Source organism: Alosa sapidissima, chromosome 6, assembly GCF_018492685.1.
Source record: "Alosa sapidissima isolate fAloSap1 chromosome 6, fAloSap1.pri, whole genome shotgun sequence".
NCBI lineage: Eukaryota > Metazoa > Chordata > Actinopteri > Clupeiformes > Clupeidae > Alosa > Alosa sapidissima.
In genome coordinates this window covers 31,848,310-32,136,667 of record NC_055962.1, presented here as the reverse complement: position 1 = coordinate 32,136,667, position 288,358 = coordinate 31,848,310, and the positions used below count along the sequence as shown (strand labels likewise).

At 40.8% G+C, this 288,358-nt stretch overlaps 13 protein-coding genes and 3 long non-coding RNA genes across 45 annotated transcripts in view; 9 read left to right on the top strand and 7 right to left on the bottom strand.

The window, feature by feature from the left end:
• Positions 1-2,103, top strand: part of itsn2a (intersectin 2a) — a 42,393-nt gene extending 40,290 nt beyond the window's left edge. The window contains exons 32-33 of the mRNA XM_042094666.1: positions 360-533; positions 981-2,103. Of these exons, the coding sequence (XP_041950600.1) occupies positions 360-533; positions 981-1,144 (338 nt within the window). The 3' untranslated portion in view covers positions 1,145-2,103. The remainder of the gene's footprint in view (positions 1-359; positions 534-980) is intronic.
• Positions 2,104-4,204: 2,101 nt separating this feature from the next.
• fam228a (family with sequence similarity 228 member A) lies at positions 4,205-9,579 on the bottom strand. 10 transcript variants are annotated; one of them, XR_006032280.1, is made up of 11 exons: positions 9,515-9,578; positions 8,530-8,814; positions 8,154-8,251; positions 7,954-8,055; positions 6,897-7,043; positions 6,453-6,530; positions 5,915-6,112; positions 5,217-5,297; positions 4,941-5,028; positions 4,543-4,685; positions 4,205-4,317 (listed from the first exon to the last, which is right to left on the bottom strand). XR_006032280.1 is itself a non-coding variant. In XM_042094825.1 (11 exons), exons 3-11 carry the CDS (start codon positions 8,163-8,165, stop codon positions 4,239-4,241), a joined length of 933 nt encoding a protein of 310 aa, XP_041950759.1. In that variant the 5' UTR covers positions 8,166-8,251; positions 8,530-8,814; positions 9,515-9,579; the 3' UTR covers positions 4,205-4,238. The 10 variants fall into 10 exon arrangements, 8 of the variants coding, with proteins under 8 accessions (XP_041950759.1, XP_041950762.1, XP_041950757.1 ...); XR_006032279.1 differs by having other exon boundaries at positions 4,205-4,320; positions 9,515-9,577; XM_042094825.1 differs by having other exon boundaries at positions 4,543-4,690; positions 9,515-9,579.
• A 117-nt stretch (positions 9,580-9,696) lies between these two features.
• On the bottom strand, positions 9,697-23,180 carry gnpat2 (glyceronephosphate O-acyltransferase 2). Of its 2 annotated transcripts, XM_042094724.1 has the most exons (16): positions 22,779-23,103; positions 21,707-21,895; positions 21,346-21,522; positions 20,599-20,728; positions 19,484-19,611; positions 18,764-18,839; positions 18,276-18,427; positions 17,585-17,715; positions 16,894-17,117; positions 15,282-15,542; positions 13,705-13,784; positions 13,221-13,361; positions 12,818-12,917; positions 12,153-12,246; positions 11,961-12,022; positions 9,697-10,358 (listed from the first exon to the last, which is right to left on the bottom strand). In XM_042094724.1, the coding sequence occupies exons 1-16, from the start codon at positions 22,788-22,790 to the stop codon at positions 10,315-10,317; spliced, it is 2,001 nt and encodes a 666-aa protein (XP_041950658.1). In that variant the 5' UTR covers positions 22,791-23,103; the 3' UTR covers positions 9,697-10,314. The 2 variants fall into 2 exon arrangements, with proteins under 2 accessions (XP_041950658.1, XP_041950660.1); XM_042094726.1 differs by lacking the exons at positions 9,697-10,358; positions 11,961-12,022; positions 12,153-12,246 and having other exon boundaries at positions 12,815-12,940; positions 22,779-23,180.
• A 10,099-nt stretch (positions 23,181-33,279) lies between these two features.
• LOC121711337 (interferon-induced GTP-binding protein Mx1-like) lies at positions 33,280-34,338 on the top strand. Its single transcript, XM_042094851.1, has 3 exons — positions 33,280-33,338; positions 33,501-33,692; positions 33,830-34,338. The coding sequence occupies exons 1-3, from the start codon at positions 33,336-33,338 to the stop codon at positions 34,052-34,054; spliced, it is 420 nt and encodes a 139-aa protein (XP_041950785.1). The 5' UTR covers positions 33,280-33,335; the 3' UTR covers positions 34,055-34,338.
• A 14,006-nt stretch (positions 34,339-48,344) lies between these two features.
• LOC121711334 lies at positions 48,345-53,419 on the bottom strand. Its single transcript, XM_042094847.1, has 2 exons — positions 53,277-53,419; positions 48,345-49,697 (listed from the first exon to the last, which is right to left on the bottom strand). The coding sequence occupies exon 2, from the start codon at positions 49,614-49,616 to the stop codon at positions 49,014-49,016; it is 603 nt and encodes a 200-aa protein (XP_041950781.1). The 5' UTR covers positions 49,617-49,697; positions 53,277-53,419; the 3' UTR covers positions 48,345-49,013.
• An 86-nt stretch (positions 53,420-53,505) lies between these two features.
• LOC121711283 (interferon-induced GTP-binding protein Mx1-like) lies at positions 53,506-61,163 on the top strand. Of its 3 annotated transcripts, none has more exons than XM_042094733.1 (14): positions 53,506-53,603; positions 53,726-53,800; positions 53,886-54,088; positions 54,660-54,797; positions 55,168-55,322; positions 55,894-56,032; positions 56,180-56,378; positions 56,622-56,700; positions 57,330-57,452; positions 57,604-57,736; positions 58,299-58,457; positions 58,655-58,731; positions 58,867-59,070; positions 59,261-61,163. In XM_042094733.1, exons 2-14 carry the CDS (start codon positions 53,730-53,732, stop codon positions 59,423-59,425), a joined length of 1,845 nt encoding a protein of 614 aa, XP_041950667.1. In that variant the 5' UTR covers positions 53,506-53,603; positions 53,726-53,729; the 3' UTR covers positions 59,426-61,163. The 3 variants fall into 3 exon arrangements, with proteins under 3 accessions (XP_041950667.1, XP_041950665.1, XP_041950666.1); XM_042094731.1 differs by having other exon boundaries at positions 59,201-61,163; XM_042094732.1 differs by having other exon boundaries at positions 53,512-53,594; positions 59,201-61,163.
• Positions 61,164-67,217: 6,054 nt separating this feature from the next.
• LOC121711277 (interferon-induced GTP-binding protein Mx1-like) lies at positions 67,218-85,209 on the top strand. Of its 2 annotated transcripts, XR_006032277.1 has the most exons (14): positions 67,218-67,444; positions 72,233-72,429; positions 72,855-72,992; positions 73,680-73,834; positions 74,834-74,972; positions 75,067-75,265; positions 75,401-75,479; positions 75,757-75,879; positions 76,384-76,516; positions 77,459-77,617; positions 77,755-77,831; positions 77,985-78,248; positions 79,540-79,830; positions 85,053-85,209. XR_006032277.1 is itself a non-coding variant. In XM_042094720.1 (13 exons), the coding sequence occupies exons 1-13, from the start codon at positions 67,293-67,295 to the stop codon at positions 79,765-79,767; spliced, it is 2,043 nt and encodes a 680-aa protein (XP_041950654.1). In that variant the 5' UTR covers positions 67,218-67,292; the 3' UTR covers positions 79,768-80,147. The 2 variants fall into 2 exon arrangements, 1 of the variants encoding a protein (XP_041950654.1); XM_042094720.1 differs by lacking the exon at positions 85,053-85,209 and having other exon boundaries at positions 79,540-80,147.
• Positions 85,210-96,317: 11,108 nt separating this feature from the next.
• LOC121711274 (interferon-induced GTP-binding protein Mx1-like) lies at positions 96,318-119,130 on the top strand. Of its 6 annotated transcripts, none has more exons than XM_042094716.1 (15): positions 96,318-96,432; positions 107,621-107,723; positions 107,825-108,021; positions 111,167-111,304; positions 111,397-111,551; positions 112,293-112,431; positions 112,519-112,717; positions 113,020-113,098; positions 114,966-115,088; positions 115,246-115,288; positions 115,547-115,705; positions 116,084-116,160; positions 116,346-116,669; positions 118,135-118,218; positions 118,384-119,130. In XM_042094716.1, exons 2-15 carry the CDS (start codon positions 107,641-107,643, stop codon positions 118,606-118,608), a joined length of 2,025 nt encoding a protein of 674 aa, XP_041950650.1. In that variant the 5' UTR covers positions 96,318-96,432; positions 107,621-107,640; the 3' UTR covers positions 118,609-119,130. The 6 variants fall into 6 exon arrangements, with proteins under 6 accessions (XP_041950650.1, XP_041950647.1, XP_041950646.1 ...); XM_042094713.1 differs by having other exon boundaries at positions 115,246-115,378; positions 118,138-118,218; XM_042094712.1 differs by having other exon boundaries at positions 115,246-115,378.
• Positions 119,131-119,699: 569 nt separating this feature from the next.
• On the bottom strand, positions 119,700-127,351 carry LOC121711347. The gene is made up of 3 exons (XR_006032288.1): positions 127,281-127,351; positions 121,739-121,741; positions 119,700-119,722 (listed from the first exon to the last, which is right to left on the bottom strand). It is a non-coding gene; the product is annotated as an uncharacterized LOC121711347 (long non-coding RNA).
• On the top strand, positions 126,360-162,364 carry LOC121711271 (interferon-induced GTP-binding protein Mx1-like). Its single transcript, XM_042094695.1, has 19 exons — positions 126,360-126,685; positions 128,302-128,380; positions 130,359-130,447; positions 130,536-130,740; positions 140,226-140,455; positions 152,077-152,179; positions 152,281-152,477; positions 155,253-155,390; positions 155,483-155,637; positions 156,373-156,511; positions 156,599-156,797; positions 157,087-157,165; positions 159,025-159,147; positions 159,305-159,347; positions 159,595-159,753; positions 160,132-160,208; positions 160,396-160,704; positions 161,583-161,666; positions 161,832-162,364. The coding sequence occupies exons 5-19, from the start codon at positions 140,329-140,331 to the stop codon at positions 162,054-162,056; spliced, it is 2,157 nt and encodes a 718-aa protein (XP_041950629.1). The 5' UTR covers positions 126,360-126,685; positions 128,302-128,380; positions 130,359-130,447; positions 130,536-130,740; positions 140,226-140,328; the 3' UTR covers positions 162,057-162,364.
• Positions 162,365-163,140: 776 nt separating this feature from the next.
• On the bottom strand, positions 163,141-169,126 carry LOC121711345. Its single transcript, XR_006032286.1, has 3 exons — positions 169,056-169,126; positions 165,168-165,170; positions 163,141-163,170 (listed from the first exon to the last, which is right to left on the bottom strand). It is a non-coding gene; the product is annotated as an uncharacterized LOC121711345 (long non-coding RNA).
• Positions 169,127-169,711: 585 nt separating this feature from the next.
• On the top strand, positions 169,712-195,291 carry LOC121711268 (interferon-induced GTP-binding protein Mx1-like). 9 transcript variants are annotated; one of them, XM_042094688.1, is made up of 17 exons: positions 169,712-170,278; positions 170,367-170,571; positions 177,047-177,276; positions 185,070-185,172; positions 185,274-185,470; positions 188,208-188,366; positions 188,459-188,613; positions 189,349-189,487; positions 189,575-189,773; positions 190,063-190,141; positions 192,022-192,144; positions 192,302-192,344; positions 192,592-192,750; positions 193,130-193,206; positions 193,394-193,702; positions 194,537-194,620; positions 194,786-195,291. In XM_042094688.1, exons 3-17 carry the CDS (start codon positions 177,150-177,152, stop codon positions 195,008-195,010), a joined length of 2,178 nt encoding a protein of 725 aa, XP_041950622.1. In that variant the 5' UTR covers positions 169,712-170,278; positions 170,367-170,571; positions 177,047-177,149; the 3' UTR covers positions 195,011-195,291. The 9 variants fall into 9 exon arrangements, with proteins under 9 accessions (XP_041950622.1, XP_041950618.1, XP_041950621.1 ...); XM_042094684.1 differs by having other exon boundaries at positions 192,302-192,434; XM_042094687.1 differs by having other exon boundaries at positions 169,713-170,278; positions 188,229-188,366; positions 192,302-192,434.
• A 9,401-nt stretch (positions 195,292-204,692) lies between these two features.
• On the top strand, positions 204,693-221,133 carry LOC121711282 (interferon-induced GTP-binding protein Mx2-like). Its single transcript, XM_042094730.1, has 14 exons — positions 204,693-204,729; positions 210,086-210,176; positions 210,265-210,467; positions 211,377-211,514; positions 216,586-216,740; positions 216,959-217,097; positions 217,201-217,399; positions 217,822-217,900; positions 218,302-218,424; positions 219,092-219,224; positions 219,344-219,502; positions 219,687-219,763; positions 219,969-220,172; positions 220,853-221,133. Exons 2-14 carry the CDS (start codon positions 210,106-210,108, stop codon positions 221,075-221,077), a joined length of 1,905 nt encoding a protein of 634 aa, XP_041950664.1. The 5' UTR covers positions 204,693-204,729; positions 210,086-210,105; the 3' UTR covers positions 221,078-221,133.
• LOC121711281 (interferon-induced GTP-binding protein Mx2-like) lies at positions 210,206-235,035 on the top strand. 3 transcript variants are annotated; one of them, XM_042094728.1, is made up of 14 exons: positions 210,206-210,211; positions 227,375-227,497; positions 227,592-227,794; positions 228,067-228,204; positions 230,490-230,644; positions 231,596-231,734; positions 231,818-232,016; positions 232,273-232,351; positions 232,596-232,718; positions 232,991-233,179; positions 233,276-233,438; positions 233,552-233,628; positions 233,829-234,032; positions 234,583-235,035. In XM_042094728.1, the coding sequence occupies exons 2-14, from the start codon at positions 227,400-227,402 to the stop codon at positions 234,805-234,807; spliced, it is 1,992 nt and encodes a 663-aa protein (XP_041950662.1). In that variant the 5' UTR covers positions 210,206-210,211; positions 227,375-227,399; the 3' UTR covers positions 234,808-235,035. The 3 variants fall into 3 exon arrangements, with proteins under 3 accessions (XP_041950662.1, XP_041950661.1, XP_041950663.1); XM_042094727.1 differs by lacking the exon at positions 210,206-210,211 and adding an exon at positions 227,024-227,123; XM_042094729.1 differs by lacking the exon at positions 210,206-210,211 and adding an exon at positions 227,025-227,123 and having other exon boundaries at positions 232,991-233,123; positions 233,280-233,438.
• LOC121711341 lies at positions 224,245-227,702 on the bottom strand. The gene is made up of 2 exons (XR_006032281.1): positions 227,564-227,702; positions 224,245-224,729 (listed from the first exon to the last, which is right to left on the bottom strand). It is a non-coding gene; the product is annotated as an uncharacterized LOC121711341 (long non-coding RNA).
• Positions 235,036-235,102: 67 nt separating the features above from the next.
• lpin1b (lipin 1b) lies at positions 235,103-270,312 on the bottom strand. 2 transcript variants are annotated; one of them, XM_042094667.1, is made up of 20 exons: positions 269,975-270,312; positions 255,299-255,499; positions 254,320-254,415; positions 251,919-252,181; positions 248,258-248,362; positions 247,637-247,760; positions 246,184-246,607; positions 245,867-245,960; positions 245,606-245,790; positions 245,299-245,392; positions 244,613-244,682; positions 242,010-242,099; positions 241,725-241,792; positions 240,363-240,498; positions 239,764-239,912; positions 239,337-239,423; positions 238,666-238,818; positions 238,145-238,259; positions 237,718-237,821; positions 235,103-237,110 (listed from the first exon to the last, which is right to left on the bottom strand). In XM_042094667.1, exons 1-20 carry the CDS (start codon positions 270,068-270,070, stop codon positions 236,945-236,947), a joined length of 2,820 nt encoding a protein of 939 aa, XP_041950601.1. In that variant the 5' UTR covers positions 270,071-270,312; the 3' UTR covers positions 235,103-236,944. The 2 variants fall into 2 exon arrangements, with proteins under 2 accessions (XP_041950601.1, XP_041950602.1); XM_042094668.1 differs by lacking the exon at positions 269,975-270,312 and adding an exon at positions 260,846-261,337.
• Positions 270,313-288,358: the final 18,046 nt, after the last annotated feature.

Here is a 288,358-nt window from a genome sequence, read left to right as displayed (position 1 = left end):
CAAACACACACATGCACACACACACACACACTCCACCTGCCCAATCACTGGCCTGCTTAAGCCACACATACACACACACACACTCCACCTGCCCAATCACTGGCCCGCTGAAGCCAAACACACACACACACACACACTCCACCTGCCCAATAACTGGCCTGCTGAGGCTCGCTCTTCTCCTTAGGGATCCACTGTATATTCCAGATTCAAACACACACACACACATACGCTCACACACACACACACACACACAATACCAGATGCACATTGGTATTGCTTGTCATCCATGAACATCACAAAACCCTCCTTTCTTGTCTGTGTGTGTGTTTATGCGTGTGTGTGTGTGTGTGTGTGTGCAGGTAAGAGTAACCCCTACTGTGAGCTGACGATGGGGGCCCAGTGTTACACCTCCAAGTCCCTCAGTGACACGCTGAACCCCAAGTGGAACTTTAACTGCCAGTTCTTCATCAAGGACCTGTACCAGGACGTGCTCTGCATCACAGTCTTCGAGAGGGATCAGTTCTCCCCTGACGGTACGTTGGGCTGTGAATGTGAATTTTTACACATCCATACTTGGCTGTGGCCAGTGGTTAAAGTCGGATTTGGCAGGTGGGGGAACCCTAAAATCCAGTGTCGGTGCAACGGGGAAAAATGACTCACCGTTGGACAACATATTGAGTATCGTGTGTTAGACAAGAATTGCTAGCTTCTTCTCACCTCTGTACACGCGAAAAATTAACTCACTATTTATTTTACCAATATCATCGCGCTATATTGTTGGTATGAAAGAATATATTTATTATCAATTTATCTGAGGTGGCGGAACTGCGTTCCTTCCCGTTCTCCCCCACTTTGACCCCTGGCTGTGGCGATACAGCACAGTTCACACACGACAATACACACTGAGTTGTGAGCCCAGCCCACCCGCCCCATACACACAGCATATCCCGGTGTTCTGAGACAGATCTGTTTGTCACCAGATTTCCTCGGCCGCACCGAGGTTCCCGTGGCGACCATCAAGAAGGAGCAGGAGATTAAGGGCCCGGCCAACCGAAGGCTGCTACTGCACGAGGTGCCCACTGGCGAGGTCTGGGTCCGCCTTGACCTCCAGCTGTATGACCCCGGGACTACCACTCACAAGTGACGACGCTAATATTTCACACTGATCCCGGATCAGAATGGCATGCATTCGGACTAGCTTTTGAGTCTCTCCAGGTGGCTTCAGTGCAGCAAGGTTATATTGTCACAAAAAGAGCCATCGATGTTTGGAACGGGATATTGTTGTTTTATTTGTTTGCTATTCGTGGGGCCTCTCATAACTTATGAACCCACTCCTGCAAGGATGAAAGCCACTCCCACTAAAACAACCCCAACCAATCAGGACAGAAGGGCTTGGAGCTGGACGCCCAATCAGAGACTTTCTCGCCCAATCAGACAACTTGTGTTTTGTTCCTAGAGCCCTGCTGACTCAGGTCCTGCTGGCAGATGGAAATCTGCTCCTAATGTGCGACAGAATCTGTTCCCGAGTCAGCTGATTCTACTGATAGCATTCTTATCAGCTTTGACACTAACCTCCAGCGGTGCTAAAGAGGCCCAGCGGTGATGAAGTGCCTCACATTACCACAGCGGCTCTGCCAGCTTTGTTTTACTCCCACCAGGCCACTGTTGCTTTCAATTTCCTGTTTAGCTTTTATGTGCGCGTCGCCAGCTTAGTAAATTTCCTTGGGGAAGTTTTATGTGACTTGCCAAATGAAAATAAGAAGAAAATAGATGCAGGCTGTTTTAACATGGTTTAAGGGGCCAAATTATCCTAATTTGATAGGGCTTTTTAGAGCTAATGTGAATTTGCACAGAACAAAAATAACATTCTGTCAATACGCTTTTTTAGCATTGCTGGAGGACCTGAATCACAAAACTAGAATAACGAACAGATGTAGCTTCAACGTTTATCCAATGTGATGAAAATATATCTTTTCATTTTATTTGCATGTTTTAAATACATGAGGTTGCATCCATGCATTTTCCTGTAACTCACACTCACAGCCTCCAATAGGATGGATCACCTCGGCAACACAAGCTAAATAAATCCACCTTTCCAAAGTCTCTGACGTCTTTTGATATTTCCAGATGACATTTCTGGGCTTTGACATTTCAAGGTAATCTGGTGAAAGGTTAGATAGCTGTCAGCATCTGAAGTCCTTATCCTGCTTTACTCCAATGGAGGTGACCTGAAGTCATGCCAGTGATGCTGTCACAGTAACAATGTTGGATGAGGTGACCGTGTCAAGCATGTCAATCACATCTTTTAGGCTGGAGGATAAAAGCACACAACTGTAACAGGATGGTGTATAGAATGTAAATATTTATAGTACTTTATATTCGCCATCATTTTATATAAAAATGATGGCGAATATATTCTTTTTATTTCCCACTATTCCCATCTAATGGTTATGTGGAGCTATACATTATTTATTTTGGTTAATTAAAAGTCTCCCTCCATTGGTGTCTTAGGCTTTTATTCTGTCACATCTAGTTGTGAGAAAAAACAAAACAAAAAACACTTCCAAAACATAATCAAACAGCACTCAAAAGACAACAACTTCTTTGATGAGGGATTACAGTGTCTGAATGACATGTGATGTGTGTGTTTATATCTCACTGCTCATCTACTATTGAACTTGTCCCTCCCCTGTTCCCCCACTCAATAAGAACAACCTCAGGCACTCCAAAGACTCGGACACCCGGGCTACACCAGGGGGGTATTCCAAGTACGTGGTTTAGTGATAAACCAGGGCCCAGTTCCCCCAAAGCATCTTAAGCCTAAGAGCGTCGTAGTTCCTCTTACGAACGTCTTAAGAATTGCCGACTGTTTCCCGAAACCATCGTAGCTTAAGAGCGTAGATCTACGAGTGCTCCAGAGTTCTCGTTACCTAAGAGCATCTTAACAGTACTTCTCACTGAGGTTACCAACAGGACATAGAGGAATTACAACTTAGAATATATTATCCAACTTACGTTCCCATTTTTTATTGTGTTTACCTGATGAATCAGATTTTAGCATGCAAAATAGTATAGCCTACATTTAATGGTCATAATAATGTGATGAAAAGCAGACAAAAATGCAATCCAGTTATGAAACGAGACGTTGCCAGAATAGTTTGCCATTATCTTTGCTAAGTGAAGGCTATATTTTATTAGGCCTATGAGGTAAAAGCAGAGAAAGGAACATGTGGTTTAGTCTATACTGCATCAAAATCTAAGCCTACACATTTCCTCACTTTCTTATACTCGACTTCTTTCTTATCTTCAAACGTGTTCTTAAGTGACACCGCGAAAAATTATTGCATGGTGCAACAATCTAATCTTAAATAATTACAATTATTTATGTCTGTGTGTGGTATATAACCTAGCCTACTTGGGATGCTTACATGCAGATGTCAAAGTGTTTCTAATTTCGTATTGATGTGAATTAATGTGTAGATCCGAAGTTTAAATGGTAGGCCTATAGCTGTGACGTGCAGTTACCTGACATCACCATCAAATTAGAGAATATTTCAGAACTATTAACGTGGATAGCTCCCCGTAAGAGCATCTTAAGAGCAGTGCACGAGCGTTCACGCTACGAGCATGTTCGGGAAACAGTCGGAAAAACCAAACGAACGATCGTAGGATGAATCGTAGAAAACCCTCTTAAGAGCGTGTCTCCGTCATTATCGTGAAACTGGGCCCTGGGTAAATTAACTCAGAGTAAGTGGTAAACCTCCTACAACAAGAGCCCTATGGTATTGTTTTGTTAGGAGAATGAAGCCATACAGCTCTTCTATTAGGAGGTTTACCACTTACTCTGAGTTAACTAACCCAGGTTTGTCACTAAACCACGTACTTCGAATACCCCCAGGTCCGCAACTGAAGCACTTCATTCACGAAGCGTAAAAATAGTTTTGGAAAACTGGTCTATTTTTTTTTTTTTTCCAATGCACTCGTCTGGTGTAGCCAGTTTCATTGATTACAGTGGAAGCTAATTGTTGCAGCAGACACAACGCAAACGGAGCGCTTTAGTTATGTGACCGGTGTAGCCCCATGGGTTAAAGAGGATGCACTATGACATGCTCAGATGCGGCTCAGCATCCTGACTGCAGGAGGTGCAGTCATGTCGTCATGTGAACCTTACAACAGCACCAAGAAGTGAACGAATATGAGGTCATGCGTTCCAGAGGGCAGGTTTTTAATTGTGCTGGTCAGTGTCTTGTAGTGGACCAGCACTGTCGCTCGTAACATCTCGCGTCCTCTGAGGTGCGGTACAGGAGGTTCTTGCCCCTGCTGAGGGAACATGAGCACTGGTCAGGGAAATCTACACTTGACAATTCACATGTTGTCACACACATGATGACGTATATGAAAATTGCTGATTTTGGGCAAACCTGCACAATTGTTGTTGTTAATGACAACAACAGATTAGTTCATGCCAAACAGCAGATTGAACATGGCATTTTACTCTACAGTAGGTCAGTGACACGTGGAGGTCATTTCTGCACGATTCACCTGTTTGGCCTCCAGGGGGAGACGTCTCTCTCCGGTGGCATGCCCAGGGGCGGGGCCTGGAGCCTGGGGTCATGAGAGCGGCACCGCGGGCTAGGGTGGAGGCTCCGCCTCAGGATCTCCTCCACCTGCTTCCTTGTGTACACCTGGCCTGCCGAGGTAAAGATAAGCACAGGTGAGGGCTTTGATCCTGCTAAAGCAGTGTGTGTGTGTGTGTGTGTGTGTGTGTGTGTCTTTTTTGTGTGTGTGTGTGTGTTAATGTGTGTGTGTGAGTGTAAAGGTCAGCACAGGTGTGAGCTTTCATCTTGCTAAAGCAATATTTGAATGTGTGTCTGTGTGTGTGTGTGTGTGAAGAGTGTGCATGAGGAGTGTTCAGGAGGATGCCTGTCTCTGTAAGTAACCTGTTTGGCAGCGAAGGACCACCCTCTTTTCCTTAATCCTGTCTCGTGATTGTATGAACAGGGGGTCCTTCAAGGCTGGGGTTGTGACCTGGTGGAGTTAGGAAGTAGTAAAAAATGTAATATTTGTTTTTGTGGTAAGTTACCAAAATACAAGATATCTGATTTTTTTGGATTCATGCATCAGAGTGGTTAGGACAGTACAAAGGTTTGATGTTTTGCTCAGGAAATAGGTTGTCTAAGCTGAAATGGAAAAAGAACAGAAATAGATATTGTTACCTTGGAGGTGTAGGGATGGATGGTGTTTAACAGGAAGGGGTTGTACTCTTGGGGGTCGTAGGTGTCCAAGAACACATACCCCTGAGGGAAGACAGAGCAGCTCATCAGCTACGAATGACAGCTGCTGTTAAGTGAGTCAGTCTAACAGTGCCACCTAGTGGTGAACCGGAAAACAACTCATATCTCCACACAGTGCACAAGAGTGTTTTTGTTTTTAAACAATATAATAGCTAGTTATGCGTACACTCACTTGTCTTTTTGTCCCATAACATTTTTTTGCCACATTCAGTGAACATCTCCTCACTATCCGCTAGCTGCCCATCCCATTAGACAAAAGTGTATGCTAAGAAATTTAAATACAAACATAAACATAAACAAACCCGACGTCACAAGCAATTGTGACGCCTATTGTCATAGCAGTACTGGGGGGTATTCCAAGTACATGGTTTAGTGATAAACCTGGGTAAGTTAACTCAGTGTAAGTGGTAAACCTCCTACAACAACAGCCCTATGGCATTGTTTTGTAAGAGGAATGAAGCCATGCAGCTCTTCTATTAGGAGGTTTACCCCTTACTCTGAGATAACTTACCCAGGTTTGTCACTAAACCACGTATTTGGAATACGCCCCTGATCTATTGAGAACCAGGGATCGCGTTAATGCCCTCTGGCGTGTTCACTAGCGCGTTTAGTGGGCGCACCTTGGCGTTGCAGTGGTGGATGTAGTGCAGCAGCATGCTCCTCAGCCTCTGGGTCCCCTGGCCAGCTACCTGGGCCATGTGCTGCTCCACGCCACGCTGGATGGGGGTCCACACCTCCTCCGACCAGCACTTGTACAGCAACTCCCGCCGACACTGGTCCTGCGTCTGCTGACGACACAACATCTGCTCCACGTCCCGCTGAAACAACGGGAATGACCCCATTATAGTGACCAACACTCACTATCCCACTAGGGATATTCAACTCTACCTGGTCTGGACTTATGGGACTCGTCCTGCTATGGTGGGAATGCCTTGTGAGCATTGGTCTATAATACAACAATAATGGCAGTTTCTTGTTTCCAATTCCAATTGATATAACTAAAGTACTACCTGTATCTATTAATATGTTACTAACAGTGTTTCCACTGATATTGTCCAATTGTGTTAGATTATACAAGCATTGCATACCAACACATTCATGAAACAGTGTATATACTGTAACATGAGACAAATAAACATCGACTTTTTCTTTTGGCACCTTCACAAATGTGTTTTCTGTGTCCAGTAAGGGCTGGGCGATGGCCTTCAGATCCTGCTGCTCCGCCTCAAGCTGTTTCTGTTGGAGAATCACAAACATATCAGAATAAAATGAACTCATGAATAAACAAACTGCGGTACGGAACATGAACATGTACAGTACTATAGTCCAGTATTAGATCTGTGTGAACAATGTGTGTGATAGATGTTAATATTATTAATTGCTGCTGTAAAAGCATGATTTCCCTTTGGGGATCAATAAGGTAATCTGTCTGTCTGTCTGTCTGTCTGTCCGTCTGTCCAAGATCTGTCTGTGTCCTGCTATGATGGCTGTGAGATGATCAATATCAATATTTATCATGTGGATTGACCGCACGTGGTAGTGTGTGATCCTGTTAGATAGTTGAGTGTGTACGTGTCCTGCCATGTCTGTCTGCTGTGGTACCCTGAGTGAGTTGTAGGAGATCCAGGTGGTCTGGCCAGCCCAACAGCTCTTGTCTGTGGCTTTGTTCAGGGGCTTCCCTTTAAGGTACAGCACCGGTCTCCCATCTGATGCTGAGGGCAGAGGCTCCCTGTTGATACTCACTGGTGACTGAGGAGGCAGAAAAAACTTTCTATAACACAATGGCTGACCTATATTCCCAAGCCAGCAGACATCTAGTACACACCAGACTTACTGCTGGCCCCATAGACATATATTATGTCTATGGCTGGCCCTTAGTGTATTTTAGGAGACAACGACTATCAGCTCACCCAACATCCCAAGCTATTCCAGAATTAATCATTTCACTTTTCAATTATTCAAATGCAATATTATTCTTATGAAATATTAAATATTCTGAATTGAAGGAATTATGTTACCACTTAAACACGTAAGATAGTACAGTGACTGAACGGAGAGAAGGAGCTGTGTGATCTAATACCCCCCGCCCGATCGCCAGATCTTTCAGCACCCCACCCTGATACAACACTATACAGGGCCCCAGACAAAACCAAGGTAGCGATGCATGCAGGCTACAGGTGTCCGCTGCAAACGGATCCATCCTGGGTGGGGACCGTGCGAACATGCCCTTGGGCTCATGTGAGGACGCGGCCGCTGAATTATTACTGAGCACAGGCGCACTCACGCGGCTCCTCACATGGGCAAACGGAGTTGGGGTGGATACGGTGGTAGTGGGGGTGAGGGTGGGGTAATCGTCCCCACTTAAGAAATGAAAAACACATGCACACAGCAAACATGTAGGCTGCTGACAATGTGCACAAGGCTAACGCCCACTGGCGACGTCTGACGCGCGTCAACAGACGCCGACGTTTAGAATGTCAGTATTTTTTAATCTGAATACCCAGAAGCTCGCACGCAGAACGAAGTATTTTTAGGAGCAGCGCCCACCGGTAAAATAAGACCACACAGGCTTAATGTTGCTGCTTAGAATGTAAGCCTGTTAGTAGCCTAAACCTTTTTTCAAACATTCCAAAAAGTGCAGCAAAGTTGGAAGCCTTACCTTTGATCTGATGAGGCATGCAGGAGTAACTTTTTTGTGGACGGTGATGACACCCATGTTCTCTTTCAGTGGCATGGCTTCAGAAACGCACAGTAGATAGATCTTCAACAGTGCATATTGTTGTATTCCTGTTTGTACTGAAATGTTGTTTAAAGAAAACAATGAATGTAAAATCACTTGGTGGATTCTGTGATTCTGACCTGCAGTTTCATTCAGTTGGCGGATGATGAAACAAAAACCATTCCACGAACAGGTGTCGCGTTCCACTCAGCTAGGCTTTGTTGTAAGTGTCTCCAGGCTGGAAAATGAGTAGTATTGTGTTAGACAGGCTGTGAGACAGTTCGAGAAATCATTTTGAAGTTAACCATTTCGGATATGCCTTGGCCGCTGTTATACGCGTAGCAGAACATGAATGTTTGCAATTTGAAAACTAGTCTATTAGAGGGATGATAAACACAACTTTGACCAAATATATATAGTCCTAGGCCTGCTATATTTTCCAAGGGTTTAGGGCAGGCCAACTATATTTTTCTATTGAGCGTATGAGCGTCATAAATGTCTTATTGTCTCCCTCACCAGGGTGCCAAGTCTCCAACAGCGCTCCACTACGTGTAGGCTACAGGTGGCAAAGATCAGCTGGCATTTACCCGACTCTTTGCGGAGCTCGCCGATGCCCCGACTCTCTCTCTCTCTCCGATGTTGATCCACCTCGAACACTTCTCCTTGCGTGCCCTTGGTTGCTATAGTGATGTCACACGTGGACAAGTGGAATTTTAAGTGCATTCGTTGCTGGTTTATGGGCGTGTTGACCTCTCTTCAGTTTGTGTTTAGGTTGATCCCTTAACCACAAGCGTCATGTGGCTAAATAAAGAAATTGAATGGGGTTTGATTAGTTTCTGACATTATCATACGCAAAAAGATATTACCATGCAGTTTGTAAGAGATACATTTAGCCTAATATTAAAATGTAATTAGTCAGGCTATATTGCACAGTCCAATATTTTGAGCCTAGGCTACTCAAAATAGCACACATTTATCTTATTTCAATTTCCAAAGGCGTTTGGTAGATGTTGAAAAGGTCGCGTAGGCCCTAATATTAAAAAAGAAGGCTAGGCTACGCCAGGGGTTCCCAAACTTTTCCACGACAAGGCCCCCCAAATACCACTAGGTTCTGGCCAAGGGCCCCCTTTATGTGTTCCATCGACAATACTACGGCAAATGTAAAAATAATCCTACTAATGATTTATTAAGCAGATCGCGATGGAGCATACTGTAGTGTGTAAAAAATGCATTTGGGGCTTTCTGCTATATGAGAGCTATAACTCTATATTTTCCATGATAATAACTGGGAATAATAATGTTCAGATATGTGACAAATTATTATAATGGCATTGTATTTTTCAAATGTATTTACTTGTTGCTTTTATTTTTCCATCCAACTTGCTAAGGCCCCCCTGGCACCCCGGCCCCCACTTTGAAAACCACTGGGCTACGCTATCCAGAGCAAAAATCTAACCGGAAACTTATTTTGGGGGGAATGAAAAAAGAATATAGTCAAAACCTGCAACATAAACAGGTAGCTATCATCAGTTTCACCCTTGGTTCTTACTGGCACTTTCAGGTGGGAGACCCGAGGACTACGGGAGCGGCGTGATACATTTCAGATGCAGACATTCTGTATTCTGTAATTTGATCACATACACATTCAAACAGCTGGAATAATAATAGAACAACCACACAAAATAACATTAGTGCAAATACTTTATTGTTACACAATTTAAAGGCAGACACTATAATTCACAGTGTTTTAACTTCTTTTAGTTTTGTTGTTGTTTACAGAACATACTGATGAGGTCACTTAAGATTAGGCCACCTGGGAACGCCCCTTAAAATCACAACAGAGACTTTTATATAAAATTAAGTATTAATACTTGTATTAGGAGCTACATGTCAGTGCAGGTCTCATCTTCTAAGAAATAGGCTAGTGTTATGTAATGATTGGCAGTGGTTGAGGCTGAAGTCTTTCTGTGTTAGTCTTTGCAGAATATTAGAAAAGTCTGTATTACAAAGGATCAACTGACAATTAGAAAATAATGACATTACAGTTCTCTCTTTCACACACACACACTACCACCTTCACCTCTCTCTCTCTCTGTGAGTGTTTGAGTGTGTGTGAGCGTGTGTGTGTGTGCTATCTCCAGTTTAAAAGTTGTCAGACTGACATACTGTTTGGCAGACGGAGGCACAAAGTGGCCCAGCGCCGCTTATCAGACGGTGGAGGTAGTTTGTGATGGAGCCAGACCCTTGTTTGTTCATACTGGAAGTGCATACATGCGTCCAGGTACATGCACTTCCACTATCTCACAGTCTGGAGAAGGCTGCTGACTGGGCAGGTCTCCTCCCCGCTGTGGAGATAAGGCAACATATCACACAGTTAGACTATTCGACAGTTAGGCTATTACAACCATAGCAGGACAATTACCCAGGTCCTGCTCCAGCATACTGTAGGTCCTACACTCTTAAAACAAATGTTGTCCCTATCGTGTTGTTTGTGTGAATCGTGTTGTCCCTAATGTGTTATTTTCAACACACATTGTATAACAAATTAAAAAAAGAAACAACACAAATTGTGTCCCTATCTGGACACAGAGATGTGTTAAAAACAATGCAAGTTGTGTTGTTTTCAACACATTTGTTTTAGTACATATGTAGTGTATAAAGTGTATAGATAGATAGATAGATAGATAGATAGATAGATAGATAGATAGATAGATAGATACTTTATTGATCCCCAAGGGGAAATTCAGTGCAAGAATGGGTTGAGGTAATAGGGTTACAGCCATTCAGTATTGTAGCAGAAGCCATTGATCATGTGTGCTAATATAGCATGAAAACCAGTGTAGCAGTAAAACAGTAGTAAAAACATTAGGCTGTGGACAGTAGTAAGACAGTAGTAAAGCAGTAGTGGGCAGTCAGTACTCAAACATGGAGATGGTGGAGAGGTAGACAGACTAATCAGAGAAGTCTCTCTCTCCTCTTCCCTTTAAGTGAGGCATTGAACAGTTCAATGGCCCTGGGGACAAATGACTTCCTCAGCCTTTCAGTTGTGCATGGCAGTGAGCGAAGTCTCCAGCTGATCAAGCTCTTTTGCTTTTTAATAGTGCTGTAGAGTGGATGACATTCATTGTCCAAGATGTTGATCAGTTTGTTCAGGGTCCTTTTGTCAGATATTGAAGTGATGCACTCCAGTTCAGCTCCCACTACAGAGCCAACTTTCCTTACCAGCCTGTCAAGTCGCCCAGCATCCTTCTTCTTTGTGCTTCCTCCCCAGCATACCACTGCATAGAAGAGTTTATTGTCCGGGTGGAGACCCAAATACTTGTAGGTGCTTACCACCTCCACATTGACCCCATCAATGGAGACTGGTAGCAGAGCGGGCTTAGACATGTGGAAATCCACCACCATCTCCTTGGTCTTTGAAGTGTTGAGTTGAAGGTGATTGAGTTTGCACCATTACACAAAGTCCTCCACCAGGCTCCTGTACTCCTCCTCTTGCTCGTCCCTGATACACCCCACAATTGCAGTATAGAAAACTTCTGCATGTGGCATGACTCGGTGGTCATGGTTGAGGGTGGGATGGTCAACCAAATCCTGGGTCAGGTTGTGAGTTGCAGTAACAAAACATACAGTTTTCTCCCAAAAGACTGGAGGAAATGTATTCTGCATTATTACAATATCAATAGGTTATAACAGCACAGTAACTTGTAAACTGTAACATCAGTGTGAACGGTTCAGTTGTACACGATGGTAAAGATTAGAAAAGTGATACAGAAGTATGTTATTAAATACATTATACAATGCATTTACCAACACATTTATTACAATGCATTTGAATCATGATGGATTTGTCAGTCGCGCTGGCACACACACACACACACACTTATTACAATGCATATGATACAGGACAGCGAGATACGATGAAAGAATGGAAAATACAGGCCTCATACCCAAAATGTCTCCAATTCTCTGGATGTCAGCTTTGTTCACTATAAACTTACTCTGGTCACCTCTGAAACAGTAAGACAAGAACAGCATCTTAATATCACATCTCATCCCACTGTCGATGCACTGACTGGAGTACCTTACAGAACATCATAGTCATGATGGTATGAGAGAAGGAATGTAACGTTTTACATTACGTTTTCATTTTCGTTACAGCTTCCATCCTCAACAGTGTGTGGAGAACGTTCTTCTGTGTGTCAGATGACAGAGCCTCATAGGTGTGGAGTTCACCTGCGGGAGGAGATTTCATGCTACGTTTACAGGTGGCCGGCTATTTTCATAAACGAACATTTCACCCTCTCCGTTTTCAAAAATAACATTGTGCACACCTGTCAGTTTTCAGAAAAGTTTTCCTTTACACTAACCCAGGTATATGCCTTCAAGAGCATGCCAAACCTGTACGTTGCAGTGTAACGAGAAGCTCAAGCCCATGTTAGCCAATCAGAATCCCGAAAATAGCAACAACAGCAACAAATCACTTCCTCTTTCGAACTGGCTAAAAATATCCGCCTCATCACATAAATCTCCGTTTGTACCTGTTTAGATGCAAACGAACAAACAGAGTTTTCCCAAAAAAACGATCAGCCCGGAGTTTTTAAAAACTCTGTTTGCGGGGGGATAAAACCTTCGTCTGCATCTAAATGACAGGGTCAAACGCAGAAAAACATCACTGGTTGCATCGTTTTTGTTGTCGTCTAAACCACCTCAAAGTGTTGTGACATCACTAAGGATACCCCATGTTAATGTAACCAGCCTACTATGGCTGGCCAAACTACGAGCTTTTAAAGCCCAACAGTCTCACCTGCTAGGATGAGTTTCAGAAGGTAGGAGCGGAGCACCGGTATGTACTGCCTCTCGGTGAACACCTGACTGCCGTCCACAGTCAGATGCTGGAACACCACCTGTCCAGAGGGGTGCAGTCTCACTTAAACAGCATCCCAGATAGGTTAGATAGATAAGAACCACTGCTACAGAGTACCAGATGGTGACAAATAACAACCACTGTGTGGGCTGCAAAAATATACTTCATTTATCTCTAAAAAAAGCAACATTTCGATTACACAGGATCTTCATAAGGCCAACAAAGACAAATTTCCACTCCACCGGACAACAAAGATATCTGTTCAAATCTACTCTATTGTAAATTAGATTTGCTTAGTTATGGTCAGCTTTTCAGCTGCAGTTTGAGATGCACTGTCCGTTACCTGATAGGTTTGTATGAAGGGTTGGAGGATGGCTCTGAGGAAAGATGCTATTTCTTGCTCATCTTCTGTCACAGTTAGTTCTTGACCAGATATCTGTAATGCCCCACACCTCAACAATAGCGAACATCCCTCCTCAAAGTCCTAGAGCAGAGAGAATGGTTAGGATAATGGATGGATGAGCTTCTTAGATGTTTCTTGGTATTTTATGCCCCCAATGTTGTCTTCAAGGCAGCGCTGCCTGGAAGGCACTAGGGTTAGGCATGGGTTAAGGTTAGGATAAGGGTTGGGGTTAGGTTTAGGATTAGGTGCCTTTAAGTCAGCGGTGGCAGCACTGCCTGGAAGACGATGTTGGGGGCATAAAACACCATCGAGCTTCACAGATCAGAGCTATATTTGTCATATAACGGGATTGAAATATTGAGACTCTGGTTGGAGTGACCATCTCTGAAAATAAGAATGTAGTTAACCTGAAGCCATGGCTTACCTGTATAGCCATTCCAGGGACGAAAACAAACTCATTGGAAAAAAGCTCCTGCAGAAATTTGAACTGTGTGAAGACATCCTCTGTGAAGTAAGAAACACCAGCATATGCATCAGCTTTGGAGTATTTTGTTCAGTATTTCTGTCTGTTTATCTGTAAACAAATAAGGCTGGGCTGTTCAATGTAAAAAATACACAGTGAACGGCTCCATTTAGAGCATGTGATTCACTGCACTTAAATTTTACATCCCCCTCAGACCACAGAATAGCCAGGTATTATGCATACCTTCTACTTGCACCAAACAGGGTGAAGCTGCTTTCAGCTACCATGCAGTCCAGATATGGAACAAACTCCCTGATCACATTAAGACTTCTCCAACTATTGCCAGTTTTAAAACCCAACTGAAGACCACCCTCCCCCTATGGCTTTTTCCTGTTTTTAATTTATTACAGTGCATGAAAATGCACTGTACTGTTCTTCCTAGGCTTCTTCTTCTTCTTCTTCTTCTTCTAACGCAGTTAATGCAGCTTCAACCGTTTAACGTAGAAACTTCATTCAAACTATGTTACGTAGGTCTTACTTAGGACATCTGGGCTTTGTATTTTTCATCTTTGTAACTTTTATACTTTTTAAACTATTAATAAAAAACTATTCAAAATTTCCCCATAGACTTAACATTGGGCTGATGACATCACAATGGGCTAATTAACTTGATTTGCACCTGTATCAACTTCCAGCTGCTCAACTAAGCCCCATCAAAGAGCCAGTTAAACTGATTGATTGATTGATTAAACTATTAATTAAAAACTATTAGGCCTTTATGACATCACAGCAATTAGAATCTTGTGCCAGGTGGCCAGGCCACCTGCATCAACTGTCAGTTTCTCAGGCTTTAAGCATACAGTCTCCTTCTCTTAAGACTAGCCTACACATCCTGTTCAACTGTTTCAACTGTTCAATCATTCCAACTATTTTAAACCTCATCTACCTAGCAAATAATTTTACCATTTAAACTATCCACCTATATTAAACCTCATCTACCTAGCAAATAATTTAACCATTTAAACTATCCACCTATTTAACTGTTCAGTCATTCCAACTATATTAAACCTCATCTACCTCACAAATAATTTAACCATTTAAACTATCCACCTATTTAACTGTTCAGTCATTCCAACTATATTAAACCTCATCTACCTAGCAAATAATTTAACCATTTGAACTATCCACCTGTTTAACTGTAACCTCATCTACCTAGCAACCAATATAGTTTGTTTTTACTCTGATATTTTACATCATATTTTTTGCATTTTCATGCACTGTATTTCCTTCAGGAAATGCTTTTCTAGTTTGTATTGTTTTTTACTTATACTATTACTGTGATATGTTTTATACTTGTGATATGTTTCATACCTGTTTACTTTTATTTGAGGTAATGCCTTAGCTGTGTAAAGCACATTGTGTCTACCTGGAGTATGAAATGCGCTATATAAATTGCCTTGCCTTGTCTTGCCTGTGAGGTCATATCTCTCTGTAAAACTACTCTGCTATTTGTTTGCTTGTCTGTCGCTCGCACTCACCCTTTCTGCTGCTGGGAGCGGTTGGCATAGCAACGGCGACCAGCGCAGGCCGCACAAACACATGCAGCGCCTGGTTCCTGTAGGAGGCGCACATGAGCACAACGGCGGCACGCTTGAGCACGGCCTCCTCCGGAGAGACGGACGACACCGCCGCGCTGGACCCCTGCTCGTCCAGCAGGAACACTCGCCCCTCCTCACAGCGCACCAGCGACCCATGGAGGGACACGCTGGACAACATCACTTCCTCATCAGGGACCTGCGCTGAGAGGGGGAACAGAGAGAGAGAGGGAGAGAGAGAGAGAGAGAGAGAGAGAGTGGAAGAGAGAGAGAGAGAGAGAGAGAGAGAGAGAGAGAGAGAGAGAGAGTGGAAGAGGAGAGTAGAGGTTAAGAAGCTGGGGTAGCGTGCAGTAGCCGCTGTGCTCTTTAGCAAGACGCTTAGACCCAAGTTGCTCCGGGGACAATGTAATCCCTTGTAATATAGTTCACAAATGTAAATCACTTTAGACAAAAGTGTCTGCTAAATTTCATTTAATTTAAATTTAATGTAATGTAAACTAAAGAATAAAAGACATGTTTATGACTAATCAAAAAACAACAATAAAATCACAGTAACCTTCTCTACTCTCCCTTATTGCACAACACTTTCATTTCATGGCTAAATCTCTCTGGGAAAAGGAGCCGCTTAACAACGCTGCTTTCATTAAAGTTTCTTTTCTACAGGATCCAGAGACTTGCACCATCACATGTTCTCATGTGGTGGGATTACCTCCACTAACCCCTCCTCTCTTAGTCTCCTCTCTTAGTCTCCCACTTTCTCCCTTCCTCTCTTCCTCTCCACCCTTCTCTCCTCCCTCTCTCACCCCCCCCCCCTCCTTTGGGACTTTTCTCTCCCTCTCCTTTTCTTCCCCTCTCTCTCTCTCTCTCTCTCTCTCTCTCTTTTTTTCTCCCGCCCTCTCGCTCTTTCTCTCCCCTTCTCTCTGAAAAACTGTGTGACGACACCAGAAGTGAAGACTACACCATGGCAACACTGTATCAGAACAGAACCAAATGCCATGCACATGTTGCCTGGCTAACGCCAGACCTCATCACACTGAGATGGGGTCTGGGAACTACACATTCATTTTCTCGTATTTGAGACGTGGTTTTCGAATGCCCAGAGCCATTTATTGGGCGCTACGAATGTCTATCAAATGTGTCTGTATGTAGCTCATAACCGCTTCGGTGTGTCGTCATCGTCTTGCTGTCCCTATTCTGTGATTGGTTCCTTCGTTGAGGTGAAAACGAAGTCCATGGAATCCAGGCTGCCTAGCAGCGCGAATAAAATCGTGCGTGTAAGGCAGCATGGGGAAACCCCGGCTAATGCTCATGAAACATTTCACAATTTCACTGAGCCTGCCTGTGCAATAGCATAGTGCTCACTCTCAAGCTAATACCACAAATGCGGCTGTGATCTTAGTGCTGTGTGAAGTGTACATTAAGTTGTCATATTCTTTCTTTTGTTAACTTTGTCTATACAACACATAATTATGTGTCATAAACAAATGGAGAAGAAGCTCCTCGATACCTTCTAACACTTGATGTGATTTTATATTTACTTCTCTTCAGCTCTTACCAGGCCAGTCCAGAAGGGCCCCAAACTTCAGCGCGAGGCCCCGTAGCCAAGCGGTGCGCTGGGCGAGGCTGTCCAAGGCCAGTCCCCCGTAGTTCTGGAGCAGGACCAGGGCCATGAGGCTCCAGGGGCTGAGGACTACGCCTCTCTCCTGCAGACGCACCACTCCATGGGCCACCATGCTCACAAACGCTTGGGTCTCCTCGCTGGGCTTCTGGGGCAAGTCTCTGGATGAAGCACCGGTTACGAGAAAGGGGAAATGGGTTTTAGAGAGACAGACAAGGAGAAAAAGAACAAAGGACACACATTTTAACATTCTGTATAGTTCATTAGAGTTTCAGTTTTCAAATCAGGGTTTGTCCAAATCACTAGGGCTTTTAGAAAGTTAAATGAACTCTTCCTGCTACTGAAGGAAGGCCAGATTTGTCACTTTACAGTACCAAACTGTAATACCAGGCAAGCACACTTGTGTCTAAGTTCCAATGTCAGTTCATGTGAACCTAAATATGCACTACTGGAGTAAAGTAAATAAAAAATGATATAAAATAAACAAACAAATTGTGCTACTGAAAAATCTCTGTGTTGAGAAAAATCAAATAAAAACAATGGTGCTATGACATCATGTTGAGAGACTGCTGGGATTCTTTTCTTTAAACAGGTAAGAGAGTTTACGAGCAAGTGTAGCAGTTCACACCTGGGCACTAAGTTATACTGTGATCGGCTGATCCTCCCCTTGGAAAGCTCTCTCACAGAGAGGGGCTGGCCAAAACACAGGTGCATGGAGCCGTAATCATCCTCCAGAACTTTGCGAGCTTTTAGGAGACCCTGACCAAGACAAAACAGAGATTTACAGGACCGGAATTGCATTAGTTTAACCCAGTGTTTCTCAAACTTTTCTCAAAGTAAGGACCACATAACTAACCAATAAAAAAGAAACACACGGACCACCTAGCTTAAAAAAAAAAAAAAAAAAAAAAAAAAGATTAGACCTACTTCAACAGTATATTAGCCTACACAATAGGCCTACTCACTGAACCACCTTGCTTATTGTCTTTGCACTTTGGTTATTGTGTCAGTGGATTCATGATTTAAACTGGCAAACTGTTCGGATTAATATACAAGTTGGTTCAATATTGCAAACGACTCATCTATATTATATTTTACCATGTCTGCTCGCAAACACTGTTTTAACCCAATTCTGACTGACAGCGGTAATCTGATTGATGAATCAAATACTCCCCAACAATAATTAACGATTGAGTGAAGCATAAATGAAATGCATTTATTAAAGGCGGATGCCTTATCACAGAAGGCCACCAGGCTGTAAGGTTTGGAGCTGAAGGGCTGTAAGGTCCTATTAGGTGGTTTTAAGAATCCGAGCGTACCGTAGTGGACTCTTTTGGTTTGGGGACTCCCAGCAGCTCATGGGCCAGAAGAGACTCCTCAAGGACCCGATCATAACTGATGCTGATGGGGACCAGGCAGATGTCGTACACCTCGCCCTTAAAGAAGGGCTCCAGGACCATGTGCATCATGCCTGCACAGTGCAAACACACACACACACACACACATACATGTACACACACACACACACACATACATGTACACACACACATGTACACACACATACACACATGTACACACACACACACACACACACACACAGTTACCACCGTTCTCACTCCTGTCACTCCCTGTATGACCATGGATGGACTATGATTATCCTGACTATGATTATTAACATTTTAACTTGTGACATTTTAGATTTTAGACATATCATTACTATATGTACGAACATCCTTGCACTCCTGAAAAAACACAGCCCTGAGGTATTTGTCCTCATCATAAATCTATGATCCATACCGCGCCTCACCTAGCTTGGGATTCAGAGACTTCAGTGTCCGGCTGCGCAGTCCTTCCACGTAGAACTCCAGAGGGGCAGAGCCGGTCTGTCAAGAACACATTCAGGTTGTTTTAACTAGGCATATTCATTCCAGTCAGTACAAAATAATCATCATAAATTCCTGGCATATCTAATAAACAGCAAATCAATACAGAGGCGGAATTCTACCAATATGTGTTGGGGGGGGGGGGGGGGGGGTTTGGAACCAGTTTAACTCATATGGAGGAAGAGGATTATTACAGGCTTTGGGCAATAAGCCCTGGTGTGAAAGTACTTTATTGTTATTTATGATGTTAAGTCAGAGAGCAAACCTGAAGAAGCTGAAGGCAAAACTCAATGTTCGCTCCTAATAAACAATTCATGATATTAGACCAGTGTTCAATGATAATCTCTCTGTTTTTGAAGTCTGATATTCCTATGCATCACCAGCACCAGGGATCCGAAAAACGGCTAGTGCACATTTTGTCTTATTACTTCATAATCAACCTTAATTGGGCGATGACATAGATTGTCCAACAGACATACCCTAACAACAAGCCCTAATGTGAAAGTAATTTATTATCAACCTTAAATAGTTGATGATATACTGTAGACTGTCTAACACACATACCCTAACAACAAGCCCTAATGTGAAAGTAATTTATTATCGACCTTAAATGGGTTATGATATACACTGTCTAACATACATACCCTCACAATGGTCTTGACGTACTCGGACAGCACGGCCCAGTAGAGCTTATCTGACCCGATCGCCCGGCGGATAAAGAAGGCTCCGGAACGCCGTAGGATCTCCCCAATCAGCTTCATCCCCATGAGAGCTGGAGGCAATGAGAGAGAGGGAGATAGAGAGAGAGACGGACAATTGGACAGAGGCACAGAGAACAGTCAATTACAAAACATATACAACCAAATCAATGGGTTGGCGTGTAAAGGTTATATAAGCTAATATGACCTATAGAATAGAACACCTGTCAGTTGTTGATTTTTGTGTTTTATGTCTTATGTCTAAAGCACCGTTCAGATTGAAAGTGATTAACAACATGAGACCATGTACTGTTGATGTAGTTCAGCAATTACAGGTGATGAAATAATAAGTTGAGTGAATCGCCTTATATGTGAATGAGGCTTAGGTCCCTCTTGATGACAGTTAGGCTTATCTCTGCATACTGTAGACTCAATAGTGACTCAAGCCTGAGTCAGAGATAAGGTTCTCATTCTGTTTTTGTAACACCATCATGCTGAGACAGGCTATCTCAAGGGGCAGCCGTGGCCTACTGGTTAGCACTCTGGACTTGTAACCGGAGGGTTGCCGGTTCGAGCCCTGACCAGTGGGCCACGGCTGAAGTGCCCTTGAGCAAGGCACATAACCCCTCACTGCTCCCCGAGTGCCGCCGTTGATTGCGCCGGGATTAGTGTGTGCTTCACCTCACTGTGTGTTCACTATGTGCTGTGTGTGTTTCACTAATTCACAGATTGGGATAAATGCAGAGACCAAATTTCCCTCACGGGATCAAAAGAGTATACTTTACTTTATACTTATCTTACTTATACAACTGGGGAAGAAGAATTTGTGATACTTTCTTAACTATTCTGAATGTGTTCTATGATATATTGGAATGATATAAATGTATTTATAGAGTCAAAATTGGTTTGGATATTTTTTTGAGGTGAAGCCAATTTGGCTGTCAACAACTGTTTGATGTCAACAATTTGGCTGTAGTGGGTCAAAAATACTTATGCCCATATTAGGCTCAGATGTGCATGAGAACCTAAAGGATGACTTTTAATTTGCAATAGATACTTGCGAATTCCTGCAGCAATGACAGGGATGGAGAGGTCATAGGTGAACAGGACATAGGAGAGAACCAGGAAGTCCACGTAGCTCCTGTGATTGGGCATCAGGATAACTGGGTACTCCTGAATGGCCTGCTGAAGCTGATGGACGGCACAGTACAAACACATGATGCACATTGTATATATGTGTGTGTGTGTGTGTGTGTGTGTGTGTGTGTGTGTGTGTGTGTTTATGTGTGTGTAAAAGGAGGACACTGTTCCTCTCAGCACAGAGACTTTTCAATATGCTCAATTCCATGCTATAGGTTATATTTGCATTTTACCACATAGTTTTATTTAAAGCACCCTGGTATCAACAGGATGCAGATTATATCAGTAATATTGCTTATTAGTAAAGTCTTGATGTTTCAGCATTTTCTACTACTACAACCATCTTCTGGTTGGTTCTACAAGTTGAGCTACTGACACACATAGCAGGTTATTTTACACTGCTCATGATTGTAGCATAACCAGTGTCCACTGGCCCTATAATCGGTCAACCTCCATATAATTACAGCATAGTCCACTCGCTTTGTCTTAGGTCATCCTCCACACCCGAGACCTTCCACGCTCCCTTCCTACATCTCACCTTGGTCCAGAGGCTATGGGAGGTACTGGATCTCCTCCACCCAACAAAGCTGCTGAGAGGAGCCTCCGCTGTCCTCTTCCCGACCTCAGAACTACACAATGAAGGTAAGTGACTGAAGTGAAGCACTCACCTTGTTCAGACCCTCCTCGTTCACCAGGATCCTGCGGAAGACTCTCTTGAACACCTTGCTGAGGGTGTAGCCCAGCAGCCGGATGAAGCTGAGCTGCAAGTTGTGCGACATCTCCTCTAGTATCCCAGCAGCCTCTTCTCTGATGACATCCACGGGTTCCCCACTCTCTGTGGCGACCTACACACGACATGAGGTTACTTACGCGCAAACATGGTGGAATATGTACGTAGAAAAAGTGTAACGTGTTGTGTACAACACACACACACACAAACACAAACAAACTCATATACACAAACAAACATACACACACAAATTCACACTCTTTCTTACAACCCACTGCTTTCTCCCATTGGCGTCTCACCTCCTGTGTGACATAGCGTAGGTAGTGTGAGTCCAGCACTGCTTGGTGTAGAGCGCTAGCTGAGGTAGGTGGATGTCCTTTGTAGGGCTGGGGGGAAAATGTCCTTAGGGCATAGCTCAGGTCACTGTTCCTTCTCCGCTCCTCCAGAATGTCCGTAAACTCACCTGGCTCAGGTGTTTTTTCTGTACACTAAGGAAGTATCCATTATCATCAACAAGGGCCTAAACTTTCAACAAATCCACAAATGTTTTATTAAATCAACAAATAGTAGTTATTCATTCTGTGTATCATTGAAGGTAGAATTTGATATTGGAGGGATAATAAAAATTTGTCCATGTTTTTAAACACCGTCTTTTGCTTGCTCCTTAGTTACTACTTTGATCCCACAAATTAGCTTATTATTATGACATGGAGTTTATGATGGCAGTTAAGATAACCATGGTTTGATCAGTAGGCTAGCATAGCGGTCAGAAGAAGTCATATCATATTGCGTCCAAGCTTTCTTAAGGCTACGTAGCCTAGCTTAATAACCATGTCTTTAACTTTACCAAAGATCCTTTCATTCATCATGTCTCTGCCTTCACCATGTTGCAGAGAAGCGCCGAATACAGCAGACACAGTAGAAACGCATTTTTGAACGAGTGATGAATATCGTAGGCATATGACTTAATGCACTCATTACCGGTGATCCGTCCTTAAATGTAGGCTATAGCCTATCTAAATTAAACATATCTAACACCACATTTGCTTTATTGAATTCCGTTGTAGCCTACTGTATTAAACGCACAACACTAGGTCGGCTAGCACGACAGCCACTACACGACGACTCAGGGAAACTTTGTGGACGAACTTTATTGCCTGTCATGACATTCACTTGTCGGAGTGATCGAAGTGAAATTTAGCCTACGGACGTCACTTTAATTCAACGGCCTAACGTTATGTTGTTTCGTGTCCCTAAGCGCGAAGACAAGTTCATTGAGAAAAATGAAAGCTAAGATTTCTGCTGTGTCGGCGTTTAGGCAATAAACGCAATCGACATAGTAAAACATAAAGTAATAGAACTACACCATACCAGAGTCTCCATTGTAAAAGGACGATGCGGGACGACAACAGGTGCGTTTGTTGTTATTATTATTCAGAAGGGACTCGGCCAGCGAGATCCAGTCCTTCGTTCATGGAGCTACGACTGTAGGCTGCTTGCTTGTGCTGGACTTGCTGTTTGAAGCCAATGGGTAAACAGCCCGGTGGAAACTCCTCCTGGCACGGTCACGCTACAAGTGCCCCCCAAATAATCCATTTAAAAACGAAATGACCTTAAGTTACCCCATACATACTTTGTTGCCTCTGGAAGCAGCTGACGACTCGCACGATAGAAAGAAAACATTATAGGCTACTGCACCATATCAATGATGCCTAAAGTATTTTAAACGCGTTTTCTCACGCACACCGTGTAAAAACGTTGTGCATCCTTGTTTGATAGGCCCTAACACACTTAACCTTATGTCATAACCAAATGACAAATGCGTTTTGTGTCGTGTTACATGTCTATTGCTTTAGTCTACTTGCTCAGCTTAAAACCAAGAGTAGGCTAGCCTAGGCCTATTTTTTGTCCCATTATTTGAAAGCAGTGTAGGCCTATTAGGCTACAAATTACGTTGCAGGGATTAACTCAGCATAGACCATATTGCTGAGCAATAGCCTACTAATTATAGTGTTATTGTCCGTTGTTAAGACAGTATAATGTGGGCTTTCAAAACATTTATGCAGTTTACAGTAGGCCTGTTTGGTGGTGGTGAGCAACAACCTTGAAAAGGGTGCAAAGGTTGTGGTTGCTGATATCAGCTGGTTATCCCCAGATAGCAAAATCAGATTGGCAGAGGACCGCTGGTGGTATGACACTGAAAATGAGGACACTGTGCCCAAAGGTTACGACAAAGGTCCAAAAGTGAGGACACATGGCATCGGAGTAACAATTGAAAATAAACCATTGCTATAGAATGCATTATAACATAATGTATTATAGTAACATTTGTTGTTGTTGTTTTTTTTCACATTAGTCAGCTATTTCCAACATTCTCATACTTATTAACCGTGGTAAAGTTGGTTTTATATTGGACGTTGGATATTCGACATATTCGAAAAATCTATTTAGCACTGACTACGATGGTCGAGTTTGTGTCAAACCAACTTTAATGTGTTTAAACAAGGTCTGCCTATATTACACAAAGCTTCTTTTGTCCAAAAACCCATGTTTTGATTTTATGATTTTTTTTATGCTGATAAAATATTTCAATCTATTATGCGGCTTCACCTTTTGACTTACCCATACTAAAACACATCTCCTGAACTCGGCTTACTGCCCTTTCTAGGACACAAAGCTTCTTTTTCACTAAAACCTGCTCTTTGATTTTATACCATTTTTAATGTTAAATGTTTCAAATCTATTATGCGGCTTGCTTTTTTGACCTACCCATGTCAAAACACATCTGGTGAACTTGGATTACTGCTCTATATAGTACACAAATCTTATTTTTCCCCAAAACCCATTCTTTGATTTTATAAATATTTTTTAATGTAAAAAAATGCTTTAAATGCTTTAAATCTATAATGCGGTTTGACCTTTTGACCTACCCATGTCAAAACACATCTGTTGCACTCAGCTAACTGCCCTACATAGTACACAAAGCTTCTGTTTTTCAAAAACTCATTCTTTGATTTTATATTAATATTTTACTATTCAAAAATGCTATAAATCTATTATGCGACTTCCACTTTCGACCTACCCATGTTAAAACACATCTGTTACACTCAGCTAACTGCCCTTCATAGTACACAAAGCGTATTTTTTCCAAAAACTCCCTCTTTGATTTTATATAATTTTTTTACTATAAAAAATGTTATAAATTTTATATATATACATATACATCATTTATAAATACCCAAATACAAATATAAAAATGTGACATACAAATAAATAAACAAATTTATATAAATAAACGTGTCTTTGTAAATATATTTTCGAGATTTGAAAATAAATATGCTTGACTTTGTATGTGGAATCTGCATTTGTGAATCTCCTTTTTGCTTTTATGTCGATGACGCAATTTTGAGACATTCCTACTGCACACCAAGATCCACAAATAAATACCACTAGATTTGAATGCGAAGACACCCTCCACTGAACAACCAGCAGATGGCAGTGTTGTACAACATGTCTGTTATCAACTGATAGCAACTGAATCTTTCCGACGCTGTTGCAGAGTAGCAGAGAATGTCTTGGAATGTCTCAAAATTACGTCATCGACATAAAAGCAAAAAGGAGATTCACAAATGCAAATCCACATACAAAGTCAAGCATATTTATTTTCAAATCTTGAAAATATATTTACAAAGACACGTTTATTTATATAAATTTGTTTATTTATTTGTATGTCACATTTTTATATTTGTATTTTGTATTTGGATATTTATAAATGTATGTATTTGTATATATATCCTTTTATATATATTTAAATCATTTTGAGACAATCCTCACTCCATATCCAGATGACTTGACCAGTTCAAGGAAGGCCAAGGGATGTAGCACTGACCCGTCTGTCACTCTTATCAGCCGGAGCTATCTGGACATTCCCTGCCTACACACTGGTAATGGCCCTTGTCCTGCATGCTTCTGTAATGCCCAGGAATGATGCCCTGCAACCCTCCACACACCCACCACCAGCACTTCCTCTCCTCCCAAGCACTGTTAGTTCAAGTGATGTCTCAGAGACCGAGATGATTTCTGGTCTCAATATGGACTGGATTCTCAGCAGCATGTCGTGGAGAACAATCTGAAAGCTTTCCCTTCAGGTTGTCTTTGACAGCTCTAACCTTCTCGTTTTGCTACATTCCCTATTCACACAGCCATTTCATGTACATAATATGTTCATGGAAAACATAAGGAAATGTCTTAGTGACCCCAAACAAAGGTGAAATGTGGTCCGTCAGAGTGACTGAATCTTTATGTATCCATTTTATTTCTTAGGATAGACTGAAAATCTCTCTCCGTCCAGTAAGAAACTGGATTAGTATCACAGATTTGATTAAATTAAAAGAAATTGAGGAGGATAAAATTGTTCTACCTTCATCAGATGACCTAAGAATATGTTCTTTTGCCAAACCTGGTAGCAGTTTCAATTGGCCATTTTGTTCCATCAAGCGTGACTAGCTAATTTTCAGTATGTGCTATGCTGCAAACTGGCAGAGAACAAAGCTGATATCAGTATTGCATGTTTTTTATTGGAGCCACTGCGAGGAAATTCCCTCTTGCTGTAAACTTTAAACTTTGAAATCATTCGCTGAAAAAGGGGACAGGAAACAGATTCAAAGAAGCTGTTGAATCAATTCTGATATTAAAGCACAAAATATGATTTTTTTTTTGTAATTTGCTAATGCACAACCAATATTACCTGTATTAGCCTATAGTCCGGCAGCCATGGGGTCAGACCTGGTTTTGTTTGGGTTTTTTTTTGTTTTGTTTTGTTTTTTTGCAGAATCTTGTAGATCTCTAAGATTTGAGAGGGGGCCCAGTGATATCCCTTGGGCAATTTTGTATATTAACCCTTTCTTGGTCAATGTGCTGAAAATAAGGCAAGACTCAGATGAATAGTGTTAAAAAATTAACTAGCAGATATCACTATGAAACTTCCCCAATTGATTACTTACATTAATATGAAAATAAAATGTTACACGTTTTCTGTAATTTAATGTTTAAATATGAAAAAGACAAAATCATGAAAAAAAATATTGAGGTCAGTTACCCATATGCCTTGTCTATTGAGGTACAGTATGCTTAACCATAACTGTCAGCTTTGCACTATTGACATTCTAAAATGCACATTGTGCAAATAACTAAATGTGAACCGATCTGACAAAATGAGTCACAAGTCGCACATTCTAATTTTGAGATACAGGCCGATTACTACAAAAAACATTGAAAATATTGATTTTTCTTTTTCGATGTTATATGAAAGAGGCATTCAAAACTAATTTCATTAAGTTTCATAGTCAAGACAAGAATGTAAAGTTCCAAAAAGATGGCGGGAGACCATAATTCAAAATTCTGTATCTTGACAACAATTTAACAACAATAGAGATGAAAGTTCAGAGTTTTACTGAGTAAAGCAGTGATCTTGCAGGATAACATTCTGACTGAAGATAATAAAATATTAAAGATAATAAAAGATAAAAGATTTTTATAGTTGTTTCTTTTATCCATTCCATTATTACACACATCATGTTGTATCGGGTATCTAAATTGTCAATGTTTATTCTTTTCCCAGACCAATGCTTTGACAGCTATTGGCATCTCTACAGTTGACCCACTGCATTCAATTGTTGGCTTTGTAAGCCCTATATAAAGACGGACCAAAGGTAGACTCTTCCATGGCCCTGCCTGCCATAGCTGTGATTGGAGACCAGAGCTCAGGAAAGAGCTCCGTGTTGGAGGCGCTGTCTGGAGTAGCTCTCCCTATTGAGGCAGCGGTGAGAATATTTATTCATTTAGCAGGCGCTTTTATCATGAGTAACTTACTGTATACATTACAGTATACACTACACATCATCAGAAAGAAAATGTGCGCTCAACTGAGTAAATTATGCACTCATTTTTACTAAATTGTGGTCTCATTTTACTAGAGTGTGCGCACAATTTAGTATATTGTTCTCATTTTCCTATATAGTGCTGTGCTCTCATTTTACTAAATTGGTCTCATTTTATAGATTGTATGCTAAATTTAGTTAATTGTGTGCAGAATTGACTAAATCGTGCACACATTTACTAAATATTTTACAAAAATTAAAATGAGAGCACAAATTTGTCAAATGTGTGGTCAAAAATGAGTGCACTATATAAAACATGCCCCCGATTTAGTAAAATGAGCACACAATTTAGTAAATTGAGTGCACGTTTTCTGGATATACACCAAAGAAATATCTTGCAATGACCCCTCCAGGGTTCCATAATATCCCTATAGTAGCCAGAATAAAATGTAAACCTTGGCCTATAGGACACTTACTGGATCTGCTCATGCTATTTCAATTATTTGATCCAGCTTTACATCCCCAACAGCCCACCTTCTGATGAGCGTCTGTTGCGTCGACCAGCCATAAAAGTTAGGTCAAATTCAAGACGCTTTTCTTCAGTGGTTCCTCGTTGTTGGAATTTCCCATGTTTCCAATGCTCTCCGTTCCTGTGATATTTTTGGGTCTTTCAAGAGGGGTCTAAAAAATATCGGTTCTGCATACACTTAATTAATTAAGAGGTTCTTAAGAGAAATGGTTTGTATATTATGATATGTTTATTTTAATTAGGCTATTGATAACTGATATATACTGACGTTATTGTTTATTTTTGAATTTTTCTTAATGTAATCTTACTAAAATTTTAAAACGGTTCACTATTCATTTTTAACTATTGCATTGTTTTTTATTTGTTAGTCGCTTTGGAAAAAAAACATAAAACAAAACAAAACCATAACCATATATTATGACTGTGTTTTATAATATTATTCATAACTAAACTCAGCATCATGGCTGTTTCTCCTTCAGGTATCGTGACGGCGTTGCCCACTGGAACTGAAGCTGAGAAAGCTGAAGCCCGGAGAGAGATGGGGGGCCTCCATCGCCTACATGGACACAAAGATTGATTTTACTGACCCCTCTTTGGTGGAGAGATATGTTGTGGATGGTAAGATAAAACAGAGAGTTCATTTGGGATTCACGATGGGACACTGTCATGTTTTTAGAACCTTACAGGAAAGTATACTAAATGTAGTGTAGTTAATGATATTCAAAGCTATCTTTGTCCCAACTCCCAAGCCTCTCTGAAGTACAATATTCCATTGTACAGAAATGCATTTTGAAGACTATCTAACTTCCACTCCTTAAAGGAGAATTCCGGTGTGATATTGACCTAAAGTGTGTTGAAACATGAAACCGAGTGTGAACGTATGTCTCATAGCCCATCTCGGCTTGTCCCCTGCATCTTGAAATAATTCAGTGAAATGCATGGATTCCAGTTTCTTCCAGTAGCAGCAACTGGAATCCATGCATTTCCACGGAATTATTTTTGGAATCTGATCCCTTATCATACCTGTTCATTCTTACTCGTCGCTCGACTTATCGTGACTAAATTCAAGATGGCTGCAAACGCTAAACTTCGTGAAGATACTGTCTGTATAAATCGTCTTGTAAGTAAACTACCAGTGCTTTTTCAAAGTTCTCAATGTCTCGTTTTAAATGTCAGGGCCTTTGGAAGTCTACCAATGAAGTGTGGAGATACATTGAGCCTAGTAAATGGTGTAAAACAGTGATTTATTTGCATGGCTAGCCCGATGCTGAAGCACCACCATTGAAAAAGCTGTTGGTAGCATCGGCTAACTAGCGCCAGATTTTGGAGTGCAGGGGACAAGCCAAGATGGGCTATGAGACATACGTTCACACTCGGTATCATGTTTCAATACGCTTTAGGTCAATATCACACCGGAATTCTCCTTTAATCTTTTTCAAAGCCCAGGATGAGTTGGCAGGAGAGGGCGTTGGGATCAGCAGCTCTCTTATCCATCTGGAGATCATGTCTCCTGATGTGTGTGATCTCACTCTCATTGACTTGCTGGGGATCACCAGAGTTCCAGTGCCTGGACAACCAGACGACATCTCAGACCAGGTGATGAGGAATTTGGGAAATTTTAAATGTTGTTTAACAATGACAAGAGGCCATAGTGGCAGATAGAATCCGTGAGCAGTTTAAGATGGAGAAGCTGGTCTACACACAAGACAGCATCCTCAATGAGAGAATGGGTGTTGCTGAGGAGGACTATGGTGATTTGGACAGCAGGAATAACTACCCCAAGATACTTAAAGAGTATTACAAAGTAATCACACAAAGATTAACGTTTTGAAAATGTTAATCTTCTCTCTCTCTCTCTCTCTTTCTCTCTCCCTGTTTATTCGTTTTTTTGTGTTTGTTTGTTTCCTCGGGATTGATGTATTGTATTGTATCAGGATTTGGTTTAAAGCTGTGCTTTAAAATCTTTTTTAAAATTCTTTTTTTAAATTCTTTTTAATTCTCTCCTGTCAGATTGTGGTCCAGCGGCTGGCGGACCAGGTCCCCATGCTGATCCAACACTTCCTGCTGCAGGAGTCCAAGTGCATGCTCTGCCTCAAGGTGCAGGAACTCATGGAAGTGACCAACAACTGGACAATTATCTGAAGAAGAGCACAGAGACCAGTCGCCGCCGCAAGGAGCTGCAAAACCACCAGCATCGCCTCGCCACCGCTTGCCCCGAGTGCCGCTGTTGTAGCAGGCAGCTCACTGCGCCGGGATTAGTGTGTGCTTCACCTCACTGTGTGTGTACTGTGTGCTGAGTGTGTTTCACTAATTCACAGATTGGGATAAATGCAGAGACCAAATTTCCCCTTTACGGGATCAAAAGAGTATATATACTTACTGAGGGCATTTAGGCCCAGTTATTTACATTTCTGTGATACAATTTAGAATAACTTCATTGGTTTAGTTTCATGTGGCATGATTATATTATGAATGGCATCAGTCACAACAATTTGTAAACAGTTGCTGTTACTAAGAGAAATGGAGGAGGAATTCCAACAGAGGCACAGATCAGTGGCACGGGCAGGCGTAATCCTGTACGCACTGTGCGTACAATTTTTTCACGGCTTTATTTGTGAAATCATTCAATATTAGCTTACAACAATAATAAAAAAAACTTGTGTGACAACTAGCCTATATTTATTGACTCATGTGCAATCTGAATATTGGCATTATTCCGAATAAAATCGGAATATGATATGGTGTGCATGGAAACCATAGACTATAAAATATGAAAACGTAGCATTGTCATGACATGATAACGATTGACCTGTGGCGGTTTTCGGGCTTGGGATGGGTCAATTCTGGCGCTTAAAAACACAACGTTCCATTCATTCATACGATAATAGCCTAAATCATTCAGTAATTAAAAGAAAACAGCAGCAGCTTAATATTTTTCCGTTGTTTAACTGTAACGTTAAAAGACTTTGGCCTAGGCCTACTGTTGCATGATGTGATGCTGACACTGACAGCAGTGAGAGATTGTCCTCTACGGTCACGGTCTACACATGTTTAAAATGTTGAATTGTTTGCTTACCTCTGTAGGCTTATTTAAAAAAAAAAAAAAAAAACACTGTTTGGAACAGGGATTCGGTTTCAGATTCAGAGGTTCTCAACCTTTTTGGGGCTAAGGCACGTCATGACAAGTCGGGTTGGTGCGAGTGTTAAAAGTCCTTGACTGCGTAGGCCTATGCCTATCTAAAAGTTTGGAACAACCAAAACAGCAGTGCAATGTATTTAGAGTGTTATGAGCAAATCCTTATTAGGGCCCGCGCACCGAGAGGTGCGAAGCCCTATTGTTTTTGAAAGGATTATTGTTAGGGCCCGAGCACCGAAGGGCGCAAGGCCCTATTGTTTTTGTAAGGATTATTAGGGCCCGAGCACCGAAGGGCACAAGGCCCTATTGATTTTGTAAGGATTATTATTGGGGGCCAAGCAGCGAAGCTGCGAGGACCTCATTGTGTTTCTACGTATTCTTATTATTATTAATAGGGGTCCGAGCAGCGTAGCTGCAGGACCCCTATTGTTTCTGTACCGTTCATTTTTGGCCAAAATTCTGTAAAAGTCATACTGGAGCCTAAACTGTAACTCCAAAACTCTTGAAATTTTCAGGTATGGTTACCAGTACCCCCCTCTACCCAAAACCCAAAATTTGGGGTACTGCACCCAAAGGTGGCGCTATTGAAAAAAAAAAGTTAATTATGCTTATTTCTCCTTACCAGATTGACCTAGACTCAAAATTATTTCATAATATTAATCTCTAAACTCAGATGCATCTTTTTGGCCCTGGTCTTATGGTCTACAAATGTTTACTTTTGCCACAATTTCATGGAAAAGCCAAACATTATAAAAAGTTTCACACTCTTCAAAAATAATCAAATCTTCACCAAAATTATCATAGACAATATTTACACCAAGCCTCACAAAAGTTACTGCTCAGAATTTTGATATTTTGATCCATATCAGAGATATAGGCCAATTAAGTTAGACCACTTAGGCCTTTTTTCCTAGATCACCTATATTCCTATAAACCGTAAGTCCTAGAAACTTGACATTTTCAAGTATTGTTACCAGTACCCCCCACTACCCATAACCCAAAATTTGGGGTACTGCACCCAAAGGTGGCGCTCTTGTCAAAAACGCTTATTTCTCCTTACCAGATTGACCTAGACTCAAAATTCTTTCATCATATTAATCTCTACATTCAGATGCATCTTTTTCACCCTGGTCTTATGCTCTAAAAATGTTTACTTTTGCCACAATTTCAGAGAAAAGCCAAACATCATAAAAAGTTTCACAGGCTTCAAAAATTATCAAATCTTCACCAAAATTCTCACAGACAATGTTTAGACAAAGCCTCACAAAAGTTATCAAAATAATTTGGATACGTTGTTCCATTTCAGAGATATAGGCCAATAAAGTTCGACCACTCAGCCCATTTCTCCTACTGTATATCACCTATATTCCTATATGAGTATTTTTTTTTCTTGGATAACAACCATACAACCATCATTAAGTGGATACCATTAACAGTGCACATTTTCAGATCTGTACTCTTTTTTATAACACCCTTAATTCTATTGTCAAATGCATGCTAGGAATTTTCTTGATGTTGTGTGTTTGCCAACACACATTTTCCCCATGTGAATGTGACTACCCAATATATAGGATTGTCAGTGGCTCAGTGGGCTAATGCCTAATGCTGGTGTTTGTTAGGTTGAGAGTTTGAATCCTGGTAGAGCTTTAGGCTCAACCTCCATATGCTATTGGTTATTAAAGATTCAAACCATTGAACAGCACCTGAATGACATCAGGCAATCAACATACACAGTCATTAGTTGCCAAGAATCAGAATGCTGAGACACTGACATTTAGGGGAACTTCTTTGTTTACTATTTTTCCTTCATCATTAAGTCTATCATATTTATATTTTATCCATTAGTGTTCTTCTCTACAAATGTCTAATTGCCCCAGAATTTCAAACAGTTTTCAGGTGTACTCTTTTAGGAAAGCCCTTCATTTTATTGTCAAACGTATGCTTGGGAGTTTTTCTTGTGTGTTTGCCAACACACATTTTCACCATGTGAATGTGAGTGGCCAATATGTAGGACTGTCAGTGGCTCAGTGGGATAATGCCTTGTACTGCTGTTTCTTAGGTTGAGAGTTCGAATCCCTGCTGGTCATATAATATTCACATTGAACAGCACCTCAATAACATCAGGCAATCAACATTCACACTCATCAGTTTCCAAGAATCAGAATGGCACAACACTCAATGGCATAAAGGGGAACTTCTTTGTTTACTATTTTTCCTTCATCATTAAGTCTATCTTTTATATGTCATCCATTAGTGTTCTTCTTTACAAATGTCTAATTGCCCCAGAATTTCAAACAGTTTTCAGGTGTACTCTTTTAGGAGAGCAGTTCAGCGATGTCTCAAAAACCTGCTTCTCAAACTACCCTTTCCTCCAGTGTGTCACAATGGTAAATCTATTTCAATTACCTTTTCACATAGTTTTACTGTTATTGGTAAGACCTCAGTCAGTCATGAATTTATTATATTCCCTGCTTTTCCCTTCTGTTCAAAAACTGACAGTCCTGTCACACAAATGCCCTGATTTGCTTTTGTTTTGTGTGCACTCCCAGAACAAGATTGACAAAATTCAGTCGAGTCAGGAGGCCAAAATCAAGGAGCAGTTTAAGATGGAACAGCTGGTCTACACACAGGACACCATCTACTTCAAGACCCTGAAGAAGGAGGGAGATCCCTCTGTGGAGAACTGCACTGAATATGACAGCAGGAGCAAGTATCCTGAAATGCTTCAGGCGTACTACGAGGTGACGATTCAACCTTGCGTTTGAAAATAAAATGAATATTAAAGTTAAACTGAAGGGATAGCCTATCTGCTTCTGGAAACATCTGAAAAAGTCAGGCCAGCTCAGCTAACTCAGTTGCTTCTCTGTTTCTCTCTCAGATAGTGATTCAGCGCTTGGCGGACCAGATTCCCATGCCGATCCAGTTCTTCTTGTTGAAGGAGTCAGCTCGGGTGCTGTGCAGTGAGATGCTTGGCCTCATCGAGGGGGTGGACGTGGACAAGGCTCTGTGCGAGGGCTCGGACTGCAGCCGTCGCCGTAACAACCTGCAGGGCCGCATTGAGCGTCTCAGCCTGGCTCAGGAGAAACTCAGCCGTTTCCTCTAAATGCTAGATTGTTTGCAATTCAGACATGGATATGAACAACTACAGTAGCTTTTTTAATCAGGGATAGCATAACTACACACAATACAGCTTTTTTGTTATCTTTCTTATTTATTGGATTTTATCAAAAACACTAAACAGTTTTCACAGGTCACAAAATTTGTCCAAACTGGTAATGTAGTAGTTGTAGTTTATTTATGGACTGAAAAAACATTGTTCCAAATATATCTTAGTCTACATTAAAAACTGCAATTTACAAGCCTGGTCGGTTGGTTCTGTGCATATAAACAGGGACGTCACATCCTATCTAATCTAAGGGTAAATAAAGACAGAATACATTAAAACTAAAGCCACAAGGTGATTCTGTCACAGGTTTAGTATCTTGGTTACGCCACCTTAGAATTAACTTGACTTCCTTCATTAATTAGGTCACTCTTTGCTGTAATGAAGCACCCCCCTGCACCCACACCAACTCAGGGAATGATTTAGACAAAATACAAAATGCTGGTGGCGTCATCGGATCACTCAGTCTGTTTCTCTTCTTGAGATTCCAACAGACACCTATCCATAGGACTGTTGCTTTTCTTCACAGGCGATATATCCGCGTCCGCCAGCTCCTTAGTGATCCACCACCACACCATTAAAACACACACAAACACACCAGAGCCAAGGCAGGAATCGCCTCACACATGTATGCTTACATCGGCTTATAAAAGTGCCTCTCGCCTCTACAATTGTGATCCAATAACACAGTGTAATCAGTCATCAGTAAATAGGCTACAGCTGGTTTGTTTACATGTTGGTTCCACATAACATTACCACTCCCTTATGCACTATGCAGGTTTAGGTATTTTTGATGACTGTAGAGCTCCCTCTAGAATCACAATATATTTATATTTTACTGTGCTGTAAAAAGCAGACTTCTCATGACTTATCCCACCTGTACACAATGAAAATGCTTTTGTTGTGGAGGTGAAGGATTAACAAAAGGACGTTAGACATTCGGGTGTCCATTCTACTGGAACACTCTTTTTTTCCCATACTTAGTTGTATTTTGTAAGAGGGCATTAAGAGGCCGGTGTATCTTTGAGAATCCTCCGATGAACCGTCGGTAATACCCGACAAATCCTAGAAATCACACATCATGGACGGTTGATGGGATTTTCCAGTTTTGCACTGCAGATGTTTTTTTCCGGATCAGGCCGAACTCCTTCTGAATCCACCAGGTGTCCTAGGATCCTAGATGGCTAGATCCTAACCTGCTTTTGGCAGAGTGAACAGTTTTCAGGGTTTTTTTTGTCCAAAGGACCTCATTCTATGACATACCTCTTCTAGATGTTGTACATGGCTTTCAAAGCTGGGAAAAAATATAATCACATCATCAAAATAGATTAATACAGTATCTAAATAGATTAATACAGTATCTAAATAGATTAATACAGTATCTAAATAGATTAATACGTATCTAAATAGATTAATACAGTATCTAAATAGATTATAAATAGATTAATGCAGTATCTAAATAGATTAATGCAGTATCTAAATAGATTAATGCAGTATCTAAATAGATGAATGCAGTATCTAAATAGATTAATGCAGTATCTAAATAGATTAATGCAGTATCTAAATAGATTAATAGATTAATACAGTATCTAAATAGATTAATGCAGTATCTAAATAGATTAATGCAGTATCTAAATAGATTAATGCAGTATCTAAATAGATTAATGCAGTATCTAAATAGATTAATGCAGTATCTAAATAGATTAATGCAGTATCTAAATAGATTAATAGATTAATACAGTATCTAAATAGATTAATGCAGTATCTAAATAGATTAATGCAGTATCTAAATAGATTAATAGATTAATACAGTATCTAAATAGATTAATGCAGTATCTAAATAGATTAATGCAGTATCTAAATAGATTAATAGATTAATACAGTATCTAAATAGATTAATGCAGTATCTAAATAGATTAATGCAGTATCTAAATAGATTAATGCAGTATCTAAATAGATTAATAGATTAATACAGTATCTAAATAGATTAATGCAGTATCTAAATAGATTAATGCAGTATCTAAATAGATTAATGCAGTATCTAAATAGATTAATGCAGTATCTAAATAGATGAATGCAGTATCTAAATAGATGAATGCAGTATCTAAATAGATTAATGCAGTATCTAAATAGATTAATAGATTAATACAGTATCTAAATAGATTAATACAGTATCTAAATAGATTAATGCAGTATCTAAATAGATTAATAGATTAATACAGTATCTAAATAGATTAATGCAGTATCTAAATAGATTAATGCAGTATCTAAATAGATGAATGCAGTATCTAAATAGATTAATACAGTATCTAAATAGATTAATGCAGTATCTAAATAGATTAATGCAGTATCTAAATAGATGAATGCAGTATCTAAATAGATTAATACAGTATCTAAATAGATTAATGCAGTATCTAAATAGATGAATGCAGTATCTAAATAGATTAATGCAGTATCAAAATAGATTAATGCAGTATCTAAATAGATGAATACAGTATCTAAATAGATTAATGCAGTATCTAAATAGATTAATGCAGTATCTAAATAGATTAATGCAGTATCTAAATAGATTAATAGATTAATGCAGTATCTAAATAGATGAATGCAGTATCTAAATAGATTAATACAGTATCTAAATAGATTAATGCAGTATCAAAATAGATTAATGCAGTATCTAAATAGATTAATGCAGTATCAAAATAGATTAATGCAGTATCTAAATAGATTAATGCAGTATCAAAATAGATTAATGCAGTATCTAAATAGATGAATACAGTATCTAAATAGATGAATACAGTATCTAAATAGATTAATGCAGTATCTAAATAGATTAATGCAGTATCTAAATAGATTAATGCAGTATCTAAATAGATTAATAGATTAATGCAGTATCTAAATAGATTACAGTATCTAAATAGATTAATGCAGTATCTAAATAGATTAATACAGTATCTAAATAGATTAATGCAGTATCTAAATAGATTAATGCAGTATCTAAATAGATTAATACAGTATCTAAATAGATTAATACAGTATCTAAATAGATTAATGCAGTATCTAAATAGATTAATGCAGTATCTAAATAGATTAATGCAGTATCTAAATAGATTAATAGATTAATACAGTATCTAAATAGATTAATGCAGTATCTAAATAGATTAATACAGTATCTAAATAGATTAATGCAGTATCTAAATAGATTAATGCAGTATCTAAATAGATTAATACAGTATCTAAATAGATTAATGCAGTATCTAAATAGATTAATGCAGTATCTAAATAGATTAATACAGTATCTAAATAGATTAATGCAGTATCTAAATAGATTAATGCAGTATCTAAATAGATTAATACAGTATCTAAATAGATTAATGCAGTATCTAAATAGATTAATGCAGTATCTAAATAGATTAATGCAGTATCTAAATAGATTAATAGATTAATGCAGTATCTAAATAGATTAATGCAGTATCTAAATAGATTAATGCAGTATCTAAATAGATTAATGCAGTATCTAAATAGATTAATAGATTAATGCAGTATCTAAATAGATTAATGCAGTATCTAAATAGATTAATAGATTAATGCAGTATCTAAATAGATTAATATCTAAATTCAGGTCCCCCAAGCATTGCTACATCAGTCTTTGAAATGTTGTCCATTACGTAACCCAAAAGTCAATCTTTGGAATTCATACAGGCCCATGGGTGTGGCAAAGGCTGTTTACTGTTTATCCCTTTTTATCACCAACCTACATCTGCCAATATCCAAGTCCAATGTTGAGTGACATGTCTTTTCAGTTCTAGGAAGTGGGTACACATCTTTGTAGGTTACAGAGTTTAATTTCTGGTAGTCTACATAAAAAATGAAGACCACCCCCCTTCTTTTGGACCATGTCTTGGCCGGTCTGAAGTGTAATTTAACTATGACCTTACCATAAGTAAAGTTGATGAATTTATTCTGATCGTTTTTCAACTCAATTCTGATGTTCTCTATATGTGACTGGCTGACGGAATAATGTTGCTGACCTTTAATTTCTACTGTTCTGAGGAGAGGGGCAAAAGTGTCACCGACTCTATGGCTATGTCGGCTTTGTCATTCTACAAAGCAATAAGTGACCGTTCATTATTTATAAACGGGGTCACCGGAGGGATTTTGAGTGCTTCAATCAAAAGTTGCATGACCCTCCCCTGCCTGCAAGGAAATGTTCAACGACCCTCCAGCAGTCTTTTCAAAAAAGGCATGACCCTCCCCGGTCAATCGTCAATACCTTCCGCCCACGCTATAGAGCGCTATGAAATCACATCGACTTAAACAATCGTTCTAAACTCACCCTCTGCTTTCTGATCTTACACATCACACTTCACCAAGATGGTGGCCATTTCAGTAGATTTACTCACTAACATTGTTGTGTAAACACAATAAGCATGGAAACTAAATGCACACTTCCTGCAACTGCATTAGCCTACTTGAAATAATTTACTCCTCTAGTAAGTATTCACATGAAATAAAACAATAAAACATTGAGACCATTCAACAAAGCACACTGGGTAATAACAAATTCAACACATGAACTTGTTGCTATGGACTTGTCTCTAGGCTTCCTTCCTCTAGGCTTTGGCTTCCCAAAGCTGAACATTATCCAAAACTCAATTTCTCAGACGAGCGTCAATTTGGGAGCTTGCTACACTCCTTCCTTCTCAAATGACTTGAAAAGACCGTTTGCACAATTTCACAAATAATCACAGGGACCGAAAAATACCTAACATGCCAACTTTTTCCGGGTTTAGGCCTATATCATTTTAACTTTTCCCCGCTGTCTTGCCGTTTTAATATTTTCCCGTAGAATATCCCATATTACTGTAATACTCTCATAACATTAGTTCTGCATTCTGGCCTGTCTCTGTGTTGTCCTGTTGTTACCCCTTGCCCTTCCAGAGAAACAAATGTATTCAAATCATCGTTTTGCTTGCTTGAATGCGAACTCAGAGTGATGTTAACCTACAGTAGGCCTATTTAAGTTAACAACGTGGTTGTTGTGAGAGCACGATTCATTGGCGCTTGCAGTGTTCGGCCGTAGGCTATGTCTACGTGCGCACCTGCCAGGCTAAGAGCCAAAGAAATCCCCCTGTATATTCACTCCAAGTTGGCCTACCATAACTTAACCAACTCTAGCCTACACTGTAGACCATAAACTGGCTATTTATATGACCAATTTGTATTCTGTATTCTGCTTTATGAAGCAGAATTACGCACTGCTACTTGGAACGTAACACATTTTTGTTGGCAGGAGAGAGAATGACAGCGATTAACAAATTGCACTTGTTGCTGGTTACCAATAAATAGGGCCTACTATATATTTTTTTTGCAAACAACAAAAACAGAAAGGATGGAGACAGCAAAGCTAGAGATGGGCAGGAACAAGGTCAATTGGTAGAAATGCTTGTCAAAACGTTAGGAGCTGGATGTGTGGATGAATGAAGCACAAGTATGCTTTATAAGCATGCACACTGTTTAAAGTTAGGCTAGGCTACACCGTAAACTACAAGTAAACCAAAGTTAGCTTTTTTAGGGCTGGATAAAGTTGACCAAATGGATATAGGCTGTTAAGCGTGAATAAAGTAGGCTACTTTGTTGCTCCAACCCTTCCAACGTTAATGGGGACGGATGTTTTCCGTATTTTGTGTGAGAAATCTCCCTTATTTTCATTGTTCAATGTTGACAGAGCTATGGAACGAAAGAGAACGTTATATGGCGACAGAAATCAACAATCAAACAAGCCACTTTGATTTTTTGCTGTTTTCATTAATACAAAATATGGGTGACCCCCCCTCCTAGACAAAAAAAAATTAGGTGACCCTCCCCTCAACAAAGAATAAAAAGACATGACCCTCCCCTATTTTCCTCCGGTGACCTCGTTTATAAATAACGAACGGTCCCTAACGTTTTCCAGCCCTGGTGGTGGTCTGTAGAACTTTATCCACGTAAAACACTTTGTTGGCCCCCACTGCAGCTCTGGCTCGTAAAAAGTACCTTTGATCTCTTCACCGTCAAAATCCTGGATTGTATACACCGGAGGCTGGCGTTCGTGTCTCTCCTTGACAATAAATAGCTCGGAGGTGAACGTCTATTCGTAGCGTTTATCAAACACGCCACTTAATTTAGACAGACGCACTGTGTCACCTCGGAGGAATTTAAACTTTGTTTTTTTAGCAGTCCTCCTGCACGCCATACAGCGTTTGAAATACCTCGAGAGTGTTTTTAGGATTCACGTCAATGGGTCTCATACCTATACTGGAGTGAAAACTGTGATTATAGCTATGGATAAGGTCAGGTAGAACGTCGATGTAGGCGGGTGTTTTTCGCTGTGAAATATCGCCACATGCGACTTTTGAGAGTCAGGTTAAACCTTTTTTTGGAAATCCTTATTAAAAAACTCTTTGCCATTATCAGTTTGTAACTTAGCAGGTATCCCAGACTGCTGTAAAACATCATCAAAGGCGGCTGTCACTTCAGCCCCTGTTTTACTTTTTAAAGTGTGTACGTAGGCTCGTTTGGAAAACACGTCAATCACGGTCAGCATATAGCGCACACCGTCGTTTTCAGCTTTTAACATTTGCATATCGCAGAGATCTGCCTGGAACTGGTAAAGCGGTCGAGGTGCAAACACTCTGTTGCGCGGAAACTTGAGGCGCGCTGGTCTGTGTAATGTATTAGCATCTTGTTCAGCTAGCCAGCGGGCCACTGTTGGCAGGAGAGAGAATGACAGCGATTAACAAATTGCACTTGTTGCTGGTTACCAATAAATAGGGCCTACTATATATTTTTTTTGCAAACAACAAAAACAGAAAGGATGGAGACAGCAAAGCTAGAGATGGGCAGGAACAAGGTCAATTGGTAGAAATGCTTGTCAAAACGTTAGGAGCTGGATGTGTGGATGAATGAAGCACAAGTATGCTTTATAAGCATGCACACTGTTTAAAGTTAGGCTAGGCTACACCGTAAACTACAAGTAAACCAAAGTTAGCTTTTTTAGGGCTGGATAAAGTTGACCAAATGGATATAGGCTGTTAAGCGTGAATAAAGTAGGCTACTTTGTTGCTCCAACCCTTCCAACGTTAATGGGGACGGATGTTTTCCGTATTTTGTGTGAGAAATCTCCCTTATTTTCATTGTTCAATGTTGACAGAGCTATGGAACGAAAGAGAACGTTATATGGCGACAGAAATCAACAATCAAACAAGCCACTTTGATTTTTTGCTGTTTTCATTAATACAAAATATGGGTGACCCCCCCTCCTAGACAAAAAAAAATTAGGTGACCCTCCCCTCAACAAAGAATAAAAAGACATGACCCTCCCCTATTTTCCTCCGGTGACCTCGTTTATAAATAACGAACGGTCCCTAACGTTTTCCAGCCCTGGTGGTGGTCTGTAGAACTTTATCCACGTAAAACACTTTGTTGGCCCCCACTGCAGCTCTGGCTCGTAAAAAGTACCTTTGATCTCTTCACCGTCAAAATCCTGGATTGTATACACCGGAGGCTGGCGTTCGTGTCTCTCCTTGACAATAAATAGCTCGGAGGTGAACGTCTATTCGTAGCGTTTATCAAACACGCCACTTAATTTAGACAGACGCACTGTGTCACCTCGGAGGAATTTAAACTTTGTTTTTTTAGCAGTCCTCCTGCACGCCATACAGCGTTTGAAATACCTCGAGAGTGTTTTTAGGATTCACGTCAATGGGTCTCATACCTATACTGGAGTGAAAACTGTGATTATAGCTATGGATAAGGTCAGGTAGAACGTCGATGTAGGCGGGTGTTTTTCGCTGTGAAATATCGCCACATGCGACTTTTGAGAGTCAGGTTAAACCTTTTTTTGGAAATCCTTATTAAAAAACTCTTTGCCATTATCAGTTTGTAACTTAGCAGGTATCCCAGACTGCTGTAAAACATCATCAAAGGCGGCTGTCACTTCAGCCCCTGTTTTACTTTTTAAAGTGTGTACGTAGGCTCGTTTGGAAAACACGTCAATCACGGTCAGCATATAGCGCACACCGTCGTTTTCAGCTTTTAACATTTGCATATCGCAGAGATCTGCCTGGAACTGGTAAAGCCATAGACTGTATATATAGAACTGGACAGTGTGCCGTCTGTTAAGAGTGATGCGAGCGTTAGTCCAGAGCCCCCTGGTGGCTGGCTGCAGTACAATGTGTAACTCCGCCCATCCCCATGTATTTCAATGGCCAAGTAGCCAACTTTCCGTGTCACTTTTCTCATCTAAAACTATTTTTGTATCAACAACTTTTTATTCGAAAAAATAGTTTTCAAGATGCTTCAATACACACAATTTTTCTTTTCTCGCTGAAATTATTTTTTTTAATGTTATATTAACAAATCTAAAAGGGCGTGTTTACACCTATGATTGACAGCTGGCTGCAGACACTACCGCGTCATCGCTCACTTATTTTAACACCTGATTTCGACCCTATGATTTCGACACATAATCTAACCTAAATAAGTGTTGCTGTTATTATCATTAGGCTATATCTTATCACAGTCTGACTAAATACATATTGATAGTCATACATTGTGTAGTTGCTGGTAAGAGACATCGTTGTTAGTTGTGACAGATTCTTTGTGAAAAAAGATATGTTCTGTTCTTTCGTAGATGCTAAGTATATTAGCTCATAGCATGCTACATCATGCTAGCATTAGCCAGTTGATAGGTAAAGTAAAAGGGCTCTGCTATATTGATCCGAAGTGACGTTAGCCATAGTCACCATCATTTACAGTCCTACTTGTTTGAAATGGTTTAACGTAACCAGTGATTGCCGCCATCATCGTTGCAACTTCATTTGGATATACTTTGTCACTGGAGAAGGCGATGTAAAGTTTCATTAACGTTAACTCTTGCTTAGTTTTGCGAATGGCAAAAAACGCCACCTAGCCTGCTAGGTCGACAACCTCGGTATGCCCATTTATGAATCAGCCCGACATATAACGTTACTTGTGTTTTAGTGAACACATTATTGGACCATAGCTTAACGTGAGGAGGGATTCAAAGTTACAAATGGCCAATTTGCTTAGTATGCTCAGAACAGCGGTATCTGAAAATGCGTTAAGGTATCGTTGTTACCTGCGATTGCACTGCTGGAGAAGCATTTTGCATGAGAAATCCTCCCGTAGCATTTTGCGGGGTAAATCCTCCCGTAGACGTACATCATTTCAAAATAATACGTCTAAATTGAAAACTGTGACAACTCATTGATAGGCCCTCTCAATATGTCTGTAATCGTATGCCTCTACCACAGGCTTACTAGTCTTTCACCAGAGAGGGTGCTCCATTATAAATAAAAATGTAATACTGCAGCCTTCATGTCAGCTGTAAAAATATGAGAACATGGACCTACTACATCAGGACAGGATACTCTAAACATTTTACACATAATCAGGAAGCTACTTTGCTGTTCAGTGTGTGATTTAAATAAAGTGGTACTACGTTTAAAGAAACATTTTTATTCTTTGTTTCAAGTGCATAAGAAAATACCACATTATGATGGTTATGGTTACCCTTAACAAATACAAAACAATATAATACTTAAAACAGGGATCAATCAATAGCCTAATGAAATAAACAATGAGGGGGGAAAGCAATAATAAATAATAATGCCCATTCAATCAATAATATAATAACAATAACATGGTAAGACTACATTAAGGAGAATATCAATAATAAACAATGTCAAATTAATCAACAGCCTATAATGAAAATAAAACAGTACTACTGCATACAAACCATAATGTATAAGAAGTGCTTAAAAGACCAAAAACTATCACAAGAACAAAGAGCACTGGGCAACTCATTCCACCAACATGGTACCACTGAGGAAAAGAGTCTTGAATTTGACCTAGCGTTTAAGACTGGTCGACACAACAGTAGTTCATCAGAAGACCACAGTGGGCGGTTGGGGATGTATATCTTGATCATTGAATTAAAATAACAAGGAGCAGATCCAGTCAATGTCCTATAGGCCAAAGTGAGAGATTTAAATTTAATTCTGTCTACTGTAGGGAGCCAATGGAGAGTAACTAGGAGAGGAGTTACGATGTGTCCTCTTTGGCTGATTGTGGCATGTTGCAGCATTCTGAATGATAGATCACACAAAATAAATAAAAAACATTCAATATTGATTTAGTATCAACCAATAATTAATCTGATATTAACATTCTTGTAACATCTACATCTTTGTGTAGGCTACAGTTAAATACTAAGCAATGGCCTCTGACTTAAATACCAAGGCAGTTAAATGACCGTGGTATAGTCTACGTGATACACAGGACTACACAGTAAACCCATTTAAAATAGGCAAGGATATGTATTTAATAACATTTGGGGTTGCTCACAGTATACCCACCACTACAACTAACTAACTCTACTACACCACTAGTTAAATGGCGCATTGCAATTTACATTTTGTGTGAGTTCAGGGGCATACAGAAAGTTGAAGTTTGGGTGACATCAATAAAGAAAATAGAAACAAAGGGATGTGTACAGCCTCAAGTATAAATTATGTCACATTAACAGAAGGTTCAGAGCAGAAGCAGACCTTTCTTGGTGCCATGCAAGTTATTGAAAGTCATGTGTTTTCAGAACGTAGTGGTGCTGTGCCATGTCCCATGTATAAGGGGCTTCAGGTTGACGGTGGGTGATGATGTCAGGGAGATGGATGTCAGGGTACTTGGAGAAAGGGGGAGGACATGCCACCTCAGACCACCCCAGCCAAACATCTTCACGTAGGCATTCCCTTGCTTGCAGACTAATGTAGACCATGGAGACCACCTTGCCGCCACCTCCAGTACATTCAGTCATCACCCATATCTTACCTGCAAAAAGGAAAGTTACAATAAAGTTAGTCAGACAATTTTACAACATTACAAAGCATCTAATCAGGCACTCAACACCACTAGTAGTCAAGTCAAGTCGGCTTTTATTGTCAATTTCTTTACATGCACTGGTCATACAAAGAATTGAAATTTCGTTTCTTACTTTCCCATGCAGACATAGACATGCTTTAAATACAGACATAGACATACTATGGACATAGCCATAGACAATAAACATTAAATTAAAGTGCAAGACTGAAATATAGAACATGTATGTATCAAAATAGAAATATAGGACATATATTAAAAAAAAAAATAGAGGTAGTTGGTAGTTGTGTTGTATATTTCAGTGTAGTAATACCAATTAATTAAATATATGTGTGCAATAAACTTCACAGCCTACCTACAATGTTAACTACACATTTAAATATGCGGTGTGAATGTTATTAACTTGCGTCAGCTTGAAAAATAACGTTATCAGTATGACTGATCATGGACGTTAGATGACAAACTAAGGTCTTTCTCAAATGTTAACCGATATCCCTGGGAAGTGACTGGTTCTTGGCGTAGCAGCTAGTGTTTAATGCAGGCGTTTCATTTATCGATCATTCACTTATGCGGTCTACAACTACTGACCTACCGATCTATTTTTTACAGTCTATGCTACCGACCTACCATCACAGAAGTAGCTCTAACAGAGGTGTCGTTAACGTTAGAAAAAATGGCTAGTAGTTACATTAACACGAGGTTGATGAGGTCCATGCTTCACATTACGTTAACGTTAACTTGCGTTGCTTTATCACATCATACCGTTGCTTTATCACATCATATACTGTACTGACTGTCTAGTGTTATTAATCCCCATGTACAGTCAATGGTAACTCCATGTTGAGATGGCATACATGATATTTGAAAACAGCAACAACTAATAAAACCAATTATATCATGCATCGACTGTTAAGGGAGCTGTGTGCTAATCTTCACTTCAATGACTAACTTAGCCTCCCGGTAACGTTAATGTAGCTGCTAACGTTAGCATGTAATTCGCTGTCCGCATTTCTGTTGTTAGCTCATTAGTATTCACCATACTAAATTGTCACAGTCTATAATCAACATAATAAGCTCTCTTAGACGTATTTAAGAACACCAATAGACAAAAAAACGTTTCAGTTGATACCCAACACTTACCAGACAAGAACAAACCGATTGTTGTTTGTACTGTTTAGCTAACTCAGTCACAGCCGTAAAATTCATCCAGCCAGCTAGCCTTCAGCGCCGAGTCGACCTGCGTTGTGGAAAGGAGAAGGGGGCGGGTTTCACTTGACAAGGGGCGTGTTTAACTCGCTGAGTGGCAACTGAGTGGGCGTGCCTGACCGCGACTCCTCTTCACTGCGCATGCTTCAACTTTTGCTGCGCAGCCGCACTTCAAATTGGCTCCAAATTTTCCAAGATGGCGTCGCCTCGGCGGCTTCAATTCCATAGAACACTGTAGAATGCAGCCACACTGTCCAGTTCTATATATACAGTCTATGGGTAAAGCGGTCGAGGTGCAAACACTCTGTTGCGCGGAAACTTGAGGCGCGCTGGTCTGTGTAATGTATTAGCATCTTGTTCAGCTAGCCAGCGGGCCACTCGCTGCCCATCCACTTTATGCCCGAGTTTTGCTTCCAAGGCATTTTGCAGGCGCTCTTTACCACCGTAGTCACCGCTGTCGCCCGGCGTGTAATATGTTTGACTCATTAATCTGGGGGTTAGCCGCTGGGGCTTTTTCCCCTTAACACCTCCCCCGTCCATGGTCCGGTGTGTAATGATTTTGTTGCAACGCTGATACACATGAATGTAAGCAGGGGCGGAGCCAGACATTTGAAACATTGGGGGCTTAGCCCAGTGTCACACACAGGAAGGCTAGGGGGGTCCGGGGGCATGCACCCCCGGCAGAACATTTAGAAAAATAACCCCTTAAATAATGACTTCTAGTGAATTCTGTGTAAACTAATGGACACATTGAGACTTTAAAAATGTGAGACTCGAGGTATATCTGACTGCCACTTTGGGTCTTTCAAGAGGGGTCTATAGGCATAGCCTATCTGATCAGCAGGCACTTAGTTAATTAAGTGTTTTTTATGAGTTATAAAGGGTTTGTATATTATAGGCTAGTTTACTATGCTGAGATAACTCTGATGGGATGCTACCTTGTCTCAATACATTTTTACTTTGAACTCTGGCCAAAGTAGCCTTATGGTCAGGTTTAGCACAGCCCCACACATTGTGAACCCACTTATTATAATGTTCAGTGGAACACATGAAGCTATAAGTTTAATCCAGGGCTTGAAATTCATTTTTCAAAATGGGGGGGAATTCCCCCCTTCAGTGCAGGGGGGGGGGGGGGGGGATACATTTTACAAACTGAAATCGCATTTTCCTTTTAGGTCTAACAGGCGTCAATGAGAGAACACTTACACTTACATGATTTTGGTTTCGATTTTCTAATTGGAGTCCTAAGTCTTTGTGACAACACGTCATGATACATTTGATAATGTTTGATAGTTGTTTTGGTATGCATCTTTTACGTAATTAATGCGCACTCTAGAAAGTGAAAGTAGCCTAACCTAGGCCTATATGCGTTCTGTGTCTGAGCTGTCTGTGCACGTCCGCAATACGTTCCTCAAATGGAGAACACATCTATCCCATGGTATTGTTTGCCATAAAATGCATGAAACATGCAAGTTCAAAATCCCGCCGGTAGCCACGTTACATCTCCGTTTCATATTTGCCTAGGCTACTAGCCTACAATAAATGAATTGAACGAACTCAACTGACAACAGGTAAAGCTACTGATTCGGTCATTGAGACTCTATGAATACGGTACAACAAACTTTCTGTCTTTCTGATGTTTATTTTTGTATTCCGGGGTACAGTAGCCTAATTGTCTAATGTCTTGGCAATAGTTTTTCTTACCGGCTTGCTGTTTAAACTGACTGTGCCGCTCTGAACTTTCCTGCCAGGTTTATGACGTAAACCGCTACATCTCGGCTCTGGCATTGCCTAACTCGTGGGAAATCAGATTATCTGTCAATAATGGGCTTTGAAAATAAGGGATAGCCTATTTTCTTCAGTAATGGTAGCCTACATTTTATAACATTTATAGAGAAATCAAGGGGAAGTTAAATTAGAAATTAGAATCATTGGAAATTGAAAACACATACAAAAAAAGATTCGAGGCTTTTGAGAAAAGATTCGGGGCTTGAGCCCCCGAAGCCACCCCCTCGCTCCGCCAATGAATGTAAGGAGGCGTGTCATTAGTTTAACACATATTTTATTTAAATTTTTTTGGTGTTAGTGAAAAAAAGATACAGGGTTATATACACATTACATATACAATATTTACTGTATAGGCTATAAGCCAGAATATTAAAACATTTAAGTATAGATACAAGCATATAGCCTATGTGGTTTTAAAACATAGTCATTTAATAGTAGTTAAAGAGTAAAAACTGAAAACGTAATCATTTTAAAAAGCAGCAGCTAGAACCAAAACATTAAAGAACCAGGTAATTGTATAAATAAACCTTGGGCCCCATGGTTCTTAATCAGATAGGCATGAATATGCTCAAGCCGTTTATCCACATCATCAGAGGTAGCACCCCCTGATTTTAATTGGGCCCGGGTCACATCTACAATTAAGACATATAAACACAACAGATGCCCTTGGTTGAAATTGGTTAAATGGTCCAGTAATTCATCAAAGGCTCTCTCCAAAACAACACCCTGCCTCTCCGCCATATTTGACACATGCCCCCTCCACTTTTCTGACTCCAAGTGATGTCTCGTTTCGGCCAGCAAAAGCCTGAGACGCTTCACATTAGCCGAGTCTGACTCAGAACAGTGACCGGCAGAGTACACTGCGCTGTCATTCGTTTCCTGGGCTAAAAACATTTTCAATAGGCGAATTAAACGTCCCACAGCGAGCTGGCTAAAAGCCAAGTGTAAAATGGAAGACAGTAACACATGTTTAATACTCCAGGGTACCAACAACGTCCTGGGTGGAGATCTCCCCCTCCTCCACCTCCACCTCCTCCTCATGCACAATTTCCAGAACAGGTGGTGAATTTTCTTTATCCGAAACCTCTGCACTGTGGAGTTTGCAATACTGAGCAACATTTTCGTCGTGCTTCAGAACCCTTTCTCTGGCCACAGTCCAGATACGCACAGCGGTGCAACCTAGCTCTTCGATGTCAGGAACGGTTTTACCCAGAGTCTCCAGCTCTTCGAAGATCCTTTCAGCAATATGCGGCGCCTCCTTTAGCTCATTGAGAATACATTCGGCCATACCGCATACTCTGGACTCGTGAGGTTTCATGCCCCGCTTCCCTAGTTGACACATCAGATTAGACAGGAAGGAGGGGGTCCACAGCTTCATGACCAGGTCTTCGAAATTGTTGTAGAAGTGATAAAGAGGGGGGTCCTGCAGACATTCATGACGCCTCTGACTAGGGTGTTGTATGGCACATCCCTGACAGTCATCTTTAAGACGTCGCTGCGTCACCACATCCACAATTGGCAGGACGTAAGCTTTGATGGTATCAATCATCCGTTGGTTCACAGGCCACACCATATTCAGATGGTGAGGCTTGTTCTTTCTATACGCTTCAGTACCCAGTTCCACGTCCTCCGTGTAGAGACACAGCTGACCCAGCTGAAACAGAAATTTGTAACATAAAGCTTTACCCTCCCAACTCACACGACCGCATAACCGTGCAGGGGGTGGCTCCTGCGTGCGAGAAAGAATATTTTCAGAGCTTTTTCTCTTAGGGGCCCCACTTAGCCGCTCACTACTAGGACCCGCATTTTCAGGAGTTGCTAAACTAGCCATGCTTACTTTGCTATCTTTACCCAAACTTTTACACCACTTTTATTCTCCAACAGCACCGCTCCATAATTGCTCGCGCATGACACTCTCATGACATCCCCCAACAGGACACAACCCATGACCAACACATCCGTGTACACCCCCACACCCCTGCACACACACACCCATGCACACCCACACACCCATGCACACCCCACCCCTGCACACACACACACACACACACACACACACACACACACACACACACACACACACAAGCCCCCGCCCCGGCCAAAAAAACACGAAATGACTAAAAAAACATACAAAATGATCATAAAAAGTACAAAAATGACACTAAAACCTACAAAACGGTCAAATTCACTATTTCCCCGCAGACACACACACACACACACGCACACAGCCCCCTCCCCCAGACACATGTCTCATACAAAAGCACATTCAAACAACCTGTCAGACTCAATTGATGATTCTCCGGAAATCAAATACCTTTGGCGGATGTCCCACCTTAATCAACCGCAAGTCCCGCCCACCTGTCACTTTTTGATTTAATTGAGTGATGAGGAAACTATATACTATATTCTCTGACATGGTTGGGAGTTGGTGGGTGGTCCCTGTCGTCCTGTCCGCCACACTCGGCCTGCTCTCCCCACACACCTGCCTGCACCAGGGCCGGTTGAAGAGGACGAGGAAGTTGAGAGAGAGCAGGATGAGGAGGAGGATGATGTTGTACAGAGGAGGGTGGAGTCATCTGAATCCGATAATTCAGAAAGCAGTGACTCAGAATGCTCTGATTCAGACTGATACGTGTTTTGTGTTGTTTCGGGTGTTGCCGTTATTGGTGACGATAACTACCTCTCCACATAATGCAACAGGTGGTACCTCCGATGTGCATTTAAAAAAAAAAAAAAAAAAAACCTCTCCGGGAACCGTCACCTTACCGAGGTGGAGGTGTTTGTGTGTCCCTATGACCCGAGAGCTATGTTGTCTGGAGCCTTGTGCTCCTGGTAGGGCCTCCCATGACAAACTGGTCTCTGGTGAGGGGCCTGACGAAGAATGGATCAGGGCAGGACGGCAGGCCCTAAGGGGGCAGTCGCCACCAGCTGGCTATCTGGCTATTTTCACTCTACTGAATGCCAGCTATCTTGAATTTCAATGTCAAAACTAGGTTTGATGATTAAAATGATGTCAGATTTGGAATCCTCATGGTTGACTTGTATGAAAAAGTGCCTTCATACATGATTCTAGGTCATCCAGATCAAAAGTTATTTTTTAGAGATGGCGTCGGGCGCCATTTTGAATTTGGCTCTCTAGCAAAAAATGCCGGGATTTTTGGGAGGGACATGGGGGCTAAATCTTTTCTAAAGGGTCCATAGAGGTCAAATCAATCATCAAAACATGGTTGCCAGAGGATGGTCACAGAACCTCACATTATGACCCGACTATGTGTTTCATTTACCTAATAAAATAATGAAATTACACAATAAATAAATGTTTTTCCTGATATTTTTAATCATATGACACTGGCTGGATCAGTGCCCCCACCCCATAACCCCACTGTTTACCAGACTGGGTTTTCAGAGACCACTCCCTGGGAAATCCCTTGGACTTTCACAGATGTCTAAACCATTCTTTCAGTTTCAGTGGTACACCGTGGTAGTTGCTCAAGAGTGCACTGCCTATTGACTGGTGATATAGACACAGGAGGAATGTATAGATTTCAGTGAAGTTGCAACAATGTTTTTCAGATAAAGTCTCTTAAAAAAGAAAATCTGTCTATTGAAATATGGACAAATATTAACTTTACACTGTGTACAATACACACCTTACATGCAGCAAAAGTATCTAAAACCATAACATTAATGCTTCTTGAGGTGTCCATGTCTCCAGCACACTTGTGTGTCCAGGGAGAGTGAAGTGGCATAGGCCTACCCTGAACAGGGTGGAACAGTTTTTGATATTGTTCTTCTTCAGGCCTTAAGGGTATTAGGATATACAGCAGGGCTTAAAATTCATTTTTCAAAATGGGGGGGAATTCCCCCCTTAGGTTATTCATGTAGGGGGGATTTACACAATTTGGGGGGGGGGGGGGGGTCGATTCTGATACCAAGTCAAGAATTGCAATTTCAATACTTCGATACTTTTTTTAAAAAAGTGTTTGATTTTGGGGCCCCCACCACCCTGACGTCATCAGTAATATATACTGTAGTGGGATCATTCACAACAGTGGACATCCTAGATTCTGCTTGACTCTCTCCACACACACAAACACACACTGAAAATGATAGCTTATGTGATATGTTTCTATCATATATTTTTGAATTCATATAGAGTGTATTTATTTAATAATGCATTTTTTTTAAGTATAGCATTTTACTAGTAATTACTAGTAGCTAAACATATTTAGTAATTTGAATGCCTCATATTGACGTTTAACCTATAACACTTAAGCATATCTTTAATGTGGTGTGTAGGTCCAATTGAGTGCACATTGCTGATAAGTAGGTGTAATTGAGTGCCTGTCACTTTAAGAAAATACGTGAGAGTAATTCTATGGAGTAATTAGCCCCCCTTCAACCTGACGGTTTTAGGCTATAGTCGCTAGTGAATAAAAGTTGTGCATAGTGCGGTATGTGTATGCAAATCATTATGTTTTCTATGTCATTAGATACAACAACATGTCGAAGACAATCTTCCTGGGATCAAGTGTTGACGTGACCTGAGCTAGCAGGATAGTTACCAAGGAGCTCTTTCCAGATGTAAAAGTTTGCCATGGTAGCGTAGCCTATTTGCGTAAGCGCAAAGTGGTTCTCTCTCTCTCTCTCTCTCTCCGTGTGTGTGTGCGTCTGCATGAAGCTATGTTCAATTCAACTCGGTAGTTGATCAGTCCGGTCAATAGCACCGCATTCACGCCACTTAATGATTAGGCTATATTAACGTCATCAGACAGGCTGTAAAAGTGTATGCGGGAATTTCTCGCATTATGATGGCTAGAGTTGCGGGACTTGAACAAATTATGCGCAATACCCGCAATCCCGCAGTGAAATTTAAGTCCTGTACAGGGATATTCCCATCCGTCAAAAGCACACATTTTTAAAAAATCATTTATTTGTTTGTTTAAGTCTTGGTGTCACGGGAATGCTGGCGAGTACGCCGCTCCGTCCGGCATCTTTTTGTCGTGTGTATCAATGTCTTATGTGTGGAGCACTTTGTGCATTGAAAAAGCGATAGCCTATATTTGTTTGTCTGTAAAGCACTTTGTGCTATATGCTGGACAAGTTCTATAATGTTATTATCATTATATTATTATTAAAGCGGATTGAGCAGCATCTGCGGACATCAGAGTAAGATAGTGCTGCATCTCCCCCAATACTGCAACACACAAACGAACAAACAAACAATACATACCTGCAATTTCAATGGATGAACAACCAGCTGTGTTTGTAAATGAATGATAAGAACATAGTTTATACCCTACTATCACTTCTGGACTTTTCAGGGATGTACCACATTTCCGAGCTTTAGCGGTCTGCCAGACATGTTGCCTCTTGTTTGGCTTAGACAGGGATCAGATGACAGATAACAGCTTTTTTATGTGATGTTACTGTGTGAGTCAACACTGGAAGTTCCTCCAAGAGCTCTTTCAGTTTCAGTATTACACAGTGGGATATAAATATGAGTTAGCAAAACTGCCTCTCGGCACTCGTTGCACACAGAGCTGGGAGGGTAAGTAGGGTAAGTTTCATCAGTTTTGCTAAAATAATAAGTTGATGGGGCCAGTTCATAAAATCCAAACACGGATAAATTAATATTTCTGTCTGTCCTCTATGAAATGCAAACCATTCATTTGTCTTCAGTACAATGGATAAGTTGAACCCTGTGGATAGTGACGAGGAAATCCAATCTCTCTCTGAGGAGGAGATAGGGAAAGGGTATGTATCTCAGTCAGTAACACAACAGTGCATACATTGTGATTAACCTGCTTCTGATAGAGTGGTGGTTGTTCCATTTCTCTAGTATCAGTAAAGAAATGGATGGGGTATTCCACAGTCATTTGAGTGGACGGGTACGGCCCTATTTGGACCTCATCGACTCACTGCGTCTGATGGGCATCGATCAAGATCTACCCTTGCCTGCGATAACAGTGATCGGAGACCAGAGCTCAGGAAAGAGCTCCGTGTTGGAGGCGCTGTCTGGAGTAGCGCTCCCCAGAGGCAGCGGTGAGAATATATTGCCAGACTTCACACTTTGTATTAACACATATACTCTGCACACAGTTGGAGGGATAATTAGAGACACTTTGCCCACAGAGAATGTCCTATTGTTTTTTGTTTGTTTAGAGAGAATGTCCTTGATTTGGCCTAGTTTGTTAGCCTGGAAAATCCAGACCCTGATAATCTAGAAAGATTAAGGGTCTGGCAAAGAGCAATGTAATGGTCCAACTCGAGGGGCGGCAACAAGCATGCATTTAAAAATCTCATTGCACGCAATTGGATAACACTAGACCATGTTTACTGTCCTCCAATGTTTCAGCGCTGTCTTCATTGTGCTCTCGCGAGAACTCTGGATTTCCAGGGTACTAGTTTGTGAGGTCTTCAAACATTCTATTAAAAAAACACTTAGCCATCACCCTTATTTTATTTTTCTATGAGAGAAATGTTTTATGCTGTATCTGTCATCCGTACCATCATGTTTTTGCTTGCTCACTACTCGTTTATAGGATGGTGGGCATGCACTCATTTCCAGCAGCATAACCACAAGTGGCTCAATCAGAAATCTCTTTCCCCTCAGGTATTGTAACTCGATGCCCGCTGATGCTGAAGTTGAGGAAGTTGAAGGGAGGTGTGCAGTGGAAGGCCATCATCTCCTACAAAGACACGACTACTGAATTCACTGACCCCACTCTGGTTGAGGGCTATGTCAATGAGGGTAGGATGGAAAGTGTATTGCACATTGATCCTCTTCGCTTGTTCTACAAATATAATGTGTTTGTGTGTTAAACCAGTAGAGATGCACGCACACTGTATGCCTTTTTTATGACTAACTGATAGAGGGTTGTGGCATGTCTAATAGATCATAACGAAAATGATTGCATCTTATCTCTTCTTTAATTTATAAATGTTATAATCATGGCACTGCCTTATAATATTCAACTTGGCTAATTTGTCCAAGAAGTAAAATATTATTTTGTAAAAGTGAATTTAAATTTCCGTTACATAATTAAACCCTTTCATGTCAGTTATGGAAACTGTTTATTATACTGTCACTCTAAGCTTCCCTTCGTCAATGTGTCCATCAGCCCAGAATGAGCTGGCTGGAGACGGTGTTGGGATCTGTGACGAGCTGATCAGCCTGGAGATCATGTCTCCTGAAGTGTGTGACCTCACTCTGATTGATTTACCCGGCATTGCCCGGGTGCCTGTCAAAGGACAACCTGATAACATTGGAGATCAGGTGAGGGAAATAATTTAGGTCTAATAGGCACTTTTTCAACTTTTGATTATGTTTTGATCGTTTGAGACTAGGTTAAGGGAAAACTACACATAAAAAAAAACCCTTCTAATATGATGGAAGGTCTCCAAACCGATTTTTGTTGTTGATTAACCTCATAATAATGCAATACATTTTCCTGTTTGAATTGTAGTTATTAAAGGTGCCATGTGTAATGTCCGCCAAAAAATCAATTCATACTCCACATTCCATATAAGATGGGGGAAGTATACCTCCAGAAAGTAAGTTGGTCTACCCTGGAGTAACAGTTTGGCTGGCGGTTATGTTGCCCGCATACTGCCTCCCATGGCTGAAACTGGTATTATGACACCTGTCGGGCTGTGGCTAGTAATTTAGCATGCTAATTCAGGTTGATATCTCTGCAGCACTATACCTTGTTAATTTTTTAATGACATCGCCCTTATTTCTTCTAGTTCTTTTTATGCGTGTAGCTCATTTTTTGGATATTTTTACCTCAATTCTTACACGTGGCACCTTTAAACTATAAACCCCTTCTCAATCTTGTCTGTTGAAGATTAAAAGGCTCATTCTAAGCTTTATTGAGAAGAGTGAAACCATCAACTTGGTGGTGGTTCCATGTAATGTCGACATAGCAACAACTGAAGCTCTAAAAATGGCCCAAGAAGTTGACCCAGAAGGGAAAAGAACTTTGGGTAATACTTTTCTCAAACTGGTTATCAATTCCCTCCAAAAGATATTAATATCTTGTAATCCAAACATATATTTCTTAAACTAATATTTAGCATCCCCTCCAAATGACATGAATGTACCCTATAATCGGAATATTTTTGTTTTTACAGCTATTCTGACCAAGCCAGACCTTGTAGATCGTGGCACAGAAAAGAACATTTTGGAGATTGTTCACAATCAAGTCATTCCGCTGAGCAAAGGCTACATAGTTGTGAAATGCCGTGGTCAGCAGCAAATTCAGGACAAGATATCTCTAGCAGAGGCCACCAGGATGGAGAGAGATTTCTTTAGACAACACAAGTACTTCAGGTAAATGGGCACATACTTTTGTATAAGAACAATTCTATTAGACTTCTATTAGACTAGAGATGAAATTGGGTAATTAGATATCTCTCCAAGACACAATCTACTGCAAAATAATATATTGACTTAATGTTTGGGTCCTGTGTGCCCTTATTTTTACGACAATGACTACCATAGTCCCTTTCTTGGGATGTTTTATCTTCTTATTTTTTGTAATCTGTAATCTATTTTTGCATTTTTACCTAATAGCTGTCTTCTCAATGAGGAAAAGGCCACAACCCAGTGCCTTGCCACTAAACTAACCCAAGACCTGGTGGGCCACATCAAAGTAAGTACTTTTAGATCAGAACAAAACTAACATCTGATGTAATATTGCCTGTGGTAATATTGCCATCTGATGTAATATTGCCTATATATCTTTTAAATATATTTTTTAAAAAGAAGCTAGAAAGTTCTGTTTTTTTTATCTTGTATATGTTTGTGCCAGTCTTAAAATGGGCAAAACACCATTCCTAAAACAGGCAAATTACTAAAACCTTTCAATCACAGAATATTTATAGTATAATGATGACTATAATATGTAATATTGATATCATTTGTATTGTACTGTGTGGCAAAAACACAATTAATTTACAATGAAATTGATATTTCATAGCATACATGCTTTAGATATCCCTGCAACTTAGTTTATACTTGTAGTGCCATCTAGTGGTTGTAAGCTAGTAAAGCACTGCATCATAAAGAGCAGCTGGTCTGTGATCTTGTTTCCCCCCCCACAAACATACAGATTACTTGTTGTAATGTTGTTTTAATGTTGTAAATTAATTGTACTGATTTTGAATGTATTTTAATTTATTTTTGTCCTTGTTTGGAACTGTTTGGAAGTCAGCATTGATTTGTGTGTGTGTGTGTGTGTGTATGTGTGTGTGTGTGTGTGTGTGTGTGTGTGTTTTTTAGAACTCTCTACCAACACTGTCAGAGCAGATTAAAAAAGAGCTATGGGAGTCAAGGAAAAGCTTGAGTCAGTGTGTGGGAGGTCCTCCCATAGACCCCCCACAAAGAAAAAACTTCCTTGTGGACGTGAGTATTAACAGTAGGCCACTTTTTTATCTATGAAAAATCTTTCTGAAAAATTAAATTAAATCAGACTGAGAATGAATCAACCATGGTCAATCCAGATGGCATTGCTGTGCCTCAAACAAACTCAATTTAAAAAAAAATCTCTTCTCAGACTTTAACTCAGTTCAACGACAACATCAACCGGCTGTCAGCTGGTGAAGTTGTCAATGACGACAACCTGTTTGTGCTCCTGCGACTCCATTTTCAGAAGTGGAAAGATGAACTTGAGAGTAGTCAAAACTCATGTGAGTGCTATATACCAACAAAATCAATCTCTACATTAATGGTGCTCTAAGCGATGTTACGCAGCTAAAACATTTTGGTCACATACAGCAAACATCACCTCACCATCTTAGCAACCTGTGTTAGCTACCTGTGCTCTGAATACACTAAAAAAAACGCAGTCTCTGTGGACCATAGACTGTATATATAGAACTATATACTGTATACAGTCTATGCTGTGGACAGCCCAGGCTCCAAAAACGGCAACAAAAACAACTTGGTCCAACCTGGACCATAAAAACATAAACTGTTCCAGCCAATCACAGACGAGATGCACATTCACATAGGAGAGTTTCCATTGCATGGGAGGAAGGAGTGAGTAGAGAGCTAGTTCTCTGTTTTGTTTGAACGTCAACAGAAGTGACATTAACCAACATCGCTAAGAGCTCCTTTAAAACATGTCTTGAAATTTTCCCCATGACAAAGAACAACAAAAATAAAAAAAAATAATAAAAAAATGTAGTATTCCAAAACCTAAAGCATTTTCTTTAATGTATGAATGATTCGGTGTTCTTCTTACAACAGATTCTATAATGGTACAGGATGTGGTGGACGAGTATGACCTGAAGCACAGAGGAAGAGAGCTCCCTGGTTTTAGTGACTATAAAGTGTTTGAGTTGGTCGTACAGAGACTGGTGATGAATCTACAAGGTCCTGCTCTTGACACTTTGAGGGTCATCAGAGGTAACCGAACAAAGCCTGAATGATTCATGTTCACATTACAAGTGTTGAATCTGTGTTACCTAACACACCTTAATAACTTGTTATTCCTTTAAGTGGTCCTTAATAGATGTAACAGTAATAAACATAAAAACATTTAGTTTTAGAAGTCTGTCAATTGTCATACATGAAATATTAGACATTATACTTTTTTTTGGTAGAAACCATCGAGAAGCAGTTCAGCGATGTCTCAAAAACCTGCTTCTCAAACTACCCTTTTCTCCAGTGTGTCACAATGGTAAATCTATTTCAATTACCTTTTCACATAGTTTTACTGTTATTGGTAAGACCTCAGTCAGACATGAATTTATTATATTCCCTGCTTTTGTTCAGTCCTGTCACACAAATGCTTTCGTTTTGTGTGCACTCCCAGAACAAGATTGACAAAATTCAGTCGAGTCAGGAGGCCAAAGTGGAGGAGAGAATCAAGGAGCAGTTTAAGATGGAGCAGCTGGTCTACACACAGGACACCATCTACTTCAAGACCCTGAAGAAGCAGGGAGATCCCTCTGTGGAGAACTGCACTGAATATGACAGCAGGAGCAAGTATCCTGAAATGCTTCAGGCGTACTACGAGGTGACGATTCAACCTTGCGTTTGAAAATAAAATGAATATTAAAGTTAAACTGAAGGGATAGCCTATCTGCTTCTGGAAACATCTGAAAAAGTCACGCCAGCTCAGCTAACTCCAGTTGCTTCTCTCTCAGATAGTGATTCAGCGCCTGGCGGACCAGATTCCCATGCTGATCCAGTTCTTCCTGTTGAAGGAGTCGGCTCGGTTGCTGTGCAGTGAGATGCTTGGCCTCATCGAGGGGGTGGACGTGGACAAGGCTCTGTGCGAGGGCTCGGACTGCAGCCGTCGCCGTAACGACCTGCAGGGTCGCATCGAGCGTCTCAGCCTGGCTCAGGAGAAACTCAGCCATTTCCTCTAAATGGCTGAACCATTGACATGCAGCTGTTACAAGAAGTGTACAGTTGAGTTTATGTTATCAAAACATAAAAGTTATGTGCATAATATACTATGACTATGGATCACAAGCCCATAAATTAAACTGGTGCTAGATTGTTCACAGGTTTAGTATCTTGGTTACGCCACCTTAGAATTAACTTGACTTCCTTCATTAATTAGGTCACTCTTTGCTGTAATGAAGCACCCCCCTGCACCCACACCAACTCAGGGAAGGATTTAGACAAAATACAAAATGCTGGTGGCGTCATCGGATCACTCCGTCTTTTTCTCTTCTTGAGATTCCAACAGACACCTATCCATAGGACTGTTGCTTTTCTTCACAGGCGATATATCCGCGTCCGCCAGCTCCTTAGTGATCCACCACCACACCATTAAAACACACACAAACACACCAGAGCCAAGGCAGGAATCGCCTCACACATGTATGCTTACATCGGCTTATAAAAGTGCCTCTCGCCTCTACAATTGTGATCCAATAACCCAGTGAAATCAGTCATCAGTAAATAAGCTACAGCTGGTTAATTTACATGTTGGTTCCACATGACATTACCACTCCCTATGCACTATGCAGGTTTAGGTATTTTTGATGACTGTAGAGCTCCCTCTAGAGTCGCAATATATTTATATTTTACTCTGCTGTAAAAAGCAAAAGTAAAAATCTTTGGAATTCATACAGGCCCATGGGTGTGGCAAAGGCTGTTTACTTTTTATCACCAACCTACATCTGCCAATATCCAGAGGCCAGGTCCAATGTTGAGTACCATGCCTCTTCAGTTCTAGGGAGTGGGTACACATCTTTGTAGGTTACAGAGTTTAATTTCTGGTAGTCTACATAAAAAATGAAGACCATCCCCCTTCTTTTGGACCAATACCACGAGGGCTGCTCACATGCTACTGCTTTCCCTGATGACCCATGTATCCAACATACCTTTAAGCAAGGATTGCATCTTCTTATACAGTGTGGGTGGGACTGGGCGGTATCACTTTCGGAAGGGGGCTGCATCTCCTTTGGAATTGAGTGGCAGACCATATTTGTGTACCCATGGTCATGATGGCTTAAGGAGAACACATCTTGCCATTGCTGCAGAGTCCTCAACACCCGGCCTTGCTGCTGAGGAGTCAGCTCAACACCCTGCTGGACCAGACAGTGCAAAGCCTCATGTAAGGCTAAGGGATCAAGGCTACTCACATGCAGTGACGGACTGGCCATCTGAATTTTGGGCAAATGCCAGAAGGGCCACCCGTCTTGTATTAAGTTATGTACTGTTCATACTCTTATATATCCTGCAGGGTAGAGAGAGGTGCTCTGATGGTGCTACATCCAAATGTTGGGAGGTGCTGTTTTTTTTTGGTGCTGTAGGCAGTACTGCGTAGATCCAGGACTTAGCCAAAAAATTCGAACATCGACAACTTCTCAGTCCCTCCCCCCCTTCACAAAATGGTCTCCCAAGCCCCTCCCCTAACAGAGCTGTGCATGCTAGAGCGCGTACACCTGAATTCTCTGGTGCACAAGCTTTCTTTTGCTGTCTACGTGCACGAACAAAAGAAGCAAGTCAACTTTGGATAAAACCAAAGGTTGCGATGTTTCTAAAAGTGCAGTTTACTTCCATAACCTAAGGTGACGTTTGCTATCAGTAACAGTTTGCTAAATGTGCAAAATTAATCAAATAAAAATGTGTATCCTTGTGTTGTGTAGCCTATCCTTTTGTCCAGCCTATTCTTTTAAGAATTCAGTTCATGAAACACAGGCATTGAAACCCACACTGCAATGGGCAGGAGAAGTCTATAACGTGTCCATATTTTACACAAAATTTGCGCACAGGGAGTCAAAACTCTTAGGCTTAGATAGATAGATAATTGATCCCCAGGGGAAATTCAAGTAGTATAATATAGTAGTATAATATAGTAGTAATATAGTAGTAACTATAATAGCTTATAGGCTATTAACGTTAATGTTGCTGACATGTAAACATGGGTTTGATATTTTATTGATATTTTATTTCCTTAGACTTTAAGTCAAATAAATTTCACTATGACTTGTCAGCTGGTTCGTGGCGCAAGAACGTAGATGAATGGTTATCATGTAGCTTAAGTGGTTTCATTTAGGAAGCAGGTTCGATACCCACGAGTTATTATTAGGCTATTTGTATTTATGTTTTTGGTGGCATATTCATGGTCCAGTGCATGTAGCGTACTACAGACAATTTTGACATTTAAATATGTCATGCATATTTGTATTTGTTCGTCTTCAGTTTCCATCAGAAAGTGACAAATCTGCAAGCGGCCACATCTGTCAAAGAAACGTCATCACTCGTGAAACGTCACCAACGCAGCCAGTTAACATGGATGCCAGTTGCAATGTACAGTATTTAGTCGGCTCTTCCACGTGACAGAACAACTATATCGGTTAGGGATGTCACGCATGAAACAATGCTGCAGAAACACGAAAATAAACAAATCAATCTTACTTTCCCACGACAGTTTAGAACCTTCTAGAAGATGCAGGAACATTCCCACGATGCAGGGATATTCCCACGATAGCTAATACATTCTAGAAGTCACAGATCTTAACCAACAATTTGAAAAGACATACGTTACTTCTCCGGGTTACATTTCGAAGATGTTAACATTACATTCAGCACTGTAGGTTTACAGATAGTTTCAGAAGTTACACAAACAGTTTACATTTAACAACAATTATAATTAATTAATTACAGGGTAGGAATTTCACGACGGCCATGGCCGTCGTAGCCCCTTGCGTTGGCCGTGATGCCCCTTTGAAAATCAGAGGTTTACAGGCCACGGTGGCCTTGGTGCCCCCTTCTTTCAATATTCTGTTTTGCGTCCTACTAATAGCGATTTTTATTTAGCCTGTGGCCTGTCAAAATAATCTTTGCATTCACAGCGCAAATTAATTTAGTCTTTTACGCAGTGGAGAAAGTGACAGCGCAAGAAAGAAAGTGCATCCAAATTCACCTATTCTTCTCAGTTGAACTACTTGCGAAGTAGCCTACTCATCATCACACAGACATCACAAGTATCACATAAAAGAGCTTTTTCTCAGCTTTTAAACGATGTTAGCCGATAATTGCTGTGTTGAACGGTTCGCGAGAAAAGTAAATAATATAATTCAATTTAATCATACTTTCTACTGAAGGTTTTGCGTCCATGATCTCCCTACCCATTCATCTCTTATACTTCATGAACCCTTCTTTTAACACATGACAAACAATATCTCAGAATAAACAGCAGACCTTACCAAACACAAAGGTGTAAAGCAGTCCCCTGTACAGTTAGCCGTTCCAGAGTAATCCAGTTTTGAATTTGCAGTAAATTTCGACATGCATGGATGTCTCCAAATTTGGGATTTAAGTTTTACAATGTGGTTAAATTGTTCCACATGATTTCATAACGGGCCAAATACAAAATAAATGTTACAAATATCTCCTAGATATTGGTAAATCAGAGGACAGCTGACTAAAGGCCTATTCACACCAAGAACGATAACGATAACTATAACCATAACGATAAAAGCGTTCACACTGAACAACGATAAACAAAGTCTCTCCTTGTGTTAATAAATGTGACGGTTTAGAGTTTGTGAAGGTAGCCTTAATGATCACAAAATGCTAAGCATGCATCTAGGCTGTTTGAGTTTCTTAAAGCTGAGCTGTGCTTAAATTGTTCAATACATGATTTCATAGCTGGCCAAATATAAAATAAATGTTATATAGCCTAGATATCTGTAATTATTAGATGATCAGATGATTTACAGTTCTATGTAATGTCATGTTTCATGTTTTTGTAATGTTTCATACAGTGATGCAGGTCTACTGCGGTGAATAGGCTAAATACAACTTTGATAATTTTTATATGCTACTACTGTATAGTTAACTTTGGCCTTGGTGCCCTGACATGTGGCCTTTGTGCCCCCCACCAAATATGTCCAACTGAAGGCCAAGTGGCCTTGCCCCCAGAATGGTGAAATTCCAAGCCTGAATGTGAGACATTACATTTAACAACGCACACTTTTACAGTCATCAAGAGAGATCGGTTGCATTTTAACAGGTTACAAACATTTATTACATTAACCCTTATCTCACAATGTAATATGGATACAATAATTTAAACAGTTTAAGGCACCTTACACATTTCACAGAATTAAGACATAGGCTACAGTTAAGTCTACATAATTCCCTAAACTTTACCAAGTTACTACTAAAGTACTTGATACATTTCATTCATCACACATTACTATTTGTTATAAGGTCATTGTTTGCAGTTATGGCTCATTTTCCATTCTTTTATTCACATTCAATAATCATCAAGTATTTCTGAGGTCAGGGCCCTGCAATCTGGCCAAGTAATCCAGCACATTGTTCATCATCTGTTACAGCACATTCATCCACTTCCACACTTTCAGGTGAATTTAATTCAAGAGTAGGTTGCAAGGCCACTGGTTTAACATTACGATTCAATTCCTGATCAGTTTCTTTCCTAATTTGTCATATTTTAGTCATATTTTAGTCATTAGTCATATTTTCTAGGTCAGACAGATTACCTTGATAGCTAGCGCTGAATCTAGCCTTTCTGCGTTTTCGCCTTGTAAGACGTATCGGTTTTGTGCTACCGCTCTGTGGTCCATACGGATGGTGTTCAGGCCAGAGTGCGAATTACCCCACCATAATTGGGGGGTACTGCTCCTTCACTTCTTCTATGACCATCATGGTCCACTACCATATCAATCCCCATCATGATCGCCAAGTGCAACATGTGTTGTGCAACACACAAACAAGGTCTAAACATGCGACTGACAATTAGTAGGCTACAGAATATCTCATTGTTACTATCCAAAAGAGAACTGTTTTGATCCACTCTCAGAAGCTAGAAGTTAAGTGCACTGAAATACCATTCTAATTACTAGTAAAAGTAATACCTTTACAAGAAGCCTATTGCCTATTTCATGAAATATTGATTTGGTTTATTTTTAGATTTCATAAGACCTGGAGGTAAGACCCAACCCTCTTGTATAAACATAACCAAGTTTCCATTATAGTCTATGGTAGTCAGTGTCAAATCAACACAATTGCTTAGAGATATGTGAAACCTGAGCAATTGAGCATACTATGAAAAAACATACTACCACAGAAGAACTACAGAGCGGTAACCTACCAGAACAAGCTAGGTATCATCAACACTACAGTAGGCCTGTACAAATGAGTCACATGCACACATACACTTTTCCTCATAGTGTCTCAAATCCTAGTTTCATTAAGATAGTATCAGGGTTCTCAGATGAAACTACATTTATTGAACTAAAAATATGAAATAATAGAATGTAAAAACAATACTAACCAATTAAAAACAAATTCAAATACTAGCCTAGGCTATTGGCTCTTTTTATGTTTCCACAGGTTTCACCAATGTTATGTAGGCCTATAGGCTTTAGCTATATCAGACCCTCTTGTGCATAATATAAAAACAACACAGGATCTGTGCCAAACTAATTTCAAAAGGGCACAATAATTTATTCAAGATAAAATGAGAATGGACACATATAGGCTATTGACTGGAGTTCATCTGGAAATGACAATCGATTCTACCTCACCACAATGTAAAATAATAATAATAAATGATTTAAATAGAGAATTATCTTGCTAACTAACCTTGGTAACTAACCAAGGTCCACTTTACTAGCCTCAGTGGGTAAGTAGCAGGTCGTAATTAAATGTATGAAGACGTGACATGAGCTATGAAAGAACAAAACACATGAAGGTTGTAAAATAGCAAATTTTCAACAAGCTAGACGTCTGCTAGCAACTTACATTTACCCATGCACGTCAGCAGCACACCAAATTTAAGCTAGGCTACTGGAGGAATCTACCTAGCGTTTTGTCATTCAACGTTGGCACAACGTTGGCTTGAGAAGTTGAAGTCGTTCTCTATCTCCGTTGCTTCTAGCACCACGGTGGTTAAAAATGGTACGGTCCATAATAGGGGTGTCTGAAATCGCTTTACATTAATATTTTCCTAGTGAAAATAGGAGTTGACTTGTATTGTAGCCAACTGTAATGATATTTTTTCACAATATCAGAAAAACTATCTGACCCCCCCAAAACTGATATTTCTGTGTCTTTGGGGGGTACTGGGTCTTCATTGGGGGGGAATAGTACCCCCCCAGTACCCCCTGTAATTCGAACTATGGTTCAGGCAACACGTCAAGTAGCAGATGGAGACAAATTGACAAGCGGAATAGGATGATGAACAGGACTGAGCGGCGGTCATATTTTGTACCACTATGCGGTACATCTAGTTACCCTTAGTTTGTCTTCCTTTACTGTAGATCATGGTGAACATGTTTCTTGCAAATAAAGGTTGGTAGGGTCAACTGAAGAGTCTTAAAATTCTCTCCATTCCTCTGTCCCTCTTTCTCTCTTGGCATCCTCTTCCTCCCTGCTCTCAGATTGTGGTCCAGCAGCTAGCAGACCAGATCCCCATGCTGATCCAGCACTTCCTGCTTCACAAGTCGGCACATTTTCTCTGCCGTGAGGTGCTGGGCCTCATGGACAAATCCAACCTTGATGAGTGTCTGAGTGAGAATGATGAGAGCAGTCGCCTCCGCAACAAGCTGCTGTCCCACCAGGAACGCCTCCTCTTTGCTCAGGAGAAGCTCAGTTTCTTCTAATGAGGCGTCAGGCCTCGTCCCATATACCTGCTGATAGAATAGCAGAGATTAAGGGTTATGGGTTTTAACTACTTGACTTTATTCACAAAAAAAAAAGATTCTTTACGCTTTTTTTTTAGTTTCAGCATTCACCGTGGTAAAATAGGCAAAGAAAAAAAAGGCAGTAACCGTGAAAACCTCTTTATTGTATGTTTCTTATTGAAAGCATTCGGCATATCTGCCGTTTGTGCATGCATTAGAACGAAGCTAACACTATCTGTCTTGTTTGTTTAACAGTTGAGGACAGTTCTGAATCATCTGTAATGATTTCACTACACAAGCAGATAGGCCAGTTATCAGTGTGTTGCAATAATCCCATTGGAAAAGAACCATGGCCTGCACAGAGATGTGCGGCATATTCTGACACATATAACTCCTCTGTTAGTTACTCTTACTTGGCTTCCTATAGCAGCCAAAATTGAATTCAAATCCCTCACCCTGGTCTACAGAACACTTGCTGGATCTGCACCTAATTCTCCTCCTGACCACTGCGGTCCTCTGATGCCTGCTGTGTGGATCATCTATTAACGTTGAGAGAGGTCACAGTCGGGACTCTTCCTCTGTGATTCCTCGTTGTGGAATGAGTTACCTAATGTTCTGCAATCTTGTGACTCATCTTTTCGCCTTGTATTTAATTAATTAAGTGGTTATGGTTGGTATGTTTTTATGTCCAAACAGCAAAGCAAACCCAGATCCACTAGAAAAGTAGAAAAGTCACAGCACAGTAGTCTGTCACTGGTTCAAACCAAATCCGATCATATGACGTGTGTGTGCCATGCAATGACAAAATAGGATAATATTATTATTTATCATGCATTTAATTTACAAATTACCATATATTCTTGAGGTATTGAAACATCTGATGTGTTGCTACTGCGTACATGTGAAAATGAGCCTGTTTCCAAAGTTTCCACTTTCCACTGTATTCCAGTGCTCACGCAATCTTACTAAAAAAGTTTTCAGTGTTGCCTCACAGTCTATGCCATTTATAGAGCAAGCACCAGAAAGGGGTTTGGCAGTAGCAGACTGGTTAGAGTGTGAGTGTTGAACTGTCTTTCACTTTGTATTACATTTTGAGCACATTGAAATAGTGAGTCTAGAAGCAATGGACCCGGAGAAACCGAATTCCACGGTGAAAAACAAACGGAAATTAAGAGGTGCGACTGAGGGAAAAAAGGCGAAGCTGGCAAAAACTCACAGGACAGCATGTACTGAGTTTGAGGCCTCGGCGGAAAGCCAAGAAAATGCATCTGTGATGTAAGAGCTTCTTTCTATCTATTTATTTGAATGCTGGTAATCATCCATTTTAATTTTGTTTTGTGTTTATTGGGCCTAGCCCTGTGTGTGAGCAGTCACTGCAATCATTCAGTCATGTTAAAGCTCTGTGTCTGAATGAAGAGGGGTATCCGCTCAAATCTGTGCAAACATCTTTGATAAGTATTTTTTACTTTGATAAGTTATTTTTTTTATTTTTTACTTTGATAAGTTTGTGCCATTAACATAATAGGACAGTGAAGTGACTGACAGGAAGCAGCAGTTGCACCAAAGCACTTCCCATGCAAACATCCTTAAAGTTGCAAACTTTCATTGAGAAACAGACAAAGCAAATTAAGCAAAGGAAAAGGTTAACACACAGCACTTTATAACCTTCAGTGGGCTTAAGCTTTTGACATTACGTCAAAACAGTTGGTACTTCACAATCCATTGGTCATTTGTATACATTTTTGGAATATTTTAAACTAAAAATTAGGCAAAAAATGAGGCAAAGTGAGGTGTGGCGTGGAATTTTGAGGAACCCAATGCATTTATACAAACTCATGAAATAGGCTAGAGTGCTATTTTAAATACATAGATGGCACAGCTTCTAGATTAAAAATATCAATCAACATCATGTGAGCATATGCCTATCACTATGGTCTCAGCTCAAGAACACACTGTATAGAGAAACATATAATCACGAGAATTAACACTCCTGTTATTGCCTAGATAATAATGTGTGTGACATACTTTACAATCAGTAACCATAAGCCGGTGTCCCTTGGTGTTTTGGTTTGATTTTTGGTGTGCCTTAGCCCCAAAAATGGGCTTAATGGACTACAAATTAAATAAACCATGTCCCCAAGGTCAGTGAAGAAAGGTGGCAAATTAAAAGATTTTTACACAGGTTTGAGTGTGCGTCTCTTCTCTATTTTGATTATTAAAAGGGCCAGCATCGTTTGGGTTTTATCCGATACCGGTGCTAAATCGATACTTTAAAAATGGTGCCGGTGCCGAAACGGTGCCTGAACCGGTACTTTGTTTTTAAAATGTTTTAAATTAAAATGGTCTAAAGCATGAATTGCTTTTTTTTTTATTGACAAATTTGAACATGAAATTGAATTGTTATATTCAATTTACTATCAATATCTCATTGCTCCTACGAATAATACATTTAAATGTTAAAACAGCTTGCCATGCATGCACACACAATGGTAAGCTCTGCTTTCAAGTTTACCCAGTGTAGGCGGTTTGCCATAGAACTGCTTGCCATAGAACTGCCAGGGTCATGGACAACGGCATTTGCAAGCAAGCTAATCTACAGTAACAGGGACTCTACTTTCCAGTTAATTCAGTGTGTTCCCAAATGCATCAAAAAATGTCATGTCTTAACCCATAACACGCAATAGTTTTGAACATGTTAGGCTACATGTTGGTGTTGAAGTGTTTAGATTCCCAGCGCTAGCATAGTAGGCATTTTAACAGCAACTATGACTATGCGCTAACAGCTGAGTTTAATTAGCGATATCATACGGAGATGGTTTCGTAGCCTCATTATGTGGTCAAGGTATTGTCATTATAAACCAACATTGCAAGGTTTAAAACCAGCAAAGGTTTTGAGCAGTTACTTATTCCAGTGCTACTGGCTGTTGTTTAGTCAAGGCAGTGAAATGTGCAAAAACTTTTTGAAACTAAATGATGACAAAACAGAGGTACTTCTGGTTGGACCAAAACTAAAGCGAGATATTATTCTTAGTAATCTGGGGAACTTGGCACACCAGGTCAAACCAAAAGTAACAAGCCTCGGTGTCATCTTAGATGCAGAGTTAAGTTTTAAGCCCCATATCAGTAAAGTTACTCAGACAGCCTATTTCCACTTGAGAAACATTGCCAAAGTGCGGCCCTTTTTAACTCAACAAGATGCAGAAAAACTAATTCACGCCTTTATCACTAGCAGGTTAGACTACTGCAATGCACTTTTCACTGGTCTTCCCAAAAAACATCTAAAGAAATTGGCACTCATACAGAACTCTGCGGCTAGACTTTTAACTAAGACTAAGAAGAGAGAACACATCACCCCTGTGTTGGCTGAACTGCACTGGCTCCCTATTTCCTATAGAATTGATTTTAAGGTTATGTTAATTACTTACAAAGCTCTGAATGGCATAGCACCTTCATATATCTCTGAGCTTTTAATATCTTATCAACCACAAAGGAAACTTAGATCATCCAATTCTAATCTTTTAATCGTACCCAAAGTGCTCCACAAACAAAGTGGAGAAGCTGCGTTTATCCATTATGCCCCCAAACTATGGAACACCCTGCCTCTGTACATCAAGCAGGCGAGTTCAGTAAATATTTTTAAAAAAGATCTGAAAACATACCTGTACAGGAAAGCTTTTAGTTAACTCATCTTATCCTGTAGACTACATTTTCAGATTATTCTACATCTGCTACTATTGGAGGGCGCAGCCAGCCAGAAGCAGATGGGCTCCCCCTATTAAGTCAGGTTCTGCTCAAGGTTTCTTCCTGGAATATGGGAGTTTTTCCTTGCAACAGTTGCCATATGGCGTGCTTGTGGGGGGTAAGAGGGTTAAGGCTGCCAGTCTTATGACGTCATTTTCTATATTTTTGATATGTTGCTGAGTATATCATAAACAGCAAAGAAAAGTGATTGATAATGACTGACTGACTATTATTGTGTTACATGCTTCAAATGTAAAGCACTTTGAGCTGCATTCTGTGTATGAAAGGTGCTATACAAATAAAGCTTTATTATTATTATTATTATTATTATTAATACGGCACGCATTTGCCATTAATGTGGCACACATTTGCCATTAATATGGTATGCATTTGGCTTTAATATATCACACATTTGGCATTCATATGGCACGCATTTGGCATATATTATGACTGCTGTGTGGTGTTACCACCTGCTATGCAAAGAAAAGAAAACCTGCCCCCCAAGTTGCCCCCAGTACGTAGGAAGGCAAGGCCAGGCTAGCTGTCCCCTAACCTCTCTCGCTCTTTTTTTCCCTACTCAAGTAACTCTGGATTACTGTACAGTATATCTTTTTCCTTATGACTTGCCAGCCTGTCTTTCACTGATGCCCTTTTCTTTTCAATAGATTTGCCTGCAACAAAATACATATCATACTTGAATGTTTTATACAAAGACCTACAACAAAAAGAAAATACATTGTTTTACTGTAAAACTATTTAATCAGGCGAATTATAGGAGGTTGCCTAGCCTATATTGCATCCATGCATTTTTTTTTTTTGGAAACACCACATAAAAATGGAAAATTAGTCACCCCTACTGGGAGGGTTGTAACATCTATTTTGTTTGCTGCTCAAGGCAAATATCATGTTATATATATGGAAATGAGCAAGATTTATAGTTATATATCCTTCATAAGTCTGTTTCTCATTACCGAAACATTGCGTCTCTCCACTGCAACAGCCCCTCAATTGTTGCTGTGAATGATTATGGTGTTGCGGAGGATGAGTGACCTTGAACCTTTTTGCTACCTAAACTTTCCTTAACTGTTTATATTTAGACCATAATAGGGTATATAACAATAAAAAAAACAGCATTTTTTTTTAATACTTCAAAAGTTGTGTACTATGTATGGGTACTATGACAGACAAACTCTTAACTTTTGTCTGGAGAGATAAAAAAAAACTGTTTACCTGGTATCCATCTTGAGGGTCACAGTCAATACTGTCCCTTGATTCCTTGAAAAAGTAAGTTCCTTGAGCACTTAAACAATGATTGAAAATTGTTGCGGAGGATGAGAAAATTGGTCTGGTGACACATTTTTATTCCTTATTAATCCTTATTATTTTCCTTACATTTACTAATGATCACTAAATACCACATGTTTCTTTTATGTAACTCTTTATAGTTAAAATGCACTGAAGCTTCTTTTTTTTAATAACCAATATTTCCATCTCAAAGAACCCAAATCCAGTTATGGAGACGTTGCAGTAATGAAAAAAATCCCCTAAAATGTAAAACAAACAACAAAAAAAACAAGAGATGTGAAGAAACATGAAGAGATGTTTATAATTGTATCCTTATTTTGATAGCATTTATCATCAAAAAGCTTCATGACCCCTAATAAGTCTAATTTCACGAGAGTCTGGTTTGGTCCACAGGAATTGGAGTTGGGGAGGGGGTCTGATAAATTGTAGACTACAGTAATGCGTTTCTAAAATGTAAACAGCTATTACTTAACAAGATGAGTAGCAATTCCTCCACATAATCTTATTCCTTTCCATTCACCTACACAACCCTGTTCCTTTTGTCAATATATCAATATCAATATTTTACATAGTGGGAGTCCCTAAAAAAAATGTGGGTGTAGGTGTGTGTGTGTGTGTGTGTGTGTGTGTGTGTGGGGGGGGGGGGGGGGCGTGATTGAACAGCGCTCTCCCACATCCACATCCTCGGATGAGGTGCCCTTAAGCAAGGCACCTAACCACCAACTGCGCCTCGGGCTGCCCACTGCTCCATGTGTCTGTGTGCTCCTGGTTAGCTCACTGCTCTAAGTGTGTGTATGTATGTGTGTACACTACCCCTCAGATGAATACAATGCAGAGAACACATTTCCTACAGGAATTTCCTACAAGACTAATAAAACTTAACATAAAAACTATTATCCTTCAGAGCCCTAGGCTATTGTCTTCCTCATTTAATACACAATTAATATACAATAGTATACTTTGTGATTAAGTTTGGTGTTCTAATTGTGCTGTGTTTTTGGCTTTCTCTAACTTCAGTGTGGAAATGGAAGGAGTAGTTCATATCCATTTGACTGAGCGAGTTCGACCCTATCTAGACCTCATCGACTCCCTCCGTCTAATGGGCATCGATAAGGATCTGGCCCTGCCTGCCATAGCTGTGATTGGAGACCAGAGCTCAGGAAAGAGCTCCGTGTTGGAGGCGCTGTCTGGAGTAGCTCTCCCCAGAGGAAGAGGTGAGATTGTGTTGACTTAGCCCAGTCATAACGGTGAGGTCATATTGCTAGACTTAGCCCAGTCTTTGTAGCGATGAAATCATATTGCCAGCCTTAGCTCAGTCTTTGTAAACATGTTCACACACACTCACATAACAGGCATAAGCACCCCCCCCCCAAAAAAAAAAAATCCTATACTTGCTTTTGTTGTTTGCAAAATTTCATTGAGTTTGGTGCATTTGGCCATTAGTTAGCCACCAAGCATTCAATTTATGTTACATAACACTAGTAGTCATACTAGTAGTCATATGAGAAGTCGTTTTTATACTGTATCTGTGTCATGTGTATTTTGTCCTTGATTACTTGTTTGTAATAAAACAAACATGTATGCTTTGCCATTCCTCTTATCAGAAGTGGCTTATCCAGATGTGCCTCTTTTCCATCAGGTATTGTGACTCGATGCCCGCTGATGCTGAAGTTGAGAAAGCTGAAGGGAGGGTTACAGTGGAAGGCCATCATATCCTACAGCGGCATGCAGGAAGAGTTCACAGACTCCAGTCTAGTGGAGAAGTATGTCATTGATGGTAAGGTGAAAGGTGGGGGTATAATATTGAGGTCCTCTTATGCATGCTGGGGTCACATGTAGACATGATGTTTGCTTAGGAAACAGATGTGCTTATTAAATGTCATAAATAAAAACCTACGTTAAAAATGGAAACTGTTTTTTTTTTTTTAATCAAACCTTCCACAAAGTGCTGAATAGACAACAGTGCATAGAAAAAAGACAAGACAAATAAAAATTACCAGTAGACACAGCAAAACATATTGTCATAAATACAGTAAACTTTTAAAGTAAGAAAGATGAATGATACAGTAAATGCAAAAAGGAAAATGATAATAACACAATGCTACAAATGGTAAAATAGATAAAAGAAAAGGTTAAATGAATGAAAGGGTACATGAATTAAAGTGATTAAATTGATTGAAAACTGATGTCAAAAAAATGATTTTCATTAAAAAAATGACATTAAATTAAATCATCAAACATACAGCAGAGACATCACCTACTATAACATTGAATTAAATAATAGAAATGTGAAAAGAAAAAGGTAAATAAATAATTAATCATGATAAAGATGGTAAAATAGATTAAAAAAGGTAAATAAAGTGGTACAATGGATGAAAAAAGACGTTATGGTATATATAACACAAAAGGTAAGTTAAGGTTTCTTTTAGTATTTACTGACTGTGCTGTTTAATGTGTCCATCAGCCCAGAATGAGCTGGCTGGAGACGGTAATGAGATCTGTGACGAGCTGATCAGTCTGGAGATCATGTCTCCTGAAGTGTGTGACCTCACTCTGATTGATTTACCCGGCATAGCCCGGGTGCCTGTTAAAGGCCAGCCTGAGGACATTGGAGACCAGGTGAGGTTTTTAAAAAAAAATTGTATTCAAACAAAAATTCAAACTGTTCTACCATCATCATTAGTTCAAAGTGTCACACCAAAACCCTCAATAACTTTTGCCTCACCTTTGATGACACAACAAAGATCCGGCAACTCCTGTCACACTCTGATACTGATTGTGTAATACACAGCCTCATCTCCTTCCGACTGGACAACTGCAATGCCCTCTTCAGTGGCCTCCCCTCTCGCCTACTCAGACTACTCAAACAAACTACAACATATTAGGCAAAATTCAGCTGCTCGATCTTTCACATCCACCCCTTTCTGCCATCACATTACCCCTGTAACAAGACCTCCACTGGCTCCCTGTTCCGCAGAGGCTTCAAAGCCCTTCTCCTCATACTCAAGGCCCTACATACAGTAGCTCTGCCTCAGCTTACCTGACTGAACTCCTTCACCCACGCTCTCCTACACACTCCCTGCGTTCGTCTGATCACAGGGGTGACGGAGCGTTTTCCTCTGTGACCCCCCACCTGTGGAATACTCTCTGTCCACATGTCAGATCTACTGCCAGGGTGGACTGTTTTACGTCCCTCTTAAAAACACATTTGTCTAGGAAAGCTTTCATTTTATAACCCTATAACATAACATACCTATTTTAACATGCCTCTTTTAACATACCTCTTTTAACATGCCTCTTTTAACATGCCTCTTTTAACATGCCTCTTTTAACATGCCTCTTTTAACGTGCCTCTTTTAACATGCCTCTTTTAACATACCTCTTTTTTGCATTGACTCATTCCCAAACTGCTTCTTTTATGTGCTTGCCAATTTTACTTTATTCTTACTCTTATGGTTTTTTATACTTTAGTTTTTATACTTTGAGTATGTTAAATTGTTTAACTTGTCAATATGTAGTTATGGTATACTGTGGTGACATCAGACTTGAGAATGAGAATAATATATTTGGTTGTTTTTACTGGATGAAATAAACCACCCTCATTTTTGTCTATTGTAGATTAAAAGGCTCATTCTCAGCTTTATTGAGAAGAGTGAAACCATCAACTTGGTGGTGGTTCCATGTAATGTTGACATAGCAACAACTGAAGCTCTTAGAATGGCCCAGGAAGTAGATCCAGAAGGAAAAAGAACTTTGGGTAATACTATTTTCTAATATCTTACTTTTATTAATATCAAAATGATATGAATGTGTCTTATAACTTGAACATTTTAATTAATATGTGTTTGCAGCCATTCTGACTAAGCCTGACCTTGTAGATCGTGGCACAGAAAAGAACGTTTTGGATATTGTTAACAATCAAGTCATTCCACTGAGCAAAGGCTACATAGTTGTGAAATGTCGTGGTCAGCAGCAAATTCAGGACAAGACACCTCTAGCAGAGGCCACCAGGATGGAGAGAGATTTCTTTAGCCAACACAAGTACTTCAGGTAAATGGTGGCCAACTTGGCAAATAAATATTCACATCTTTTCCTTTCCATTGAAAACCACACCAAACAGAATGGATGGAAACATGAGTGGTAATTATATAACTGTGAATTTATTTTTGCATGACTGCCTCATAGCCATCTTTTCAATGAAGGAAAGGCCACAACACAGAGCCTTGCCATGAAACTGACCCAAGAACTGGTAGGCCACATCAAAGTAAGTACATGAGAAGTATCACAATGTGCTTGTTGTCAGAATGTAGCCATGGTCTGGAGAATGACTGCCCAAACCAAAATGAGTTGATCGTCACCGTATTTGTGTGCAATGCACCTAATGGAGATCTATGAAGAACTCAACATCATTCCAACAAGTGTTAGCAAAAGCATGTCATTTTCACTCTCTTGCTCTTTGTCTCTCTCGCTTTCTCTCTCCCGGTGCGTGTGTGTGTGTGTGTGTGTGTGTGTGTGTTTGATCATGTATGTATGGGTTTCAGAACTTTCTTCCAACACTATCAGAACATATTAAAATTGAGCTGTTGGAGACAAGGAAGCAACTGGGCCAGTGTACGGAGGGTCCTCCCACAGATCCCTCAGAGAGGAAAACCTACCTCATTGCTGTGAGTACAGTATAGCACCTAACAGGCTAAATAGGCTAAAATAACCTGGCCAATTGACTTTTTGACATCAAACCAACTGTGCAACACAGAGACTAATGTCCCTCACCTGTCACAAGTCTTGGTATTCAAATATATCTTTTACATGTATATATTTTTATTCATATTTTTTAAATAGGTAAATCCATTATACTCCCTGACAATTTAACCTTGTGACATACAGTATGTGCTCAATAACTCTATAACAGTAGACAACTGAAAAACACTTCAAATACAGCTCTGGTGTAAATTCCCATGCTGGAGTTATGCATACATGTAGCCATCATGGCTTTAAAGCTCTGGTGTAAATTCCCATGCTGGAGTTATGCATACATGTAGCCATCATGGCTTTAAAGGAAGTAGAGGAGAGGGAGGTCAGGGCACAGCCCTGAATCAAATGTAGTGTATAATCATCAGCCTAGATGGTATTGCTGTGCATAATTTCTTTAATTTTTTATCTTTTCACAGACCATAAACCAGTTCAACGACAAGATAAACCAGTTGTCATCTGGTGAAGGTGTCAATGATGGCAACCTGTTTGTGCTCCTGCGGCACCATTATAAAAAGTGGAAAGATGAACTTGAGAAGAGCCAAACCTCATGTGAGTTTTACTAACATAGATATACTTTTTGTGGTACTTTTTGTTGTGGTACCTCAATACCCTTTAACCCATTTTGGAGATGAATAATGTAAACTAACTAACTAACTAACTATCTATCTATCTATCTATCTATCTATCTATCTATCTATCTATCTATCTATCTATCTATCTATCTTCGCCTCCTGATTTCCAGGGGAAAAAATGGCCAAATAATATTTGTTAAAGGCAACATATAGTTGTTTTATAATATAACAGTATTAAAGTAATTTTGATGGTAAACAAACTTTTAATTGGGAGAATCGTGCTTCTAGCATAACTGGCAGCGCCCCACAGATAGAGAACTAGCCTTACGATTTAGTTGACGGTGCCTCGGAGACATTTCATGAGAATCGTGAAACATTACCTGGTCAGTATATAAAGCTCTTTGGAGATTGTCTTCACCTGTTGCTAGTCCTTCAGCTCCAAAACAAATGCACATGTGGCGTGTTCAGAGGGAAGGGCTCAAGCCATGAGAGGTATTTACAACGGCAAAGTAAAATATAAATATTCTGTGATGCTAGGGGGAGCTTTAGAGCCGCCAAAATACCTGAAATTGCATTAGATACCTTTAACTTGAGCAATGTTTTGGAAGGAAATGAGCAAGCATGATCACATCATAATACAGTAGAGCCCCCTAAACAGTCAAGGTGGTGATTTCTTTTAGCTCTGTTCGTATCCCCTCACAATATCATTGCGTTCCCTCACAATATTTTTATATTTTAAGGCAAAAATTGCTCAATGGAAATAATTCAGCTCTGGTGAAGGACACCATTTTCTTTGAAGAGGTGAAAGAACACCACTACGCATTGGGCATTATTTGAATGACTAGCACTCAGGAGGATATTCTTAAAGTCATTTCTTCAAAGTGTATTACAACTATTTCTGTGTACTTTACCATAACAGATTCTAAAGAGATAATCAATGTGGTGGAACAGTATGACGAGAAGCACAGAGGAAGAGAGCTCCCTGGTTTCAGCAACTACAAAGTGTTTGAGGTGGTCGTACAGAAACTGGTGATGAAACTATTGGACCCTGCATTGCACACTTTGAGAGCCATCAGAGGTATCTTATCAAAGAAAGAATAATGTATTCTTCACAAATTTTATTCATTATTTTGAAATTAGTCTTTTATTGTTGTTTCAGTGACACTCTGGCCAAGTATAAACAGGTGAATAACAGACATTATGTTTTCTTTGTAGGAGCAATTGATAAGTACTTTGGTGATGCTTTAAACACTTGTTTCTCAAACTACCCGTTCCTCCAGTGTGTCACAATGGTAAATTTGAAAACTGAAACCGGCACCTTCACCACAACGTTGTCCTTTCATAAAAAATGTTTTCAATGTTATTGGTGAAGAAACTATTATTTCTAGAAATAGTTAGCCTCATCACACAAATGTAAGCATATTTCCTTTTGTGTGTATACTCAGAACAAGATAGACAAAATCCAGTCGAGACAGGAGGTCAGAGTGGAGAAAAGAATCCGGGAACAGTTCAAGATGGAGCAGCTGGTCTACACGCAGGACAGAACATATTCCAAAACCCTGAGAGGTGCAGATCCTGCGAAGGCCTTCAGTCCCTGTGGAGATGCATCTGAGGATAGCAGTCAGGAGCCTTTCTTTGATTCCTCTTCTGTGTCTCCTCGATATGATAGCAAGGCCCAGTACCCTGCAATGCTTGAGGCATACTATGAGGTGTAGTACCACCATTGTGTTTGTAAATAAAATTAACAATTCAAGTTAAGCCCTCCTTACACTGACAGACTTTGGAAATATTTGGAAAAGATTTTTGAAAGACCCTTTCACATTGTAGGAGCCATAAATGTTTTCTTTATATTTTGCTTTATGGGTATTGGTTTACTTTGATTTGTGTTTTTGTTTATTGGTTATTATGGGACATGGGTGTGGCGCTGGGCGTGTGTGGTGCGCAATTGAAGTCTTAATTAGTCCTACCTGACACCTGCGCTTGAGTTCAGTTTGGCGTGGGGTGAGCACGGGGGAAGGCTATTCTTGTACCGCACTTCGCACATCGCATGGACTCATTGAAAGGCCTTGTATCTGAACGTTTTGCTCTGCCTTGCATACGAAAGACTATTGGAGTCTAAAAGGACTATTGGAGTCTGGATTGAGATGGAGGGCAATACACTAAAGAAACGGGAGCAAGTGTGTGGACATTGGATTATTTAGTGCGTGTAAGACAAGTTGATTTCCCCCTGCTTAGCCCACCGCGGCTTCTGAACACATCTAAAGACAAGTAATAGAGTTTTAAGTCACAGACTATAATTTTGCAATGACTAAGGATCTTGCAGGGTCACTATTTACAAGACTGCAACTAGATTCCTTTAAATTATTACCCATCCTGCAATAGATAGGAACAGGAACTGAAATAATAGCCTACTAAACTCAAAGTCATATGTTCGTGTTTCTGCAGTTCATACGTGACATCCCTAACCGATATAGAGTTGTTCTGTCACGTGGAAGAGCCGACTAATGATGTATAAGAAACGAAATAACAAATTATCATATTCATGGGTGTCATCAGGTCCCTTGCTACAGCTGTCGCCTACTTTGCCCCTTCCTGTTTGGTGTTGGAGAGAAGTCACTATTGGTTTTTATTGTTCACCTCACTATTTGCATGAGCCACGACTAGAAAGACTTGCGATAATATCAAACATGTTTGATATTGTCGTAACGGCAAAACTAGAAAAAGACTGACTCTGACTGACTTAAAACCGCCAAGATTGACACCTTACAATCTAGTTGACGGGAGCGTGCCGTGATTCCAGTAAAACCCCCATGATTTCTGTCCGACTTTGAAAATTTAGTCGCCGACTGTGAAAACAGACCAAAATCGTACAATGTAAGGCCGCCATTAACCGTTTTAGAAAGTTAAATATTTGATGTTTGTGTATTTCAAGAGATGACCTATCAGCTTGTGAAACTACCGAGAAATACTGCTTAAACTATTACCCTCTCTCTGTCTCAGATAGTGATTCAGCGCTTGGCAGACCAGGTCCCCATGCTGATCCAGTTGTTCTTGTTGAAGGAGTCAGCACGGTTACTGTGTACTGAGATGCTGAGCCTCATCGATGGCGTGGATTTGGAGAAGGCCCTGAGTGAGGGCTCAGACGTTGGCCGACGCCGCAACGAGCTGCAGAGTCGCATCGAGCGCCTCAGCCTGGCTCAGGAGAAACTCAGCCAAGAGCTGAGTTGAAGAGTTGGGCCATGGACAGTGGACCCATCCATATTTTTCAAATGCTGTTAAAATTGTGGCAAGGTAAAAAAATAGAAGTGTCTCATCTAATGGGTTGAGCCACGGACATGTTACTTAAGAGCAGTGATGCACTGCATGAGCATCAACTCAATATTTCTATATAATCATATTTTGTAAGGTAAAAAAGTCTATTCTATACTATGGCTATGGATCATATGGCTATGAATTACACTAGTGACAGATTATCTGCAACTCAATCACAGGCATATGGGCTTTTTTGAAAGGGACAGCAATTGTGTCAGTCACAACAGCCGTGGGCAGGCCAGGGCAGCTGTGGCCTACTGGTTAGCGCTTCGGACTTGTAACCGGAGGGTTGCCGGTTCGAACCCCGACCAGTAGGAAGCGGCTGAAGTGCCCTTCAACCCTAAGTGCCCTAACCCCTCACTGCTCCCTGAGCGCCGCTGTTGTAGCAGGCAGCTCACTGCGCTGGGATTAGTGTGTGCTCTTCACCTCACTGTGTGTTCACTGTGTGCTGAGTGTGTTTCACTAATTCACGGATTGGGATAAATGCAGAGACCAAATTTCTCTCACGGGATCAAAAGAGTATATATACATACTTATACAGTTTCTCCTCCAGCCACACCTACTCCTCACTCTCCTACAGCTCCCATCTCCCGTTCACACTTCCCAGTCTATTAATGACCTGCAATCAATAAGCGCTTTCAGACATACGTGTAAGACCGGAGGTTCTGTGGGTGTTAAACGGTGGGGCCATATATCTGAACGACATACCCGGTCATATGGAAGTCCGAATTTAGCCGGTTCTACTAGTCCCTAGTATTTCCTCTGGACATTATGTAAATGTGCTGTGTCTGAACGAAGCGTAGAACATGCGGTTAAAATTCACACCTAGTGAGAGGGCGTGTCGGTAACGTTTCTTTCGTGCGTCCATGTGGTTAGATCTGACTTAAATGCCAGTGTTATGATGGAGTGGCATAGTGCTGTCCAGAAAATCTCCGACCTGGAAAGATGCAGACATCACGGAGTTACTGTCCATGAGGGCAGACAGCATTGTGATAGAACACATGAAGGGAACGGCAAGAGACACGTTGTAGCCTACAACTGCATGGCAAGGCCAAACTAATTCAAAAGACTGAATCCCCGACGTCCCCCAGACCTTATGCGGACATTCACGACGTCCCCGATTGGTCCCGAACGTCATGTTCTCTAGCGGACGTTCCGGTGACCTTATTGACGTCCGGAGCAAGTTATCCTTTGGTTATTGCGCGACGTCCGGTGCAGGACTTTCTGGGGACGTCACTGTCAGGTCCCTCGGATGACATTTGCATTTGGTCATTTCAAAGACGTCCTAATGACCCGACAATAACGTTATACCGGGGACATGGAGGGAACGTTTGTTTATTCACACATGGCAGCGGAGTTGAGAGCGCTCTGGCTACCGCCTGCAGGACGGAGACATCACATCCATGCACGACTTCACGTTACACGTCTGGGGATGAATAAAGTAGCCTACCTATCTATTTAAGTAGCCAAAGACTGGGTCGCAAGAGATTTTTTTGGGGTCGCCTTGTCAGGATGTAGGTCTGCAATATACCTTTCTGACACATGAGGGAGCTAGTGAGTCGGCGAATCCAGAGTCGTATATATACCGCTCTGGACGAATCCAATCGTATCTGCCAGCCCTGAACGAGTGTAGGCTACCTGCAGATAGGTTTAACATAAAGTTGAGAAATGCTTGCTTGGTTGTCAAGAAAGAAGGGTAATGATGATAAATCAGCAAAGGTCAGTGAACTTCAGGAAAGCGAGGGAAGTCAGGTGCCAATCCGCAATGAATCTGCAACTAGTGTTAGCGTTGAAAATACAGAGGGTGTAGGCCTATGTGAAAATGAGGCTAGCATTAACGCTGCAGCACAGGCATCTGAGCCTCGGCCTCCTGCAAAGAAAATAAAAATAGCGACAACAGCAAGGCCGTACAAAGACTACTTTTTGAATTATGGCTTTGTAAATTGTGCTGGTCCTAGCCAGGATGCAAGGCCAATGTGTGTCATTTGCAGTGAAAAACTGGCGAACGAGAGTTTGAAGCCAACTAAACTTAAGAGACATTTAGAAACACTGCACCCCGAATTTGTGGACAAACCATTAGATTTCTTTCAAAGAAAGGCACAAGAGATGAAATCATCTGCAAACGTTCTCCGCAGAAATGTCACATTAAATGACAAAGCCCAACTCGCCTCTTACCAGGTTGCTTACCGTGTGGCCATTGAGAAACAGCCACATACTATCGCTGAAAAATTAATTTTGCCTGCCGCAATTGACATGGTTAGCGCGGTCATTGACGAGAAGTCTGCTAAAAAATTAAAATGCATCCCCATGAGTAACAACACTGTCTCACAAAGAATACATGACATTGCAGACAACCTCAAGGAGCAGCTTGTTACCCGACTAGGCAGCAGGGTGTTTCTCAATACAGCTGGATGAGAGCACTGACGTCTCAGATTGCGCAACCTTGCTAGTTTATGTTAGGTATGCCTGGGAAAATAAATGTATGGAGGACATGTTGTGTTACTTGAGTATCCCTATGGGAACTACAGGAGAACAGATATTTCGGGTTTTGAACGACTATGTGATGTGGACTTGACTGGGGCAATTGTGAGTGCATAACGAGCGATGGGGCCGCAAATATGACAGACAAGAATAGCGGAGTTGTAAAACGAATAAAAGAGGCAGCAGGCAAGAATAGCGGAGTTGTAAAACGAATAAAAGAGGCAGCAGGCAAGAATAGCGGAGTTGTAAAACGAATAAAAGAGGCAGCAGGCAAGGATAGCGGAGTTGTAAAACGAATAAAAGAGGCAGCAGGCAAGGATAGCGGAGTTGTAAAACAAATAAAGGAGGCAGCAGGCAAGGAAATTACATGGAATCATTGTTTCATACACCGCCAGGCATTGGCATGCAAGGGTATACCCCCCGACCTTGACAAACCACTTAGCGAAGTTATTCGCATTGTAAACTTCATTAAGGCCAGCGCACTTAACAACCGGTTGTTTGATCAACTGTGCACCGACATGGGAGCAGAACACACGCACTTGTTGTTTCACACTGAAGTGCGCTGGTTGTCAAAAGGCCGAGTTTTGACCAGATTCTATGAACTTAGAAACGAAATGCGTTCCTCACACAGAAAAAGTCCGCTCTTGCAGAATTATTCACTGATGATTGGCTGCTCAAATTGTCTTATCTGGCTGATATCTTTTCATCGCTCAATGAACTAAACTTGAAATTACAGGGACGGCACGACAATGTTTTCCTTAATTGGAAAAATGTTCAGGCTTTCCAAAAGTCCTTGAAGTTGTGGCTTGCACGACTCAGAAGGCCAGACCCAAGTCTATACTGTACATGTTTCCCACGGTGTTGCAGCACGTAGAAGAACATGATGTTGCGGCCACACACGTGAAACACCTCTCTGCTCTTATTCAAACTCATCTCGCTGCGCTTATTGAGAATTTTCATCGCTATTTCCCAACAGAGAGGTATGACATTCTGAATGATAAAAGGTGGATCCAAAACCCCTTTGAATTTGAGAGTCCAGAGTCTTTGCTTGAGTTGACGCTTAGTCCTAGCCTGACGAGCCAGACCCAGATTAAAATGTAGGGTCTAGGCACTCACCGTTCGCAGTGCTCAGTCCGAGGGGCGGGATAATCAGTTGTCTTTCAAATTCCCTCTGCACGCAATAGGACAGCGGCAGCGCTATGAGTCCCATGTGTTTCCCACCAGCGGAGCTAGTTGGCTAGTTCAAACGTTTGCCAACTTAATAAAAGCTTAACTCGTGTCACACTGTTCGCCAGCAGCAACATCCATCTTATTTGTTTTCAAGTAGCAGGGAATTCAAGCCAAACCGTTGCAACTCTGCCATCAATCATTATTTTAAGCCCACCTAACGACACGATTTCATTGGCCTGATTAAGTTTCGATTTCTGGAGCTCACAAGCCAACGGAGAGTTGCTAGACTAGCCCGCTAGGGGCGCGTCTAGATTTCTAGGCTAGCTTAGTACTGCAGAAGAAACTGAGTTGTTGCAGCTCACCTGCGATCGCACTCTGCAAAGACGCTATGTATCTGTGACCTTATCATCATTCTGGATAAGCATTTCGTCAGAATATCCTGTCCTCAGTAGGGCCAGTATTTCTATGCTTATTCCTTTCACTACTACATGTATGTGCGCATTGGGATTTTCTGTGCTCACAAAAATGAAAACAAAGCACAGAAATAGACTGAATGCTGCGCCTGATATGCGTGTTGCGCTCTCCTCCTGCACCCCGGACTGGAACGCACTACAGATACACAGACAGGCCCACCTATCCCATTAGCAAGGTTGAAAGGTTATTAAAGCCATGTTTTGTATTTGTAATCTTTTTGTAATTCTTTTATTGATTATTTTGTTCCAATATTGCTGGTTCAATTGAATATTGAGAAGAAAAAGAAATGGGCTAGCATACGTTACGTTTTAAATAGCCTACATTTTAATGTCCAAATATGCTACTTACTGTATTGGATACCTTATTATTTTAATATTGCTGGTTCAATTGCATTGTTTTTCATTGTTTGAAACTTGAGAAGTATTGTAAATGAGAGGCCTGATGATCACTCATAACAATAAAATATCATATATAAAAATAAATAACAATAAAATGTCATCATAATGTTCAATAATGGTCAACTCCACCTTTATTTTGTAATTCATGAATAATGCATATTGACTTGGGTCACGATGGCTTGTGACTCTTAAAATATGGATCCCCTGAAAAAAAGTTTGGGAAACACTGCTCTAGCTGCATTAGCCTACCGTAGTCTAAGGCAACATATCATACAGTTTATGAAGTTGTGTGTCTATGAGCAAAGTAGAACCATATGTTTCTACTTTGCTCATAGACGCACAACTTCATAAACTGGGAAAAAGGTTGTTAACGTTAAACTCAAAATGTATGGTGCTACATAATTACATTTTGAGTTTAACAAAATGCAATTATCATACATTTTGAGTTTAACGTTAATGTATAACGTTACTAACAAGGGAAGGGATTTTATCAAATTCATGTTAGCTGATGTGATGCTTGGTGTAACATTAGCAAAGTTGCTGTTCTTAGCTTCTAGCTTCTAGCTTACAATGCGCATTTCTTCAGATAACTGTCATTACGTGATGCATGTAACATGCTCTAAATAGGCAGTGGTTTATTTAACCTAGTCACATACTTATTATCTGTTTTATTTTCAGAAACACACACACGGCCGCATTGGGACTGAACCGACCTTTGGAGCTGAATATGATGCAATAAAACTAGGACTACGTTTACGCGAAGCAGGGTATTTTCCTAAACGAATATCTGGCCATCTACGTTTGCAAATAAAACTGCATTTACACGAGACCGTTTTTTTTTAAATGTGTTTACACGAACACGTGTACATACATGCTGTCATGAGCACGCCAAACCACAGTGGCAGTCTAACGACAAGCTCAAGCTCACATTATCCAATCAGAACCCTGAAAAGTCGCACGTGAGAACATGTAAATGTAAACATTGGTCGCACATTTGGTGTACTTCTGTCGCATACTGTGACGTTGGCTGCCCAAAACTCCGTTTACCACAGTTTACAACCAAACGCATAAACAAAGTTTTCCAAAAAATCACTTTGGCCGGAGTTTTTTTGGATAACCGTTTTACGGGGCGAATTCTCCGTTTGCGTCTAAATGAAAGGCTCAAACGTAGGGAAATGTCTTCGTTTATAAAAATACACATGCTCGTGTAAACGGGGTCTAGAGAAATGTTTAAAACAGACCACGTATTTGTTTAGGGTTGCCTAGCAACAGAAGTGACTACTTAATTTGTAAAGCAAAACGATCTAGCTCTACATTTCAGAAGAATTAAGGATACTGCTTCTTCATTACTTGTGTAAATGTCATTGTAATTTATTTGACGCATGCTCGCGTTTAAAAGTGTCACATAGGCCTATAGCTGTTCCCGATGTTACATCAGCTCCTTGTGGAAACAGCAAAGAGTGCACATATCCGATGAGATTTCTGACGAGGAGCAGATCTCTGCCTCACCAGAGCCTTACTGTTTATTAATAAAAAATGATATAGAATAGAAACATCTGGAATCTATTTATTTCAGCTTAAAGTTGGCTACAAAGAGTATTCATAGCCTAGAGAAAACGATACATTTTTCTTTAGACTATCTGCAATGTTCCAGGAAGGGCTTACATAGGCTATTTATAGGCTGTCCCTGTTTGATCACAGGTCCAAGAAAACGCCTTATCGATATAACGTCAATGCATTCTAGTTATCATGTAGGCCTACTTTATTTCATGTTGAGTTTTGCTTCTCAGAATGCATTGTGATTCATTGAGTATTTTTGGCTATTATTCGTTTTTAATATTTTGAAACAATATGGCTTGAACAATTTAGCTTAGGCTAGCCTAGGCCTACTCTGATGATGTTTTGAACAATATACTACGGGATATGCCCATTAAAACGTTGTATTAGTTTATTAAGAAAATTACACTGTAGATGTGAAAGCAGCACATCCTAGCCCGGTATAAAGGTACATGTCTACTCATCATTGATGTATGCATTTGGAGGACGTGATTTCATACATGCGTGTAAGTAGTCTTTGAGGTAAGTGAAGATGGATAGTTGTAGAGCAAGTCATAAATGCGCGTTTATGTTCCGTCTGCCTCTCCTAGCAGCGATGAAGCTTAGGATGTAATACCATACCATATTACCGCGTTTCATGTTTTTTTTTTGTTTTTTTTACCATCGCGGAAATATAAACGTTGCACGCATAACGTCGCGGTGACCATTACAGGACGTCCTCTCAAAGTCTTGTGGACGTCTTTTAGACCTCCCGAACAGAGGTCCGCGTGACGTCAAGGGAACCCTACACAATGTCAAGTCAAGTCAAATTTATTTATATAGCACATTTCAAAGCAATAGCATTGCACCAAAGTGCTTTACATAAAATAATAATAAAAATAATAATAATAATAATAATAATAAAACTAATAATAATAACAATAATACATATACATACATATAAACATATAAATAAAGGGAGAGGTGAGGGAGTGGGGGAGTGTTAAAAGCTAGGGAGAAGAGGTAGGTCTTTAGGTTGGATTTAAAACTACTAATAGTGGGGCAGGATTTCACAACATCAGGAAGGCTATTCCAAAGCTGGGGAGCATAGACAGATAAAGCTCTGTCACCTTTGGATTTAAGAGAGGCAGAAGGAACACAAAGAAGACACTGGGAAGATGATCGGAGAGGTCTAGGAGGACAGTAAGGAATTAAAAGATCACATAAATACTGAGGTGCTAAAGCTTTGAAAACAGAAGAATTTTAAAATTCATTCTTTGTTCCACAGGAAGCCAGTGCAGTTTAGCCAACACAGGTGAAATGTGGTCACATTTCTTAGATCCAGTCAGTAATCTGGCTGCAGCATTTTGGACCAGCTGGAGTCTGTTTAGAGTAGATTTAGTTACACCTACATACAGTGAGTTGCAATAATCGTGTACCCCGGTCTTTCAGTGTCCCGGGAATCCTTGTTGGTGCATGGTCACTAAATGTACACATAAATTATTTTATTGTAAGGCCCCCCATGAACGAAAGTTCACAAAACTTGGCATGCATTCGGAGGGTGTCATAATGATCCTACACTTTCAATTTCATGCAGTTTTGACCATGTCAGCCAGAGATATTGTGATGAAAACACCTAATTTTTTGCTTTTTAATTTTTAACTAGGTGGCGTTATACATGAAATAAGTGGTAATGGGATGGGTTGACATGCCCCCTTAAGACCAACATACAAAAAAAAGGCGGACCTCCTAGGCCCTACGGTTCTCGAGATATTCACAGAAAACTGTCTCCGGCCACCTACAGGCCAGTTGGTGTATAGTAACATAAATTAATTTATTGTGTGGCCCCCCATGAACGGAATTCCACGAAACTTGGCGTGCATTCAGAGGGTGTCATAATGATCCTACACTTCCAATTTCGTGCAGTTTTGACTATGTTAGGTCACAGATACCTGCGATTACAACACCTCATTTTTACTTTTTTGTGTTTAACTAGGTGGCGCTATACATGAAATGAGTGGTTATGGAATGGCTTGACATGGCCCCTTGAGATCAACATACAAAAAAAATGGTCCTCCTAAACCTTACGGTTCTCGAGATATTCACAGAAAACTGTGTCTGCCCTACCCTCCTTTCGGGGGGTGCAGTCCAGCGGGGGGGCTACAGATCAAAACGAAAAACGATGGTTCCATGCTATCCATATGGGGTTACATGCCCACCAAGTTTCGTCTACCCCGGTCTTTCAGTGTCCCGGGAATCATTGACGGAAATTTGGACATGCGAAAAAGAAAAAAAAGAAAAAAATCTGACTAAACCTTTTTCGCTGCGCGGCGGTCATAATAAAGGCATGTATAAGGATTTCTAAATCACTGTAGGAGACAGAAGACTTGAGCTTTGCTATTGTCCTAAGTTGGTAAAAACCTCCCTTGACAACGCTGTTCACTTGCTTATTAAAAGTCAGAGAAGAGTCTAGGAAAACACCTAGGTTCTTGACCACACTGTGATGGTTAACAGACAGAGGGCCAAGAGACTTGCTTACATTGTTGACAGAATTTGGTGGTCCAAAAATGATTACTTCTGTTTTGCTGTCATTTAGCTGTTTTTAATAAATTGTTAGCCAACACAGTCGGTTTTCTGTTCATTGATAGCCTTCTCTAGCCTAGAAATCTAGACGCACGCTAGCGGCGGCAAATTAATTTGCTCAGCCTGTACGTCTAGTATCAAACCATAGGGATTTCTATTGGCTGACGCCGTGGACGTCATCCAATCACAGCGCTCTATTTTGTTAGAGAGTCTTAAGGCAGGCTTAACAGGATAACGACAGTCCTGTGACGGTGAACAACAAGGAAGGTGGCTATGGCGAACGAAGAGCGGTTGTTTCAATCGGCGTTGGCGTCAACTTTGGAGGAGTTGGACTTGTGCTTTTCTTTGAAAGTTGAGCAACACAATGCACTTAAGTCATTCCTTTCGAAGAAGGATGTAATTGCCGTTTTGCCGACCGGATTCGGATATGGTCGTAGCGCTGGCCTATTGCATGCCTAGGCAGTTTGAAAGACAATTCTCTGCCCGCCCCTTGGATTAAGCGAGGTGAATGGTTCGATTCCAGACTATACATTTCAATGATATAGGATGGCCCGCCAGGCTAGGGTTTCGTGAGTAATCAAACAAGAATAATGGGTGCGCAGGTGAACGCAGAGAAGTATAGACTGTAAATATGATGCAATTTGATTTAATGTTTTTTTTTCATACTTACAGACAAGTGACAGACAAGGAAAGCCCCACTTCTGCTCTGTCATGCAATGCAGGTTTCATCTTGCTGCGATGAACAGTTCCGAAGCAATGTAACAAAGAAGAAAGTGTGTTTTTTGATGCCCTTTGCGTCAATCGGGTTCTAAAAAATTAACGCGTATGCTAGGGTGCGTCTAGATTTCTAGGCTAGCGAAACCCGTGATCACATAGATTGCAAGCATATCAGATGAAAGAGGAGACACAGGGCTATCCATTGGTACCATGTTTCTAGATCCTTCTGGCTTATAAAAACAGACAAAGTGACTGCAAAATAATAACGTCATGTACACAAACCAACGCTGCGCACCCATTACTCTCATTTGAATTACTCGCGGACCCGTGATCGGATAGATATGCCACCCATGTCAGATGAAAGAGGAGACACAGCGCTATCATTTGATACCAAGTACATCATTCTGGGTTATAAAAAAGACGAAGTGACAGCAAAATAATAACTTCATATAGCTGGACTTACACCACGTTTTTGTCTGTTCTTGTGGCAAAGCATGTTTATAATCCAACGCTATCGTGTGTTTCTCTATGGCAAAGCATGTTCATAATCCGGTTTTGAGATCCTAGCAAATTCCTGCATGGCATCCATTTCAAGGCTCACATTGCATCCCAATTTGTTCAACAAAGAAACACCTTTTTTGCCTTTACTTTGTTCATGGCAATCCAGTAAAAAGTTGAGAATCATTATGAGTGCATAGGCATGCAGGCTAACACGCAACCTCGGGTCAAGTCAGGTCAGATCAGTTTGTGTCACAGATATGTCACAGAGCGCAGAAAGGTCATTTTTCATCACTAAATAAAAAATGGCATTTATTTCCGTAAATCACACACCACATATTTCTGTAAATTGCTCAGCCCCAGAGTATCCCTCCAACATGGCAATTATATTGCCCGATTCAGGATAGTCTGCCCTACACACACATGAAATGCATGTAGAGCTATGAGCTTGCTGTGGTGAGATACAAGTCGAAATATAAGAATTTTCATAATCAGATCTGGATAGCCTAGACTACATCTTACATCTCACCAACATCTTGACATCAGGTATACCAACTTTGACATGAATTGGATCAGTCGTGTTTCAAAATTGATCATGTGTCACAACACACAAAATCCTTCCTGTTAGGAGTGGCTAATGGAATGTATGAAAGTTGCTTGTCTTGAGTAACACACAATTTTGTTTGCGTAACTGAAACTATATGCCTACCACAAGACTAAGTGACATAAAGGGGCACTTTGGATCCATAACAGCTTCATCTGATAGACAACTGTTTTGTGTGCCAAGTATCATGAGATGTGCCAATAAGAATACCGACATCAGGTTTCGGGCCAATGCCACGGTCATGTACTCGCACTTGTAAAAATTCTCCAATGCCACTTAAAAGGGCAGTCAGTGATCTTACGAAATTTCAAGCCCATCATTTTTTTTGTCACATTCAGCAATCACCTCCTCACTCCACTAGCTGCCCATTCAGTGTAAAAAAAAAAAGGAAAAAAAAGTGGTCTCCGTAGGCAGCCCAGAGGGGTATTTCACAAAACCTAGATAATAGAATTTTGGGTTATCCTGGATGAATTTAGCCTTGACTTGGTTTCACAAAAGAGATGGCACATAAATGACCATCCCAACCAGGCTAACAACCTGGCTTACAACCACTTAATTCTAATGTTAATATCTTATTGTTCCTTCAGCATGATGCGAGCTTCTGGGTACCCAGATTAATGTCTTATTGGTTCAGCCAACTACGATCAGACCTTCATATGATTTGAAGACCTTTATTCTTTGTATGTATACTATTTTATACAGTTCTTTTCCACAAGCTGTCAGAATCATAAAATTAACATCTCCCATGTCCATGGGCCTGCGGTTTTATGTATGGAAGTATAGTGTTAATGTGTATGTGTGTGTGTGTGTACAGTATGGCTGTATAATGTGTGCATGTACATTATGGATAGTAATAGCTATGTGTGGTACTGTACAGTCTTATATTTTCTCATATAGAGCTGTCTCTCCTGCTTCAACTCCCCTTATTTATGCCCCCCCCCCCCCCCCACACTGTGTTTATTTACCTCTTTTATCCTTGCACTGCAACTGTGGCATAAGAATCACTGTATTACAAAGTATATTAAACAATACAACTTGATACTTGAAACTATTTGCTATATTTATCTGCTCGCAAAACACCAACAGTTAAAAATCTGCCAGTGGCTGGTAGATGTACACATTTTCAAATGTCCACCCCTGGCACGTATCCTGAATTACGTACACTTGACTTGACTTAGTTGCCACTCATCTTGGATTGGTGTTAATGAAACATGTTGAGCTAGGATGACCATGCAATGCTAGGTCAAGCCTCGCTTTATCACTTATCTTGGATTTCTTAAATCTGCTTTTGTGAAATATCCTTCAAGCTCCAAAGACTGGAAACAAACAGAAAGTGGTGGCAGCATGTCCCTCAAACGAAAACAAAACCCTTAAAGGACCACTTAAACAATAAAAAAAATAAAATAAAATCACGGACCAACTAGCTAAAGAAAAAACAATAGACCAACTTCAATAGTATATTACACCATAGACCTACTCACTGAACCACCTTGCTTATTGTCTTTGCACCTGGCCTATTGTATCAGAGGATTCATATGATTTAAACTGGCGTAGCTTACACAGGCAGTGTTGCAGAACTGTTTGGATTAATATACAAGTTGGTTCAAAATTGCAAACAACTCATCTATATTATATTTTACCACATCTGCTCACGGACCACTTGGGATTGCTTGCAGACCACACTTTGAGAAACATTGTTCTAGGTCAAATAAAATACTTTATTTGTCTGAAGAAATAATCAGAAATCCATAAGAAAGATATGGCCCTGGGAACATAGGACCCTCTGGGGAACATAGGATCCCTTTTTATGTTCCCATTGTCTACCATATTAATTTTAAGGGAACATATGGCCCTGGGAACATAAGGATGACCCCTCACAAAATCAGTCTGTGACTATAAAAAGATGTGAAAGGGTCTGAGACTAGTCTTTCAAAAATCTTGGGTAGCTTTACCTATTGTGCATCATCCTGAGACTCATGTCATGTCTCTCCAAGGAATATCTGCTGGTGGTATGATTGGTGGTTGATGCCGTTTTCTGGTCCTGTGTGACGAACTAGTACAATAATAGCAACATCTGTAAAGAGATGTGATCATATTTTTCAGGAAAATGTTGTTTTATATGAACATACTGAGCATTCATGCCATTTATATTTCTGGTTTTCACAAATTTCAACCAAACCAAACTCAAAAGCTCATATTAATATAGTGTGACTGTCCCAAGACCATTTCACAAAGTTTGATTTAGAATAAAGCCAATGAAAATGAATGCAATTGCTCCTTATTTAAAGCTATTGTGTATTTCTTGGGTTAATTCTTTGGGGAAATTATCCCATCTAGTGGTAAGATGGTATACAAGTATGCAACAGACTGTACAAGATGTAGTTCGTCAAGATAGATACAGGATGGTCTTCTATCCCTGCACAAAGAGTCAGAGATCATCAGGTGATTCAATATTTGGGGTTTCCCTGCAGCCGCGAGCACAACGCAAAAGGCGGAGCTAGAATGTCAGGTATGTCCCTCCTTGGCTAATGTATTCTAAAGATGGACCAAAAGTTCGGAAAAGTGCAACCATGGAAAAATAGTAGTGGGATGTTACTTTACTTTCTTGAATATAAATGTCCATTTAAAAAATATCAAACAGGGTTCAGGAAAAGCATATCAACTACTGATGCCTTAGTAAAGCTCAGCAATGAAATAGAGAAGACACATTATTACCACAAACACAAATTGACAACGAAAGCATGATTATCATGGGTGCCTGGTTATTAGACCATGCACAACCCTATCCAGGGCTAGACTGGGACAAGAAATCGGCCCTGCCATTTTTGGCCTAGGTGGCCCACACCCACTATCATTGGTCAGACACATTCCCTGCAGACAGTCTACTTAAAATATGTGTGCATTCTATGCCATGAGTTGCCTAGTGTTCTGCATTCCTGTGTGATAGTTTTGGATCTTTCAAGAGGGGTCTCTGTTCAGCTTACACTATAATTAATTCATTCTTAGAGTTATTTTGTATATTTATGGTATTTGTTTATTTTTCTATTATTGAAAGTTGATTTTGTACAGACTTTATAGTTATTATTACTATTTTGATTAAAAGAAATAAAAAACATTTATTTTACTGATCTCACTGAAATGAACGTAGAATGTGGCCTGTTGCACAGAGAAATGAATGATCTGCATCTCTGTTAACCGAAAGTTAGTTTTCCTAATATCTCCACTGTTGACATGAAATATGTCTCCATAGTGTCAAGCAGTGAAGTGATCCAGGTAGCCAATGTTCACATCACCGGAGTCAGCAAGAAGCAACCAAGACAGGCACTGCTTGCTCATATCTGTTTTATTGTCTCTTCCAAACTGGGTTAAAACAGTGTATTTAACAGGCAGATTTTTTTCTAAAAATCCCAGATAGGGAATAAATAGGCCTAGGCCTACCTCCAACATCCTTCTAGTTCTTGTGATGTATGAACATCTACAACACATACAGAGCACAATTGTCAGCAGTCAGTAACAGCATAATGTGAATTAATGTCCTGTGTGATTGGGATGTGTGTTGCTTGATTTTGATTACATTTATAATGAGTAGGTTACTATATGGTAGGCTATATTAAGCTCTTTAAAGGCCGGCGCAACCAAAAAGTAAGAGATTTGATTGTGCCATGCCAGTGTCAGTATGGAAAATTAACCAGTGGGCCGCTGTCAGTCCTTTGAGGGCCAGCGCTACCAACAAATTTGCTGGTTCACTTTTAAAACACAAGTAAGTATCATAAAGTTAAGTATTTACTTAAAACATAAAGTTAAGTATTTACTTACTTGAATGTCACACCTGCTGTTAAATGTACGTTGTTGTGGGAAAAATACCGCTACCAAAACTCCAACAATCTGAATCAGAGGCAGAGATAGTCAAGACACTGATGATTGACCGCTTTCTTCAGGAACCGATCCTCAGTGAAGGCAACCCGTTGATCATCTCATCTGGCTGATGTGCACTCCATTTATAGAAATCTAGCTTCACAGTTCCCTTAGTCAATCATAATTAGACAAACCATATGTCAACCAATCAGGGGTGCTACATTTTCTTACAACTTTCAACATGACTGAGTGTCTGAGTGTTATCTCACCACTAACCTATTGAACCAGCCATGAACCAGCCGTGTTATACAAGTCAGACTTTCGTCACCGTCGTTACATGAAGACAGAGGACTTCTTGGAAACACTGTTTAAATTTTACTTTCTATCAACCATGCCCATGCCACATAGGTTAAACTTTGCATACAGTAGTTTGATATCTTTTTTGATAATATGCACCCTTTGGTTACTGGGAGAGGGGGATTTACTGCAGGGATACCACAAAATAAGTCATTCTTTAGTGGCCACGCCCAACAATTCTTTACTGAGCTTTACTTTACTTTAATGGGCTAACTATTCCCTATGAAGATGTGATGGAGGAAGAGAGCTCATGTTTCATAGTTAGGCATGGGTGTGTTTTTGGCATAACATCCATTAAACCAATGATAGTGACATCTGCCATTCCCTTTAAGAGCAAGAAGCGCAAAATCAAACTGTGTTGGAATTTTGACAACGAGTGAGCCCATCTCTGCAGAAGGAATCTGCTTGCGCACCAACAGCTGGATTCCACTAAAGCTTGCTTTGCTTAAATGTGTGTGTGCGTGTGTGTGTGTGTGTGTGTGTGTGTGTGACAAGCAGAATATACGCATCTGCACTCAACCGTCAGAAGTGGCATGATGTGCTTGACATCACAGCACCCCCTGCCAGATGACAAGGAAATAAAAGTAAAAGTTTATTTATTTAAAACATTTTACAACATTTCCCAGTTGTCACTTACAGAAATTGAATGCTTGATGAAGTTTTTGTAAATAATGAAACAATTCTGAATAAATGGGCTATTCTATAACACTTTCACCTTCTCCAAACCACGGAGCCAGAAGCAGTGATGCACAGCACAGCAACAGTGATATGGAGGCGTGAGTTTTACAGGGCTGTTGACTGTTGACTACTGTAGTGGAGCTGCAGGGATGGTTCAATCAACAGAGTGTACACTAGCAGTAAACTGAGAGAGGGCAGGGATAGTGGCTGGAGAAGGAAGAGCAGTCTATTTGGACCCTCTTGTCCAAATTGAAGAGATTAAAAAACATGGTTAAGAGATCCACTATCTGACACAGAAGAGACTCACACTCCTGTCCACGAAGATGTTATGCAATTATGCTCTCTGACCAACTGACCTCTTGACTTAAAAACAAATGTGAAACACAGCCATAGACAGACACAGAGACTTATGTGTCTGTAAGAGGACCTCTGAAAAAAATAATGACCGCTGTCAATGACAACGGAGTTTGTGCTTCTAATTCAGGTCTTTCATATCAACTACTGGAACTTCATTGAAAAGTGAAAAGCAGGCGGTTGATCAGCTGTGTTCTAAAGAATGTTTGATTCAAGTTCAGCGTGTGTTGTTGCAAACTATTTGTTTCAATAGCAGACTGCAAACTGCGTGTAGTCCTTGAGCCAGAGGGATCGTCTGAGGGGGTCTCATAGTGATTTTTGGAGTTAAAAAATAAGTGATAGCATTGCATTGGTAGTAGCTTTTTGTGTGTTATCATTATGCCAATATTTTTTGTATTGGAAGTTTTCTGAAATATTATGTATAGCCTGTAAATGAGCCATTATCTAATGAATGCAATAATTTGCATATATTTCAAGTAGGCTACAGAAATCCTAACATTGGATAACTCAAAATTCTTCTTTTTGTTTTTCCATTTTGGTGACTGATAGCCTACACAGTTGGCTACCCCAAATGCAATGCTATCACATATTTTCTAATTCTAGGGTGGTATAGGCCTACCTTGTCAAAACTCACTGAGACTTATTCCCCTTCTAAATGGTAGCCTACCGTTTGAACAAATTTACGGGGTCTGGCTCAAGGACTGTAAGGGTGTGGATGGTCGAAAGCGAAAGTAGCCTAGGCTAAACAGCATTTCCTAAACGTCATCTCTCTGTAATGCTGCGTGAACGAGGCTGCCCCCTTTTATCTGTAGCCTACAGTAAGCCAAGCCATCGGTAGGGACGGACTGACTGACTAAAAACCAACCACTGTAAAAGGTAACAGTAGCCTTTATCTTACTTTACTTGGGCTATGTAGGTCTAGCCTACCTACCGAAGCCATGGCATGGCGTAAGGCAGCAGTTACTAGACCTAACTTTGTGCGATGACGCAGCAATACCGTTATAATCAGGCGGTGTGATGTTCTAGGATCTACGGTAGTGAATAGATAGAATTTTAGAACTATCTTGAGTCATTTGATTGGGAAAAAACCCGCACTGAAATAGGCTACACGCATTTAATTGGCTGCTGTAGTCCACAATGGCGTGGCGTGGGGAACTTTTCCGAGGAAGCCGACAACATATGTAGGCTAACAGTAAGGATTGATCCTGTAATGGAGGCTCACCTCTGCAGAGGTTGACTGTTTGCAAACATATCACAGTCGGTGCCACCCTCCTGCCGCTGGACAACGAACTAGCAGCGTCACTCTTCCCTGAAAAGCGCGACTACGCTGCTGAACAGCTGATAGTGCGGTCAGGCCATCTGGGAATACCAGGGACCGCCCCGTGATTACGTTGTTTTTCCTGCGAGTGTATGTGCCGTCGTAATGTGTGATAAACATGGATGCTGCAACAAAGGTTAAAACATACGCTCGCCAATCTTAAATAAACAACTGTATTGCTTAAAGATATGGTGTAAGGCGCTTGTGAAAGAATATTATGCAGCTTTCAATAAACGGCAAATTGCCAAGTTCACATTATGACTAGGCTACAAATGAAGCACTTGTGGCGACAAAAGTGACGACAAGCCAACAACTGGGCAACTCTGTTAGCAGAATCTTCCCCCAGTTTTCCCACCTCTTATTCTCACATGAGGTGGTGATGTTTCCTATGGGAAAAACCATAGACGGTAAACGGTATTGATGCCGGGATCCGGAATTTCCCCCCAGGCCGGAACAAATTTACTGTGACTCCTGTAGGCTATTTGTTGCTCCAGTCAGCATACTGTGCTTATGGGGTAGACTACCAGGGATCAGACATAGGCTACAAATCCAGTTATTAAGAAGGTACTGAGTTCTCCTTGTATAAAATGTGTCACCTCTTTGTATCAGTGACAATCAGAAGCTAAATATTCTTCTGTAAACTGACTAAATTCGAAAGAGATTTAGGCTAGATATAGCCTAACATAATTACTAGACTGGGAAGGGATATGGGACAATTTGTTTTTTAATGCATCAAATAGCCTTACCTTAGTCATCAACCCGTTTTAAATATTTGGTCCCAGTCATACAAAAAAGAAAGAAAAACTAAAACATGACACAATATAATTAAAATTAATTTCAAGAGTGAAGAAAATAAATGTTTCATGTCCGTTAAACATGCCATCACCAATGACAATTTCAATATTTTGCTGGTTACAAACGATTAAGAGAAACAGTCATTTAAACTGTATGTGGTGGTATCAGCATAAATGTGTGGTCATGATGACAGTCCTGAGTTATTATCTTCTCAAGCCATATTTAGCTGATGTAAAGCCATGTAGACTGAACCAAGACTAAATGCTGATTTTTAGACTATATGTGGCACAAATAGGATATTTCCACTCCATTACACTGTTATTACTATATTAAAATAAAACAGGAACTTCTGTTTACTCTAACTGTGTCTGGACACGCATCAATTACCACCTCAAGTGTGCCACATAATCTGCTCCTTCTCTCCTTTCCAGCCAATCAGTTCAGATAAAAACACGCTTTACCAGACCTGAGAAATGGGCAAGCCTCTACTTCCACACACACACACATCAGCACACACACATGCATACACAGTATATTCACACACACACACACACACACACACACACACAGACTATATTATTAACATTGACAGTATGGTAAGAGTATGACAGCATGATTACACACACAGTATATTCTTAACAGTGTCAGGATGGTAATAGTATGACAGCATGATTATCTGTTGCAGGCTTACTAGGACATGATAGATGTAACTGCCTGGGATTGTTTAGCTGTGAAGATGGCTCTAGGTTCAGCCAGATACTGGGTTAAGTCCTCAGGTTGCCCATGCACAGATAACTGTAAACAATGTTTGGTGAGAAACAAACAACGGATAAAAGTGATGTTAAAGATATTTGGCACTTGTGTCTGTTTGGCACACATTTGAGATGAAGTGTGTGTGTGTGTGTGTCTGTTTGTGTGTGTGTGTGTGTGTGTGTGTGTGTGTGAATGGAAAGTGTGTGTAAATGTTTCCCCCTGTATGACCTAAATAAATCTCCTGCAGCCCTCATGCCCGCACCTGGCAACAGGCCAGGGAAGTCCTCAATCAACACACACACACATACACTTTACTATACTGGCTTAAACACATGCTCATGCCTGCACCTACAGCCAACCCAGAAGTGTCCTCAACCAGAACACACACACCATAGGTGCAGGTCAAGTCAGGTCATTGAGAATGTGCTGGCTCGTCTGGAAGTCTGAAGCAGCGGGAGATTTATTTAGGTCATACAGGGGGAAACATTTACACACACTTTCCATTCACAAAACGAAACTATGGATGCATTGTTTGAGGTTGAACAGATCTGGAAAATGAACAAGGTTTGTGTTTAATAATGTCTAAGTGTTGAAGTAAAATGTATTTTTTCTCTGTTTCAGAGAATACATGCACTGTAACAAGCTCAACTCGAGTTGTCACCAAATTAACGTCATCGGTTCATTAAAACGCACATTCACAGATAATCTCTAGCATGCTTAGATTTATTGAAGTGCTTTGGTGAGGGTGAGACAGTGAAAGAGAGAGAGAGATATATAAGCCCATAGGCCAGAGTCTATAATTGTCCAAACACCGCCGACGCGTCACAACAAAAAAGGCGAAAAAACGCGCAACCAGCGCTGTTTCAGTCCATTAGAGCGAAAAAGGTAACGAAAAAAATGGGTGGGGTGGACCACATGTGACAAATAGTTTAGTTTTCAATAAGCCTACATAGTTATTAGTATCGGTAAGTTAGCCCAATAACCTCCATTGAATTTTGTCAGAATTTAGCCATTTAGCATTTAGAGTTTAGGTCTCTACCCCAGATATGCTAACTAATCCCAAATTCTGCATCATTAAAAAAAAAAAAAAAAAAAAAAAAAAAAAAAAAAGTGCCGGCGTTAAGTTAAAAAAGGGGTATTTTAGGGGTTCCAAACGGCTAAAGAATGACTGACTGGTTTATTGATGATATACACTTACAATAAGTCACCCCTCTGTCAGTGAACAAAGGGTGCAAATGGTAAAAAAGGAAACAAACTGTGAAAACATTGGCAGGATAATGGCTTGTGGTTGGTTAGTTAAACATTGGCAGGATAATGGCTTGTGGTTGGTTAGTTAAACATTGGCAGGATAATGTCTTGTGGTTGGTTAGTTAAACATTGGCAGGATAATGTCTTGTGGTTGGTTAGTTAAACATTGGCAGGATAATGGCTTGTGGTTGGTTAGTTAAACATTGGCAGGATAATGGCTTGTGGTTGGTTAAACATTGGCAGGATAATGGCTTGTGGTTGGTTAGTTAAACATTGGCAGGATAATGGCTTGTGGTTAGTTAAACATTGGCAGGATAATGGCTTGTGGTTAGTTAAACATTGGCAGGATAATGGCTTGTGGTTGGTTAGTTAAACATTGGCAGTATAATGGCTTGTGGTTGGTTAGTTAAACATTGGCAGGATAATGGCTTGTGGTTAGTTAAACATTGGCAGGATAATGGCTTGTGGTTAGTTAAACATTGGCAGGATAATGGCTTGTGGTTGGTTAGTTAAACATTGGCAGTATAATGGCTTGTGGTTGGTTAGTTAAACATTGGCAGGATAATGGCTTGTGGTTAGTTAAACATTGGCAGGATAATGGCTTGTGGTTGGTTAGTTAAACATTGGCAGTATAATGGCTTGTGGTTAGTTAAACATTGGCAGTATAATGGCTTGTGGTTGGTTAGTTAAACATTGGCAGGATAATGGCTTGTGGTTGGTTAGTTAAACATTGGCAGTATAATGGCTTGTGGTTAGTTAAACATTGGCAGGATAATGGCTTGTTGTTGGTTAGTTAAACATTGGCAGGATAATGGCTTGTGGTTAGTTAAACATTGGCAGTATAATGGCTTGTGGTTGGTTAGTTAAACATTGGCAGGATAATGGCTTGTGGTTAGTTAAACATTGGCAGGATAATGGCTTGTGGTTAGTTAAACATTGGCAGGATAATGGCTTGTGGTTGGTTAGTTAAACATTGGCAGTATAATGGCTTGTGGTTGGTTAAACATTGGCAGGATAATGGCTTGTGGTTGGTTAGTTAAACATTGGCAGGATAATGGCTTGTGGTTGGTTAAACATTGGCAGGATAATGGCTTGTGGTTGGTTAGTTAAACATTGGCAGGATAATGGCTTGTGGATGGTTAGTTAAACATTGGCAGGATAATGGCTTGTGGATGGTTAGTTAAACATTGGCAGGATAATGGCATGTGGATGGTCGAAAGCAAAAGTGAAACAGTGTTTCTGAGAATTCAGCTCTTTTCATGTAACAGTGGTAAACAAAGTCTGACTTGTGTGATGCAATGTCATGGCTGTTTATCTGTGTTATTACTGGTGAGGTAAAAGGGAGGGTTTGGGCAGTGTGAACTTGAACTTGTCATTGAACGATAGTTCATGAACTCGTTCATATTTTGGGCGAACGTGAACTGAACATACTGTATTACTGCCTGATGAACGTTATTGTGAACTCGTTCATTCTGGTGTATGCGAAAGGCACACTCTCTCAGTTTAACTTCGTTCAATAGGGTGCTAGATTTCTATAGAGCGAACACACCGTAAACAGGCCTTAATAGGTACCGGGAAAAACACCCATTCTGGCAACACCAGCAACCAGTGTCGTACAGCCGCATGCATCATCAAAACAAAATGCAGTGTGGAAGCCACAGCAGCATGGAGGCGACAAAAGAGCAATATGATCACTTAAAACAGTTTTATGATAAGGTGGTCGGTGAGGATGATGGGAACAATCTTACATTTTTCTGCAAACTTTGCCCGCCGGCTTTCAGTAAGAAAATCTGCGCATAACATACAAAGCAAATCTGAAACGGCATATAGAACTAAAGCACTCGGCTAGCCTCTCAAGGTATGTGCAAGCAGCTAAAAAAACAAAAGACAGTCAGGACAGATCCTCGACCCAAATTCCAATAACTGCGTACAGTAGCGGCTCCGTTGTCATCTCCCAGCCGCAGCTGGACAACCTGGTATAATAATAATAATAATAATAATAAGCTTTATTTGTATAGCACCTTTCATACACAGAATGCAGCTCAAAGTGCTTTACATTTGAAGCATGTAACACAATAATAGTCAGTCAGTCATTATCAATCACTTTTCTTCATTGCTGGGGCCGTTTATGATCCACTCAGCAACATATCAAAAATATAGAAAATAACATGTCATAAGACTGGCAGCCTTAACCCTTTACCCCCCATAAGCACGCCATATGGCAACTGTGGCAAGGAAAAACTCCCATATTCCAGGAAGAAACCTTGAGCAGAACCTGACTTAAGGGGGAGCCCATCTGCTTCTGGCTGGCTGCGCCCTCCAATGGCAGCAGATGTAGAATAATCTGAAAAAGTAGTCTATAGGATAAGATGAGTTAACCAAAAGATTTCCTGTACAGGTATGTTTTCTGATCTTTTTAGAAAATATTTACTGAACTCGCCTGCTTGATGTACAGAGGCAGGGTGTTCCATAGTTTTGGGGCATAATGGATAAAAGCAGCTTCTCCACTTTGCTTGTGAAGCACTTTGGGTACGATTAAAAGATCAGAATTGGATGATCCAAGTTTCCTTTGTGGTAGATATTAAAAGCTCAACGATATATGAAGGTGCTATGCCATTCAGAGCTTTGTAAGTAATTAACATAACCATAAAATCAATTCTATAGGAAATAGGGAGCCAGTGCAGTTCAGCCAACACAGGGGTGATGTGTTCTCTCCTCTTGGTCTTAGTTAAAAGTCTAGCCGCAGAGTTCTGTATGAGTGCCAATTTCTTTAGATGTTTTTTGGGAAGACCAGTGAAAAGTGCATTGCAGTAGTCTAACCTGCTAGTGATAAAGGCATGAATTAGTTTTTCTGCATCTTGTTGAGTTAAAAAGGGCCACACTTTGGCAATGTTTCTCAGGTGTAAATAGGCTGTCTGAGTAACTTTACTGATATGGGGCTTAAAACTTAACTCTGCATCTAAGATGACACCGAGGCTTGTTACTTTTGGTTTGACCTGGTGCGCCAAATTCCCCAGATTACTAAGAACAATGTCTTGCTTTAGTTTTGGTCCAACTAAAAGTACCTCTGTTTTGTCATCATTTAGTTTCAAAAAATGTTTGCTCATCCACTGATTAATGGAGGTTAGGCATGCAGTGAGGGAGCAAAGGCCATCTGGGTTAGTTGGCTCCACAGAAATATACAATTGGGTATCATCTGCGTAGCTATGGAAGTTTACATTATGCTGACTTATGACGTTTCCTAGACTGATATAAAAATCTCTGCCAGTAATGTAGGTTTGAAACCAGTTTAGAGCATTATCAGAGAGACCCACCCACTTCGCAAGGCGGTGAATTAGGATGCTATGATCAATGGTGTCAAATGCCACACTCAAATCCAGAAGAATAAGAATTGAGACTTTGTTTGAGTCAGTAGCCAGTCTAAGATCATTAACTATTTTTACTAGAGCCGTTTCTGTGATTTGATCTAAAACCTGATTGGAATTTTTCAAGGATACTGTTTTCGTTGAGGAAGGTATTTAACTGATTACAAACGACTTTTTCAAGTACTTTGCTCAGGAACGGTAGATTTGATATAGGCCTGTAGTCGCTCAGATTGGTATGGTCAAGATTCGACTTTTTTAGTAAAGGTTTCACAACAGCAGTTTTAAAAGCAGTTGGAAATATACCTGTTTCTAATGAAGTGCTAAAGAACATTAATTTTGGGGGGCTGTTTTTGGGTGTACTATCAAACATATTACTTGTGTTACCAATTGCCTCCCTTATAGAAATGACTTTGTTTTTGAAGAAGTCTGCAAATTTTTTCGCATCTTAGAGAGGATGCCTGACTGAGTGTATCAAAAGGTGTTTGATGCAATAGCCTATCAATGGTGGAGAACAACACCCTAGAGTTTCCACTGTTTTCAGCAATTACCTTAGAGAAGTGGTTCCTTCTCTCATTCCGAATAGCTCTATTATAATTTGCTATTTTTTCTTTTAGAATGGCACAGTGAATTTGTAACTTGTAAATTGTAATGTTCTCTCAGCTTTTCTACATGATCTTTTTAGATCATGGATATTTTCGTTCATCCAAGGTGTCAGTTACAGGGCCTTTTTTTAGTCTTTAAGGGTGCCACTCTTGTCAAGCAGAGCGCCTAATTCATGATTGAGAGCCTCTACCATTTGATCAATGGGATGATGTAAAATATCTAAATTTATGGAGTCTATAAGAGCTATGAACTGCTGTTCTGCTCTAATGTCCAAGAGTCGCGATTTGATTGCAATTTTGGAACGAATTTTTGGAGTATGTATTACTATATTAAAAGATACACAATAACGATCAGACATATTTATATAATTTACTGATAAGTCTGTGACTTCTATCCCTCTAGAAATTACTAGATCGAGGGTGTTGCCAAGGTTGTGGGTGGGTCCTGTAACATGCTGCTTTAGCTCTAAAATGTCCAACACATTAAGGAACTTACTGGCTTTAGCATCAGTTGTCTTATTGACATGAATATTAAAGTCGCCATTTACAATTATCCGATCATAGCTAGTGATGATGAGCGACATAAGTTCAGAAAACTGGTCGAGAAAGCCAGTCCATAGTTTAGGAGGGCGGTATAAGGTTAATAGAAGTACAGCTGGGTCAGCCTTCAGAGTGAGGGCAATATACTCAAAGGAAGCGAATTCGCCAAAGTTGACTCTAGTGCAGCTATATTTGTTTGAGAGAATGGAGGCAATTCCACCGCCTCGTTTGCCTTGTCTAATTGAGTGGAATAAATTATAATCTGGGGGACAGGTTTCAGCAAGAACAGCTTCGCTGTCTGAAGTCAGCCAGGTTTCAACAAGAAACAGAAAATCCAATTTTTTTTCACTAATAAAATCATTGATTGCCAAGGTTTTGGTAGTAAGTGCACCTATATTTAGTAAGCCCATGTTAGCTGAAAATGCCTCTGGCTTTTGAGGAATATGCTGAGGTATGGAAAGAATATTTGTCAGGTTTCTAGTTTTAAATTTGTCTTTTCTTTTTACTATACGTTGGGTAGAAATCAACGTTGAAATAGAACTATAAGCATAAGTAATGCTATTGCATGAAGCAGCTTGATCTATGGTAGTAGTATTGTATGTTACCCTGCAGAAAACATTCTCAGACCCATCCACATGTATAATGCCATTCAAATCAATACCTGGGGAGCGTGAATCTGTAATATTTTCTACAGAATGTCAATGCCTCAGTGTGGACGCTATGTTGTCAGAGAGTAGCCTGGCTCCATGTTGGTTTCGGTGGAGACCATCACGCTTCAGTATACTGGGCCTCTCCCAGAACAAGCCCCAGTTGTTGACGTAGGGGATGCTTAGGGAAGCGCAGTAGCGTTTGAGCCAGGTGTGGAGATCGAACAGTCTGGACCATCTCTCACCACCTTTTCTGTAGGTAGGGAGAGGCCCAGAGATGACAAAGCGTTTTTCTGTGCCCATCTCATGACGGTGATGAGAGTTTTGTAGTTTTTCTGCAGTGCTACTGACTGCTTATCTCTGATGTCATTTGTGCCCACGTGTACGATGATGTTGTTGACCTTGGTGTGGCAGGCCAGGATGCTTGGGAGTTTCTGCTGGATGTCAAGGACCTTGGCACCAGGGAAGCAGTAGACCTTGGAGGGACCGCTACGTGATGGGGGAATGCAGAGGTCTCTAACCATGGAACTGCCGATGACCAGGGTGGAGGTTGATGAGGTCCGGGGAGGAGGGGGTCGGGGGGGCGCCGACTTTAAGGAGGGACCAGGATGGTTGTCTCGGGGCAGGAGGGGCTCCTCATCCTCGGTCAGAATGGCGTAGCGATTTTCCAGTCGTATAGGTTGGGCTGGGCCTGAGTGCCGTCCGGACCGTCTGCCGTGCTTGTGATGCTGGTGGTGCAGTTTATTGTCGGAGACCTGCAGCCTTTGAGTAAAGTGGAAAGCCCAGCGTTCATAAACTTAGTTAAGGGATTGCAGCCATCCAGAAAGGTGCCATCCAGAAAACAAGTACAGACACTGTTAAATAAGAAATTTAAAGAAAACATATCTGAACTTAAAACTGAACTGTCTGAGATCGATTCTGTGTGCACAACAGCAGATTGCTGGTTAGCTGTGAACAAGGCATTTATAGGCATCACTATCCACTGGCCAAACAAAACTTATGTGTCTAAGAGATACTCTGCAGTACTGGCATGTTGGCAGATTAAAGGAGCAAATACACATGATGTGTTGGCAAGATTATTGTCAGATGTAAATAAAGAATTCAAAATCCATAACAAGGTTGTGTGTACAGTAACAGACAATGCTGCAAATTTTGTCAAAGCGTTCAACTGTTTTGGGATGGATGTTGCTATTGATACTGAAGTGCCAGAGACAGTTGTTCACTTTGATGAAACTGAAAGTGAAGATGACAATGAACCAGTGTCAGCCTTTGTTGCCACCAATGAGAGCTCAGATGAAGATGACCAGATGGAGCCTGAGCCTCTCTCAGGTCTGGATTATCCCTCTCTCCCCCCTCACAGAAGGTGCATGGCCCACACCTTGAATCTAGTGACCAAAGATACGGAAAAAGTAACTGAAAAACGCTACAAAACAATGTCGAGGGCTGTTTTTGCAAAAGCATCTGCTCTGTGGAACCTGGTTAAGCGAAGTACAAAGGCTTCTGATGTTGTGGAGGAAAAGCTTGGGATTGGCTTTGTTGTGCCAAATGACACAAGATGGAATTCAGTATTTCTTGCCATGGAGCGACTCTCGCATAGCAACACTAACTACCAAGGCAGAAATGAACGTGGTGGAGGTCACCCCTGAAAATTATGCTGTCAATGCCACTCCCCTACATGACGAGCTGATTGATGATTTTGGCTTTTGCCGATTCTCTCTCTCAACCATCACCAGCATGGAGCATTTGGAACCTACCCTGGAAATCCAATGGAATTGTCTCTGTGAGACACTCTGGCAATGAGCAATGATGCACATTACTTTTTCCGCTTGCATTCCGGGGAACCAGCTAAACTGATGAAGACAGCGCTGCAACGTTGGAGGACAGTACACATTGGTCATAGTGTTATCAGATTGCGTTGAAGTCCGAAATCATTCAGAGTAAACATGGTCTAGTGTTATCCAATTTCGTGCAGTGAGATTTTTAAATGCATGCTTGTTGCCGCCCCTCGAGTTGGGCCATTACATTGTTCGTGGCCAGACCCTTAATCTTTCTAGATTACCAGGGTCTGGATTTTCCAGGCTATTTGGAACCAGCTCTGTGCACGAATGTCCCTGTTGGGCTCCAGTCCATTGAGTGTCCTTTGGAGTAGGTAAGACTGTTTTTAGTGGCAGGCTAGCACATACCGTTGACTTGCGCTAGCCTAGCACCTGCGAACTCTGCAATTAGAATGACTGGATGAAACGTGTTGAAAACGGTCTCCACTGATAAATATCACACTTGCTTACTTGGAAATGAGGTCCTATGTCCAAAATCCTGAACCACCCCTTTTAGAGCCTATGTTGTACATGTAGAAATATGTCTTCTGAAGGCCTAAACAGAGCCCAGACAAAAAAACATTTTGATCAACTTTGAGGGACAGCTTTGAACATGCAGGATCATCCAGACCAAACGTGACGATTTTGCTACATACTATTCCTACAGTACATGGTTTAGTTCTTGCTCTATGGGCTTTGACAAAAAACAAAATCGAACGAAAGCCAAACAAAATCGACACCCCCCTCCCCCTGTAGAACTGGCTGTATCTTGGAAAGTATTGATCTTACATAAAAGTAATTTTACAGTGTGTCTCCAGGGTAACATAGGTACACCTGGTAATTTTTTCAGAATTTGTTTTGAGACCTAAGTGCGTGGGCCCTGGTTGAATTGACGTGGAATGACCTGTAGGTTAGGTGAGCTATAGATTCAATTTGGATATTAATAAATCAACATGTGTGTCTGTTTCTCTTTTTAATACAGACTATTCTTTATCAAGAACAATGGACAACTGGAGTGTAGTGCTTGACGAGGAAATATGTAAGCAAACTCCCTTAGCGACTGCTGAAGAGACACCAGAGGAGGAGTATGCATCATAACTGTTCCATTGAACACATCAGTGCACACATTGTAATTAACCCATATGTTTAAATAGTGTTGTGTTTCTTCCCTTTACATGTATCTCAGTAAAAAAATGGAGGGAGTACTCCATAGCCATTTCAGAGAGCAGGTTCATCCATATTTAGAGCTTATCGACTCCCTCCGTCTAATGGGCATCGATAAGGATCTGTCCCTGCCTGCAATAGCTGTGATTGGAGACCAGAGCTCAGGGAAGAGCTCTGTGTTGGAGGCGCTGTCTGGAGTAGCGCTCCCCAGAGGCAGCGGTGAGACTGTGTTGCCAGACTAAGAGAGGTTCTTATTCACCTTATTCCGCGAAACAGGGGGGGGGGGGGGGGGCATCTTTGTCCACTTTGTGTTCAAACTCCCTGTTGAGCAGTACATCCATTGCGATACATTGAGTTAACAGAGTTCTATCGAGATGACTGGCATCAAATTTTATGGGTCATCCTAAAGTTAGGAACGTTTATTTAGAATTTTGGTGACTTAGGACATTTCTATTATACACCTTTGCTATCGGAAGTTAGGAGAACACTGACTTAGGAGCAGTTGTTTTGTAATGACTTTCTAAACATAGTTACCATGGTTACCAAACAGATAAGATTAGGAAGTTAGGACCTTTCTGTACTACGGCCCTGCAGTAAGTGTTTTGGTTTTAGCAGTTTAGACAGTAAGATAATGCATTGGGTATTCGGTAAAAATAAAGAAAGCACTTTATACAAATATATTATGAACTATGTATTGACATACTGTGCTGAGAATGGGCAGTCCGTCTCTAAAATATATCTCCATACGATACGGGAGGCTACCGCCGCATATAATCTACCCACTCTGTAGAGGTGAATAGCCTTGGGTGGCGAAGTACATTTCCTCCCCAAGTTAGCCTCTCCATCCTCTTCTGTTATCCCAATGAAGCTAGCTGGAACTAGCCGAACAGAAGATTGAACACAAGAAGGAAGAAAATACATTTCTTAAAGGAACCGTATATAAGAAAAATATTTCAATTAATCATAAAATGGCCCTGATATGTCACTAGACATTAAGAAATCATGTTCATTTCAAATACTTATATCACTGACAACAGTAGTCCGGCCAGGATATTGTCATTTAAAAAGTGAAGTTGCAGCCCTCAACTGATGTTGATGTTGTGTTTTGTCATGTCATGTTGTGTTTTGGCCTGATGTGCCACCCTCCACCTATCTACTAATCACGAAGTCAGTAGTGTTTCGCCATCAGGGTTGGCAACCTCGAGTCAGGGGGGAGGGGGAGGGGATACATCGCTCTTCAGTATTTTGAAAGTGATTGCAGTACCAGTTTTGGCCACAATCTTACATATGGTTCCTTTAAATGGGCATGGTGGAATAAGGGGAATAAGCACAGCACAACAGTACTTTCTCAATTTTGGTTTTCATGTTTGCAATGTTTATCCCTGGTTTGTCTTGGTTTGGTAAAGGTTGCCATTTAAGGAATATTCCAAATCCAACTTAGAAACAAAAGTTGAATACATGTATTTTTATTAGTGGGTTAGTCGGAGCAAGCTAGAGTTTAGTTTATTATTATTATTCTGGTGGAATGCTCAGGATTTGAATTTCGATTATGACATCACAGCTCTAACTGCTAAAGCCTTGATTGCTTGCACCTGGCAGAGTTCTAAGCCTTCTGGCAGCTGCCTAATTATGAAGCTGGGCTGGGCTGTCTGTGGCTATGTTTACACGTGGCTGGCTATTTTTATAAACAGACATTTCACCGTCTCCATTTTCAAAAATAACATTGTGCACACCTGTCAGTTTTCAGAAAAGTTTTCATTTACATTGACCCGTGTATATGCCTCAGGAGCATGCCAAACCTGTAGGTGGCAGTGTAACGAGAAGCTTAAGCACACGTTAGCGTTATCATAATCCCGAAAATAGCAGCAACGAATCACCTCATCTTCTCCGTTTGCATCTAAATGACAGGGTCAAACGCAGAAAAATATCATCGTTTGCATCGATTTCGTTATTGTCTAAACACCGCCTGTGTCTGTGAAGGTGTATGCATGTCACTTTTGTGACTCGCTTTTGTGACTCACTCGTATGTCTGATTTTCAAAAATGAGGTACTGTACTTGAATGAAGCCCAGTTCAATGCCTAGCCAGCACCAGTTGTTTTAAAGCCAATCCATGTCAAATAAATCTTTGTAGATCTGCTGTAGACCATGTACATGACCTATATACACATGGATTGGCTTAGATTGGCTTTAAAAAATGATGTGACAGCACAGAGTGACATGCATACATTAAAGGCACACCAGGCAAGCCTGATGCTTTTTCTCTACGAAACTCCCCCTCGCGCAGTCTGAAGCTCTTTTCCTTTTCTTTGCGTCTTCCGTCAAGGGTTTTCGCTGCTTTTGCCGGCTCTGCCATTATACACACGTTTGCAACAATCTCTAGCGTTTCGTTAGCCTGCCTCTGTGCTGTAAACTGATCCTGCTTCGGTCGGCGGGTAGGATACACCGAACTTGCAAGTGGGATATTCTTCCTACAGGCAGTAGGGGCGGGCGAGAGAGCCTTCATTCGCCCCGTAATGAGTCATTTAACCATATACCGACTTACGAAGATGATTAATTAACACGAAAACGTTGCCTGGTGTCCCTTTAACTTGCATACACATTGATTGGCTTTAACCCTAGCAACCATGTCATTTAGCATAGCAACCACCAATACCCTAGCAACACCCTAGCAACCATCTTAATTTCCTTAGCAACAACCTAGCAACCACCTCTATAATGTCAACCTAGCAACCACCATAGCAACCAACATGATTACCCTAGCAACTGTGTTATTTTGCATAGCAACCACCATATGTACCCTAGCAACGCCCTAGCAACCATCTTAATTACCCTAGCAACAACCTAGCAACCACCTCTATAATGTCAACCTGGCAACCACCATAACAACCAAAATGATTACCCTAGTAACCACCATAGCAACCACATTATTTTGCTTAGCAACCACCATTTTTATCCTAGCAATGCCCTAGCAACCATCCTAATTACCCTAGCAACACCCTAGCAACCATCCTAATGAACCTAACAACAACCTAGTAACCACCACTATAATGTGACCCTAACACCATAGCAACCAGCATGATTACCCTAGCAACCAGCATAGCAACTGCATTATTTATGCGTTTTGGCTTATTGGATGTTGCGTTAATGCAGATAACTTTTGATCCATGTGCCCGATAAAAAAAAAAATGAGGTACTGTTGCAATCCTTTTGGCAAACTGCACCTGATCAAACCCACTCTTGCAGTTCCTCGGAAATGCAATTCTAGTTTACGAACTGTCACTTGTTTATTACATAGTGGACAGGAATTTTTTGCTGCACTTTTATCAGAAATGGTTCTATCAGAGGAGGCTCTGTTCCCCTCAGGTATTGTGACTCGGTGCCCACTGATGCTGAGGTTGAGGAAGGTCATGGGATTGTCAGAGTGGAAGGGCACCATCTCCTACAAAAATGAGACTAAAGACATCAAAGACCCCGCTAAGGTTGGGGATTATGTCGTCAAAGGTAAGGTGAAAAGTTGAAGAGTAACATTGGGGCCCTCTTAACATGGCTGGGGACACTTGTAGACAAGATGTTTTGCTTGATGTGTCCATCAGCCCAGAATGAGCTGGCTGGAAATGGTGTTGGGATTTGTGACGAGCTGATCAGTCTGGAGATCATGTCTCCTGAGGTGTGTGACCTCACTTTGATTGATTTACCCGGTATTGCCCGGGTGCCTGTTAAAGGACAACCTCATGACATTGGAGACCAGGTGAGGAGTAACAATTAATTTCCATATATTTTATGTCTTGTCATGTCTTTATAAAATGTTAAATATTTTCTGAAATCTGATTTTTGTTGTTAAATCTGTGAATGTAGATGTTGGTATCATGTGGTTACAGAAGACTAGGATATAGAAGTCAAATATGTATATGAATATCATGTATGTTGTTTTTGCTGGAAAGTTTAGTGTGTTACGATACAGCATTTTGCAGCACTTATCTTAAAGGCATAGTCAGGGATTTTGCAGGACGTTGCTTGTTTGTGTTTGTTTATATTTACATTCATTAGCAGACGTTTGTGAAAAAAAACCATACATTATATTTTAACCAAATGAAACATATCAGAAATGTAGCTCACCCCTACCTTCAGTATTCCCAGAGAAATTGTATGCACATTGTATGTTTTGTTTTTGTTTGGGGGCAGGCTGCCCCCCACTTTGTTTCTTTCCAGTTTTCGGAGCCTGGGCTGCCTACAGACAGTTTACGACAGTGTTTGTAAAATATGACTGATCATGCAGAAAACCTTACTTATTTAGGTAGTGGTAATTTCTTATCATATAGTAGATAAGAGTATAGAATAGATAGAATTTGCCCTTTTTCAATAATACTGATAAATCACACAGAAGGCCCTGATCTATATCCTTGCATGTTTGGCCTGATATTGTATTTGTCTCTATGAATTGAACCATAAATGAAATAATATTAACCCCTCTTAATTTTGTTTGTTTAAGATTAAAAGGCTCATTCACAGGTTCATTGCAAATGAAGAAACCATCAACTTGGTGGTGGTCCCATGCAATGTTGACATAGCAACAACTGAAGCTCTAAGAATGGCTCAGGAAGTTGATCCAGATGGGAAAAGAACTTTGGGTAATACATTTCTACATTGGTTATTAATATTCCGTTCAAATGAATGCATCCTATAATGTGAATGTTTTCATTGATGTGTGTTTACAGCTATTTTGACTAAGCCAGACCTTGTAGATTGTGGCACAGAAAAGAACATTTTGGATATTGTTGATAATCGGGTCATTCCGCTGAGCAAAGGCTACATAGTTGTGAAATGCCGTGGTCAGCAACAAATTCAGGATGGGATTCCTCTAGCCGAGGCCACCAGGATGGAGAGAGATTTCTTCAGCCAACACAAGTACTTCAGGTAAATGGTGACCTCGGGCCTACACTTCAAATATTCACACCATGTCCTTCCCATGGACTGCATCATGTTGGACCAATGGGATTGAATCAGATTGTACTTGTCGATGTGCCTGTCGAAGATGCAAGCTGATGCTAAATCTTGAATTTCCCCTTGGGGATCAATAAAGTATCTATCTATCTATCTATCTATCTATGTAGAATAAATAATATAATGATGGGTATACAGTCCATCAGGTCTGCTTGCCAGTAAAAGTATTTCTGTTGCATTTTTTGTAAAATTATTTTTGCATGACTGCCTCATAGGCGTCTTCTTGATGAAGGAAAAGCCACAACCCAGTGCCTTACCATCAAACTGACCCAAGACCTGGTGGGCTGCATCAAAGTAAGTCTGTCTATCTGAATGGTTGAGCCGTTTTCAACTTCAGACTGTAACACTCTTTTATGCAGTTTTATGTAGGTCATCAGAATAGTTCTATGACTTTTTACAAAACAAATGCAGCCACACGGTTTTGTTTTAACTGAGTGCAGCCCATAGCCTGCGCTTCATGTCAATAGGAAATTACATGGTCGCAATGTCGAGAATAGAGTGGGCTTGTCAACCGGACACTATCAGTCTATATTTCAGTTCAGTGCTAACATGAGAGCTTTAGTTTAGAACCACTGCACCTTAAAGGAGAGATCCGGCCGATTTTTAAAATGGATCTTGATCGCTAGACGTTGCCAAGTACTGTCGTTAGGGAAAACGACCAAAATCGGTGCTACCGAACTGGAGTAGCTGCAGCTAATGGCCAGTACTCCCAGTCAGCTACAATGCTAGGTCTGGGGCATCATCTAAACATTCCCTTTGTGCCTCTTACCAGACTCAAAATATCATTAAAAGGTCTGTACTATATGAACAGAGTCCTTACGTGACAAAACAATGCATTTTCTACTCATTAGCTGTGAAGAAACTGTCTAAATTCAAAGTTTGTACTGTCACATCTGCACACTACTCTGTTTGCCTTTTCCTGCAACAACTGAATTCCCACGATACTTCAGCGGGAAAATAGAGCTAGCTTTCAGTAACGTGCAGGCTTAGGCGTAATTTGGACCGTTTCTATGTAGTTACATAGTCATTATATGGTCATAACCATTAATTGCTCAATTAAGTTTTCATTGCGAAGCCGGCATAGCTCGACAACAGACTTTCTTGGGCTTTCCTGGAAGCGACTGATGGAAACTGAGGTATGTGACAGTACAAACTTTGACTTCAAACTGTTTCTTCACAATTAATGAGTTGAAAACGCATCGTTTGTCACACAAGGGCCCTGTTCATGTTGCACAGAACTTTTAATGACATTTTGAGTCTGTTAAGAGGTAAAAAATGCACGTTAAGATGATGCCCCCAGACCTAGCATTGTAGCTGACTGGGAGTATTGGCCAATAGCTGCAGCTACTCCAGTTCAGTAGCACCAATTTTAGTCATTGTTTTTCCTATCGACAGTACTCGGTGACATCTAGCAATCAAGATCCATGTAAAATCAGCCTGATTTCTCCTTTAACAACACTTCTAATGCCATCTAGTGGTTATGAGATGGTAAAGAGGAGATGGCCTGTGATGTGAAATGCTTTTATTCAACAAAAGCTATAGCTATAGATTACTGTATAGCTACATTACTTATCTCCAGTTTTTACTGAATTTAATTATTTTTCATTAGCCTCACGAGCCAGACCCACATCAAGATGTAGGGTCTGGGGACTCACCATTCACAGTACTCAATCCGAGGGGTGGGATATACTGTTGACTTTCAAATTCCCTCTGCACGCAATAGGATAGCGCTACAACTCATGAGTCCCATGCATTTTCCCACCAGCGGAGCTAGTTGGCTAAAAGTTCAAACTTTTGCCAACTTAAAAAAAAAGCTTAACTTGTGTCACGCTGTTCGCCAACAGCAACATCCATCTTCTTTGTTTTCAAGTAGCAGGGAATTCACGCCGAACCGTCGCAACTCTGCCATCATTATGTTAAGCCCGCCTACCGACTATACACGATGTGATTGGCCTGATCGAAGTTTAATTTTTACAGCTCACAAGCCAACGGAGAGTTGCTATACTACCCTGGCAGCAAATTACATTTGCTGCCGCTAGGGTGCGTCTAGATTTCTAGGCTAGTTCTAGCTAGGCGAGTTTTAATTGAATTAGATTCTGTTCTTTTGTGTGTGTATGGGGGGGTTGTGTCTGTGTGTGTGTTGTGTATGTGTGTTTTGTAGAACTTTCTGCCAACACTGTCGGAGCAAATTAAAAAGGAGCTGTGCAACTTAAGGGAACTGTTGAGTCAGTATCCAGTGGGTCCTCCCATTGATGCCCAAAAAAGAAGACTCTTCCTTACTCGTGTGAGTTTAACACCTAACAGTAGGCACATAACTTGTGATAGTATATGAGATAACCTCTCCATAGCAAGATTATGACTGTTAATGCATGATTTTTAAAACTATCCTCCCAAATGGCATTGATTTGCCTCAAACAACAGAAGTTAATGTCTCTTCACAGCTGCTGATTGAGTTCAACAACAAGATCAACCGATTAATAGAGGGTAAAGTTGTCACTAAGGAAAACCTTTTTGCGCTTCTTCGGAAGCATTATCAGAAATGGAAACATGAACTTGAGCGCAGTAAAACTCCATGTGAGTGCTACTAGCAAAAGAATATCAAACAAAGACACATCTACATTTACATCTACTAATTTGTTAGCATTGTACTGTACTTCTGTTTATTGTGGTACTTCTCATATCATGAAGTATTGTTTTTATGCTATGCATGAATGCTACTTTGGTCTGCTTTACAAAAAACAGTTTGTGAAAAGGTACAGAATGTGGTGAAGGAATATGACCTGAAGCACAGGGGAAAAGAGCTGCCTGGTTTCAGTAACTATGATGTGTTTGAAACGGTCACACAGGATGCGGTGGCGAAACTACAGAATGATGCACTACAAACTTTGAGAGAAATCAGAGGTGTGCATTTTTATCTAAATGATCCACAATGCCTTTTGAATAGTCTTCAACTACAGTATGAGTGACAAAGGGCAATTCCATGGAAAATTATGTTTTTTGTAACATCCATAACGCCAATAAAATGTGATGGTATGGTATGATTTGAATGATTACATGAAATTTGAGCATTTGCTATTTTTGGCTGAAGAATGTACATGAGAAAAATGCACAAAAAATGAATTATCATTCACATCATACAAATGCCAAGGCATTTCACTGGCGTGGATGTGACAAAAAGTCAATTTTCTGTGGAATTGCCCCAAACAAACCAGTTTAATTGGTCAGTGTATTAGAGGAGTGTTGACATAGCTCATATGACAGGTATCATGCTTTCTTCAGGAATAGTTGAGAAGCAATTCAATGAGGTCTCCAAATCCTGCTTCAGAAACTACCCTTTCCTGGAGTGTATCACAACAGTAAGTTTGGAATCAAAATGAAATAATGAAATTATATTTTGTCACTCTTACTAAATAATTTCATCCTTATCATATAGTTTTACTATATCATTGGCATGAATTTATTTTATTCCCTACTGTTATTTTTTAAATATGTTCAAGTCTATGAAATAAATAATTTCACTGGATTTTGTGTGCATTCTCAGAACAAAATAAACAAAATCCAGTCGAAACAGGAGGCCAAAATGGAGAAAAGAATCCAGGAGCAGTTTGAGATGGAGAAACTGATCTATACTCAGGATGGCAACTTCTTCAAGACCATCAAGACTATAGATGATTTTGTACCGCCACCTTCACCTCAACAGAATGTTAGTGTTGAAGAAAATCTCAGCAAAACACCACAAACTCCATCCAAAAGAGGCAGATCCCCGTGCCGCAAGTCTGCTAAGCGCCCTCGACACTCTGACCAGGACAAGCCAGTGGTGGATCTACCAAGCATGACTGACATGGATGCTAACCCAATTAGCCTGGTGAGCAGCAATCCAGAAATGTTGATGATCCTGTAGTTTAGCTCTTACAGATGGTTACACATACCCACTTTCTGGTGGCAAGGTAGTCTAATTGTACTCATTCCAGCTGTCCTTGACTGGCATCCCACTATCAATACTGTTCTAACACAGTTTATTTGTATATAGTAGGGCTTTTTTCTTTTTAATTTCATCCTTATTGATTATACCTCTGGCTGGTGGGTGTGCATAGTCCCTGAGGGGCACATAAAAACTCTAATTGGTGAGCTTTACAGTCGACCGTGGGTGCCGTACTTCTTGTGCACTGGCCGTGCACACCAATCAGGTGTGGCAGAAGAGACATTTGGAATATTTAAATGAATCAATTCATTGACATTTAAATATTATGAAGCACAAAGAAGAGAAGTGGCACCATAAACTGGGTGGAATAAAGAAATACAGAAGAAAAAACTTTTGTTGTTGTCTTTTAACCTCTGTTTATATGTTATCTCTACTGTTATATATATATATATATATGTAAGGGATAATGTATAGAACGCCGGTCATTACTGTGAAAATAAGTCCCGACAGGGCGAACCGGACCCCGACGCGCAGCGGAGGGGTCTTGTTCCGCCCTGAAGGGACTTATTTTCACAGTAATGACCGGCGTTCTATACATTATCCCGCTTATTATACGGCTACTTGCCAAAACGAAATAATAAACTCCCCACGATATGACTTTAGCCTACATAACCTAGCCTATTTGTTACCGTTCATCGTGGCATTTGCTGAGAAACAAATAGTTCGCAACAACACACGCTGCTGAACTTGAATCAAACATTCTTTAGAACACAGCTGATCAATCGTCTGCTTTAAAATGAACGAAGTTCCAGTCCTTGCGTAGTGATATGAAAGACGTATCAGAAGCACAAAACCCGTACCCATTGACAGTGGTAATTACATGTTTGCAGCGGTAATTACATGAATTTATTTACCGCTAGAACTTTGGGAAATCCCATTCAAGTCAAGTGAACGTTCTACTAGCATTGTGAAGAGCCGTATAATAAATATATATATATATATATATAGAACATTTTAATTAGTGTTGCCATGTTATGCATCAGTTGTATTTTTTTATCAAATATTAGGTTACACTTTATCTGAAGGTATCTACTGTACATAAGAGTGACATGACACTCTCACGAACGTGTCATGAACATTATAAACAAGTCATGAATGTTTATGACATAACGCTTCTGTCATTAAGTGTCATTCGGTTTTTGTCCTGACAAGTTAGGGTTAGAGGTTAGGGTTCATGTGTCATGACAGTGTCATGTCACTCTTAGGTTGATACCTTCAAGTAAAGTGTTACCAAATATCATTATTATATTAAATTTGAAGCACATTGAGGTTGTATGAAATGTACTATACATAAATTTCACTTGACCTTTTGTGACCTTGCCTTGACTGTGATTATGTTTCCCTGAAGCAGGCCACAATCTCTCTGGAGGCATCTGCTATTAGTTCTGAAGCCATGAGCATGTACCCTAAAATGTTACATTCATACTATGAGGTACAAGATGCACTTGAATACTTGAAGTTGAACTTTTTAAATATTACATTGCATAACAATATGGTATTTTAATATTATGTTTATCTGCTATGTGAAAACAGCTGTGGAAGATAGGCACCTCAACTAACCTTACTTGGTACTACTCTCTCTCTATCTCCCAATCAGATAATGATTCAGCGTCAGGCGGACCAGATCCCCATGCTGATCCAGTACTTCCTTTTGAAGAAGTCAGCGGAGATGTTGTGCACTGAGATGTTAAGTCTCACTGATGGGGTGGACGTGGACAAAGCCTTGTCCGAGGTCTCGGACAGCACCCGCCGCCGCAAGGACTTGCAGGGCCGCGTTGAACGTCTCAGCGAGGCGCAGGACAAACTCAGCCATTTCCTCTAACCCCTCATTTCCACTGAACCCGTCTTCTTTATCGTGTTCCATCAGCTACATGTTTTTGTCCTAAAAATACAGCTAGCTTATTTTGAAACTCACTGCCAGCTGAAAACTGATACAGCAGTCATATAAAGCTCCTCTTCGAGATTGTTATGTTGAAACAAGTGGTGATTGACTGTCATGGTGCCACTTGAAAATAGATCAGTGTAACCATGTTCGGTTACACTTTACTTAACAGTATTAACATGAGTGACATGACACGGTCACGAATGTGTCATAAACAAGTCATAAACGTTTATGACAGAATGCTTCTGTTATTAAGTGACATTCAGTTTTTGTCATAACAAGTTAGGGTTAAGATTAGGGTTAGGGTTCATGTGTCATGACAGTGTCATATGGTCATGACAGTGTCATGTCACTCTTATGTCGATACTGTCAAGTAAAGTGTAACCCTATATTATGAATATCAGCCATTTAAATTGTAACTGTATTTAAATGTACTACCTAAATATACTATTTAGTACTGTTTTTAAGTACAGTTACTCATATTTTGTATTTTAAAAGATGTCATCCCGTTACATGTATTCTGTTACTTCCCAACACTGTTGGCCATTGAGTTGTTAACAGTGGCATCTGTAGAAAATAGACTTTGGGCTCTATTTTGCACACCAGCGCAATTGACTTTGTATACTCGCACTTTTGTCTTTCCTATTTTGCAGTCAGCGCATATTGGAATTTTCCCTCCACAGGTAAATGTGCGCCCACGGGGGCGTTTCAGCGAAAAGAGGGGGCGTGTTCCGGCGCAAACGGTCCCTGTTGATATTTTGCAGTTTCAGAAAACAATTCCGCCACAGACCAGGAACCTCCTGGTCTAAAGTCAGTGGCACGAATTCAGATGCTATTTTAAGGGCGCATGCATTAAGGGCGCATGCTATTTTAAGGGGCAGCCGTGGCCTACTGGTAAGCACTCTGGACTTGTAACCGGAGGGTTGCCGGTTCGAGCCCCGACCAGTGGGCCGTGGCTGAAGTGCCCTTGAGCAAGGCACCTAACCCCTCGCTGCTCCCCGAGCGCCGCCGTTGAAGCAGGCAGCTCACTACGCCGGGATTAGTGTGTGCTTCACTGTGTGTTCACTGTGTGTTCACTGTGTGCTGTTTGTGTTTCACTAATTCACCGATTGGTTAAATGCAGAGACCAAATTTCCCTCACGGGATCAAAAAAGTATATACAGTATACTGCATGGCCACAGGCTTGCAGAAATGAATGCTATGCACACCGATCTACAGACACCCTGTGCACAGATGGAAACATTCAAAGCCTTGATAATATTTGTCAGTTTCCCGGCTTTGTTCGTGCATTGGTCAACTAAAAATGTAGTAGCCTATATACATCTACATGCAATATCTTTACAACAACAACAATTACGACCTATTAATTTGGACAACTTTATACAGCCCTATAAAGGCTAAAGTGACCTTTAGTTTTGTTCCAATTTACCGTTGTGTATGGCTTTAAACATCGTGTGCACTTTAACATCAGCCTATAAGCATTACTCCAGCTGCGCTAAGGTTTTGACAAGCACCACAAATTTGCCTACCTTGTAGCCCATCTGAAATAACTCCAAAACTTTGCTATGTTCCCTCCATCCTTTCGTTGCTTTAAAAAAACGTTTTATATCCATGATGGCCTTGAAGTCTTGAGTTTGTGAATTAGCTTAAATAAGCTTATTATGTGCTGTTAACCAGCAACCATAGACAGTAAAAGAAAGCAGCAAGTAGCCTTCGCTACAATTTCTGTAGTTGCTGCGTCCATTCATTGTTATTCTCTCTCCTGCTCAAACAAAAGTTGTGCGTGCATTAAGTTGATGATAACGTGTTAACAAACTCTACTTTATATGAAATAAATATTGTAAATAGCCCACTGTAATGCAGTTAATGGGATACATGTGCAGAGTTGGAAAGTTAGGTCAACTTGGAAAGTGTTTCTAGTTGCCTGTTGGTAAGGTACAGCCGTAGCTTACACCTGCAGGAGCGCTTGCTTGGGCGCCTGTGTTGCGAACACATTTTCACGAATCACGGATGTGTTGATGACATAAATTAGGAAATATTAGAGGACTTAATGAGACGAACTGCATGCCTATTCCATTTAACCCAAATGCCCCAGCAGCAGCTCGGGAGAGGAGAGCTTATCTGACAGATCTGCATTGTCTATAGTGAGGTAATGTTAGATTACATTGCAAAAATATCACCATGCATTCATAAGCTCGTGATTCAGTGAGAGTGATCCCAAAACATCGGAAAGTGACATTTCTGTATTTTTTTAAATTACATTTTACATTTTGTCAAGAGGAAAAATCAATAGCAAACTGTTCACAACTGACTATAGCACTGTGAACCGTTCCTGGTTGCGCCTGCAAATCTGCCATCATAATAGCAATCCGCTATGGAACAAGCACGCCTGTTGTTAAAGGGAATGTGAGATGACACTCTGATTGGTTTATTGCACGTTACGCCCAAACCACACCCATGAATAATGTAGCTGCTACAGACCACCCCATTTTAGATTTGCGTCGGGCGCAACAGTCAATATTCCGCCGGTAAAATAGAGACAGCGCCCAAGATCCGCCCACAAATTTGCGCGAAGTCAATTTAAAGTGTTAAAGTGCGTGTGTGTGCAAGATAAAGCCCATGGTGTGTATTTGAAGGGTGTATTAGATACTCTCTTAGATTGTTGTTTTACTTTTCTCTCTTTTTCCAATATTTTGGTTATAGTCCTTAGATAGTTACATTCGTTTAGACTGCCTCTCCTTTAGGCCTATATTATGGAAATTATATGACATATTAGGCCTAAAGTGTGTTAACTTGTGCGCATTTACGTGATAGTCTATGATGTCATGTGCAGGTGCTGTGGATCGCGTACAAACCAGGTTGTCGGAATGGTATATGTTTATACTTCTCATCCAATCAAATTCACTCTATCCGGATGGCATGATTTATCTGGATAGTTTTTTTTTTTTTTTTTGCTGAAATGAAATAGGAATAACAAGGCTATTTTTAAATATAAATTTGAGCTGGCTAGGATAATCTATACCTGGAGCAGATTTGTTTGCATTGATGGTATATTCCAACAATAAGTCACCCTCTGTCAGTGTCAGGATACACATAGACGCAGGTCATCAGGATCCTTTCAAAGCATCATAGTTATCTTTATTAGCAGAATTAGAGTCTCAGTCAAACTCACCGAAGATCAATCCAAAATGAACAGGGTATAAATGAGAGGCATCCAAAACACACAGAAGATCCAGAAGCAGCATAAAAGGAAATCCAAGAGTCCTTAACGTGAGTTCAAAAGCACAGAGGATACTGACTTAACTGAAGGAGCAAGAAAGTCCAGGATCAAGGGCAGAGTGTACTGGTGTGGCAGCCAAGGGCACCGAACTGAGTCTCTGGTGCAACAGCGACGAGGACAGACAGGCAGCACAGGTCTCAGCTGCTTAAAAGAGTTTGAGTAATCAGTATTCAGGGGAGAATGATACGACACAACTTTATTTGTCAGTTTGTGCTGAAATTATTTTTGTAAAGGACAGAAACAATACATACATGTAGATATACATGTAGGACATAAAGCATCAACAGACAAACATGAAACAAAGGCACAAACGATAGTATCAAGCATGACAGAAGACAATATATTACAAAGATGCTACATCAATACATCCAAACTTTCAACATTGCATCCATGGATAGATCTTAATGTTGCTGGTTTAACAAAAGGATTGATTAATGTATAAGAGTATCTGAGTCTGTTGCGCTTGAAAGAAGTAACTCTAAAGCCCCCGCTCCAGACTCTCCACCCTGGGTGGCAGGTCCTTCAGTGTCTTGGCCCCCAAACTCTGGAACTCCCTCCCCCAACCTCTTTGTGCCTGTCGTCCTCTTCCTTTCTTCAAAGCACATCTCAAGACCTTTCTGTTTAATGATCACTTCTCCACACCCAACACATAGTTCCATACAGATAACTTGTCTTTGTTGTATTGTTTTGTTTGTTTGTTATTGTGTTTCCCTGCCTTTGTCTCTGTTGTATTGTTTTGTTTGTTTGTTATTGTGTTTCCCTGCCTTCCTACTATGTAAAGCGACCTTGGGTTTGAGAAAGGCGCTAAATAAAATAAACATATTATTATTATTATTATAAAGCGCCTGTTTGAGGGCAGTAGCTGATATTCTCTGTGTAGAACATGTGAAGTGTCCGTGGAAATATATCTAGCCAGCCTGAGCATGCTCTTGTTGTGGGCTTCCTGGAAGAGGTGTGCTACAGATACCCCAATGATCTTTGAACAGATTTTAATTTGATGGTATCGTGTTGCTTTATCTTTGACTAAAAGGCTACTCAGCCAAACTGTGCTACAACTAGATGTACCACAGAGCGGTACAAAATATGACCGCCGCCCAGCACATTTTTTCCACAAAAATAAGTCACGCTTGTCAAATTGTGTTCATTTCCTACTTTGTTCGTTTTATGTGTGTTTGTAATTGAGTGTGTGCAGAGAGTGTGTGGTTGTTTTTGTGTACATGTGTTGTGTGTGTGTGTTTTTTTTTTTGTGTGTGTACGTGTGTTTGTGTATGTAGGTGTGTTTGTACTGTATGTGTGGGTGCATGTGTGTGAGGGTGTGTGTGTATGTGTGTTTATGTGTTTGTGCGTGTCGTGTGTGTGCATGTGTAGTGTGTGTGTGCATGTGTGTGTGTCTATGTACTGTATGTGTACATAAATAAAGCAAATCAGGGAACCACCTACTCTTTGCGATAAGTGCCATGGGATCTTTAACAACCATGGTAAGTCAGGACTTCAATTTAACATTCATGCAAAGGAAAATATCTCCTGCAGTACAGTGTCCCGGTCACTGCAATAGGACATTGGGATTAATATTTGTTTGGTGGCTTTTGGCCACAGGGAAGAGTGCCACCTACTGGCCAGCCACCAACACCACTTCCAGCAGGAACCTACTCTTCCAAGGAGGTTTCTTATCCAAGTACTAACTAAGCCTGCTTAGCTTCAGTAATTCAGCAAAGTCAGGGTATCTGCTGGTCTGGCTGCTGGCTAAAAACAAAGGGTGAAAGGCATATATGACTCTAACTGTCTCACTGAATTACATTATGCACACTCAATTCTCACTGGTATCTGCTAGACAACAAGTACCAAAACATGATTAGTTCATAGATTTCACATGTAAAATACATGTTATACAACCCCACCCCCATCTTGCCTGTTCATAATTCTGAGAAATTCTTGAATTGTGTGCATGTGTACGTGTTTATGTGTGTGTGTGTTTGTGTGTGTGTGTGCGTGCATGTGCTTGTGGGTGTGCCTGTGTATGTGTGCATGTGCATGCATGCGTACATATGTCTGTGTGTATGTGTCATACGTATGATTACTGTGAATGTATGTGTGTGTGAATATCTGTTTATGCACATGTGTGCATATGGAATGGGTTACCATGACACCTGGAGGCAAACATACGCAGAAATTGGTCATCCTAGCCCCTACGGTTCTCAAGATATTCACAGAAAACTCTGTTGGTGTATGGTTACTAAATGTACACATAAATTAATTTATTGTATGGCCCCTCATGAAGGGAATTTCACAAAACTTGGCCTTAAGATCAACATACAAAAAAATGGTGGTCCTCCTAAACCCTACGGTTCTAAAGATATTCACAGAAAACTGTGTCCGCCCTACCCTCCTTTCGGGGGTCCAGTCCAGCGGGGGGGCTACAGATCAAAACGAAAAACAAAATGGTTCCATGCTATCCTTGTGGGGCTACATGCCCAACAAGTCTCGTGCACTGGTCTTTCAGTGTCCCGGGAATCCTTGAAAATTGGCCATGCGAAAAAAAAAAGAAAAAGAAGTCTAGGCTGTCCTGTCCAATTTATCAAACCATGTATGAAAGAGGGAGATTGGCCCTAGCCAACCAACCAGCTTTGAGTTGGATGCTTTGGACGAGGGCAATCAATTATACATTAAAACAAAAACAGTTATATTAGACCTACCGTTTTGTCCATATAGGCCTGCCATGGTTCTGACCTCTCGAAGGTATTCCGCTAGGTCGCTAGTGAGTCGGTCGGTCCGCATCTACAACAGTGTCCCCCTTGCCCATACAATGCACCTTTCCATTGTCTCTAGTCTGGGACAACCAACATAAAAATGATGCATTGTAAAGCCTTGCGCTGGTTAGTCTGGTGCGTTGCTATGTTGACTGGTGATACTGTATTTGCAGTCAGTAATTAGTAGTAGCCTAAAGTAACGGAGATCCCGATGGGGTTCTCAAAGACAGTGGATGGAAACTACACGCAGGTAACATCCCATTTTTTACAGTCAGGGAATGTTGGTTTACAACAACATATTGTAGCCTCAGTTAACACAGGTGAACGTAGGCTCATGTGAGAAATATAGGCTACGCCTTGTTAACTGGTGATATCACAAGTTAATAGGCTAAACAAACACTGCAACGGTGTAATAACCTTTAAACTTCGGTTGTGTTTCGAAACACACAAAGGGTTCTTTTAAATAAGTATAGTATAAGTATATATACTCTTTTGATCCTGTGAGGGAAATTTGGTGTCTGCATTTAGACCAATCCGTGAATTAGTGAAACGCACTCAGCACACACTGAACACACAGTGAGGTGAAGCACACATTAATCCCGGCGCAGCGCTAACCAGTAGGCCACGGCTGCCCTTTTTTTTATAATGATGATTTTTTAAAATAAATAACGAAATTAGCAATAAACACTTGCGCACAGCAGCGCTAGGCTTAACTATTCACATCAATAAACGACCCAAACAACCCAAAACCATTTCAATTTCCTTTTCTTTTCGGTCCCTAAATTCACCTAAAAATCCAAACTAAACTAAACTAAGGCTGAAGTCTTGATAATAATCTTAGCCTACTGTATATGAGAATTTGTATTTTGAAGTGTGCTCGTTTTGATGCAGAGCAGAGGTTTATCTTGAGGTAGGGTAGGCATACTGAGACATATGCCACTTCCTTACCTTGTAGACTACGATATTATCAACAAATAATAGGCACCTTGGATCGGAAGTCGAGCGTGAATCGGGCTAAAAACCCAGGCTACTAGCTTTCATGCCAGCAGCACATCGGGGAGTGCCAAAACCCAGGCTACTAGCTTTCATGCCAGCAGCACATGGGGGGGTGCCAAAACCCAGGCTACTAGCTTTCATGCCAGCAGCACATCGGGGGTTTACCAACATTCCACATACAACTAACTTGACATCAAGCTAAACTGGCATCCATTACACTCACCCTCCTAAACCTCACTCCCAATCCAGGTCACTGCCCCAATGTAACCTGCATTGTGTTGAACCTGCGCGGTTCAGCCCTGCACACGCCCGGAATCAAACCTGCGACAGCAGCAAACAGCAGCACCTCGGATCGAGCGCGCTGACAATGGAGCTAAAAGCCCACGCTAGCTTTCACACCAGCAGTACTCTTGAGTGTCTCTTGAGGCGTCTGGGAGTGAGGTCTACCCCCCCCCCCCCCCACAGTTCTTTATTTTTTATTTACCGTAGTATGTGCAGGACTGAGTGGTGGTCATATTTTGTACATCTCATGTAATGGTGTTGCAAAACAATGGAATGGTACTTCCTGCATCCCATTGCCACACGCACACAAGAGAAACCACAGTGCAGAACTGACAACCAAAACATGAGAACTATAACAGCTGAAAAAGGAAGTGGGCGAGGGGGGCTGGTATCGCCATCTCACCTTACATTGTTCATTTGAGTGATTTTTCTCACTCAGCGCTGCCCATTCTAGAGGATGCATTTTGTGAAAATCTGGAAACTACCTCAGAACTGGAAACAGGAAGACATGCTTCCTTTGACAGGAGTTCTGAAATGAAAAGGCAGTTCATTTGACGTGATCTGAAATGTGAAATATGACATTAGGAAAAACCAAGCAAGTCAGAAGTGAATATCAGAGGAAGGGTCAGAGTAAATCAGCTAAGCCGACCACGTGGATTACACAGGTGACTTCTGTTCTGGGAACTATCGAAGCTCACAGTGGGATACAATGGTAAGCATCATAGTAACACCAAAAAAAATGGACCTTTCACAAATTCCACTCAATTTGATTCTATGTTATAGATCAGTGGTCGCCAACCCGTCGATTGACCGGTAGATCTTGAAGACTTGCCCTGTAGATCCCGAGAATAACAGGTGAACAGGCGATCAGGAACTGTCAGGAATTTGTTCTCCATTTGAAGAATGGATTATGTACGTGCACAGACAGCTACAGACACGGAGCGCATTTTAGGCCTTGGCCACATTACGGTTACTTTCACTTCCTAGAGTGCGCATGCATTACGTGAAAGATGCTTCATACCAAAACATTATCAAACATTATCAAATTTATCATGACGTGTTGTCACAAACACTTACTCCAATTAGAAAATCAAAACCAAAATCATATAAATAAAGACTATATTAAGTGTTGTTATCTCATTGATGCCTGTAGCCTATAAGGGGGTGGAGGATGTGATGGGCTATTTTTGACCTGATACATTTGCCTAAATGAAAGGCCTTACATTGGAAGTATTTTAGCTTTGATTCTCTTTTGATGCTTCATGATAGATCTTGTCTTTGTTCAGGGCGAAGTCAGGGATCTTGACCACTGTGTGTTCTCTGCGTGCTGAGTGTTTCGCTAATTCACAGATTGGGATAAAAGCAGAGACCACAAAATGGTCGAGGTTCGAACCGGCAACCCTCCGGTTACAAGTACGAAGCGCTAACCAGTAGGCCACGGCTGGCCCCCCAAAAAATCAATCCATACAGTAAAGTATACACATAAAGTATTTTCCATAATTCTGAAATCAAAACATATTTTGGAATCCACAGTAACACACCTACACAGGCCAAAATCCCTTCTGAGAGAAAGTTTCTTCCAGTAGCAGCAACTGGAATCCATGCATTTCCACTGAATTATTTTTGGAATCTGATCCCTTATCATACCTGTTCATTCTTACTAGTTGCTCGACTTATCGTGACTAAATTCATGATGGCTGCAAACGCTAAACTTCGTGAAGATACTGTCTGTATAAATCGTCTTGTAAGTAAACTACCAGTGCTTTTTCAAAGTTCTCAATGTCTCGTTTTAAATGTCAGGGCCCTCGGAAGTCTACCAATGAAGTGTGGAGATACATTGAGCCTTGTAAATGGGTGTAAAACAGTGATTTATTTGCATGGCTAGCCCGATGCCGAAGCACCACTATTGAAAAAGCTGTTGGTAGCATCGGCTAACTAGCGCCAGATTTTGGAGTGCAGGGGACAAGCCGAGATGGGCTATGAGACATACGTTCACACTCGGTATCATGTTTCAATACACTTTAGGTCAATATCACACCGGAATTCTCCTTTAAATAAGTATAGCGAACACATTTTTTTTGTAAATGAAGGTTTACTCAATTCCAAAGAATATTGAAAAATGTACAAATTAATAATATAGCCTACATCTACAAAGACAGACGTGTTATACTTGATTGGACCTGAACAACAAAGTGATAAAAACAGAACATGTTGTATTTGCATTATACGAGTGATTATGTGATCACCTGTCTTTCCCCTGCTTAGTGTGACCACAGAACACAGCACTGTTGACTCTGGAAATTCCTCACATTGTTCTTTCAATTTCAGTTCAAATAGTTCAGTCAGGTATATATGAGCTTGCAAAATAGACTGCACTCATTGAGTTTCCACAACTCACAGAAGTAAGGTAAGTCAGATGGGTTTTTTTCTTTTTGATACTGATAATAAAATAATTTGCCTGATTAATCATCAATATTTTCCATACAAATACTATTAGCATTTTATAGTGTTTTTTATAGTGTTACATACTAAAATAATCCAGTTTCCATTATGTTAACAATTTAATAACTTTTATAACAATTCTAGCTATTTTCTATAGTAAAAATACTGTTCGTATTATATTGATTAAGGGCCAATCTCATTTCTCTGTTTTACCCCTTCCCCTTAGTTTTGCGCGTTCACGTGAGAGGAAGGGCTATCCCAATTCTCTTTTGGATCAATGGGTAGGGCTAAGGGGAAGGGGTAGATAGGCTACCCCTTAAAACCAAGCATTTTCGCGAGCTTACTTGAAACCGAGGGGTAAAGAGAAATACCCAACCTACACCGCTCACACCGGAAAAACAAGCACACCGAGAGATTCATTTATATGAAATGTTGCCATTAATAAGGATTAAGTGATTGATAGATTCCTTGGGTATCTCAAATCCTTAGGGTTATTAAATCATTTGTAAGTTTAATTATCAGTTACAGGAATTCTGCTTTGCCGTTGTTTGTAATTCATGTATCCCCCCTACCCAGGCGCGCGGGAACCTATTTTTGACCAGGGGTACTGAATAACAAAAATAATGGATGTCCGACGATTTCTCCCCTCCTGGACATGTTTGCTAAATACATCATTTTAGTGCGATGTACATGACTGCTAAATACATCATTTTAGTGCGATGTGCGGGTGATAGAGAGAAGTTTTAGGGATCAATAAAGTATATCTATCTATCTATCTATCTATCTACGTCCAGGGCAGCCACAAATTCCAATGTTCCGCGACAGCACTCCGACTCCACTGCACCCACCCTAACCCCACAGAAGCGCACTTGACATCATTAGCCTATTTCAGTATAGCTAAGGAATATTACTTTTCTGATCGTCAAAACCACACCAGAGATGTTTGGCTTTAAATATAGGCTAATAATCAGGCTGCAATGATCTCGCAAATAATTCCTGAATAGCCTAAAGTGTGTCGTCTCCACAGCAAAAATGTGTCCTAATAATTTCTATCTGCGACTAGTGAAATGATTTCACTAGCTTTAATTGATTAATTTTGCAAAACTGTACAACACAATTAAAGTTTCTTTTAGCTTATCCATGCTTTTTTGAACGTGTAAATCGCATAGAATATGTAGGCCTATATCAATCGTAGGCCTACACACTTGATCGCTATCACCAGAGCCCGTTTACAGACATTCTCTGGCTATCACATAGCTGAAACCACGCTACGGTTCTTACAGTAGCCTAACTGACTCACGTTCACGTTGATCTCTATAACTGTTAATTTTTTGTAGCCTATATTCCAACCAATCCATAACCCTTTTTTGCTATTTGACTCATCATTTCACATACACAAATATAAATAATGACAGACAGCGAATTAGTAATTATTTAAAAATATAGGCTAGCCTATATAACAAATTTTAAAAATCTATCTCCTGCCAGCAGGGGGTGCTGCAGCACCCTCAGCACCCCCCTTCCCGCGCCCTTGCTACCAGGTGCATAATTCACTTCTAATTTCAAACAGAAAATGTTTAAATAGCATCATGTCATGACATGCTTCCATTTCCAAAGCAATGAAGGCTGTAAATACCGACTTAATATTATGCATATTATTGTTAATATTGTGCTATAAATGTAGCAATGCTAGAGTTTGTTTATCAGCCATAGTCTAGGCCTATGTAGACTCAATACCCTTAAAGTGACAGTGCACCATTTATACTAGTACTTCAAACTGGAACAAACAGTTCTGCTTAGGGCATCCAATTGGCCAGCAGTGGCACTGGATACAATGATTAAATTGAAATGGGTATGCAATGTATGAGTGTCATGTCTATTTCTATTCTGAGACTATTGTGCTTAATTCATTTGATCCCATTTGCGCTTGATATCTATGATAGCCATTTACCTACAGAGCAATGGACCAATGGAATCCAGTGGAAAGTGATGAGGATATGCCTACCATTACTCAAGAGAGAGCATGGAATAAGTATGTACTGTATTTAACTTACTCAGTAATACAGTGTAAAAAAGACTGCTTTTCATCCACATTTTAATGACATTTTCCTCCTTTATAGTTTCAATAAAGAGATGGAGGGAGTATTCCATAGCGATTTGAGTGAACGGGTTCGACCCTATCTAGACCTCATTGATTCACTGCGTATGATTGGAATCGATCAGGATCTGACTCTGCCTGCCATAGCTGTGATCGGAGACCAGAGCTCAGGGAAGAGCTCCGTGTTGGAGGCGCTGTCTGGAGTAGCTCTCCCTATTGAGGCAGCGGTGAGAATATTTATTCATTTAGCGGGCGCTTTTATCATGAGTAACTTACTGTATACATTACAGTATACACTACACATCATCAGAAAGAAAATGTGCGCTCAACTGAGTAAATTATGCACTCATTTTTACTAAATTGTGGTCTCATTTTACTAGAGTGTGTGCACAATTTAGTATATTGTTCTCATTTTCCTATATAGTGCTGTGCTCTCATTTTACTAAATTGGTCTCATTTTATAGATTGTATGCTAAATTTAGTTAATTGTGTGCAGAATTGACTAAATCGTGCACACATTTACTAAATATTTTACAAAAATTAAAATGAGAGCACAAATTTGTAAAATGTGTGGTCAAAAATGAGTGCACTATATAAAACATGCCCCCGATTTAGTAAAATGAGCACACATGTAGGCTGCTTGCTTGTGCTGCACTTGCTGTTTGAAGCCAATGGGTAAACAGCCCGGTGGAAACTCCTCCTGGCACGGTCACGCTACAAGTGCCCCCCAAATAATCCATTTAAAAACGAAATGACCTTAAGTTACCCCATACATACTTTGTTGCCTCTGGAAGCAGCTGACGACTCGCACGATAGAAAGAAAACATTATAGGCTACTGCACCATATCAATGATGCCTAAAGTATTTTAAACGCGTTTTCTCACGCACACTGTGTAAAAACGTTGTGCATCCTTGTTTGATAGGCCCTAACACACTTAACCTTATGTCATAACCAAATGACAAATGCGTTTTGTGTCGTCTTACATGTCTATTGCTTTAGTCTACTTGCTCAGCTTAAAACCAAGAGTAGGCTAGCCTAGGCCTATTTTTTGTCCCATTATTTGAAAGCAGTGTAGGCCTATTAGGCTACAAATTACGTTGCAGGGATTAACTCAGCATAGACCATATTGCTGAGCAATAGCCTACTAATTATAGTGTTATTGTCCGTTGTTAAGACAGTATAATGTGGGCTTTCAAAACATTTATGCAGTTTGCAGTAGGCCTGTTTGGTGGTGGTGAGCCACAACCTTGAAAAGGGTGCAAAGGTTGTGGTTGCTGATATCAGCTGGTTTTCCCCAGATAGCAAAATCAGATTGGCAGAGGACCGCTGGTGGTATGACACTGAAAATGAGGACACTGTGCCCAAAGGTTACGACAAAGGTCCAAAAGTGAGGACACATGGCATCGGAGTAACAATTGAAAATAAACCATTGCTATAGAATGCATTTTAACATAATGTATTATAGTAACATTTGTTGTTGTTGTTTTTTTTCACATTAGTCAGCTATTTCCAACATTCTCATACTTATTAACCGTGGTAAAGTTGGTTTTATATTGGACGTTGGATATTCAACATATTCGAAAAATCTATTTAGCACTGACTACGATGGTCGAGTTTGTGTCAAACCAACTTTAATGTGTTTAAACAAGGTCTGCCTATATTACACAAAGCTTCTTTTGTCCAAAAACCCATGTTTTGATTTTATGATTTTTTTTATGCTGATAAAATATTTCAATCTATTATGCGGCTTCACCTTTTGACTTACCCATACTAAAACACATCTCCTGAACTCGGCTTACTGCCCTTTCTAGGACACAAAGCTTCTTTTTCCCTAAAACCTGCTCTTTGATTTTATACAATTTTTAATGTTAAATGTTTCAAATCTATTATGCGGCTTGCTTTTTTGACCTACCCATGTCAAAACACATCTGGTGAACTTGGATTACTGCTCTATATAGTACACAAATCTTATTTTTCCCCAAAACCCATTCTTTGATTTTATAAATATTTTTTAATGTAAAAAAATGCTTTAAATGCTTTAAATCTATAATGCGGTTTGACCTTTTGACCTACCCATGTCAAAACACATCTGTTGCACTCAGCTAACTGCCCTACATAGTACACAAAGCTTCTGTTTTTCAAAAACTCATTCTTTGATTTTATATTAATATTTTACTATTCAAAAATGCTATAAATCTATTATGCGACTTCCACTTTCGACCTACCCATGTTAAAACACATCTGTTACACTCAGCTAACTACCCTTCATAGTACACAAAGCGTATTTTTTCCAAAAACTCCCTCTTTGATTTTATATAATTTTTTTACTATAAAAAATGTTATACATTTCTTATGTGCCTTCCCCTTTTGACCCACCCATCTCAAAACACATCTGCTGCACTCATCTAACTGCCCTACATAGTACACAAAGCTTCTTTTTTCCAAAAACTCCCTCTTTGATTTTATATACATTTTTTACTGTCAACAAACGCTATAAATGTATTATGCGGCTTAACCTTTTGACCGACCCATGTCAAAACACATCTATTGCACTCATGTAACTGCCCTACACAGTACACAAAGCTTATTTTTTCCAAAAACTCCCTCTTTGATTTTATATTAATTTTTTACTATTCAAAAATGCTATACATCTATTATGCGGCTTGACCTTTTGACCTACCCATGTCAAAACACATCTATTGCACTCAGGTAACTGCCCTACACAGTACACAAAGCTTATTTTTTCCAAAAACTCCCTCTTTGATTTTATATACATTTTTTTACTGTAATTTTTTTTTTATAAATCTATTATGTGCCATCCCCATTTGACCCACCCATCTCAAAACACATCTGCTGCACTCATCTAACTGCCCTACATAGTACACAAACCTTCTTTTTTCCAAAAACTCACTCTTTGATTTTATATTCATTTTTTACTATTAACAATGCTATAAATCTATTATGCGACTTACCCTTTCGACCTACTCATGTCAAAAAACATCTGCTGCACTCAGCTAACTGCCCTTCATAGTAAACAAAGCTTATTTTTTCCAAAAACTCCCTCTTTGATTTTATATTAATATTTTACTATTCAAAAATGCTATAAATCTATTATGCGTCTTGACCTTTTGTTGAATGGGTCTTGGATCTTGACCTATTGTAAGAATGGGTTTTTGGGAAAAATAAGCTTTGTGTACTATATAGAGCAGTAATCCGAGTTCACCCGATGAGTTTTGACATGGGTAGGTCAAAAGGGCAAGCCGCATAATAGATTTGAAACATTAAATAAAAGAGTATGTTTTAGGGAAAAAGGAGCTTTGTGTACTAGAAAGGGCAGTAAGCCGAGTTCAGGAGATGTGTTTTAGTATGGATAAGTCAAAAGGTGAAGCCGCATAAAAGATTTAAATCTTTTATCAGCATAAAAAAATCATAAAATCAAAACATGGGTTTTAGCTAATCATTTTTAGCAGTTTTGCTAAAAATGCTAACAATGCTAACATGCTAACTATGCTAACTAACTACAGTGGGTAGGAGTCATAGTTGATGACAAGTAACAGTTACAATGGCTGAACAGTTAAAAAGTTCAGTAGTTTAAAGGGTTAAATTGTTTAACAGTGAAATGTTGTAGTGAGGACTTTTATTTTGAAACAGTTTTTGGCAGAGGAAGCAGTTGAACAGGATGTGTAGTCTTAACCCTTACAAGCCCGACCATTCTAATTTCGTTAAAATTTTAACGATGACCAATCATCTAATATCTCAGCTGTCCAATGACTGATTTTATTTCTGAAATCTTCCCCGTAATGCTGACAACATAAGCTTCAATTTGATATGATTGGTTAAGGGGTTTATGGCGCGAAATGTTTTGGATACTTGAAGATGAGTCGTGAAAAAAACTTTTCACTTCAGTCGTACATTTTAACATGGACCGCTAGATGCCACCTGCACTTCGTTGGAGTTTACCTCGACTGGAAACCACACAGCTGGATAAACTGAGGTAATATATATTTTACATCGTTTCTAGTTATGGTTAATCTTAATTTGTAGTCATAAAATCATGTTATTTGATAGTAATATGCTTTCTCATCAGCGTCAACATTATGGCATAGCGGGGGCTAAGTGCATCGTCATGTAACTTTAGCTAGCTGCATTACTCTGAACTGCTTGCAGTATTCTCGTTTGCTTTTTATATCAGTTATTTTCATTTGACAATTTCATTTAAAAACCTGTTAGTATATAACCTGTAAGTAAGTTTGTTTTCTAGTACCAATTTGCTTGTTAGGTAAGCATTATATTGGCAAGTCAGTATAGCATACCAAAGCTGAATAAATCAATGGGCGCCGCGTTTCTAAGTTGCGTTCTCTTACATGAAATAAGTTGAGCGATATTTTTACTCCTCTCAATATGTAGTTGTAGAAAACAAGATGTGAAATCACGGATTCTGTCAGAAATGTAGTGCTAATTAACGTATTGCCTCTCATCGGGTTGTTACCTTGCTAGGCAGTTTGTAGTGAACTGTTTTACCTTGCTTCTAAATGTCAAACATCAGACGTGCTTGTCTCAACATTTTCTAAGATGGCATGACTTGATATTCTACTCTTCTCAATATGTAGTTTTATAGAAAACATGATGTGAAATCACATATTATGTCAGAAATGTCATTATTGCATTTAAGCAGTTAGTTACTAGGTGAAATGTAATCTGTCTTTATCTTAATGCCAGCCAGGCAATCAGATTTAGGGTAGCTAAACCCATGTGTAATAAAATGACTTTTCATACTTCTAAATATTTTTGAGTTACTCAAAATGCTTCAATAGTTTAGGCTACCTCTTCTTGTGTATGTATGTGCACACATGCACACATCTGTAGTTTTGTGATTTTATTTTTTTAATTAATAAATGTATTACATTTGTATGATTTTACTGTTGTTTCAGATGGAGGATGACAAGACCTACACAGACCTCCTTGCAGGCCTGAAGAGGTGGCTGACTGCTGATGAGCTTGCGCTCACAATGTTGAAGACCATGTGAGGATGGAGGAAGAAGGTATAGATTTAGGTGGCGTGCGTAGGGTGGTGTAGACTGCCACTAAAACACTGTGAAATAGACTTGTTATGTTGATTTTTATGTTGTTGTCCCAGGCATATGTGGTTTTACCAACCGGAACGGGTGAGAGGTTGTGCTTAGTAGGCCGTTGTATGCAAACACACAGTGCAGGGGCATGGGACGAAGAGACCCCAGAAGAGTTTCACAGTTTTCTGGGATTGATCATTGACATGGGACTTCACTTCCCTCCCTAATATCCATTGCTACTGGGGAACCAAGTCTCTGAAGGGATCAGGGAGCGTTGACCAAATGAGAAATACATATTGTGTACACTTTTTCTCCATTGACATTGCTGTTTCAGTAGTTTCTTATTATTTCAAGTTTGGCAATGCAGAATCTGGTGTTGAACCTAGGTTTGGTAGCTACAGCCAGAAAGATTTTGGCGAAAATCTATCACAACAGCTGGCAGGCATTTCTGTCAAAATTTCAGCCTCGCCTTCAGCTGCTCCAACTACTACTCTGTCATCTTTTCATCAAGTACATATTCCTGTACAGCAGGAGCCAAAGAAAAATTGTTGGCTTTGTTATAAAAACAATACATAATAACACTAAAGTAGCTTGTATGGCCTGGAGTTTAGCGGTAGGTGACTGCTTTTTTGGTAAACAAAATTGCTGTCAGATTTGGCATTCTACAGAAGGGGATGCGTTTCGTTATGAGTCATAGGTCCTCTGTGTTTAACCTTCAGGTTCCCCACCCCACCTTTCCCTATCCTCCTCTGTGTGTGTGTGTGTGTGTGTGTGTGAGTTTGTGTTTATATGTGTGTATGTGTTTATTCTCAACAGGCTTGTTCTATGTAATCCACTTTCAAATGTTTAGACACATTGATTTTTGAGTGATGTTGAAGTTGATTGTATTCCTAGCTTTTCATAAATAATACATTTTATAGATGTATATCATTTTCATATTACACTAATTTATATAAAGAAGTTGTATCTGTTGAATCAAATGTATTCTATGTCTCTTCAGAATTGATCTTCAATAAATATACAGTATACTTACTTCCTGTATTACTGGTAAGGTACATGTTTTTCTTTTATATATCATTATTGTTGACTGTAGCATTTGCTTATATACAAATAAATGGTTTATTCTTATGGACCAAATACATCTAAACCATTGTGTCTGACTTCATTATTAGTTTTTATGCATACTTTTATGTTTTTGGTGAGAAAGAGAATGCGAATTCTGTCAACATTCTAAATCCCGTTTCCTGCATTTTTATACACTTATCACTTAATTTATCATAACTTTTGAAAGGTTAATGGTATTCCAATTCAGTCTTTTTTGTTAAATAGCCCACAACTTGCTGAACATGTCATACACTCTATATTTTTCTCTATCTCGTATAGAAATATGATGAAAATTCATTTTTATGCGAATGAAATTCAATTTTAACAAATTTCGGTATACATTTGGAGAGGATTTTCAAAGACTGTTCATTACTATATCAACATTACCATATGTATTTTACATCATTTGATAGAACTGACCCTTCTGATTACAATGGTATGTATATCCCATTGATGGTATGTATTATACTCAAGAAATAAGGTTTTTTGTGTAAGGAGGTCATCCAGCACCAAAAATGGAATGTTCGGCACGGGCACGAAAGGGTTAATAGGGCCAGATGTATGCTTAAAGCCTGAGACTGGCAGTTGATCCAGGTGGCCTGAACACCTGCCATAGGATTCTAATTGCTTAACGGCCGTATTATGATGTCACAATCGGCAATGTTAAGTCTATGGGGATTTTTAAAAAGTTTTCCTTTAATAGTTTAAAAAGTATAAAAGTTTCAAAGTTGAAAAGACATAGCAGCTTCGTCCGTTTGAATACCTACGTTACAAAGTTTGAATGAAGTTTCTAAGTTAAACTGTTCAAGAGAAATAGCGTACGGAAAAAGTGGTAAGCGGAATAATAATAAGAAGTTGTTGCCTAGGAAGAACAGTACAGTGCATTTTCATGCACTGTAATAACATAGTATTTGTGTGTGTTTGTGTGTGTGTTTTCCACATTAGTCAACAAACCCACCTTTTTAACCGAATAACTTTTTAGTCACTTAAATAACTGGGCTCTGCAGCTGTGGTGATTGCTGGAGCAAAAACGATGCCAAAGAGGATTTCCCGGCAGATCTGGCTTTCTCTTTGTGCCTGCCTGTGAGAGCGTGCCTCTCTCTTACCCCTGGAGCTGACATTATCTGTTTCACAGTTTACAAAATGCATGGTATGCATCTGTCCCACTTTTGGTAGCAAAGTGGTGTTCAGAATACCACGCAGAGTTGAAAGACGTCTTTCGTTTCGCCATATGCAACTTGGCTCAGCAACGGTGTTCATTAATTCAATCACGAGGGGAGTTGTCGCATTGACTGCTTCGCGAAAAGGAAATCGGTGCAGTTTTGTGATGTCCCGTGCTACGGTGGTGGTGGAGGGTCAGAAATGATGACACATAACAGAGATGAGTACAGAGGCCTTGAAATGAGGCGTAGCCTAGCCTATGTGCTCATGAAATGCGGGCAGATGGCCATTCATGACAAAAATCCGGACAAATGTCTAAAAAGGACACACTCTCTCTGTCCGGACAGAGAGCTTAAAAACGGGACTGTCCGGGCGGATGGCCACGCTACTTGTGGTCCGCCGTTGGAAATTTGTCATGAATATTAAGAAAATTGATTAAAATGATGTATGGAGTATAACTGAACAAATGAAAAAGATTTTAGACAAATAGTGGCAAAATATAATCTGCAACCCGCCAGTGGGCCGACACAGTGGTCCGCCAGCCTCTTGCTATCTGGGTCATTACAACCACAGTTGCACCTCAGGGCGTATTCATCCACAGTATGAAATGTGAAAGGATCAGATGCCCAATAAAAGGAAAACAGCCATCAAGTAAAAACTATTGTGTAGCCCTATTGTTTTTCCTGTAATCTTGGGATGCGTGGACACACATCAGTAGTCCTAGTCCATCAGTATTGTTTTGGGTCTCACAGCAGACACCCTCATCCAGGTATGGAGTGTTGTCTTAATTTAAAATTATTTAAATATATATAAAAGGATATATATGCATATACATACATTTATAAATATCCAAATACAAATATAAAAATGTGACATACAAATAAATAAACAAATTTATATAAATAAACGTGTCTGTAAATATATTTTCGAGATTTGAAAATAAATATGCTTGACTTTGTATGTGGAATCTGCATTTGTGAATCTCCTTTTTGCTTTTATGTCGATGACGCAATTTTGAGTGTGTCTGAGAGTGAGAGAGAATTCAGAGTGACTGAATCTTTATGTATCCATTTTATTTCTTAGGATAGACTGAAAATCTCTCTCCGTCCAGTAAGAAACTGGATTAGTATCACAGATTTGATTAAATTAAAAGAAATTGAGGAGGATAAAATTGTTCTACCTTCATCAGATGACCTAAGAATATGTTCTTTTGCCAAACCTGGTAGCAGTTTCAATTGGCCATTTTGTTCCATCAAGCGTGACTAGCTAATTTTCAGTATGTGCTATGCTGCAAATTGGCAGAGAACAAAGCTGATATCAGTATTGCATGTTTTTATTGGAGCCACTGCGAGGAAATTCCCTCTTGCTGTAAACTTTAAACTTTGAAATCATTCGCTGAAAAAGGGGACAGGAAACAGATTCAAAGAAGCTGTTGAATCAATTCTGATATTAAAGCACAAAATATGATTTTTTTTTTGTAATTTGCTAATGCACAACCAATATTACCTGTATTAGCCTATAGTCCGGCAGCCATGGGGTCAGACCTGGTTTTGTTTGGGTTTTTTTTTGTTTTGTTTTGTTTTTTTGCAGAATCTTGTAGATCTCTAAGATTTGAGAGGGGGCCCAGTGATATCCCTTGGGCAATTTTGTATATTAACCCTTTCTTGGTCAATGTGCTGAAAATAAGGCAAGACAGATGAATAGTGTTAAAAAATTAACTAGCAGATATCACTATGAAACTTCCCCAATTGATTACTTACATTAATATGAAAATAAAATGTTACACGTTTTCTGTAATTTAATGTTTAAATATGAAAAAGACAAAATCATGAAAAAAAATATTGAGGTCAGTTACCCATATGCCTTGTCTATTGAGGTACAGTATGCTTAACCATAACTGTCAGCTTTGCACTATTGACATTCTAAAATGCACATTGTGCAAATAACTAAATGTGAACCGATCTGACAAAATGAGTCACAAGTCGCACATTCTAATTTTGAGATACAGGCCGATTACTACAAAAAACATTGAAAATATTGATTTTTCTTTTTCGATGTTATATGAAAGAGGCATTCAAAACTAATTTCATTAAGTTTCATAGTCAAGACAAGAATGTAAAGTTCCAAAAAGATGGCGGGAGACCATAATTCAAAATTCTGTATCTTGACAACAATTTAACAACAATAGAGATGAAAGTTCAGAGTTTTACTGAGTAAAGCAGTGATCTTGCAGGATAACATTCTGACTGAAGATAATAAAATATTAAAGATAATAAAAGATAAAAGATTTTTATAGTTGTTTCTTTTATCCATTCCATTATTACACACATCATGTTGTATCGGGTATCTAAATTGTCAATGTTTATTCTTTTCCCAGACCAATGCTTTGACAGCTATTGGCATCTCTACAGTTGACCCACTGCATTCAATTGTTGGCTTTGTAAGCCCTATATAAAGACGGACCAAAGGTAGACTCTTCCATGGCCCTGCCTGCCATAGCTGTGATTGGAGACCAGAGCTCAGGGAAGAGCTCTGTGTTGGAGGCGCTGTCTGGAGTAGCTCACTGTATACATTACAGTATACACTACACATCATCAGAAAGAAAATGTGCGCTCAACTGAGTAAATTATGCACTCATTTTTACTAAATTGTGGTCTCATTTTACTAGAGTGTGCGCACAATTTAGTATATTGTTCTCATTTTCCTATATAGTGCTGTGCTCTCATTTTACTAAATTGGTCTCATTTTATAGATTGTTTGCTAAATTTAGTTAATTGTGTGCAGAATTGACTAAATCGTGCACACATTTACTAAATATTTTACAAAAATTAAAATGAGAGCACAAATTTGTAAAATGTGTGGTCAAAAATGAGTGCACTATATAAAACATGCCCCCGATTTAGTAAAATGAGCACACATGTAGGCTGCTTGCTTGTGCTGCACTTGCTGTTTGAAGCCAATGGGTAAACAGCCCGGTGGAAACTCCTCCTGGCACGGTCACGCTACAAGTGCCCCCCAAATAATCCATTTAAAAACGAAATGACCTTAAGTTACCCCATACATACTTTGTTGCCTCTGGAAGCAGCTGACGACTCGCACGATAGAAAGAAAACATTATAGGCTACTGCACCATATCAATGATGCCTAAAGTATTTTAAACGCGTTTTCTCACGCACACCGTGTAAAAACGTTGTGCATCCTTGTTTGATAGGCCCTAACACACTTAACCTTATGTCATAACCAAATGACAAATGCGTTTTGTGTCGTGTTACATGTCTATTGCTTTAGTCTACTTGCTCAGCTTAAAACCAAGAGTAGGCTAGCCTAGGCCTATTTTTTGTCCCATTATTTGAAAGCAGTGTAGGCCTATTAGGCTACAAATTACGTTGCAGGGATTAACTCAGCATAGACCATATTGCTGAGCAATAGCCTACTAATTATAGTGTTATTGTCCGTTGTTAAGACAGTATAATGTGGGCTTTCAAAACATTTATGCAGTTTGCAGTAGGCCTGTTTGGTGGTGGTGAGCCACAACCTTGAAAAGGGTGCAAAGGTTGTGGTTGCTGATATCAGCTGGTTATCCCCAGATAGCAAAATCAGATTGGCAGAGGACCGCTGGTAATGTAGGTTTGAAACCAGTTTAGAGCATTATCAGAGAGACCCACCCACTTCGCAAGGCGGTGAATTAGGATGCTATGATCAATGGTGTCAAATGCCACACTCAAATCCAGAAGAATAAGAATTGAGACTTTGTTTGAGTCAGTAGCCAGTCTAAGATCATTAACTATTTTTACTAGAGCCATTTCTGTGCTGTGATTTGATCTAAAACCTGATTGGAATTTTTCAAGGATACTGTTTTCGTTGAGGAAGGTATTTAACTGATTACAAACGACTTTTTCAAGTACTTTGCTCAGGAACGGTAGATTTGATATAGGCCTGTAGTCGCTCAGATTGGTATGGTCAAGATTCGACTTTTTTAGTAAAGGTTTCACAACAGCAGTTTTAAAAGCAGTTGGAAATATACCTGTTTCTAATGAAGTGCTAAAGAACATTAATTTTGGGGGGCTGTTTTTGGGTGTACTATCAAACATATTACTTGTGTTACCAATTGCCTCCCTTATAGAAATGACTTTGTTTTTGAAGAAGTCTGCACATTTTTTCGCATCTTAGAGAGGATGCCTGACTGAGTGTATCAAAAGGTGTTTGATGCAATAGCCTATCAATGGTGGAGAACAACACCCTAGAGTTTCCACTGTTTTCAGCAATTACCTTAGAGAAGTGGTTCCTTCTCTCATTCTGAATAGCTCTATTATAATTTGCTATTTTTTCTTTTAGAATGGCACAGTGAATTTGTAACTTAGTTTTTCTCCATGTTCTCTCAGCTTTTCTACATGATCTTTTTAGATCATGGATATTTTCGTTCATCCAAGGTGTCAGTTACAGGGCCTTTTTTTAGTCTTTAAGGGTGCCACTCTTGTCAAGCAGAGCGCCTAATTCATGATTGAGAGCCTCTACCATTTGATCAATGGGATGATGTAAAATATCTAAATTTATGGAGTCTATAAGAGCTATGAACTGCTGTTCTGCTCTAATGTCCAAGAGTCGCGATTTCATTGCAATTTTGGAACAAATTTTTGGAGTATGTATTACTATATTAAAAGATACACAATAACGATCAGACATATTTATATAATTTACTGATAAGTCTGTGACTTCTATCCCTCTAGAAATTACTAGATCGAGGGTGTTGCCAAGGTTGTGGGTGGGTCCTGTAACATGCTGCTTTAGCTCTAAAATGTCCAACACATTAAGGAACTTACTGGCTTTAGCATCAGTTGTCTTATTGACATGAATATTAAAGTCGCCATTTACAATTATCCGATCATAGCTAGTGATGATGAGCGACATAAGTTCAGAAAACTGGTCGAGAAAGCCAGTCCATAGTTTAGGAGGGCGATATAAGGTTAATAGAAGTACAGCTGGGTCAGCCTTCAGAGTGAGGGCAATATACTCAAAGGAAGCGAATTCGCCAAAGTTGACTCTAGTGCAGCTATATTTGTTTGAGAGAATGGAGGCAATTCCACCGCCTCGTTTGCCTTGTCTAATTGAGTGGAAGAAATTATAATTTGGGGGACAGGTTTCAGCAAGAACTGAAGTCAGCCAGGTTTCAACAAGAAACAGAAAATCCAATTTTTTTTTCACTAATAAAATCATTGATTGCCAAGGTTTTGGTAGTAAGTGCACCTATATTTAGTAAGCCCATGTTAGCTGAAAATGCCTCTGGCTTTTGAGGAATATGCTGAGGTATGGAAAGAATATTTGTCAGGTTTCTAGTTTTAAATTTGTCTTTTCTTTTTACTATATACGTTGGGTAGAAATCAACGTTGAAATAGAACTATAAGCATAAGTAATGCTATTGCATGAAGCAGCTTGATCTATGGTAGTAGTATTGTATGTTACCCTGCAGAAAACATTCTCAGACCCATCCACATGTATAATGCCATTCAAATCAATACCTGGGGAGCGTGAATCTGTAATATTTTCTACAGAATGTCAATGCCTCAGTGTGGACGCTATGTTGTCAGAGAGTAGCCTGGCTCCATGTTGGTTTCGGTGGAGACCATCACGCTTCAGTATACTGGGCCTCTCCCAGAACAAGCCCCAGTTGTTGACGTAGGGGATGCTTAGGGAAGCGCAGTAGCGTTTGAGCCAGGTGTGGAGATCGAACAGTCTGGACCATCTCTCACCACCTTTTCTGTAGGTAGGGAGAGGCCCAGAGATGACAAAGCGTTTTTCTGTGCCCATCTCATGACGGTGATGAGAGTTTTGTAGTTTTTCTGCAGTGCTACTGACTGCTTATCTCTGATGTCATTTGTGCCCACGTGTACGATGATGTTGTTGACCTTGGTGTGGCAGGCCAGGATGCTTGGGAGTTTCTGCTGGATGTCAAGGACCTTGGCACCAGGGAAGCAGTAGACCTTGGAGGGACCGCTACGTGATGGGGGAATGCAGAGGTCTCTAACCATGGAACTGCCGATGACCAGGGTGGAGGTTGATGAGGTCCGGGGAGGAGGGGGTCGGGGGGGCGCCGACTTTAAGGAGGGACCAGGATGGTTGTCTCGGGGCAGGAGGGGCTCCTCATCCTCGGTCAGAATGGCGTAGCGATTTTCCAGTCGTATAGGTTGGGCTGGGCCTGAGTGCCGTCCGGACCGTCTGCCATGCTTGTGATGCTGGTGGTGCAGTTTATTGTCGGAGACCTGCAGCCTTTGAGTAAAGTGGAAAGCCCAGCGTTCATAAACTTAACTAGATGTACCGCATAGCGGTACACAATATGACCGCCGCTCAGTCCTGTACATCCGTTCCGCGAAAATAAATCACACTTCAATTTGTCTCCATATTTTACTCCATCCCCCACTCTTGAAACTTTTGTGTATGCTTGTTTGGCATGCCTGAGTGTGTGTGTGCGGCTGCACAGAAAGTACCCTACTGGTGCTGAAAAGGTGAATAGATTGTAGAATAGCCAAAGAAGATGTAGAATTGTTATAAAACCTTTAAAATCTCTAAACAATCACAAGTAGGGCAGTTCATCACAGTTCATCCATTGCAACTGGATTGATGAAAGGTCACTTACACCTGTAGGCTACATTGTATTTGGGAAAAGCAAAAGGTATCAGCATAATGTTATTTATTTATTTATTTATTTATTTTTTATGTATTTTTAAACAAAAACATCTCTGTCAGTTCCATGCCGTTTTCAACAGCTATCAAAAACAAAGGTCATTTTTGGATGGATGGATTTTTTGTGAATGTTTCTTCTTCTACATAAGATTTTAGTCATCTTTAGTTCATGTAATACTTTATTGTCAATGCACAAATTAAGTAACAGTAGTCTGAAACGTTATTGTTAATGCACAAATTAAGTAACAGTAGCCTAGTCTGAAACGAAATGCTGTTTTACATCTAACCAGTGGTGCAAATAACTGACATGTCCAAATGGGCCTTGATGAAATGCGTCGCTAGACTGTTCATACACATTTTAACGGGCCAAAGTTGAAGAGCTTTTGTCCGTTATTGTTAGTGCAAATATAGGCTGATTCATGTTCCCTTGCATTGTTTAACTGAGGTCCATGGCTAGTCTGGCTTTCATCAGACCAAGCTCAATCTTTTAAGAAATCAAAAAATAAATAGCGGGCAGATCAGGCTGAGTTCACCCAGCCTAGTCCATAGGCACCCGATATTGTTTAATTTTCCGATTGAGATATACACGCTCTGGCTATTCTAAATGCAAAAATGCATCAGGGAGTTATGACAAAACGGTAACTAACAAACTAGATCCTAATATAAAGCTGTTAGCTTCCCTAAGCTACAGGTAGGATTATAAGGTAGGCCTATTGACAACATAAATTGTCAATAGGCTATGCTGGCGACACAAATAAAATCTCCTTTGGAAACCAATGGCTTACGCCTTACAGTATCAAGCGGACTTAAACTGTGATATCGTGGCGAAAAGTTGTAATAACATTCACGCAGCTCCATGAGTCAAGGAAAGCGCGAATGAAGTAGCCACTTCTAAATGGGACCCACTACACAGTAGCTTAAGGTGTTTTGCTAAAGCAGCCATAATGAAATGAAGGTGTCATTGTTTGGATACTTCACACACACGTGCTTTTTAATTTCACAGACTACAACTACCAAGCTGTAATCAAAGCACATCGATTCCCCTCTCACACCCTGCACGCACTTAAAACAAAATAAACAGGCGTCTCAGTCTCACGCATGTATAGGCAAAACTGTATCAGACCAGTGTAGTGTAACGTTGGTAAATCTTCCATTGCACAGAATGATTTTGTAGCACGTGCAATAAATGACAGTCGAAAGATACAAACAGTGCTGCTATACATTTGCTTGGTATAACCGCATTTATAGTTTTCTACAAATGCAATAAATCAAATGCCTCCATCACTCAACCAACGCTAACGGTAACATTACCTAGGTCCTTATTGATATTACAAGATTAACGTACCTGCAGTAAAAACCAAGCATGTCCGATAAACATCCTCAGATTTATTTCGGCTTCAAGAAGAAATGGGAATTACACTTCATGTGAACATCGTCCTATCCTTATTAGATGTTCGCTGCGGTAAATTACAGTCCTTGTATGAAGCGTCCATTGTTTTTTCCAACCCACTTTTAACTTCCAACAAAATTACGTCTCACTGCAACGATGCGCCATCTAGTGGACAAACGACTACTTCTCGCCAATACTGAAAATGCAGCCATGATGATGATGATGAATATTTATTTTGGCTTTCTTTTGATCCTACTGAATTTCATTTTTTACCGGGGGGGGGCAAATCACAAATGAGTGATTATGAGCCAGGTTGATGTGGGCCCTTGAGACCAACATACCATAAAAGATTCACAGAGAACTGTGTCTGCCCTACCCTCCTTTCGGGGGGTCCAGTCCAGCGGGGGGGCTGCAGATGAAAACGAAAAATGACGGTTCCATGCTATCCATGTGGGGGTACATGCCCACCAAGTTTTGTGTATCCCGGTCTTTCAGTGTCCCGGGAATCCTTGTTGGTGTATGTCACTAAATGTACACATAAATTATTTTATTGTAAGGCCCCCCATGAACGAAAGTACACAAAACTTGGCATGCATTCAGAGGGTGTCATAATGATCCTACACTTTTAATTTTGTGCAGTTTTGACCTTGTAAGCCAGAGATATTGAGATGAAAACACCTAATTTTTTGCTTTTTAATTTTTAACTAGGTGGCGCTATACATGAAATAAGTGGTAATGGGATGGGTTGACATGCCCCCTTAAGACCAACATACAAAAAAAAGGTGGACCTCCTAGGCCCTACGGTTCTCGAGATATTCACAGAAAACTGTCTCCGGCCACCTACAGGCCAGTTGGTGTATAGTAACATAAATTAATTTATTGTGTGGCCCCCCATGAACGGAATTCCACAAAACTTGGCGTGCATACAGAGGGTGTCATAATGATCCTACACTTCCAATTTCGTGCAGTTTTGACTATGTTAGGTCACAGATACCTTCAATTACACCACCTCATTTTTACTTTTTTTGTGTTTAACTAGGTGGCGCTATACATGAAATGAGTGGTTATGGAATGGGTTGACATGGCCCCTTGAGATCAACATACAAAAAAAAAATGGTCCTCCTAAACCCTACGGTTTTCGAGATATTCACAGAAAACTGTGTCTGCCCTACCCTCCTTTCGGGGGGTCCAATTCAGCGGGGGGGCTACAGATCAAAACGAAAAACGATGGTTCCATGCTATCCATGTGGGGTTACATGTCCACCAAGTTTCGTGTACCCCGGTCTTTCAGTGTCCCGGGAATCATTGACGGAAATTTGGGCATGCGAAAAAGAAAAAAAAAAAAAAAGAAAAAAAAAAAAAAATCTGACTAAACCTATATGACCGCCGCTTCGCTGCGCGGCGGTCATAATTAAGGGATTGCAGCCATCCAGAAAGGTGCCATCCAGAAAACAAGTACAGACACTGTTAAATAAGAAATTTAAAGAAAACATATCTGAACTTAAAACTGAACTGTCTGAGATCGATTCTGTGTGCACAACAGCAGATTGCTGGTCAGCTGTGAACAAGGCATTTATAGGCATCACTATCCACTGGCCAAACAAAACTTATGTGTCTAAGAGATACTCTGCAGTACTGGCATGTTGGCAGATTAAAGGAGCAAATACACATGATGTGTTGGCAAGATTATTGTCAGATGTAAATAAAGAATTCAAAATCCATAACAAGGTTGTGTGTACAGTAACAGACAATGCTGCAAATTTTGTCAAAGCGTTCAACTGTTTTGGGATGGATGTTGCTGTTGATACTGAAGTGCCAGAGACAGTTGTTCACTTTGATGAAACTGAAAGTGAAGATGACAATGAACCAGTGTCAGCCTTTGTTGCCACCAATGAGAGCTCAGATGAAGATGACCAGATGGAGCCTGAGCCTCTCTCAGGTCTGGATTATCCCTCTCTCCCCCCTCACAGAAGGTGCATGGCCCACACCTTGAATCTAGTGACCAAAGATACGGAAAAAGTAACTGAAAAACGCTACAAAACAATGTCGAGGGCTGTTTTTGCAAAAGCATCTGCTCTGTGGAACCTGGTTAAGCGAAGTACAAAGGCTTCTGATGTTGTGGAGGAAAAGCTTGGGATTGGCTTTGTTGTGCCAAATGACACAAGATGGAATTCAGTATTTCTTGCCATGGAGCGACTCTCGCATAGCAACACTAACTACCAAGGCAGAAATGAACGTGGTGGAGGTCACCCCTGAAAATTATGCTGTCAATGCCACTCCCCTACATGACGAGCTGATTGATGATTTTGGCTTTTGCCGATTCTCTCTCTCAACCATCACCAGCATGGAGCATTTGGAACCTACCCTGGAAATCCAATGGAATTGTCTCTGTGAGACACTCTGGCAATGAGCAATGATGCACATTACTTTTTCCCCTTGCATTCCGGGGAACCAGCTAAACTGATGAAGACAGCGCTGCAACGTTGGAGGACAGTACACATTGGTCATAGTGTTATCAGATTGCGTCGAAGTCCGAAATCATTCAGAGTAAACATGGTCTAGTGTTATCCAATTTCGTGCAGTGAGATTTTTAAATGCATGCTTGTTGCCGCCCCTCGAGTTGGGCCATTACATTGTTCGTGGCCAGACCCTTAATCTTTCTAGATTACCAGGGTCTGGATTTTCCAGGCTATTTGGAACCAGCTCTGTGCACGAATGTCCCTGTTGGGCTCCAGTCCATTGAGTGTCCTTTGGAGTAGGTAAGACTGTTTTTAGTGGCAGGCTAGCACATACCGTTGACTTGCGCTAGCCTAGCACCTGCGAACTCTGCAATTAGAACGACTGGATGAAACGTGTTGAAAACGGTCTCCACTGATAAATATCACACTTGCTTACTTGGAAATGAGGTCCTATGTCCAAAATCCTGAACCACTCCTTTAAGAGCCTATGTTGTACATGTAGAAATATGTCTTCTGAAGGCCTAAACAGAGCCCAGACAAAAAAACATTTTGATCAACTTTGAGGGACAGCTTTGAACATGCAGGATCATCCAGACCAAACGTGACGATTTTGCTACATACTATTCCTACAGTACATGGTTTAGTTCTTGCTCTATGGGCTTTGACAAAAAACAAAATCGAACGAAAGCCAAACAAAATCGACACCCGCCTCCCCCTGTAGAACTGGCTGTATCTTGGAAAGTATTGATCTTACATAAAAGTAATTTTACAGTGTGTCTCCAGGGTAACATAGGTACACCTGGTAATTATGACCGCCGCGCAGCGAAGCGGCGGTCATATAGGTTTAGTCAGAATTGTTTTTTTCTTTTTTTTTTTTTTTTTCTTTTTCGCATGCCCAAATTTCCGTCAATGATTCCCAGGACACTGAAAGACCGGGGTACACGAAACTTGGTGGACATGTAACCCCACATGGATAGCATGGAACCATCGTTTTGATCTGTAGCCCCCCCGCTGAATTGGACCCCCCGAAAGGAGGGTAGGGCAGACACAGTTTTCTGTGAATATCTCGAAAACCTTAGGGTTTAGGAGGACCATTTTTTTTTGTATGTTGATCTCAAGGGGCCATGTCAACCCATTCCATAACCACTCATTTCATGTATAGCGCCACCTAGTTAAACACAAAAAAGTAAAAATGAGGTGGTGTAATTGAAGGTATCTGTGACCTAACATAGTCAAAACTGCACGAAATTGGAAGTGTAGGATCATTATGACACCCTCTGTATGCACGCCAAGTTTTGTGGAATTCCGTTCATGGGGGGCCACACAATAAATTAATTTATGTTACTATACACCAACTGGCCTGTAGGTGGCCGGAGACAGTTTTCTGTGAATATCTCGAGAACCGTAGGGCCTAGGAGGTCCACCTTTTTTTTGTATGTTGGTCTTAAGGGGGCATGTCAACCCATCCCATTACCACTTATTTCATGTATAGCGCCACCTAGTTAAAAATTAAAAAGCAAAAAATTAGGTGTTTTCATCACAATATCTCTGGCTGACAAGGTCAAAACTGCACAAAATTAAAAGTGTAGGATCATTATGACACCCTCCGAATGCATGCCAAGTTTTGTGTACTTTCGTTCATGGGGGGCCTTACAATAAAATAATTTATGTGTACATTTAGTGACGTACACCAACAAGGATTCCCGGGACACTGAAAGACCGGGGTACACAAAACTTGGTGGGCATGTACCCCCACATGGATAGCATGGAACTGTCATTTTTCGTTTTGATCTGCAGCCCCCCCGCTGGACTGGACCCCCCGAAAGGAGGGTAGGGCAGACACAGTTCTCTGTGAATCTTTTATGGTATGTTGGTCTCAAGGGCCCACATCAACCTGGCTCATAATCACTCATTTGTGATTTGAAATAAATCTGAGGATGTTTATCGGACATGCTTGGTTTTTACTGCAGGTACGTTAATCTTGTGATATCAATAAGGACCTAGGTAATGTTACCGTTAGCGTTGGTTGAGTGATGGAGGCCCATTTGATTGATTGCATTTGTAGAAAACTATAAATGCGGTTATACCAAGCAAATTGATAGCAGCACTGTTTGTATCTTTCGACTGTCATTTATTGCCTGTTTATTTTGTTTTAAGTGCGTGCAGGGTGTGAGAGGGGAATCGATGTGCTTTGATTCCAGCTTGGTAGTTGTAGTCTGTGAAATTAAAAAGCACGTGTGTGTGAAGTATCCAAACAATGACACCTTCATTTCATTATGGCTGCTTTTAGCAACACACCTTAAGCTACTGTGTAGTGGGTCCCATTTAGAAGTGGCTACTTCATTCCCGCTTTCCTTGACTCATGGAGCTGCGTGAAAGTTATTACAACTTTTCCCCACGATATGGCAGTTTAAGTCCGCTTGATACTGTAAGTCGTAAGCCATTGGTTTCCAAAGGAGATTTTATTTGTGTCGCCAGCATAGCCTATTGACAATTTATGTTGTAAATAGGCCTACCTTATAATCCTACCTGTAGCTTAGGGAAGCTAACAGCTTTCTATTAGGATGTAGTTTGTTAGTTACAGTTTTGAATAGAATAGAATAGCCAGAGTGTGTATATCTCAATCTGAAAATTAAACAATATCGGGTGCCTATGGACTAGGCTGGGTGAACCCAGCCTGATCTGCCCGCTATTTATTTTTTGATTTCTTAAAAGATTGAGCTTGGTCTGATGAAAGCCAGACTAGCCATGGACCTCAGTTACAAAATGCAAGGGAACATGAATCAGTCTATATTTGCACGAACAATAACGGACAGAAGCTCTTCAACTTTGGCCCGTTAAAATGTGTATGAACAGTCTAGCGACGCATTTCATCAAGGCCCATTTGGACATGTCAGTTATTTGCACCACTGGTTAGATGTAAAACAGCATTTCGTTTCAGACTATTGTTACTTAATTTGTGCATTAACAATAACGTTTCAGACTACTGTTACTTAATTTGTGCATTGACAATAAAGTATTACATGAACTAAAGATGACTAAAATCTTATGTAGAAGAAGAAACATTCACAAAAAATCCATCCATCCAAAAATGACCTTTGTTTTTGATAGCTGTTGAAAACGGCATGGAACTGACAGAGATGTTTTTGTTTATAAATACATACAAATAAATAAATAAATAACATTATGCTGATACCTTTTGCTTTTCCCAAATACAATGTAGCCTACAGGTGTAAGTGACCTTTCATCAATCCAGTTGCAATGGATGAACTGTGATGAACTGCCCTACTTGTGATTGTTTAGAGATTTTAAAGGTTTTATAACAATGCTACATCTTCTTTGGCTATTCTACAATCTATTCACCTTTTCAGCACCAGTAGGCTACTTTCTGTGCAGCCGCACACACACACTCAGGCATGCCAAACAAGCATACACAAAAGTTTCAAGAGTGGGGGATGGAGTAAAATATGGAGACAAATTGAAGTGTGATTTATTTTCGCGGAATGGATGTACAGGACTGAGCGGCGGTCATATTTTGTACCGCTATGCGGTACATCTAGTTTTTTCCGAATTTGTTTTGAGACCTAAGTGCGTGGGCCCTGGTTGAATTGACGTGGAATGACCTGTAGGTTAGGTGAGCTATAGATTAAATTTGGATATTAATAAATCAACATGTGTGTCTGTTTCTCTTTTTAATACAGACTATTCTTTATCAAGAACAATGGACAACTGGAGTGTAGTGCTTGACGAGGAAATATGTAAGCAAACTCCCTTAGCGACTGCTGAAGAGACACCAGAGGAGGAGTATGCATCATAACTGTTCCATTCAACACATCAGTGCACACATTGTAATTAACCCATATGTTTGAATAGTGTTGTGTTTCTTCCCTTTACATGTATCTCAGTAAAAAAATGGAGGGAGTACTCCATAACCATTTCAGAGAGCAGGTTCATCCATATTTAGAGCTTATCGACTCCCTCCGTCTAATGGGCATCGATAAGGATCTGGCCCTGCCTGCCATAGCTGTGATTGGAGACCAGAGCTCAGGAAAGAGCTCTGTGTTGGAGGCGCTGTCTGGAGTGGCTCTCCCCAGAGGCAGCGGTGAGACTGTGTTGCCAGACTAAGAGAGGTTCTTATTCACCTTATTCCGCGAAACAGGGGGGGGGGGGGGGGCATCTTTGTCCACTTTGTGTTCAAACTCCCTGTTGAGCAGTACATCCATTGCGATACATTGAGTTAACAGAGTTCTATCGAGATGACTGGCATCAAATTTTATGGGTCATCCTAAAGTTAGGAACGTTTATTTAGAATTTTGGTGACTTAGGACATTTCTATTATACACCTTTGCTATCGGAAGTTAGGAGAACACTGACTTAGGAGCAGTTGTTTTGTAATGACTTTCTAAACATAGTTACCATGGTTACCAAACAGATAAGATTAGGAAGTTAGGACCTTTCCGTACTACGGCCCTGCAGTAAGTGTTTTGGTTTTAGCAGTTTAGACAGTAAGATAATGCATTGGGTATTCGGTAAAAATAAAGAAAGCACTTTATACAAATATATTATGAACTATGTATTGACATACTGTGCTGAGAATGGGCAGTCCGTCTCTAAAATATATCTCCATACGATACGGGAGGCTACCGCCGCATATAATCTACCCACTCTGTAGAGGTGAATAGCCTTGGGTGGCGAAGTACATTTCCTCCCAAGTTAGCCTCTCCATCCTCTTCTGCCGTGTTATCCCAATGAAGCTAGCTGGAACTAGCCGAACAGAAGATTGAACACAAGAAGGAAGAAAATACATTTCTTAAATGGGCATGGTGGAATAAGGGGAATAAGCACAGCACAACAGTACTTTCTCAATTTTGCTTTCATGTTTGCAATGTTTATCCCTGGTTTGTCTTGGTTTGGTAAAGGTTGCCATTTAAGGAATATTCCAAATCCAACTTAGAAACAAAAGTTGAATACATGTATTTTTATTAGTGGGTTAGTCGGAGCAAGCTAGAGTTTAGTTTATTATTATTATTCTGGTGGAATGCTCAGGATTTGAATTTCGATTATGACATCACAGCTCTAACTGCTAAAGCCTTGATTGCTTGCACCTGGCAGAGTTCTAAGCCTTCTGGCAGCTGCCTAATTATGAAGCTGGGCTGGGCTGTCTGTGGCTATGTTTACACGTGGCTGGCTATTTTTATAAACAGACATTTCACCGTCTCCATTTTCAAAAATAACATTGTGCACACCTGTCAGTTTTCAGAAAAGTTTTCATTTACATTGACCCGTGTATATGCCTCAGGAGCATGCCAAACCTGTAGGTGGCAGTGTAACGAGAAGCTTAAGCACACGTTAGCGTTATCATAATCCCGAAAATAGCAGCAACGAATCACCTCATCTTCTCCGTTTGCATCTAAATGACAGGGTCAAACGCAGAAAAATATCATCGTTTGCATCGATTTCGTTATTGTCTAAACACCGCCTGTGTCTGTGAAGGTGTATGCATGTCACTTTTGTGACTCGCTTTTGTGACTCACTCGTATGTCTGATTTTCAAAAATGAGGTACTGTACTTGAATGAAGCCCAGTTCAATGCCTAGCCAGCACCAGTTGTTTTAAAGCCAATCCATGTCAAATAAATCTTTGTAGATCTGCTGTAGACCATGTACATGACCTATATACACATGGATTGGCTTAGATTGGCTTTAAAAAATGATGTGACAGCACAGAGTGACATGCATACATTAAAGGCACACCAGGCAAGCCTGATGCTTTTTCTCTACGAAACTCCCCCTCGCTCAGTCTGAAGCTCTTTTCCTTTTCTTTGCATCTTCCGTCAAGGGTTTTCGCTGCTTTCGCCGGCTCTGCCATTATACACACGTTTGCAACAATCTCTAGCGTTTCGTTAGCCTGCCTCTGTGCTGTAAACTGATCCTGCTTCGGTCGGCGGGTAGGATACACCGAACTTGCAAGTGGGATATTCTTCCTACAGGCAGTAGGGGCGGGCGAGAGAGCCTTCATTCGCCCCGTAATGAGTCATTTAACCATATACCGACTTACGAAGATGATTAATTAACACGAAAACGTTGCCTGGTGTCCCTTTAACTTGCATACACATTGATTGGCTTTAACCCTAGCATCCATGTCATTTAGCATAGCAACCACCAATACCCTAGCAACACCCTAGCAACCATCTTAATTTCCTTAGCAACAACCTAGCAACCACCTCTATAATGTCAACCTAGCAACCACCATAGCAACCAACATGATTACCCTAGCAACTGTGTTATTTTGCATAGCAACCACCATATGTACCCTAGCAACGCCCTAGCAACCATCTTAATTACCCTAGCAACAACCTAGCAACCACCTCTATAATGTCAACCTGGCAACCACCATAACAACCAAAATGATTACCCTAGTAACCACCATAGCAACCACATTATTTTGCTTAGCAACCACCATTTTTATCCTAGCAATGCCCTAGCAACCATCCTAATTACCCTAGCAACACCCTAGCAACCATCCTAATGAACCTAACAACAACCTAGTAACCACCACTATAATGTGACCCTAACACCATAGCAACCAGCATGATTACCCTAGCAACCAGCATAGCAACTGCATTATTTATGCGTTTTGGCTTATTGGATGTTGCGTTAATGCAGATAACTTTTGATCCATGTGCCCGATAAAAAAAAAAATGAGGTACTGTTGCAATCCTTTTGGCAAACTGCACCTGATCAAACCCACTCTTGCAGTTCCTCGGAAATGCAATTCTAGTTTACGAACTGTCACTTGTTTATTACATAGTGGACAGGAATTTTTTGCTGCACTTTTATCAGAAATGGTTCTATCAGAGGAGGCTCTATTCCCCTCAGGTATTGTGACTCGGTGCCCACTGATGCTGAGGTTGAGGAAGGTCATGGGATTGTCAGAGTGGAAGGGCACCATCTCCTACAAAAATGAGACTAAAGACATCAAAGACCCCGCTAAGGTTGGGGATTATGTCGTCAAAGGTAAGGTGAAAAGTTGAAGAGTAACATTGGGGCCCTCTTAACATGGCTGGGGACACTTGTAGACAAGATGTTTTGCTTGATGTGTCCATCAGCCCAGAATGAGCTGGCTGGAAATGGTGTTGGGATTTGTGACGAGCTGATCAGTCTGGAGATCATGTCTCCTGAGGTGTGTGACCTCACTTTGATTGATTTACCCGGTATTGCCCGAGTGCCTGTTAAAGGACAACCTCATGACATTGGAGACCAGGTGAGGAGTAACAATTCATTTACATATATTTTAATGTCATGTCTTTATAAAATGTTAAATATTTTCTGAAATCTGATTTTTGTCGTTAAATCTGTGAATGTAGATGTTGGTATCGTGTGGTTACAGAAGACTAGGATATAGAAGTCAAATATGTATATGAATATCATGTATGTTGTTTTTGCTGGAAAGTTTAGTGTGTTACGATACAGCATTTTGCAGCACTTATCTTAAAGGCATAGTCAGGGATTTTGCAGGACGTCACACTTGTTTGTGTTTGTTTATATTTACATTCATTAGCAGACGTTTGTGAAAAAAAAACATACATTATATTTTAACCAAATGAAACATATCAGAAATGTAGCTCACCCCTACCTTCAGTATTCCCAGAGAAATTGTATGCACATTGTATGTTTTGTTTTTGTTTGGGGGCAGGCTGCCCCCCACTTTGTTTCTTTCCAGTTTTCGGAGCCTGGGCTTCCTACAGACAGTTTACGACAGTGTTTGTAAAATATGACTGATCATGCAGAAAACCTTACTTATTTAGGTAGTGGTAATTTCTTATCATATAATAAGAGTATAGAATAGATAGAATTTGCCCTTTTTCAATAATACTGATAAATCACACAGAAGGCCCTGATCTATATCCTTGCATGTTTGGCCTGATATTGTATTTGTCTCTATGAATTGAACCATAAATGAAATAATATTAACCCCTCTTAATTTTGTTTGTTTAAGATTAAAAGGCTCATTCACAGGTTCATTGCAAATGAAGAAACCATCAACTTGGTGGTGGTCCCATGCAATGTTGACATAGCAACAACTGAAGCTCTAAGAATGGCTCAGGAAGTTGATCCAGATGGGAAAAGAACTTTGGGTAATACATTTCTACATTGGTTATTAATATTCCGTTCAAATGAATGCATCCTATAATGTGAATGTTTTCATTGATGTGTGTTTACAGCTATTTTGACTAAGCCAGACCTTGTAGATTGTGGCACAGAAAAGAACATTTTGGATATTGTTGATAATCGGGTCATTCCGCTGAGCAAAGGCTACATAGTTGTGAAATGCCGTGGTCAGCAACAAATTCAGGATGGGATTCCTCTAGCCGAGGCCACCAGGATGGAGAGAGATTTCTTCAGCCAACACAAGTACTTCAGGTAAATGGTGACCTCGGGCCTACACTTCAAATATTCACACCATGTCCTTCCCATGGACTGCATCATGTTGGACCAATGGGATTGAATCAGATTGTACTTGTCGATCGAAGATGCAAGCTGATGCTAATCTTGAATTTCCCCTTGGGGATCAATAAAGTATCTATCTATCTATCTATCTATGTAGAATAAATAATATAATGATGGGTATACAGTCCATCAGGTCTGCTTGCCAGTAAAAGTATTTCTGTTGCATTTTTTGTAAAATTATTTTTGCATGACTGCCTCATAGGCGTCTTCTTGATGAAGGAAAAGCCACAACCCAGTGCCTTACCATCAAACTGACCCAAGACCTGGTGGGCTGCATCAAAGTAAGTCTGTCTATCTGAATGGTTGAGCCGTTTTCAACTTCAGACTGTAACACTCTTTTATGCTGTTTTATGTAGGTCATCAGAATAGTTCTATGACTTTTTACAAAACAAATGCAGCCACACGGTTTTGTTTTAACTGAGTGCAGCCCATAGCCTGCGCTTCATGTCAATAGGAAATTACATGGTCGCAATGTCGAGAATAGAGTGGGCTTGTCAACCGGACACTATCAGTCTATATTTCAGTTCAGTGCTAACATGAGAGCTTTAGTTTAGAACCACTGCACCTTAAAGGAGAGATCCGGCCGATTTTTAAAATGGATCTTGATCGCTAGACGTTGCCAAGTACTGTCGTTAGGGAAAACGACCAAAATCGGTGCTACCGAACTGGAGTAGCTGCAGCTAATGGCCAGTACTCCCAGTCAGCACAACCTACTCACAATGCTAGGTCTGGGGCATCATCTAAACATTCCCTTTGTGCCTCTTAACAGACTCAAAATATCATTAAAAGGTCTGTACTATATGAACAGAGTCCTTACGTGACAAAACAATGCATTTTCTACTCATTAGCTGTGAAGAAACTGTCTAAATTCAAAGTTTGTACTGTCACATCTGCACACTACTCTGTTTGCCTTTTCCTGCAACAACTGAATTCCCACGATACTTCAGCGGGAAAATAGAGCTAGCTTTCAGTAACGTGCAGGCTTAGGCGTAATTTGGACCGTTTCTATGTAGTTACATAGTCATTATATGGTCATAACCATTAATTGCTCAGTTAAGTTTTCATTGCGAAGCCGGCATAGCTCGACAACAGACTTTCTTGGGCTTTCCTGGAAGCGACTGATGGAAACTGAGGTATGTAACAGTAAAAACTTTGACTTCAAACTGTTTCTTCACAATTAATGAGTTGAAAACGCATCGTTTGTCACACAAGGGCCCTGTTCATGTTGCACAGAACTTTTAATGACATTTTAATGACGTTAAGATGATGCCCCCAGACCTAGCATTGTAGCTGACTGGGAGTATTGGCCAATAGCTGCAGCTACTCCAGTTCAGTAGCACCAATTTTAGTCATTGTTTTTCCTATCGACAGTACTCGGCGACATCTAGCAATCAAGATCCATGTAAAATCAGCCTGATTTCTCCTTTAACAACACTTCTAATGCCATCTAGTGGTTATGAGATGGTAAAGAGGAGATGGGTTGTGATGTGAAATGCTTTTATTCAACAAAAAGCTATAGCTATAGATTACTGTATAGCTACATTACTTATCTCCAGTTTTTACTGAATTTAATTATTTTTCATTAGCCTCACGAGCCAGACCCACATCAAGATGTAGGGTCTGGGGACTCACCATTCACAGTACTCAGTCCGAGGGGTGGGATATACTGTTGACTTTCAAATTCCCTCTGCACGCAATAGGATAGCGCTACAACTCATGAGTCCCATGCATTTTCCCACCAGCGGAGCTAGTTGGCTAAAAGTTCAAACTTTTGCCAACTTAAAAAAAAAGCTTAACTTGTGTCACGCTGTTCGCCAACAGCAACATCCATCTTCTTTGTTTTCAAGTAGCAGGGAATTCACGCCGAACCGTCGCAACTCTGCCATCATTATGTTAAGCCCGCCTACCGACTCTATACACGATGTGATTGGCCTGATCGAAGTTGAATTTTTCCAGCTCACAAGCCAACGGAGAGTTGCTATACTACCCTGGCAGCAAATTACATTTGCTGCCGCTAGGGTGCGTCTAGATATCTAGGCTAGTTCTAGCTAGGCGAGTTTTAATTGAATTAGATTCTGTTCTTTTGTGTGTGTATGGGGGGGTTGTGTCTGTGTGTGTGTTGTGTATGTGTGTTTTGTAGAACTTTCTGCCAACACTGTCGGAGCAAATTAAAAAGGAGCTGTGCAACTTAAGGGAACTGTTGAGTCAGTATCCAGTGGGTCCTCCCATTGATGCCCAAAAAAGGAGACTCTTCCTTACTCGTGTGAGTTTAACACCTAACAGTAGGCACATAACTTGTGATAGTATATGAGATAACCTCTCCATAGCAAGATTATGACTGTTAATGCATGATTTTTAAAACTATCCTCCCAAATGGCATTGATTTGCCTCAAACAACAGAAGTTAATGTCTCTTCACAGCTGCTGATTGACTTCAACAACAAGATCAACCGATTAATAGAGGGTAAAGTTGTCACTAAGGAAAACCTTTTTGCGCTTCTTCGGAAGCATTGTCAGAAATGGAAACATGAACTTGAGCGCAGTAAAACTCCATGTGAGTGCTACTAGCAAAAGAATATCAACAAAGACACATCTACATCTACATCTACTCATTTGTTAGCATTGTACTTCTGTTTATTGTGGTACTTCTCATATCATGAACTATTGTTTTTATGCATGAATGCTACTTTGGTCTGCTTTACAAAAAACAGTTTGTGAAAAGGTACAGAATGTGGTGAAGGAATATGACCTGGAGCACAGGGGAAAAGAGCTGCCTGGTTTCAGTAACTATGATGTGTTTGAGACGGTCACACAGGATGCAGTGGCGAAACTACAGAATGATGCACTACAAACTTTGAGAGAAATCAGAGGTGTGCATTTTTATCTAAATGATCCACAATGCCTTTTGAATAGTCTTCAACTACTGTATGAGTGACAAAGGGCAATTCCATGGAAAATTATGTTTTTTGTAACATCCATAACGCCAATAAAATGTGATGGTATGGTATGATTTGAATGATTACATGAAATTTGAGCATTTGCTATTTTTGGCTGAAGAATGTACATGAGAAAAATGCACAAAAAATGAATTATCATTCACATCATACAAATGCCAAGGCATTTCACTGGCGTGGATGTGACAAAAAGTCAATTGTCTGTGGAATTGCCCCAAACAAACCAGTTTAATTGGTCAGTGTATCAGAGGAGTGTTGACATAGCTCATATGACAGGTATCATGCTTTCTTCAGGAATAGTTGAGAAGCAATTCAATGAGGTCTCCAAATCCTGCTTCAGAAACTTCCCTTTCCTGGAGTGTATCACAACAGTAAGTTTGGAATCAAAATGAAATAATGAAATAATATTTTGTCACTCTTACTAAATAACTTCATCCTTATCATATAGTTTTACTATATCATTGGCATGAATTTATTTTATTCCCTACTGTTATTTTTTTAAAATATGTTCAAGTCTATGAAATAAATCATTTCACTGGATTTTGTGTGCATTCTCAGAACAAAATAAACAAAATCCAGTCGAAACAGGAGGCCAAAATGGAGAAAAGAATCCAGGAGCAGTTTGAGATGGAGAAACTGATCTATACTCAGGATGGCAACTTCTTCAAGACCATCAAGACTATAGATGATTTTGTACCGCCACCTTCACCGCAACAGAATGTTAGTGTTGAAGAAAATCTCAGCAAAACACCACAAACTCCATCCAAAAGAGGCAAGTCTGCTAAGCGCCCTCGACACTCTGACCAGGACAAGCCAGTGGTGGATCTACCAAGCATGACTGACATGGATGCTAACCCAATTAGTCTGGTGAGCAGCAATCCAGAAATGTTGATGATCCTGTAGTTTTGCTCTTATAGATGGTTACACATACACACTTTCTGGTGGCAAGGTAGTCTAATTGTACTCATTCCAGCTGTCCTTGACTGGCATCCCACTATCAATACTGTTCTAACACAGTTTATTTGTATATAGTAGGGCTGCACAATTCAAATAATGGTGCACAGTTGATTTTGTCAGTTTGTTTTTAAATTTGTTAATTTTGACTTTTTTTGTTTTGTTGCTAGACTAGCCCTGGCAGCAAATGTAATTTGCGGCCGCTAGGGGCACGTCTAGATTTCTAGGCTAGTAATTACATGTTTGCAGCGGTGATTACATGAATTTATTTACCGCTAGAACTTTGGGAAATACCATTCAAGTCAAGTGAGCGTTCTACTAGCATTGTGAAGAGCCGTATAATAAATATATATATATATATATATATATATATATATATATATATATATATATAGAACATTTTAATTAGTGTTGCCATGTTATGCATCAGTTGTATTTTTTATCAAATATTAGGTTACACTTCTGAAGGTATCTACTGTACATAAGAGTGACATGACACTCTCACGAACGTGTCATGAATATTATAAACAAGTCATGAACGTTTATGACATAACACTTCTGTCATTAAGTGTCATTCGGTTTTTGTCCTGACAAGTTAGGGTTAGAGGTTAGGGTTCATGTGTCATGACAGTGTCATGTCACTCTTAGGTTGATACCTTCAAGTAAAGTGTTACCAAATATCATTATTATATTAAATTTGAAGCACATTGAGGTTGTATGAAATGTACTATACATAAATTTCACTTGACCTTTTGTGACCTTGCCTTGACTGTGATTATGTTTCCCTGAAGCAGGCCACAATCTCTCTGGAGGCATCTGCTATTAGTTCTGAAGCCATGAGCATGTACCCTAAAATGTTACATTCATACTATGAGGTACAAGATGCACTTGAATACTTGAAGTTGAACTTTTTAAATATTACATTGCATAACAATATGGTATTTTAATATTATGTTTATCTGCTATGTGAAAACAGCTGTGGAAGATAGGCACCTCAACTAACCTTACTTGGTACTACTCTCTCTCTATCTCCCAAACAGATAATGATTCAGCGTCAGTCGGACCAGATCCCCATGCTGATCCAGTACTTCCTTTTGAAGAAGTCAGCGGAGATGTTGTGCACTGAGATATTAAGTCTCACTGATGGGGTGGACGTGGACAAAGCCTTGTCCGAGGTCTCGGACAGCAGCCGCCGCCGCAGCGACTTGCAGGGCCGCGTTGAACGTCTCAGCGAGGCGCAGGACAAACTCAGCCATTTCCTCTAACCCCTCATTTCCACTGAACCCGTCTTCTTTATCGTGTTCCATCAGCTACATGTTTTTGTCCTAAAAATACAGCTAGCTTATTTTGATACTCACTGCCAGCTGAAAACTGATACAGCAGTCATATAAAGCTCCTCTTCGAGATTGTTATGTTGAAACAAGTGGTGATTAACTGTCATGGTGCCACTTGAAAATAGATCAGTGTAACCATGTTCGGTTACACTTTACTTGACAGTATCAACATGAGTGACATGACACTGTCACGAATGTGTCATAAACAAGTCATAAACGTTTATGACATAACGCTTCTGTTATTAAGTGACATTCAGTTTTTGTCATAACAAGTTAGGGTTAAGATTAGGGTTAGGGTTCATGTGTCATGACAGTGTCATATGTTCATGACAGTGTCATGTCACTCTTATGTCGATACTGTCAAGTAAAGTGTAACCCTATATTATGAATATCAGCCATTTAAATTGTAACTGTATTTAAATGTACTACCTAAATATACTATTTAGTACTGTTTTTAAGTACAGTTACTCATATTTTGTATTTTAAAAGATGTCATCCCGTTACATGTATTCTGTTACTTCCCAACACTGTTGGCCATTGAGTTGTTAACAGTGGCATCTGTAGAAAATAGACTTTGGGCTCTATTTTGCACACCAGCGCAATTGACTTTGTATACTCGCACTTTTGTCTTTCCTATTTTGCAATCAGCGCATATTGGAATTTTCCCTCCACAGGTAAATGTGCGCCCACGGGGGCGTTTCAGCGAAAAGAGGGGGCGTGTTCCGGCGCAAACGGTCCCTGTTGATATTTTGCAGTTTCAGAAAACAATTCCGCCACAGACCAGGAACCTCCTGGTCTAAAGTCAGTGGCATGAATTCAGATGCTATTTTAAGGGCGCATGCATTAAGGGCGCATGCTATTTTAAGGGGCAGCCGTGGCCCACTGGTAAGCACTCTGGACTTGTAACCGGAGGGTTGCCGGTTCGAGCCCCGACCAGTGGGCCGTGGCTGAAGTGCCCTTGAGCAAGGCACCTAACCCCTCACTGCTCCCCGAGCGCCGCCGTAGAAGCAGGCAGCTCACTGCGCCGGGATTAGTGTGTGCTTCACTGTGTGTTCACTGTGTGCTGTTTGTGTTTCACTAATTCACCGATTGGTTAAATGCAGAGACCAAATTTCCCTCACGGGATCAAAAAAGTATATACTGTATACTGCATGGCCACAGGCTTGCAGAAATGAATGCTATGCACACCGATCTACAGACACCCTGTGCACAGATGGAAACATTCAAAGCCTTGATAATATTTGTCAGTTTCCCGGCTTTGTTCGTGCATTGGTCAACTAAAAATGTAGTAGCCTATATACATCTACATGCAATATCTTTACAACAACAACAATTACGACCTATTAATTTGGACAACTTTATACAGCCCTATAAAGGCTAAAGTGACCTTTAGTTTTGTTCCAATTTACCATTGTGTATGGCTTTAAACATCGTGTGCACTTTAACATCAGCCTATAAGCATTACTCCAGCTGCGCTAAGGTTTTGACAAGCACCACAAATTTGCCTACCTTGTAGCCCATCTGAAATAACTCCAAAACTTTGCTATGTTCCCTCCATCCTTTCGTTGCTTTAAAAAAACGTTTTATATCCATGATGGCCTTGAAGTCTTGAGTTTGTGAATTAGCTTAAATAAGCTTATTATGTGCTGTTAACCAGCAACCATAGACAGTAAAAGAAAGCAGCAAGTAGCCTTCGCTACAATTTCTGTAGTTGCTGCGTCCATTCATTGTTATTCTCTCTCCTGCTCAAACAAAAGTTGTGCGTGCATTAAGTTGATGATAACGTGTTTACAAACTCTACTTTATATGAAATAAATATTGTAAATAGCCCACTGTAATGCAGTTAATGGGATACATGTGCAGAGTTGGAAAGTTAGGTCAACTTGGAAAGTGTTTCTAGTTGCCTGTTGGTAAGGTACAGCCGTAGCTTACACCTGCAGGAGCGCTTGCTTGGGCGCCTGTGTTGCGAACACATTTTCACGAATCACGGATGTGTTGATGACATAAATTAGGAAATATTAGAGGACTTAATGAGACGAACTGCATGCCTATTCCATTTAACCCAAATGCCCCAGCAGCAGCTCGGGAGAGGAGAGCTTATCTGACAGATCTGCATTGTCTATAGTGAGGTAATGTTAGATTACATTGCAAAAATATCACCATGCATTCATAAGCTCGTGATTCAGTGAGAGTGATCCCAAAACATCGAAAGTGACATTTCTGTATTTTTTTAAATTACATTTTACATTTTGTCAAGAGGAAAAATCAATAGCAAACTGTTCACAACTGACTATAGCACTGTGAACCGTTCCTGGTTGCGCCTGCAAATCTGCCATCATAATAGCAATCCGCTATGGAACAAGCATGCCTGTTGTTAAAGGGAATGTGAGATGACGCTCTGATTGGTTTATTGCACGTTACGCCCAAACCACACCCATGAATAATGTAGCTGCTACAGACCACCCCATTTTAGATTTGCGTCGGGCGCAACAGTCAATATTCCGCCGGTAAAATAGAGACAGCGCCCAAGATCCGCCCACAAATTTGCGCGAAGTCAATTTAAAGTGTTAAAGTGCGTGTGTGTGCAAGATAAAGCCCATGGTGTGTATTTGAAGGGTGTATTAGATACTCTCTTAGATTGTTGTTTTACTTTTCTCTCTTTTTCCAATATTTTGGTTATAGTCCTTAGATAGTTACATTCGTTTAGACTGCCTCTCCTTTAGGCCTATATTATGGAAACTATATGACATATTAGGCCTAAAGTGTGTCTATGATAGTCTATGATGTCATGTGCAGGTGCTGTGGATCGCGTACAAACCAGGTTGTCGGAATGGTATATGTTTATACTTCTCATCCAACCACAATCAAATTCACTCTATCCGGATGGCATGATTTATCTGGATAGTTTTTTTTTTTTTTTTTTTTGCTGAAATGAAATAGGAATAACGAGGCTATTTTTAAATATAAATTTGAGCTGGCTAGGATAATCTATACCTGGAGCAGATTTGTTTGCATTGATGGTATATTCCAACAATAAGTCACCCTCTGTCAGTGTCAGGATACACATAGACTCAGGTCAACAGGATCCGTTCAAAGCATCATAGTTATCTTTATTAGCAGAATTAGAGTCTCAGTCAAACTCACCGAAGATCAATCCAAAATGAACAGGGTATAAATGAGAGGCATCCAAAACACACAGAAGATCCAGAAGCAGCATAAAAGGAAATCCAAGAGTCCTTAACGTGAGTTCAAAAGCACAGAGGATACTGACTTAACTGAAGGAGCAAGAAAGTCCAGGATCAAGGGCAGAGTGTACTGGTGTGGCAGCCAAGGGCACCGAACTGAGTCTCTGGTGCAACAGCGACGAGGACAGACAGGCAGCACAGGTCTCAGCTGCTTAAAAGAGTTTGAGTAATCAGTATTCAGGGGAGAATGATACGACACAACTTTATTTGTCAGTTTGTGCTGAAATTCTTTTTGTATCTCTGGGCACCTCATTTAAGTATAGGAGGACAGCATACAAAGGACAGAAACAATACATACATGTAGATATACATGTAGGACATAAAGCATCAACAGACAAACATGAAACAAAGGCACAAAAGATAGTATCAAGCATGACAGAAGACAATATATTACAAAGATGCTACATCAGTACATCCAAACATATGTCTGTGTGTGTATGTGTCATACGTATGATTACTGTGAATGTATGTGTGTGTGAATATCTGTTTATTCACATGTGTGCATATGGAATGGGTTAACATGAAACCGGGAGGCAAACATATGCAGAAATTGGTCATCCTAGCCCCTACGGTTCTCAAGATATTCACAGAAAACTCTGTTGGTGTATGGTTACTAAATGTACACATAAATTAATTTATTGTATGGCCCCTCATGAAGGGAATTTCACAAAACTTGGCATGCATTCAGAGGGATACCTGTGATTACAACACCTAATTTAAATGTTTAATTTTTAACTAGGTGGCGCTATACATGAAATGTGTGGTTATGGAATGGGTTGACCTGGCCCCTTAAGATCAACATACAAAAAAAAGGTGGTCCTCCTAAACCCTACGGTTCTCAAGATATTCACAGAAAACTGTGTCCGCCCTACCCTCCTTTCGGGGGTCCAGTCCAGCGGGGGGGCTACAGATCAAAACGAAAAACAAAATGGTTCCATGCTATCCTTGTGGGGCTACATGCCCAACAAGTTTCGTGCACCCCAGTCTTTCAGTGTCCCGGGAGTCTGGGCTGTCCTGTCCAATTTATCAAACCATGTATGAAAGAGGGAGATTGGCCCTAGCCAACCAACCAGCTTTGAGTTGGATGCTTTGGACGAGGGCAATCAATTATACATTAAAACAAAAACAGTTATATTAGACCTACCGTTTTGTCCATACAGGCCTGCCATGGTTCTGACCTCTCGAAGGTATTCCGCTAGGTCGCTAGTGAGTCGGTCGGTCCGCATCTACAACAGTGTCCCCCTTGCCCATACAATGCACCTTTCCATTGTCTCTAGTCTGGGTCAACCAACATAAAAATGATGCATTGTAAAGCCTTGCACTGGTTAGTCTGGTGTGTTGCTATGTTGACTGGTGATACTGTATTTGCAGTCAGTAATTAGTAGTAGCCTAAAGTAACGGAGGTCCCGATGGGGTTCTCAAAGACAGTGGATGGAAACTACACGCAGGTAACATCCCATTTTTTACAGTCAGGGAATGTTGGTTTACAACAACATATTGTAGCCTCAGTTAACACAGGTGAACGTAGGCTCATGTGAGAAATATAGGCTATGCCTTGTTAACTGGTGATATCACAAGTTAATAGGCTAAACAAACACTGCAACGGTGTAATAACCTTTAAACTTCGGTTGTGTTTCGAAACACACAAAGGGTTCTTTTAAATAAGTATAGTATATATACTCTTGATCATGTGAGGGAAATTTGGTGTCTGCATTTAGACCAATCCGTGAATTAGTGAAACGCACTCAGCACACACTGAACACACAGTGAGGTGAAGCACACATTAATCCCGGCGCAGCGCTAACCAGTAGGCCACGGCTGCCCTTTTTTTTATAATGATGATTTTTTAAAATAAATAACGAAATTAGCAATAAACACTTGCGCACAGCAGCGCTAGGCTTAACTATTCACATCAATAAACGACCCAAACAACCCAAAACCATTTCAATTTCCTTTTCTTTTCGGTCCCTAAATTCACCTAAAAATCCAAACTAAACTAAACTAAGGCTGAAGTCTTGATAATAATCTTAGCCTACTGTATATGAGAATTTGTATTTTGAAGTGTGCTCGTTTTGATGCAGAGCAGAGGTTTATCTTGAGGTAGGGTAGGCATACTGAGACATATGCCACTTCCTTACCTTGTAGACTACGATATTATCAACAAATAATAGGCACCTTGGATCGGAAGTCGAGCGTGAATCGGGCTAAAAACCCAGGCTACTAGCTTTCATGCCAGCAGCACATCGGGGAGTGCCAAAACCCAGGCTACTAGCTTTCATGCCAGCAGCACATCGGGGAGTGCCAAAACCCAGGCTACTAGCTTTCATGCCAGCAGCACATCGGGGGTTTACCAACATTCCACATACAGTACAACTAACTTGACATCAAGCTAAACTGGCATCCATTACACTCACCCTCCTAAACCTCACTCCCAATCCAGGTCACTGCCCCAATGTAACCTGCAGTACCAGCAGTACTCTTGAGTGTCTCTTGAGGCGTCTGGGAGTGAGGTCTACCCCCCCCCCACAGTTCTTTATTTTTTATTTACCGTAGTATGTGCAGGACTGAGTGGTGGTCATATTTTGTACATCTCATGTAATGGTGTTGCAAAACAATGGAATGGTACTTCCTGCATCCCATTGCCACACGCACACAAGAGAAACCACAGTGCAGAACTGACAACCAAAACATGAGAACTAGAACAGCTGAAAAAGGAAGTGGGCGAAATGGAGGCGAATAGTGAGAGGAGCAAGGGGGGCTGGTATCGCCATCTCACCTTACATTGTTCATTTGAGTGATTTTTCTCACTCAGCGCTGCCCATTCTAGAGGATGCATTTTGTGAAAATCTGGAAACTACCTCAGAACTGGAAACAGGAAGACATGCTTCCTTTGACAGGAGTTCTGAAATGAAAAGGCAGTTAATTTGACGTGATCTGAAATGTGAAATATGAGATTAGGAAAAACCAAGCAAGTCAGAAGTGAATATCAGAGGAAGGGTCAGAGTAAATCAGCTAAGCCGACCACGTGGGTTACACAGGTGACTTCTGTTCTGGGAACTATCGAAGCTCACAGTGGGATACAATGGTAAGCATCATAGTAACACCAAAAAAAATGGACCTTTCACAAATTCCACTCAATTTGATTCTATGTTATAGATCAGTGGTCGCCAACCCGTCGATCGACCGGTAGATCTTGAAGACTTGCCCTGTAGATCCCGAGAATAACAGGTGAACAGGCGATCAGGAACTGTCAGGAATTTGTTCTCCATTTGAAGAATGCAATGGATTATGTACGTGCACAGACAGCTACAGACACGGAGCGCATTTTAGGCCTTAGCCACATTACGGTTACTTTCACTTCCTAGAGTGCGCATGCATTACGTGAAAGATGCTTCATACCAAAACATTATCAAACATTATCAAATTTATCATGACGTGTTGTCACAAACACTTACTCCAATTAGAAAATCAAAACCAAAATCATATAAATAAAGACTATATTAAGTGTTGTTATCTCATTGATGCCTGTAGCCTATAAGGGGGTGGAGGATGTGATGGGCTATTTTTGACCTGATACATTTGCCTAAATGAAAGGCCTTACATTGGAAGTATTTTAGCTTTGATTCTCTTTTGATGCTTCATGATAGATCTTGTCTTTGTTCAGGGCGAAGTCAGGGATCTTGACCACTGTGTGTTCTCTGCGTGCTGAGTGTTTCGCTAATTCACAGATTGGGATAAAAGCAGAGACCACAAAATGGTCGAGGTTCGAACCGGCAACCCTCCGGTTACAAGTACGAAGCGCTAACCAGTAGGCCACGGCTAATAATCTAATTAGGCTAATAATCAGGCTGCAATGATCTCGCAAATAATTCCTGAATAGCCTAAAGTGTGTCGTCTCCACAGCAAAAATGTGTCCTAATAATTTCTATCTGCGACTAGTGAAATGATTTCACTAGCTTTAATTGATTAATTTTGCAAAACTGTACAACACAATTAAAGTTTCTTTTAGCTTATCCATGCTTTTTTGAACGTGTAAATCGCATAGAATATGTAGGCCTATATCAATCGTAGGCCTACACACTTGATCGCTATCACCAGAGCCCGTTTACAGACATTCTCTGGCTATCACATAGCTGAAACCACGCTACGGTTCTTACAGTAGCCTAACTGACTCACGTTCACGTTGATCTCTATAACTGTTAATTTTTTGTAGCCTATATTCCAACCAATCCATAACCCTTTTTTGCTATTTGACTCATCATTTCACATACACAAATATAAATAATGACAGACAGCGAATTAGTAATTATTTAAAAATATAGGCTAGCCTATATAACAAATTTTAAAAATCTATCTCCTGCCAGCAGGGGGTGCTGCAGCACCCTCAGCACCCCCCTTCCCGCGCCCTTGCTACCAGGTGCATAATTCACTTCTAATTTCAAACAGAAAATGTTTAAATAGCATCATGTCATGACATGCTTCCATTTCCAAAGCAATGAAGGCTGTAAATACCGACTTAATATTATGCATATTATTGTTAATATTGTGCTATAAATGTAGCAATGCTAGAGTTTGTTTATCAGCCATAGTCTAGGCCTATGTAGACTCAATACCCTTAAAGTGACAGTGCACCATTTATACTAGTACTTCAAACTGGAACAAACAGTTCTGCTTAGGGCATCCAATTGGCCAGCAGTGGCACTGGATACAATGATTAAATTGAAATGGGTATGCAATGTATGAGTGTCATGTCTATTTCTATTCTGAGACTATTGTGCTTAATTCATTTGATCCCATTTGCGCTTGATATCTATGATAGCCATTTACCTACAGAGCAATGGACCAATGGAATCCAGTGGAAAGTGATGAGGATATGCCTACCATTACTCAAGAGAGAGCATGGAATAAGTATGTACTGTATTTAACTTACTCAGTAATACAGTGTAAAAAAGACTGCTTTTCATCCACATTTTAATGACATTTTCCTCCTTTATAGTTTCAATAAAGAGATGGAGGGAGTATTCCATAGCGATTTGAGTGAACGGGTTCGACCCTATCTAGACCTCATTGATTCACTGCGTATGATTGGAATCGATCAGGATCTGACTCTGCCTGCCATAGCTGTGATCGGAGACCAGAGCTCAGGGAAGAGCTCCGTGTTGGAGGCGCTGTCTGGAGTAGCTCTCCCTATTGAGGCAGCGGTGAGAATATTTATTCATTTAGCAGGCGCTTTTATCATGAGTAACTTACTGTATACATTACAGTATACACTACACATCATCAGAAAGAAAATGTGCGCTCAACTGAGTAAATTATGCACTCATTTTTACTAAATTGTGGTCTCATTTTACTAGAGTGTGTGCACAATTTAGTATATTGTTCTCATTTTCCTATATAGTGCTGTGCTCTCATTTTACTAAATTGGTCTCATTTTATAAATTGTATGCTAAATTTAGTTAATTGTGTGCAGAATTGACTAAATCGTGCACACATTTACTAAATATTTTACAAAAATTAAAATGAGAGCACAAATTTGTAAACTGTGTGGTCAAAAATGAGTGCACTATATACAACATGCCCCCGATTTAGTAAAATGAGCACACATGTAGGCTGCTTGCTTGTGCTGCACTTGCTGTTTGAAGCCAATGGGTAAACAGCCCGGTGGAAACTCCTCCTGGCACGGTCACGCTACAAGTGCCCCCCAAATAATCCATTTAAAAACGAAATGACCTTAAGTTACCCCATACATACTTTGTTGCCTCTGGAAGCAGCTGACGACTCGCACGATAGAAAGAAAACATTATAGGCTACTGCACCATATCAATGATGCCTAAAGTATTTTAAACGCGTTTTCTCACGCACACTGTGTAAAAACGTTGTGCATCCTTGTTTGATAGGCCCTAACACACTTAACCTTATGTCATAACCAAATGACAAATGCGTTTTGTGTCGTCTTACATGTCTATTGCTTTAGTCTACTTGCTCAGCTTAAAACCAAGAGTAGGCTAGCCTAGGCCTATTTTTTGTCCCATTATTTGAAAGCAGTGTAGGCCTATTAGGCTACAAATTACGTTGCAGGGATTAACTCAGCATAGACCATATTGCTGAGCAATAGCCTACTAATTATAGTGTTATTGTCCGTTGTTAAGACAGTATAATGTGGGCTTTCAAAACATTTATGCAGTTTGCAGTAGGCCTGTTTGGTGGTGGTGAGCCACAACCTTGAAAAGGGTGCAAAGGTTGTGGTTGCTGATATCAGCTGGTTTTCCCCAGATAGCAAAATCAGATTGGCAGAGGACCGCTGGTGGTATGACACTGAAAATGAGGACACTGTGCCCAAAGGTTACGACAAAGGTCCAAAAGTGAGGACACGTGGCATCGGAGTAACAATTGAAAATAAACCATTGCTATAGAATGCATTTTAACATAATGTATTATAGTAACATTTGTTGTTGTTGTTTTTTTTCACATTAGTCAGCTATTTCCAACATTCTCATACTTATTAACCGTGGTAAAGTTGGTTTTATATTGGACGTTGGATATACAACATATTCGAAAAATCTATTTAGCACTGACTACGATGGTCGAGTTTGTGTCAAACCAACTTTAATGTGTTTAAACAAGGTCTGCCTATATTACACAAAGCTTCTTTTGTCCAAAAACCCATGTTTTGATTTTATGATTTTTTTTATGCTGATAAAATATTTCAATCTATTATGCGGCTTCACCTTTTGACTTACCCATACTAAAACACATCTCCTGAACTCGGCTTACTGCCCTTTCTAGGACACAAAGCTTCTTTTTCCCTAAAACCTGCTCTTTGATTTTATACAATTTTTAATGTTAAATGTTTCAAATCTATTATGCGGCTTGCTTTTTTGACCTACCCATGTCAAAACACATCTGGTGAACTTGGATTACTGCTCTATATAGTACACAAATCTTATTTTTCCCCAAAACCCATTCTTTGATTTTATAAATATTTTTTAATGTAAAAAAATGCTTTAAATGCTTTAAATCTATAATGCGGTTTGACCTTTTGACCTACCCATGTCAAAACACATCTGTTGCACTCAGCTAACTGCCCTACATAGTACACAAAGCTTCTGTTTTTCAAAAACTCATTCTTTGATTTTATATTAATATTTTACTATTCAAAAATGCTATAAATCTATTATGCGACTTCCACTTTCGACCTACCCATGTTAAAACACATCTGTTACACTCAGCTAACTGCCCTTCATAGTACACAAAGCGTATTTTTTCCAAAAACTCCCTCTTTGATTTTATATAATTTTTTTACTATAAAAAATGTTATAAATTTCTTATGTGCCTTCCCCTTTTGACCCACCCATCTCAAAACACATCTGCTGCACTCATCTAACTGCCCTACATAGTACACAAAGCTTCTTTTTTCCAAAAACTCCCTCTTTGATTTTATATACATTTTTTACTGTCAACAAACGCTATAAATGTATTATGCGGCTTAACCTTTTGACCGACCCATGTCAAAACACATCTATTGCACTCATGTAACTGCCCTACACAGTACACAAAGCTTATTTTTTCCAAAAACTCCCTCTTTGATTTTATATTAATTTTTTACTATTCAAAAATGCTATACATCTATTATGCGGCTTGACCTTTTGACCTACCCATGTCAAAACACATCTATTGCACTCAGGTAACTGCCCTACACAGTACACAAAGCTTATTTTTTCCAAAAACTCCCTCTTTGATTTTATATACATTTTTTTACTGTAATTTTTTTTTTATAAATCTATTATGTGCCATCCCCATTTGACCCACCCATCTCAAAACACATCTGCTGCACTCATCTAACTGCCCTACATAGTACACAAACCTTCTTTTTTCCAAAAACTCACTCTTTGATTTTATATTCATTTTTTACTATTAACAATGCTATAAATCTATTATGCGACTTACCCTTTCGACCTACTCATGTCAAAAAACATCTGCTGCACTCAGCTAACTGCCCTTCATAGTAAACAAAGCTTATTTTTTCCAAAAACTCCCTCTTTGATTTTATATTAATATTTTACTATTCAAAAATGCTATAAATCTATTATGCGTCTTGACCTTTTGTTGAATGGGTCTTGGATCTTGACCTATTGTAAGAATGGGTTTTTGGGAAAAATAAGCTTTGTGTACTATATAGAGCAGTAATCCGAGTTCACCAGATGAGTTTTGACATGGGTAGGTCAAAAGGGCAAGCCGCATAATAGATTTGAAACATTTAACATTAAAAATTGTATAAAATAAAAGAGTATGTTTTAGGGAAAAAGGAGCTTTGTGTACTAGAAAGGGCAGTAAGCCGAGTTCAGGAGATGTGTTTTAGTATGGATAAGTCAAAAGGTGAAGCCGCATAAAAGATTTAAATCTTTTATCAGCATAAAAAAAATCATAAAATCAAAACATGGGTTTTAGCTAATCATTTTTAGCAGTTTTGCTAAAAATGCTAACAATGCTAACATGCTAACTATGCTAACTAACTACAGTGGGTAGGAGTCATAGTTGATGACAAGTAACAGTTACAATGGCTGAACAGTTAAAAAGTTCAGTAGTTTAAAGGGTTAAATTGTTTAACAGTGAAATGTTGTAGTGAGGACTTTTATTTTGAAACAGTTTTTGGCAGAGGAAGCAGTTGAACAGGATGTGTAGTCTTAATAGGGCCAGATGTATGCTTAAAGCCTGAGACTGGCAGTTGATCCAGGTGGCCTGAACACCTGCCATAGGATTCTAATTGCTTAACGGCCGTATTATGATGTCACAATCGGCAATGTTAAGTCTATGGGGATTTTTAAAAAGTTTTCCTTTAATAGTTTAAAAAGTATAAAAGTTTCAAAGTTGAAAAGACATAGCAGCTTCGTCCGTTTGAATACCTACGTTACAAAGTTTGAATGAAGTTTCTAAGTTAAACTGTTCAAGAGAAATAGCGTACGGAAAAAGTGGTAAGCGGAATAATAATAAGAAGTTGTTGCCTAGGAAGAACAGTACAGTGCATTTTCATGCACTGTAATAACATAGTATTTGTGTGTGTTTGTGTGTGTGTTTTCCACATTAGTCAACAAACCCACCTTTTTAACCGAATAACTTTTTAGTCACTTAAATAACTGGGCTCTGCAGCTGTGGTGATTGCTGGAGCAAAAACGATGCCAAAGAGGATTTCCCGGCAGATCTGGCTTTCTCTTTGTGCCTGCCTGTGAGCGTGCCTCTCTCTTACCCCTGGAGCTGACATTATCTGTTTCACAGTTTACAAAATGCATGGTATGCATCTGTCCCACTTTTGGTAGCAAAGTGGTGTTCAGAATACCACGCAGAGTTGAAAGACGTCTTTCGTTTCGCCATATGCAACTTGGCTCAGCAACGGTGTTCATTAATTCAATCACGAGGGGAGTTGTCGCATTGACTGCTTCGCGAAAAGGAAATCGGTGCAGTTTTGTGATGTCCCGTGCTACGGTGGTGGTGGAGGGTCAGAAATGATGACACATAACAGAGATGAGTACAGAGGCCTTGAAATGAGGCGTAGCCTAGCCTATGTGCTCATGAAATGCGGGCAGATGGCCATTCATGACAAAAATCCGGACAAATGTCTAAAAAGGACACACTCTCTCTGTCCGGACAGAGAGCTTAAAAACGGGACTGTCCGGGCGGATGGCCACGCTACTTGTGGTCCGCCGTTGGAAATTTGTCATGAATATTAAGAAAATTGATTAAAATGATGTATGGAGTATAACTGAACAAATGAAAAAGATTTTAGACAAATAGTGGCAAAATATAATCTGCAACCCGCCAGTGGGCCGACACAGTGGTCCGCCAGCCTCTTGCTATCTGGGTCATTACAACCACAGTTGCACCTCAGGGCGTATTCATCCACAGTATGAAATGTGAAAGGATCAGATGCCCAATAAAAGGAAAACAGCCATCAAGTAAAAACTATTGTGTAGCCCTATTGTTTTTCCTGTAATCTTGGGATGCGTGGACACACATCAGTAGTCCTAGTCCATCAGTATTGTTTTGGGTCTCACAGCAGACACCCTCATCCAGGTATGGAGTGTTGTCTTAATTTAAAATTATTTAAATATATATAAAAGGATATATATGCATATACATACATTTATAAATATCCAAATACAAATATAAAAATGTGACATACAAATAAATAAACAAATTTATATAAATAAACGTGTCTGTAAATATATTTTCGAGATTTGAAAATAAATATGCTTGACTTTGTATGTGGAATCTGCATTTGTGAATCTCCTTTTTGCTTTTATGTCGATGACGCAATTTTGAGTGTGTCTGAGAGTGAGAGAGAATTCAGAGTGACTGAATCTTTATGTATCCATTTTATTTCTTAGGATAGACTGAAAATCTCTCTCCGTCCAGTAAGAAACTGGATTAGTATCACAGATTTGATTAAATTAAAAGAAATTGAGGAGGATAAAATTGTTCTACCTTCATCAGATGACCTAAGAATATGTTCTTTTGCCAAACCTGGTAGCAGTTTCAATTGGCCATTTTGTTCCATCAAGCGTGACTAGCTAATTTTCAGTATGTGCTATGCTGCAAATTGGCAGAGAACAAAGCTGATATCAGTATTGCATGTTTTTATTGGAGCCACTGCGAGGAAATTCCCTCTTGCTGTAAACTTTAAACTTTGAAATCATTCGCTGAAAAAGGGGACAGGAAACAGATTCAAAGAAGCTGTTGAATCAATTCTGATATTAAAGCACAAACTATGATTTTTTTTTTGTAATTTGCTAATGCACAACCAATATTACCTGTATTAGCCTATAGTCCGGCAGCCATGGGGTCAGACCTGGTTTTGTTTGGGTTTTTTTTTGTTTTGTTTTGTTTTTTTGCAGAATCTTGTAGATCTCTAAGATTTGAGAGGGGGCCCAGTGATATCCCTTGGGCAATTTTGTATATTAACCCTTTCTTGGTCAATGTGCTTAAAATAAGGCAAGACAGATGAATAGTGTTAAAAAATTAACTAGCAGATATCACTATGAAACTTCCCCAATTGATTACTTACATTAATATGAAAATAAAATGTTACACGTTTTCTGTAATTTAATGTTTAAATATGAAAAAGACAAAATCATGAAAAAAAATATTGAGGTCAGTTACCCATATGCCTTGTCTATTGAGGTACAGTATGCTTAACCATAACTGTCAGCTTTGCACTATTGACATTCTAAAATGCACATTGTGCAAATAACTAAATGTGAACCGATCTGACAAAATGAGTCACAAGTCGCACATTCTAATTTTGAGATACAGGCCGATTACTACAAAAAACATTGAAAATATTGATTTTTCTTTTTCGATGTTATATGAAAGAGGCATTCAAAACTAATTTCATTAAGTTTCATAGTCAAGACAAGAATGTAAAGTTCCAAAAAGATGGCGGGAGACCATAATTCAAAATTCTGTATCTTGACAACAATTTAACAACAATAGAGATGAAAGTTCAGAGTTTTACTGAGTAAAGCAGTGATCTTGCAGGATAACATTCTGACTGAAGATAATAAAATATTAAAGATAATAAAAGATAAAAGATTTTTATAGTTGTTTCTTTTATCCATTCCATTATTACACACATCATGTTGTATCGGGTATCTAAATTGTCAATGTTTATTCTTTTCCCAGACCAATGCTTTGACAGCTATTGGCATCTCTACAGTTGACCCACTGCATTCAATTGTTGGCTTTGTAAGCCCTATATAAAGACGGACCAAAGGTAGACTCTTCCATGGCCCTGCCTGCCATAGCTGTGATTGGAGACCAGAGCTCAGGGAAGAGCTCTGTGTTGGAGGCGCTGTCTGGAGTAGCTCACTGTATACATTACAGTATACACTACACATCATCAGAAAGAAAATGTGCGCTCAACTGAGTAAATTATGCACTCATTTTTACTAAATTGTGGTCTCATTTTACTAGAGTGTGCGCACAATTTAGTATATTGTTCTCATTTTCCTATATAGTGCTGTGCTCTCATTTTACTAAATTGGTCTCATTTTATAGATTGTTTGCTAAATTTAGTTAATTGTGTGCAGAATTGACTAAATCGTGCACACATTTACTAAATATTTTACAAAAATTAAAATGAGAGCACAAATTTGTAAAATGTGTGGTCAAAAATGAGTGCACTATATAAAACATGCCCCCGATTTAGTAAAATGAGCACACATGTAGGCTGCTTGCTTGTGCTGCACTTGCTGTTTGAAGCCAATGGGTAAACAGCCCGGTGGAAACTCCTCCTGGCACGGTCACGCTACAAGTGCCCCCCAAATAATCCATTTAAAAACGAAATGACCTTAAGTTACCCCATACATACTTTGTTGCCTCTGGAAGCAGCTGACGACTCGCACGATAGAAAGAAAACATTATAGGCTACTGCACCATATCAATGATGCCTAAAGTATTTTAAACGCGTTTTCTCACGCACACCGTGTAAAAACGTTGTGCATCCTTGTTTGATAGGCCCTAACACACTTAACCTTATGTCATAACCAAATGACAAATGCGTTTTGTGTCGTGTTACATGTCTATTGCTTTAGTCTACTTGCTCAGCTTAAAACCAAGAGTAGGCTAGCCTAGGCCTATTTTTTGTCCCATTATTTGAAAGCAGTGTAGGCCTATTAGGCTACAAATTACGTTGCAGGGATTAACTCAGCATAGACCATATTGCTGAGCAATAGCCTACTAATTATAGTGTTATTGTCCGTTGTTAAGACAGTATAATGTGGGCTTTCAAAACATTTATGCAGCTTGCAGTAGGCCTGTTTGGTGGTGGTGAGCCACAACCTTGAAAAGGGTGCAAAGGTTGTGGTTGCTGATATCAGCTGGTTATCCCCAGATAGCAAAATCAGATTGGCAGAGGACCGCTGGTAATGTAGGTTTGAAACCAGTTTAGAGCATTATCAGAGAGACCCACCCACTTCGCAAGGCGGTGAATTAGGATGCTATGATCAATGGTGTCAAATGCCACACTCAAATCCAGAAGAATAAGAATTGAGACTTTGTTTGAGTCAGTAGCCAGTCTAAGATCATTAACTATTTTTACTAGAGCCATTTCTGTGCTGTGATTTGATCTAAAACCTGATTGGAATTTTTCAAGGATACTGTTTTCGTTGAGGAAGGTATTTAACTGATTACAAACGACTTTTTCAAGTACTTTGCTCAGGAACGGTAGATTTGATATAGGCCTGTAGTCGCTCAGATTGGTATGGTCAAGATTCGACTTTTTTAGTAAAGGTTTCACAACAGCAGTTTTAAAAGCAGTTGGAAATATACCTGTTTCTAATGAAGTGCTAAAGAACATTAATTTTGGGGGGCTGTTTTTGGGTGTACTATCAAACATATTACTTGTGTTACCAATTGCCTCCCTTATAGAAATGACTTTGTTTTTGAAGAAGTCTGCACATTTTTTCGCATCTTAGAGAGGATGCCTGACTGAGTGTATCAAAAGGTGTTTGATGCAATAGCCTATCAATGGTGGAGAACAACACCCTAGAGTTTCCACTGTTTTCAGCAATTACCTTAGAAAAGTGGTTCCTTCTCTCATTCTGAATAGCTCTATTATAATTTGCTATTTTTTCTTTTAGAATGGCACAGTGAATTTGTAACTTAGTTTTTCTCCATGTTCTCTCAGCTTTTCTACATGATCTTTTTAGATCATGGATATTTTCGTTCATCCAAGGTGTCAGTTACAGGGCCTTTTTTTAGTCTTTAAGGGTGCCACTCTTGTCAAGCAGAGCGCCTAATTCATGATTGAGAGCCTCTACCATTTGATCAATGGGATGATGTAAAATATCTAAATTTATGGAGTCTATAAGAGCTATGAACTGCTGTTCTGCTCTAATGTCCAAGAGTCGCGATTTGAGTGCAATTTTGGAACGAATTTTTGGAGTATGTATTACTATATTAAAAGATACACAATAACGATCAGACATATTTATATAATTTACTGATAAGTCTGTGACTTCTATCCCTCTAGAAATTACTAGATCGAGGGTGTTGCCAAGGTTGTGGGTGGGTCCTGTAACATGCTGCTTTAGCTCTAAAATGTCCAACACATTAAGGAACTTACTGGCTTTAGCATCAGTTGTCTTATTGACATGAATATTAAAGTCGCCATTTACAATTATCCGATCATAGCTAGTGATGATGAGCGACATAAGTTCAGAAAACTGGTCGAGAAAGCCAGTCCATAGTTTAGGAGGGCGGTATAAGGTTAATAGAAGTACAGCTGGGTCAGCCTTCAGAGTGAGGGCAATATACTCAAAGGAAGCGAATTCGCCAAAGTTGACTCTAGTGCAGCTATATTTGTTTGAGAGAATGGAGGCAATTCCACCGCCTCGTTTGCCTTGTCTAATTGAGTGGAAGAAATTATAATTTGGGGGACAGGTTTCAGCAAGAACTGAAGTCAGCCAGGTTTCAACAAGAAACAGAAAATCCAATTTTTCTTTCACTAATAAAATCATTGATTGCCAAGGTTTTGGTAGTAAGTGCACCTATATTTAGTAAGCCCATGTTAGCTGAAAATGCCTCTGGCTTTTGAGGAATATGCTGAGGTATGGAAAGAATATTTGTCAGGTTTCTAGTTTTAAATTTGTCTTTTCTTTTTACTATACGTTGGGTAGAAATCAACGTTGAAATAGAACTATAAGCATAAGTAATGCTATTGCATGAAGCAGCTTGATCTATGGTAGTAGTATTGTATGTTACCCTGCAGAAAACATTCTCAGACCCATCCACATGTATAATGCCATTCAAATCAATACCTGGGGAGCGTGAATCTGTAATATTTTCTACAGAATGTCAATGCCTCAGTGTGGACGCTATGTTGTCAGAGAGTAGCCTGGCTCCATGTTGGTTTCGGTGGAGACCATCACGCTTCAGTATACTGGGCCTCTCCCAGAACAAGCCCCAGTTGTTGACGTAGGGGATGCTTAGGGAAGCGCAGTAGCGTTTGAGCCAGGTGTGGAGATCGAACAGTCTGGACCATCTCTCACCACCTTTTCTGTAGGTAGGGAGAGGCCCAGAGATGACAAAGCGTTTTTTTCTGTGCCCATCTCATGACGGTGATGAGAGTTTTGTAGTTTTTCTGCAGTGCTACTGACTGCTTATCTCTGATGTCATTTGTGCCCACGTGTACGATGATGTTGTTGACCTTGGTGTGGCAGGCCAGGATGCTTGGGAGTTTCTGCTGGATGTCAAGGACCTTGGCACCAGGGAAGCAGTAGACCTTGGAGGGACCGCTACGTGATGGGGGAATGCAGAGGTCTCTAACCATGGAACTGCCGATGACCAGGGTGGAGGTTGATGAGGTCCGGGGAGGAGGGGGTCGGGGGGGCGCCGACTTTAAGGAGGGACCAGGATGGTTGTCTCGGGGCAGGAGGGGCTCCTCATCCTCGGTCAGAATGGCGTAGCGATTTTCCAGTCGTATAGGTTGGGCTGGGCCTGAGTGCCGTCCGGACCGTCTGCCATGCTTGTGATGCTGGTGGTGCAGTTTATTGTCGGAGACCTGCAGCCTTTGAGTAAAGTGGAAAGCCCAGCGTTCATAAACTTAACTAGATGTACCGCATAGCGGTACACAATATGACCGCCGCTCAGTCCTGTACATCCGTTCCGCGAAAATAAATCACACTTCAATTTGTCTCCATATTTTACTCCATCCCCCACTCTTGAAACTTTTGTGTATGCTTGTTTGGCATGCCTGAGTGTGTGTGTGCGGCTGCACAGAAAGTACCCTACTGGTGCTGAAAAGGTGAATAGATTGTAGAATAGCCAAAGAAGATGTAGAATTGTTATAAAACCTTTAAAATCTCTAAACAATCACAAGTAGGGCAGTTCATCACAGTTCATCCATTGCAACTGGATTGATGAAAGGTCACTTACACCTGTAGGCTACATTGTATTTGGGAAAAGCAAAAGGTATCAGCATAATGTTATTTATTTATTTATTTATTTATTTTTTATGTATTTTTAAACAAAAACATCTCTGTCAGTTCCATGCCGTTTTCAACAGCTATCAAAAACAAAGGTCATTTTTGGATGGATGGATTTTTTGTGAATGTTTCTTCTTCTACATAAGATTTTAGTCATCTTTAGTTCATGTAATACTTTATTGTCAATGCACAAATTAAGTAACAGTAGTCTGAAACGTTATTGTTAATGCACAAATTAAGTAACAGTAGCCTAGTCTGAAACGAAATGCTGTTTTACATCTAACCAGTGGTGCAAATAACTGACATGTCCAAATGGGCCTTGATGAAATGCGTCGCTAGACTGTTCATACACATTTTAACGGGCCAAAGTTGAAGAGCTTTTGTCCGTTATTGTTAGTGCAAATATAGGCTGATTCATGTTCCCTTGCATTGTTTAACTGAGGTCCATGGCTAGTCTGGCTTTCATCAGACCAAGCTCAATCTTTTAAGAAATCAAAAAATAAATAGCGGGCAGATCAGGCTGGGTTCACCCAGCCTAGTCCATAAAAATGGCAAAAATGCATCAGGGAGTTATGACAAAACGGTAACTAACAAACTAGATCCTAATATAAAGCTGTTAGCTTCCCTAAGCTACAGGTAGGATTATAAGGTAGGCCTATTGACAACATAAATTGTCAATAGGCTATGCTGGCGACACAAATAAAATCTCCTTTGGAAACCAATGGCTTACGCCTTACAGTATCAAGCGGACTTAAACTGTGATATCGTGGCGAAAAGTTGTAATAACATTCACGCAGCTCCATGAGTCAAGGAAAGCGCGAATGAAGTAGCCACTTCTAAATGGGACCCACTACACAGTAGCTTAAGGTGTTTTGCTAAAGCAGCCATAATGAAATGAAGGTGTCATTGTTTGGATACTTCACACACACGTGCTTTTTAATTTCACAGACTACAACTACCAAGCTGTAATCAAAGCACATCGATTCCCCTCTCACACCCTGCACGCACTTAAAACAAAATAAACAGGCGTCTCAGTCTCACGCATGTATAGGCAAAACTGTATCAGACCGGTGTAGTGTAACGTTGGTAAATCTTCCATTGCACAGAATGATTTTGTAGCACGTGCAATAAATGACAGTCGAAAGATACAAACAGTGCTGCTATACATTTGCTTGGTATAACCGCATTTATAGTTTTCTACAAATGCAATAAATCAAATGCCTCCATCACTCAACCAACGCTAACGGTAACATTACCTAGGTCCTTATTGATATTACAAGATTAACGTACCTGCAGTAAAAACCAAGCATGTCCGATAAACATCCTCAGATTTATTTCGGCTTCAAGAAGAAATGGGAATTACACTTCATGTGAACATCGTCCTATCCTTATTAGATGTTCGCTGCGGTAAATTACAGTCCTTGTATGAAGCGTCCATTGTTTTTTCCAACCCACTTTTAACTTCCAACAAAATTACGTCTCACTGCAACGATGCGCCATCTAGTGGACAAACGACTACTTCTCGCCAATACTGAAAATGCAGCCATGATGATGATGATGAATATTTATTTTGGCTTTCTTTTGATCCTACTGAATTTCATTTTTTACCGGGGGGGGGCAAATCACAAATGAGTGATTATGAGCCAGGTTGATGTGGGCCCTTGAGACCAACATACCATAAAAGATTCACAGAGAACTGTGTCTGCCCTACCCTCCTTTCGGGGGGTCCAGTCCAGCGGGGGGGCTGCAGATGAAAACGAAAAATGACGGTTCCATGCTATCCATGTGGGGGTACATGCCCACCAAGTTTTGTGTATCCCGGTCTTTCAGTGTCCCGGGAATCCTTGTTGGTGTATGTCACTAAATGTACACATAAATTATTTTATTGTAAGGCCCCCCATGAACGAAAGTACACAAAACTTGGCATGCATTCAGAGGGTGTCATAATGATCCTACACTTTTAATTTTGTGCAGTTTTGACCTTGTAAGCCAGAGATATTGAGATGAAAACACCTAATTTTTTGCTTTTTAATTTTTAACTAGGTGGCGCTATACATGAAATAAGTGGTAATGGGATGGGTTGACATGCCCCCTTAAGACCAACATACAAAAAAAAGGTGGACCTCCTAGGCCCTACGGTTCTCGAGATATTCACAGAAAACTGTCTCCGGCCACCTACAGGCCAGTTGGTGTATAGTAACATAAATTAATTTATTGTGTGGCCCCCCATGAACGGAATTCCACAAAACTTGGCGTGCATACAGAGGGTGTCATAATGATCCTACACTTCCAATTTCGTGCAGTTTTGACTATGTTAGGTCACAGATACCTTCAATTACACCACCTCATTTTTACTTTTTTTGTGTTTAACTAGGTGGCGCTATACTAATAATAATCACTCATTTGTGATTTGCACCCAAGTCCGCTTGATACTGTAAGTCGTAAGCCATTGGTTTCCAAAGGAGATTTTATTTGTGTCGCCAGCATAGCCTATTGACAATTTATGTTGTAAATAGGCCTACCTTATAATCCTACCTGTAGCTTAGGGAAGCTAACAGCTTTCTATTAGGATGTAGTTTGTTAGTTACAGTTTTGTCATAACTCCCTAATGCATTTTTGCATTTAGAATAGCCAGAGCGTGTATATCTCAATCTGAAAATTAAACAATATCGGGTGCCTATGGACTAGGCTGGGTGAACCCAGCCTGATCTGCCCGCTATTTATTTTTTGATTTCTTAAAAGATTGAGCTTGGTCTGATGAAAGCCAGACTAGCCATGGACCTCAGTTACAAAATGCAAGGGAACATGAATCAGCCTATATTTGCACGAACAATAACGGACAGAAGCTCTTCAACTTTGGCCCGTTAAAATGTGTATGAACAGTCTAGCGATGCATTTCATCAAGGCCCATTTGGACATGTCAGTTATTTGCACCACTGGTTAGATGTAAAACAGCATTTCGTTTCAGACTATTGTTACTTAATTTGTGCATTAACAATAACGTTTCAGACTACTGTTACTTAATTTGTGCATTGACAATAAAGTATTACATGAACTAAAGATGACTAAAATCTTATGTAGAAGAAGAAACATTCACAAAAAATCCATCCATCCAAAAATGACCTTTGTTTTTGATAGCTGTTGAAAACGGCATGGAACTGACATTGTTTATAAATACATAAAAATAAATAAATAAATAACATTATGCTGATACCTTTTGCTTTTCCCAAATACAATGTAGCCTACAGGTGTAAGTGACCTTTCATCAATCCAGTTGCAATGGATGAACTGTGATGAACTGCCCTACTTGTGATTGTTTAGAGATTTTAAAGGTTTTATAACAATGCTACATCTTCTTTGGCTATTCTACAATCTATTCACCTTTTCAGCACCAGTAGGCTACTTTCTGTGCAGCTGCACACACACACTCAGGCATGCCAAACAAGCATACACAAAAGTTTCAAGAGTGGGGGATGGAGTAAAATATGGAGACAAATTGAAGTGTGATTTATTTTCGCGGAATGGATGTACAGGACTGAGCGGCGGTCATATTTTGTACCGCTATGCGGTACATCTAGTTTTTTCCGAATTTGTTTTGAGACCTAAGTGCGTGGGCCCTGGTTGAATTGACGTGGAATGACCTGTAGGTTAGGTGAGCTATAGATTAAATTTGGATATTAATAAATCAACATGTGTGTCTGTTTCTCTTTTTAATACAGACTATTCTTTATCAAGAACAATGGACAACTGGAGTGTAGTGCTTGACGAGGAAATATGTAAGCAAACTCCCTTAGCGACTGCTGAAGAGACACCAGAGGAGGAGTATGCATCATAACTGTTCCATTCAACACATCAGTGCACACATTGTAATTAACCCATATGTTTGAATAGTGTTGTGTTTCTTCCCTTTACATGTATCTCAGTAAAAAAATGGAGGGAGTACTCCATAGCCATTTCAGAGAGCAGGTTCATCCATATTTAGAGCTTATCGACTCCCTCCGTCTAATGGGCATCGATAAGGATCTGGCCCTGCCTGCCATAGCTGTGATCGGAGACCAGAGCTCAGGGAAGAGCTCCGTGTTGGAGGCGCTGTCTGGAGTGGCTCTCCCCAGAGGCAGCGGTGAGACTGTGTTGCCAGACTAAGAGAGGTTCTTATTCACCTTATTCCGCGAAACAGGGGGGGGGGGGGGGGCATCTTTGTCCACTTTGTGTTCAAACTCCCTGTTGAGCAGTACATCCATTGCGATACATTGAGTTAACAGAGTTCTATCGAGATGACTGGCATCAAATTTTATGGGTCATCCTAAAGTTAGGAACGTTTATTTAGAATTTTGGTGACTTAGGACATTTCTATTATACACCTTTGCTATCGGAAGTTAGGAGAACACTGACTTAGGAGCAGTTGTTTTGTAATGACTTTCTAAACATAGTTACCATGGTTACCAAACAGATAAGATTAGGAAGTTAGGACCTTTCCGTACTATGGCCCTGCAGTAAGTGTTTTGGTTTTAGCAGTTTAGACAGTAAGATAATGCATTGGGTATTCGGTAAAAATAAAGAAAGCACTTTATACAAATATATTATGAACTATGTATTGACATACTGTGCTGAGAATGGGCAATCTCCATACGATACGGGAGGCTACCGCCGCATATAATCTACCCACTCTGTAGAGGTGAATAGCCTTGGGTGGCGAAGTACATTTCCTCCCAAGTTAGCCTCTCCATCCTCTTCTGCCGTGTTATCCCAATGAAGCTAGCTGGAACTAGCCGAACAGAAGATTGAACACAAGAAGGAAGAAAATACATTTCTTAAATGGGCATGGTGGAATAAGGGGAATAAGCACAGCACAACAGTACTTTCTCAATTTTGCTTTCATGTTTGCAATGTTTATCCCTGGTTTGTCTTGGTTTGGTAAAGGTTGCCATTTAAGGAATATTCCAAATCCAACTTAGAAACAAAAGTTGAATACATGTATTTTTATTAGTGGGTTAGTCGGAGCAAGCTAGAGTTTAGTTTATTATTATTATTCTGGTGGAATGCTCAGGATTTGAATTTCGATTATGACATCACAGCTCTAACTGCTAAAGCCTTGATTGCTTGCACCTGGCAGAGTTCTAAGCCTTCTGGCAGCTGCCTAATTATGAAGCTGGGCTGGGCTGTCTGTGGCTATGTTTACACGTGGCTGGCTATTTTTATAAACAGACATTTCACCGTCTCCATTTTCAAAAATAACATTGTGCACACCTGTCAGTTTTCAGAAAAGTTTTCATTTACATTGACCCGTGTATATGCCTCAGGAGCATGCCAAACCTGTAGGTGGCAGTGTAACGAGAAGCTTAAGCACACGTTAGCGTTATCATAATCCCGAAAATAGCAGCAACGAATCACCTCATCTTCTCCGTTTGCATCTAAATGACAGGGTCAAACGCAGAAAAATATCATCGTTTGCATCGATTTCGTTATTGTCTAAACACCGCCTGTGTCTGTGAAGGTGTATGCATGTCACTTTTGTGACTCGCTTTTGTGACTCACTCGTATGTCTGATTTTCAAAAATGAGGTACTGTACTTGAATGAAGCCCAGTTCAATGCCTAGCCAGCACCAGTTGTTTTAAAGCCAATCCATGTCAAATAAATCTTTGTAGATCTGCTGTAGACCATGTACATGACCTATATACACATGGATTGGCTTAGATTGGCTTTAAAAAATGATGTGACAGCACAGAGTGACATGCATACATTAAAGGCACACCAGGCAAGCCTGATGCTTTTTCTCTACGAAACTCCCCCTCGCTCAGTCTGAAGCTCTTTTCCTTTTCTTTGCATCTTCCGTCAAGGGTTTTCGCTGCTTTCGCCGGCTCTGCCATTATACACACGTTTGCAACAATCTCTAGCGTTTCGTTAGCCTGCCTCTGTGCTGTAAACTGATCCTGCTTCGGTCGGCGGGTAGGATACACCGAACTTGCAAGTGGGATATTCTTCCTACAGGCAGTAGGGGCGGGCGAGAGAGCCTTCATTCGCCCCGTAATGAGTCATTTAACCATATACCGACTTACGAAGATGATTAATTAACACGAAAACGTTGCCTGGTGTCCCTTTAACTTGCATACACATTGATTGGCTTTAACCCTAGCATCCATGTCATTTAGCATAGCAACCACCAATACCCTAGCAACACCCTAGCAACCATCTTAATTTCCTTAGCAACAACCTAGCAACCACCTCTATAATGTCAACCTAGCAACCACCATAGCAACCAACATGATTACCCTAGCAACTGTGTTATTTTGCATAGCAACCACCATATGTACCCTAGCAACGCCCTAGCAACCATCTTAATTACCCTAGCAACAACCTAGCAACCACCTCTATAATGTCAACCTGGCAACCACCATAACAACCAAAATGATTACCCTAGTAACCACCATAGCAACCACATTATTTTGCTTAGCAACCACCATTTTTATCCTAGCAATGCCCTAGCAACCATCCTAATTACCCTAGCAACACCCTAGCAACCATCCTAATGAACCTAACAACAACCTAGTAACCACCACTATAATGTGACCCTAACACCATAGCAACCAGCATGATTACCCTAGCAACCAGCATAGCAACTGCATTATTTATGCGTTTTGGCTTATTGGATGTTGCGTTAATGCAGATAACTTTTGATCCATGTGCCCGATAAAAAAAAAAATGAGGTACTGTTGCAATCCTTTTGGCAAACTGCACCTGATCAAACCCACTCTTGCAGTTCCTCGGAAATGCAATTCTAGTTTACGAACTGTCACTTGTTTATTACATAGTGGACAGGAATTTTTTGCTGCACTTTTATCAGAAATGGTTCTATCAGAGGAGGCTCTATTCCCCTCAGGTATTGTGACTCGGTGCCCACTGATGCTGAGGTTGAGGAAGGTCATGGGATTGTCAGAGTGGAAGGGCACCATCTCCTACAAAAATGAGACTAAAGACATCAAAGACCCCGCTAAGGTTGGGGATTATGTCGTCAAAGGTAAGGTGAAAAGTTGAAGAGTAACATTGGGGCCCTCTTAACATGGCTGGGGACACTTGTAGACAAGATGTTTTGCTTGATGTGTCCATCAGCCCAGAATGAGCTGGCTGGAAATGGTGTTGGGATTTGTGACGAGCTGATCAGTCTGGAGATCATGTCTCCTGAGGTGTGTGACCTCACTTTGATTGATTTACCCGGTATTGCCCGAGTGCCTGTTAAAGGACAACCTCATGACATTGGAGACCAGGTGAGGAGTAACAATTCATTTACATATATTTTAATGTCATGTCTTTATAAAATGTTAAATATTTTCTGAAATCTGATTTTTGTCGTTAAATCTGTGAATGTAGATGTTGGTATCGTGTGGTTACAGAAGACTAGGATATAGAAGTCAAATATGTATATGAATATCATGTATGTTGTTTTTGCTGGAAAGTTTAGTGTGTTACGATACAGCATTTTGCAGCACTTATCTTAAAGGCATAGTCAGGGATTTTGCAGGACGTCACACTTGTTTGTGTTTGTTTATATTTACATTCATTAGCAGACGTTTGTGAAAAAAAAACATACATTATATTTTAACCAAATGAAACATATCAGAAATGTAGCTCACCCCTACCTTCAGTATTCCCAGAGAAATTGTATGCACATTGTATGTTTTGTTTTTGTTTGGGGGCAGGCTGCCCCCCACTTTGTTTCTTTCCAGTTTTCGGAGCCTGGGCTTCCTACAGACAGTTTACGACAGTGTTTGTAAAATATGACTGATCATGCAGAAAACCTTACTTATTTAGGTAGTGGTAATTTCTTATCATATAATAAGAGTATAGAATAGATAGAATTTGCCCTTTTTCAATAATACTGATAAATCACACAGAAGGCCCTGATCTATATCCTTGCATGTTTGGCCTGATATTGTATTTGTCTCTATGAATTGAACCATAAATGAAATAATATTAACCCCTCTTAATTTTGTTTGTTTAAGATTAAAAGGCTCATTCACAGGTTCATTGCAAATGAAGAAACCATCAACTTGGTGGTGGTCCCATGCAATGTTGACATAGCAACAACTGAAGCTCTAAGAATGGCTCAGGAAGTTGATCCAGATGGGAAAAGAACTTTGGGTAATACATTTCTACATTGGTTATTAATATTCCGTTCAAATGAATGCATCCTATAATGTGAATGTTTTCATTGATGTGTGTTTACAGCTATTTTGACTAAGCCAGACCTTGTAGATTGTGGCACAGAAAAGAACATTTTGGATATTGTTGATAATCGGGTCATTCCGCTGAGCAAAGGCTACATAGTTGTGAAATGCCGTGGTCAGCAACAAATTCAGGATGGGATTCCTCTAGCCGAGGCCACCAGGATGGAGAGAGATTTCTTCAGCCAACACAAGTACTTCAGGTAAATGGTGACCTCGGGCCTACACTTCAAATATTCACACCATGTCCTTCCCATGGACTGCATCATGTTGGACCAATGGGATTGAATCAGATTGTACTTGTCGATCGAAGATGCAAGCTGATGCTAATCTTGAATTTCCCCTTGGGGATCAATAAAGTATCTATCTATCTATCTATCTATGTAGAATAAATAATATAATGATGGGTATACAGTCCATCAGGTCTGTTTGCCAGTAAAAGTATTTCTGTTGCATTTTTTGTAAAATTATTTTTGCATGACTGCCTCATAGGCGTCTTCTTGATGAAGGAAAAGCCACAACCCAGTGCCTTACCATCAAACTGACCCAAGACCTGGTGGGCTGCATCAAAGTAAGTCTGTCTATCTGAATGGTTGAGCCGTTTTCAACTTCAGACTGTAACACTCTTTTATGCTGTTTTATGTAGGTCATCAGAATAGTTCTATGACTTTTTACAAAACAAATGCAGCCACACGGTTTTGTTTTAACTGAGTGCAGCCCATAGCCTGCGCTTCATGTCAATAGGAAATTACATGGTCGCAATGTCGAGAATAGAGTGGGCTTGTCAACCGGACACTATCAGTCTATATTTCAGTTCAGTGCTAACATGAGAGCTTTAGTTTAGAACCACTGCACCTTAAAGGAGAGATCCGGCCGATTTTTAAAATGGATCTTGATCGCTAGACGTTGCCAAGTACTGTCGTTAGGGAAAACGACCAAAATCGGTGCTACCGAACTGGAGTAGCTGCAGCTAATGGCCAGTACTCCCAGTCAGCACAACCTACTCACAATGCTAGGTCTGGGGCATCATCTAAACATTCCCTTTGTGCCTCTTAACAGACTCAAAATATCATTAAAAGGTCTGTACTATATGAACAGAGTCCTTACGTGACAAAACAATGCATTTTCTACTCATTAGCTGTGAAGAAACTGTCTAAATTCAAAGTTTGTACTGTCACATCTGCACACTACTCTGTTTGCCTTTTCCTGCAACAACTGAATTCCCACGATACTTCAGCGGGAAAATAGAGCTAGCTTTCAGTAACGTGCAGGCTTAGGCGTAATTTGGACCGTTTCTATGTAGTTACATAGTCATTATATGGTCATAACCATTAATTGCTCAATTAAGTTTTCATTGCGAAGCCGGCATAGCTCGACAACAGACTTTCTTGGGCTTTCCTGGAAGCGACTGATGGAAACTGAGGTATGTAACAGTAAAAACTTTGACTTCAAACTGTTTCTTCACAATTAATGAGTTGAAAACGCATCGTTTGTCACACAAGGGCCCTGTTCATGTTGCACAGAACTTTTAATGACATTTTGAGTCTGTTAAGAGGCAAAAAATGCACGTTAAGATGATGCCCCCAGACCTAGCATTGTAGCTGACTGGGAGTATTGGCCAATAGCTGCATCTACTCCAGTTCAGTAGCACCAATTTTAGTCATTGTTTTTCCTATCGACAGTACTCGGCGACATCTAGCAATCAAGATCCATGTAAAATCAGCCTGATTTCTCCTTTAACAACACTTCTAATGCCATCTAGTGGTTATGAGATGGTAAAGAGGAGATGGGTTGTGATGTGAAATGCTTTTATTCAACAAAAAGCTATAGCTATAGATTACTGTATAGCTACATTACTTATCTCCAGTTTTTACTGAATTTAATTATTTTTCATTAGCCTCACGAGCCAGACCCACATCAAGATGTAGGGTCTGGGGACTCACCATTCACAGTACTCAGTCCGAGGGGTGGGATATACTGTTGACTTTCAAATTCCCTCTGCACGCAATAGGATAGCGCTACAACTCATGAGTCCCATGCATTTTCCCACCAGCGGAGCTAGTTGGCTAAAAGTTCAAACTTTTGCCAACTTAAAAAAAAAGCTTAACTTGTGTCACGCTGTTCGCCAACAGCAACATCCATCTTCTTTGTTTTCAAGTAGCAGGGAATTCACGCCGAACCGTCGCAACTCTGCCATCATTATGTTAAGCCCGCCTACCGACTCTATACACGATGTGATTGGCCTGATCGAAGTTGAATTTTTCCAGCTCACAAGCCAACGGAGAGTTGCTATACTACCCTGGCAGCAAATTACATTTGCTGCCGCTAGGGTGCGTCTAGATATCTAGGCTAGTTCTAGCTAGGCAAGTTTTAATTGAATTAGATTCTGTTCTTTTGTGTGTGTATGGGGGGGTTGTGTCTGTGTGTGTGTTGTGTATGTGTGTTTTGTAGAACTTTCTGCCAACACTGTCGGAGCAAATTAAAAAGGAGCTGTGCAACTTAAGGGAACTGTTGAGTCAGTATCCAGTGGGTCCTCCCATTGATGCCCAAAAAAGGAGACTCTTCCTTACTCGTGTGAGTTTAACACCTAACAGTAGGCACATAACTTGTGATAGTATATGAGATAACCTCTCCATAGCAAGATTATGACTGTTAATGCATGATTTTTAAAACTATCCTCCCAAATGGCATTGATTTGCCTCAAACAACAGAAGTTAATGTCTCTTCACAGCTGCTGATTGACTTCAACAACAAGATCAACCGATTAATAGAGGGTAAAGTTGTCACTAAGGAAAACCTTTTTGCGCTTCTTCGGAAGCATTGTCAGAAATGGAAACATGAACTTGAGCGCAGTAAAACTCCATGTGAGTGCTACTAGCAAAAGAATATCAACAAAGACACATCTACATCTACATCTACTCATTTGTTAGCATTGTACTTCTGTTTATTGTGGTACTTCTCATATCATGAACTATTGTTTTTATGCATGAATGCTACTTTGGTCTGCTTTACAAAAAACAGTTTGTGAAAAGGTACAGAATGTGGTGAAGGAATATAACCTGGAGCACAGGGGAAAAGAGCTGCCTGGTTTCAGTAACTATGATGTGTTTGAGACGGTCACACAGGATGCAGTGGCGAAACTACAGAATGATGCACTACAAACTTTGAGAGAAATCAGAGGTGTGCATTTTTATCTAAATGATCCACAATGCCTTTTGAATAGTCTTCAACTACTGTATGAGTGACAAAGGGCAATTCCATGGAAAATTATGTTTTTTGTAACATCCATAACGCCAATAAAATGTGATGGTATGGTATGATTTGAATGATTACATGAAATTTGAGCATTTGCTATTTTTGGCTGAAGAATGTACATGAGAAAAAATGCACAAAAAATGAATTATCATTCACATCATACAAATGCCAAGGCATTTCACTGGCGTGGATGTGACAAAAAGTCAATTTTCTGTGGAATTGCCCCAAACAAACCAGTTTAATTGGTCAGTGTATCAGAGGAGTGTTGACATAGCTCATATGACAGGTATCATGCTTTCTTCAGGAATAGTTGAGAAGCAATTCAATGAGGTCTCCAAATCCTGCTTCAGAAACTTCCCTTTCCTGGAGTGTATCACAACAGTAAGTTTGGAATCAAAATGAAATAATGAAATAATATTTTGTCACTCTTACTAAATAACTTCATCCTTATCATATAGTTTTACTATATCATTGGCATGAATTTATTTTATTCCCTACTGTTATTTTTTTAAAATATGTTCAAGTCTATGAAATAAATCATTTCACTGGATTTTGTGTGCATTCTCAGAACAAAATAAACAAAATCCAGTCGAAACAGGAGGCCAAAATGGAGAAAAGAATCCAGGAGCAGTTTGAGATGGAGAAACTGATCTATACTCAGGATGGCAACTTCTTCAAGACCATCAAGACTATAGATGATTTTGTACCGCCACCTTCACCGCAACAGAATGTTAGTGTTGAAGAAAATCTCAGCAAAACACCACAAACTCCATCCAAAAGAGGCAAGTCTGCTAAGCGCCCTCGACACTCTGACCAGGACAAGCCAGTGGTGGATCTACCAAGCATGACTGACATGGATGCTAACCCAATTAGTCTGGTGAGCAGCAATCCAGAAATGTTGATGATCCTGTAGTTTTGCTCTTATAGATGGTTACACATACACACTTTCTGGTGGCAAGGTAGTCTAATTGTACTCATTCCAGCTGTCCTTGACTGGCATCCCACTATCAATACTGTTCTAACACAGTTTATTTGTATATAGTAGGGCTGCACAATTCAAATAATGGTGCACAGTTGATTTTGTCAGTTTGTTTTTAAATTTGTTAATTTTGACTTTTTTTGTTTTGTTGCTAGACTAGCCCTGGCAGCAAATGTAATTTGCGGCCGCTAGGGGCGCGTCTAGATTTCTAGGCTAGTAATTACATGTTTGCAGCGGTGATTACATGAATTTATTTACCGCTAGAACTTTGGGAAATACCATTCAAGTCAAGTGAGCGTTCTACTAGCATTGTGAAGAGCCGTATAATAAATATAGAACATTTTAATTAGTGTTGCCATGTTATGCATCAGTTGTATTTTTTATCAAATATTAGGTTACACTTCTGAAGGTATCTACTGTACATAAGAGTGACATGACACTCTCACGAACGTGTCATGAATATTATAAACAAGTCATGAACGTTTATGACATAACACTTCTGTCATTAAGTGTCATTCGGTTTTTGTCCTGACAAGTTAGGGTTAGAGGTTAGGGTTCATGTGTCATGACAGTGTCATGTCACTCTTAGGTTGATACCTTCAAGTAAAGTGTTACCAAATATCATTATTATATTAAATTTGAAGCACATTGAGGTTGTATGAAATGTACTATACATAAATTTCACTTGACCTTTTGTGACCTTGCCTTGACTGTGATTATGTTTCCCTGAAGCAGGCCACAATCTCTCTGGAGGCATCTGCTATTAGTTCTGAAGCCATGAGCATGTACCCTAAAATGTTACATTCATACTATGAGGTACAAGATGCACTTGAATACTTGAAGTTGAACTTTTTAAATATTACATTGCATAACAATATGGTATTTTAATATTATGTTTATCTGCTATGTGAAAACAGCTGTGGAAGATAGGCACCTCAACTAACCTTACTTGGTACTACTCTCTCTCTATCTCCCAAACAGATAATGATTCAGCGTCAGTCGGACCAGATCCCCATGCTGATCCAGTACTTCCTTTTGAAGAAGTCAGCGGAGATGTTGTGCACTGAGATATTAAGTCTCACTGATGGGGTGGACGTGGACAAAGCCTTGTCCGAGGTCTCGGACAGCAGCCGCCGCCGCAGCGACTTGCAGGGCCGCGTTGAACGTCTCAGCGAGGCGCAGGACAAACTCAGCCATTTCCTCTAACCCCTCATTTCCACTGAACCCGTCTTCTTTATCGTGTTCCATCAGCTTCATGTTTTTGTCCTAAAAATACAGCTAGCTTATTTTGATACTCACTGCCAGCTGAAAACTGATACAGCAGTCATATAAAGCTCCTCTTCGAGATTGTTATGTTGAAACAAGTGGTGATTGACTGTCATGGTGCCACTTGAAAATAGATCAGTGTAACCATGTTCGGTTACACTTTACTTGACAGTATCAACATGAGTGACATGACACTGTCACGAATGTGTCATAAACAAGTCATAAACGTTTATGACATAACACTTCTGTTATTAAGTGACATTCAGTTTTTGTCATAACAAGTTAGGGTTAAGATTAGGGTTAGGGTTCATGTGTCATGACAGTGTCATATGTTCATGACAGTGTCATGTCACTCTTATGTCGATACTGTCAAGTAAAGTGTAACCCTATATTATGAATATCAGCCATTGTAACTGTATTTAAATGTACTATCTACCTAAATATACTATTTAGTACTGTTTTTAAGTACAGTTACTCATATTTTGTATTTTAAAATATGTCATCCCGTTACATGTATTCTGTCACTTCCCAACACTGTTGGCCATCGAGTTGTTAACAGTGGCATCTGTAGAAAATAGACTTTGGGCTCTATTTTGCACACCAGCGCAATTGACTTTGTATACTAGCGCTTTTGTCTTATTTTGCAGTCAGCGCATATTGGAATTTTCCCTCCACAACCCACGGGGGCGTTTCAGCGAAAAGAGGGGGCGTGTTCCGGCGCAAACAGTCCCTGTTGATATTTTGCAGTTTCAGAAAACAATTCCGCCACAGACCAGGAACCTCCTGGTCTAAAGTCAGTGGCGCGAATTCAGATGCTATTTTAAGGGCGCATGCATGGCCACAGGCCTGCAGAAATTAATGCTATGCACACTGATCTACAGACACCCTGTGCACAGATGGAAACATTCATATTATCAAGCCTTGATAATATTTGTCAGTTTCCCGGCTTTGTTCGTGCATTGGTCAACTAAAAGTGTAGTAGCCTATATAGTACATCTACATGCAATATCTTTACAACAACAATGCCTAATTACGACCTATTAATTTGGAAAACCTTATACAGCCCTATAAAGGCTAAAGTTACCTTTAGTTTTGTTCCAATTTACCGTTGTGTATGGCTTTAAACAACGTGTGCGCTTTAACATCAGCCTATAAGCATTACTCCAGCTGCGCTAAGGTTTTGACAAGCACCACAAATTTGCCTACCTTGTAGCCCATCTGAAATAACTCCAAAACTTTGCTATGTTTCCTCCATCCTTTCGTTGTCTTCAAAAAACGTTTTATATCCATGATGGCCTTGAAGTCTTGAGTTTGTGAATTCGCTTAAATAAGCTTATTATGTGCTGTTAACCAGCAACCATAGACAGTAAAAGAAAGCAGCAAGTAGCCTTCGCTACAATTTCTGTAGTTGCTGCATCCATTCATTGTTATTCTCTCTCCTGCTCAAACAAAAGTTGTGCGTGCATTAAGTTGATGATAATGTGTTTACAAACTCTACTTTACATAAAATAAATATTGTAAATAGCCCACTGTCATGCAGTTAATGGGATACTGTGCAGAGTTGGAAAGTTAGGTCAACTTGGAAAGTGTTTCTAGTTGCCTGTTGGTAAGGTACAGCCGTAGCTTACACCTGCAGGAGCGCTTGCTTGGGCGCCTGTGTTGCGAACACATTTCCACGAATCACGGATGTGTTGATGACATAAATTAGGAAATATTAGAGGACTTAATGAGACGAACTGCATGTCGATTCCATTTAACCCAAATGCCCCAGCAGCAGCTCGGGAGAGGAGAGCTTATCTGACAGATCTGCATTGTCTACAGTGAGCTAATGTTAGATTACATTGCAAAAATATCACCATAAGCTCGTGATTCAGTGAGAGTGATCCCAAAACATCGGAAAGTGACATTTCTGTGTTACATTTTGTCAAGAGGAAAAATCAATAGCAAACTGTTCACAACTGACTATAGCACTGTGAACCGTTCCTGGTTGCGCCTGCAAATCTGCCATCATAATAGCAATCCGCTATGGAACAAGCATGCCTGTTGTTAAAGGGAATGTGAGATGACGCTCTGATTGGTTTATTGCACGTTACGCCCAAACCACACCCATGAATAATGTAGCTGCTACAGACCACCCCATTTTAGATTTGCGTCGGGCGCAACAGTCAATATTCCGCAGGTAAAATAGAGACAGCCCCCAAGATCCGCCCACAAATTTGCGCAAAGTCAATTTAAAGTGTTAAAGTGCGTGTGTGTGCAAGATAAAGCCCATGGTGTGTATTTGAAGGGTGTATTAGATACTCTCTTAGATTGTTGTTTTACTTTTCTCTCTTTTTCCAATATTTTGGTTATAGTCCTTAGATAGTTACATTCGTTTAGACTGCCTCTCCTTTAGGCCTATATTATGGAAACTATATGACATATTAGGCCTAAAGTGTGTTAACTTGTGCGCATTTACGTGATAGTCTATGATGTCATGTGCAGGTGCGGTGGATCGCGTACAAACCAGGTTGTCGGAATGGTATATGTTTATACTTCTCATCCAACCACAATCAAATTCACTCTATCCGGATGGCATGATTTATCTTTATCTAGTTTTTTTTTTTTGCTGAAATGAAATAGGAATAATTTTTAAATATAAATTTGAGCTGGCTAGGATAATCTATACCTGGAGCAGATTTGTTTGCATTGATGGTATATTCCAACAATAAGTCACCCTCTGTCAGTGTCAGGATACACATAGACTCAGGTCAACAGGATCCGTTCAAAGCATCAAAGTTATCTTTATTAGCAGAATTAGAGTCTCAGTCAAACTCACAGAAGATCAATCCAAAATGAACAGGGTATAAATGAGAGGCATCCAAAACACACAGAAGATCCAGAAGCAGCATAAAAGGAAATCCAAGAGTCCTTAACGTGAGTTCAAAAGCACAGAGGATACTGACTTAACTGAAGGAGCAAGAAAGTCCAGGATCAAGGGCAGAGTGTACTGGTGTGGCAGCCAAGGGCACCGAACTGAGTCTCTGGTGCAACAGCGACGAGGACAGACAGGCAGCACAGGTCTCAGCTGCTTAAAAGAGTTTGAGTAATCAGTATTCAGGGGAGAATGATACGACACAACTTTATTTGTCAGTTTGTGCTGAAATTCTTTTTGTATCTCTGGGCACCTCATTTAAGTATAGGAGGACAGCATACAAAGGACAGAAACAATACATGCATGTAGATATACATGTAGGACATAAAGCATCAACAGACAAACATGAAACAAAGGCACAAACGATAGTATCAAGCATGACAGAAGACAATATATTACAAAGATGCTACATCAGTACATCCAAACTTTCAACATTGCATCCATGGATAGATCTTAATGTTGCTGGTTTAACAAAAGGATTGATTAATGTATAAGAGTATCTGAGTCTGTTGCGCTTGAAAGAAGTAACTCTAAAGCCCCCGCTCCAGACTCTCCACCCTGGGTGGCAGGTCCTTCAGTGTCTTGGCCCCCAAACTCTGGAACTCCCTCCCCCAACCTCTTTGTGCCTGTCGTCCTCTTCCTTTCTTCAAAGCACATCTCAAGACCTTTCTGTTTAATGATCACTTTTCCACACCCAACACATAGTTCCATACAGATAACTTGTCTTTGTTGTATTGTTTTGTTTGTTTGTTATTGTGTTTCCCTGCCTTTGTCTCTGTTGTATTGTTTTGTTTGTTTGTTATTGTGTTTCCCTGCCTTCCTACTATGTAAAGCGACCTTGGGTTTGAGAAAGGCGCTAAATAAAATAAACATATTATTATTATTATTATAAAGCGCCTGTTTGAGGGCAGTAGCTGATATTCTCTGTGTAGAACATGTGAAGTGTCCGTGGAAATATATCTAGCCAGCCTGAGCATGCTCTTGTTGTGGGCTTCCTGGAAGAGGTGTACTACAGATAGCCCAATGATCTTTGAACAGATTTTAATTTGATGGTATAGTGTTGCTTTATCTTTGACTAGAAGGCTACTCAGCCAAACTGTGCTACAACTAGATGTACCACAGAGCGGTACAAAATATGACCGCCGCCCAGCACATTTTTATCACAAAAATAAGTCACGCTTGTCAAATTGTGTTCATTTCCTACTTTATTCGTTTTATGTGTGTTTGTAATTGAGTGTGTGCAGAGTGTGTGGTTGTTTTTGTGTACATGTGTTGTGTGTGTGTGTTTTTTTTTGTGTGTGTGTACGTGTGTTTGTGTATGTAGGTGTGTTTGTACTGTATGTGTGGGTGCATGTGTGTGAGGGTGTGTGTGTATGTGTGTTTATGTGTTTGTGCGTGTCGTGTGTGTGCATGTATGTGTGTGTGCATGTGTAGTGTGTGTGTGTTTAAGTGTCTTTGTGTGTGTGTGTGCATGTGTGTGTGTCTATGTACTGTATGTGTACATAAATAAAGCAAATCAGGGAACCACCTACTCTTTGCGATAAGTGCCATGGGATCTTTAACAACCATGGTGAGTCAGGACTTCAATTTAACATTCATGCAAAGGAAAACATCTCCTGCAGTACATTGTCCCGGTCACTGCAGTAGGACATTGGGATTAATATTTGTTTGGTGGCTTTTGGCCACAGGGAAGAGTGCCACCTACTGGCCAGCCACCAACACCACTTCCAGCAGGAACCTACTCTTCCAAGGAGGTTTCTTATCCAAGTACTAACTAAGCCTGCTTAGCTTCAGTAATTCAGCAAAGCAGGGTATCTGCTGGTCTGGCTGCTGGCTAAAAAACAAAGGGTGAAAGGCATATATGACTCTAACTGTCTCAATGAATTACATTATGCACACTCAATTCTCACTGGTATCTGCTAGACAACAAGTACCAAAACATGATTAGTTCATAGATTTCACATGTAAAATACATGTTATACAACCCCACCCCCATCTTGCCTGTTCATAATTCTGAGAAATTCTTGAATTGTGTGCATGTGTACGTGTTTATGTGTGTGTGTGTGTGTGTGTGTGTGTGTGCGTGCATGTGCTTGTGGGTGTGCCTGTGTACAGTATGTGTGCATGTGCATGCATGCGTACATATGTCTGTGTGTGTATGTGTCATACGTATGATTACTGTGAATGTATGTGTGTGTGAATATCTGTTTATGCACATGTGTGCATATGGAATGGGTTACCATGACACCTGGAGGCAAACATACGCAGAAATTGGTCATCCTAGCCCCTACGGTTCTCAAGATATTCACAGAAAACTCTGTTGGTGTATGGTTACTAAATGTACACATAAATTAATTAATTGTATGGCCCCTCATGAAGGGAATTTCACAAAACTTGGCATGCATTCAGAGGGTGTCATAATGATCCTACATGTACACTTCCAATTTTGTGCAGTTTTGACCATGTTAGGTCACAGATACCTGTGATTACAACACCTAATTTTAACTTTTTAATTTTTAACTAGGTGGCGCTATACATGAAATGTGTGGTTATGGAATGGGTTGACCTGGCCCCTTAAGATCAACATACAAAAAAAAGGTGGTCCTCCTAAACCCTACGGTTCTCAAGATAGTCACAGAAAACTGTGTCCGCCCTACCCTCCTTTCGGGGGTCCAGTCCAGCGGGGGGGCTACAGATCAAAACGAAAAATGATGGTTCCATGCTATCCATGTGGGGTTACATGCCCACCAAGTTTTGTGTACCCCGGTCTTTCAGTGTCCCGGGAATCATTGATGGAAATTTGGGCATGCGAAAAAGAAAAGAAAAAGAAGTCTGGGCTGTCCTGTCCAATTTATCAAACCATGTATGAAAGAGGGAGATTGGCCCTAGCCAACCAACCAGCTTTGAGTTGGATGCTTTGGACGAGGGCAATCAATTATACATTAAAACAAAAACAGTTATATTAGACCTACCGTTTTGTCCATACCGTTTTGTCCATACAGGCCTGGCTGGTTCTGACCTCTCGAAGGTATTCCGCTAGGTCGCTAGTGAGTTGGTCGGTCCGCATCTACAACAGTGTCCCCCTTGCCCATACAATGCACCTTTCCATTGTCTCTAGTCTGGGACAACCAACATAAAAATGATGCATTGTAAAGCCTTGCGCTGGTTAGTCTGGTGCGTTGCTATGTTGACTGGTGATACTGTATTTGCAGTCAGTAATTAGTAGTAGCCTAAAGTAACGGAGATCCTGATGGGGTTCTCAAAGACAGTGGATGGAAACTACACGCAGGTAACATCCCATTTTTTACAGTCAGGGAATGTTGGTTTACAACAACATATTGTAGCCTCAGTTAACACAGGTGAACGTATAGGCTCATGTGAGAAATATAGGCTACGCCTTGTTAACTGGTGATATCACAAGTTAATAGGCTAAACAAACACTGCAACGGTGTAATAACCTTTAAACTTCGGTTGTGTTTCGAAACACACAAAGGGTTCTTTTAAATAAGTATAGTATAAGTATATATACTCTTTTGATCCTGTGAGGGAAATTTGGTGTCTGCATTTAGACCAATCCGTGAATTAGTGAAACGCACTCAGCACACACTGAACACACAGTGAGGTGAAGCACACATTAATCCCGGCGCAGCGCTAACCAGTAGGCCACGGCTGCCCTTTTTTTTATAATGATGATTTTTTAAAATAAATAACGAAATTAGCAATAAACACTTGCACACAGCAGCGCTAGGCTTAACTATTCACATCAATAAACGACCCAAACAACCCAAAACCATTTCAATTTCCTTTTCTTTTCGGTCCCTAAATTCACCTAAAAATCCAAACTAAACTAAACTAAGGCTGAAGCCTTGATAATAATCTTAGCCTACTGTATATGAGAATTTGTATTTTGAAGTGTGCTCGTTTTGATGCAGAGCAGAGGTTTATCTTGAGGTAGGGTAGGCATACTGAGACATATGCCACTTCCTTACCTTGTAGACTACGATATTATCAACAAATAATAGGCACCTTGGATCGGAAGTCGAGCGTGAATCGGGCTAAAAACCCAGGCTACTAGCTTTCATGCCAGCAGCACATCGGGGAGTGCCAAAACCCAGGCTACTAGCTTTCATGCCAGCAGCACATCGGGGAGTGCCAAAACCCAGGCTACTAGCTTTCATGCCAGCAGCACATCGGGGGTTTACCAACATTCCACATACAACTAACTTGACATCAAGCTAAACTGGCATCCATTACACTCACCCTCCTAAACCTCACTCCCAATCCAGGTCACTGCCCCAATGTAACCTGCATTGTGTTGAACCTGCGCGGTTCAGCCCTGCACACGCCCGGAATCAAACCTGCGACAGCAGCAAACAGCAGCACCTCGGATCGAGCGCGCTGACAATGGAGCTAAAAGCCCACGCTAGCTTTCACACCAGCAGTACTCTTGAGTGTCTCTTGAGGCGTCTGGGAGTGAGGTCTACCCCCCCCACAGTTCTTTATTTTTTATTTACCGTAGTATGTGCAGGACTGAGTGGTGGTCATATTTTGTACATCTCATGTAATGGTGTTGCAAAACAATGGAATGGTACTTCCTGCATCCCATTGCCACACGCACACAAGAGAAACCACAGTGCAGAACTGACAACCAAAACATGAGAACTAGAACAGCTGAAAAAGGAAGTGGGCGAAATGGAGGTGAATAGTGAGAGGAGCAAGGGGGGCTGGTATCGCCATCTCACCTTACATTGTTCATTTGAGTGATTTTTCTCACTCAGCGCTGCCCATTCTAGAGGATGCATTTTGTGAAAATCTGGAAACTACCTCAGAACTGGAAACAGGAAGACATGCTTCCTTTGACAGGAGTTCTGAAATGAAAAGGCAGTTAATTTGACGTGATCTGAAATGTGAAATATGACATTAGGAAAAACCAAGCAAGTCAGAAGTGAATATCAGAGGAAGGGTCAGAGTAAATCAGCTAAGCCGACCACGTGGATTACACAGGTGACTTCTGTTCTGGGAACTATCGAAGCTCACAGTGGGATACAATGGTAAGCATCATAGTAACACCAAAAAAAATGGACCTTTCACAAATTCCACTCAATTTGATTCTATGTTATAGATCAGTGGTCGCCAACCCGTCGATCGACCGGTAGATCTTGAAGACTTGCCCTGTAGATCCCGAGAATAACAGGTGAACAGGTGATCAGGAACTGTCAGGAATTTGTTCTCCATTTGAAGAATGCAATGGATTATGTACGTGTACAGACAGCTACAGACACGGAGCGCATTTTAGGCCTTGGCCACATTACGGTTACTTTCACTTCCTAGAGTGCGCATGCATTACGTGAAAGATGCTTCATACCAAAACATTATCAAACATTATCAAATTTATCATGACGTGTTGTCACAAACACTTACTCCAATTAGAAAATCAAAACCAAAATCATATAAATAAAGACTATATTAAGTGTTGTTATCTCATTGATGCCTGTAGCCTATAAGGGGGTGGAGGATGTGATAGGCTATTTTTGACCTGATACATTTGCCTAAATGAAAGGCCTTACATTGGAAGTATTTTAGCTTTGATTCTCTTTTGATGCTTCATGATAGATCTTGTCTTTGTTCAGGGCGAAGTCAGGGATCTTGACCACTGTGTGTTCTCTGCGTGCTGAGTGTTTCGCTAATTCACAGATTGGGATAAAAGCAGAGACCACAAAATGGTCGAGGTTCGAACCGGCAACCCTCCGGTTACAAGTACGAAGCGCTAACCAGTAGGCCACGGCTGGCCCCCCAAAAAATCAATCCATACAGTAAAGTATACACATAAAGTATTTTCCATAATTCTGAAATCAAAACATATTTTGGAATCCACAGTAACACACCTACACAGGCCAAAATCCCTTCTGAGAGAAAGTTTCTTCCAGTAGCAGCAACTGGAATCCATGCATTTCCACTGAATTATTTTTGGAATCTGATCCCTTATCATACCTGTTCATTCTTACTAGTTGCTCGACTTATCGTGACTAAATTCATGATGGCTGCAAACGCTAAACTTCGTGAAGATACTGTCTGTATAAATCGTCTTGTAAGTAAACTACCAGTGCTTTTTCAAAGTTCTCAATGTCTCGTTTTAAATGTCAGGGCCCTCGGAAGTCTACCAATGAAGTGTGGAGATACATTGAGCCTTGTAAATGGGTGTAAAACAGTGATTTATTTGCATGGCTAGCCCGATGCCGAAGCACCACTATTGAAAAAGCTGTTGGTAGCATCGGCTAACTAGCGCCAGATTTTGGAGTGCAGGGGACAAGCCGAGATGGGCTATGAGACATACGTTCACACTCGGTATCATGTTTCAATACACTTTAGGTCAATATCACACCGGAATTCTCCTTTAAATAAGTATAGCGAACACATTTTTTTTGTAAATGAAGGTTTACTCAATTCCAAAGAATATTGAAAAATGTACAAATTAATAATATAGCCTACATCTACAAAGACAGACGTGTTATACTTGATTGGACCTGAACAACAAAGTGATAAAAACAGAACATGTTGTATTTGCATTATACGAGTGATTATGTGATTACCTGTCTTTCCCCTGCTTAGTGTGACCACAGAACACAGCACTGTTGACTCTGGAAATTCCTCACATTGTTCTTTCAATTTCAGTTCCAATAGTTCAGTCAGGTATATATGAGCTTGCAAAATAGACTGCACTCATTGAGTTTCCACAACTCACAGAAGTAAGGTAAGTCAGATGGGTTTTTTTCTTTTTGATACTGATAATAAAATAATTTGCCTGATTAATCATCAATATTTTCCATACAAATACTATTAGCATTTTATAGTGTTTTTTATAGTGTTACATACTAAAATAATCCAGTTTCCATTATGTTAACAATTTAATAACTTTTATAACAATTCTAGCTATTTTCTATAGTAAAAATACTGTTTGTATTATATTGATTAAGGGCCAATCTCATTTCTCTGTTTTACCCCTTCCCCTTAGTTTTGCGCGTTCACGTGAGAGGAAGGGCTATCCCAATTCTCTTTTGGATCAATGGGTAGGGCTAAGGGGAAGGGCTAGATACCCCTTAAAACCAAGCATTTTCGCGAGCTTACTTGAAACCGAGGGGTAAAGAGAAATACCCAACCTACACCGCTCACACCGGAAAAACAAGCACACCGAGAGATTCATTTATATGAAATGTTGCCATTAATAAGGATTAAGTGATTGATAGATTCCTTGGGTATCTCAAATCCTTAGGGTTATGAAATCATTTGTAAGTTTAATGATCAGTCACAGGAATTCTGCTTTGCCGTTGTTTGCAATTCATGTATCCCCCCTACCCAGGCGCGCGGGAACCTATTTTTGACCAGGGGTACTGAATAACAAAAATAATGGATGTCCGACGATTTCTCCCCTCCTGGACATGTTTCGGATTTTGACTGCTAAATACATCATTTTAGTGCGATGTGCGGGTGATAGAGAGAAGTTTTAGGGATCAATAAAGTATATCTATCTATCTATCTATCTATGTCCAGGGCAGCCACAAATTCCAATGTTCCGCGACATCACTCCGACTCCACTGCACCCACCCTAACCTCACAGAAGCCCACTTGACATCATTAGCCTATTTCAGTATAGCTAAGGAATATTACTTTTCTGATCGTCAAAACCACACCAGAGATGTTTGGCTTTAAATATAGGCTAATAATCAGGCTGCAATGATCTCGCAAATAATTCCTGAATAGCCTAAAGTGTGTCGTCTCCACAGCAAAAATGTGTCCTAATAATTTCTATCTGCGACTAGTGAAATGATTTCACTAGCTTTAATTGATTAATTTAGCAAAACTGTACAACACAATTAAAGTTTCTTTTAGCTTATCCATGCTTTTTTGAACGTGTAAATCGCATAGAATATGTAGGCCTATATCAATCGTAGGCCTACACACTTGATCGCTATCACCAGAGCCCGTTTACAGACATTCTCTGGCCATCACATAGCTGAAACCACGCTACGGTTCTTACAGTAGCGTAACTGACTCACGTTCACGTTGATCTCTATAACTGTTAATTTTTTGTAGCCTATATTCCAACCAATCCATAACCCTTTTTTGCTATTTGACTCATCATTTCACATACACAAATATAAATAATGACAGACAGCGAATTAGTAATTATTATGACCGCCGCGCAGCGAAGCGGCGGTCATATAGGTTTAGTCAGATTTTTTTTTTTTTTTTTTTTTCTTTTTCGCATGCCCAAATTTCCGTCAATGATTCCCGGGACACTGAAAGACCGGGGTACACGAAACTTGGTGGACATGTAACCCCACATGGATAGCATGGAACCATCGTTTTTCGTTTTGATCTGTAGCCCCCCCGCTGAATTGGACCCCCCAAAGGAGGGTAGGGCAGACACAGTTTTCTGTGAATATCTCGAAAACCGTAGGGTTTAGGAGGACCATTTTTTTTTTGTATGTTGATCTCAAGGGGCCATGTCAACCCATTCCATAACCACTCATTTCATGTATAGCGCCACCTAGTTAAACACAAAAAAGTAAAAATGAGGTGGTGTAATTGAAGGTATCTGTGACCTAACATAGCCAAAACTGCACGAAATTGGAAGTGTAGGATCATTATGACACCCTCTGTATGCACGCCAAGTTTTGTGGAATTCCGTTCATGGGGGGCCACACAATAAATTATTTTATGTTACTATACACCAACTGGCCTGTAGGTGGCCGGAGACAGTTTTCTGTGAATATCTCGAGAACCGTAGGGCCTAGGAGGTCCACCTTTTTTTTGTATGTTGGTCTTAAGGGGGCATGTCAACCCATCCCATTACCACTTATTTCATGTATAGCGCCACCTAGTTAAAAATTAAAAAGCAAAAAATTAGGTGTTTTCATCTCAATATCTCTGGCTGACAAGGTCAAAACTGCACGAAATTAAAAGTGTAGGATCATTATGACACCCTCTGAATGCATGCCAAGTTTTGTGTACTTTCGTTCTTGGGGGGCCTTACAATAAAATAATTTATGTGTACATTTAGTGACGTACACCAACAAGGATTCCCGGGACACTGAAAGACCGGGGTACACAAAACTTGGTGGGCATGTAACCCCACATGGATAGCATGGAACCATCGTTTTTCGTTTTGATCTGCAGCCCCCCCGCTGGACTGGACCCCCCGAAAGGAGGGTAGGGCAGACACAGTTCTCTGTGAATCTTTTATGGTATGTTGGTCTCAAGGGCCCACATCAACCTGGCTCATAATCACTCATTTGTGATTTGCCCCCCCCCCCCCCCCCCCCCGCCCCGGTCAAAAATGAAAATGCAATATTATTCTGCTTTAATCGCCCCTATCTTCAGTTAAGATGTTCAGAACTGCACCAAATTTTATGTGTATGATTGACCTGGCATTCTCTGGGGGTCTGGGGGTATGCCAAGTTTCGTAGAATTTCATCCATGGGGGGGCTAAAAAAAGGCCTCATTGGCCTGTAAATGGCGGTGCACACATATAAGCATGCACACACACAGGCACCCACATACTATCGGTATTAGAACGGCCGATACATAATTACAAATTCAATAGGATCAAAAGAAAGCCAAAATATTCATCATCATCATCATGGCTGCATTTTCAGTATTGGCGATAAGTAGTCGTTTGTCCACTAGATGGCGCATCGTTGCAGTGAGACGTAATTTTTTTGGAAGTTAAAAGTGGGTTGAAAAAATAATGGACACTTCCTACAAGGACTGTAATTTACCGCAGCGAACATCTAATAAGGACAGGACGATGTTCACATGAAGTGTAAGTGAGGATGAAGTGAGGATGTTTATCGGACATGCTTGGTTTTTACTGCAGGTACTTTAATCTTGTAATATCAATAAGGACCTAGGTAATGTTACCGTTAGCGTTGGTTGAGTGATGGAGGCATTTGATTGATTGCATTTGTAGAAAACTATAAATGCGGTTATACCAAGCAAATGTATAGCAGCACTGTTTGTATCTTTCGACTGTCATTTATTGCACGTGCTACAAAATCATTCTGTGCAATGGAAGATTTACCAACGTTACACTACACCGGTCTGATACAGTTTTGCCTATACATGCGTGAGACTGAGACGCCTGTTTATTTTGTTTTAAGTGCGTGCAGGGTGTGAGAGGGGAATCGATGTGCTTTGATTACAGCTTGGTAGTTGTAGTCTGTGAAATTAAAAAGCATGTGTGTGTGAAGTATCCAAACAATGACACCTTCATTTCATTATGGCTGCTTTAGCAAAACACCTTAAGCTACTGTGTAGTGGGTCCCATTTAGAAGTGGCTACTTCATTCGCGCTTTCCTTGACTCATGGAGCTGCGTGAATGTTATTACAACTTTTCGCCACGATATGACAGTTTAAGTCCGCTTGATACTGTAAGGCGTAAGCCATTGGTTTCCAAAGGAGATTTTATTTGTGTCGCCAGCATAGCCTATTGACAATTTATGTTGTAAATAGGCCTACCTTATAATCCCACCTGTAGCTTAGGGAAGCTAACAGCTTTCTATTAGAATCTAGTTTGTTAGTTACCGTTTTGTCATAACTCCCTGATGCATTTTTGCATTTAGAATAGCCAGAGCGTGTATATCTCAATCGGAAAATTAAACAATATCGGGTGCCTATGGACTAGGCTGGGTGAACCCAGCCTGATCTGCCCGCTATTTATTTTTTGATTTCTTAAAAGATTGAGCTTGGTCTGATGAAAGCCAGACTAGCCATGGACCTCAGTTAAACAATGCAAGGGAACATGAATCAGCCTATATTTGCACGAACAATAACGGACAAAAGCTCTTCAACTTTGGCCTGTTAAAATGTGTATGAACAGTCTAGCGACGCATTTCATCAAGGCCCATTTGGACATGTCAGTTATTTGCACCACTGGTTAGATGTAAAACAGCGTTTCGTTTCAGACTAGGCTACTGTTACTTAATTTGTGGATTAACAATAACGTTTCAGACTACTGTTACTTAATTTGTGCATTGACAATAAAGTATTACATGAACTAAAGATGACTAAAATCTTATGTAGAAGAAGAAACATTCACAAAAAATCCATCCATCCAAAAATGACCTTTGTTTTTGATAGCTGTTGAAAACGGCATGGAACTGACAGAGATGTTTTTGTTTATAAATACATAAAAAATAAAAAAAGAAATAAATAACATTATGCTGATACCTTTTGCTTTTCCCAAATACAATGTAGCCTACAGGTGTAAGTGACCTTTCATCAATCCAGTTGCAATGGATGAACTGTGATGAACTGCCCTACTTGTGATTGTTTAGAGATTTTAAAGGTTTTATAACAATGCTACATCTTCTTTGGCTATTCTACAATCTATTCACCTTTTCAGCACCAGTAGGCTACTTTCTGTGCAGCCGCACACACACACTCAGGCATGCCAAACAAGCATACACAAAAGTTTCAAGAGTGGGGGATGGAGTAAAATATGGAGACAAATTGAAGTGTGATTTATTTTCGCGGAATGGATGTACAGGACTGAGCGGCGGTCATATTGTGTACCGCTATGCGGTACATCTAGTTTAAAAATATAGGCTAGCCTATATAACAAATTTTAAAAATCTATCTCCTGCCAGCAGGGGGTGCTGCAGCACCCTCAGCACCCCCCTTCCAGCGCCCTTGCTACCAGGTGCATAATTCACTTCTAATTTCAAACAGAAAATGTTTAAATAGCATCATGTCATGACATGCTTCCATTTCCAAAGCAATGAAGGTTGTAAATACCGACTTAATATTATGCATATTATTGTTAATATTGTGCTATAAATGTAGCAATGCTAGAGTTTGTTTATCAGCCATAGTCTAGGCCTATGTAGACTCAATACCCTTAAAGTGACAGTGCACCATTTATACTAGTACTTCAAACTGGAACAAACAGTTCTGCTTAGGGCATCCAATTGGCCAGCAGTGGCACTGGATACAATGATTAAATTGAAATGGGTATGCAATGTATGAGTGTCATGTCTATTTCTATTCTGAGACTATTGTGCTTAATTCATTTGATCCCATTTGCGCTTGATATCTATGATAGCCATTTACCTACAGAGCAATGGACCAATGGAATCCAGTGGAAAGTGATGAGGATATGCCTACCATTACTCAAGAGAGAGCATGGAATAAGTATGTACTGTATTTAACTTACTCAGTAATACAGTGTAAAAAAGACTGCTTTTCATCCACATTTTAATGACATTTTCCTCCTTTATAGTTTCAATAAAGAGATGGAGGGAGTATTCCATAGCGATTTGAGTGAACGGGTTCGACCCTATCTAGACCTCATTGATTCACTGCGTATGATTGGAATCGATCAGGATCTGACTCTGCCTGCCATAGCTGTGATCGGAGACCAGAGCTCAGGGAAGAGCTCCGTGTTGGAGGCGCTGTCTGGAGTAGCTCTCCCCAGAGGCAGTGGTGAGTTTGTATTGACCCTTTCAACAATAAAAACAAAAACAATGCTTGAACGTTCTATTTGGGCCCCAATCTACTTCCTCTGCATTAAGATAACATATGGAATGTTAAAAAGGAAGTCTTGTGGGGCCAACTATGATGCTGATAATGGAACTCTCTTGAAAGGGTCTATTGCTTGCCCAGTTTTTATGAACACATACACTGCCAGTGTAACTCTTGCAGAGTGCTTTGAACATAGAATAGTCCGTTTTCTGCATAGATTAGGCCATCCATATTTGCATCAATATTCCATGTAGACTATGGTGTCAGGAGTGCACAATGAGTGCTCTCATAATGGTTTTCTTCATAATGTTTTTTTTTTTCATGAAAATTGGGTTAAAACCCCACATTTACAGGATAAAGTAGACAAAAGCAGAAGTAGGCCATACTCCCTGCGGTAGACTTTACCAGAAACAGCAGATAAAGAAGCAGAACTCACTACAAATCAGAAACGAAACACAATCAGTGTTAAGCCTTAGGCCACAGGGGGGAAATCACAGTGTGGAGTGTCAGGTGTCAGGTTTGGTGGGTATAGATTAACTACCTTTGTCCAGCAGCCTTCCAAAGTGTAATAATTGATAACTGAAAACTCCTGCACACTGTCTTTTTCACATGCAATATTAAATGAATAAGGTTATTTCACAAGGCACAAAAAATTGTAATATTTGATTGGTTGATTTAAAAGGAAAGTGTCATAATATAATACTTTTGATATAAATCTAAAAGCATTTTCCTTCCAGTGAATTAATTGAGAAATAAAATGTATTCAAAAATATACTTTGTGATCAAATTAAGATAAATTAAAAGTTATGATGAACATTCAACTTTCAGTCGCTATCATTTCATTATCAAAAATACCACATATTTCCTCAGGAATTGTGACTCGATGCCCGTTGATGCTGAAGTTGAGGAAGCTGAAGGGAGGTGTGCAGTGGAAGGCCATCATCTCCTACAAAGACACGAAAATTGAATTCACAGACCCCTCTCTGGCTGAGGACTATGTCAATGAGGGTAAGATAAAGGGTTTACAACACGGGGGAGCTCATCATCATGTAGATCATAGAATTGAGTCTGGAAACACTCAATTGCAGAGTGTAAAAAAGATTGGTATGGTGGCTTAGTGATACTGGCCCTCATTTATCAACCAAGCGTAGAAACCAGTGTAGATCTGAGCATAGAAATCATCTTACGACGGGGCTCACGTGTGATTCATGAAACTTTCCTATCATTCCAATTCCAGCATAAGAATAAACGTGTGTTGATAAATGTGGCGGTGTAATTTGAATATCACACCCATATACTCGTTTTAAAGGGCTCGCCCCTAGAATTTACGACATGGTATATGCATTATACGTCCAAAAGAGAAAGAGATGGTCCGTTCATGCCACCTGGGAATATTAGGGAGTGATTGCGTTGTTTTTCCCACGGCGAGTGTTCTTGCGCTTTGCTGTCAGAATGTGCGGAAAACATGGATGCCACAACAAAGGTTAAAACATATGCCCACTAATCTTAAATAAACAACTGTATTGATTAAACAAATGGTGTAAGACGCTTGTTAAAGAAGGAAATGCAGCTTTCAAGTGACAAAAACAGCAAATTCCCAAGCTCACATTAAGATGGATGAACTAAGAGCGAGGATACAGTTTCATAGAGACATCAGGGACTGTAACATTCTATGCTTTACTGAGACATGGCTAACTGAACTTGTACCGGACTGTGCCATCACTCCGGTGGAGTTTTTCTCTGCTGCTCGCTCTGACAGGACTGAGGAATCTGGAAAATCGAAAGGTGGCGGTGTTTGCATCATGACGAACAGCAAGTGGTGTGATCCTAGAAATGTCACCGTTCTCTCAAAGTCCTGCTCGCCTCATCTAGAACATCTAGCGATCGTCTGTCGACCCTTCTACCTGCCCCGTGAGTTTACTTCGGTAATATTCAACGCTGTCTACATTCCTCCACAAGCCAACACAGATGCTGCGGTTTCAGAATTGCAAGAAGTGTTAAATAGACAACACACGCACCCTGAAGCTGCGCTTATTGTGGCCGGTGATTTCAATCAAGTACATCTGAACCGGTCCATGCCTGAATTTATTCAACACATTCACTTCCCTACACGTGGTGACAACACACTGGATCACTGCTACACACAGTTCAAGAACAGTTACAAAGCGAAGTCTCTACCAGCTTTCGGAAAATCAGATCATGCCGCTGTTTTCCTACTGCCTATGTACAATCAGAGAAGTCGGACGGACCCCAGTGACGAAGGAGGTCAAGCGCTGGACTGACCAATCGGAAGCCAGGCTACAGGACGCCCTTAGCAACGTTGACTGGGAGATGTTCAAGACGAACTCTGCTGACATCAATGAGTTTACGGAAGTATCATTGAGTTACATCAATATGCTAACTGATTCCATCATCCCAACTGTAAAGATCCGAAGCTTCCCTAACCAGAAGCCATGGGTGGATAGAGAAGTGAGAACGGCATTAAAGACACGCACCATGACTTATAATGCTGGGCTTATTTCAGGGGATATGACGGATTACAAAGCAGCATCTTATAGTTTACGTAGAGCTATTAAAGATGCTAAGCGGCGCTATAGAGACAGAGTTGAAGCTGATTTCTTGGAGGGTGATCCAGCACGAGTGTGGAAAGGACTCCGAACCATCACTGGCTTTGAAAGAAAGTCCCCTCCTATGATGAATGTGAGTAAAGCCCTCCCTGATGAACTTAATGCTTTTTATGCTCGCTTTGACATGAAAAACACAGACTATCTTGCACTAGCTGCAGCATGTGAAGCAAATGAGGATGCACCTTTCTGTGTCTCTGAGGTCGATGTGAGCAATGCCTTTAGGAGGGTTAATTGTAGAAAAGCTGCTGGACCAGATGGAATTTCTAACAGGGTTTTGAAATCCTGCGCTGCTCAGTTAGCTCCTGTGTTCACTTATATCTTTAACACATCATTGGCTCAAGAGACAGTTCCTACTTGCCTCAAGCAGTCTGTTATTGTTCCAGTACCGAAAAACAAAAGTCCATCATGTCTGAATGACTACCGCCCAGTAGCCCTGACGTCTACAGTGATGAAGTGTTTTGAGAAGCTTGTGAAAAACATTATCTGCTCATCCCTCCCTGCCTCCTTCGACCCCCTCCAATTTGCTTACAGAGCCAACAGGTCTACAGAGGATGCCATCTCAAACCTCATGCACACCACCTTAACTCACCTGGAGGAGGGGAATGGGAATTATGTGAGGATGCTGTTCATTGACTTTAGTTCAGCATTCAACACGATAGTACCTCTCACCTTGGTCACAAAGATGAAGGCCTTAGGACTAAACACCACCCTGTGTCACTGGATATTTGACTTCCTCACCAACCGTTCACAAGTGGTTAGAGTGGGGGGTCTGACATCTGACTCATTAACCATCAGCACTGGTGCTCCCCAAGGCTGTGTTTTGAGTCCACTGCTGTACAACATCTACACACATGACTGCAAAGCCAACAGTAGTCATACCTCCATCATCAAGTTTGCAGATGACACAGTGATCTTGGGCCTGATTAGTAACAACAATGAACAGCTCTACTTGGATCAGGTTGATGAGGTGGCACAGTGGTGTCAATCTAACAGCTTGACACTGAATATCAATAAAACCAAGGAAATGGTAGTGGATTACAGAAGGCAGCAGCAGAACTACAGTTACCCCACTAATGATCAGCGGGCAACCTGTAGAGAGAGTCACAAGTTTTAAATACCTTGGTGTCCACATTACTGAAGACCTAACATGGACTGTTAACACTCAATATGTTCTGAAGAAGTCCAGACAACGACTCTACTTCCATCGTCAGCTAAGGAAATTCAAAGTTTCTACATCCATCATGAAGGCCTTCTACACTTCAGCGGTTGAGAGTGTTCTAACTGGTAGCATGGTATGGTATGGGAACTCCACAGTTAGAGATTGTAGTACTCTGCAGAGAGTAGTGCCCTTAGCTGAACGTACTATAAGAACTCAACTTCCTGCTCTACAAGATATCTATTCCAGAAGAGTACTCCTAAGAGCCCAAAAGATTCTGAAGGACTCTTCTCATCCTAACAATGGATTATTCCTACCGCTGAAATCAAGAAGACGCCTATGTAGTCACAAAGCCAGAACTGAGAGACTCAGGAGAAGTTTTTATCCCTAGGCCATCCGAACTCTGAACTCACAATATACTGACTTTGCACACATTCACTCTTCAGCACTCTCAAACATTTCCCAACTCTGAACTCACACTATACAGACTTTGCACTCATTCACTCCTCAGCACTCATGACCCCCCCCCCCCCCCCACACACACACACACACACACTTACAAGACTTTTAGCACTTTTACATCCCTCACCCTATGCTATAGACCTTTTATTATTTTCTTATTTCATCACACGTCAAAACACACACACACACACACACAAACACACACACACACGCACACACACACACATATCTGACTTTCTCCAACTTTTGCACATCTCCATAGAACTTTTTATTTATTATTTTTGATTTCTCCTCCATCTACCCATGTCCTTGATTGCCTAGCCTTTCTGCCCCCCCCACCCCACCCCCATCCCCAACACACACACAAAAAACACACACACTTACATCATCACTGTCATCACCTCACATACATACAGCACACTGCTTGCTACAGTAAGCCTCCTCTACATACTTGCTGCACACTGCCCCCCCCCCTCCCTACATACACAGCACATTGTCTTCAGGATCTTCTCCAACACACATCCTCTACATACTTACAGCACACTGCCCCCACCTACCCACACACACACTACACACACACACACACAGTCACTGCTACACTCCCCTCCCACCCACACACACATCTTCATCACTCACATACATCATACATACAGTACTCTGCTTGCAATAGTAAGTCCCTTCACCATACTTGCACTGCCCCCCCCCCCCCTCTCCCCTACATACACAGCACATTATTTCATCAGGAAGCTTCTCCAACACACATCCCCAACATACTTACAGCACACTGTCCCCCTCCCCCCCCCCAATACACAGCACATTGTCTCATGAGGAAGCTTCTCCAACACACATATTGCACACTGCCCTCTCCCCACATACACAGCACACTATCCCATCTCCCTTGTCATCCCCCCAACACACACACCAAGACCCCTGGCAGTTGGGTTAGCCCCTTGAGCCGTGGATCTGCCCAAGGTTTCTTCCTTGGTAAGGGAGTTTTTCCTTGCCCCTGTTGCTCTTGGGTGCTCCTTGTTGGTGCCTCCCCCCCCAATCCCAATCCTCCCCCACCTTTCTTATGCAGCCCTTGCCACTTAATCTACTAAACCCGTCTTCTACTGCACTTTTTACCCCCCCCCACTTTGCACAAATAGGCTGACACCAGACATAATTTCACTGCATTTCTTACTTCCAGTAACTATATGCATGTGACAATAAACTTCCTTGTATCCTTGTATCCTTGTAAATCGTTGGAAATTAACAATTGACAAATGAACAAACAAATGAATTCCCCCAGTTTCTCACCTCTTCTTCCCACATGAAGTGACGTGAATGATGATGTTTTCACTGACGTTAATTTATGACTGTTGCGCTTTCCAAAGAGAAAGTAATTCTCTCCGCATACAGTTGCCTATGGCTATCTTAAGCCATCAGATGTGTTAACATAACAGGCTACATTAAGGCAATAGGCTACAAATGTGCAGCAAAAGTTTCAGGTCCAAGATATTCCATGAATTCAACTCTTCAACTTTCCAATCCTCCACCGATTTACTGCTGCACCATGCTATTTGCCGCCCCCGTAGGCTACACGATTTGAGACATGACGTGAGATTCAAGCGTAGCCACCACTCACGTTCAAATTGATAAATGCCATGTAAACGTACACACGTTTAATAAATGAGGGCCAATAAGTGTGTGTTTTTTTTAATTGTTTTTATTATTTACAGAACCAGACATAAATTGATCATTTTGAACCTAACTTGTCAAACAGAGCAGGAATTAATGAGTTAAAGTGACAACGTTTAGAAACTCACAACCCCTTCTTCAATGTGTCCATCAGCCCAGAATGAGCTGGCTGGAGACGGCGTTGGGATCTGTGACGAGCTGATCAGTCTGGAGATCATGTCTCCTGATGTGTGTGACCTCACTCTGATTGATTTACCCGGCATTGCCCGAGTGCCTGTGAAAGGACAGCCTGAGGACATTGGAGACCAGGTGAGTGGATATAAATAAATCATATCCAATTGGCACACTGTTGAAATATCTTTTGTACACCGCTTCAAAGTGAAATATCTTTTGTACACCGCGAAAGTCTTCAAACTGAATGTCATTTTGAGACACAAGGCGTGTCCACTGATAACAGAATTAGCATAATGGATAAGAAATCGTTTACATCATATAAAATGAACTGCTAATTTTTGTCTTGTTTGTAGATTAAAAGCCTCATTCTCAGCTTTATTGAGAAGAGTGAAACAATAATCTTGGTGGTGGTTCCATGTAATGTTGACATAGCAACAACTGAAGCTCTCAGAATGGCCCAGGATGTAGATCCAGAAGGAAAAAGAACTTTGGGTAGGCTAAGACATGTTTTATCTGGTTGTAAGAAAAGCACTCTTCATATCCTCCCCAAAAGAAGTCTGTAATCTGAACATTTTCATTGAATGTGTGTTTACAGCTATTCTGACTAAGCCAGACCTCATAGATCGTGGCACAGAAAAGAATGTTTTGGATATTGTTAACAATCGTGTCATCCCACTGAGCAAAGGCTACATAGTTGTGAAATGCCGTGGTCAGCAGCAAATTCAGGACAAGATTCCTCTAGCCGAGGCCACCAGGATGGAGAGAGATTTCTTCAGACAACACAAGTATTTTAGGTAAATATTGACCTACTCTGCAAATCACATCTTGTCCTTTCGTTTGAAAACAACTTTCACTAGACTTGATGTTAGATTGTTAATGCTATAGTAAAATAATATGTGGATTGTATATTTTGTTTGTCTTTGTTATGTTTGAGCTAAAAACATTTTTTTTTGCTAAATTATATTGGTTACATTTTACTTGACAGCATCTACATAAGAGTGACATGACACTGTCATGAATGTGTCATAAACAAGTCATAAACGTTTATGACATAACACTTCTGTTATTAAGTGACATTCTGTTTTTGTCATAACAAGCTAGGATTAGGGTTAAAGGGTTAGGGTTAGGGTCAGGGTTCATGTGTCATGACAGTGTCATGTGTTCATGTACTGTCAAGTAAAGTGTTACCATTATTTTTGCTATTTTGTTTTTACAGTGGTCTTCTCAATGAGGAAAAAGCCACAACTCAGTGCCTTTCTACTAAACTGACCCAAGATCTGGTAGACCACATCAAAGTAAGTGCTGAAGAGAAGCATATCCTCACATTTTACATATTATTCATCTATGGGAATACATAAGAGTTATAGGGCCGTTCACCCCAGGAACTAACGAGAACGATAAAAGCGACCAACGATGGTCCACACAGACCAACAATGCTAAAATTCGATGATTCTGATGGATTCTGGATTCTGATCCCAACAATATTGTTCTTCATGTCGTTATCGTTATAGTTTATGTGTGGATGTCATCTTTCATATTAGTTGGAACGATACTTGTTCACGATTATCGTTATAGTTATCATTCTTGGCATTAAAGGCCTTTAGTTATGATCTTGGTGTGAATGACCTGTAGTGTTGACATGAAAATCTCTCTCTGTTTGTGTGTGTGTGTGTGTGTGTGTGTGTGTGCGTTTCAGAAAGCACTACCAACATTATCAGAGCAAGTTAAGATGGAGCTTCTTCAGTCAAGGACATTAGTAAGTGAATGCACAGAAGGTCCCCCCTCAGAACCCCAGCAGAAGAAAGCTTACCTGATTGAGGTGAGTACAGCAAGATATTTAGATCTTCTTTATTCTTATGTCTCCATTAACTCCATAACGATTAAAGCAGCACTCTTTATGGATCACTTTTTTTTTTTTCAATCTTAATATAACAGCTTTTAAGCCAATTTGATGTTAAACAAACTTGTAATAGGGAAATCATTCACCTAGCATAGCTATAGAGCATGGCTGGTTAGGATTGAAGACTCAGCCTTGCAACTTCAGGTCCCGAGAATCATGAAACATTACCTGGTTAGTAGATATAGCTCTTTGGAGATAGTCTTTGCCTGTTGCTAGTCCTTTGGCTCCAAAAAAAAGTGCATGCAGGGGGAAAGGAAGTCTCATGCCATGAGAATTATTTACAATAACAAGGTAAAAATAAATCTATAAATATTTCACAACTCTAGGGGGAGCTCTAGAGTCACCAAAAATACTCAAAACTACATTGAATGCCTCTAATAGTTCATAGCTGTTGTGTTAACATCATACTTCAGAGTAATTGGGAGTATTTCTAAAAAGCACTGAGATTCATTACAATACTAAAGATTCATTAAAAACAAAATATTTAGCTGACCTTTTGATTTAGATTGAAAATGAATCACCAATACGGTACAGTTTGCCTGAACAGCTTTGCATACTTAAAACATCAGTGTTTATCTCTTCACAGATCTTGACATTGTTCAATGAGAACATCAACAACTTAAGTGCTGGTGAGGTAGTGAATGAGGAAAACCTATTCATTATCCTACGCAGCCATTTCCAGTTATGGAACACTGAACTTCTAAACAGTCAAGAGTCATGTGAGTTGCACGTAATGTTGACTAAAACAAAATCTACATAATATTTCCTTAAATTGAGACATTTCTTAGACTACAAAAAATAAATTTGACTCATTAAGTCTAATCCATTTACAAAACAGATGCTAAAATGGTACAGGATGCTGCAAAGGAGTATGACCTGAAGCACAGAGGAAGAGAACTCCCTGGTTTCAGTAACTACAAAGTGTTTGAGATGGTGGTCCAGAAACTGGTGAAAAAGCTGGAGGGCCCTGCATTAGAGACTTTGAAAGTCATCAGAGGTAACTGTACAAAGGATCAGTGAGGCACTTCGTAAACAACTCTAGAAAGACTCATGAGTTTGAGATAGTTTTTGATTGTGTTTTTATTGCTGTATTGGTAATGCAGTTGACTATTGTGTTTACACGTATTGCATATAATATTCCTCATGAATTCACTGGGAATAATACATTTTCCTTTTTGTAGAAACTGTGCAGGCACAGCTCAATGACGTTTCAAAAACTTGCTTCTCAAACTACCCTTTCCTTCACTGTGTCGCAATGGTAAATATAAATATAAATATAAATATTATCAAAAATGTTGAATGCATCTTTATACCTCATATAAATGTGTTTCTCATATAAATTTGCTGTGAATAAAGCCCATTTCTCAGGTTCACTTGATTGATTGTAGTCTTCTCAGAGATTCAAATTCAAAATGCCTTGATTTAACTGTTTCTTTTTCATGATGCCTTTTTTCTTCACACAGAACAAGATAGACCAGATCCAGTCGAAACAGGAGGTCAAAGTGGTGGAGAGGATCCGGGAGCAGTTTGAGATGGAGAAGCTGGTCTACACTCAGGACACCATCTACTTCAAGGCCCTGACGAAGATGGAGGAATCCTCACCTGTGAACTGGGCTGATTTCGACACGAGAAACAAATATCCTGAAATGCTCCAGGCATACTATGAGGTAGATTACAGTAGATTCCAAACAAAAGGCCTAAAGAGATTGTCAACAATTGACTATATGTCACTGAAGGAGCTTCAGCCAGCAATATATTTCCTGTGGAGCATCAGCTGGGTTGTAACGGCATCAACAGTTACATTCTGCTCCTTTTGTTTTCACCTGGATACTGAATATCATGTTTATGCCCAACAAAGCAACTCTTTATTCAGTACTGACACATGCATAAATTCTTTGGCATCGGTAGGTGCAACACACAACCGGGTCCGTGTGGTACACTAAAACAATAGCCGCTACACCCCGCCGGAAATATAGAGCTGGCTGAGAGGCTTCTGTGGCACAGATCATTGTATTTATTATACAGTTACTACATCCTCCTTAATAATATAACGTGACATTAATTTTGTAACTATGAAAAACGTCATTTTACAGCATGCTTTAGTGGCATATCCACTGATGGAGTAGAATGAGTTGATTCATTTTTCCATTATCAGGAGAAAGTTGAGCACTCAATAGTGTACTTTAAGGTTTCCTGATCATCCTTCATATCAGGATCATCAGACACCCACTGATAACAGTACATTCCAGACATGCAGTGCTCAAAGTGAATCAAATTCTAATTCTTTCATCTAATTAACCAAACTGTCTCCTGGTCCTCTCTCTCTATCTCTTTCTCTCTCTCTCAGATAGTGATTCAGCGCCTGGCAGACCAGATACCCATGCTGATCCAGTTCTTCCTGCTGAAACAGTCAGCGCGAGTGCTGTGTACGGAGATGCTGAGCCTGATTGAGGGGGTGGATTTGGACAAAGCCCTGTGCGAGGGCTCAGATGCAGGCCGACGACGTAACGAGCTGCAGAGTCGCATCGAGCGTCTCAGCCTGGCTCAGGAGAAACTCAGCCATTTCCTCTGAAGTGGACTAGGAACATGGACCGTTTCAGTAGTGATGCGTCCATGTTATAAAAATGTTGGTGAGGTAAAAACAGAAGAGTTTATTCTAATCTCATGTTTGGATCAGGCTGTTTACCTATTATTGTTATTACCTATTCCTGTTGCCTCAAACTTGATGATAGGCTACTCTTGAACTACATTGTTTCTTTAAAGAGATTGTGAAATTATATTGAAGTTTTACCCAGAGTTATTACACCTTGGGCTAAGTCATAAAAAGAGTACATGTAAAACAGAATTATAATTTAAATGATCAACTTTTCAAAATTGTGTGCTTTTTCATTTATCACAATAAACAGGGACAACATGAAATGGCTTAATTGAGAAAAATATATTTTCCATGCTATGAGGAGACTGGTGGGTTTTGAGATCAGAATCAGATGCAATATAGGTGGTCCTAACTTACGGACCTCCTATATAGACATGGTTGTTTGTTTCTTTGAATTGCAATTGGACACATGTGTAGTAGCCTACAGTACCAGGCTCCCATGTAGTGGTTGGTGTTCAACTGGCTGCATATGCTCAGCTGCCTGTTTCTGGGGGGAGTCTAGGCTGTCCACTAGAGGGAACTGCTCCCCTGAGAAGTTAAAGAGCAATTTGTAGTTTAATTTCAAAACTGAATTTATACTTTGTCTTTTCTGAAATGTCTTTTTAAAATTGTACATGTATGAATGAATGTTTTGCCATCATGTGTTGCCATTTTAAGCAGACTCTGAAATATGCCTTTCCCACCCACAAATGTGTCATATTACATAGGAGGAGTTTAACCGTTGTTTGACGTTTTTTTGGAGTCATAATGATTAATTATTGTGTTTGTGCTGACTGCACTAATTCCAGCCTGTCAGTACATCACATCCACCATTTTCCTAAGAAGAAAAGCAAGGTTTTTTGTTCTTGGGTGCGTTTTCTGCATGTAAAGAGGGGACTTCACTCCCTCATATGTTACGTCACATGGACATTAATATTCTGAGTATTGACCTTATTCAGAAAAAGACAATATTGCAAATATGGTGTTTACGTAAGTTTTACATTTACATTTTACACAGCAGCATATTCGTAAGGGATAGTGTATAGAACGCCGGTCATTATTGTAAAAATAAGTCCCGACTGTAATGTTTCTGGTGCTTTGTGTTTGTTAAAAGAGATTATGGAATTCATCGGAGATCTATTACTTATTAAACTCGACGGTCATACATGCACAGACACGACACAATGTTCTAGCACTCTATGTCCTCTATGCACGTAACACACGTTCATGATGTCACTCCACAGTGCAATTGTTTAAATCATTACAACGACAGGGTTAACCGGGCCCCGATGCGCCAGCAGGGCCGCGCGCCTGCCCATTCACTTGAATAGGAAAATAGCTGCCTGATAGAGTAACTGCCCAGAATGTTATCAAGATGAGGTGAGTTCTAGGTCCCTTTCTTTTATCACTTAATTATAGTGGATGGAATCCACTATCTTGAAATCTCCTGGCTTCTTCTTCTTCTTCTAACCTTTTCTTTTTACCTTTTCAAGAATGAATGCGACCATAACCGCTTAACATGTTGAAATAACCGTTGTGTATGTCTGAAGTTGGACAAGAGAGTTATTATTTCAGATTTCTTTTAAAAGGTTATACTTTGAGAAATAGAGGATTAAAAATGTTAAAAAGCTAATTTTCTCCCCATAGACTTGAATGGAGGCTGTGATGTCATAAAGCCAGCTGCGCTCGTTTAGCCCGGGAACTACTCTGTGAGCTTATCAGAACACTGGCACGGGGGTCACCTGTGAATCCAACTGTCTCAGCTTCTTAGCATACAATCTGGCTCTAGCTGAACTACATATCCTGTTTAAATGTTTCCCGTGTGTCAAAATAAAAGTCACAGCCATATCTCATGCTTTGCGCATTATGTCTCCAGAACGGCTTGACACATATGTTTCAAATTTGGTACAAGTGTTTGTATGGACTCAAAGATGAAGTGAATTGATGTTTGAGGTCAAAGGTCAAGTCCATGAATACTCTGCGCGCGATATCTCAAGAATGCCTTGACATACATGCCTGAAATCTGGTATGAGTGTTTGTATGGACTGAAAGATGAAGTGAATTGATGTTGGAGGTCAAAGGTCAAGGTCAAAAACACCTTGAGTGTTATATCTCAAGAACACCTTGACACACAAGGTTTTTTGGTACGAGGGTTTGTATGAACCCAAAGATTAAGGGATTCAATGTTTTTCTTCAGGAATCTCACACCAACATTAAGCCAGCAGCTTTCCATCCACTACTGTAATTCTTCTGCCATTACATTTCTAGTTTACTTCTGATAGGGTAGAGACACAGGAAATACTAATTATATGCAGATGATTTCATTTTATCTATATGTACTTCTGAAGTCAGGTGATGATAATGTCCCTTTTCCCCTTGATGCTGCACAACTCTGGGTGGTTAATAGCTTCCTCAAACTGAATGAAAATAATGTGAAGGTTTTTGTTTTTGGTTCCTCAATCTCAATTGCAGAGATCAGCAGTACTCTTGATTCAATCACTATGTACATAAAGCATGTGGAAAACAATGCCAGTGTGTGTTTTGCACTCAGACTTTAGAATTGCTAAAGTGCAATATCCCCTGTAAAGATTGCAGACCCTAATTTGAATAATGGGTTATATATTTCTAACTACAGCTAAAGCAGAAAACAAAAAGCTTGCAGCTTTTTAAAAGATATTTGACCCGTCACCAGTGTTCAGTGTTAAAGGCCCCCTATGCAACATTTTCAACTTAATAAAACAGCTTAGAAATCATTGTGATGGTTAAAAAACCTGTTGTGGAGAAAATGGTGGCTTTCCCTGCTCCCCCTACTGTCTCCTAGCAAAACACCAACCTTGCAAGATCTGCATCTGTCCTGGCAAAGTCTGAATCAGGAAGTCTCGTGAGAAGCGAGAACGACCGAGAAACACAAAATGCTTAAAATTCTCTTGATATTCACATGCTCTCCTCAGCAATGCCAGCTAAGTATAAGAACGGGCACTGATGGCTTAAGTTTTTAAACATCCATCATAGCAGAGTCTGCGAAAAGACCAAAGAGATGGTTGTAAAATATGCACCCCAAAGCTGTAGGGGGAGCGTCGTAGAGAAAAATGCGACAACAAAAGTGAGAAATCAAAAAGAATTTACTAGAGTTACAAAGTTGGCCTTTAATAATACTAATATTATTATTATTTTAAGTGTGACAGCATAACGAACAACCATAGCAACAGAGGGAATGCACAACAGTTCTAGAGTACAGCAGAGAAGAGGAGCAAGAGAGACAGCTTACAGTGGAAGATGAAATAATAGAAACAATATTCATGGGATTTACGCTGTTACATACTTACTTTATTTACTTATTTTTTATCACTATCAATACGGCTTTATGAAATATAAACTACTTTAGGATAAATGAATAGGTAATAGGATCAATCTATGCAACTCCTGGGGGTTGCAGGAGTGAGCTGAGTAGTCAATCATGAAGAGATGTGTTTTCAGTTGCGTCTTGAAAGGGGTGATGCTGGTGCAATCATGGAGATGTTGAGGGAGAGTGTTCCAAAGTGTGGGGGCCATGACACTCTGACTGACCTGCCCCCCCATGCGGTCTAGTCTGGTTTGGGGGACAAGAATAAGTCAAAAGTTAGCGAGATAGAGTTCTGTTAGGGTTACTATGAAGAACCCTGGTCAAGAGGAGTTTGTATTAAATGCTACTTCTGTGAACATCTGCTTTGCTGCCTCTCTGGCACTAGGTGCCTTGCCACAGAGAACAGCATCAGCAACCCACTCAAGTCACACAACAGTTAACATCTGATCAGAGGAAACCACTTCCATCTGAGCCAAGCATGGGGGTTAAACAGCTGACCCCTCGTGTGGCAAATGCAGAACTTCCTTTAAAAAAAATGAACAGTTTTAGTTTCTGACATGCCACAATAGCCTCACAGTTTAACACCAAAACAAAGGCCTTCTATTCAGTCACAGGGAACTTAACCAGGCTGTGAAATTGATTCAAGTTTCCTTTGCATTGTTATTTAGACAACACTTTAGCTGTTTAAGGTGCTATAAGCGATGTAACACGGTTTCTAAGCTAAAACATCATTTGTCACATACAGCTATCACCTCACCATCCGCTAGCTGTCTGTGCCCGAATACACTGTAAAAAATAGGCTCCAAAAACAGCGATAAAACAACTTGGGCCAACCTTGCCCATAAAAACATTACAAACTGTTCCAGCAAACGAGATGCGCGTTTAGGAAAGTTTCAATTGCATGAGAGGGAGAGTGAGGGAGTGGGAGGGAGTAGCGGGTTAGCTCTCTATTGTTTGAACGTCAAAAGTAGTGACGTTACCCCACACTGTTTATAGCACCTTTAAATGTCAACTCAGGTTGTTGTTGTCCAATTGGCTACACTTCAAAGAAATGTAGACATTACAAGGATGATCAGTTATTTTTGGTTTCTCTTGTCCATGACCTCTGAGGTCAACCTCTCTTAGGGAGTTTGGAGAAATAACAGCTTTTCCTTATGATGACAGCTCTTTTAATCCATCTAGAAAATCCTTTTTAGTTCTACAAATAATGGTAAGACTTTGTCTATGACAGACTTGTCGTAAAAACTACGGTCGGCTTGTCTGTGCGTTACTTTTTGCCTCTTTTTGGGTTAATACTTATATTTTACCACAGGCGAACTGTCAAAGGACTTAGAAACAGAGGATAAGGTTGAATCAGCAGACTTCGTTTTAATCTTGTGACAGAAAATGGCTCAACAAAAACACTTCCGGGAACAGGATGTCTGAAAAAACACAGGAGAATAATGTTAAAAAAAAGTTATTCAAAATCCAAAAGGTCAAAGCTCAAAAAAACAGTACTTAACCGAACCAAGGGGGGAAAACACTGGAGACAGATCGGGATCCGCTGGAAAAACCACACAAGAGTTCTGAGACTTGTACTGGTGTGAGAGGAGGCCAGAAAGTGAATATGCGTAATGGGGCTGTTTATATAGGAGTCCCAGGGGTACAGGTGACAATGATCAGTAATCAGGAGAATTGGAGTGGTGAATGTGAGTGGAAGGAGAGTTCAGAGGGGGCGTGGCCAGTTGAGAACCTGGTGCAGGTGTGACACCAACACTGTAACTGGCACCCTTACATTTCTTTTATATTGACACACCATTTATTTGATATAGTTGTAAAATTGTATCAGTATCATTGTATACATTGTAAGACCTACACAAACAAAAATCGTTTTGGAAGAATGAGCTGATGAAAAAAAACAAATTAGAGATTTCTGGTGAATCACATAAGGACCATGTTAGGGACCATGTACAATGTAAGAAATAAATGCTGCCAATTGATGCACTCTACAAGAGTTAGCATTAACTTAATTTATATCAGCTCTAATACTTTATTTGCAAATGCTTTCAATGTTTTTCAATGAACGTTGATCGATACTCAACAAGCTAGCCTAAGTCATATAACAAAACAGAGTGCACATACTAATAGGATACCAATGGTTGGTGGTAAGTAAGTAAGTAAAATATATTTATTGTACTGTAGTGGCTAAGGAGCTGGGTTAGCATGCAGTTGTCTGAACATTTGTAGGTTCATTACCATGGCTTCCACCATTGTGTCCTTGAGCAAACCCAGAGTTGGGACAATGGCCCTTGAAATGTAATTGATAGGCTATGTAAGTCCCTTTGGATAAAAGTCTCTACTAAAATAAATATAAACATATGAACAATGAATGTTTGACAATACCTTTGTGAACATTCTACTGATGTTGTTAAGTGTGAACACTTTCATTTCATTACATCTCTACATATACTATATGACATACTTTGGCTTTGCCATCAGTACTTGATGTCTTTTTTCTACCACAGCACATGCCACTAGCATGACAGCAGTTTACTGGAAATTCCTTAATTCTCTTTCAATTTCAGTTCAAATGTATGTGGTCAAATAAAAGCTGGCTAAATTGACTGCGCTCACTTAATGCTAACAACTTGCAGAAGTAAGGTGAGTCTGATTATTTCTACTGATCGAAAAGTTATCTTAGATGACACTGCTTCAAGTGCGTAAGTATGCTTATGTGAATACGAAGATGGAGTAAGGACTTCAATAACAAAAAATAAATAATAAAAAAATAAGTAAATAAAGTAAGTATGTAACAGTGTAAATCCCATGAATATTGTTTCTATTATTTCATACATTATCTCTCCCCCTCTCTCTCTCTCCTATATTCTTTTATGTAATTCATTTTCAACTAGTTCATGTAAGTCCCTCTTGCTTTTGATGACTAAGTTACTAATCTATAAAACAATGGACCAATGGAATCCAGTGGACAGTGATGAGGAAATGCCTTCTCTTACTGAAGAGAGGACATGGAAAATGTACGGATTATGTTCATCACATTCAATAACAGTTTTAGATATTTCTATTTGCAGCAACAAACTCACTGTAAGGGTGTTTCTTCCGTTTCTCTAGCTTCAACAAGGAAATGGAGGGGGTGTTCCATGGCCAGTTGAACGAGCGAGTTCGACCCTATCTAGACCTCATCGACTCCCTCCGTCTCATGGGCATCGATGAGGATCTGGCCTTGCCTGCCATAGCTGTGATTGGAGACCAGAGCTCGGGAAAGAGCTCTGTGTTGGAGGCGCTGTCTGGAATAACTCTTCCTAGAGGCAGCGGTAAGAATAAACGTACATATTCACTGCAAATGTTGTACAGCAAGTCTTGTAGAACTCTTTTAGGAAATACTCTATCAGTGACCAATTAAATTCATTTGGATTGTAATGGTGTGTAAAATGTGCCATAAATAACAAACAGAATATTTCATGTGTAACAATGTTTTTGCCAATGACATAACAGATTGCGATCAAATAAGCCTAAACTTATTATAAGATTCAAGCGAAGATTATGAACATTGATTTCACAATCAAAAATATCTCTTTCTGTTCAGGCATCGTAACTCGATGCCCACTGATGCTGAAGTTGAGAAAGCTGTTGGGAGGTGTACAGTGGAAGGCCATCATCTCCTACAAAGACACGTCTACTGAGTTCTCTGACCCCTCATTGGTTGAGCAGTATGTTGTTGCTGGTAGGATGGAGTTTATTAGTGTTTTTTCCACTGGGGTCCTCACTTATAAATGATAGAATTTATTCGGTGAAATAATTTATCTGAAGTGACACAAAAAAAAATACCACCAGAGGTATGCCTCTGTGAACCACATCAGTTTCAGTCTACATATTGTGGCCTTGACCTTTGACCACTGAAATGTAATCAATTAATCCATATATGTGTTAGTGCTGTACTGGTTATGATTGGATTCCCTTGAGGCGTTACTGATATATTGTGTTCACAAGAATATAAAGTCAAAGATTTTGACCTTTGACCAAATTCTATTTTTTTTCCCCAAAAAAATTCAAGTGAGTCCAAGTGAACCTTTCATTTAAAATAAATAAATAAATAAATAATATATATTATATATATCAATGAGCTCTTGAGATATGGCATGCACAATAATGGGACTTACAGTATATGAGCCCATAGTGACCTTGACCAAGACAGACAGACAACCAAAAAACTACTGCCACAGCCTCCGCTAGTGTTGAGGCAATAAAGAAGCAATCGTGCACCATGATATGGTGACTTAGTGATCCTTGTGATAGTGATCCTTGTGATGCTGTTATTGTTGATTACAATGTCATATGTTACACTTACATTTTAGAAATTTGGAGACCTAGATATAATTATGACCGCCGCGCAGCGAAAATTTCTTTTTCGCATGTCCAAATTTCCGTCAAGGATTGCCGGGACACTGAAAGACCGGGGTAGACGAAACTTGGTGGGCATGTAACCCCACATGGATAGCATGGAACCATCGTTTTTCGTTTTGATCTGTAGCCCCCCCGCTGGACTGCACCCCCCGAAAGGAGGGTAGGGCAGACACAGTTTTCTGTGAATATCTCGAGAACCGTAAGGTTTAGGAGGACCATTTTTTTTGTATGTTGATCTCAAGGGGCCATGTCAAGCCATTCCATAACCACTCATTTCATGTATAGCGCCACCTAGTTAAACACAAAAAAGTAAAAATGAGGTGTTGTAATCGCAGGTATCTGTGACCTAACATAGTCAAAAATGCACGAAATTGGAAGTGTAGGATCATTATGACACCCTCTGAATGCACACCAAGTTTCGTGGAATTCCGTTCATGGGGGGCCACACAATAAATTAATTTATGTTACTATACACCAACTGGCCTGTAGGTGGCCGGAGACAGTTTTCTGTGAAAATCTCGAGAACCGTAGGGCCTAGGAGGTCCACCTTTTTTTTGTATGTTGGTCTTAAGGGGGCATGTCAACCCATCCCATTACCACTTATTTCATGTATAGCGCCACCTAGTTAAAAATTAAAAAGCAAAAAATTAGGTGTTTTCATCACAATATCTCTGGCTGACATGGTCAAAACTGCACGAAATTGAAAGTGTAGGATCATTATGACACCCTCCGAATGCATGCCAAGTTTTGTGAACTTTCGTTCATGGGGGGCCTTACAATAAAATAATGTATGTGTACATTTAGTGACCGTACACCAACAAGGATTCCCGGGACACTGAAAGACCGGGGTACACGAAACTTGGTGGGCATGTAACCCCACATGGATAGCATGGAACCATCGTTTTTCGTTTTGATCTGTAGCCCCCCCGCTGTACTGGACCCCCCGAAAGGAGGGTAGGGCAGACACAGTTTTCTGTGAATATCTTGAGAACCGTAGGGCCTAGGATGACCAATTTTTTCTGTATGTTTGCCTCCAGGGGTCATGTTAACCCATTCCATGTGCACACATGTGCATAAACAGATACACACGCACACACATACATTCACAGTAATCATACGTATGACACATACTCACACAGTAGACATATGTACGCATGCATGCACATGCACAAACGCACATACGCAGGCAAACACACAAGCACGCACACACACACACACACACACACACATAAAGATAAACGTGTACACGCACACATGCACACAATTCAAGAATTTCTCAGAATTATGAACAGGCAAGATGGGGGTGGGGTTGTATAAAATGAATTTTACATGTGAAATCTATGAACTAATCATGTTTTGGTACTTGTTGTCTAGCAGATACCAGTGAGAATTGAGTGTGGATAATGCAATTTAGTGAGACAGTTAGAATCATATAGGCCTTTCAGCGTGATTTATTTTTGTGGAAAAAATGTGCTGGACTGGGCGGCGGTCATATTTTGTACCGCTCTGCGGTACATCTAGTTTTTACAATAATAATGTGTTTAAGAGAACATAAATCATTGGGTTAAAGTGACCTAAACATCCCTTCATCAATGTGTCCATCAGCCCAGAATGAGCTGGCTGGAGACGGTGTTGGGATCTGTGACGAGCTGATCAGTCTAGAGATCATGTCTCCTGAAGTGTGTGACCTCACTCTGATTGATTTACCCGGCATTGCCCGGGTTCCTGTGAAAGGACAACCTGAGGACATTGGAGATCAGGTAAGGGAAAGAATTTAGGGCACTTTTTAAACTTTCAAATATGTTTTGATCATTTGAGTCAGGCAGAAAATATATGAATCCGTTTTTGACAGTATGTTTCCAAACTGAAACGTTCATTGGGGATGGGATATGGTAAACTAATGATGATTGTGATAACAAATTAGCATTATATATTAGGGCTGTCAATCGATTAAAAAAAGTAATCTAATTAATTACATACTCTGTGATTAATTAATCTAAATTAATCACATATATAGTTTTTGATGTGAAAGTATTTTAAATATTTAAATTCAAATGAATCATTGAATAATCAGCATTAGGGACATTAAAGTTCAAAAACTCTTTTATTATTATTTTCACTGTTCAAATAAGTGCCATAATAATCTATGATATGACCTAATATGCTGAGGAAATAAATTCAAAGTGCTTCAAATTCAAATAAATTCAAAATAAAGTGCTTCGGGAAGAAGTTTTTTTTCACATACAAAGCATTTCAGGCCACAGATAAAACCTAGGGGACACAATGAAAATAAATTAACACTCCCCTCAATGTCAACACTTAATTCCTTGCATTGATGTGCGACTACAGAGTTGATGAACTCCGGTGATATGCAAATTCCTTGCTGCAAACATTGCAGAGGACTTTATTTTCAACACTTTATTTTTTATCAACACCATCAGGCCCTTTTTAAACGTAAATGTTCCAATCAATGTTCCAGGCAGCACGTTTTCTTCTCTCTCCTTCATTTTACAGTCTAATTTTTTACTGACTAGAACGGCTCGGGGTCAAAGGTCATATGGAATCGATTAATCTGCACACATTTTTTTAATCAGTTATTTTGACAGCCCTATATATATATAATGCTAATTTGTCATCACAATATATATATATATATATATATATATAGTTTTCAATGGATAAAATTAACCTCAGAAGTTTGTCTTTTGTAGATTAAAAGGCTCATTCTCAGCTTTATTGAGAAGAGTGAGACAATCAACTTGGTGGTGGTCCCATGTAATGTTGATATAGCAACAACTGAAGCTCTCAAGATGGCCCAGGAAGTTGATCCTGATGGGAAAAGAACTTTGGGTAATAGACGTCTAAACTAGTTATGATTTCTTTAAGAAAAATATTGTACAATTCATATATTTCTCACTAATGTGTGTTTACAGCTATTCTGACTAAGCCAGACCTCATAGATCGTGGCACAGAAAAGAATGTTCTGGATATCGTTCATAATCGAGTCATCCCACTGAGCAAAGGCTACATAGTTGTGAAATGCCGTGGTCAGCAGCAAATTCAGGACAAGACACCTCTAGCAGAGGCCACCAGGATGGAGAGAGATTTCTTCAGACAACACAAGTACTTCAGGTAGGTGGTACTAGTCATTGTTCTTTTGTTTGAAAAACACTTCCAATGGACTGGATCAACATAGATTGGACTAGATTTGTCTGTTGAACAATACTATGTTCATTGATATGTTTTGTTTCTGTTTATGTGCCAGTAAAAACAATGTGTTTTATATAATTATTTAGTAGAAATGCTAATTTGTTGATTGCAATGTTGTTTTTCAAATTTGACAATGTTTTACAATATATTTTTTTATAATAAAATAATTGCTTCATAGCTGTCTTCTTAATGAAGACAAAGCCACAACCCAATGCCTTGCTACCAAACTGACCCAAGATTTGGTTGACCACATCAAAGTAAGTGTTGAAGAGAAGCATACAGTACAAACTTTAAGTTAGGCAGTATACTGAGATTTCTACGTATAAAAAGGGTAGTTTCAGGGTTTGCATTCTGACATATATAAATTATTTGGCATATTTTTCATATTTTTAATCATGTAAATATTTTGACTCTCTTTCCTTATCTCTTTGTGTGTGTGTGTGTGTGTGTGTGTGTGTGTGTGTGTGTGTGTGTGTGTGTGTGTGTGTGTGTGTGTTTCAGAAAGCTCTGCCAACATTGTCAGAGCAGGTGAAGATGGAACTCTGGGAGTCAAGGAAATTCCTAAATGAATGCCCAGAAGGTCCCCCCTCAGAACCCCAGCAGAAGAAAACATACCTGGTTGATGTGAGTACAGCTCAGCATGATCTCTAAATACAGATATATGATTTATGATAACCTCTCCATAACTCTGAATGATTAATGGTTCCTATTAAAAGTTGTATCAGCGATTTCAGGGTAACAAGCTAGTTCTCTGTTTTGTTTGAACATCAACAGAAGTGACGTATCCCCGCTATCGCTGATACAACCTTTAAGAGGAAAAAACATGCTTGATAATTGAATTGCATCACCAACAGCTTGACGTGCATAGAATAACATGAGTGTTTGTCTCATTGCAGATTTTAACATTGTTCAATGACAAGATCAACAACTTGAGTGCTGGGGAGGTAGTGAATGAGGAAAACCTCTTTGTGATCCTGCGCAGCCATTTCCAGAAGTGGAGCGATGAACTTAAATGCAGTCAAGAGTCATGTAAGTGTTGCTCACAAAAACAACAACAATTCAACTGCTCAACTGTACAAAATATTTCTTTGAATTACAAAAAGTGCCTCCCATGACTAGACTGACGATCACGAAAATGTTATCATCGGTTTTTTCCATTCACCATTTGGCAACTTTATCCAACAGTTGCTAAAACAATGCAAGATGTGGAAAAGGAGTATGACCTGAAGCACAGGGGAAGAGAGCTCCCTGGTTTCAGCGACTATAAAGTGTTTGAGACAGTCGTCCAAAGGTTGATGATGAAGCTATTGAGCCCTGCACTAGAGACTTTGAAAGTTATTAGAGGTAACTAAAGTCCCAAATGAGTCACTTCCTCAACAACTGAATATTTTCAAGTATAATATACTTGACAATTGTGGGTATAGATACTCCATTATATTCAAATATTTTTTTTCTAGAAACTGTCCAGGTGCAGTTCATTGATGTCTCAAAAACTTGCTTCTCGAACTATCCCTTCCTTCACTGTGTTGCAATGGTAAGTAAGAATAATATCAAAATGTTGTATGTGTAGTCACATCATGTTTCTTTATATTTGTTTGACATAAGCTGTTATCATTTCCTTGAGTGAATATTGAATATTTCAAGCTCAACACATTAAATAGTAGTCTTCAAGTTCACTATCTTCATCTCCAGAGATGTGTCAGTCAAAATTACATGTTTTCATTGTTCATTCAGAACAAGATTGATAAAATTCAGTCAAAACAAGAGACCAAAGTGGAGGAGAGGATCCGGGAGCAGTTTCAGATGGAGCAGCTTGTCTACACACAGGACACCATCTACTTTAAATCCCTGACAAAGATGGAGGATGCCACACCAGTGAACTGGGCTGACTATGACAGCAGGAACAAATACCCAGACATGTTCCAAGCATATTATGAGGTACATTATGAGATATGTGCCATACCAAACCATATATCTGACAGAGATTTGACTTGTAGGTACTTAAGATACAATAGGACAGCGGAACCGCTACCCTCTGATACCTGTTATTTTCAATGGAACAGTTTGCCGCTGCGCAAGTGACAGTGTGCCGATCAGCGAGCCCTTGTGCACACCGAGGTGAAATAGTGGCCACTACTATTTTGCAGCAAGCGCAGTGTATACAGTTTAAATATCTGAAAGCCCCAAACCAGTTTAAAGATGATCAACTATTGTATGTCACTACACCCTCCTCATAAACATATACTTCAGGTATTTTGTAACTACTCAAGGCATTTGGTAACGTTTGTCCTTTTAGATGCTAAAAGTGAATCAAATTAATTTCTACACACCTCCATTTCTATAGTGAAATAAAAAAACAAACAAACATGAGGACAGGATGGCCCGACTAACCCCACTTTCTTCTTTTTTTCTCTCTGCTCTCTCTCTGTCTCCCTCTCTCTTGCTCTGTCTCTCTTTCTTTCTTCCCCTCTCTCTGTCACTCTCTCAGATAGTGATTCAGCGCCTGGCGGATCAGATCCCCATGTTGATCCGGTTCTTTCTGCTGAAGCAGTCGGCACGGTTTCTCTGCAGTGAGATGCTGAGCCTCATGGAGGGCGTGGATTTGAAGAAGGCCCTGTGCGAGAGCTCAGACGGCAGCCGTCACCGCCATGACCTGAAGAGCCGCATCGAGCGCCTCAGCCTGGCTCAGGAGAAACTCAGCCGATTCCTCTAGTCTAATGTGACCATTTGAGTAGTTTTTAGTAGTAATTAAAACAATATGCCTGTATAATCAAATCAAATACTCTACTCTCAACATTTGGTGATGTAAAAAAGATGGCATGCTATTGGTGGTATTGATGGTATACTAAGGCCAACCATTTGCATTAATTCTGCATATATTTTCCCTGAAATTATTATTGTCATATCATATACAGTACAATGAACATTAAGTGCTAAACTACTCATAAATCATTAGTGTACCCTTTTCAAGCCCTTTTTCAAAGCAAGTCACAGTAAGTTACACTCAATATGTTTACAAAGACATTTTATTGACATTAATACTAACAGACATATACGTGGCTGCACTTTAAATATATCTCACTAGTTCCACCCACTCAAGAATGGCATGCAAGATTATATCACTCAAAGGAGCCAGCACAGTGGCCATATAAAAGCACACTTTTAGATGCTCTTTCATAGAAAGAATATGACACAATGTATCGTCATCAGGAGACACACATAGCTATCTAAAAAAAATCTTAATGTACAGAAACAACAGAGAGTAAAGTACAGGTATGCTCCTCAATTAAAGAAATAACCATCTTAAAATTCTTCGTAAAGATGATCAGTGACAGATCTTGAACAGGTAGGGACCATAGCAGTACTAAGCTAAAACAGTTGAGCATACATACCTACATACAGACATGAAGGTAATTAATAACCCTCTTGTAACATCACCAATATAACATTATTGTTTTCACAAAGCTACCTCTCATTATCACTTCATAAAGTTGTTGTTTTCTCTCAAGGTCAGTGCAAAGTGATGCTTTAGTGACACCCAAGCCTGTTATAATGTCTCAGTCAAAAACCAATGCACTCAATGTCTTCAGTGCAGACTCTATTCATCTGAGAAGTCTGTGAAGAACTGTTTTACACAAAACATGAAAACAAAACAGACAAGCCATCAAATCCAGAAATATCCAGTTACATGATCTAAATCATATGCCATCAAAGCTGTGCATCAGAGTCATTCAAAAGGCACACACACACAGTCATAAACGCAAGATTGAACAAACTAGCACTGGATGTTTTACAAATCAACAGAAATACAAGTTTGACAGGAAGCTTGTTGTCTCTGTGATCACATGTGCTAAGTTACAGTGCAGCAGATTTCAAGAGGTTTCAGGGACTTCACACACAGACACATGGGTTTTGCATTTCAATTCAGCACGCTTCAGTTTCGCTGTGTTCAGACTGGCTGCTTGACTGGGCCAGAATGAGGAGTTTGGAAATTGTACTGGTGCTTTAAATGGTAGGTAGAAGATAATGGAGTCTATGTGGTTTGATAGGGTACACTTCATAATATAGATGGGGAGTGCAACACAATGCCTGATACACACTTTATAAAACTATGTGACCTTTTTTTAACAAGGAAAGCGAGGTAACTTACTCTCTAAATATTGATTTTTGTTGTTTTTTTCTGTATAGAATGTAGATTTTCTTTTAAGCTCCAGCAGTTTACAATCTGAGGAAACACTGTTCCCATAGCATAGCAGTAACAGTCCTCAAGGTTATTTAAATAACAAGTTATAATTAAGTTATATCAATTGCAGCATATACAAAAAAAAACGATTTGGCACAAAACATGTGTATGTGTATGTGTGAAGGGCCATACATACATATTGTTATAACATATCATAGAATCTTATTTTCATGATGACCCCTGGTGGAGGTGGTCAGGTGTTCTCACACACACATATACATACACTCTCATCACCATGATGTCAGCATAAGAGTCTTTAAGAGAAAGTAGAATGTATCTGATCAGAGATTTTTTTTTGTCTTTTTCCATCATCATTACCTCTGTATCAAAATATATCTATGTCAGGAAATCAAAATGTACAAGCTTACACACAAACACAAACACAAATACTTTAAAGGTGGAGAGAGAGCGTCCCCCGGAGGTGTCATTGAAAAGAACTAGGATGAATTATTCAGGATATGGGATGTGTGTGTGTGTGTGTGTGTGTGTGTGTGTGTGTGTGTGTGTGTGTGTGTGTGTGTGTCAGGGTTGAGCCGTTGCAGAACTGATCAGGTAACAGTGATGGAGGGTGATTACTCCATAATTGGTCTCTCCAACAGGCAAGGGCTCAGCTGCTGCCTGTTTCTAGGTGTGGTTCTGGGCTGTCCACCAGGGGGAGCTGTTCCCTCCAGTAGGTGAAGTGGCTGTAGGTGTCACAGCAGGGGAAATCTGAGGAGCTGGATCTCAACAGCAGAGGGAAGACGTGGTCCACCACCTCACCCAGACGCACATACCTGAGGAGAAGACCGAGAGTGAGAGAGCCGTACACACACCTAAATATTGACAGAAGACATGAGGGAACTAGTCAAATAGAGGGAGAGAGGGGAAATGAAGAAAGGTGGTGGAATGAGAGGAATGGATTTGAAGAGACAACGAGAAATAGAAGAATGAAGGGTGAATACAAAACATTACAGAAAGGGAGCAACAGATTGGAAGGGTGTAGAGAGTGAATGCATTGCTGTAACAAGAGGATAAAGTTGAAGCAGAAAGAATGAAAGTCTTGACAGCAGGAACTGTTCAGTCCAGTCCGGCTTAGCTGAAGTTGGTGGGTTCTGGTGTGATGCATGGTTTGCTTAAGATGGTATGGTGTGGTGTGGAGTGATGTATGAGGTGGTGTGGTGTGGTGTGGAGTGGAGTGGTGTGATGTGATGTATGAGGTGGTGTGGTGTGGTTTGGTGTGGAGTGGTGTGGTTTGGTGTGGTTTGGTGTGGAGTGGTGTGGTTTGGTGTGGAGTGGTGTGGCATGGTGTGGTGTGGTGTGATGCATGAGATGGTGTGGTGTGGCGTGGCATGGTGTGGAGTGGTGTGGTTCTGACTGTTCCGGTGAGGTGGGGTTACTTACGAGGACACGTTAGCCTTGGCGTGCTCTTGCACCAGCTCTCCTTTTGGGTTGACAGTGAAGATCCTGTTGAGGGGAACCCCCACCTCTTTATAGGAGTACACGTCCTACCAGAGACGAACACACACACAACCACCACCTTCAACAACCTATAGAGATAAACATACTGTACAGCCAATTAATCTATGTCTGTATAGCCCTGAATAATCAACCACTGACACAAAATGTATACGGTAAAGAGCAGATACACATGTTTGCTAGCAGGGTATGTGTACTGCCTGGGATCTGAGCCCCTGATGTTGGTGCCTTTCTAGCTGAACTACAGTAACACTATGATACTGTGATACAAAGCCATTCACATAGTGTGTGTTTAATTCATTATTGTGTATTTGTGCAATGGGCATTTTGAAGTGAGAGCGCGTAGACTGACCGTAGGTCGATTGCCGAAGGCAGCGTAGAAGGGCTGTGTGTTTGGGTGGAAGAGGTTCTTGATGTCAGTCAAACACTCCACTTTGAACTTCTCTGGTTTCTTTTCAATCACTTCCCTGCCAAGCGACATCAAAACTTAGAGCTAGACAATTTGTGGTAAGCTTGTGTGTGTGTGTGTATGTATGTGTGTGTGTGAGTATGTATGTCTGTGTAGTGTGTGATGTGTGCATGTGTGCATGTGTGTACAGTATGTGTGTGTAGGGTGTCTGTGTGTGTTTGTGTTTGTGTGTGTGTATGTGTGTGTGTGTGTGTGTGTGTGTGTGTGTGTGTGTGTGTGTGTGTGTGTCATGAATAGTGTGTGTGTGTAGTGTAGTGTTTGTGTGTATGTAGTGTGTGTGTAGTGTGTGTTTGTTTGTGTGTGTGTGTGTGTGTAGTGTGTTTGTTTGTGTGTGTGTGTGTGTGTGTGTGTGTGTGTGTGTGTGTGTGTGTGTGTGTGTGTGTGTGTGTGTGTGTGTATCTCACCTGTGCAGTGCAGAGAAGAGGCTGCTGGGACTGAGCAGCACTGGGCCTTGAGGCAACATGGTGCCCCTCTCGTTCACCCAGTGCAGGTAGCCACGCGTCATGTCCGCCATGCCAATGGCCCGCGCCGAGCAGTACAGGAACTTATACCCATTCCTGCAACACAAACACACACACAACTTAGAGCTGTTTCCAGAGCACAAACACACACATACAGGAACTTTCACTAAAGGTCTCAGACTGAACCATATGTGAACTTTCATGTTCATTCACCAAAGGTCTCAGACTGAACCATACGAGAACTTTCATGTTCATTCACCAAAGGTCTCCATATGAGAATGTTCATTCATGACATAATACCTTCTATGTCAGCTGCATTACACTTGACATACAATACATTCACAGAAGACAGATGTATTGTAGCTTGTAGCAAGCATATACATTTCTGCTTTCATGAAGGTGTGATATGATTGATAATAATTGATGGAATATGGACCCTTTCAAGAGAGTTCCATTATCAGCATCATAGTTGGCCCCACAAGACTTCCTTTTTAACATTCCATATGTTATCTTAATGCAGAGGAAGTAGATTGGGGCCCAAATAGAACGTTCAAGCATTGTTTTTGTTTTTATTGATGAAAGGGTCTATAAGAGTGAGAGTAGTGAGTGCTTACTGGCTGATTTTGTGGTAGAGTTGGGCGATGCCCTGGTGGGTCCAGTCTTTTCCCAGAGTTGGTAGGATGTGTCCAAGTGTGTCAGACCTGTACAGGGGGACATCTTTAGTATGAGGAGGCAGGACAAACAGAGTACCTCAAATCTCAAACTGGATCTGATGATCTCCAGTTCATGTTTATTACATATGTTCTACACTTACTTACTACAGATGGATTAAATGAAAGGAAACCATATTCTATAGGCTTGTTTTATGAAAGGAAGTCATAATCTATAGGCTTGCTTTTATGAAACACCAAAAGAGTTGATTTCTGTTCATTTGATTTGATTAGCTAGTTCAGCGCACAGTCCTTTTGTCCTCTGAGTTCTGACATATGAGTTCAGGGTTCAGAGATCATCTCTAAACATTTCGCCTGGCTGGCCTCTCACCTGGTGATAGTGCCGTCGATGTCGGAGATGACTATCTTGTCATCCCAGTTCCACAGGTAGATGGTGCCCTCGCAGCGGCAAGTGCCCTGGTACTGCGTGGTGACACTGAACACTGCGTCGTTTGGACCATCCTTCAGCTGCAGGCTGGCCTGTGCTCACAAGGGTCACAGGGCCAGGGGTCAAATTTCACTGGGGTTGTGTGGCGTTGAGAACTAGGCCAAACGCTCCGCCCTAAATGCCTTTACAATGCTGCCATATGTATTTTACACAAGTGCCCTTTCCAGGATGAGTTTGCATGTGGTCTGTCTCTTATTTATCTTTCTCAAATCAGATTGTGCTAGAATCCAAAAGAGGAATGAAGAAATACATTCCCATGTATAGCCCACACTTGTTAACCTCATAACTGTAGACATTTTGCAAAATCAATGTATACACCTTGGTTAATCGGCAGGAAATTAAGGTAACCCAAGCTGCAAACGGAAACTCTAATAACATCTAGCGTAACCAAGATGACAAGGCACTGCAATATTCACATACATACATGAGATCGCACAGGAAAATCACATTAGTTGTGAGTGAAACTAAAGACAGACACTCACAAGTTGTTCGGAGGAGAGGCGGAGTGTTTTCTTGTAAGACACACCCCCTGGAGTGAGCAAGGGCTCTGATTGGATGGTTGGGGTCTGCTTGGCAGTTCGGTGGTCCTCATCACTGGATGATGACTCTTCCTTTCTTCTAGAAAATACCAAATACCAAATACATCAGTTGGATGTTTTACATTCTAAACACTCTTTTAAGCCAGGGGTCACCAACTGACCGACTCCTGTCTGAGTCCGAGCCACTCTATCCAGACTGCGAAGCCTTTTGACATGAAGACAAAAAAGACAAAAGATGTTATATAGTCATTTGATAAACTTCTTTAAGAGGTAAAACGAGGCGAGTGAAACAGAGCCGTCTTGGTCCTTTAACTCCAGGTCGTTAACGGTTGCTATACGTTATGTTTAAGTAGGCCTACAAAAACAAGCAATTTCAGTGTTGCCAACTTTGCTGATAGATTTAGCAACATTCTACCTGTAGTTTTGTAATCCACATGTAATCCAGTCTAGCAAATGTTGGAACTTTGGCGACACCTATTGTCCTCATAGAGCAACAGAAAACAAATCTCCTTTCACTGATTTGTAAATAGTGTAACACTTTTCACTTTTTGCTTCTAGTATTGCCCAAGTTTCATAAAGTAATAATTGGCCTAGAATCACATTGATCATTACAGAACCAGATTGTAGGCTACAGATCTATTAAACAAGCAGCTCAGTCAACATTCATACAAACCTGTGCTATGTCTATTGCTATTCGATCTCATTATGAACAGTCAATATGTATTGAACAGACAAATCACATACATGTAAGAATATTATTTAGTCCACTGTCCTCTTTAGGCTATGTATATCAACATTTCAATATGTCATAGACTTTGAAGGTGTATGAAAGGAATGTATTCAATGCAAATTTAGAGATGAAAAGTTTATGACACTTTGTTTTTCCTTCATATGTTGGATGCCAAAAACATACATGTATTACCACAAAACTGTGAATGTAATCCTTTGGTCAGTGAAAGCAAACCGATTTTAAGCCTGCCAAAAGGGCAAGAACTCCTATCTAATTAATCAGACCCCAGCAAGCGAGGAGGATTAGTTTACTGGACCTTGTGCAATTCTAGTTGGTGACCCCTGTTTTATACATTCTCTGACACAAGAGGTTAAATGACCAGGAATAACAAATGACATGTACATGACTATACTACCTACAGAATACACTTAAACTATAGTGTCTCTTCTACAGTAATATTTCAGATATACACAGGGAATGTGTTAAGGGGATTACCCTCAGTGGCTGATCAACAACCAAACCTATAATAAACAGAAAGCAATTTATCTTTTTAATGAAGTGTTGTCTTCACTAACCTGTTCATGGCAGCCATCTTGCCAGCCTGGTCTGCACTCACACAGGTGCCATGTTCTGATACAGAATCCTGGGGGGAGATGGAGAATGCAAGAAAGTGAATTTAAAGACAGCAACTATCCTGTTAAGCCTGCAGATAAGACTCTTAACTTACTTATTAGTGTCAAAACTGGGTCAAATACGATGATATACTGTAAAAGCTCACGTGTATTAGTTCATATATGTCATTTTGAGACCCTTAAATGTAATAATGGATATGTGTGTCAGAGGAACATAAGGACTTGTACCGCTTTAGTGCTACTCCGACTGCGCCAGGAAAACCACCAGCGGCCACCTTTCTTGGGCATCTTCTCCTTCATGATGCTCTCTACTGTGGCCTGGATGGGGGTAAGGCACACGACCAAACATGCTGAAACCAACTGAAAAACTCAAACGCAAAAAAATAACCACAGAACACAGCCCAGACAAGCACACAGAGTTTGTAGTAGTGTTGGCATGATTGTGTCTGTCTTGTTCTAGATTTGCTCTAAAAGTGTTTACCTGCATATATACATCAACAGACAAGTGTTTTAGTGGTTGTGGGTGTATACATGGAGAAGCATTCTTCTGCACATCTGTGTGTTGTTTACTTGTTGGTTTAAGTTAATGAGTGAAGGAGTGAGATAGAGATAGTGTGTGTTTACTGTAAGTATGTGTGTGTGTGTGTGTGTGTGTGTGTGTGTGTGTGTGTGTGTGTGTGTGTGTGTGTGTGTGTGTGTGTGTGTGTGTGACGATGATGATGATGGTACTTGTGAGGCAAAACATACTGGGATGGCACCAAAGGCCTCCCTTAAGCAACTCAAGAGAAACTCCAGGGCAAAACGAGCACAATCAAAGCATGAGAACTAAACCAACCAAAGAGGAAAGCAATAGAGTGGGTGGAGGAGAGTACAGAGGGAGGGGTGTTACTGAGGGGGAGTGGTGTGGAGCAGCTTAGCAGTGTTTTTCTTTCTCTCTCTCTCTCTCTCACACACACACACCATCTCTCTCTCTCACACACACACAGACACACACACAAACACACGCACATACACATACTCTCTCTCTCTCTCTCTCTCTCACACACACGCACACACAAAGACACACACATACACACACACACTCACATGCTCCCTCTCTCTCTCTAACACACAAACACACACACACACACACACACATACACACACACACACACACACACACACACACACACACACACACACACACACATACACACACATACACTCTCTGCCACTCACTCATTAACTTAGAACAACATGTCTGATAAACTAAACTACATGTCACAGTTTCACAAAACAAATTTTCAGAAGATTCGTTTTAGGACATTCACCAACATTCATCTCTGAGCCAGCACGACGTCAGACAGTCAGAACTCAAGTATGGGACAAGAAGTGAAACACTGACAAAAACCACTGTTGGTGAAAGTGAAAACTGAACAATTGATGTTTCTCATGAGAGAGGTTCCTGCTTCACACAGTAGATAGGAAGTGGCAGGAAACGCAAGATCTGCAGAGGAACACGTCCAGAACGTCTGATCAGAGGACGCCACATCCGTCTGACCCGAGTGTGTGGGTTGCACAGGTAATTCTGGGTGTTGCAGTGCCTTTTATGAGACACAGTGGACTATTTTGTATTGTCTCTGCAAACCTGCTGTTACAGTAACAGTCTCAGCGACACACCAGTCCAACAACCGTGTGTTTCAATTGCTTCAAAACGCTGAGCTGGGAATCTGATTAGTTTTATACGAAATTGTAAAGAGATAGGAGATGTGATAGGACCAATGCTGATGCAGCTGCATGCCATCAGGCCCAATCCACAGAACGAACACTGAGCACACACAAGTGCACTCGTCAAGTGGTGGCCTAATGATCAAGCACACTTGTCAAGTGTAAAGTGGCCTGATGATCAAGTGCACTCGTCAAGTGTAAAGTGGCCTGATGATCAAGTGCACTCATCAAGTGTAAAGTGGCCTGATTATCAAGAGGAAGATGTGCCTGGCTCTCGATTCAAATCAACTTCACTGATTTAATGTGAACTGGAATGTAAGCTCAATCTGAATCAAAATAACTTATTTGGTTGCCTCTGGTAATGGATGCAGCTGACTTTTGTCCATAATCAACCCTGACATAAAGCACAGAAAAACAGCGGTATGGGGCTGATTGAGAGGTTGTGAAAACTGAAATGTGAGCTCAATTTGAATTAAAGCACATCAAACTGGGTCAGACTCTGCTTGCTGTGGATGCATCAGGTAAGTAGTGCATCCGAATTCCAAGTTAGGAAGTGACTTCAGAGTGTGATCTTCCCTTAGCCTAGTCATTGAGATGGGGTCTGGGAACTAGACATTCATTTTCTCATTTTTGAAACGTGGTTTACGAATGCCCAGAGCCGTTTATTGGGCACTATGAATGTCTATCAAATGCGTCTGTACGTAGCTCATAACAGCTTCGGCGTGTCATCGTCGTCTTGCTGCCCCCACCCTCCGTTCTGTGATTGGTTCCTTCGTTGAGGTGAAAACGAAGTCCATGGAATCCAGGCTGCCTAGCAGCGTGAATAAAATCGCGCGCGTAAGGCAGCATGGGGAAAACCCCGGCTAATCCTCCCCTGTATAAAGCAGGTTAAACCGAGGTGTGGAGGGAGCTGAGGCAGGATGGGTACTAAAGCAGGTTAAACCGAGGTGTGGAGAGAGCTGAGGCAGGATGGGTACTAAAGCAGGTTAAACCGAGGTGTGGAGAGAGCTGAGGCAGGATGGGTACTAAAGCAGGTTAAACCGAGGTGTGGAGGGAGCTGAGGCAGGATGGGTACTAAAGCAGGTTAAACCGAGGTGCGGAGAGAGCTGGGGCAGGATGGGTACCTTGGGCAGAGGCTTCTGGAAGGCCTGAAGGGCGAGCATGACTGGGGCAGCGGTGCTCCAGTTATAATACCTGCAGGAGGAGGAGAGCAGTCACGCGTCACTCTCCTCCATCCATATTCATCATACTGTATCTTATCTCTTTTATTACATATCACATCAATCAAATCAAACAGTATTTTATTTGACACATGTAATCATACAGAACACAATATGCAGTGAAAATGGTAGTCGTCTGACTTCCATTATGTCAAGACATAAAAACACACCAAAAATGAAAAATGTAAGAATACAATATCGGTATTTGAATATTATGTGATATTTCAATGTAACACATGGTTGATATATATGTCGATGCAACAGATTACAGATGCAAAGTTAATACAATAACAGTCTGATGATGTACAGATAATTTCAATTTAAACCTGAATTTGTGAAGGTATCAAGCATGTGATAATAAGCTTTAATCATAATAACCAAAGTCAACACAAAGTATGCAGTAACACATTTCAGAACTACTGTATTTTAGACACATTGTAAGGCTTCTATACGAAATACTGCTTCTAAAAAGTGTATCATGTATGATTCACAATTTGGAGCTTATCAGCTTGGTTGTGAATGAGTAATTAAGTGAGTGAATGCGTGGGATGCATCAAGAAACTCTCAAGACAAGAGCAGTGAGTACTCACTTTGAGCCGATCTTCACCACCAAGTTGGGATCATCTATTAGGGAGGGATTCTCTGCAAACTGCTGATAGGAGAGGGCCTTCTCCTGGAATTGCTCTGCAGAAGGAAAAAAATAAACAATGTTTTTGTATAAATACTAGAAAAGTATACTTGCATGACACAACACACACATACACACACACACACACACACACACACACACACACACACACACACACACACACACACACACACACAGTGAATTTCAATGCCGCATATAATAAACATCCTCCTATGACTAAGAAAAATGAATGGCGACTGGTTACTCACCTTTGGTGATCTCCCTGTTGTCATTTAGTCCTCCACACAGAGAGATGGCGATAGCGGGCAGGTCTCCCATCTGGTCTGAGAAGCTGTCCACGCCACTGTCAGCCCCTGAGCTGCCCACGGACTGGGGGGACATGCTGGGGCTGCAGATGCCGTTCTCCCCACCACGCACTGGGCCACTGGCATCACTGGGGACACGCAGTGTGTGAGTGTGTGTTTGTGTGTGTGTGTGTGTGTGTGTGTGTGTGTGTGTGTGTTCCCTACCTTTTAGGGAAGTACAGTGCTGCCACCTCAGGCTCCAGCTCTGTGAGGTCCTCCAGGTAAACACCATCAGAGCCAAGATGGCGGTTCCTCTTGTCTACAACAGAACCAAGATGGAGTTGTGTTCTTACAGCATTGACTTCCAAGGCCACTGTTATCATCCAAAGTTATTTTCACCACATTGACATCTGACTCATGACTCTTATTCAGAGGAATAAGTTAAATTAAATACTTTGTTTTTAATGCCAATGCAGTCAACTTCACCATTATTGTTTCGCTGTCAGACCCACTTGAGGAAATTGTCTGAATGGATTTTATACCTTTACGCTTAGAGGGTGAGTCTGTCTTGCTAAGAGGGCGTGGTCCAACTCTATTCCCGCCCTCCTCCAGCTCTGACAGCATACGTGCAGCGGCTGCTCCCATTGGCTCAGCCTCCCTCTTTAACGTCACATCGTCCCGCCCTTTCTGCTCTGGCTCGATGTTCATTGGATCAGATTGGGGCCTTATGTTCTCGGTCTCCATCTCCTGGTGTTCCAACAATGATGACCTCGTGGGTGCTGTCTCCATGGCGGCTGTGGTTGCCGTGGGGATGAACAGCTTGAGGTGATTGTTTGTGTGGTTTTCTCCATGCGCCCTGTGGCCCCCTTGTGGAATGACCCTGAAGTGCGTGTTCTCGGACACAGGGATAGACACAGGGCACGCGGCCGGGCTGTTCGGCCCTGGCTTTGGAGGAAGGAAAGACGGCTGGAGACAAAAGATGGGAGAGCAAGCAGAGAAAGAGTGAGAAAGTGAGAAACCAATGACTCATTCAATCAAACAAAGCCAATGAATCATTCAATCAAACAAAACCAATGAATCATTCAATCAAACAAAGCCAATGACTCATTCAATCAAACAAAGCCAATGAATCATTCAATCAAACAAAGCCAATGACTCATTCAATCAAACAAAGCCAATGAATCATTCAATCAAACAAAACCAATGAATCATTCAATCAAACAAAACCAATGAATCATTCAATCAAACAAAGCCAATGAATCATTCAATCAAACAAAACCAATGAATCATTCAATCAAACAAAGCCAATGAATCATTCAATCAAACAAAGCCAATGAATAATTCAATCAAACAAAGCCAATGAATCATTCAATCAAACAAAACCAATGACTCATTCAATCAAACAAAACCAATGACTTGTTCAATCAAACATAACTAATGACTCACTACAGTACAAATGAGCACAAAGGAGCTATCTGAATTGGACCTGGCCCTCATCTGGAAACCTCCACCAGCAGGCATGGATCTGATCAAATCTGCACCCGATTACATGTAAGGACCATTACATTCTCGGATCAGTTGCACTCTCTGCGGCTGAGTGTGTACCAAAATAGATGACTAAGTGTGTGCAACTGTGTGCCAATGTAAGTGGATTTAAAATAAAAGCCTGAATGAAATACTGAGAGAATAGTATTCTCCTGTAGGTGATTGAGGGACTGGGAAAGTTAATGAATGAATTAATGAATGGATGGATGGATGAATGAATGAATTAATTAATGTATAGATGGATAGATGGATGGATGAATGAATAAATGAATTAATTAATGTATAGATGGATGGATGCATGGATGGATGAATGAATAAATGAATTAATTAATGTATAGATGGATGGATGAATGAATTAATGTATAGATGGATAGATGGATGGATGGATGAATGAATAAATGAATTAATTAATGTATAGATGGATGGATGCATGGATGAGCCCTGTATTACCTTGGCAGCCTGGGGCAGTTCTCCCCAGGCCCACAGCATGGCCGGATTGTCCTGCTTGGACTCAGACTGCTTTGTGACCAGCTCTGAGTCACTCTTAGGGGAGGAGGGCCTGGATGTCCCTGGGCTGTAGGGAGAGAGAGGGGGAGAGAGAGAGAGAGAGAGAGAGAGAGAGAGAGAGAGAGAGAGGGAGAGAGAGGGGGAGAGGAAGAGAGAGAGAGAGAGAGAGAGAGAGGGAGAGGGAGGGAGAGAAAAGCAGAGAGGGGAGAAGTAAGGATGGGAGAGAGAGAGAAAGGGGACAGAAAGAAGAGCCGAGAGGAAGAGCAAGAGCGAGAGAGAGAGAGAGAGTGAGAGAGAGAGATGTGAGAGAGAGAGATGTGAGAGAGAGAGAGAGAGAGAGAGATGTGAGAGAGAGAGAGTGAGAGAGAGAGATGTGAGAGGAGACAGATATATATATTTAATATACCTTTCAGCAGGGAGTGTTGCTTTCATGTGTGTGTGTGTGTGTGTGTGTGTGTGTGTGTGTGCATGTGTGTGTGTGTGTGTGTGTGTGTGCGTCTGTGTGTGTGTGTGTGTGTGTGTGTGTGTCACATGTGTGTGTGGGTGTGTGTGTGTGCTGGTCACCTCTGAATAGGGCTCCAGTCCCCATCTGAACAAGCGTACACAGTGGTCGGCTTAAAAGTGCTGCTGGATGTGCCTCCATTAGTCATCATGTCTCGCAGTGAGTTCCTGAAACACAGATAGAGAGAGAGAGAGAGAGAGAGAGAGAGATAGAACAGATAGAAAGAGAGAAAGAAAGAGAAAAGAGAGACTTAGTGTCATGTACTTAGCAAGTCTCTCTTTTCAGTGTGGCTATTCTTGTGTGTCTTAGAGGTTGGCGACACGGAGATGGTGGACGCTTTAACATCGACAAGCTTTTAACAAGCGAGACTCCATCAAAGCACAGCCCAATGACTGTGTACAGACAGCAGGCAGGTCCATAAGAGCGCAGCCAGGTTCATTGTCTGTCGATACCCCAGTGCACTGTGGGTACTCCAGCAGTGGGGCTCCCGAGCACAGCCAACTTCTGACACAGAGCATGAGGAAGCCAAAGAAAAGCTTTTGTGCTCAGTGTTTTTCTATCTCTCTCTCTCTCTCACTCACACACTCTCTCTCTCTCTCTCTCTCTCTCTCTCTCTCTCTTTCTCTGTCACTCCAGTCATTAACTTAGAACAATGAGCCGGAGACACATAAACTCCTTCTGTCCAGTGTTATTCTGCTGTTATTACTCTACCACTTTGTTTTCAGGCTGTCAATTGATATCATTCCGATTAATGCGTTGGATGACCCACTGAGCCATGGAAAAACACCGTGGGCCTGATAAACTAAGCTTTTCCAGTAGGGATTTACAGCGCCTGGACTTTCTGTACAGTACAGTGCAGTGATAGCCATCATCCTACAGGATCAGGGGCCAGGGTAAGGGTGCAGTGATACACTCATGAATAGAGTGTTTTGGTATTTAAAAAAGAACAAAAACGCTCCAGCAAAAACACTATGGCAGAAATAAAACAAGTCTGAATGACAACAGTCAGCGATCATACGTGATTTTAAGCCCATAACATTTTTTGTCACATTCAACAACCACCTATTCACAATCTGCTAGCTGCCCATTCCGTGAGTACACTGTAAAAAGACTCAGTCTCTGTAGGCAGCCAAGACTCCGAAAACTGGAAACAGACACAATGTGGGGGCAGCCTGTCCCCCAAACAAAAACGAAACCTTGTGTGGGCTTTCTCCGGGAACATTCAAGGGAGGGGTCTGGTTTCATTTGGTCCTTGGTTACATTATAATGTACGTTATTTTGTTTTGGACCAAAAGCATCTGTTAATAATTTTATGAACATAAACATAAGCACAATAAATAGTATCATGAATGTCCATTCAGCCTCAGCACTGGGCGTGGGACTAATAGATAGATGCTCTATGAGAAAGAAGGAAACGGAGGACTCATTCTAGGAATGACGGAAACTTGTATATCCTGGAGTCTGGACCAAGACACTGCACAGTGACCGCAAAGGCCTGTGGGTCAGAGAGAGTTGAGAGTAGAAATGGGGAAGTGGAGAAACGTTGGTCAGCATTCTACTTCCTGTTACTGAACGCCTTATGCTGTAAAGATTACAAAGAACCACAGTTTTTCTTTTTCCTATTGTCTCTCTCTCTCTCTCTCTCTCTCTCTCTCTCTCTCTCTCTCTCTCTCTCTTTTCTCTTGTATTTGTTTTTGCCTCCTCTATCTCAATCTATTAGGAAAAGTATGTGCATTAAAGTATGGGTTTTCTATTAACATTGCATTTATGCAAAATAATGTTGAAGACAGAACAATTTTTTTGGCCTGTCGAATTACTTTTGTACCCACACATGCACACACATACACACTAGTACACCCACATACGCACACATGCGCGCACACACACGTACACACAACCACAAGCGCACGCACACACACTAGTACACCCGCATACGCACACATGAGCGCGCACACACATAGACACAACCACAAGCGCACGCACACACACTAGTACACCCGCATGCATGCATGTACATTCACACACACACACACACACACACACACACACACACACACACACACACACACACACACACACACATACACACACACACACACACACACAAATATTCTGGCAGAGGAAGCGAGACATAGCTGGGTGTTTTGTGGGAACGTGGTCTGTAAACAGCCCTCATCACGTGCAGCTGGCTCAAAGACCTTGGCAGACCTCTGCAGGGTTTTGGTACTGAAAAGAGCCGGAGTAGTTCTCAATTATCGCTGACACACAGCAAAACTACGCTCTCACTAACCTGCCCGACGACTGCACAGTCCCCACTCTAGAATACAACAAAACAGCTCCCCTTCAAAACAAAAACATCACAACTCTCATATCAGGTGTGTTTCTTTGGTGGGTTTCTGAATGTCTCACCAAGGCAAACTCCACCTCATCACTCTTAACTACTGCCTGGAAAGTTACAAGAACCCCTCTACCACCCTCATCAATGTCTCCCTCTCTTCCCACCTCCTCTCTTCTCCTCTATCCTCCTCTCTTCTCTATTCTCTGTCTCTTCCCACCTCCTCTCTTCTCCTCTATTCTCCCTCTCTTCCCACCTCCTCTCTTCTCCTCTATCCTCCTCTCTTCCCACCTCCTCTCTTCTCCTCTATCCTCCTCTCTCCTCTATTCTCCCTTTCTTCCCACCTCCTCTTTTGTCCTCTCTTCTCCTCTCTTCTCCCTTTACCTTCCTCTCTCATCACTGCTGTTTGTTTGTTTGTTTGTTTGTTTGTTTGTTGGTGTGTTTTATATCAATGCACCCACCAGACTGGGATGACTTGCTTTATTATAGCCTGCTATGCCTCAGTCCATTAAATGGGTCAGCACAGCTATGCCACCCACTTCAGGCACTCAGTTCAGGGCGGTTTGTGTGTCACTGTGTGAAAGGGCTGGACAGGGCCTAGAAAGGGGACGGCTCTTCACCCTACACCAAAACACCCATGCTGTTGTTTACAGTACTCTCCCGAGTAGCCAGTGCAAGCTATCGGGACACATTCCAAGAACTCCAATCCAAACAAAACTGAAAATAACTAGGACAAATATGGGTACGCATACCTTAAGGTTAGGATTAGGTTCAAGACTGTGTGTGGGGGAGTGTGGGTGTGGGTATTTATGTTTGTTTGTTTGTGTGTGTGTGTGTGTTTGTTTGTGTGTGTGTGTGTGTGTGTGTGTGTGTGTTTGTCTCTGTGGGGAGGGGGAAATGACACAAAGATGTAGTGTGTGTATCACACACACACACACACACACACACACACACACACACACACACACATATGAAAATGTACACCCACCCACCCACACATATGCTCTCTGGCCTACACACCCACATGTCTCCACACACAAACACACACACACGCACACATATACTGTACACACACGCACACGCACACACACACACACATAATACACACACGCGCGCACACACACACACACACACACACACACATAATACACACACGCGCACACACACACACACACACACACACACACACATAATACACACATGCGCACACACACACACATATAATACACACACACACACACACACACACACACACACACACATAATACACACACACACACACACACAATACACACGCGCACACACACACATAATACACACACACATAATACACACACGCGCACACACACACACACACACACATAATACACACACACACACACACCCACCTGCCATTGCCCTGCTCCTCTCCTTCGTTGGAGCTCATGTCGATGGTGAACATGTCCTCGTCCTCCGAGTACTCAGCGCTGCCCTCTCTCTTCACGCTGTCCACCTTCGACTTCCTCCTCCTCTTCCTCCTCTTCTTCATGCTCCCCGGCCCGCTCTCTCCTCCTCCGCAGCCCATGGAGGACATCTGCAGCGCGCCTCCCCCCATCAGTGACCCTCCGTCAGAGAGGATGGGCGAGGTGGCCAGGTACGCGGGAACCACTTCCTGTCAGTCGGTAAACAAAACTTCAAATGTTAAAACACACATGGGGAAGAGTAGGCAAAGTAACACAGTAAGGGAGCACTGCCATGGTTCATATTTGCTTATTAATAATATACACAGATAGTTTCCTCTGTAGCCGCTTAATGTTTCTCAATATACATTTTCCAATGACTTCCCGTTTAACACTGCACACCTTCCACATACTGGAACGCTAATATGTTTACAGCTCTGGAAATGTAACTAAAGAGACTTGTCAAACCTGTTACTATAATGCAGACCTAGAACGCAATAATATGCAAATAGTGGGTATTTATCAATTGTGTGTGTTTGAATGTGCATGTACCTATGCATGTGTATGTATGTGTCTGTGTGTGTGTTTGTGAGAATGTCACAACTGGGCCTGAGTAAGCACACACACTGAAGGCCAAACTCTCAGCCTGTATGCTTTAGCTGGAAGTGGAGCAGAGTTAATCTCACACACAAAGCTCTCCCTGTGGCCCTTCAACTGGATGGGGACCAAACCGCTGATCCCCCCGATGCCACCGGCCCCGACGAGCTCTCCCTGACCCATCTACTCTCCTCTCTTCTCCTCTTTTCAGCCTGCCACTGTGTTCCCTTCTTCCCTTTCTGTCTCTCACTTCTTTTCCATCTGTCCTTCTTTCTCTCTCTCTCTCTCTCTCTCTCTCTCTTTCTTTCCCTTTCTTTCTCAGCTGTTCGAGGAAATCAAGCCTGAAACCAATCTGCTCTGGCCCAGCTGAGACATGGCATGATCTGTGTGGTTGCCATCTTGGGCCAATCTGCAAGTGAACCAGTCATCAACCACACAGTCAACACCAATAGTGTGAGTACTTAACCTGGTGCAGGCAGCTACAGCTGCTTTGCCCCAATTCTTCCCCTGTACTCTACGACTCAATGTGCTTATATTGTCTTTATTTAGCTCAGTCAGTGCCACAGTCTTATACATATTAGTAACAGCAGTAGTGTTTTAAAGCAGAACTAGATTGTCAGGATAAACGCTTTTAGCAACTAATTTCTATTACAGTAATAGATCTTTCTATGACTGTCCAAAGTTGAGCTTTTGCAGCAGTGCTGTGAAAAAAGAGGAGGCGTTCGTCGTTTGTTTCTCTTTTGAGATGATGAAGGTAAGCATCAAAATTTCAAACACTTTCCCATCCCAGGATCCCCTCTTCCTGGAAGAGGCCACATTCTGTGAGGGTTGTGAACAGAAGGAGGTAAAGAGCAGAGAACAGCTCACGTTTTGAGACAGCCACCGAGGAGGAGCACATCTGAGCATGCTTGAGCTAAGTAGCTCGTTAAAATCCAATCACCGTGCTCAGTTATCATCGAGAGGCCCACATAAATGCACCCAGAGTCAGGGTAACAAAGTTAACGACTGAGCCTCTCCCATTGCTTTCATCCATCCCCCAACCCTGCCCACACCAATGCGGGTCAATGTCTTTAGCACAGGGCCTGAGTACACTGTGTGTGGGTCTTTCTGATGCTAGGCTCTTTCCATGCTACTCAAGCCAGGCCTTTAGGCTAACACCAGTTAGCCTGATTTGGTGGAGCCAGACGAGGGGGAGATGGATGGTGAAGGGGCTGTGACACACTTCCAGGGAGAAAGGCTCCAGAGGGGCCTGGTGGCTTCCCTCAGTGTGGCTGAGAATCTGACACCCTTAGCAGGCCCATAAATCACCTGCACGGCCGGCTGCAGATCCAGGCCTCCATCCCACCCAGTGGGCTAGCTCAGATGTGGGCGCTCATATATCTCCGGATGTGTTAGACTACTGCAGGGTTATATGCCAACCCCACCCTCTCTCTCTCTCTCTCTCTCTCTCTCTCTCTCTCTCTCTCTCTCTCTCTCTCTTTCTCGCACTCTCTCAGTTAATACTAAAACAATCAACACCATCACCAGAGGATGAGAGTGCAAAAGTTGGAAGTAGTAGTCAAAGTGTAGTCAAAGGAGAAAGTGGTAGAAGGAGGTAGAGGACGGAAGAGAGGGGAGTTTCACTTGTTCCTTCTAATGTTAGGAAAACAATCCAACTACTAAACAGAATGTAGGCTTCAGAACTAAATCCTGTGAGAACCTGTATTCTGAATGGCCTCTGCCCTCCCGTATGGTCGTTTCACTGAGCGCTGACCTGATTGTTCTCCGTCTCCTTCACAAAGAAGGCCTCTCCGTTCTCCCCCAGCTTCATGTGCAGGCTCACGGGCTCCCCGTTGATCTCGATGTCCACCTGTGGTTAAGCAAAGGGCAGTGCACAAGTCTCAGACCAGTGAACCATTTCTTGGTCTAGCCTTCAAACTGTCTTCTCAAAATGAAATACACAATGATTTGGAATCTAGTAGGAAGTTTTAAGATTTAAGAAGTTGTGGTGGTAGTCTTTTTATGTGGACAAGCAGCCACATTTGGTTAAAAAAATCTCCTTTTTTAAAAAAGACATTCATTGACTATAATGTATGAGATGAGTTGCAAAAGAGTTAAGACCACTTCCCATTACAACAGAGTAAAGAAAACACAAACACAACTACCACAGACAGTTTTCCAAGAAGTACAACAGATGTTGGCGGTAGGATCAGTCAGATCATTTCCCCTTCCTAAGCAACATGAACAGCTCCCTCTCCACATCACAAGACAACAGTTTCATTCCAGTTCCCACACTGACACATGGCTCCAGGAGAAACACATTATCCAGGGACAAGTGCCAGCTCTGTCATATGTATTCACCCATCACTGGTTTCATTTTAAATAACGCTCAGAGAAGAGCATTTCATTCTAAATAACGCTCAGAGAAGAGCATTTCATTCTAAATAATAACGCTCAGCAGAGAGCATTGACCTGAGCACCTGTGCTCCCTGATGAAGGGGACTGTCCATTAAACAAGTACTTTTTGTTAAGGATAATCTCTCAAAGACCTCTGAAGTTTCTCAAAAAAGACTCAAGGCTGCCATCTTTTGGGTCCTTTTTTTAGGCGAACTTCAGCGGCCTATTAAGGCGGTGCCCAACCCCCTCCCCTAACCCCCCCCCCCCCACACACACACACACACACACACACACACACACACACACACACACACACACACACACACAAACACACACCACTCACTCACATAACTCACCACTTTCTCTCGGGAGCGCAGGACTCCCATCTTGCCGAAGCGGACGTGGAAGGGTGAGCAGTGCAGTGAGCCATCGGGCCGGCGCACCACGATGACATCGATGCAGCCAGACAGTGTGGCCGGGTTCAGCCCGCGGTACAGCTCCTTCACCTGCACCAACACCTGGCCCGCCAGCTGACCCACGTAGTTCATGGTCTGAGACTGCAGTCGGTGGGAAAGTGGACAGAGACAGACAGGAGTCAGTGCAGATCTGCAGACCACAGACAGCTCTCACAGACTAGCTCTCACAGTTATCTGATCTACTGAGGCATGAACACCATCAATACCATATCATCACTTCTTTTCTTGATCTTTTCTAAGATCACCTACTGATTTAATATGACAATAACCACATAAATTAAATAAAATGTAAATACTACACTAGTATTACTGTCATTATTTGTACTGTATGTTATTTTTTAAGTAACCGTGGGTATAGTATCTAGGCTACATCAAATGCATGTGTTTCAAAGAACAACATACAAGCCTGGGGAAAAATCAGGTCTTAAGATTAGATAAATCTGGTCTATCATCAGAACTCTGGCAGTAAAAGGGGTGTTTTATTCTCAGTGGAATTTGGGACAAGGATGAAGATTATCTTCTGTGCCAGGCATGAGACCCATAACTGGGTCAGTGGAGATCAATTGGCCAGTCACTAATGATGACATATTTGGCACCGAGAGAACACGTGTTGAACTCAGTGAATTAGGAGAGTCATAAATGCATTTTTCAAAGACAAACACTTACTGTTCACAGTTGGGTATAACCGTAATAACGTGAGTACTTTCTCTTTGTAGGATGAATAGGAAACAAATTTGGGCCTGGTGCTTCCTGTTTCATTTTGAATGTTTAATGGAATGCACACACTTGTTTATATTGTGTGAATGCACCAGCAATCATGCCATGATTTGTTTATGTTTGGAGAAATGGGTAAAGGCCTGCATTAGGCTGACTACTCAGTGTTCAAAGGACTGGAAACACAATGGCCACTGCACATTCATGACCACTAACCCCAACAATCACACCAACACACTAACATTAACACTAACATGGAAGAACATGGAAGAACATGGAACTAACATGGAAGAACATATGAGTGTACATGTGGAACTGGTTGTTAAAAAAAGTTAAAAATAGCTGGCATTGCTTAGACTGGCCATGTACAATTGAAGAGGAAGACTGTGAATGTCATAATAAGAATAGAAAGCCCCCTCTTAAAGATGCAGTCAGTGATTTCACAGGAAGTGAGGTTTGTTTATGTTTTATTAGCAGACAGTTACATTATATGTTAACCAAGAACCAACTTTTCGTTTTGTTTGGGGACATGCTGCCCCCACTTTTCGGAGCCTGGGCTGCCTACAGTGTACTCATGGAATGGGCAGTTAACAGATTGTGAAGAGTTGCTAAATATGGCAAGAAATGTTATAGGCTTGAAATCATGTACAGTATGATCACTGACTGCACCTTTAAAATAAAAAGCCCACCGTGACCTTTGACCTGTAACATAAGCTCTCTCTTCGGGTGCAATTGTGTCGACTACCTCGTTTCCCAGAACCCCCTTTTTTGCTAGAGCCCTTCGACCCAACACGGATCCTCCCAGAATGCCAGGCAGTTAATTCCTCTTCCATTGCTGCTAAAGGCTGTTGCTGGTGTGCCAAGGTTAGTGTTAACCAGAGTTAGTGTTAAAATAGATGTTGTAAAGACCTCTTGGGTGTTATCACAATATCCTAAGCTCATATTGAATGTCCAACAACATCGAAGAAACATGGTTCACATGTCAGCAGAGATTCTCGAAATATCTGTCATGTAACTGTAGCGGAAGGAGAGAACAAGGACAAACAAGACTTTTACTACGCTTTTCAATATTTAATAAATCATTAACTAACACTGTACAAAGATGCTCCCATTGTACTTCATAAAATACACTGTAATTGATACAGTGTAATAAATCATTAATTAATACTGTACAAACAAGACATTTACTATGCTTTTCAATACTAAATAAATCATTAACTAATACTGTACAAACAAGACTTTTACTACGCTTTTCAATACTCAATAACTCACTGACAAATACTGTACAAAGATGTTCCCACTGTGCTTATATACACTGTAAAATACACTGCCATTGAAACAATGTATGAAAAACACTGCTTGTGTCAGAGACAAGCAGGGCTCCAAGAGGAACTCTGTTGGGTTGACCATGAGAAACCTCTTCGGAGGCCGAGTGTGTCTGTGTGTCAGTGAGCTTCCACACCAGACACTGACTCCATCAGGACAAAGAGGTTGCCTCAACTTAACACCGGCTCCTGTGTCACTTTCTGTTTATCTAACACTCTGTACATCTAAGTGTCCTACAAACTGGGACAAAATGTCACAGACCACAAGAGGTGTAGAGTTGTTTTGAAAGTAACATGGTTAAACACCTTTCTTCTTCTTAAGGCCTGGATAGACCCCTCAGAATAATGCAGGACTTGAGACATCAAGCTTAACAAATGCATTAAGCATATGTATAAAAACACATATTAAAACTCAAAATCCCAGAATCCTAACCACACCATACCACCATTAACATGGCTAAAAAACAAACACAAGATGGAAGAATTCATTATTCTCCACACTGATGACCCAAAAAGCCCAAGTGATGCGAGCCAGAGATGGGCACTGGGAGGGGGGGGGGGGGTCCTTGACAATGATATTCAGATCATGACAGATTTGCCAGTTGCCCAGTCCACCCTGAAACCCCCACAGCAGGCATACAAGAGTCAGAGCGGGAGAGAGAGAGAGAGAGAGAGAGAGAGAGAGAGAGAGAGAGAGACAGAGAGAGGGTGAAAGCAGTTGCCCTGGGTCAAAGGCCTCAACAGGGGGAAACCAGCGTTACGGATAAGCCCTTAGAGGGAGAACATCCGCAAATCAACGGAACAAACTGGTGTTCTTAAATCGTTTCCTTAGATCAAGTTCCTTTGGATTATACATAACCTTCCCCTTCAAAACCCGGTCCTACTATGAAGATGCATCAACCCAAAGACATCTATTCTTAGAAGTTGCATTGAAAGAAGCTTGGCAGGTTTAAAAATAGATCAAAGCAGAGAAGTCTGTCTAATTTTCTAAGCAGGGTGCTTATTTTTCTGCCATCTGAATGTATGATACCCTATGGGCTTTGGGCAGAAGATAATGCTGAGCACATCTCCCTAAGCACGTTTCAACCTGCCCTTTGCTATATTCATCTGCAAACCTCAAGAGAATTATCTTACTCTACATCAGACTGGCAGATAAATAATAAAAAACGATGTCTTATGTGTTATTCATATTAAAGGTGCAGTAAGTTGTTTTTGTTGTACATAAAATGCATATAGACTTCAACATGCGGGACAATAAAAATACATTATTTAGCAATCTGCAAAAGCATACAGATGATCGACAAGGCTAGAATCAAATATTCAAACAAAACGTAGACCTCTGTCATCATTACAATGATAAACACTGATGACTGCACAATACATCAGACACATTCACAGAACACTGACATGTAGCAGCATTATACAATGCAGTAATGGGATAAGTGTCTGTCATTGTCAGATAGCTACACTCAATGAAATGACCAAATAAACATCGGTAGGCCTATGTTTTTGATACCATGGTCACTTATGGAGCTTAGGTCAACAACATTCCAGTAAGGGCCACAGCTCTGGTGTGTTGTCCAAAAGTGACCTTCCCCAATAGAGCTTCAGTGCTGGGTAGTGGTGCTGGGACACACTGCCACAACGCCAGCACTCAGCCCGTCACAAAGGAGAGTTAACTTGCTACCTAATAGCTTACACACAATAAAAGAAAACACACACAGGCAGGAGAGAAGGGAGGTGGTGGAGTTTCTCTGGAAATACTGAAGGCAGGCCACCACACAAAAAGGTGATTCACCCAAAAAACAGGGAGCAACATATCAGCTCATGGGGTGGTTCTATTAACATTGAAGCTTCTGTGCTCTAGGCTACTGTGGTGAGCAAATTTGACTAAATGTAAAAATATGAACATGTGAAAAAAGCTGATACCTGTGAGCCTGAGGTATAGGCTAACCTATCAGCTGTATCATAACAAACTCAACCTGCTCATCTAAACAAATAGCCTACATTTTGGGACCCATCAGTAAACATCAGCTCTCTCTCTCTCTCTCTCTCTCTCTCTCCCATATATGAATGATGCAGACTTGTGTCACATCAACACTGATGACTGCACAATACATCAGACACATTCACAGAACACTGACATGTAGCAGCATTATACAATGCAGTAATGGGATAAGTGTCTGTCATTGTCAGATAGCTACACTCAATGAAATTACCAAATAAACATTGGTAGGCCTATGTTTTTGATACCATGGTCACTTATGGAGCTTAGGTCAACAACATTCCAGTAAGGGCCACAGCTCTGGTGTGTTGTCCAAAAGTGACCTTCCCCAATAGAGCTTCAGTGCTGGGTGGTGGTGCTGGGACACACTGCCACAACGCCAGCACTCAGCCCGTCACAAAGGAGAGTTAACTTGCTACCTAATAGCTTACACACAATAAAAGAAAACACACACAGGCAGGAGAGAAGGGAGGTGGTGGAGTTTCTCTGGAAATACTGAAGGCAGGCCACCACACAAAAATGTGATTCACCCAAAAAACAGAGAGCAACATATCAGCTCATGGGGTGGTTCTATTAACATTGAAACTTCTGTGCTGTAGGCTACTGTGGTGAGCAAATTTGACTAAATGTAAAAATATGAACATGTGAAAAAAGCTGATACCTGTGAGCCTGAGGTATAGGCTAACCTATCAGCTGTATCATAACAAACTCAACCTGCTCATCTAAACAAATAGCCTACATTTTGGGACCCATCAGTAAACATCAGCTCTCTCTCTCTCTCTCCCATATATGAATGATGCAGACTTGTGTTGAGTTGCTTGTAAGAGGACACTGCAGTCTGGTAGAGGTAGGCTACTCTACCATGACTGCAGTGATCAGCACTTGTAATTGTAAAGAAAACATCCTTCAGTCCAGTAACCCAGCATTCATATATCTGTAGTGATCTGCTTGGTCATCAATATATCATCAAGGCCTGGCTTTTCCACCAGGCTTAAACCATAGAAACTGGGTCAAATACCAAACAGGTTAAGGAAAGGATATAGCCTATATGTTTGTTTGTTTTCTACTTATTTTCCATTACCTAAAGTTCATTACACTTTAGATATCACGCTGGGGACATTATACGACAGATGCCTCCAGCATATATTAATGCTGACTATCTGTTTGACACTGAACTGAACAGCTGCAGCAGTCCCAAAACGAACCCCATATCAGGAGGAAGAAGGTTTAAATGGTGAAATTCAGTGTGAGGAGCAGATACTTGGCATGCAGAAAAGTAAACGAATGTAAATTTCCCACAGTAGGCTATGCAGTAACTTCACCCACAGTTTACATGGCTAAAGCAGCCGGCATCAACACAAAAATACTGCTGAAATTCTATACCTTTTCAGTACCACGCAGACGTCCTCACATCAACACGGGAATGCGCCGGGCTTCTCTTTTGCGGCTAGTGATGGTCGCGCACAGGAGCATTATAGTGTCATTTTCCCGTTAGAACGAAGAGGCTGGTGTTGAATACGTCTGTATCACCACTTTCCGTTACTTAAGATGACACAGCTACTGTTTTATTCCTCTCTCTTTCGCTCGTTCTCTCTGACTCTCTCTCGGACCTCCGAGTCTCTCCCCAGCCAGAGCAGCAGATGACATCACATGCAGATGAGGCTGCGCACTGGTCCAATCAGATCGTTGTAATCAAATGATACTCATAGCCACCACACAGAGAGACTTTGTGACTTGGTCATAATTATAATAAGACTATGTCAATAGGATTAGAAATTTCATTTTCAAATAAAGCCTTTGTTCTTTTACGGTCTAGAGTTCAATTTCTTATCAAGAAAATCGTTTTGGCGATAGGGGGTGACTGTAACATTTACATCTGTCGGCTTCGGAAGCTTGAGGAGGTTTGTAACCTGATCCCAGCCGGCAAAGACTGTCTGGGGCCTCGGCACGGTGAGTGAGGAAGGCGGTGAGGTGATCACATTGACCAATGGCTGCGCCGCGTTGCCTGACGTTCGATGTCTGCAGTTGTGGTTTCTGTTGCACGTTGGGTTTTTTTTTCTGTGACTGAGCAAACCAGCGTGGCAGCGTCTGAGACGCAAACCGCAGGTTTAAAAAGACACAAGTCTGAAAGAGGAAACGGGAAATGTTGCAAGAAGGAAGTTGGGCCCCATCCATTCAGTAAATTATTTGATTTAACTAGGGTAGGCTATTTTACTTTTTTCCCATATAACGTCTATTATGCATTTTAATCAAAATGTTAACTTAGAGCAAACATTGTAAATCACATAACATTGTAATAGAATTCAACTTAATCTTATTTCACTAAATCCAAACAAACTAAAGTCCTGTATCTTCAAAGGGACCATTTAGCATTTTTGCTAAAGGAAAAGTAGCCTTTCCACCAGTTCAAAAGCTGGTTATTTCTCCCATAATCCCTCTATCCTTCTATACACTAGTATGTCCTAAAATACTATAATACTTCTACAGTATGTCCGGAAATACTACAGTATTCCTATAAGATTTCTATAACATTTTGTCCCAAAATACTACAACATTCCTATTGCTACAATTCCTGGCAGCTGTTTCTGCAAATGAAATGTATAGTCTACGAAACCTCACAGTCTCGTATTCATGTTAAAATCTTCACTGATCACTGAGCTGTATTGCTTGCACATACAAGCACACACACACACACACACACACACACACACACACACAAACACACACAATTGCACAGGCACACATGCAAATGGCAGTAAGCTATGAAGACATGGCCTGGAATGACACACGAGAGAAGTCAAACGCACTGCCCTACATTGGCCTGTAGAGCTGCTCGATGCCTGAACATGTGTGTCTAGAAGTTTTGTGTGTTTGGGCATGCAACCAATCTGCATGAGGGGATAACAACAGACTCTTTGCAAGCAATGAAGTAGCTATACATACTGTAACTAGGTTATATTTAGCATCTTTATTTTGCCATAGAGAAATTGAAGGAAGTTTGTCATGTAGAAAATCCTCCACTTAATAAAAATGGCATTGCTTTATTTTCTAACATATCTCTATTGAAAAGGGGCCACCATTCTTAATTTATATTGTATACATAATGTTTAAATTTCCAGTTCAAAATAACTATAAAATGAAACTCTGTTCTTTTTTAAGTGTTTGATGCACAGTAAATAAGTAATTCCTTTCAAGTGGATCTTGCAGGCTATATTTTAGGAAATTCACTCACGTGTGTTTCAAACGAAAACATCTCATATGTCTGCTCTTTCACTTAAGAGCACACACTTCACTTTCCCTCACCTCTGGCCTCGAGCTCCGCTACAGTCAAACTCACATGCTGCCTCGAGACGAGAGAGGAACCATATGCTGCAAGAGAATCTGGCCGTATGTGTCCCAGTGGGCTTTGTGTTGGATATGATACACACCACATCGTTAGGCTTCCATGAATATTCAGTGTGGTTATAAGGTCTGTGTTAGGAATGGAAAGGACGATTGCTAGACACTCGTTTCAGCCAGGAGAAGATATCTCATTAGGATGCCCATCGCTTGCTAGACACTCGTTTCAGTCAGGAGAAGATATCTCATGAGGATGCCCATCGCTTGCTAGACACTCGTTTCAGTCAGGAGAAGATATCTCATGAGGATGCCCATCGCTTGCTAGACACTCGTTTCAGTCAGGAGAAGATATCTCATTAGGATTCCCATTGATTGCTAGACACTCGTTTCAGCCAGGAGAAGAGATCTCATTAGGATGCCCATTGATTGCTAGACACTTGTTTCAGCCAGGAGAAGAGATCTCATGAGGATGCCCATTGATTGCTAGACACTCGTTTCAGCCAGGAGAAGAGATCTCATGAGGATGCCCATTGATTGCTAGACACTTGTTTCAGCCAGGAGAAGAGATCTCATGAGGATGCCCATCACTTATCTGCATCAATGAATTCTCTCATTCTTTTAATGGATGGCCTTAGGGACCGTTCGTTATTTATAAACGGGGTCACCGGAGGAAAATAGGGGAGGGTCATGTCTTTTTATTCTTTGTTGAGGGGAGGGTCACCTAACTTTTTTTTGTCTAGGAGGGGGGGGTCACCCATCTTTTGTATTAATGAAAACAGCAAAAAATCAAAGTGGCTTGTTTGATTGTTGATTTCTGTCGCCATATAACGTTCTCTTTCGTTCCTTAGCTCTGTCAACATTGAACAATGAAAATAAGGGAGATTTTACGGGTTTCTCACGCAAAATACGGAAAATGTCAACATCCGTCCCCATTAACGTTGGAAGGGTTGGAGCAACAAAGTAGCCTACTTTATTCAAGCCTAACAGCCTATATCCATTTGGTCAACTTTATCCAGCCCTAAAAAAGCTAAATTTAACTTTGGTTTACTTGTAGTTTACCGTGTAGCCTAGCCTAACTTTAAACAGTGTGCATGCTTATAAAGCCATTCAAGTCATTTGAGAAGGAAGGAGTGTAGCAAGCTCCCAAATTGACGCTCGTCTGAGAAATTGAGTTTTGGATAATGTTCAGCTTCGGCAACTTTACAATGACTGAGGAAGCCTAGAGATGAGTCCATAGCAACAAGTTCATGTGTTGAATTTGTTATTACCCAGTGTGCTTTGTTGAATGGTCTCAATGTTTTATTGTTTTATTTCATGTGAATACTTCCTAGAGGAGTAACTTATTTCAAGTAGGCTAATGCAGTTGCAGGAAGTGTGCATTTAGTTTCCATGCTTATTGTGTTTCCACAACAATGTTAGTGAGTAAATCTACTGAAATGGCCACCATCTTGGTGAAGTGTGATGTGTAAGATCAGAAAGCAGAGGGTGAGTTTAGAACGACAGCTTAAGTTGATGTGTTTTCATAGCGCTCTGTATCGTGGGTGGAAGGTATCAACAATTGGCTGGGGAGGGTCATGTCTTTTTTGAAAAGGCTGCTGGAGGGTCGTCGATAATTTTCTTGCAGGCAGGGGAGGGTCATGCAACTTTTGATTGAAGCACTCAAAATCCCTCCGGTGACCCCGATTATAAATAATGAACGGTCCCTTACTGGATAGGTTTGTCAACGATTTAATGGTTTTGTCACAGGCTCAAAGCTTTTTTGGCTAATTACATCTAAACCAGTTTTGAACAATAGTACCAAAACAGTAGGCCTACCTCAGGAAAAACGTTGCCATGTATAAACGTTACAACAAATATATTGCATATGGCATTGTTTTTGTTCAGAAGGTTTTCGACTAAGTCTTAGGGGTTATTTTCTATCATCTGTTTTCAAAGACAAAGTGCTGAGTCAGAGGAATTTAGTGCCCATGTCCTCCTGAACAGAGAGACAAATGAGAGGGCAAGTATGGCTCTTAAAAACGCAGGAATGCTTTCATTTCAGCAGCTTATTTCCGTAGAGAGCACTACGCATTTCAGCTGAGATGAGTATGAACGAGGGAATGGCAGTAGCCTATTTCCCTTTCTGTTATTTGAGAATGTGCTCTTGCCATTTCCAGTAGTAACCTAATGTAGGCCTACAGTTTACCTTGTCTTTGTGTATTTCAAAATAAAATCTTATCAAGGGAAATTTATCAGGGAATTCTGTGTGCAAAACTTGTTTGTTCATCAATTTTCCTGAGTTTTGTTTGATAATATTAAGTTTGGGTTAGAATTTGGTTTGAGTTTAGTTTATTCATTCTCTCATCACATAAACACCCACCCCTTTTCATTGGAACAGTGTGACTAACATCAAGGGTAAAGTATGATTAAGCTTTCAAACTCATCGCACGAGCATGCGGCCAGTCATTATATCATCAGCTGTTCAGCAGAGCTTTACAGCCTCTGGTGCAAATAGTAGCAGTCTAGACCTGTTCTTTACAAGCATGCGCTGCAGAGTTGTCACAGCATAAGGGACACTAGCACGTGGAGCGGGACACGCTGTTCTCTGAATGACAGGCAGTTCAGCGCTTTCTATTAAGGGGACTGGCCCCATCAGTCAGGGCCGAGGTCCATAACCGCATGTGTGTAGCCCGTGCGCATGTATGTGTGTGTGTGTGTGTAGATGCGTGTGTATAGCCTGCGTGTGTGTGTAGCCTGTGTATGTGTAAGTGTGTGTGTGTGTGTGTAGCCTGTGTGTGTGTGTGTGTGTGTATGAGAGTGGGGGTGGGGTGATTAGCAGTGCCTAACCAACACATGCCCATTGAGTTTTCGGTGTGTATACTGAGTAAGTGCTGGAGGCAGGCGATCCCTCTCCTCCTACAGTCAGTGTGATCTAACATTACAGTCAACGAGCTTCATATGCCCCATGCAGCGGGGATGGCCACAGCCTATGAGGTGACCTGATGCTTCACCAGGGCAAGGTTATGTAAACGTGTTGTTACTTTGGAATAACTGCAGTCTGTGAGCTAAGGGGGTAACACTTTATTTGACAGTATCGACATAAGAGTGACATGACATTGTCATGAACACATGACACATGAACCCTAACCCGAATCCTAACCTCTAACCCTAACCCTAACTCTAAGCCTAAAGTCCCATTCACACCAAGAACGATAATGATAACTATAAATAAATATTGTTCTCGTTAATATGAATGGCGACGTTCACACATAAACTATAACGATAACGACATGAAGAACGATATCGTTGGGGATCACTTTCAGAGCGACTTTCAGAACGATAATAGCTAATAGCCAATCAGAACCCATCAAATTTTAACCGTCACATTCATTAACACCAGGAGAGATTTTGTTTATCGTTGTTCAGTGTGAACGCTTTTTTGGTTATGGTTATAGTTATCGTTATCGTTCTTGGTGTGAATAGGCCTTAACCCTAATCCTAACCCTAACTTGTTATGACCAAAACCGAATGTCACTTAATAACAGAAGCATTATGTCATAAATGTTTATGACTTGTTTATGACACGTTCATGACAGTGTCATGTCACTCTTACAGTATGTTGATACTGTCAAGTAAAGTCTAACCGAAAAGGGCACCTGACATTTCCAGTGGAGAGGTGTCTGCACTTTTTTTTAAGACCTTTTTAGCTCAGTAGCTTTTCCTTTCTGTAATGTTACTAGCGCAGTGAGAAATGTGGTAGTGCATCAAGAATAAAAAAGAAGACACAAATATTCTGATATTTATGCACCATTTATGTCTATACCAGATCGCAGGTGTATAGCTATTTATGCCATGGACACTGTTATTCATCAGCATGTTTTTAAGTGTTAATTAGATTCATGTCACTAAGCTCTAACTGCTTCATGGTCACTGGTTTCATTCTAGAACATTAGGCTGAGACTCGGGCTGTCTGAAGAAGTGGCTGTCGTCATGGATGTGTCATGTATTGACCAATCAGAGCTTGACGGCCAAGTGATGTGACAAACTGGCCATCAATAACTCCTCCCCAAAACATGACTCATATATTGCACATAAAAGGGGAATAATCGTTGTTCACTAAGAGTAACCTGCTGCTTCATCTGTGAGACCGTTAATGTAGTTCTGCTTTTCACTGTGAAAACACGTACACTAAGCTGCACCTTGCATTCATTACTGTTTGATTGGCTCATTCTCTGGCCTGAGTGTCAGGAGGTACAAGAGGATTTGTGTGTCAAAACCACATTACACACATTATGTCATCACACATCATTCTAATGACTCATTTTTGTTGTTCCCAAACTGTGTGTTGAATGAAAAATCTGCTTAGATTTAGTGGAAGGGTGAAGTGCCAGGATTATGGACCTTGAGTTTGGGTCAGTGTGGGGAGAAAGCCAGGGTCAGCTAAGGGTCAGTTGACAGTTAAGATCTAAGGGTCATTTCCAGCTGTTTTAGTATTGTTTCAGTTTAGCATTTGTTTGGTGACTACTCTTTAAAGGTACACTATGCAAGATTTTCACCTTTACGAAGCCAAGTTGATGGTAAACGAACTTGTAATAGGCGAATCGTTCACCTAGCATATATACAGCATAGACGTAGCGAGTCCCTACAGAGAATACTGGCCATGCAACTTTCAAGAACGGCGGCCCACCAAATCTCGCGCGAAACATTACCTTGTCAGTAGATATAGCTCTTTGGAGATTGTTTTTGCATGTTGTTAAAGGAATTATCCGGAGTAAAATGCACTTTAGATCAATTTACGGATGATTGGGAGTACACACGTTGAGTTGACATAAAAATCATGTAATTCGGATGTGTTTTGAGAAAGTTCGATTTTACCGTTTTTAGTCAAAACTCGTTAGCGTGGAAGTGAGAAGGGCATATTATTTTGCCGCTACAAAACGCTATTTTTATACCTCTTGTACAGTTCCAAACAACATTACACTTACGTGGTAGTGAGTAGGGCGAAATAATATGCCCTTCTCACTTCCACGCTAACGAGTTTTGACTAAAAACGGTAAAATCGAACTTTCTCAAAACACATCCGAATGACATGATTTTGATGTCAACTCAACGTATGTACTCCCAATCATCCGTAAATTGATCTAAAGTGCATTTTACTCAGGATAATTCCTTTAATCCTTCACCTCCACAATAAAAAGCTTTTGCATTGTGTACGCGAGAAGTTTGATATTTACAATAGCAGAGTAACACATAAATACATCGCGACTCTAGAGGGAGCTCTACAGTCGCCAAAAATACCTAAACCTGCATAGTGTTGCTTTAAAAAAAGACCAGTTAAAAGAAGGGTTGCCCAGTTTTCAACTATAGCCAAGTGACATATTGTAGTAATGTTCAGCTTATGATAGTGAGGTGTGTGTTTTAAGCTTTCTGTCTCCTAAAGGAAGTGCATGGCTTGAGGTTTGCTGTCAGCATCGTTGGATAATTTCCAGAAGGCCTCTCTGCTGACCTTAAGTTGACCTTGACAAACATCTCTGTCCCCATGCCAAGGACACCCTGAGACGTGTTATGGTCGTAAATCATCGGCAGTGGCTCATGGTTACATGGGTGGCATCCAGAGGCTTGGTTCAGGAGGGTATTATCCTTTCTGAGGAGGCAGCAGGAGGAGAACCAGGAGGTATCTCCAGCACCCCTCAGCCTCGCGACCCGTGAGCCACCAACAGGATCACCCAGCACCCTCACCCCATCAACACACCCCTCTCTACCCACATCACCCCACTGCTATCACCTTACTCGCTCTCTCTCTCTGTCTCACTCTCTTCTGATACTAACTCCACACATGCTCTGTACCCCCTATCCCTTCTTCTCTATCATTTGGGCTTGCCCCCCCCTCTCTCTCCTCCGTTCCACACATCCCCTCTCTCTCCTCTGTTCCACACATCCCCTCTCTCTCTCTTCCGTTCCACACATCCCCTCTCTCTCTCTCTCTTTCTCTCCTCTCTCTCGTTCTCCACATGCCACTCACATGCTCTCTACCCCTGGGGCCTATCCTGTGTTCTCTAGCACATATGGTCTTGCCCTCTCTCTCTCTCTCTCTCTCTCTCTCTCTCTCTCTCTCTCTCTCTCTCTCTCTCTCTCTCCTCTCTCTCTCTCCTCTCTCTCTCTCTCTCTCTCTCCACTCATATGGCCTATCCCGTATTCTATCCTATTCCAGCACATTCAGTCTTGCCCTCTCTCTCTCTTTCCTTCGTTCCACCCCCCCCCCACTCTCTCTCTCTCTCTCTCTCTCTCTCTCGCTCTCACTCTCTCTCTCTCGCTCTCACTCCCTGCACAGGATCACCTTACGGGGGATTACTTGGTGACTGGCAGAACACCAGCTGCTGTCCCCGGTGTGCCAGTGTGCTGCCCTTTCACACAGTGCCACCCGGGCTGCACGCATGCACGATTCCCTGCAGGTGTGACTGACGATGCCTGCGCCGGTGCCAGCCATGAAGAGACGCATGACTACCAGGGCAAACATGATCCGGCGGGGTGGAATGGATGAGGTGCTGTAATGGACCTGGTCTACTGATATGAAACTCTTATACAAGAAGAATGACATAGCAGATATAAATACTGCTTGGATGTCACACTCCATGATGCACAGACAAAAACAAAAAAAAATTTCAGGGTTCTTATTGACCTTGTGATGCCTTTTTTTCCATTACTGATATAACCAGTTTACAGTAAGAGGAAACATACTTCAATACATATTAATTTACGTTTCCAATGTAAAATAAAAATGTTTTGAATTGTCATTTATAGAATGGAGTGTTGGAATATAGGATTTGATCTCATTCTTCTTCTAAGTATTTCATTTCCCTGTAGAGGGTAACCAGATGCTACTTAGGACTCTCTGCTTCATCTTCATTCATCATGCTAATTATTTTCCCTTCAGTTCTGACCTTTAGGGCCGCTGCCAAACAAACTGTAACTATAGAAACCGATTTGAAACATGCTTTTGCACTGTATCCATGCACTACAAATACAACATTTAATTTTTTATGTGTTTGAGATGCAGGGGCACACTTTACATGCTGAGAAACTTGGTTTGGGTTGTCATGCTTTTTAGAGTTCCACACCGCATATGGGATCATCATTAGCCTGAGGCACAGGCCTGGGGATGGGGGGGGGGACAGTGACACACAGGAACATTACCCAGGACCAGGTGGAGTCCATGACATCTTCCATGAACTGGACCTCATCTTGGATTTCTTGGATTTCTTCTGTGTGCTCCATAGATGAATCCATCATGAGACCATTAGAACCTGGAACTCAAGATTCCCTGGCTACCGGTTGTCACAGTCCCCGGGAGTGTGGCATCGCACCACACTGGGTCCGCAGTGAAAGTACATGAAGATCAGTAATAAGTAAACTGGTAAATCCCTCTGTGAAGGCCTTCCGCTAAAGTCCTATAGTGAAAGACTTTATCCTCTTAAGGGTCTTCAAATGGGGATCTGCCTTTCCCAGAGTAGAAGGTGTCTGGCTGTTGGTGTGTTTGCTCACTGGCTGTTTGGTGCAGGAGTGGAGTGTGGTGCTCTTCATGAATATGCGTGCTAAGGGGAGGAGTTGAGGGTTGGTGACAGTGATAAGTGTGTGTGTGCGTGTGTGTGTGTGTCTAAACGTCTTGCTAAAATTACTTTAGACCCTCTGTAAGTAATTGGAGAGGTTCTGACGTTTGACTATGCTGACTCCTCAAGCGTCCTTTTGAACTTACAGCTCAGAGAATACATACGCACACACACACTCAGACACACACACACACACCACGCATACACACACACACTCTATCATACAAACATGAGCCATAACTTCAGGTGATAACAAGGTCACGCACACACTCACACACACACTTCTCATGCCCATTCCTCAGGTGCTTTCATGCTGTTGACAGACATAACTGTTGAATTTCCCCTGGGGATCAATAAAGTATCTATCTATCTATCTATCTGTTGTTAGATAAATTATTTTTACATCGGTTTAAAGCACACGGTTTAAACCGATTTAACTCGGTTTAATGTATGTAAAATTAACATTTTATCAGTGGCCAGGAAATGCAGTAAAAGAACATGCAACTTTAGACTGCTGCTGTTGTAATATTAGGCTATATCAATTTAATGAATGTGTGTGTGTGTGTGTGTGTTGGCAGTGATTATGCATATGTGTTAACAGCAGTTACAGATCACGTGTTGAGGTGTCAGGTGGATGTCAGTCTCCGGGTGAAAGACTTTATTATCATCGCAGTACTATTTTAAAGTGTACTTCACTTCAGCTTGTGACAAAGCCTTATTTTATTCTTTTGCTTCAATGAAGATTTTTTGTAATTTATGAAATTTATTTTTGCTTTAATCTTTGCTCTATTTTTTCTATTCTTTTTTTTTCAGCAGATGAAAATATGTAGTATATATGTATAATGATTAATAATTCTGACTAATTGAGTCATGCTATCATTAATTTGGTGTCTGTTGAAGAGATGAATAGACTTGATGAATAGACTTGAGAAGCCCCTGAGAAGGTATGAGAAACCGTGCTATAAGAAGCTGTGCAGGCGGCTAATTGGACCCAAGGAGAGGGTGTAAATGGCAAAGAGAAGGGGCCCTAATACTGAGCCTTAGGGTATCCCTGTGGTGAGGTAGTGAGATGGTGATATCTGTCCTGGCCAAGATACATTGAACATTGAATATCTTGTGAGGTAGGATTCAAACCTCACGCACTGGTTTGAGAATATGGAAAGAATGATGCAGTGGTTAAGCATATTGAATGCGTCGGATGAGTCAAGTAAGATAAGACATGTAATGGGCAAGAAAAAAGAAGTCAGTGAATGTCCCTGAGCTGAGCAGGAGAAATATCACTTTGTTGTAATTAGTCTACTAGGGGTTTTCCATGACCATGATAGATTCTTACAATACTGTACACAAACAGAAATCACTTTGATTACTTTGTAGATGCACTATGCAGTTATGCAGGATGGACCATAGTCCAGATTTGTTGTCATCTGGGATAATGTTTGGGAAATGTCCATTTTTAAATCGGACTGAGAAATTCTTTTTGGCTTGGTGTTGGAAAGTGTCATCAGCTTCTTCTGCAGTGGGAAAGGTATGAGAAGACTTTGAGACTAGATTAGTCTAGGCTTGGCTATGACACAAAATATGATACTTGGGTGACATTATTTGTGATGTGTATGAAGTGGAGAGCGAGAGCCACAGATGGGCTCCGTAGAGAGCGATGTGACAGCTCCCCCTGGTGTTGGCATGGTGTAAATGCTCTGTCTTTCAGAGATTCACACCAGAGATGCGTGACAAACCCTGCTAAAAAGATAACGACTTGCAAGCTTGTAGCTGAGTGGGCAAATCTCTGACAAGTGGGAGCCGCCGGCAAGAAATGCACAAATCCACATCAACAAATGTTCAAAATAAAGATTCAGAATACTTTCCCCCACTAAAGCCTGCAAGTTTTCATATCACTATTTACGCACCAGGAGAACAATGACAAATTTGAAACTAAAAGTGTGTTGGCAACTCACCGTAAAACATGTGTAGCTTTGAAAATGTGTGAAAAAAGGGTGAAAAGCAAAAAATAAAAGAGTGCTGCAGAGATTTCAAGTGCAGTGCAGAGGGGCCTATTGGTGACGTTTAATTAATTTACATGTTTATTCTATCAGTGAATCAGTGAGCTATCAGTGAAACAGACACTACAAGCTGAAGTATGTGTTATTGTTGTTGTTTTAGAAAGTTAAAGTTGAAGTAGACAGATATTAACCTGACCCTCGCCAGATGAATTTCATTCCGCTTAGCTCTGGCTAGCTCCACTCACATCCATCTGGGATCGGTTCCATTGAGAGTGATTTCTGCAACCGACTTTATGGTTCAGCCAATCAGGACGCAGGGCGGGAGTTTCATAGATGTGACGTAGTGGAGAAGCGACCGTGAGACTGTTATCAGCGTCACGGGTAGGCTTCGATGTGAGTGGTTGAAGAAGCACGTCAATAGATGACGGACAAGTGGCTTATTCAATCATATGCAAGCATTTTTTGATTAGGCCCAGCCTTCTGAAACACCATTCCAATGGATCGGTTCCAGGTGGATGAGTGGAGCTAGGCGGAGCGAAATTCATCTGGCGAGGGTCAGGTTAGACAGATATAGCTATAAAATCAAATTTCAGAAGTCCCGGCCTTCATGCATAGAAATACAGTGCAAGCGGAAAGTTTTCAGATCCTTTCAAGTTTTCCACATTTTGTTATGTTTCAGACTCATCTTAAAATGGATTCAATTATTTTTTCCCCTCATCAATCTACACACAATACTCCAACAACATTATATTGCTACTCAATGCATGACTGATGTCAGTATAATTTCTTAACTGGATTAGATGTACTGTCACACCCCTGTCCATTGGTAAGATACAATGCACTGATGGAGCAGAATTCTTGTTGTTTTAAAAGGTTTTCCATGGGTTACAACCATAAGGACTGTTCATGTACCTTGTCAATTCAGAATACCTTAAAGAAAAAAACACAATGAACTGACAGAACAGAATTTCTTCCCAAATAATAAACATGCTTTTCTTTTAAAAAAATAAAATGATGAGGACTGTTTACTGCTTGTGCAGCAGGTTTGATGTAGGAATGGGTTAGTTGCAATTGTGACATCACCACTAGATGGCGGCATAAAGCTTCAGTTGTGCTGGGGTTGCAACAAATACTATTTACTCTCTTCCTCTCTCTCTCTCTCTCTCCCTCATGCCTTGTGACATTCTCCTTACTGTGGTGATGCATACATTCATGGGCGCGCACACACACACACACACACACACACACACACACACACACACACACACACACACCACATACACACACACAGGCTGCAGAGGCATGGCACTGATATGCCATCTGTGTTTATGGAGAGGGAAACCTCTTAGTGACCTGCAGAACATGCTTCACCAATGAAAAACTCCAGCATAGGATCAACTGGTATTAGCACACACATGCTTACACACACGCACACATAAACACACACACACTCACACACACGCACGCACACACACACACACACACACACACTCAGATTCATTCAGACTTCTGCTCACTCATTCTCACACAAACACACACACACACACACACACAGAGAGGTAGAGAGAGAAAGAGATCAAATGGAATTGAAACCATTCAGTGGTATGACTGCTACCCATTACAAAGGTCCATTCATAAAACTAGGCTGGCATTTTTTCCACTTTGCTATTTTTTTTAATGAAAGCAACCTGAAAGAACCTGACTAAATTCAGCTTGGGATCAAGTCGTCTTTACAGGTTTCATAAGAGTTCACAGGCCACAGGGAAAGGCTTCTGAAATGCACACACACACACACACACACACACACACACACACACACACACATGCTGAAACTCATATATAGACATACAGGCACAAACTCTCTGAAAACACATACAAAACACACACACACACACACACACACTGAAACACACACAAGCTCACACACAGAATCATACTAACATCCCATCCCTATCCAACCCTAACCCATACAGTACAGTAACTTCACTGTAATTGTAGCGGTTGTGTACACGCAGAGGAAATAAGCAAGCAACACCGTGGCTTGCCTTCAGATGGTTTACTGTGAAGATTTAAAGTGAGAGGGACATATCAAAATCAGGATTCTTCACAATCTTCAACAGATGCTTCTCGTACACTGAGAGCATAGATCACTTAACTAAATAAGCACATGAAGATGAAATTTACATTACATCTGAAATACATATGAAGACCATCCACAAATAATATCAATTATTCAACTTAATACAAATGAAAGTAAAAATAAAATTACATCTGTTATACATTCAAAGCGTCTGATCGTATAGTGGAATTTAAGTCTAAGAGTTCTAAGCAGTGTTCTAATTACCATAGGGCCCGGTAGTGCCCAGCCCCCTTAGTTCTGGCCAGGGCAATACTAGTTCTGCTCGAAATCACTGTCAGAGGGGGCCCACTCATTCATTGTCAAGTTGCCAACCCGTAACTATGATAATCTACATTTTCCCTGTTGGTTGCAATGTGTATCCCCCCCCCCCACCCCCCCAGACTGTAGGGGCACTGGTGCGCATAATATCCCCGTCCTGTCTGATCTCACCCTCCTCTGAATCGAGTTGTTATTAATTTTGCTAGAGCATTGTTAGCGATTGAACAATTAGCAGCAGTGGAAAAAGTTAAAAGGAATGTATAATTTAATTAGAATTAGATATTAGAAAATTGTTACAACACGTTTTTACCTACTTCGGCAGAATGCGGGAGAGGATTCTCTGCGCTTAATGACATTGATGACAAAGCCAGATATCGTTTAAGGGAGCGCAGCTTAAATTTCATAATGTCATAGATTTAATTTTAATAAACTGGCTACCCTGCTTACTATAATCTATTGGATGTTGAATCATGTATAATACTATTCACTTCACTACACAATAAGAACCGCAAATGGTCAGACATCTGCCAATATTGACGTTTGTTTGGACCGCGAAACCGCATACTTGCGTATTGATGATGTCATCGCCACACCTCAGCTGCTGGACTTGACACTTATAGTATTGCCTAACAATACTAGTTTTCATACATGACATTACCTACGATTACACTCAGTAAGATAAATATCACAACTGGTGCTGCGCAGCGCCAATAGCTTATGACTTGGTGGACTGAACAGTGTTTTCCCTGTGTGTCCTTGATGCATTCTAGCTACTGTCAGTGACGCAAGAGAACTAGTCAGAAGTTATTAGGGAAGTGCGGTGTAAGTTTATATTAATTTGTGCGTAGTGCCGGTGTCATTCATTTATTTTACATGTCTTACAACATAAATAAATGCATTCTTAGTCTAGTGAAGTTAGATATGAGCATACAAAGACGCTTAGAACTCATGTTAAGCCGATGGTAGCGCACTAAATCCGAATGCGCGATTTGATGCAGGCATGATGCAGGATGCGATACAACTGTTACTAACGAAGGTATTATAGCAATATTATATATGTGGTGACAGAATAGCCTAGAACTTGGGTAGGCCTAGTGTTTAGTTGCCTAGCCTATGCACTTGCGGTGATAGCCAAAACTAATGTGAATCGCAAACTATCCTACAACCAAAGAAAGTAAAGAAGATTATATGTACCTGCGTTAGCCAAATAAAGGACGGGACTGCACCCTTCACAAAACGTAAAAATTAAGTTTATTAGTTTTACAGTTGACTACAGTTGACAGTTCCCTATCAGTCCACACAAACAATTCTGGTTTCCTTGCACTAGCCATTTTCGTCGTAGCCTATTCTGTCTGTTTGCATAGCCTACAGCGTGCAAGCTTTGGTCAATTTCTGTAAAGAAAGAGTGCCACCTATAGGCCTGGGATATGAAGTAACGTGTTGAGTCGTGTTGAGATGGATCCGTTTAGACGCAAATATTCTTGATACGGTTCCAGGGAAGACGGAGGTAAAAAAGATAGGTTTCGTACGTGTGGACTAGCCCTCACTCTCCATCACAACCAAAAGACTCAGGACAGATAATGCCAGTGTCATTTGCAACTTGTTATCAAACATATTCTCGATTTGACGTGGAAATATTACACAATATCTTTTTTTTTTTTTTTTTTTTTTTTTTTTTTATTTGCAAACATCATTGACATTACAGAAAATGCAACACTACGACATGCACATGAATACTACATACGACAAACAGACGTACATTACATAAACACATACTGTAACTTAACAAGACATAACATTGACTTGGCTTCCACAAACATAACACAACATAACATTAATAACAGAAAGGCTAAGGATGATTTGCGTCCAGGATGATTACAGATATGATTATCAGGGATGAAATTGATGACCGGAATGAAAAGAAGGGGGGATGGGGGGGGGGGGGGGGTGCGGATGGTAGCTCTAAGAGTGTGAATGAGGTGGTGTTGGGATGGGGGTGGGGATGGGGGGTGAGGGGTAGTGAGTATGTGAGGATGTATGTGTGTGTGTGTGTGTGCGCATATGTATAAGGCTGGTTTGCTGTTGGGCCAGGAGGAGAGAAGCTGGAACATAGAGAGGGAGAGAGGGAGGGTTTCAGAGGAGAGGAGTTGTAATTATTCTATTAATGATAAGTATAATAATAGGAATAACTGATTGCCTGGTTGATTGCCTGACTGATTGCCAACCTGGGCACCCATTAATGGCCACAGTTCCACCCAGCCCCTGCAGTTATACTGCGACGAGCTGACAGAGGGGAGGACCTGCGTGCCACCCATCGCCCCATTACACAATATCTTTTGTGAGCAAGAAGAGTGGGGAAATTGTAGCAAGTTTGGTTTAACTGCACCTGTATATCCGCACATCGCACCAGCAGCCGAACATAGCCAATGTGCTTGTTGACGGTGGGCAGTTGCAGTAAGCGTAGTAGTTCTCTGCCACACATGCAGGCAATTCAAAGTGAACCAACAGAACTCAACAGCCAGTCAGCTTCGCAGCGTGTACCTTGAAAACAGTTAGCGCTTCGACCCTTAACTCATTTAGTGCCAAAAACATAATATTACGTTTTTCCTTCCCATGCGTTGAGTGCCAAAAACGTATTATTACGTTTTTAGCTTTTTTTTTTTAAATTACGAAACTAGACACTCTAACACACCTTATTTGTGATTTTGGGAACTCTGTGATGAATGGAAATCAAATATGACGATCGAAAAAACTCATGAAAACGCACAATCTGGACATTTTAACATAACTCGGTCGGATCACTAGGTGGCAGTCTCGCCATGTCTCGCTGATCACTTCCCGGAAAGTTTACAGGCAACACTTCATATTTCATGAAAGACGTTATATCTCCATTTCTAGAAAAAAACAGCGATTTTGATTAAAAATAGCCACTGTTTAGCTTGGGATTTCTCAGGAACAGAGGCATGTAGAAATACACGGTTTGCACCCAGTGAGAGCTTAAAGTCTCACCTTTAAAACGAGCCATTGTATGTGTTCATAGCTATAACACAGAATATGCTATGGCTGTACAAATATCATCAACAATGGTCTAGATTGCTGGCACTCTAGGACAAAGCTTCCGAAAACAGCTTGACATTCAATGAGTTAAAATAGGGCTCAGAGAGAGCATTCGCCTCAAGACCGACACTACCTGGCCTCTGGGGGCGCTGTGGCACACGTGTCCAAGTGCCTATGGGGACCTGGGTTCGAGTCTGACCTAGGTCATTTTCCAATCCTACCCCATCTCTCTCTCCCATTCACTTCCTGTCATTTCTTCACTGTCCTGTCTGATTAGAGGCATACATGTCCAAATAATATAAAAGAAATAGCATATATGTCCTCTGATTCATCCATTCAATGTCATAAAACTCTAGAGTGCCAGCATTACATATTACGTAAAGAAGTATGTCTGTTTCACAGTCTCTCTCTCTCTTTTTTCTCTCTCTCTCTCTCTCACACACACACACACACACATATACAAATGTTATAAAGACAACATGTCTGGTTTACAGTCAGACTAAACCATATGTAGCACATGAGATTGATGGAATGGATTTATGCTCATAAAACGACATACATATGTCTGGCAGACAGCCCTTGAAGTGCGCTATATATACGATGGGCCGCGGTGCATATAAATGGGTTCTCTATGTGCTGAATTAATTGTTTATTTATAAGGGAGGGACCATCAGAGCCACATTTAAACACAAGCCATGTCTTTACATGTAGCTGTTTCCACTGAAGTTCATAAAAATGTTCCCATGTCCGACTCTCTACTGAAAACAGTGAGACCCATACCAGCGCAAATACACACACACACATGCACACGCGCACATGCACACACGCACGCACATGCACAAACATTTACACACACACACACACACACACACTTACGCATTGACACACAAATACACATAGACACAGACAATCACTCACTCTCACCCACACAGGTACAAACAGTCACTCTCACTTGTAAACATACACCCACCCACCCCTTCTCTGCACACACACACACACACACACACACACACTACACTTGAAGTCTTACAACAGCATGCATTTTCAATTAGGTGGGTATTTGCTTAAGGATCTGCACTTTCCGTCTGTGGGGGCCAAGTCATGAAGCTTTGTGTGCATGGAAACATCCGAGATAAATAAAGCTTTGCAGCTTGTCAGGTCAGATCGCTGTGTTCACTGATCCTGTCACATACAGATCTGTTACTGGTTGTGTGTGTGTGTGTGTGTGTGTGTGTGTGTGTGTGTGTGTGTGTGTGTGTGCGCGCGTGCATGTGTGTGTGTGTATGCGTGTATGTGTGTGTGTGTCAGCTAAACTTGATCAGGGCCACATGGCCTCTGGAAAACCCTGTTTAGAATTCTTGCTAATTAGCATTGCTACTAGGAAAATTAAAATAGACATGTGATGATGGGATGTTACTGATGTGATGTTGGAATGTTAGGCTAGACTTTTACAGAGAGGGAATGTCAAACTGGTGATGGTTGTCACAAAGCTGTTCGGGAAATGTTACATATGGGCAACCGGCACATCCGGGAACTTTCTATATGCTTCACATACATGCCCCCTTTTAGGGGAAATATGACCATTTCGATTGAATGGAAACCTATGGAGTTGCATCAAAGTGGGGAGCGAAAAGGGCTTGTACTTACTAAATCTTCGAACAAACGTGAATAAAAGGCACAGAATAAGGTTGGTGTGAGAGTCATCTGCGTGTTCATGGGATTAAGGTGACCATTACATTTTTTGCTATTTCCAGTTTAGAGTGTCACAAACAAGTAGTCACAGTCAAGCTGCCCATGGCTGACAGTATAACTAAGTTCGGTAAGATGTCATAACCTCAACTAAACATAAGTCAACCCTTAATTCTATCACTTGAAATACGAACGTATTTCCTACAATTAGGTGAGATAATTGGCTATGTTATACTAAAGTTCCACAGTTAGCTAGCAAGCTAACGTTTTACATTGGATATTATGGTAAGTGTTAGCTACGGGCTAAATTTGTCCTCAACATTGGGGTATTGGAAACGAATTAGGTCGGTAATGTACATAGGTTCGACATGAGTCAGTTACGTATTTCTTCATAACTGTTGTGTTAGTAAAAGGATTGAATGTCCTGTGAATTAATAACTAGAAGTACTGTAATGTGTGACTACTAGCTGTCTTTCCCATTGGAATCAATGATATAATGCTAACATGTCTTCCCCTAAAAAGGGGCGTGAATCTGTTCAAATGCATTCTATGACGTTGCGCCGGTTGTGAGAATATGATGGAATGCTACTCATGTGATGTTGGAATGTTACACAGGTGACATAATGGGTCTGAAGGTTGCTGCAGCCAATGTGGCTCAGGTGATGGTGACACTCAGGTGTGTGCTGTTAGACTGTGGGCAAACTAACAGAGTGCAGGAGGTGCAGAGAGAACATACACATACATACTGTCTTTACACTTTTTGATGATATTTTGCTTTTTATGCCTAAGCAACTCGCTTTTCGTCACGTTGCAGTATCACTGTAAGTGTTGGCACAACCTGAAAAGGTGTACATGTGTGTGTGTTTGCATGTGTGTGTGTGTGTGTGTGTGTGTGTCTGAGGGTGCAAGCGGGGAAATGGAGTGAGGGCTAAGCCACGCTGAGCCTTCTCTGTAAGTGGCGCTGGCTGTGCTCCGGCGTGGGGATTGCCTTACAGGCACTTTTTACACGGGCCCAGGCGGCCCTGAATGGGCCCTTTGTGACTGGAGGCCTGGGGCCAGGACTGCTCGCTGTGTCTGAGGCCAGTTCATTAGCACCTTGCGCCGCGTTTGAAGGTCTGGACGCCTGGCGTTTATGGAGGCCCTAGTGGGCCGGGAAAGCCCCTTCAGACGCAGAGCGCAGGTTGCGAGTAGCTGCGGAGAGCGACTGTGAGGAACCACCGAGGGCCTCCACATGGGGAATTTCCAGTGCAGCACTCTCAAAGGCAAATAAAACGTCCACAGGGTAATAAATAGCTGGGGGGTAGGGGGTGGGGGGCAAAAACCAAAGAGACAGTTGGGGGGTGGGGGGATATTGAAGAAGGGTGGTGGTGATATGAAATGTGAAAATGACCCCTCCCCGTAGTTAGGTTGTGGAGGTAGGTGTGGAATACTCCAGAGAGCTTCTTCATGTCGTGGCTGATGTTTTTGGACCCATAAATACAGTATGTGGTTATTCTGTTACTGCTACATCACACCCTTTTAATAACATCTCTTTTCCATTTATGTTTGTATCAGACTGGAAACACACACACACACACCTCCTCTCTCCTCCCACATCCTCAGTTCTGTTCTCTACCACTCTCCCCTTGTTCCTTCTTTTCCCATCATCTCTCTCCTCTCCTCATCCACCCTCTCCTTTCCTCCTCTCCCTCCTCCCTCCCTTGTCATCTCCTCTCTCCTCCATTTCTTACTTCATTTCCTCCACTTCTGTCTCCCATGTCCTCTCTCCTCCTCTCTCCTATAGCTGCAGGTGTTTGTTGTTGTTGTTGTTGATGATCATGAGTTGTCTCCTGGCTGGAGGTCTTGGTCCTCCAGTCAAGTCCAAACCAGCTAGAGCACAACCTCTTTCTCTCTCTCTCTCTCTCTATCTATCTCTCTCTATGTGTGTGTGTGTGTGTGTGTGTGTGTGTGTGTTGTATGGCTCAAGTGGGCTGAGCTCTCTTCCCTTCTCTTTCTCTCTTCTCATCTGCCTCTCTCTCTGTCCATAGTGAGTCCAAACCAAGGTGACTGCCCAAACATATCCTCCTCCCCTCTCTGTGGCTCTCCTCCCTCCTTCTCCTCTCTCTCTCTCTGTGGCTCTCCTCCCTTCTTCTCCTCCTCTCCTATCATCCTCCTCTCCTGCTCTTTGGCTCAAAGCTCCAAGATCTTCCCCTCTCTCCTCCCCCTCCTCCTCTCCTCCTCCTTGTTTCCTTTCCTCCTCCTTCTCCTCTCCTCTTCTGCTGGAGTGGGCTGGGCCTATTTGTTCCTGCTTAGGCAAATTGGAAGAGCAGCTGTGTGCTGGCCAGTGCACATCACAGGTTTTTTTTTTTCTTCTTTTTCTTTTTTTTTCTTCTCTTAGATAAAAATACATTAGGGTAAAACCAGTGCTGCTCCATTCCTGAAATACACAGAAGTCAGAGAGAAAGAGAGAGAGAGAGAGAGAGAGAGAGAGCAGTTGGAAAGAGAGACCGAAAAAAGTGAGAGATAAACAGAGAAACAGAGAGAGGAGTTTGTGCTGTATTTACAACCAGTGTTTCCTCCCTCGAGTGGAAAGACAGGGAGAGCGAGACCACCCAGACGGACACCGGATCTGGCACGACCCTGGCCCACATCCGGCACCGACCCGCTTCCAGACTCGGCACCTATCCCAGCGACCTTTGTGGCCGTTTTCCTTGAACAGGACACCGCAACATGCCAGCAAGCACCTGCTCTTGTGCTTCTGTTTCCTCTTCGTAAACACTCACACAGATACAAAAACAATCTTGCTTTATTTACTGCTGAATGTCAGGCCACAAGCAACAGGAGCAGTCCAGTCCCAATCAGCCCACAGACAGCAGGAGACGTTCCCGAGTGGGCAAGGCCGTATTTCACAGTCCCACCGTGGCCGAGGAAACCAGGAGAAGCTTTTCTCCTCACTCTTGGTCCATGTCCACGGCTATTATTCAGTGTTTATGAAACAGAACAGACATAAATGTTCCTCCAAGCCCCCACCACTTTTCCCTGATTTTGCAGCGGAGCCGTAGGAGGTGATGAAGGAAAGACAGAAACAGAAACAGACAATTCTGAGGTTCACTTTGCACAACAGACAAGTCCTTTTCTTCCTCCTCTGGCTCTGAAGTCCTGCCAAACAGAAACATATTCTTTAGTTTTGGCACTTTCCTTTCCGTGTTGTTGTTTGCTTGATCGGTATTGTATTGCGCCTGACTGACCTATGGATAAAAGTCTCGGTTACACTTTACTTGACAGTATCAACATAAGAGTGACATGACACTGTCATTAATATGTCATAAACAAGTAATAAACATTTATGACATAACGCTTCTGTCTGTGACATTCAGTTTTTGTCATAGGGTTAGGGTTAGAGTTAGAGGTTAGGGTTAGAGTTCATGTGTCATGACAGTGTCATATGTTTATGACAGTGTCATGTCACTCTTATGTTGATACTGTCAAGTAAAGTGTTACCAAAGTCTCTTCAAGATAAACACTTATGAATGTTTTCAAGCTGCCTTACTATACGAGAACACGTGCATGCACCATACACTCTATGCATCAACGAAATGCACTGTTAATGGAAAAGCATGAAACAACAGACATGCTCTATTAGTGAAGGTGTATAATTAACCTCGGAGCATTGGAAACTTGTCTGACACCTGGAGCTGCTGTTTTGACTGGGTAAGAGGTGGTGTGGCGAGGCGACGCTGACGAGTTCTCAGTTCCTTGGGCTCCGGGCCTTCACAAAAACCCTCTTATTCACCTGCTGAGGGATCCCCTTCTGGTGACCTATTTTCAGATGGAAACTATAGCAAATATTCCTGTTTCTGCATCTATGGAAAAGGCATTTCACAGTTGGCTTCCGAGCGCTTCCTCGGAACCTCTGCATAAAGACTGTATTCTTCCCAAAACTGTAGCATTTCTGGCAGAGTGGAATGATGCTCTCCAGCTGAAAAATAATAACAGTGTTGCTGTTTTACGATATTACAGTGGTAGAGGTTTTTATGGTTGAGTTTGTCCCCTTAAGGAATCAGCTTCTTCTGTATTTGAGGCTCCATAATACTGGCTACTTCACCTGACTATAACAAACACCTGCGCTATTTCCTCCACCCTCTCCTCAACAACACAATCACTCTCTGTGATACATAACTGACCTGAACAGACATTGGCAGTTAAAAAGCCAGTGGACATACAGTATGCAGACATTATAGCTCATTGTTATATATCATGCACCACACCATTGTTGAAATGCACTACAAAAAATGGTTGTACACTCAAGTATTCTCAGGCAACAGAGGACATCTTCTTGAAGGCACTGACAATAGTTTTCCCCACATAAAATCTATTATACATGGCCACTATGCTGAGAGAAGTGGACAGAGAGGAGACAATAGAACGGAAGAGGTGAAGAGACGAGGGGAGGGGAGGGGGAGAACAGAGGAGAAGAGATGAGGGGAGGAGGAGAACAGAGGAGAGGAGAAGAGAGGAGGGGAGGAGAACAGAGGAGAGGAGAAGAGAGGAGAGGAGGAGAACAGAGGAGATGAGAAGAGAGGAGAGGAGGAGAAGAGAGGAGGAGGAGAACAGAGGAGAAGAGAGGAGGAGAACAGAGGAGGGGAGGAGGAGAACAGAGGAGAAGAGAGGAGGGGAGGAGGAGAACAGAGGAGAAGAGAGGAGGAGAAGAGAGGAGGGGAGGAGGAGAACAGAGGAGAGGAGAAGAGAGGAGGGGAGGAGAACAGAGGAGAGGAGAATAGAGGAGAGGAGGAGAGGAGAGGAGAGGAGGAGGAGAACAGAGGAGAAGAGAGGAGGGGAGGAGGAGAACAGAGGAGAAGAGAGTGGAGGAGGAGAACAGAGGAGGGGAGGAGAAGAGAGGAGAGGAGACAAGGGGAGGAGGAGAACAGAAGGCAGGGGAGGAGGATAACAGAAGAGAGGAGACAAGGGGAGAAGAAAAGAGAACTAGAGGAGTAGAGAGGAGAGTAGAAGAGAGAATATAGGAGAGGATGAGAAGAGGACAGCAGATAAGGGGAGAAGGGAAGAGAAATAGAGGAGAAGAGAAGAGAGGAAGGGAGAGAAGAGAGGAAGGGAGAGATGAATGTGTGGCTGGGATTTTCAAAAATAGGCCTGAAAAATGACAGGGAAGCAGAGAACTAAGTGAGAGGTGGCTTAATACAGAGTGCTACCGAATGTTCTGTTACTCAGGAATAACGTCCATAGAAAATAATTCCTGAAAACTCTAGTTTGGACGTACATTTGTTTCCCAGTGTTCCCTGTGACTCACAGCTGACCTGTCAGCCAGAGAGTTTTGGTGTGGAATCCAGCATGGCTTATTAGTGTTAGAGTGTGGAGTGTGTGTGTGTGTGTGTGTGGGGGGGGGGGGGGGGGGGGGGGGTGTTAGGTGGTCACGGTTTCCTGGTTTGCTGCTGGGAAGTTCATTAGGTTTTAATTGTCCCTTGTCAGCAGGCCATATCCCTGAGCTTCTTAACGCCCGCTCTCATCTCAGAGCTGTGGTTTCCCGACGGTCAGTCGCAGCTGAAGAAACAACCGAGCCTAACTACTATTTCAGGGTTATAGTTGGACATAAGCACACGGCTTCTTTTACTCCCCCTGATATCAATGAAACAGATTTATTTTCTCTTCGCCGCGCAGGCTCTCCCTCTCATTATGCTCTGCACACTTGGAAAAAGTGACTCCCGTTATTTTTTTAAGATGTAAGTACAGAGGTGAAAAAAATATGGTGGCCATATTACTTCTAGATAATGATATTTATAGTATATTGCTTCCCCCATAGAACGGGAGGGAGTAGAGTGGATGTTAAAACAACACTATGCAATAATTTGCAACTTTTTGAGGTATGTTTTTTTTATGAGCAACTACTTTTGGTATCATTTGGGGCTCTGCTTCCCAGCCGTGCAAAGGGGAGGGTGGACAGTTAGTCATTTTTCCTTCTTCCCTCTCTGCCTTCATTCCTTCCTTCTACTAAACACTCACACGTGTAAAATGAAGGCTAAAAATGACGGCTCATATCACTTTTAGATGACAATATTTGTACAACCCATAGCGCTGCAAGCTAACGCTGCTTCTGCTAGCACCTGTAGCATTACTGTAGCCTAAGCCCGGGGGGTAGAAAGGACATAGGGCCGGGGCCAGCTAAAAGAACCACACACACACACACAACCACCACCACCACAAATGGAGTTCCAGGGTGCATTCGCTTCCAGGGCTACATGTTATGGACCAGCAGTGTTGGGAACGTTACTTTAAAAAAGTAGCCTAGTAGTGACCATGCTGCGCAAATTTGTTCAAAACTGCTGCATTGAAGTGAACTCTGCTAAGGTCTTATCACAACATAGTAGGCTACATTGAAGAGACTAAACTAAGTTAAGTTATGAAATCAAGCAGTATCTCAAAGCTAACGTTAGAATACTGTTTGGATGTCGAATTTAGCATGCTTAGCCTACTTACAGCTGCTTGTCAATTTCGTTGAAGGGTTCATTTTACTGACTCTGACACTGAATGTTTGCAAAATCCCGATGTAAATGGAAAAGTGTTTTCCAAAATTCAAAAGTGCTTTTTTAACTATGTAGAACACGTTATGAATTGCATCCACACATCAGCAGCCTTTCAACTGTGTTTGCAAGGGTTCCCTCAAACGTCTTAAAGTGACAGGCACTCAATTAGACCTATACACTAGCAAGACGATCTTAATAACCGCCCCCCCCCCCCCCCCCCCCCCCCCCCCCCCCTCCCCTTGTCAAAGTCAGCTACCGCCACAAATTGAATCCAATTCTGTGGGAAACACTGTGGTGCAATGTCTTTCTCTAGGAAAGCTAAATCAGTTTACCAAAAAAGAAAGGAAAAATGGGAGAAAGGTTGAAAGCAAAATGAGGACTAAACAATTAACTGCTAATAAACTTATTTTCCAAAGAAAGGTGAGCACCATAAAACCCAAAATCCCATGGTGTAAAAACTGCTTGAATCTTAGCAATCTTTAGTGCTAAAATCAAGCAGAGACAACCCATTGAAACAGCGGAAAATACACTTTCGAATGATACCTTGGTTACACATGTAATCTGAGGTAAAAGCTGAATAAAATGTACACTCACTGTTTGCAGTGAGGAGAGAGAGCAGGGCTCTCAAGTTTTGAGGACAGGCAAGAGTGAGATCCCCCCCGTCCGAGGGTTAAAGGGGTGACTGGTCAGACGGGTTGGTTGCGAGAATGGGGGTGTTTCATTAATAATACTACAACTTTTTGTTGCTGTTATTAATATGCCTTCAGATGTTCCAGTGTAACAGAGGTTGTTTCGTCAGCTGCTCACGGCCCTTGAACCCGCCACACATCGGCATGGGAGTCGAGCGCTCTAACCACTGAGCTAAAAGCCCAAGTTTCCAACTCAGCGGTTAGAGCCGTTCTTAAGGTTAGGGGTGTGAGCATTTACACGCGCAACTAGCATCACCAGCTAGCATACACCAGCCCCAGGTTGGTTACCAGTTGATCCAATATTAGTTGTGCAGAAATATAGCCCATCTTATACACACCAATTGAATTGAAATATAAATGGTTTAGATTTGTATTTTTTGTAATTATTCCACATTTAGTGTAGTCATATCAGAACCTGAAGTAGCCTACAATCCAAATGCAAGCATGAAACTTTAAAGTATTATACTGTACCTTTCATTTGAGGCCAAGATTATGCTTATAAGGGGTTCATATTATTTATGTTGTCCATATTATTTATGCTTTGTCCATATTATTTATGCTGGTCTCTAGACCTTATTATTGCACTGTTGGACTAATGTTGGACTACTTTTTGCACCTTCACCATGACACTCACTCTCTTGAGCACCTTACCATGCACACATAACTAAAGGACTACTGTTGGACTACTTTTTGCACCTTCACCATGACACTCACTCTCTTGAGCACCTCACCATGCACACAGAACTACAGGCCCTGTCACTACAAGCGTCTCATGCTTGATCACCCTCAAGCACACTTGATTTCTTACATTTATTTATATAGTATATTTAGTATTTAGTTTTGTTAGTTTTTCTTATCTCCTACTGTCTCTATTGTACAGTGGAGTTTGGTTATATGTTTATCCTTATACTTATATTTACCATTTCTGATGTAAGTGCATGTTGTGTGTGATGTCTGTATGCTACTGAGACCCCCCTGAATTTCCCCTCGGGGATCAATAAAGTATCTATCTATCTATCTATCTATCTATCTATCTATCTATCTATCTATCTATATGCAGTAAGCATTTAATTTGCCAGTATGCATTTTGGATAACCCAAAGTCCTATGGGGAGTTTTCATAGGGCATTTTACAAAATGCATGAGCATATCTTGGCAAATAATGGTCTAAAGTACTCATGTTGTCATTCTATATTGATCTACTTTTGCACACAGCATGACAAGACCTAATGCTAGGACTCAAGTCCTATCAAGTCAAGACCTAGAAGGCTGAAATGTGATCAGTTCAAAGGTGCTTGTTATCCGGTAGAAAAAGAAAAGAATAATCTAGCCTTTGTAACTTTGTGTCAGTACATCACACAGTTATTCTAATTGTTTTTCAACAGTGCCTCAGCTTTCCAAAAGAGAGCAGGCATTTGATTATTGGCTAAAGTATGTAGGAGCAATGCCCCCCTAAGTCAAAATGGGGCAAAAGTATAATTTATAATTGCTCAGATTTGCAAAAGAAAAGATTTGACACATGGCACTAACAATTCAATAATGGGCCTTTTCACCACCTCTGAGCATCCACTAACCTGAACCTTTTAGGGGGCTTTCCTCTCAGGGTGAATGAGACTGAGAGGATGCT

Coding starts and splice junctions, on each gene's coding strand:
- fam228a (XM_042094823.1), bottom strand. Junction 6,531..6,896: donor TCTCCTACAACTCACTCAGG/GTACCACAGCAG, acceptor ATTCTCCAACAG/AAACAGCTTGAGGCGGAGCA. Junction 6,113..6,452: donor CAGAAAACACATTTGTGAAG/GTGCCAAAAGAA, acceptor CCGTTGTTTCAG/CGGGACGTGGAGCAGATGTT.
- gnpat2 (XM_042094724.1), bottom strand. Junction 21,523..21,706: donor TACGCTATGTCACACAGGAG/GTGAGACGCCAA, acceptor TGTCGTGTGTAG/GTCGCCACAGAGAGTGGGGA. Junction 12,918..13,220: donor CCTTCATACAAACCTATCAG/GTAACGGACAGT, acceptor CCCTCTGGACAG/GTGGTGTTCCAGCATCTGAC.
- LOC121711337 (XM_042094851.1), top strand. Junction 33,693..33,829: donor TGCTTCAGGCGTACTACGAG/GTGACGATTCAA, acceptor TTTCTCTCTCAG/ATAGTGATTCAGCGCTTGGC.
- LOC121711334 (XM_042094847.1), bottom strand. CDS start 49,616: ATGGTGTGGCCTGTGAACCAACGGATGATTGATACCATCAAAGCTTAC.
- LOC121711283 (XM_042094731.1), top strand. CDS start 53,730: ATGGATAAGTTGAACCCTGTGGATAGTGACGAGGAAATCCAATCTCTC. Junction 57,737..58,298: donor TGAGAGTAGTCAAAACTCAT/GTGAGTGCTATA, acceptor TTCTTACAACAG/ATTCTATAATGGTACAGGAT. Junction 59,071..59,200: donor TGCTTCAGGCGTACTACGAG/GTGACGATTCAA, acceptor CTTCTCTCTCAG/ATAGTGATTCAGCGCCTGGC.
- LOC121711277 (XM_042094720.1), top strand. CDS start 67,293: ATGGACCCGGAGAAACCGAATTCCACGGTGAAAAACAAACGGAAATTA. Junction 72,430..72,854: donor AGCTCTCCCCAGAGGAAGAG/GTGAGATTGTGT, acceptor CTTTTCCATCAG/GTATTGTGACTCGATGCCCG. Junction 74,973..75,066: donor AGAAGGAAAAAGAACTTTGG/GTAATACTATTT, acceptor ATGTGTTTGCAG/CCATTCTGACTAAGCCTGAC.
- LOC121711274 (XM_042094712.1), top strand. CDS start 107,641: ATGGACAACTGGAGTGTAGTGCTTGACGAGGAAATATGTAAGCAAACT. Junction 108,022..111,166: donor AGCGCTCCCCAGAGGCAGCG/GTGAGACTGTGT, acceptor TGTTCCCCTCAG/GTATTGTGACTCGGTGCCCA. Junction 111,552..112,292: donor CTCATGACATTGGAGACCAG/GTGAGGAGTAAC, acceptor TGTTTGTTTAAG/ATTAAAAGGCTCATTCACAG.
- LOC121711271 (XM_042094695.1), top strand. CDS start 140,329: ATGGCCCTGCCTGCCATAGCTGTGATTGGAGACCAGAGCTCAGGGAAG. Junction 159,754..160,131: donor AACTTTGAGAGAAATCAGAG/GTGTGCATTTTT, acceptor TGCTTTCTTCAG/GAATAGTTGAGAAGCAATTC. Junction 160,705..161,582: donor ATGCTAACCCAATTAGTCTG/GTGAGCAGCAAT, acceptor GTTTCCCTGAAG/CAGGCCACAATCTCTCTGGA.
- LOC121711268 (XM_042094684.1), top strand. CDS start 177,150: ATGGCCCTGCCTGCCATAGCTGTGATTGGAGACCAGAGCTCAGGGAAG. Junction 185,471..188,207: donor GGCTCTCCCCAGAGGCAGCG/GTGAGACTGTGT, acceptor TGGTTCTATCAG/AGGAGGCTCTATTCCCCTCA. Junction 188,614..189,348: donor CTCATGACATTGGAGACCAG/GTGAGGAGTAAC, acceptor TGTTTGTTTAAG/ATTAAAAGGCTCATTCACAG.
- LOC121711282 (XM_042094730.1), top strand. CDS start 210,106: ATGGACCAATGGAATCCAGTGGAAAGTGATGAGGATATGCCTACCATT. Junction 210,177..210,264: donor CAAGAGAGAGCATGGAATAA/GTATGTACTGTA, acceptor CCTCCTTTATAG/TTTCAATAAAGAGATGGAGG. Junction 219,503..219,686: donor GACTTTGAAAGTCATCAGAG/GTAACTGTACAA, acceptor TCCTTTTTGTAG/AAACTGTGCAGGCACAGCTC.
- LOC121711281 (XM_042094728.1), top strand. CDS start 227,400: ATGACTAAGTTACTAATCTATAAAACAATGGACCAATGGAATCCAGTG. Junction 227,498..227,591: donor GAAGAGAGGACATGGAAAAT/GTACGGATTATG, acceptor CCGTTTCTCTAG/CTTCAACAAGGAAATGGAGG. Junction 232,352..232,595: donor ATTTGGTTGACCACATCAAA/GTAAGTGTTGAA, acceptor TGTGTGTTTCAG/AAAGCTCTGCCAACATTGTC.
- lpin1b (XM_042094667.1), bottom strand. CDS start 270,070: ATGATGGATTCATCTATGGAGCACACAGAAGAAATCCAAGAAATCCAA. Junction 246,608..247,636: donor AACTGCCCCAGGCTGCCAAG/GTAATACAGGGC, acceptor TTTTGTCTCCAG/CCGTCTTTCCTTCCTCCAAA. Junction 242,100..244,612: donor TCCAGAAGCCTCTGCCCAAG/GTACCCATCCTG, acceptor ACCCCCATCCAG/GCCACAGTAGAGAGCATCAT.